The sequence below is a fragment of the Antedon mediterranea genome, chromosome 3, assembly GCF_964355755.1.
Source record: "Antedon mediterranea chromosome 3, ecAntMedi1.1, whole genome shotgun sequence".
NCBI lineage: Eukaryota > Metazoa > Echinodermata > Crinoidea > Comatulida > Antedonidae > Antedon > Antedon mediterranea.
Genome location: NC_092672.1, coordinates 31,339,836 through 31,628,193, shown reverse-complemented (window position 1 = coordinate 31,628,193; position 288,358 = coordinate 31,339,836). Strand labels below are relative to the sequence as shown.

Below are 288,358 nucleotides of genomic sequence, written 5' to 3'. Positions count from 1 at the left end.
CTCCTATAATGCAATTTCACTAAAGCCAATTTTAAGTTTTTATTTGGTCCAATATAAAATAATACATCATAAATTGTTCTTTATACACTGAGAGATAATAGGAAATATACATATAAAATACAAATCTATATAAAATCACATATAAAACATCAAAATAAATTATTGATAGGCATTAATGAATTTTTTTTTAAACTTTTTATACGTGTATGTTGATTACGCAGTAGATTGTACATATAATCTTAATCCATATAAGTGGAATGGTTTAATTCATTAAAAATGTCTATTTATACTAATTACATTTTATGTATCTATATATCATGAATTTTAAAGCATAACAATAACAAATATAGTACATTAAGCATCTTATTATAATTGTGTTAGTAATAACAAAAACCTTTGTTATTAAGAAGTTATCGATTTGCGACGACCGACGACCAAACTATATCAGGTCAAGTCAGGTCAGGTCAGGTCAGAACCAATAGATTGCCTTACCTGGGCCTAGAAACCATCAAACTTGTGTCGAAAGGTGGAGAGAATTTATATCATATAATCAATCCGGAAAAATTAAAACACAGAATAGTATAGAGATAGACAAGGTGAATGATTTCTGGTATCTGTGTAGCTTTATTAACACGACCAGCAGGTATTTAAAAATAAGAAAAGAAAAAGCATGAACTGTAATTACTAAATTAAATCAAATATGGAGGTCAAATAGTAGTAAAAACCTTAAACTATGGCTCTTCAAGATGACTGTTGAATCAGTATTTCTATATGGATCAGAAAATTGGACCATTACAAAGAAACTTAAGAAAGCAATTGATGGCAGTCACTCACTTTAATCTACTGCTATGAGAATAAAATGGCAACAAATATTCAGTAACGAAGTACTGTAATGGCTCTATGACTATACCAACAAAAACAATAAGAAGAAGACTGACATTTGCTGGACACTATCTTCTAGCTATCTATCTATCTATCTATCTATCTAAATCATTGCAAATGCTCTGATGCCATGACATATTTGACGCTGTATTACAGAGCCTATCATAGGCCTACTGGACAAATTAGTATATACGTGAATCAGATATTAATACATCAACAATGAACACATCTAATTGTTGAAGGAAACTCAAATGATTTAAAAAATATGATTGCGCCCTCTCCTATGATGGATGGTGACGTAAGTATAGTAATGTACTGTATCATGGGATTCATGTTTAAATCGTAACCACTCGCGTGTTTATTTTGACGTGTTATGATTGGTCTACCCAGGTATGATATACGACGCATAGCACTCATTTAAGATCATAGCAACAGTCACCGTGAATGAGAACTCTAAAGAGGGATGAATGGTAACATAGGTAAATACAGCAAGTGATTGTAAGTATTATATATTGTTTATTTAAATAATTATAGCAAACATCATATTATCAAGTATATTTATGTGTTTTTTTTATTAATTAAACGTGTTGCGTCTAATGTGTCAAACACCGCGATCTTATTTTTTAGGTCTATTTACATCCATCATCATTCATTTATAATTACCGTGTAAGGGGTTTGAAAATGACTAGCAATGTTAATATCGTCGTGATTCTAATTCAAAATCATTCCAAGATAAATGATAATACAATATTTATAGCAATTTAATCAGTATGATATATCATTAATATTGTTATAATAGAAAATGCATATTTTAGCATTGTTTGAAATTTACTTGTTTATTATTATTTCTAGTTTTATTCTTAACAAAGCAGTCAACATAAATTATTGATTGATAAATATAAATATTTACTATAGACCAAATTAAACACTGTAAAAATCGTATATCTATCTCGATGTATTGTCCCTAAATACAGGAAAAATGAAGATTGATAAAAAGACTTTGAATATGCCATTTCGCAGTTTTAATAAAGTTAGTCACTTCCGTAGAAAACAATTTTTTTTTTCAGAAAAAAGACAAAATAAAAGGTTAAATTCAACCAAAAAAACATTGACTTCCAGTGAATTGTTTGCTTGAATTACAGTTAAATAATACAGGTAAATAATTTAGTTTCGACCAATTTCTGGTCAAAGTAAATAACTATTATGTGACTTTAGAATACAATATATCTGTTTTAAATATATGTATATAGGTTAATTAATGTCAAATAATCTCAACAAAATTGTTCAACTAGTGTCAGTTTATTTCTTATTATGTCTAGTTTTTGCTAAAGTTTACCAACATGTTAATTTGTGGTTTACAAAATCCTCGGGAAGGCCGAACTCAATCGACGGCTAAATTATAATAACAGCAATTTACTGTCTTAATGGAATATTATCACTGAACTGAAGCACTTGAAATTTGAGTTATTAAATCATAATTATATTATTAACACAGTAAAAGTGCACAAACAGATTCTGTTATTAATTCAAATTCCTACTGTTTTATTCAGTTTCAGTAATTGTGTAAGTTAACTTCACGGAAACATGGAATCGTCCAGCAACTATTTGAATCAAACTGATGATAGTTTGATTGTATCTGGAGAAGTCGTCATATGTTGGTTTTTGTCCGTAGTGACCGTGTTCGGGAACAGTCTCATCATTCTCGCTTTCATCACCGAAAAATCACTTCGTTCGAATCCAGCTAATTTGTTCATCTTGAATCTGTCTGTAGCGGACTTTTTCATTGGTGCCTTCTCCTTCCCGCTTTACGCTCTTTGGCTAATGTTTGGTTATTGGCCATTTGGTGAAGGCGTCTGTAAGATGTGGTTGATCATTGACTACTCGACATGTGGTGTTTCTGTTTGTGGTATTATCTTAATCAGTTTGGACCGGTACTGGATGTTAAAACTGAAGTTGAAATACCTTCAATTTCAGACTACAAAACGAGTTACCGTAATGATTCTTGTCTCGTGGGCGGCTGTCTTGCCATTTTACGCAATTCCAATTTTATTCTGGGAGAAATTCAGAGGTGAACAAATAATTGACTATTCAGTATATTGCGATATAGAGTCAACAAGTCTGCCTTACACTTTGGTAACTATATTCGTTTATTTTGTAATACCGTTAACCATTATAGCATATTTGAATAGCTATGTATTCAAAGAGATACGTCATCGCACGCGTATAAATCACAACCAATCAATACACCAGGTTGCAAACAATCTTACACCAATCACTACAGGTTATACATCTTCGAGGTCTGACCAACAAAACGTGGATAATACAAGACATCGAAAAGCGGCAATAACTCTTGCGGCTCTAGTTTCTGCTTTTGTCATCTGCTGGACTCCTTACTCGATTGTGCTTATTTGGAGTGTAATTAGTGATGATAACAACTCACCAGCTATGATTGTTTGGTCGTTTGTTCTCTACCTCTTGTGGAGTAACTCGGCCATCAATCCATTCCTTTATGCACTTACACATCTTAAAATCAGAGGGGTGTTTTTCAAGTTCTTCGGTCTAAAATGCTTCAAATGAGCTTTGGATTTATGAAACTAAACAGATGATTTGCTGTTATCATGTATGTACATTTTAAAGATCGTGTGTGCTGTGTAAAGTCAATACTATTGAAAAACAGTCTTAATATTAGTAAAAAGTTTTGGCACATATGGCGTTTCATATGTATACTACTTTAGCTTGGTATTTTCAGACACAAATCGACGTGTGAATCTAACATAAAAAAGACAATAAATACAGATTTGGAGCAAGCCTACACGGCGGTTAACGTATACGCGCAACGCAAAATCTACTTATATCAACACAAAAACGAAATATACAATGATGTAGACAACAAAAAACGACGTAAATGAGGTATAAAAATTAACTTAGAACGAAAAACAAGTTCTGTAACTCTGAGATCGATCATTGTAAAATATCACAACCAACAATTTAATAAAACAATTATTTTCGAGCAAAATGGCTGATTTTAATGATAGGCTTGTCCTCTTGCTTGGCACCATGATACAACGCGTCGGCTAATCAAAATTATGTTGAATAAGATCAGAATATAATTGTTTTCTAGCGTATTTATTAAGAAATAATACTTGTTTATACAAAAACTTTATCTCTTAAACTAAAAAAAAACTAAATCTACTATGTAATGACTTATCAAGTGATATACCTAAAGAAAATGCGCAGGTTGCTTGTTTACTTCCGCTACAATCTAGAAGTCATTAGCTTGTTTTAATTAACTATTTGTTCCAAATAAGGCAGCCTCAAGTGAATTGATATGTTATCAGGATACAAATGATTACATGATTTGAGTTCATTGCTTAGATCACTAGCTATAAGACGGGATCTTTACTTGGCATCAGTAAATAAGTGTGCTTTTAAACTGCCTCTGATCTCGATATATGGTGAATAAATACTACCCTGCTTTTTTATTATATTTTATACAATATATACAAAATTTATTTGTTTACTTATTTATTTATTTATTCACTTGCTTGTATGCTTATTGTAAATATTTATTATTTTGTAAGGTTGCTTATTAGCTTAAAGATCTGTGCTCTGCACAGATCTTGGTTGTAGTAGTTGTAGTATGTGGAAAAGAAATTGAATTGAATTGAATTGAAAATTGAACGTACAAAAAGGTCCTATGTTATACCTCATTGTAGAACACCACATAAAATAGAAAGGAGACCAGAATATGTGTTGTTCTTTAATGTAGTTTGTTGTAGTAGTTGTTTAGTTTAGTTTGGTTTTTGTCTTAAGTTTTGATTTTATTTATGTGAGAAAGAACAAAACAGAAAGACATTAAAGATTATTATACCAGTTGTATGTGGAAAATAAATTGAATTGAATTGAATTGAAAATTGAACGTAGCAAAGAGGTCCTATGTTACCTTGTGGAACACCACATGGAATAGAAAGGAGACGGGAATGTGTGTTTTTAACAAAAACTGTATGCTGTCTGTTGCAAGATAAGATCTTAACGGTTGAGTTATCTATTCCCGTTGCTTCTAGTTTCTTAATTAAGATAATGTGATCCACATTGCCTAGGGCTTTTCAAATGTCTGATGTAAGAACTCCAGTGTAATTAACTCTGTCTATTTCTGTACGAATAATTAATTATTAATTGAATATGATAAAAAGTCAATTCTATTTAGTATTATGATTATGTAAATTGAAAACTGTGGGTTGAAATGAATATATTAAGTCGACCAAAACAGTTTATAATTTAAGGATTAAATCGTCATTATTTCTTTTTAAATGTGTAGTAAGAATGTACTATTCCAAAACAGAAAAAAAATACAATTAATAAGTTGTCTTATAATAGTTTGAATTACAAAGCTTCAATGAATTTTCATATGTTATTTTCGAGTTTACTTTAATAATATACCAAACATTATGTGGAATAGCATGTACAATGTATAATATTCGACCATTAAATGATTGTTTTTAACTTTGTTCTTTAAAAAATTATATAACAACAATATTTCATCAGCATCATCATCATGTTGTTTATAAATAGCACGTTCAATTTAGATAATGAAGAGTATTACCTTCATATTTAATACGATTATTAAACCACATCAGTTGGTCGTGTATGTGGTGTTAATATCGTTTCTATCTCTATCATTAATTATTCGTGTGTGTTTGTAAACAAAATGTAAAGTACATTGTGTCAAGCGATATTTATAGTCATACAATATAAGATACAAGTGCACTTTATTGTCAAAATTTTATAGTTTTGTACCATAGTAGATCATTAAATAATACAAAGTGATTAAATAAATGAATATAAGTTACTATCTTTTAAAGTTTAGATTAAATAAATTACATGCTATATACAGTGTCGAAAATCTGAAATGGTTTGTCGAAATTGTTTTCTGAATATTTACTAGAACAGTTAGGCCTATTGCATCAAGCATTTGTCATCACCTGTTATGAGTTTTCCAAAATAGTAAAGGGGCATATTTTTCCATGTTAAAACAATCATTAGAACAGTTATGTTAATGCGTTTCATTTTAGCCGATGAAAATTTAGACGAATCATGTCAATGACATGACCTTTACATTTTTTACCAATCGTTGTTAGTCTCTTAACTTAAAATGTAATCTCATTTTCGAGATCTCGTGAATTCATCAATCTGTTTATTTCAAAATTATGTGGATGGATATGTCATAGCTGAGAAATAAAGTGTTATCATCAGCATGCTAATTTGCTTTTAAGATAATGTTAGAAAAGATCACTTAAAGGACATCCTTGTCATACTCCAGATTTTACTTTAAAAAAAACAAGACAACCAATTGTTATGGTTATTGTAGCGTGTACAGCTTTAATAATAAAGGATCCCAATGGAAATAAGCTGATAAGCTTTTTGGGCTATCCTGGAAAGTCTTTTATAAATGTATTATTTGTAATGTCCGTAATTTATGTTATCACTTTGTATGTATTTTTTATGATGATTTTCCAAATAAATTCAAATCAAATCAAATCAAATATAAAAGATGGGCCATAGATAAAGGTTTCTAGCTATTTACTAATACATTTTCTATTGAAATAGTCAAAAGCTTTGTTATGTCTTTAAAAAGTGAAGCACTTTGAATTTGAATTATGTAACTCGAGTAGGCTTATTAAAATCTGTACGCTGAAATATTTTTTTTTTATTTTATTTATTTTTTTTTTTATTTTCAATCTTTCTTTAATACATCGAAATACAAAAAAAAAAGCAGACAGAGAAAAAATAGAAAAATTATACAAAATCAATTCTCCTATATAAACACCTTCTTATAAAATAAATATAGTTGTGCACATCAAGTCAGGAAAGAGTGATACAAATCTATGTTACAGAAGATTATCCCAGGCACTCCACTCTTCCCATTCTTCGGCTCTATTATTAATCAAACATCTAAACTTTTTAATTGTAAAGTAATATTTTACAAAGCTTATGAGGCCGGTGGGTGAGAGGAGGCCCGAAAACTTACTCTTATATATATACAACTTTAGTATTGACAAAAGTAAATTAATCCTATTGGATGGTGTATTACTAAAAAGCAGTTCACTTTCCGATACACATATACGAATATCAAGATTTCGAGAACACCATTGAAAAAAAAAAATTGCTTATCCATCTACTGATATTACATTTACAGAATAAATGATAAACTGTTTCTCTTCTAATGTTACAAAAGTAGCAGTTATCTTCGTCGATGTACTTAATAATCTTAAGGTAAATTTTAGTTGTGAGGATACTGTTGTTAAGTCTGTATTGGAACCATCGTAATTTTACGTTGTCGGTCACATTAAAAGTTGCAACATTAATTTCCTCCCATTCATGTTCCGAGAATTCAACATTTAAGATTTTACCCCACTTTTGTTTAGCTTTACAGTTAAAGTCTTTGTTTTGAATAAACTTACGATAAAAAGCTTTACATCCTGTTTGGGGTTTGGTTATGGTTTCAAGTATGGGTAAATTTATTGGGTTTTGTAATTTAGTATTTATTTCTGTACCCAAAGAAGGGTATTTAGTTATAATTGCATCAATTAATCCATAGTATTTAAGGAAATTATTTTTTTTCACCTTATAGTGTGTTTTGAAGTTTTCATAACTAAGCAAGGTTCCTCTATCCGAGATTAAATCATTTATGAACCTTACGCCACACTCATAATAATTGGTGTAAAAAATTGGAAAGTTATTGATTAGAATCGAATCATTCAACCATAAATTGGTTCTTTTAGTACGTTATAGTTTGCAGATACTGTTGAATTATGAATAGCAATAAACTCGGACCATGAATGGAGAACATCTCTCCAGAACAAATTGTTCATATTTTTTGACAGCCTCTGAATCATGCATGAGCCGTATTCAAAGATTGATTCAGTTTTTTTACCATGGCATATTTTGTTGAAAAGTACATTGAGAATTCCAGTGTTGTTACGAATTCTTCGCATCCAACTAATCTTAACTGCCTTTATGTAACTGAAGATATCAATCATGTTAATTCCGCCATCCTTATACTCTCTAATTAGCTTATTTCTTTTGATTTTATCCTTTCCCTTCCAGACAAAATTAAAAAACATCCTATTAAGTTCATTTAGATAAGCTGTAGTAGGGTTTGGCAACATTGTGAAAATATAATTAAGTTTTGATAATATTAGAGATTTTAACACAGTTAACCTTCCCAACACAGTAAGATTTCTCTTACGCCACACATTGATAGTAGACCTAATTTTACCAGTTATCTCTTCAACATTTATTTTAGTCATTTTGCTTATTTCTAAGTCAAATGTAACACCCAAAAAATCAAAACGGCCTTTATCACACCAGTCAAGATTTGAATTAGTATTAATTTGTTCATTCGAGAACTTTTTAAATCCAAACCATATTGCTTTTGATTTAGAAATGTTAATTTTTAAACCAGACATCTTTTCAAATTTTGAAAGTGTACTCATGCATTCAGTAAGTGATTTGTGTGAGCCGTTCAGAAGAAATGCAGTGTCATCTGCGTATTGTAACATTTTAATCTCAGAGGTGTCAATTGTTACTCCTTTAATATTAATATTTTGGCGTACATCATGTTTAGAATTTCCACTCCCAGAATAAATAGGTATGGAGATAGCGGATCGCCCTGTCTGCAACCTCTTTCAATATTGAAAAAATTGCTGGGGTGTCCATTAACTAGAACGCAAGAAATTTTCGTGTAAAAAAGTCTACACTATTTCTTAAGAGTTGGTCCAAAATTAAAGAAGGTCAAACACTTATCAATAAATTTGAACGCCAGGGAATCAAAAGCTTTCTCGAAATCTACCAGTAATACGAGACCAGGTAGGTTTTTTTCGTCATAGAGTGAGAGGATATCATATAAAATATGTTTTTGAGTGACTGAAAGGTTACAAGTTTTAAAAGCCATATTTCAAAGAACGAAGAAGTAGAGCACCCAGTTTCCCCAAAAAAATCTTGAAAAATTCAGACGTAAAGCCGTCTGTTCCAGGTGATTTGTTGTTTTTCATTTTATTGAGTGCATTTGTAAGCTCAGCTAAGGTCAATTCACTCTCAAGCTTTTGAGATTCTTCTTCTGAAACTTTTTCAAAGTTCTGGTTTGTTATTAATACGTTTAAATCTATTTGCTTTATTTTCTATATCTTTTTTTTAATATAAAGAACTGTAAAAATGCTCAACTTCCTTTATTATAAGTTTATTGTCCAATATAGTTTTTTTTTCTTCATCTATTAATTCGTCTATTAATTTGTTCGTAAAGTTAGTTTTCTCGAGACCTAAGAAAAATGTGGTTGGCTTTTCAGCCTCTTCTATCCACTTAGCACGAGATCTAATAAATGCCCCCTTTAGCTTTTCGTTTCGAATTTCTTCTAGGCGTGCTTTTTTTGTTCAATTTCTTTTACTCCGTGTTCTGTGACTGTAATATCTAATGTTTGTTGTGCGAGATCGTTTTCCATCTCTTCTATGTTATTAATTAATTCTTTTTCCACATTAAGAATGGCTTTATTTTTTCTTGAACTATATTTTATTGTACCTCCACGAATATTGCAAAGCAACACCTCAAAAAATAGTTGGTCATTTATAGTTAGATTTAACTTATTATTCTCTGGGTCTTTAGGTGTGGTGTTGGTATAGCTTTTAATCGTATTTTTTATAATTTCATTTATGAGTGTAACATAATCTTGGTCATGGAGAAGTGAATTATTAAATTTCCAAAACCCCTTTCCTCTTTCTATACTTTTTAAATCAAGTGTTATTGTCACTATTGAGTGATCAGACTTATAACTTGGTAGGATGTTTGCATTTGACACTAGGTGCAATAAATTGTTTGAGGTCAAAAAGTAATCAAGCCTTGCTTGTTTAAAAGGATTTTTTGATCGCCACGTATAGCGCTTCTCGTTTGGGTTTTTTTTTCTCCATACGTCACATAGATCCAAGTCTAGCATAATTTGTTGTACAATTGTTTTAGCTTTAGGATTATTTACATGTCGATAGTTAAATAGGTCTAGATTTTCATTTTGAACTAGATTCCAGTCACCGCAAATCAGAATATAAGGGCTAGTGAATAATTCGATCACTTTTTTAACTTCCTGATAGAAAGGAGGATCATCTTTATTAGGTCCGTAAACATTCATTATTATTAAGTCAATATCTCTCACTCTAATGTTGATCGCGATCCAATTACCATAGTTATCTTTTTTAACATCATTTATGGAGTATTCGAAATTGTTATTTAGCAGAATAGCGACTCCCCTAGAATTTGATTTTCCATAGCTAATAAAACATTTGTGTCCCCACTCGGATTCTATTTGCGTTGTTTGTGATTCTAACCAATGAACGTCTTGTAAACAGTATATTGATAAGTGTTTCTCCCTCAAATAATTAAAAACGTCATTTCGTACGCTGAAATATTAATTTATCTTAAATTCATATCATGGTAATGACATTTTGTTTTCTTAAGTGAACTTAGAACTGAAAAGTTATGGCTATTATTACGCCTACGTAGGCTGCTTAATTTATATTCTTACTTTTTAATTACCTAATAATCATGGTAATGTAATTTGTCTAGGCTTACTACCTTCATAATTATGTCATGGCTTTAACTTAACTCAATGGGTTCTTTTTTTTATATAAATGTACTGTAATGCCTGTATTGTTGTTTGTATTTGGAGTTTAAGTTGTGGTAGCTGCAGCTTACTTGTAAACATTTTAAATATGTATTTATTCTTTAATAGAGTTAGATTACACCAATCGATTAAAGGAACACCCAAATTAGTGATTAAATATTTCACTTTTGTGATATAGACACATTTTTCAGATTTTCATTTTAATTTTTTCATTTATTCATTTAGCATCCATTCAACAATACGTTTAAATACATAACAAAGAAAAAATACAAACAATTGGATAGTTTCCAGAATAAGATTATTTTACGTTATTTCAAGATGGACCAATATGCAGTCGATGGGTTTGAAGTGATGATTATTTTGTTATGATTCAATGAGGTTGAAGCTCCTTGACAGTCTGTCCGAAATTAACTAGTCTTCTGCAGTTTGCCAAAGTTTGTCAACTTGTCTACACACTAGCTCCATTTTGTTTACTCGAGATTGCAAACTGAAGTTTACTACTGCTGAAGATGAAGGAAACTAGACCGTACACCTATTGCAGCCTTGAGTACACTACACTAGAAAATGTTTCTTCAAACAGTGCCAAATTCGGATTTTGCAAAGTTCGGTAAATAGTTTAGGTGGCAAAAGTTGTAGAGACATACGATGTTCAATGTTTGCCAGTTTGTAGACCGTCAGCAACTTGCAGAAAGCCGGGTTTTTAGAATGCCGACAACTTAGGTTGCTGAGGTTTGTCAACTCAGAAGTTTTAGTAGATGTAGATGTGCAAAATGGCAGCCGAGAACTAGTGTCGACAAAACACACACATTTCTCCAAACAATGCAAACTTTAAGTTTGCAGTGCAAACTCAGAGAAACCTTTTCAAAGTTTGCCAGTGTGGACTTTTTGGCAACCTTCGCGCAGTATGCTGGTGTATGGCCTGCCATGACGGACATAACTAAGTGGAAATCGCTTGTGTTGAGTTTGTAACAGAGAGTGATACCCGCCCTCAAGAGCGGATGTATACAGACTAATTAAGACTTGATTTTAATAGATATTATACATGTCACATTAAATAGAATTATGATAATATATTTTGCAATTGTAAACCATTTTATAATACATATTTAATAACAAACTAGTGTACATTCACTTCTACAGAAAATTATTTACTACCATGCTAAATTAGTTCACAAAAAAAAGCCAAACAGCAACACCAAAAGTCAACCAATTATTTATAATTATTAAAATTCAAAATATCGTAGTATACCATACTGTAGTACGATATAACAAATGGTTTAACATTATTTCAAATTGCGTTTTTATTATAATGTATAGTTTTATACTATTCAAGGCCATCAGTATAACTTATTGATTGATAATATGAATATTTACTATGGACCAAATTAAACACTGTAAAAAAGAGAGGTAAAGAAAAGATATTTGTATACGTCAATGGTAATCAATGTAAACACAAATAATTACAAAAAAATTGTTTGATTGATAAGTTTATCTCGTATCGCAATATCGTGTTTATGCGAAATTTTTTATTGATAAATATGAATATTTAGGCTATTATGGACCAAATTAAACACTGTAAAAATGAGAGGTAAAGAAAAGATATTTGTATACGTCAATGGTAATCAATGTAAACACAAATAATTACAAAAAAATTATTTGATTGATAAGTTTATCTCGTATCGCAATATCGTGTTTATGCGAAATTTTTGATTGATAAATATGAATATTTAGGCTATTATATGGACCAAATTAAACACTGTAAAAATGAGAGGTAAAGAAAAGATACTTGTATCCGTCAGTGGTAATCAATGTAAACACAAATAATTACAAAAAATTGTTTGATTAATAAGTTTATCTTGTATCGCAATATTGCGTTTATGCGAAATGTTTAATTATGGCTTACACGATTCACGGAAGACTGAACTTTACCTGAGACACCGACGGTTCAATGATAGTACTTGGTATACATGGAATTTGAGTTATAGACTCATAAAATCATAGTAAATTATAATATACAAACATAAGTAAAAAGCAATATAACATTACACGAAGTAGTATAATCAGATGTTGGCAAATTTAACACAACACTACTGTTTTATTTAGTTTCAGTAATTGTGTAAGTTTTCCACGGCAATGATGGAATCGTCCTTCAATCAAACTTTAAATGTATCCGGCGGAGTCGTCATAAGCTGGCTGTTATCCGCAGTGACCGTATTTGGAAACAGTCTCGTCATCCTTGCTTTTATCACCGAAAAGTCACTTCGTTCGAATCCAACCGATTTGTTCATCTTGAATCTTTCTGTAGCGGATTTTTTAGTTGGCGCTTTCTCGTTCCCGCTTTACACTCTTTGGCTAATGTTTGGTTATTGGCCATTTGGTGAAGGCGTCTGTAAAATGTGGTTGATCATTGACTACACGGCATGTGCTGTTTCTGTCTGTGGTATTATTTTAATCAGTTTGGATCGGTACTGGATGTTAAAAATGAAGTTGAAATACCGTCAGTTTCAGACTACGAAACGCGTTACCGTTATGATAATTACCACATGGATCATTTGCATACTGTTATACGCAATTCCAATTTTTTGTTGGAAGAAATTTACCGGTAAAAAAGTTGAAATTGATTATTCAGAAAATTGTTATATGGAATCGGGACAGGCGTACAAGTTGGTATGCCTATTCTTTTCGTTTGTAATACCGTTACCTATTATAATATATCTGAATAGCACTGTATACAAAGAGATACGTCAACGTACGCGTAGAAATCACAGTGTGCTGAATAGAAACAAATCAGTATTTCAGGCTGCAAGCGTGAATACGACAATGTCTTCAATGAGAAGACATCGAAAAGCGGCAATAACTCTTGCGGTATTGGTTTCTGTTTTTGCAATCTGCTGGGCTCCTTACAACGTTGTGCTTATTTGGAATAGAGTTAGTGATAACTCACTAGATTACATTTTTGTGGAGGTCGTCACCTACCTCTTGTGGAGCAACTCTGCCATCAATCCATTCCTTTACGCACTTACAAATCTCAAAATCAGAAACGTATTTTTTAAATTTTTCTGTTTAAAATTTTTCAAATGAGCTTTGGATTTAAGTCCTAAGTGAGAAACTAAACTGATGTTTTTGTGTTATCAATATTGATGGACAGTTTACGGGAAAATCCAAATTTCAAAGATCATGTGTTGCGTAATGCAGGAACCAAGCAGCACGTGACATTGATTTTATGGAACACCGGTCTTCGTTCACGTAAACGCAAGCCAAGATATGCGTATACAACGCAGCAACGACGCATACAACGCAAAAAACGATGCACCAAAAAAACCATTGGAGCAACACAAGATTAGCAGAAACATGTAGGCCTACACACTTTATGGTAGGCCTACTCGTTTGTTAATCTGTTATCATCAATCAGAGACGATTAATATTACCACTAAGAGTGGAGTATGATGCTTGGCCACCACTCCAAGGGCACTGGAGTTACATGTCAGGATTTTTTTAAAGGACAAAATTACAACTCCCTCTCTTATAATAAGACTTTGTTTATGTAGAGCATCTTGTGTATAATGTTTGTCAAAGTTCTTAATACGTGAAGTGAATTGCTTTCTTGTAGTTGATATTATGCAGACCGGTGTCAGTAGAGGACACTAGAGATTAACTATCTGTATTTAAAATGGACCTGAAATGGATTTTCGATTTTTTTCATTTTAGAATGATGTTTTGGGGGCTATTAGGTGTTGCTAGAATGTATATTGTTATAAAATATAAATTCGCCCTTTTGGGGAAAGCCCCATTTGAAAATCAAAAAAATTCGCGGGTGACGTCACTTCACGAATATATTCCTATCCTTCCAATGGACAATTTGCAGTTTTTTGGCTATAACTCTTGAAATCTATGGAGTATTTTCTAAAAAAATGCTTGTGCATTTGCAGAAACGTATTTAGAATTTTTTTAGATAAAATTATTACCGTATAAACGGTTATTCATCGAGTAAATGACGATTTAAAATCTTCAAATCAACGGGTTTTTTCTGGCAATACCGAAGTTAGCCTGGCAACGTTGTCCGGGATGCGATTTTTTTTTTCGTACATAAGTTGGGGACCCCCTCATGAAACGTCACAAAATAAACATGAATAATTCATCAGTTAAATTGCACACAATTACTTTCTAGGCCTAGGATTCTAAGTCAATTCACGCGATTGCCTTCGCGCACTCTTCTTCACACAAAATGTGTCGAGTCGAGGATAATCGACATAGCCCAAAGAAAGCTTAGACCCACAAGAATAAAGAATGTGTATAATTTGTGTACTGTATTTTTTTTAATTCTGCTATTTTATTATCAAACAATGCATGTACTCAAAGGAAATTTAAAAATGCGCGTATATGAACACATGAGATGGGAAGATTAGACCCACGAGAATAAAAAATGTATTTTTGTGTAATGTTTATTGTTTAATTTTGCTGACTTATTACTCTCTTGGGCGGTGGTGGCAGTGGTATTAGTAAAAGACTGTATAGTGACTAGTCCGCCAGACCTGACCTGCAGTTAGGCAGTATAGTTACGAGTAGTCTGTAAAATATTCATATTAAAATAATAAAAAAACAGATAATTAATGAGGATAGGCCTAGTTGTTTGTAGTAGGAAACCTATCTACCTAATATGAGCCCATGTCATTTTTATTCCTACTGTAGCAGGGAGGCACCCCCTGCTGTAAGGTAGGCCTAGAAAAAAAAAGCTCACATTTCATTAGTAATAGTGGACAATAACAAATGGACTCCAGCTAGGCCTAAGCTAGTAGTACTAGTAGTACTATCTATGCCTAGGCTAGGCCTAGGCCCTAGCGGCTAGAGAGACTTAAATAATTATACTAATTAGGCCTCCTACTAGCTAGGACTACAGTAGGTAGCCTCGAAGTTTGAAGAGAAAGAAAATTAGTATTAACTAATAATACTATTACTTCTACTCGCGAAATAAACTACGTACGTACGATCGAGTACGCCAACAAAATCACCTATTATGGACAACACAATGGATGGCGCACTACTCCAATAAACTCGCGCCTATTGTGGACAAAAAGTCGCCTATTTTGGACAGCCAATTATGAAAGTTACCTATTATGGACAAACAACAGCGCCCTCTAGTCCCTATTATGGACAGAAAGTCCCCTATTATGGACAGAAAAGTAACCTATTATGGACAGATTTCACCAACCCTATTGCAAAAAGTGGCTTATTTAAGGAGTTAGTGCAACCGGCAAATTAACAAGCTGAATTATATATCAAAATGTTTATAATTTTATAGGCTTTCAGAAACTGCATGATGACACTTTCAAAACTGCTGGCATTTTTTATTACAACCCTTTAAAGACAACTCACTTTTTTATTCTATGAAAAAAATCCACAAGTAGTTTAAAAAGTTTTTGTAACTTATCATTATAAAATGGGGAAAATATAAATTTTTTTTTTCCGGTTGTAGATTTTTATATCTTCACTTCTATTTCATGATAGGTTTTCTTGTGAAATTTTGCTTAAACTTCAAATATTATGAGAAAAAAATAAAAGAACATGCTATTCAATATTCTCTAGGTTCTTTTTTAGTTTAATACATCCCTATTTTTCATAATGGAAGAGTCCAAAACTTGTGTGTTTACATTTTTCGCTGTGTCATTTGCTGACTATTTCAACTTGAATTGTAAGACTATCTTTTAATTTTGTTAATTAATATTTTATATATAACTACAATCTATAAAGTAGTATTAATAACTTAATAAATCATATAGCATCATAGTAGCTTCTCAAAACATTGATTCTAGCATTACTGTGTGTTTGCTGTGTTTTTGTAGGGACCGCTTTTTCTAGGCCCACTTGCTTTTCCGCTGAATTAGCTGCTGCTGCATAGTCAGGTCTCCCTCAAACATACAACATTTGTATATTTTAAGCTAAAAATGATGAATGGATAGAAATATCCAGCTCTAACATCAATATATTTTATGTGCTTCAAATATTGACTAGGTTTGTGCTTTAAATATTGACTAGGTGAAACGTATGGCCTAGACTCCCTTTAATACTAATAATAGGGTAGCTAGCCTAGGCTAGGCCTACTAGGTAGGCCTTTAACTTTTATTATAGACACTCTAGGCCTAGCCTAGGCCTAGTATAGCTTTCAGTACAGTATACAGTAATTGTTTTTTAGTACGTCATGTATTTATTTTCAATTATTATTTAAATGAATTTTTGTGAATCTATATTTTAAATTGGCCTAGTTTAGATCGGTCATATTTATAATTAATTTAATAAGTTATTGAATTCATCTTTTTTAGTGGTTTGTGTAATTGTAACAAAAAGAAATATCATTTTAATGACGACAGAACCAACTGCTCACGACGGTTGTCATTTTAAAAAATTATTGGTTTAACAAAGGTAATTCAAATAAATTAATATTATTACTATTATTACTATTTTAGTATTAGCTATTATTATTATTATTATAATTATTATTATTATCTAAGTATTAGTTATTATTACTGTTATTATTATTTATTATTATTATCATTTTGTGTTTTGTTTAGATTAAACCTTAGGACAACCCATGTAATTTAGATACCGTAGCTAGAACGGTCATATTTTTTAAATTACTGCTCTAACAGAGGTGAGTTTAAATAAGTTATTATAGATACACTATTAATTTATTACTAGCGTTACCATTTTATAGTATTACTATTATTATTAATATTATTATTACTATTATTAAATTGTTGTTATTATTATTGTTTTTATTATTTATTATTTTTTGTTTTGTTTAGATTAAACCTTAGGACAACAAATTTAGATAGCTATAGAACGATAATGCCTAGCTTTAGGAATGTAGGAACTTAAAAAAATGTCATTAGTCGACAAGGACAAAGGACCAACTGCCCATAAAGTACCACGGTTATGTGGTCCACCAGTACAGGTAGGCAAATCCAAGGAATATGATAAGAACCGTATTGTAGAGAATGAAGAAGCCACATTACGCAGTACTAGGTCAACAACAACCAATGAAGCTAATTTTGATTGGCTTAATTACTGTTTTATATGTGGAGAACGATGTTCTATCAAACATCGACCGGGATGGTCAATGGTGGTTGATTCAAAAGGTGAATCAAATATGTACACAAGTATTTAATGCTGCTTTAAGACATCAAGATCACAACATGGTGTTGAGACTGAGTGGCGTACCAAATCAAGATTTGGTTACTGTCAAGGCCCGGTATCACAGAAAACAAATTGTTTTGTACGTTATGTCAATCAAAGAAGTAATATCTCACATACTATAACACCAAATGAAGAGAATGTTCATGAGAAAGCAGTGATCATGTTTGATAGATGAATTTCGACATCAAATTGAAGACAAACAAGTGTTTCTTTTATCGAATCTACGAGACCGTTTACATCAGCTTCTACTATTGGGGTGCACACGGAACAAGAACATTTAACTGATGAATTATTCATGTTTATTTTGTGACGTTTCATGAGGGGGTCCCCAACTCATGTACGAAAAAAAAAATCGCGTCCAGGATACAGCGCCGTGTGCAGCAATGATGCGTATCCATATTTTCCGTTTGTATTTTGTATATCGTTCGTATTTATACTGCTAAAATGTGTTAGTTTCTTTAATTTTTAGTTTAGCAGAATTAAATTATGAATATGAGATGATAATTTATTTGTCACGAATCAGGCAGTTCGAAAACGAATTTTATTTATATTTTAATTTGGCTTGAGACAATAAGCAGCAAGTTGTTGATATCGCTTTGGTCCTTGGATACACAAGAAACGGAGCCTCGCATGTGGGGTGGTGGATCGACTCCGCGCGCTGGAGGCCTAGGCCTAGTAAAGGTTTGGGAGGTAGGCCTTCTGAATTCGGGTTTTAGAAAAATCAAAGTACATTTTAGGGACCTATATTTCAACAACATTAGATATTGAAATTGTAGTAATATCATATGTGTATGCTGCCCCCAACCATATAACCATAGCAACGCTACTGCGCACTAAGGGCAGTTCTAATACAACGCCATGTTTGAAAATAATACCAATTAATAGATATATATTAAACATCAAAATAATCAGTAAAACGTGTCTGACAATCATTAAATGGTGGCAGCGGTATATTGTGAAATAACAAGGAATAGAACTCCTGTAAGTAATCTTAGTACACTTACAGTTACGTGACATATTTTTTATTTCCGAGCAACAAGCCTCGCCGTAAAAAACACTCGTGTCCGTCCAACAACAGCAGCGCCGTTTGTAGGCGAATCACCATCACCGTTTTAGCGTGATAATTGCTCTGGTGGCTTAGGCTAGGCCGTACGTAACAATAATCAATATGTCATCTAAAATGCCCAAGATGGATTGGGATGCAAGAGACCTGGCAGAGAGTCTCCGTGCGTTTAAAGCACGCATGAATTTATATTTTGAAGACCACAATATAACACTGGATGAGAAAAAAGCAACAAAGATTAAACTTGCTTTTGGTGATGAAGGTATGAAGAGAATTTTATCATCTGGGTTGTCTGATGCAAACCAAAAGGTACCCAAAGAAATATGGACCTTGTTTGAGCAGCAACTAGATGCGTCTGTCAAGATAAATTTTAGAGTTTTCAACCTATAGGCAAAAGACAGATGAGCCCATCAGTGATTATGTTGCGCGTCTACGTGAAAAAGCATCAAAATGCTCTTTTAAAAAGGATGAACTAAATGAGCGATTGATCGAAATGGTAGTGTTGTCCACACCATTCGAAGATTTTCGTAAGGAACTGCTTACAAAACCGGAGAAATATCCTGTTGCGCAAGTTATTGAGCGTGGTCGTGAATATGAAGCAATCAGTGCATCTAATTGCACAATAAAGAAGATGCAGGATCAACAACAACCACCGACAGTAATTGCTCATTCAATGAAAACGAAGTATGAACGAAAATGTCGAAATTGCGACCGAAGCCATGAACCACGAAAATGTCCAGCATGGGGAGACACTTGTAGAAATTGTGGAAAAATGAATCATTGGAAAGTATGCTGTAAATCGCAATCCACATTTAAATCGCAACAATCCACATCTAAAGCTAAAGGTAAATTACATAATCGTTCTCGACACAACAACTTTCAAAATCAAAAACGAAAGATGCATGCTGTAGATGAAAATGAACATCATGAGTTAGGCAGCTTAACATTATACGATAGTGTTTTTCTCGACGCTCAAAGACAAAATAAAAACAATGAAGTTTTTACAAACTTGCACGTACATCATGACGACATACTTTCTAAGGGACTGATCCACTTAAAAGTCGACAGTGGAGCCAGTGGAAATACGTTACCACTGAGAATATTTAAGAAAATGTTTAAAGAACAATCAGTTGACATTAAGCAAGATTACACTGATCTGTATTCATACAGTGGGCATAAAATTAAGTATCTTGGTTCGATAAATCTAGGACTACAACGAACAGATAGTGAAAAGATTTCTACACATAGGTTCCATGTTGTTGACGTAGATGGTCCAGCATTAATTGGAAAGAAATCTAGCGAATGCATGGAGCTAATTACATTTGATGAGCACATGACATATGATGCTGTTACTACGACATCCACATTATTTGATCACACGTCAGTTAAACCAATAAACACAGTCGAAGATTTGAAATGGAATTTTCCTGAATGTTTTGATAAAGTTGGATGTTTTAAAGAGCCAGTAGATCTCCATCTGATACCAGATGCAGAACCTTACATCGATGCTCCACGACGTTGTTCAATTCACATGAAACCAAAGATTAAAGCTGAGTTGGATAAAATGGAATTTGAAGGTATAATCCGAAAAGTAACAGGGCACACAGACTGGTGTTCTTCGCTCACATATGTAACGAAAAGCGATGGTAGTCTACGTGTTTGCCTCGATCCCCGACGATTAAACGCAGCTCTGAAAAGATGCCCAAGAAAAATCTCTACTGTGGAAGAATTAAACCCAAACTTTGCTAAGGCTAAATTCTTCACCAAGCTTGATGCGAAGGCAGCATATTGGAGCGTGAAACTTGCAGACAAGTCACAACTGCTCACGACTTTCCGAACGCCTTTCGGTCGCTATTGTTTTACGCGACTTCCATATGGCTTAGCGAGCTCCCAAGACGAATTTCAGGAGAAAATTGGAGAACTTTTAGACAAATGCGAAGGTGCAGTAGGTATAGCAGACGATATTATTGTGTATGGTACATCCGAACATGAACATGACCGAAACCTGTTAGAATTCATGAAATTGGCAAAGGACTATGGCCTTGCTCTTAACTCTAAAAAATGCCTGGTAAAGACAAACAGAATTAATTTCTTTGGACGCATATACACAGACGAAGGTATCCTACCTGATCCAGAGAAGATAGAGGATATTTATGAAATGCCAGAACCTCGTGACAAGCGAGAACTTCAACGCTTTATTGGCATGGTTACATTTATGTCAAACCATATTCCTAACTTGTCTAATAAACTGGCAAGTTTACGTGACCTTCTAAAGGAAGATGTTCCATTTGATTGGGACGAAAATTACCAAAAGAGTTACAAAGCGGTTAAGCAAGCGGTCGCAGACGGCGTATGTTTAAACTACTACGACCAGACAAAGCCAGTGACTTTGGAAGTTGACGCTTCAGGCAGAGGTTTAGGTGCTACATTAATGCAGGATAATCGTCCAATCGCATTTGCTAGTAAAACACTAACGCCGACGCAATCAAATTACAGTAATATTGAACGTGAATGTCTTGGTGTAGTTCATGGCATCGAGAGATTTCACCACTACCTTTTTGGACGAAAATTTGAAATAATTACTGATCACAAACCACTCGAAGTGATAGTGAAGAAACCATTGTGTGCGGCACCACCCAGATTGCAGAGAATGCTAGTCAAGATAATGGGATACGATTTTGATCTAAAATATAGACCAGGTTCGCAGATGATCGTATCGGACGCACTCTCTAGACTTCCGAACACAGAAAACAATAAGGACATTGAATTGGCAATAAGTGTAGATTCTGTACACATTGACCTCATAAACTTCTCACCAAGCAAAAGAAAGCAACTAAGAGAGGAAACTGAGCGTGACAGAACACTTCATTGTCTTAGCCAAGTTATTTATACTGGATGGCCAAATGAAATGAAGGAATTGCCAACAGAACTTCGAAATTTTTGGAGTTACCGAGATCAACTTGCAATAGAAGATGGAGTCATATTCAAAGGAAGACAGGTTATAATTCCAGAAATGATGAGAAACGATATTCTAAAGCAACTTCACGAATCACACCAAGGTGTGGAAAAGACACGAAAGCTGGCTCGTGAAAGCGTATACTGGCCGAAAATAAACACAGACATTGATGAAATTTGCCAGAACTGTCAGATTTGTCAGGAATATCAACCACAACAAGCAAAGCAACCTATGATTATGCATGAAAAACCTTCTAAACCATGGATAAAGCTCGGGACTGATTTATTTGAGATTGGAAACAAGAACTTTCTTCTAATCAGCGACTACTACAGCAGATACCCTGTTGTAAAACTACTTGGATCTACAACTGCACGATCTGTAATTAACACAACAAAGGAGGTACTAAGTTTATTTGGAAATTGTTCTGAAATATTCTCCGATAATGGTCCTCAATTCCAGCGAGAGTATGATGAATTTTGCGCTGAATGGGGCATTGATCATACCACGAGTAGCCCAGGAGATCTTCAGTCAAACGGGTTCATTGAGCGACAAGTTCGTTACATAAAACCCATCATAAAAAAAATGTTTAAAAACCGGCGGAGATATTAACAAAGCACTGTTGAATGTTAGAGCTACACCATTGGACACAGGTGTACCAAGTCCGGCTGAACTGATGTTTAATCGACCTATACCAACATTAACACCAAGTCGTCAAGCAGCAAACAACTCGCAACAAGAAGAATATTGTAGAAAACTGCAACAAGCTACGCAGCGACAAAAAGAATATGCAGATAAAAACACTCATGAACTCCCACCTATTCCTGATGGAAGCAATGTTCGAGTTTATGATAAGTCCACAAAGCAATGGAAACCTGCGACGACTGTGGAAAAGTGTGTCCAACCAAGATCATATATTATACAAGCGGAAAATGGAAATCTGCTGAGACGAAATCGCGTACATTTGAGGAAGGTACCTCAACAGAATGCCCAAATCAATGGTAGCACAGTACCTGAGAATGTTATACCAACCTGGCAACCGATAGACCAAAATCCGTCTATTCTGAATATGAGTAACACGCACTCTAAGAGAAGTGTGAAACCTCCTACGCGTTTAATTGAAACAAAAGAGTGATTTTGGACTGTAACGTGATCTACAAGTTTAAAATGTATGTTCAATACCACTGATTGTTAAAGTTGCAGTTCTAGGAAGTTATGAAACAAGTTGTGTTTGAAGTTTTTATTTTTGAACATTTGAACGTTTATAGTTAATACAGTTTGGAACTTTTTGGACAATTACGGACACCGAAATAAATAACTCTTATTATTATTAACCATATTATACTGTTATAAAAAACAGGGGGATGTAGTAATATCATATGTGTATGCTGCCCCCAACCATATAACCATAGCAACGCTACTGCGCACTAAGGGCAGTTCTAATACAACGCCATGTTTGAAAATAATACCAATTAATAGATATATATTAAACATCAAAATAATCAGTAAAACGTGTCTGACAATCATTAAAGAAATTAGTATTAGTGTCAACGCTTCGCGTATCTTTCCAGGCCGTCGTCCATTCACTGACTATCGGGCGGCATACACGCTCTCGATGATATCGTCGTGTGTATAGGTAGGTGACGTCGTGAATATAGAGGCTCCCGACGGCCGTTGAAATAGAATATTGCAATGGCGTGAGTAATTTTCGCTAATTTACCAAGGTATCTTAAAATTTCGTTTTTTCTCTAAATACTATACATTTTGTTTTTATTTGTATGGGCTTGTGTTAATTTGACAATTTAAATAACATGTGTGAATTTCTATAAAATCGAAAGTCCATTTCAGGTCCATTTTAATAATATTTCGTAATAGTTATATTTTCGACAGAAGTGTTCAGTTTTAAGGAATACAAAGATAAGTTTTTAAAAAGGTAAATGGCGTAACTGATGTAACTTATGAAAAACTGACCAAGCTGATATATTAATTTATCTTGAATTTATAATTATTATGTTAATGTAATTTATGACATCTAAAAACAGTATTTCTTTATTTAATTCAACATTCAAAGTTAAGGCAATTACATTTTATATATTACCTGCTTTATTCATATAATCCTGTTTTTTATTACCCAATGATTATGGTAATGTAAATTGTCTATGTAAGCCTACATAGTACAATGCATTTTTACCGGCAATCGTAATAATATTTGTATTTTTGTGTTCTGTGATGGCGCTAGTTACAATCCGTTATGTGTGGCTAACTAATGATGACGTAATGCATAAATCAAGAGGAAGATTTGTATTCGTACTCAGAGTACGGTAGTCCGGTATGCCTCAAGTGTAACAAGCCAAATAATGTTGTAAATAATGTTGTTTTGTATTTTTAATGTTATGGAATACATAAAAATGCAATTTTTCGTTATACAATAACAAACAAAAAACTAATAATTTGTATTTAAACAAGGCCATATAGATGGCTGCAGTCGCGTGCTCAAGTTAGTGTTTACCGACCGTCCAACCGACCGACATAGCGAGCTGTAGAGTAGCGTTGCACGCGACTAAAAATACTGTATATTTCCTATGGCAAGCCATACAAGGACGTCCAATCCACAGCAATAACACAGTATTCAGGAGAGTCAAGTCAAATAGAGCTTTCGTGAAAATTTTTTTCTTAAATTTTGCCTCTAAATCTTTAGCAAACTCCGAGCTGGAAAGATACATTTTATAATGTTTGACAGTGTAGACCAATTAAATTGGGAAACTGATTGGAAACTAGTTAAACTTTTCAAGTTTTTAATAAAGTATACCGACAGGCAGTTTGCTAGTATAATCTAGACTTTGGTAAAAAAAGATGTTCACCGTATGGTATGACTATGTAGTTGAAAATATTCGGGAACTGCAGTTTGCTGAAGTTAGACCATGAATCTTTATTTCTTTGACACGAGTAGTACACGAAAAACGTTTCATGCGAAATGTGAGAAAAATAACGTAAGAGAATGGTCAGATGACACACGTGGACATGAGTGTAAAACACGATCAACAGTGACAAGACTGCTTGAAAATAAGTGATTTTAAAATAATTTGTATCGCGCCCTCCTAACAATAGATTATATTAAATTATAAATATTATTACTTCAATTAAAATGCAACTTTATACATTGATCAAACAATGTATGTATATAATAATTAATATACGACGCATCTTTTATTAATTTAATATCGTAGCGACAACCAGTGTGGACAATTTAGAACTCCATCACAGACTGATGAATAGTAGCTTTTAATACACAGTAAGTACGGAGTATCCTATTGTTTTTTTTTTAAATTATCGAACACAATATCAAACTTATCGAACACAATATCAAAATTATCGAACACAATATCAAAATTATCGAACACAATATCAAAATTATCGAACACAATATCAAAATTATCGAACACAATATCAAAATTATCGAACACAATATCAAAATTATCGAACACAATATCAAAATTATCGAACACAATATCAAAATTATCGAACACAATATCAAAATTATCGAACACAATATCAAAATCGGAACCGTGTAGTGTTTTTTAAATTCCACTATATCGGAGTTTTCTGATAATCTTATTTTTTAGTGTGTACTTCAAATTACTTATTATTATATATGATATTCGTAAGTTTTAATTATGGTGCAAATTACTATTTTATTTGCACTATTTGGGCGTTTTCTGATAATCTTATTTTGTAGTATGTAGACACAAATTTTACATCACTCCAAATAACTTATCTTATAAGATATTATATTTATGTTGCAAATTACTGTAACATTGAGAGCAATGCAACTAACTGACATCTGAGTTGTCATAGTGAATTACTGTAATAGAACAACAAATCTCATTTATTCTAACTAAAACTACTGTTTTTTTTAGTTTCAGTGATTGTACAAGTTCACTTCAATATGGATTTTTTAAGCGACTATTATGTCAGAAATCAAACTGACGATACTTTGGTTGTATCCGGTGGAATTGTCATATGCTGGATTCTGTGCGTAGTAACCGTGTTTGGAAACAGTCTCGTCATTCTTGCTTTCATAACCGAAAAATCACTTCGTTCGAATCCAGCAAATTTGTTCATCTTGAATCTGTCTGGTGCGGACTTTTTAACTGGCGCCTTCTCGTTCCCGCTTTTCACTCTGTGGCTAATGTTTGGTACTTGGCCATTTGGTGAAGGCGTCTGCAAGATGTGGTTGATTGTTAACTACACGGCATGTGGTATTTCTGTCTGTGCTATTATCTTTATCAGTTTGGATCGCTACTGGATGTTAAAAATGAAGTTAAAATACCGTCAGTTTCAGACTACAAAACGAGTTACCGTTATGATTATTGTCTCGTGGGTTTTTATCTTACCACTTAACATAATTCTAATTGTATTCTGGGAGAAATTCAGTGGAGAACATGTAATTGACTATTCAATAATATGCGACACGGGTTATTACAATAATTTAACAAATGTATTTGTACAGTTTATAATACCGTTAGCCGCTATAATATTTTTGAATTGCGCTGTATATAACGAGATACGTCATCGTACGCGTACAAATCCCAGTGTGAATAGCAACCGATCAATAGTTCAGGCCACAAGCAATCGTTTATCAGTTACTGCAGCTTCTTCAGTTTCTACGCGACGAAACGTAAATACGACAATTTCTTCAACGGGGAGACATCGTAAAGCGGCATTTACACTTACGATTTTAGTATCCGTTTTTGCCGTCTGCTGGACTCCTCACAACATTGTGCTTATTTGGAGAGTAGTCAGTGAAGACTTAACAGATTACACTGTTTGGCAGGTTGTTACCTACCTCTTGTGGAGCAACTCTGCCATCAATCCATTCCTCTACGCACTCACCAATCTTAAAATCAGAGAGGTGTTTTACAAGTTCTTCGGTCTTAAATGTTTTAAATGAGATTACGCGTGAGAAACTAAACTGACTTTGGTGTTAGTTATCAACTGTGGTAAAGTAGCTGATTCTCGGTACTGTATCTAAAGTTTAGGTAAAATATATATGTATTGTCATGTGTTGTGTAATTGAAACTACCTAGACAAAGCAGTGAAGACACGTACAGTAGATAACGCAACTATGGTGATTATGACGTAGACGCAACGTAAAAGAGATTGGTCATTTTTAACTATCAAATCCAAAATGTCAATGAAATCATCAATTATCTGATATAACCTTTAACCACTACAGTAGTTACCACGCAATATAAAGTTAATCATTTCTATCGAAAAAAATGTCTTCACTTTCTTTTTTCCTTACTTTCTTTCTTTTTACCCTTTTCTTTTTTAAAACATTTTTCTTTTTTTATTTCTTTATCTTTTTTCTTACTCAAGTAATTCGACATATATGTGTGTATACTAAAATGTCTGGACCGATTTATGACAAAAAAATTGTCTATTCTTCTTAACTTAGTTATTGCATTTTGCCGATAAAAAGTTGTTTACTTGTATGTTAAGACATATGTCCAACTTCTACCAAGGCCAAACTCAAGTTGTGTAAACTGCAGAAACTAGTTTGCAAAAGTTAGGCCGCCTTGAAATCAGTTTATTGAGATAATAACTCAGCGAATCAAATCACAGTCTTTGTAGTCATGTGATTCTGATGGTGAACAAAATGACAGCCTCAAGTAAACTCAACTTAGAGACTCTAAATTCGAAGTCTGCAACAACAAGAATAAAACAATTTGCCAGTGTAGATTATGCGAAATGTTTGATTGATTAATATGAATATTTATTATGAACCAAATTAAACACTGTAAAAATGAGAGGTAAAGAAAAGATATTTGTATACGTCAATGGTATTTAACGTAAACGCAATTAATTACAAAAAAATTGTTTGATTAATAAGTTTATCTCCTATCGCAATATTGTGTTTATGCGAAATGTTTAATTATCAGTCGGAGAGCCGCGTTCAACTTTTCGACCGTTATTGGCAAATTATCGCACACGCTCTGACGTCATGAATTTTACAGGCCCTCTATCGGTAGAAGTCTGTAAAAGTTTCGCGCGGATTCTAAATCATTTTGTAAGTGTCACTTTAGGTCTGTTTAATATACAAAATAGAGGCGGACCTGTAACCAAATATGGTAAAAATAGTTCCTTATAAGTTGAATGTTAGTTACGTCACAAAATTCTACAAACAAGATCAGACGATAACAGTTATGACTTACCAAATTCACGGAAGACTGAACTTTACCTGATAAACCGATGGTTAAATGATAGTACTTGGTATACATTTAATTTGAGTTATAGATTCATAAAATCATATTAAATTATAATATACAAACATAAATCTGAGCTGGAACGATACATTTTCTAATTTATGACAGTGTAGAGTAATTAAATTGAGAAACTGCTTGGAAACTAGTTAGGCCTTTAAATAAAAACCTCAAATGAAACTTTGTATTTATTCAGTATTTTATTATTCCTCTTCTGTTTCCAATAATAGTCAATATAAACAATTAATTTTATGATTATCATTACTGTAAAGAATCACTGTATATATTTTATAATTAATATTTATTTTGTTTGTTTTTTTGTGTGTAAAAATCACTGTAAATATACGTTATTATGGTTACCATTATAATACCAAAAAAATGTACGATTGATTGAATAAAGTTCACATATATAAATATCACAGATTTCCTCATCTTTATCGTTTCAAATTAATTAATTAAAATTTCAGTATATCACCGGGCGGTTTAGAATTAATGTTCTTTGGCTAATGTGTTTATATATATAAAAGTATCTCTTCGGAGATCCCGCCTAGTGAATAAAAATACTGAAAGATGAGGGCGTATTTGACACGAGTAATACACGTGGACGACACACGTGGACATGAGTGTAGGCCTACGCAAGGCAGACGCCATTTTTATTGTTAACAGATTGGTCATTTTTAACTATCAAATCCAAAATGTTAATGAAACTATTTTAGGAATACAATATGCTTGCATTGTCTGATATAACCTTTAACCACCACAGTAGTTACCACGTAATATAAAGTTAATCATTTCTATCAAAAAAAAATGTCTTTACTTTCTTTTTTCTTTACTTTCCTTCTTTTTTTCGCTTTCTCTTTTCCTTTTTTTTAAACTTGTTTCTTTCTGTTTATTTTCTTTCTTCTCATTCAAGTAATTAGACATGTATGTGTGTAAACAAAAATGTCTGGACCGATTTATTACAGTTTATGTTCTATTCTTCTTACCTTAGTTATTGCATTTTGCTGATAAAAAGTTGTAGTAAAGTTGTTTACTTGTAGGTTAAGACATATGTCCAACTTCTACCAAGGTAGTAGCAATTGCCAAACTCAAGTTGTGTAAACTGCAGAAACTAGTTTGCAAAAGTTTTGCCGTCTTGAAATCTGTTTATTTAGATGATAACTCAGAGAATCAAATCACAATCATTTTAGTCATGTGATTCTGATGGTGTACAAAATGACAACCTCCAGTAAACCCGACTGAGGACTCTAAATTCGAAGTCTGCAAAAACAAAAATGATACAGTTTCCAGTGTAGACTTAGAGAGCATTGTTCCTACTAAACTTAAATTATCTATTGTCTTTATATTTTGTTAGTCGGCGTTTCGATTTTTGTCTGGAAAAACATTGTTTTTGTGACCTCAAGTATTATACGTATCTATGATATGTTTTTATTATGCTTGATCTCACTTTGTATTTTTTCTTTTCTGTCTTTCAAAATGTCATTTTTTATAATTGTAATGCCTCCGTCTATGTTTTACGTTTTATGCTTATGGGCTACAAAGACAAGCCACTTCGGCTTCTGTTTGTCTTGACCGTAAACTGTCTGTTGATGTTGAATAAATGTTGTTTATTATTAGACGTATGAAACGCCATATATGCCAAATTATTTATCTTTTTTGTCAATATTTAATATCCGAAATACGGTCTAGTATTTAGAATACTACTATCACTATGAACAAACATTGGTATATTGAAAATACTGTAAGTGATTGACTTAAAATAATTAGTATTGTGTCTTCCTAATGATGGGTTATTAGGTAAAAATATGATTACTTTGATTAATATTTACATTAAATTTACATTAAAAATGATTGATTGGTCTAACAATGAATGTATAGCTATAAACATACAAAGCAGCTTGAATTAATTTAGTATCGTAGTTACAACCAATGTGGACAAGAATTCTGGAAATTTATAATAGAGACACAGTAACAAGTAAGTAATATGTGTATTCTTATCATAAGTTGTACAGTATAATGTAAATTTAGTGTATTTTGACACATTTCTAACGTCTGTTCACACACACACCACACACTTTATGGTATTCGTATATTAATCTTTAATCATCAATCAGAGACGATTAATATTACCACCATTACCACATAGCAATAAATGTAAATAAGGCCAAATTTAAGGATGGAATCGTCAAAGTTCTTAATACGTAATGTGAATTGTCTTGTTTGTTTTCTTGTACAGTAGTTGGCATTATGCAGATCGGTGTCAGTAGAGATCACTGGAGATTAAATATTTGTATTTGATAATATTTCGTAATAGTTTTAAGGAATACAAAGACAGGTTTTCCAAAAAAGTTAATTGCGTAACTGATGTAACTTATGAAAAACTGACCAAACTGCTATATTCATTCATACATTCAATCTTTTATTTCGGAATCTCTGGTTCATAGAAAGTAAAAATTACATATAAATGAAATAAAATAAACAAGACTAATTACTACTACTCATCTCAGGATGGCATTCCACCCGGAGAGCATATCGGTATATTTATTCAAAATTCACATACAAATTACATACATGGCAGCACATGGCTGAATTGCATATGTATTACATTATAAAAACTATTTAAACTATAGTCACTATCAACAATACATACATATATAAAAACGAATAAATTAGACTGCAGTTACCTCAAATAATACAAGCAAAAAAAAATAAAAAAGTTACAGTTTGTTCAAAAGTTCAACCATAAAAGGGACAGGACTAGTTTGGAAACGTTTTGTTTTGTAACTATAGTTTTCCACTTTACGATTATGTCTAAGGGTCATGCAGGATCTATACTAAGGGGCAGGGAACAAGGTGGAGAATTGACCAGAGGCGTGTGCTTTAGAGGCAAAAACCTTGCAAGAGTGCCATTTTCTTGTGTGGAGTGGTTGAAGTCTTCGACTTAACTAAGACATTGTTTATAATCGTTGTATTAATTTATCTTGAATTCATATTATGTTAATGTAATTTTATGACATTTAATAAATATTTCATCATCTCAGAGACGATTGCTATTCCCACTATTACCACATAATAATAAAAGTTCTTAAATAATCGTGTTTCTATACATGACACTAACTTACTGTGTATATTATAAAGTAAATTGCTTATTTGCTTTCTTTTTTATAATTCCGATAGTTGGTATTATGTAAACCGGCGCCAATAGATATGTTATTACGAATTGTGTCATGAAAAACGTATCTATCAAATTCGAAATAAAATTATGAATTGTTGTAATTTCTAATCATAATTATAAGGGTACAACATTTTTTTAAATTAATTTTCAACAGAGCGTCGAGTTTTTCCAACTTCCTTTACGCAACAGGTAAATTGCGTAACTGATGTAACGTATGAAAAACTGACGTAAGGATTTAACAAAATGTTGACGAAACTGTTATTAATATTATATTGGATTCATATTATGCTAATGTAATTTTATGACATTTAATTCTTAAAATAGTGTTTTTTTAATTAACTCAACAAAAAATTTTTTTACAATTTTTTCGGTCTGAAATGTTTCAAATGAGATACGTGTGAAAACTGATGGTGTCTGTTATCAATGATGTAAAGTTTAGATAAAACACACATTTTAAAGATCATGTTGTCTAATTCTAAGAAAAAATGACATTGATTTTATAAAGCACATGGCGTAAACGTAACTAAAAAACTACCTAGACAAAGCAGTAATAACACGCACAGTAGACAACGAAACTATGACGTAGACGCCAAGGGAATCATCTCAAACGAGTAGTTACATAATAAGTTATTTTCAGTGCAGGCCGGGCCTTAAACGTTATGGTCACATTTACAACAGATGTTAGGCCTTTTTAATTTGAAGAAAGTATACCGACAAACTAGTTTGCTGAGGGTTGTCAAATAAGAGAATCAAATACCAGTCTTTGGAGTCATCAGTCATGTGATTATGGACAAAATTTATGCTTAAATTCAACAGTGGCCGTTTGCTAGTATAGGTACTCCGAAGAGAAAAGCTGTTCATCGTTTGGTATGACTAGTTGAAAATCTTCGGTAACTGCAGTTTGCTGAAGTTAGGCCATGGATCGTATTCCTTTGACACGAGTAGTACACGAGGAAATGTCGTGCTAAATTTGAGAAAAAATCAGGTTTAAAAGATATGAATATCACTGTAAAACACAATCAACAACAGTGACAAGACTACTTAAAAGTTAGTGATTGATTTAAAATTAATTAGTATCGCGCCCTACTAATTATAGAATATATTAAAATATAAATTATATGATAACTTCGATGAAAATGTAACTTTATACATGATTGGTCTAACAATGTGTGTATATAATAATTAATATACGACGCATCTTTTATTCATTTAATAACGTAACGACAACCAGTGATGACAAGAACTCCATCACAGACTGATGAATAGTGGCTTTTAATACACAGTAGGTACAGAGTATCCTATTGTTTTTTTTTTCAAAATTATTGAACACAATATAAAAAACCGGAACCTTGTAGTGTTTTTTTTTTATTTCGCTATATGGGAGTTTTCTGATAATCTTATTTTTTAGTATGCACTTCAAATAACTTATTATTATATATTATATTCGTAAATTTTAATTATGGTGCAAATTACTATTTTAATTGCATTATTTGGGAGTTTTCTGATAATCTTCTTTTGTATTATGTAGATAAAAATGTTACATCACTCCAAGTAACTTATCTTAAAAGATAATTATTATATTTATGTTGCAAATTATAACATTGAGAGCACTACAACTAACTGCCATCTGAGTTGTCATAGTGAATTACTATAATAAAACTGCAGATTCTCATTTATTCTAACTAAAACTACTGTTTTATTTAGTTTCAGTGATTGTGCAAGTCCAGTTCAATATGGACTTGTTAAGTGACTATGATGTCGGAAATCAAACTGATGATACTTTGAATGTAACCGGCGGAATCATCATATGCTGGTTTATATCCGTAGTGACCGTGTTTGGAAACAGTCTGGTAATTCTTGCTTTCATCACCGAAAAATCGCTTCGTTCGAATCCAGCGAATTTGTTCATCTTAAATCTTTCTGTCGCCGACCTTTTAATTGGCGCTTTCGCATTCCCGCTCAGCATTCTTTTGCTAATGTTTGGTTATTGGCCATTCGGTGAAGGCGTCTGTAAGATGTGGTTGATCATTAACCACACGGCATGTGGTGTTTCTGTTTGTGGTATTATTTTTATCAGTTTGGATCGCTACTGGATGTTAAAAATGAAGTTAAAATACCGTCAGTTTCAGACTACAAAACGAGTTACCGTTATGATTATTGTCTCGTGGGTTTTTATCTTACCACTTAACATAATTCTAATTTCATTCTGGGAGAAATTCAGTGGAGAACATGTAATTGACTACTCGATAAATTGCGTAACGGGTTATTTCAATAATTTGGCAAATGTATCTGTACAGTTCGTAATACCGTTAGCCGCTATAATATATTTGAATTGCGCTGTATATAACGAGATACGTCATCGTACGCGTACAAATCCCAGTGTAAATAACAACCGATCAATATTTCAGGCCACAAGCACAAGTTTATCAATTACTGCAGCTACTTCAGTTTCTACGTGACGGAACGTAAATAGAACAATTTCTTCAACGGGGAGACATCGTAAAGCGGCAGTTACACTTACGATTTTAGTATTCGTTTTTGCCGTCTGCTGGACACCTTTCAACATTGTGCTTATTTGGAGTATAGTCAGTGAAGACTTAACAGATGACACTGTTTGGCATATTGTTATCTACCTCTTGTGGAGCAACTCTGCCATCAATCCATTCCTCTACGCACTCACAAATGTTAAAATCAGAGAGGTGTTTTACAAATTCTTCTGTCTCAAATGTTTTAAATGAGATTACGCATGAGAAACTAAACTGACTTTGGTGTTAGTTATCAACTGTGGTAAAGCAGCCGATTCTCGGTACTGTATCTAAAGTTTAGGTAAAATATAGGTGTATGTATGGTCATGTGTTGTGTAATTGAAACTACCTAGACAAAGCAGTAAAGACACCTACAGTTAGTAGATAACGTAAATATGACGTAAACGCAACGTAAAACCGGAAACGCGTAGTGGTACCTCAAAAACTAAAACATACGCAAGGCAGACGCCATCCAAAATGTAAATGAAACAATTTTCAAAAAATGTCGGACATTTTAAAAAGAATTTGCATTGTCTGATATAACATTTAGCCACTACAGTAGTTACCACGTAATGCAAAGCTAATAATTTCTGTAGAAAAAAAATATATCTTCACTTATTTCTTTTTTTCTTCTTACTCAAGTAATTAGATATATATGTGTGTATACTAAAATGTCTGGACCGATTTATGATAGTTTATGACAACAAAATGTTCTATTCTTCTTACCTTAGTTATTGCATTTTGCCGATAAAAAGTTGTAGTAAAGTTGTTTACTTGTAGGTTAAGACTTTTGTCCTACTTCTACCAAGGTAGTAGCAATTGCCAAACTCAAGTTGTGTAAACTGCACAAACTAAATTGCAAAAGTTAGGCCGTCTTGAAATTAGTTTATTAAGATGATAACTCAGCGAATCAAATCACATGAGTCTTTGTAGTCCTAATGATGTATTAAGTAAAAATATGATAACTTTGATTTATATTTACATTAAATTTACATTAAAAATGATTGATTGATCTAACAATGTATGTATAATATTAAATATACAAAGCAGCTTGAATTCATTTAGTATCATAGCAAGAAGCAGTGTGGACAAGAACTTAGAAGATTTATAATAGATACGCCGTGACAAGTAAGTACAATGTGTATTACAAGAACTTAAAAGATTTATAATAGATACGCCGTGACAAGTAAGTACAATGTGTATTACAAGAACTCAAAAGATTTATAATAGATACGCCGTGACAAGTAAGTACAATGTGCATTACAAGAACTCAGGAGATTTATAATAGATACGCCGTGACAAGTAAGTACAATGTGTATTACAAGAACTCAGGAGATTTATAATAGATACGCCGTGACAAGTAAGTACAATGTGTATTACAAGAACTCAGGAGGTTTATAATAGATACGCCGTGACAAGTAAGTACAATGTGTATTACAAGAACTCAGGAGATTTATAATACATACGCCGTGACAAGTAAGTACAATGTGTATTAAAAGAACTCAGGAGATTTATAATAGATACGCCGATGACAAGTAAGTACAATGTGCATTACAAGAACTCAGGAGATTAAAATAGATACGCCGTGACAAGTAAGTACAATGTGTATTACAAGAACTCAGGAGATTTATAATAGATACGCCGTGACAAGTAAGTACAACGTGTATTACAAGAACTCAGGAGATTTATAATACATACGCCGTGACAAGTAAGTACAATGTGTATTACAAGAACTCAGGAGATTTATAATAGATACGCCGTGACAAGTAAGTACAATGTGTATTACAAGAACTCAGAAGATTTATAATAGATACGCCGTGACAAGTAAGTACAATGTGTATTACAAGAACTCATGAGATTTATAATAGATACGCCGTGACAAGTAAGTACAATGTGTATTACAAGAACTCAGAAGATTTATAATAGATACGCCGTGACAAGTAAGTACAATGTGTATTACAAGAACTCAGGAGATTTATAATACATACGCCGTGACAAGTAAGTACAATGTGTATTACAAGAACTCAGGAGATTTATAATACATACGCCGTGACAAGTAAGTACAATGTGCATTACAAGAACTCAGGAGATTTATAATAGATACGCCGTGACAAGTAAGTACAATGTGCATTACAAGAACTCAGGAGATTTATAATACATACGCCGTGACAAGTAAGTACAATGTGTATTACAAGAACTCAGGAGATTTATAATACATACGCCGTGACAAGTAAGTACAATGTGTATTACAAGAACTCAGGAGATTTATAATACATACACCGTGACAAGTAAGTACAATGTGCATTACAAGAACTCAGGAGATTTATAATAGATACGCCGTGACAAGTAAGTACAATGTGTATTACAAGAACTCCTGAGATTTATAGTAGATACGCCGTGACAAGTAAGTACAATGTGTATTACAAGAACTCATGAGATTTATAATACATACGCCGTGAAAAGTAAGTACAATGTGCATTACAAGAACTCAGGAGATTTATAATAGATACGCCGTGACAAGTAAGTACAATGTGTATTACAAGAACTCAGGAGATTTATAATACATACGCCGTGACAAGTAAGTACAATGTGCATTACAAGAACTCAGGAGATTTATAATAGATACGCCGTGACAAGTAAGTACAATGTGTATTACAAGAACTCAGGAGATTTATAATACATACGCCGTGACAAGTAAGTACAATGTGTATTACAAGAACTCAGGAGATTTATAATACATACGCCGTGACAAGTAAGTACAATGTGCATTACAAGAACTCAGGAGATTTATAATAGATACGCCGTGACAAGTAAGTACAATGTGCATTACAAGAACTCAGGAGATTTATAATACATACGCCGTGACAAGTAAGTACAATGTGTATTACAAGAACTCAGGAGATTTATAATACATACGCCGTGACAAGTAAGTACAATGTGTATTACAAGAACTCAGGAGATTTATAATACATACACCGTGACAAGTAAGTACAATGTGCATTACAAGAACTCAGGAGATTTATAATAGATACGCCGTGACAAGTAAGTACAATGTGTATTACAAGAACTCATGAGATTTATAGTAGATACGCCGTGACAAGTAAGTACAATGTGTATTACAAGAACTCATGAGATTTATAATACATACGCCGTGAAAAGTAAGTACAATGTGCATTACAAGAACTCAGGAGATTTATAATAGATACGCCGTGACAAGTAAGTACAATGTGTATTACAAGAACTCAGGAGATTTATAATAGATACGCCGTGACAAGTAAGTACAATGTGCATTACAAGAACTCAGGAGATTTATAATACATACGCCGTGACAAGTACAATGTGTATTACAAGAACTCAGGAGATTTATAATAGATACGCCGTGACAAGTAAGTACAATGTGCATTACAAGAACTCAGGAGATTTATAATAGATACGCCGATGACAAGTAAGTACAATGTGCATTACAAGAACTCAGGAGATTTATAATACATACGCCGTGACAAGTAAGTACAATGTGTATTACAAGAACTCATGAGATTTATAATAGATACGCCGTGACAAGTAAGTACAATGTGCATTACAAGAACTCATGAGATTTATAATAGATACGCCGTGACAAGTAAGTACAATGTGTATTACAAGAACTCATGAGATTTATAGTAGATAAGCCGTGACAAGTAAGTACAATGTGTATTACAAGAACTCATGAGATTTATAATAGATACGCCGTGACAAGTAAGTACAATGTGTATTACAAGAACTCAGGAGATTTATAATAGATACGCCGTGACAAGTAAGTACAATGTGTATTAAAAGAACTCAGGAGATTTATAATACATACGCCGTGACAAGTAAGTACAATGTGTATTACAAGAACTCAGGGGATTTATAATAGATACGCCGTGACAAGTAAGTACAATGTGTATTACAAGAACTCAGGAGATTTATAATACATACGCCGTGACAAGTAAGTACAATGTGTATTACAAGAACTCAGGGGATTTATAATAGATACGCCGTGACAAGTAAGTACAATGTGTATTACAAGAACTCAGGAGATTAAAATAGATACGCCGTGACAAGTAAGTACAATGTGTATTAAAAGAACTCAGGAGATTTATAATACATACGCCGTGACAAGTAAGTACAATGTGTATTACAAGAACTCAGGAGATTTATAATACATACGCCGTGACAAGTAAGTACAATGTGTATTACAAGAACTCAGGGGATTTATAATAGATACGCCGTGACAGGTAAGTACAATGTGCATTACAAGAACTCAGGAGATTTATAATAGATACGCCGTGACTAGTAAGTACAATGTGTATTACAAGAACTCAGGAGATTTATAATAGATACGCCGTGACAAGTAAGTACAATGTGCATTACAAGAACTCAGGAGATTTATAATAGATACGCCGTGACAAGTAAGTACAATGTGTATTACAAGAACTGAGGAGATTTATAATAGATACGCCGTGACAAGTAAGTACAATTTTAATTACAAGAACTCAGCAGATTTATAATACACACGCCGTGACAAGTAAGTACAATGTGCATTACAAGAACTCAGGAGATTTATAATAGATACGCCGTGACAAGTAAGTACAATGTGCATTACAAGAACTCAGAAGATTTATAATACATACGCCGTGACAAGTAAGTACAATGTGCATTACAAGAACTCAGGAGATTTATAATACATACGCCGTGACAAGTAAGTACAATGTGCATTACAAGAACTCAGGAGATTTATAATACATACGCCGTGACAAGTAAGTACAATTGTATTGTTGTCAACAGTATCGCAAACAATATCAAAATCGGAAAAAAATGTAAGTAATTTTAGTATTTTATTACTTTTGCAAATTACTATCTTAAAATTGAATATTATTATCACAGATTACAGTATTACATTTGAGTTGTTGGCAAATCATAATGTAAATGAATTATAAAATCATAAACAAACAAACACTTTGCCAGAAAAACACCTTATCTTAGTTAACATTAAAATTAATTCTCTACTGCTACTGTTTTATAGTTTCAGTGACGTGTGTATGTTCACTTTACAGCAATTATGGAATTGTCCGATTATGACGAAAATCAAACTGACGATACTTTGACTGTGTCCGGCAGAGTCGTAATAACTTGGATTCTTTCCGTAGTAACCGTATTAGGAAACAGTCTCGTCATTCTTGCTTTCATTACCGAAAAATCTCTTCCGTCGAATCCAGTACATTTGTTCATCTTGAATCTTTCTGTTGCTGACCTTTTCATCGGCGCTTTCTCTTTCCCGCTGTTCACTCTGTGGCTAATGTTTGGTAATTGGCCATTTGGTGAAGGCTTCTGTAAGATGTGGTTGATCATTGACTACACGGCATGTGCTGTTTCTGTTTGTGGTATTACTTTATCATTATGCTATTACTAATCAGTTCGAATCGGTACTGGATGCTAAAACTGTTGAAATAAAACTTGAAATACAAAACAAGTTACTGTCATGATTCTATTTTCGTGGGTTGATATCTTACCATTTTACACAATTCCAATTTTATTCTGGAAGAAATTCAGAGGTGTACAACATAATGGATATTTAGAAGAGTGCAAATCGGCACAAAGTACGGCTTACAAATTCGTAAATGTATTAGTTTACTTGTTAATACCGTTAACCATGATAATATATTTGAATTGCGCTGTATTTAAAGAGATACGTCATCGTACGCGTACAACTCCATTATCAATCACTACATTTTCTACGCCATGAAACGTAAATACAGCAATTTCTTCAATGAGAAGATATCGCAAATCGGCAGTGACTCTTGCGACTTTAGTTTCTGCTTTCTTCGTCTGCTGGACTCCTTACTATGTTGTAGTTATTTGGCGTATAGTTAGTAATCACACACCAGACTACACTGTTTTTCGGGTTGTACTCTACCTCTTGTTCAGCAACTCTGTCATCAATCCATTCCTTTACGCATATACGAATCTTAAAATGCGTGGTGTGCGTGCATGTGTGAGTGTATACACGTAGTAATTCGTTCGTTTTGTATTATATTGTATTTACACTTTTGCTTATTTCTGTTTAAAACTTGTATCTTTAAAACCTTTTTTTCATGTTTTTTTATTTTTGATAATATTTGGGTCTTTTTTCTTAAAGGGTTTTACGACTACAGACAATTACTGTAAAATCCTTGTAATGTAAATATTTATATTGCTGAAAAAATGTGAATTGAATTTGTTTTGAGAGTCATTTACCTTTTTACAAAGTGCACTTCTGCGGTCGAACAGTCTCTCAAGCACCAGCACCTAGAACTTAGCTTGAACATTGTTTCTAAAGTTTGCCAAAATACTTTAGTTTGCGAATTTCAGCAAACTCCGATGTGTCAAGATAAATTTTCCAATGTTTTCCAATGTAGACCAATTGACAAACTGCTTGTAAACTAGTTTGCAGAAGTTAGGCATTTTTAGTTGGAAGAAAGTATGCCGACAAACTAGTTTGCGGGGTGTTGTCAATTCAGAGAATAAAATAGCAGTCTTTGGATTTATGTGATTATGGAAATCAGTAAATAGCCTGTTTAAATTAAACAGTGGCCGTTTGCTAGTATAGGTACTCCGAAAGAAAAGATTTTCACCGTGTGGTATGACTAGTTGAAAATCTTCGGTAACTGCAGTTTGCTGAAGTTAGGCCATGGATCGTATTCCTTTGACACAAGTAGTACACGAGGAAATGTCGTGCGAAATGTGAGGAAAATATTTGGTGTAAGAGAATGGGTCAGAAAACACACGTGGACATGTGTGTAAAACACGATCAAACAGTAAAAATAAACTGCTTATTGAGAAAACCTGAAAGTACGTAATTGATTTTAAAATAATTAGTATCGTGCCTTCCTAATTATAGAATATATTAAAATATAAATTATATGATTACTTCGATTAAATTTGTGACTTTATACATGATTGGTCTAACAATGTATGTATATAATAATTAATATACGATGCATCTTTTATTCATTTAATAACGTAGCGACAACCAGTGATAACAAGAACTCCATCACAGACTGATGAATAGTGGCATTTAATACACTGTAAGTACAATCAGGGACCTGGTACAATGTATATTGTTTATTCAAAAATTATCGAAAACAATATATAAATCGGAACCATGCAGTGTTTTTTTTAATTTCACTATCGAAGTTTTAAGATAATCTTATTTTTTAGTTATGCACTTCAAATAACTTATTATTATATATTATATTTGTAAATTATGGTGCAAATTACTATTTTAATTGCTCCATTTTGGAGTTTTCTGATAATCTTATTTTGTAGTGTGTGTATACAAATGTAACATCACTCCAAATAACTTATCTTATAAGTTAATTGTATTTATGTTGAACAATCTTAAAATTGGAAGCAAATAAAACTAAGTAAATATGACATTTGAGTTGTGAGAATTGCAATTTAGGGCCTATATAGAACAACATTGAACGAAGTAGGCCTACTGTAGTTTAAACAGATTATCATTACCTTTAGAATCTATTCCAACTAAAACTACTTTTTATTTAGTTTGTGCAAGCTCACTTCCAATATGGAATCGCCTAGCGACAACTATGTCGTAAATGAAACTGACGATACTTTGACTGTATCCGGCGGAATCATCATATGCTGGATTATGTGCGTAGTGACCGTGTTTGGAAACAGTCTCGTCATTCTTGCTTTTATCACCGAAACATCGCTTCGTTTGAAGCCAGCAAATTTGTTCATCTTGAATCTTTCTCTAGCGGACTTTTTCGTTGGTGCTTTCTCGTTCCCGCCTTTCACACTTTTGAATATGTTTGGTTATTGGCCATTCGGCGAAGGCGTCTGTAAGATGTGGTTGATCATTGACTACACGGCATGCGGTGTTTCTGTTTGTGGTATTATTTTAATCAGTTTGGATCGGTACTGGATGTTAAAAATGAAGTTAAAATACCGTCAATTTCAGACTACAAAACGAGTTACCGTAATGATTCTTGTCTCGTGGGCTATTCTCATACCATTTTACACACTTTCAATTTTATTCTGGGAGAAATTCAGAGGAGAACAAACAATTGACTACTCAAAAGAAGAGTGCGGTAAAGAATTGAAAGAAAGTACATCTTACAGTTTGGTAAATTTATTCGTTTATTTTGTGACACCGTTAACAATTATAATATATTTGAATAGCTATGTATTTAAAGAGATACGTCATCGTACGCGTACAAATCCAATCATTGCATTTTCTACCCAATGGAACGTAAATACAGAAATGTCTTCTTCAATGAGACGACATCGAAAGGCTGCAGTAACTCTTGCTGTTTTACTTTGTGCCTTTATCATCTGCTGGACACCTTACTGTACTGTGCTTTTTTTGAGTAGTGTTAGTGATTACTCACCAGATGAAATTGTTTATGCGGTTTTACTCTACCTCGTGTGGAGTAACTCTGCCATCAATCCATTAATTTACGCACTAACGAATCTTAAAATCAGAAATGTGTTTTTCAAGATCCTTCGTCTAAAATGTTTCAAGTGGAACTAAATGCAGAAAAAAAACTAACTAACATTTTGATGCTATCAACTGATGTACGATTTAGGTTGAAAAACTCATAAAGATCACGTAGTTGCTTGAAGAAGTAAGAAATAAAGAACACGTGATAGACATTGATTTTATTAAGTGCCTAATAAATTTCATAACAATATTTTAATAAAAGTATGTCAAGTTTAGTGGCAACGAATGCGTAGATTACTATTTCAGCTTCCTTAACACAAAAAAGTTTTTAAAATCCGAAAACCGATGAAAAAACATAGGCGCCAATTTATATAAAAATTGAATGTACATTATGGTAATGTAATTTTGTTTACGTCATAAATTAATTAATGCTTTTAATCAACTCAATAAGAAATGAAAACCGAAGTTAGGGCTTTACATTTTATGTAAGCTGCTTCAATCACACTCTAATACTATGGTAATGTAATGGTTTCAAATCTTTACATAAATGTCCAAGATTTTACATCTAAGTACCACGGATACGCTTTCACACATTTAATTGTATCAATTTGTTACTGTTGTAGGCCTATGTGTGAATCGAGTTTGATGAATAATGTCAATTTACTGTATTGACACGTTTACTATATATTTACACATTTCTAACGTCTGTTCACACACATACCACACACGTTATTGTCTTCTTATGTTAATCTATCATCATCTATCAGAGACGATTAATATTGCTATCATTCCCACATAAAAATTGCACTAACTTATATTATAAAGTAAATTGCTTGTTTGCTTTCTTTTTAATATTTCCGATAGTTGGCATTATGTAAACCGGCGCCAACAGATATGTTATTACGACTTGTGTCATGTGACTTGTGTACTGAAAAAAAAGTATTAAATGTTGCAATTTCTAGCCATAATAGTAGTAGACGAAAATAAAGAATTATTTTTTTTTCACCAGTGTCATGTTTTTGAATTGCGTAACTTATTGTTAACTGACATAGGATTTTAAAAAATGTTTATGAATCTGCTATTAATGTTATCTTGGATTCATATTTATTACATTTAATAAAATAATAGTGTTTCTTTAATCAACTCAACAAGAAAATAAAGTTAAGGTAATTACAATTTACATTCATAATCTTGTTTTTTTATTACCCAATGCTGCTAGTGTAACAAAACAAATATGTTGTAAATAAAGTATTGATGATTTTAGCAGCTGATAATTGTTGATTTGTTCTTTGCCAACTTGGGTTCTCTTTTTTTAATGTTAACGTCGGTATTTTGGCTATAAATCTGTAGTTAATTTGTTCACTTTTAGGTTCAGACATTTTAATATTTAGTCCTTCTGTTATTTAATTTTTTTTTTTTAAAGATTAAAATTGTAATATAGTGTTTTGTTGAGGTACTAATGAAGACTCTTACTCGCTTAATTGTCGTAACACATATTGTTTATTCAGTATAATACTTCAGTACAATATACAACTATACTGTAAGTATAGATAAGGAACGGAGGATCAGTGATGCTGTCGGTGAGGTGTGAAGTGTGTAGGTCTGCTTCTGAAGAAGTGGATGTGAGGTGTGTGCTCCGTGAGGTGGCTGTAAGGTGTGTGCTCCGTGAAGTGGCTGTAAGGTGTGTGCTTCGTGAAGTGGCTGTAAGGTGTGTGTCTGGGCCCTTCTGAAACTTGGGGGTATATTGGCTTCGGTTCATTTGCATATGTCACTACGTAATCTGTGAGGGTAACGATTGGTCCTAAGTTGATCCAGGGGTGTTTAGTTAGAAGTGATTAACGGTATAATAAGGTATTTCTATGATGGATGACACTGTCAAATCTGTACTTAAATAGTGTCAATCTCTCCTGATTTAACGGTGGGAAAAGTCACAAAATTAAGCTAAGTGTTTTCTTTAGGGATTCTATTATAAACTAAATGGTCATTAAAACATCTGGACAAACTCTCCTCTGGACTTTCTGGGTCAAGTTTGTGAACTTATTTGAATTCTGATACAAAGGTCAATATTTTAATTATAAAAGTATATCGTTATATTACAAAATTAAAAACAACCGAAATACCTTTATGTGCTCTTTCTGGTTCACAAAAATACATATAAAAATGCGCAGTATAATTTGCCATGACTGTAAGAACTACTGCACAACAGTTTTAGATTTTATAAAAAGTACAAAGATATACAAGTATATACAATTTCTAAATAACATTTTTAAAAATTGTAGCAATAAAAAACAAGCTAAGTTTTAAAATACGGTATAGTTCCAAATCCACAGAAAGAACATATTATTCGGAAGACTTAAGGTTTAGGCTATAATGGTAAACTCGAGCACCTAAAGCTTGGTTGTAACAATGTTCGTTTGTCAAATAACTTTAGACCAATTGGCAAACTACTTGGAAATTAGTTTGCAGAAGTTAAGCCTTTTTATTTTGAAGAAAATATGTCGACAAACTAGCTTGCTGAGGGTTGTCAGATAACAGTTTTGTAGGGTATTCATGTGATTATGGACAGAATGACGGCCTTCAGTAAATAGTAAAAAATAATAAAAAGTGGCAGTTTGTTACAACGAGTTTGGAAAGAAAAGCTTTTCACCGTTTGGTATGACTATGTAGTTGACAGTTGACAATCTCCGGTAACTGCAGTTTGCTGAAGTTAGGCCATGCATCTTATTCATTTGACACGAGTAATACACGAGAAAATGTTCTTGCGAAATGTGAGGAAAATAACGTAAGAGAATGGTCAGACAACACACGTGTGGACATGACTGTAAAACACGATCAACAACAGTGACTACTTGAAAGTAAGTGATTGATTTTAAAATAATTAGTATCGCGCCCTCCTAATTATAGAATATATTAAAATATAAATGATATGATTACTTCCATTAAAATGTAACTTTATACTTGATTGGTTTAACAATGTATGTATATAATAATTAATATACGATGCATCTTTTATTCAATTTAATATCGTAGCGACAACCAGTGTGGACAACTTAGAACTCCATCACTGACTGATGAATAGTGGCATTTAATACACTGTAAGTACAATGTATATTGTTTATTCAAAATTATCGAACACAATATTAAAATCGAACCATGTAGTGTTTTTTTTTTTAATTTCACTATCGAAGTTTTCTGATAATCTTATTTTTTAGTATGCAATTCAAATAACTTATTATTATATATGATATTCGTAAGTTTTAATTATGGTGCAAATTATTATTTTAATTTCACTATTTGGGAGTTTTCTGAAAATCTTCTTTTGTAGTATGTAGATACAAATTTTACATCACTCCAAATAACTTATCTTATAAGTTAATTGTATTTATGTTGCAAAATCTTAAAATTGGAAGCAAATACAACTAAATAAACATGACATTTGAGTTGTGAGAATTGCAATTTAGGGCCTATATAGAACAACATTGAACGAAGTACTGTAGTTTAAACAGATTATCATTACCTTTAGAATCTATTCCAACTAAAACTACTTTTTATTTAGTTTGTGCAAGCTCACTTCCAATATGGAATCGCCTAGCGACAACTATGTCGTAAATGAAACTGACGATACTTTGACTGTATCCGGCGGAATCATCATATGCTGGATTATGTGCGTAGTGACCGTGTTTGGAAACAGTCTCGTCATTTTTGCTTTTATCACCGAAACATCGCTTCGTTTGAAGCCAGCAAATTTGTTCATCTTGAATCTTTCTCTAGCGGACTTTTTCGTTGGTGCTTTCTCGTTCCCGCCTTTCACACTTTTGAATATGTTTGGTTATTGGCCATTCGGCGGAGGCGTCTGTAAGATGTGGTTGATCATTGACTACACGGCATGTGGTGTTTCTGTTTGTGGTATTATTTTAATCAGTTTGGATCGGTACTGGATGTTAAAAATGAAGTTAAAATACCGTCATTTTCAGACTACAAAACGAGTTACCGTAATGATTCTTGTCTCGTGGGCTATTCTCATACCATTTTACACACTTTCAATTTTATTCTGGGAGAAATTTAGAGGAGAACAAACAATTGACTACTCAAAAGAAGAGTGCGGTAAAGAATTGAAAGAAAGTACATCTTACAGTTTGGTAAATTTATTCGTTTATTTTGTGATACCGTTAACAATTATAATATATTTGAATAGCTATGTATTTAAGAGATACGTCATCGTACGCGTACAAATCCAATCATTGCATTTTCTACCCAATGGAACGTAAATACAGAAATTTCTTCTTCAATGAGACGACATCGAAAGGCTGCAGTTACTCTTGCTGTTTTACTTTGTGCCTTTATCATCTGCTGGACACCTTACTGTACTGTGCTTTTTTTTGGTAGTATTAGTTATTACTCAGCAGATGAAATTGTTTATGCGGTTTTACTCTACCTCGTGTGGAGTAACTCTGCCATCAATTCATTCATTTACACACTTACGAATCTTAAAATCAGAAATGTGTTTTTCAAGATCCTTCGTCTAAAATGTTTCAAGTAAACTTTGGAACTAAATGCAGGAAACTAACAAACATTTTGATGCTATCAACTGATGTACAATTTAGGTTGAAAACTCTCAAAGATCACGTAGTTGCTTGAAGAAGTAAGAAATAAAGAACACGTGATAGACATTGATTTTATTAAGTGCCTAATAAATTTCATAACAATATTTTAACAAAAGTATGTCAAGTTTAGTGGCAACGAATGCGTAGATTACTATTTCAGCTTCCTTAACACAAAAAAGTTTTTAAAATCCGAAAACCGATGAAAAGACATAGGCGCCAATTTATATAAAAATTGAATGTACATTATGATAATGTAATTTTGTTTACGTCATATATTAATTAATGCTTTTATCAACTCAATAAGAAATGAAAACCGAAGTTAGGGCTTTACATTTTATGTAAGCTGCTTCAATCACACTCTAATACTATGGTAATGTAATGGTTTCAAGTCTTTACATAAATGTCCGAGATTTTACATCTAAGTACCACGGATACGCTTTCACACATTTAATTGTATCAATTTGTTACTGTTGTAGGCCTATGTGTGAATCGAGTTTGATGAATAATGTCAATTTACTGTATTGACACGTTTACTATATATTTACACATTTCTAACGTCTGTTCACACACATACCACACACGTTATTGTCTTCTTATGTTAATCTATCATCATCTACAGTATCAGAGACGATTAATATTGCTATCATTCCCACATAAAAATTGCACTAACTTATATTATAAAGTAAATTGCTTGTTTGCTTTCTTTTTAATATTTCCGATAGTTGGCATTATGTAAACCGGCGCCAACAGATATGTTATTACGACTTGTGTCATGTGACTTGTGTACTGAAAAAAAAGTATTAAATGTTGCAATTTCTAGCCATAATAGTAGTAGACGAAAATAAAGAATTATTTTTTTTTCACCAGTGTCATGTTTTTGAATTGCGTAACTTATTGTTAACTGACATAGGATTTTAAAAAATGTTTATGAATCTGCTATTAATGTTATCTTGGATTCATATTTATTACATTTAATAAAATAATAGTGTTTCTTTAATCAACTCAACAAGAAAATAAAAGTTAAGGTAATTACAATTTACATTCATAATCTTGTTTTTTTATTACCCAATGCTGCTAGTGTAACAAAACAAATATGTTGTAAATAAAGTATTGATGATTTTAGCAGCTGATAATTGTTGATTTGTTCTTTGCCAACTTGGGTTCTCTTTTTTTAATGTTAACGTCGGTATTTTGGCTATAAATCTGTAGTTAATTTGTTCACTTTTAGGTTCAGACATTTTAATATTTAGTCCTTCTGTTATTTAATTTTTTTTTTTTAAAGATTAAAATTGTAATATAGTGTTTTGTTGAGGTACTAATGAAGACTCTTACTCGCTTAATTGTCGTAACACATATTGTTTATTCAGTATAATACTTCAGTACAATATACAACTATAAGTATAGATAAGGAATGGAGGATCAGTGATGCTGTCGGTGAGGTGTGAAGTGTGTAGGTCTGCTTCTGAAGAAGTGGCTGTGAGGTGTGTGCTCCGTGAGGTGGCTGTAAGGTGTGTGCTCCGTGAAGTGGCTGTAAGGTGTGTGCTCCGTGAAGTGGCTGTAAGGTGTGTGTCTGGGCCCTTCTGAAACTTGGGGGTATATTGGCTTCGGTTCATTTGCATATGTCACTACGTAATCTGTGAGGGTAACGATTGGTCCTAAGTTGATCCAGGGGTGTTTAGTTAGAAGTGATTAACGGTATAATAAGGTATTTCTATGATGGCTGACACTGTCAAATCTGTACTTAAATAGTGTCAATCTCTCCTGATTTAACGGTGGGAAAAGTCACAAAATTAAGCTAAGTGTTTTCTTTAGGGATTCTATTATAAACTAAATGGTCATTAAAACATCTGGACAAACTCTCCTCTGGACTTTCTGGGTCAAGTTTGTGAACTTATTTGAATTCTGATACAAAGGTCAATATTTTAATTATAAAAGTATATCGTTATATTACAAAATTAAAAACAACCGAAATACCTTTATGTGCTCTTTCTGGTTCACAAAAATACATATAAAAATGTGCAGTACAATTCGTCATGACAGTAAGAACTACTGCACAACAGTTTTAGATTTCATAAAAAGTACAAAGATATACAGGTATATACAATAAAGATATACAGGTATATACAATAAAGATATACAGGTATATACAATAAAGATATACAGGTATATACAATAAAGATATACAGGTATATACAATAAAGATATACAGGTATATACAATAAAGATATACAGGTATATACAATAAAGATATACAGGATACAATAAAGATATACAGGTATATACAATAAAGATATACAGGTATATACAATAAAGATATACAGGTATATACAATAAAGATATACAGGTGTATATACAATTTTTAAATCAAATTGTAGAAATAAACAAGGCCAACAGCCATTAAGTCGCGTGCTACAATGCATAGTGATACCGGACCGACAGACAGACCGACAGACCGACAGACAGACCGACAGACCGACAGACAGACAGACAGACAGACAGAGAGACCGACCGACCGACATAGTGAACTATACTGACCAAAATTACTGAACATGTTTAAAAATGTTGAAATGTTTAAAAACATTTATTTTTTTTAAATTTACACGTGCGTAGCCTGTCACTTTCGACGTGCTCGTATAACGTAATTTCGAGTTGAAAAGTAAGTCAAGAAAACAGAAATCGGGCAAAAAGAGTGCGCAATAACATTTAACGCGCAGTACGCGCGCAAAAATATGCGCACTCATGGCAATTTTGTAAACGCTTAAAATTGCCTGAAATGTACTCTTATTTCATCGAAAATAAATTTTGAAAATGTTAAGCGCGCGTACGCCTGCGTTACATGCGCTACGCACGTAATTGTATTGCCATATGATGATTTATGCCCTGAAATTTATGATTACCAAATTTTATTTAATTGTGATTTATGGTTGTGAAGATATGATTACAAACGTGATTTCGTTAAATCGTGCATAGACCGCGTAATTTTTTATTGCGCACCGTGAAAACATAACCACATTGATTCCTGGCCATAAGGAATATACTGTGAAAAATTGACCTAGCTAGATTAAACTGATATCAAGATAAGGTCAGAAAGCGATAAAACGCATAGTGATACCGGACCGACAGACAGACAGACAGACAGACAGACCGACAGACAGACCGACAGACAGACAGACAGACAGACAGACCGACCGACCGACATAGTGAACTATAGAGTCGCTTCCACGCGACTAAAAACTGATAAGTTTGAATATTTTAAATACCGTATAGTTCCAAATCCACAACAAGAAAACATTATTCAAGAGACTTAAGGTTTAGGGTAAACTCGAGCACCTAAATCTTGGTTGTAAAAATGTTCGTTTGTCAAATAACTTTAGACCAATTGGCAAACTACTTGGAAATTAGTTTGCAAAAGTTAAGCCTTTTTATTTTGAAGAAAATATGTCGACAAACTAGTTTGCTGAGGGTTGTCAGATAACAGTTTTGTAGGGTATTCATGTGATTATGGACAGAATGACGGCCTTCAGTAAATAGTTTAATAAGTGGCAGTTTGCTACAACGAGTTTGGAAAGAAAAGCTTTTCACCATTTGGTATGACTATGTAGTTGACAGTTGACAATCTTCGGTAACTGCAGTTTGCTGAAGTTAGGCCATGCATCTTATTCATTTGATACGAGTAATACACAAAAAATGTTCGTGCTAAATGTGAGGAAAATAACGTAAGAGAATGGTCAGACAACACACGTGGACATGACTGTAAAACACGATCAGTGACTACTTGAAAGTAAGTGATTGATTTTTCAAATAATTAGTATCGCGCCCTCCTAATTAAAGAATATCATTATTAGATTATAAATGATATGATTACTTCCATTAAAATGTAACTTTATACTTGATTGGTCTAACAATGTATGTATATAATAATTAATATACGATGCATCTTTTATTCAATTTAATATCGTAGCGACAACCAGTGTGGACAACTTAGAACTCCATCACTGACTGATGAATAGTGGCATTTAATACACTGTAAGTACAATGTGTATTGTTTATTCAAAAATATCGAAAACAATAATATCAAAATCGGAACCATGTATTGTTTTTTAATTGTTCTATATCGGAGTTTTCTGATAATCTTATTTTGTAGTATGCACAGTATATACAAATTTAACATCACTGCAAATAAATTATTTGTAAATTGTATTTAAAATTATTATATTAAAATTGGGAGCAATGCAACTAAATAAACATGACATTTGAGTTATCATTGAGAATAACAATAGGGCCTATATAGAACAACATTGCACGAAGTAGTTTAAACGGATTAGTTATTCTAACTCAAACTACTGTTTTATTTAGTTTCAGTGATTGTCCAAGATCACTTCAATATGGATTTTTTAAGCGACAATGATGTCGGAAATCAAACTGACGATACTTTGAATGTATCCGGCGGAATCATCATATGCTGGTTTATATCCGTAGTGACCGTGTTCGGAAACAGTCTGGTAATTCTTGCTTTCATCACCGAAAAATCGCTTTGTTCGAATCCAGCGAATTTGTTCATCTTAAATCTTTCTGTTGCCGACTTTTTAATTGGCGCTTTCGCATTCCCGCTTAGCATCCTTGAACTAATGTTTGGTTATTGGCCATTCGGTGAAGGCGTCTGTAAGATGGGGCTGATCATTAATTACACGGCATGTGCTGTTTCTGTTTGTGGTATTATCTTAATCAGTTTGGATCGGTACTGGATGCTAAAACTAAAGTTGAAATACCGTCAATTTCAGACTACACAACGAGTTACCGTTATGATTCTTGTCTCGTGGGCTGTTATATTACCATTTTACGCAATTTCATATTTATTCGGTGAGAAAATCAGAGGAGAACAAATTGACTACTCAAGAAAGTGCGATACAGAATTGAAAGAAAGTACGGCTTACAGATTGGTAGGTCTATTCGTTATTTTTGTGATACCATTAACCATTATAATTTATTTGAATAGTTATGTATTCAAAGAGATACGTCATCGTACGCGTACAAACCCATTATCAATCATTGCATTTTCTACCCAACGGAACATAGCAATTTCTTCAATGAGACGACATCGAAAGGCTGCAGTAACTCTTGCGGTTTTACTTTCTGCTTTTGTCATCTGCTGGACTGTACTGTGCTTTTTTTGAGTAGTGTTAATGATTACTCACCAGATGAAATTGTTTATGCGGTTTTAGTCTACCTCTTGTGGAGTAACTCGGCCATCAATCCATTCCTTTATGCACTTACAAATCTTAAAATCAGAGACGTGTTTTTCAAGTTCCTTCGTCTTAAATGTTTCAAATGAATTTTAAAAGTAAATGCATGAACCTAACCAATGTTTTGGTGCTATCAACTGATGTACAATTTAGGTTAAAAAATAATAATAATATTCTAGATTTATATAGCACCTAATATTGTGGTTGCATAATGTCAATGCTAAGAAACAAGTAAGACATTAATTCAAAGAAGTGCCCGGTTGCATTATTTATTTTCCGGTTAGGTTCGTTGAGGCAGAAATAATGCTGCCGGGCTGCATTTTTTTTTATGAGATTAAGGCAGAAATCAGTCGTTATAGAGGGCGCTATATAAGCATGGCCAGATTAAATAATGTATGTAAACTATTACACCGGTTCGAGGTCTATCAAGAACATGTTTTTTTTTAATAGTTGAGAGAAGTAATCAGCTATCTTGCAATTTTCTTTATGATAGAAAATAATCAAGGTAATGAATTATTCATATTTCTGCCTTAACCTCACAGGAAAAAATGCTGCTGTAAGTAAGAACGACGTAAATGCAACGCCATGACGTATATTCAACGCAAAGTACTTGTTATAGTAAACGGTACCAGACTGATCATTGTTAGTTGTAAAAACCAAAAGGTACCGTAATGAAATAACTTTCGACCAAAATTCAGTGCCGATTTTGACATTTTCAATACCGTATAGTTTGCATCATTTGTCTTGTTTCGCACAACACAACGTACGTACACTCGTACAATTTTACTAATCAATGGATCATCCGAACTGCTGCTTGTGATTGGTCGATTTACTCGAGTTGCGCGTAGGTTGCCCTATCAGTGAGAAACAATATTTGTAAAAATATCGATAGATTATATTATCATCGTCAGAATCAATTTACATTACCACCGCGCCATGCTATTAATTATGTAAATAATTTGAAAACGTGACAATAATGAATAATAAAATGAAACATGAAACTAGTGTTGTAATAATGCAATTGACCAAAATAGTTTCCAATTAATTAAACCTGTCACGGTGTAAATCTGTAAAATAGGTAAATTGGTTTTTGTATTGTGAAACAATCGTATCAATTTGTTGTGCATGCTGGTCAAAAATAAAATGTTACGCTCGTTTGTTTTATGCAAATCGTTTTTATTTTATTTTTATTTATTCGACTTCTCACTAACTCAGTTAGTGAAGGATCTGGACCAACAGGTGGTAAACACCTCTAAAACGGTCCAGTCCCAATTTGCAGTGCCTGTGTTTGTGTGGACTAGTACACCGGGGTAACCCCCTACCCCCTACTCGTCTCGAAAGATGTACTAGGTTCTTTAAAGTGCGCATGAGCTATTGTGTACACTGGACCTACGGTTTATAGTCCTTATCCGAGAAGACTCGTTCTACCACCAGAACCATGGAGCGAGTGAGCCTCGAACCCTTGCCTAATGGGAACCAATCTTTTCGCTAAACGTAATTGTATTACTTAGGACAGTGTAAGGCCGTGTTTCCAAAGCCAAAAAGTAACCGATAATTAACCGATATATTATTATCTGATTGGTTAAAAATGAAATGATACTTTTTAGTCGCGTGGAAGCGACTCTATAGTTCACTATGTCGGTCTGTCGGTCTGTCGGTCTGTCTGTCGGTCCGGTATCACTATGCGTTTTATCGCTTTCTGACCTTATCTTGATATCAGTTTAATCTAGCTAAGTCAATTTTTCACAGTATATTCCTTATGGCCAGGAATCGATGTGGTTATGTTTTCACGGTGCGCAATACAAAATTACGAGGTCTACGCACGATTTAACGAAATCACGTTTGTAATCATATCTTCACAACCATGAATCACAATTAAATAAAATTTGGTACTCATAAATTTCAGGGCATAAATCATCATATGGCAATACAATTACGTGCGTAGCGCATGTAACGCATGCGTACGCGCGCTTAAAATTTTCAAAATTTATTTTCGATGAAATAAGAGTACGTTTCAGGCAATTTTAAGCGTTTACAAAATTGCCATGAGTGCGCAGATTTTTGCGCGCGCACTGCGCGTTAAATGTTTTTGCGCACTCTTTTTGCCCGATTTCTGTTTTCTTGACTTACTTTTCAACTCGAAATTACGTTATACGAGCACGTCAAAAGTGACAGGCTACGGACGTGTAAATTAAAAAAATATAACTGTTTTTAAACATTTCAACATTTTTCAGTTCAGTAATTTCGGTCAGTTGGTAGGTTGATTGGTCGGTCGGTAAACACTAAGCACGCGACTGCAGCCACCTATATGGCCTTGTTTGTTACGGCTGTGGAAACATGGGCTAAAACTAGAACATTCTAATGGAAATCCGAGGAAGAAAATTATATAAATTAAACATTCCGATTATTAATGCAATTAGATAAATATTCCTTAATAATTTCATAACTATAATTAAACAAAAGTAAGTTCAGTTTTAAAGAATACGGAGACAATGTTCCGGCTTTCTTAACACGCAAAAGGTACCGTCAAGATGATGTTAAAAAAACTAAAAAAAGATGAAAAGCCGAAATATAGGCCTAGAATATAATGATGTAACGTACGGTACATTATGGTAATGTAATTTTGTTTACGTCATTTATTAATTAGTGCTTTTAATCAAGAAATTAGGGCTTTTCATTTTATGTAACCTGCTTCATTCATAATCTTGCTTTTTAATTATCTAATACTATGGTAATGTAATTGGGTTAAGTCTACTTACCTGTGTTATCTGCACAAATATTCAGTCCATTCGTTCGGTCTTATTTTAGTGATACAGTTGTAGCAGATGTAGTAAAGTTTTTTATAGTTAAATATTTGGCTTCTTATATATTTTTTAAAGAGTTGATTTTACCGATCAAGTTACCGAAATAAAACCAGATTACACAAAAATATTTTTTAAGAACAAGATGAAAAACTTGTAGTCGATGTATTAAAGATGTATTGTCTCCCTGAAAAATAATTGTTTAAATGTTTGTTGTTGAATATGCCATTTTAATCTCATATAATAGTTATTGACTTATAAAATAATTTATTTACCTAAACAAAATGGAATTGAAAGCGGTTTTTTTTTTCTACGGAAGTGATTCACTTTATCAAAACTACAAAATAACCTATTCAAAGTCTGATTTAATTAATCTTCATTTTTCAAGTTTTTAGGGGACAATACATCTTTAAGCGTGGTTTCCACTAGAGACGCAACTCAAAGACGTAGGTCTACGCGCAACGCAAGCGAGTTGACCAATGGCAAGCCACTGTTTAAATAATACATCGCTTGTGATTTGTCAAATCACTAAAGCTCGATTCCCACTAGAACATAACGCAAGGACGTAAACGCAATGCAAGCGTTTTAACCAATGACAAGCGAAGTTATAGACGGTTAGCAATCACAAGCGAATAAGCCATCGCTTGTGATTGGTCAATTCACTTTCGTTGCGTTACGTCTTTGTGTTGCGTCGCTAGTGGGAACCACGCTTTACATTGCGTTACGTCCTTGCGTTGCGTCGAAAGTGGAAACCAAGCTTTAGAGATGATGGATGTCATGATTCGACTGATGAGGTTGAAACTCTATCTCGCCAGTCGGCTACTAAAAAATAATGTCTTCTAATTTGTGTGCAGTTTGCCAACTAGCACATTTTAGAAAACTGTTCTTGTCTGAGTTTGCAAACCGTAGGCCTAAAGTTGTAGTGCTGCCGAGGCTGCGGTAAACTACTTTGCATACGTTAGGCCGTATTTGACAGCCTCCAGTTTAGACAGGAAGCTTAACTTGTGCAAACTTTAACAGTTGCTAAGATACGTTTTTCCAAAGTTTTCTAGTGTAGAACCAGTTTACAAACTTCTGCAAATTACAGAACTATAGTCTGTAGAAGTTAAGAGACTTTTCTCGCCAAAGTTTGCAATGATTACCCTGCCTTTAGTAGTTACATATTTCAAATGCACTCGTTCACAAAATGAAAAAAAAAACTTCAATAACAAACTTTTTAGGACAGCAATATACCGCTTATGACACGAGTAATATTACTGTGACACGCGAGAATATTCGTGCGAAATGCAACGTATTAAAAGTTGTAGTTAATTTGTTCACTTTTAGGTTCAGACATTTTAAAATTTAGGATTTCTTTTATTTATTTATTTTTTTAAAGATTAAAAACTAAAAACAACCAAAATACCTTTAAGTGCTCTTTCTGGTTAAAAAAAATACATATAAAAATGTGCAGTACAATTTGCCATGACTGTAAGAACTACTGCACAACAGTTTTAGATTTTATAAAAAGTACAAAGATATACAGGTATATACAATTTCTAAATAACATTTTTAAAAATTGTAGCAATAAAAAACAAGCTAAGTTTTAAAATACGGTATAGTTCCAAATCCACAGAAAGAACATATTATTCGGGAGACTTAAGGTTTAGGCTATAATGGTAAACTCGAGCACCTAAAGCTTGGTTGTAACAATGTTCGTTTGTCAAAAAACTTTAGACCAATTGGCAAACTACTTGGAAATTAGTTTGCAGAAGTTAAGCCTTTTTATTTTGAAGAAAATATGTCGACAAACTAGCTTGCTGAGGGTTGTCAGATAACAGTTTTGTAGGGTATTCATGTGATTATGGACAGAATGACGGCCTTCAGTAAATAGTTTAAAAAGTGGCAGTTTGTTACAACGAGTTTGGAAAGAAAAGCTTTTCACCGTTTGGTATGACTATGTAGTTGACAGTTGACAATCTTCGGTAACTGCAGTTTGCTGAAGTTAGGCCATGCATCTTATTCATTTGACACGAGTAATACACGAGAAAATGTTCGTGCTAAATGTGAGGAAAATAACGTAAGAGAATGGTCAGACAACACACGTGGACATGACTGTAAAACACAATCAGTGACTACTTGAAAGTAAGTAATTGATTTTTCAAATAATTAGTATCGCGCCCTCCTAATTATAGAATATCATTATTAGATTATAAATGATATGATTACTTCCATTAAAATGTAACTTTATACTTGATTGGTCTAACAATGTATGTATATAATAATTAATATACGATGCATCTTTTATTCAATTTAATATCGTAGCGACAACCAGTGTGGACAACTTAGAACTCCATCACTGACTGATGAATAGTGGCATTTAATACACTGTAAGTACAATGTGTATTGTTTATTCAAAAATATCGAAAACAATAATAGCAAAATCGGAACCATGTATTGTTTTTTAATTGTTCTATATCGGAGTTTTCTGATAATCTTATTTTGTAGTATGCACAGTATATACAAATTTAACATCACTGCAAATAAATTATTTGTAAATTGTATTTAAAATTACTATATCAAAATTGGGAGCAATGCAACTAAATAAACATGACATTTCAGTTATCATAGACAATAACAATAGGGCCTATAGAACAACATTGCACGAAGTAGTTTAAACGGATTAGTTATTCTAACTCAAACTACTGTTTTATTTAGTTTCAGTGATTGTCCAAGATCACTTCAATATGGATTTTTTAAGCGACAATGATGTCGGAAATCAAACTGACGATACTTTGAATGTATCCGGCGGAATCATCATATGCTGGTTTATATCCGTAGTGACCGTGTTCGGAAACAGTCTGGTAATTCTTGCTTTCATCACCGAAAAATCGCTTCGTTCGAATCCAGCGAATTTGTTCATCTTAAATCTTTCTGTTGCCGACTTTTTAATTGGCGCTTTCGCATTCCCGCTTAGCATCTTTGAACTAATGTTTGGTTATTGGCCATTCGGTGAAGGCGTCTGTAAGATGTGGTTGATCATTAAATACACGGCATGTGTTGTTTCTGTTTGTGGTATTATCTTAATCAGTTTGGACCGGTACTGGATGCTAAAACTAAAGTTGAAATACCGTAAATTTCAGACTACACAACGAGTTACCGTTATGATTCTTGTCTCGTGGGCTGTTATATTACCATTTTACGCAATTCCATATTTATTCGGTGAGAAAATCAAAGGAGAACAAATAATTGACTACTCAAAAGAGTGCGATAACGAATTGAAAGAAAGTACGGCTTACAGTTTGATAGCTATATTCGTTAATTTTGTGATACCATTAACCATTATAATTTATTTGAATAGTTATGTATTCAAAGAGATACGTCATCGTACGCGTACAAATCCATTATCAATCATTGCATTTTCTACCCAACGGAACATAGCAATTTCTTCAATGAGACGACATCGAAAGGCTGCAGTAACTCTTGCTGTTTTACTTTCTGCCTTTATCATCTGCTGGACTCCTTACTGTACTGTGCTTTTTTTTAGTAGTGTTAGTGATTACTCACCAGATGAAATTGTTTACGTGGTTTTAGTCTACCTCTTGTTCAGTAACTCTGCCATCAATCCATTCCTTTATGCACTTACAAATCTTAAAATCAGAGACGTGTTTTTCAAGTTCCTTCGTCTTAAATGTTTCAAATGAATTTTAAAAGTAAATGCATGAACCTAACCAATGTTTTGGTGCTATCAACTGATGTACAATTTAGGTTAAAAAATAATAATAATATCCTAGATTTATATAGCACCTAATATTGTGGTTGCATAATGTCAATGCTAAGAAACAAGTAAGACATTAATTTAAAGTGCCCGGTTGCATTATTTATTTTCCGGTTAGGTTCGTTGAGGCAGAAATAATGCTGCCGGGCTGCATTTTTTTTCTATGAGATTAAGGCAGAAATCAGTCGTTATAGAGGGCGCTATATAAGCATGGCCAGATTAAATCATGTGTGTAAACTATTACACCGGTTCGAGGTCTATCAAGAACATGTTTTTTTTAATAGTTGAGAGAAGTAATCAGCTATCTTGCAATTTTCTTTATGATAGAAAATAATCAAGGTACTGAATTATTCATATTTCTGCCTTAACCTCACAGGAAAAAATGCTGCTGTAAGTAAGAACGACGTAAATGCAACGCCATGACGTATATTCAACGTAAGGTACTTGTTATAGTAAACGGTACCAGACCGATCATTGTTAGTTGTAAAAACCAAAAGGTACCGTGATGAAATAACTTTCGACCAAAATTCAGTGCCGATTTTGACATTTTCAATACCGTATAGTTTGCATCATTTGTCTTGTTTCGCACAACACAACGTACGTACACTCGTACAATTTTACTAATCAATGGATCATCTGAACTGCCGCTTGTGATTGGTCGATTTACTCGAGTTGCGCGTAGGTTGCCTTATCAGTGAGAAACAATATTTGTAAAAATATCGATAGATTATAGTATCATCGTCAGAATCAATTTACATTACCACCGCGCCATGCTATTAATTATGTAAATAATTTGAAAACGTGACAATAATGAATAATAAAATGAAACATGAAACTAGTGTTGTAATAATGCAATTGACCAAAATAGTTTCCAATTAATTAAACCTGTCACGGTGTAAATCTGTAAAATAGGTAAATTGGTGTTTGTATTGTGAAACAATCGTATCAATTTGTTGTGCATGCTGGTCAAAAATAAAATGTTACGCTCGTTTGTGTTATGCAAATCGTTTTTATTTTATTTTTATTTATTCGACTTCTCACTAACTCAGTTAGTGAAGGATCTGGACCAACAGGTGGTAAACACCTCTAAAACGGTCCAGTCCCAATTTGCACAGTGGCTGTGTGTGACAGTGGCTGTGTTTGTGTGGACTAGTACACCGGGGTACTCGTCTCGAAAGATGTACTAGGTTCTTTAAAGTGAGCATGAGCTATGTGTACACTGGACCTACGGTTTATAGTCCTTATCCGAGAAGACTCGTTCTACCACCAGAACCATGGAGCGAGTGAGCCTCGAACCCTTGCCGATGTTATGGCTACGTAATTACGGTTCCACTGTCTTGACCGCTCGGCCACTCACTCTTTGTGAGTGTTTGTATAGGCATATAGGCCTATGATAAATGTGGGAATACAAACAAAGTGAATTATTTTATTGATTAAACATTTAGGCTTGGTGCCCACTAGGATGCAACGCAAGAAAGTACACCCACCAACGCTAGTAATTTGACCAATCACAATCGATGGATTACTCGGACTGGTTGGTCAACTCGGTTGCGTTGCCCATACATCCTTCGTTGCATCCTAATGGGAACACGCAAAAGGTACCGTCAAGATGATGTTAAAAAAACTCAAAAAAGATGAAAAGCCGAAATAAAGGCCTATAATATAATGATGTAACGTACGGTACATTATGGTAATGTAATTTTGTTTACGTCATTTATTAATTAGTGCTTTTAATCAAGAAATTAAATCGAAGTTAGGGCTTTTCATTTTATGTAACCTGCTTCATTCATAATCTTGCTTTTTAATTATCTAATACTATGGTAATGTAATTGGTTTAAGTCTACTTACCGTTCGTTCGGTCTTATTTTAGTGATACAGTTGTAGCAGATGTAGTAAAGTTTTTTTATAGTTAAATATTTGGCTTCTTATATATTTTTTAAAGAGTTGATTTTACCGATCAAGTTACCGAAATAAAACCAGATTACACAAAAATATTTTTTAAGAACAAGATGAAAAACTTGTAGTCGATGTATTAAAGATGTATTGTCCCCCTGAAAAATAATTGTTTAAATGTTTGTTGTTGAATATGCCATTTTAATCTCATATAATTAGTTATTGACTTATAAAATAATTTATTTACCTAAACAAAATGGAATTGAAAGCGGTTTTTTTTCTACGGAAGTGATTCACTTTATCAAAACTACAAAATAACCTATTCAAAGTCTGATTTAATTAATCTTCATTTTTCAAGTTTTTAGGGGACAATACATCTTTAAGCGTGGTTTCCACTAGAGACGCAACTCAAAGACGTAGGTCTACGCGCAACGCAAGCGAGTTGACCAATGGCAAGCCACTGTTTAAATAATACATCGCTTGTGATTTGTCAAATCACTAAAGCTCGGTTCCCACTAGAACATAACGCAAGGACGTAAACGCAATGCAAGCGTTTTAACCAATGACAAGCGAAGTTATAGACGGTTAGCAATCACAAGCGAATAAGCCATCGCTTGTGATTGGTCAATTCACTTTCGTTGCGTTACGTCCTTGTGTTGCGTCGCTAGTGGGAACCACGCTTTACATTGCGTTACGTCTTTGCGTTGCGTCGCAAGTGGAAACCAAGCTTTAGAGATGATGGATATTATGATTCGACTGATGAGGTTGAAACTCCATCTCGCCAGTCGGCTACTGAAAAATAATGTCTTCTAATTTGTGTGCAGTTTGCCAACTAGCACATTTTAGAAAACTGTTCTTCTTGTCTGAGTTTGCAAACCGTAGGCCTAAAGTTGTAGTGCTGCAGAGGCTGCGGTAAACTACTTTGCATACGTTAGGCCGTATTTGACAGCCTCCAGTTTAGACAGGAAGCTTAACTTGTGCAAACTTTAACAGTTGCTAAGATACGTTTTTCCAAAGTTTTCTAGTGTAGAACCAGTTTACAAACTTCTGCAAATTACAGAACTATAGTCTGTAGAAGTTAAGAGACTTTTCTCGCCAAAGTTTGCAATGATTACCCTGCCTTTAGTAGTTACATAATTATTTCAAATGCACTCGTTCACGAAATGAAAAAAAAAACTTCAATAACAAACTTTTTAGGACAGCAATATACCGCTTATGACACGAGTAACATTACTGTGACACGCGAGAATATTCGTGCGAAATGCAACGTAAATGAATTATCAGACAGTGAACGAGTGAATTGTGAATTGTGATTTTGTGTTAATGGGCGCGCAACGTTTTTGGCGGGAAAGAGTGTGCGAAACATGATCAACAGTCTAGCCATGGATTGACTAACTGCTGAAGAAATTGTTTGAAGATAAGTGTTTATTTTAAAATACGAGTATTGCGCCCTCCTCACGATTGAACATTTCCCTTTATGGTTTGGTTTTGTTATACACATCATGAACAAAAGCCACTGTTTATTTCAACCTGTTGTGATTGGTCTAACAATGTAAATGCATATAATTAAATATGATAGCGTCTTTATCGTTAAAAAACATGTCAATTTAAAAGGAACTTCAAGACTGGTGAATGGTAACATTTTCGATGCAGAGGGCAGAGTGTGACAGTAAGTATTATTTGTTTTCTTCATCCACAGAAGGCCTACTGTCCGCGATCTTCCTTTTCAATATTCATATCTGAATTATTCAGTAAACTTAATTTATTTATTCGCTGATAAATAGAAACAATGAATCTACCCCCAACTTTTTCTGTTTAATACTGGGAGACAACATCCCAAAGAAAGGCAGAATTTCATCTGAATCGAACTCCATTTAAGTGCAAAGGTCCTTCCTCTTCAAATCATTGTTATCATAAAATACGGGTGTCAGTAATTTAAAGCTTAGTTCCTACTTCTTAGACGCAACGCAACGACCTAGATGTAATGTAAGTGAGTTGACCAATCACAAGGAAGCCACAGTTCTAATCTTCCATCGCGTGGTGATTGGTCGAAAACTTACGATTTTGCGTTGGCAAGAGGAACCACGCTTTAGTCTTGTAACTATGAAGCTTAATGACATTGCCATTGTTTTGTTGTTTCCACTTTCTGTTTCAGTAATTCAAATTGTGTGCTGTACGACACTTCAGAACGATGAAATCGTCCTTCAATTACGATGCCGGAAATCAAACCGAAGACGATACTTTAATTGTGAATGGAGGAATTGTAATACTATGGATTTTGTCTATTGTAACCGTTATCGGAAACGGTCTCGTCATTCTTGTGCTCATAACAGAAACATCTTTTCATTCAAAACCAGGATATTTGTTCATTTTAAATTTGCCTGTTGCTGATTTTTTCATTGGCGCTTTCTCGTTCCCGCTTAACACTCTTTGGCTAATGTTTGGTTACTGGCCATTTGGTGAAGGCGTCTGTAAGATGTGGTTGATCATTGACTACACGGCATGTGCTGTTTCTGTTTGTGGTATTATTTTAATCAGTTTGGATCGATACTGGATGTTAACAATTAAGTTGAAATACCGTCAATTTCAGACTACAAAACGCGTTACCGTTATGATTCTTATCTCGTGGGCTGTTATCATACCATTTTACGCAATTCCAACTTTATTCTGGGAAAACTTTACGGGTAAAAAAATAATAGATTATTCAGATAATTGTGAAATGGAATCAGAACAAAGTATGGCGTACAATGTGATAATTGTATTCGTTGAGTTTGTAATTCCGTTATTCATCATAATATATTTAAATACAATTGTATATACGCAGATACGTCATCGTACGCGCACAAATCCCATCAATAACAACCAATCATTATTTCGGGTTGCAGACAATCATTTATCGATCAGTGCAGGTCAATCGATCACAGGTTCTACACGAAAACACGTAAATACGAGTATAAATTTGATTAAGCGACATCGAAAAGCTGCAGTAACTCTCGCGGTTTTAGTTTCTGCTTTTATTGTCTGCTGGACTCCTTATTGCATTGTGCTTATTTGGAGTATCGTCTGTGATGACTGTTTAAGTGACACCCTCTGGGAGTTCGTGAATTACCTCTTGTGGAGCAACTCTGCCCTCAATCCATTCCTTTACGCCCTCACAAATCCTAAAATTAGAGAAGTGTTTTACAAATTCCTAGGTTTAAACTATTTCAAACAAACATTGGGTCTATAAGTATACATTTTTGGGGGAAAACAACATTTAAAAAATCATGTATTGTGTAATAAAGTTTCTGAAAATATCTATGTATCTGACAAGCACGGTTGGAGAAAGTATACCGAACGCAACGAAAGAACAGAGACGCATACGTAACACAATACGTCAGCCTATACTGTACATAACGCAAGAACAAAGACGTAAACGCAACGAAATAACGGAGACGCATACCATACGTAACGCAAGAATGGATACGGATAGGCAACGACAAAGACGAAGACGCCTCTAATGTATACAAGAAACGATCGTATATATCCAACGCAAGAACGTATACGAAACGAAAGATTGGAGAATCATACCGTAAAACTTGGTTCCCACTAGAACGTAACGCAAGGACGTAAACGCAACGTAAGCGTTTTAACCAATGACAAGCGAAGTTATAGACAGTTAGCAATCACAAGCGAATAAGCCATCGCTTGTGATTGGTCAATTCACTTGCGTTGCGTTACGTCCTTGTGTTGCGTCGCTAGTGGGAACCACGCTTAAGAAAAAGATGTTATGCAATAACAGAGACATATCCACATATTATTGAGGAACCTAATGTTCCAAAAATAAATTCCGTGAGATTGTAATGCTCAAGTTCAGTTTTGGAATCCTTAGGACTAGTAGAATTCATTGCAACTGAGGCCAATTTTTCCCGACCCTATTTTAGCCGCCATCTTGGATTTCAAAATGGCCCCTATTTTTAACTCAAAACTGATAGTAGTCCTAGCTCCTATTTTAAACCACGTAAGAACGTAATTTGTGTGACAAATCTTACAATATTATGATAAGTCAGTCCAATGGTACAATTTATAATAATAACATATGGCAGCCATATTCTATTCCAAGATGACCGCCATTAAAAAAACGTATATAGGCCTCCCTAATGTATACATTTTATGTATTTAATCATCAAATTAAGTTCTTTGCAGGTTTGGAATCATCAGCAGTATAGTATCATCAGTAAAATACATTCCAATTGAGGGCCATATTCAAACCATTTTTGGGCGCCATCTTGGATTTCAAAATGGCGCATATTTTCGGTCATAACATCTACACTATTGGTAACGACTTTAAACGCGCATGAACATAATAACAACGCAAATACACTGCGCTAAACCGATAGCTTGATTCAGTCAGTGGAAATGAGTTGTCATCCAAAAATGATTAATGAAGAACATAAATATCTAATCGCCATGTACTTTATAATTATAAAGTTTAAAAAAACACTTATTCGATCATTATTGTTTCGTACTTGTTCCCATTTTCGAAGATGAGTACATTGATTGACTGGTGGTCGTCGTTGAGTTAGCGTTATATTTTTTAATACATTGGCAAGGAAACAATTTAAAACGTAATTACTATCATCAAGCTATTTTAAGGGTCATTAGTGACACTATCTCACAATATGTGTTGTTGTTTTTTTGTAGATTAACCTTTTTGTACAGATCTTTAGTAGAATAATGATTAACATTGCTATATTACTGCTTACTGATATGTACTGTAAATCTTCTAATAGTAACCTCCACTCCAATAGTAACCCACCTTATAAGTCAATCTATAATAATCACCCACTACTATTCTTATAGTCCCCCATGGGGGTTACGTTTATTTTATATTTTCTTTTCATATGAAGACTGGTCGTTTTTTATGCAGCCATATTTTGAAAATAAGGAGATAATGCATGTTGATCTCGGGAGTGGTGCATGGAGGATTGAGTGTTTTTGAGTTTATAAAATAAAAATAGAATTCAATCAAATTTGTTTATTCGTACTGTTTTATTATTGCTATGAGTTGCTGTTGGGGTGGGTTACTATTTACAGGTGCTAACCCACCCTAAAAAAACAATCAAAGAATAATAACCCAGAGTTACAATAAGAAGATTTACGGTATAGACCTAAACCTATTTATCTATTTAGTAGACATTTATGTGTATGTGGAGTTCAGTTGAAAGAAGATGTTTTTGATGTTCCTTGTGATTCATCCTAAAAACATTTTTCTGTATATGGTTTAATTTAGTTTCAATGACTCGTTTTCGTATAGGCCCTATAATTATGTAAGAATTGTTTTATAATAAATGGTAAACAATGTACATTTTTAATTTGTTTCATTAATTTTGTAATGAGTAATAAACTATATAATTTATTTGATCAAGGAGATACACTTTCATCTTCACGAGCTTTCACGAGCGCCACCAACGTTTATAGTTTATATGGCAGCCTGTTGAGTAAACATGGTCATAGGAGGAAGACTGTAAGATATTAATTTTCTTTTATATAAATACACGTAAAACGAATTAATAAAATCTATTCCGAACTTATATTAAGCAATGTTGCTGAAAGCGGACCGTATCACGCCTACAGATTCCACAAAAACAAGCTGTGTATCTGTCGATGGCCTAGAGGTGAGATTTGTTCAGATTTGGTTAAGAACCTTAATATCATAATTGTACAGGCTTGGTTTTATCATGGAGTAAACTCCATGGTTTTATCACTTTCAAATGATCTTTAATAGTAATTTAATTGACCTACATAATCATAAAGTCATCATTTCAGTCGCTTGAAACGTCAAAACAATCTACAGTTAATTATTTTATTGTTCGGTATATTCAATTTAAGATCAAAACTAATTTCAATTTTTATCAAGTTTGTAATAAAATTGGTTTGCCGCCCTCTGTAGATGCTGTAACTTAACTTTCAAACATAAGTTTCTTTGAGAGTAAATTTAGTCATATATATATATATAGAATAACTAAATTTACTTTCAAAGAAACTTATGTTTGAAAGTAAGTTACAGCATCTAGCAGGCGGTCCGAGTTAGAGTCTCGGTTGGGGCGACTTTTTCTCATTCTAACAAATTTCCTCATCTTTATCGTTTCAAATTAATTAATTAAATTTCAGTATAATATATCACCGGGCGGTTTAGAATTAATGTTCTTTACCTAATGTGTTTATATATATTCTTTATAAAAAAAATGTTTTCATGGATCGGCACTGTTGACTAAGGGCAGTTTTTCATACAAGTTGGTTCCAGCTTTATATGTTTGATAGGTTGGTCTCATTTTCCCCGATCCCATTCTGTCCATGAGTATTTTAAACATTTTATTGCAATATCATATACGATGTGTCATGATGTCTTTCCTGCAATGATGTAATAGTTTTCATTACAAGCATTAGGGTCAGGCCTTGTGACAGTCATGTGATTACAGACAAGGTTACCAGATACCATAAGGTACCTAAGACGCTTTAACCCCTAAGTTTACAATTTCTCAGGAGGTTTAACAGATTTAAATTCATCACAATATACCTCGCACAATCAGCATTTCAATGTTTACCGCGCATTATAACAACTAAACTAATCAAATGTAATTATGTAATAAATACAAAAATAACCTTCTAAAACAACAGAATTCAGACATGTGAGTTTGAAAATTGTTTATATCAAATATCACAAAATTTTCTATTTCTTTTTTTTTTATTCTTTATTTCCTGTATTTCATTTCATAAAACAATATAAATTATTTTACTTGGTAACAATACAAGATTTCCTTAATATTCAGACGATTAGTTGGACATTTGGGAACTTTCTTCTGTACCACGAAATATAATTCTGAATTGGCTTCTGTCGTCTTAAATTAATTCAATAATTGGATGACCCTATTTATAATTTCCTTTTTTGGCATCAGATAAATTCCCTCTTGCTAATTCTTTGGAAACATTTACTTTTTGAGTCACTGAATCATTGAGTTGGATGAACTTGTTTCTAGCGCACTCTCTCAGGGGAAAGCATAGTGATCATGTAGTTTTGGCAATAAGACATGTAATGGAAGACTCTAGCTCTTACAGGAATTTATAATTAGTGCTTTTTTTTTTATGCCAAGTGGTTCTATTGGCTAAATTGGTAAGTAACATAATTTGAATTTTATTGTTGAACTTGGATAATAATGCATATGTTGCTGGTGATAACTGATTCTGTGACTAGAGTAGAGTTTGAACTTGGTGTTTTGATCCCAACAAAACTGGGCCCTGGGCTACTAGACCTCAACAAAGTGTCATGTCTCCTGAATAGGTGTTGGCCGTAGTGTTATAACATATATATTGACCATTGATTTTATGGCAGAATGTCCTGTTTGTGCAATTATTTAGCAAGATTTTTATAAGTAATCATACACACTAATATAAACAGTGTGTTTATATTTGCAATATCAAACTAAATACATGAATGCATTAAAAATATGTACTAACTGCAGTAACTGCAGTAAGATAATGTTGACTGAGGTCACTGAAATATAGGTTTGGCAATGAATAATCTTAAGCTAATTAAATAACATTTAAAATAATTCATCATTATAATGTAATGTGTTTGAACAGAAAAGTAAAATACCAAACCCATATTAGTCAGCTCAAAATCCAAGGTCATGTCGCCCTAAAAATAAGAAAGTTGGAATATATAAAACGTAGATGCTAATTATATCAGTATCCAATATATTAGCATATCTTTCAGCTGTTGTGTTTGTTGTCTGTTACATCATTACTTTCGCTTTTAGATGTAGCATCATTCATTTAGTCTATTTTCATGATGTTATTCAATTAGACCATTAAACAAGAGGGGCGAGGTCAAGATATTTTTTTAGACCGGGTTGCAATTAATTTCATTTTTTAAAATAGGACGCTTTCTATTCAGGGGACACTCCCCATTAAGGGGACTCTTTGCCATGAAACGAAAAATATGTTTTTGTTGAAGAATTGGTTGTATTAAAATACAACCAGTACAAATATATAATATTTAAATATGTTAAAATAAAGTAATAAAACAAAAAGTTTAAACATTATTATATTTTGCAGTTGAGGAATAAATGAAACTTTTTTTTTATAATATATAAAGTTTATATAAAATAACATACCAAATTTGAATAAATGACCTTTGATGACCTCTAAACAAAACAAAAAATGATAGAACAGAGAAGGTTTTACATAGACAAAGAGAAACATTGTTACAAGAGGATGAGATAATTATTTCCCTTCATAATTAACTTAGTCTCGTGACCTTTGAACTGACCTGATAGGACACCACACCCTATTCACCTAACTATGTTATCCAAACATGATATTGTAGTCATGTTTTAATTGGGTTTTCAGAAGAGAAAAGTGTTTATACTCAACGATATATAGAGGGCAGTAAATAGTTTCTGCAATTTACTGCTATTATTTATAGCATTATTACTTTACTACATTTTGTCATCCAAATAAGTGTTTTTACAGTAGAATCCCTTCCTTTCAGGATAGCCCCCTGGGGACATGTTATTGGGTCCAGAAAGTTTCCATGTAATTGGAGTTCTACTATAATAAATATATGAGATATTTAATAAATAATGGGCATTTAAAAATATCATATACTGTGTTTCGTACAATAGATTATTTGTTTTAATATGAACTATCAGTTTCTAAAGATTATGTTCTTGTGAACATCGCGTGCCGAGAAAGATGTTATCTGTATATAATGTATTGTTTCTATATCATTTAATTAATTGTTTATATAACATTTTGCAAAATATACTGTATGTCTCATATAGCTGTGATATTTAACTCAAGTCATATGTCATATGAAATGCATATTTTTGACTGTTAATTTTTTCAGAATTTAGTTTTATGCAATATACAGTATAAAATGTCCAAAAAAATGATACATAAAAATTCTCAGCCATTCGACACCACAATCGGGTTGTTGCAGAGAAGTATCATGAATTCATTATTAGATGGTGATACTATGCTATCAGATATTTTTATCTTCTTTTCTTCGCATCCAACAGCAAGTAACTCGCCAATTACGGGATGGATAAACTATTTTATAATGTAAGTCTCATTTGAAAATTAAGGAGTGGAGTTGAAAAAGTTGTGAGTTACAACCTTGGCACTAGGTCAGGATTGAACCCTGAATCTTGGGATTGGAAGGTAAGCATGTTAAACACCAAGCTCCACTAATAATCATCTATAATGGCTAGTTCTATTGATCAAACAAAATCAAAATTGATTTCTCCAATTAGTCGTGTTATTTGATGCTTTGATTCGATTGTTACTATGGTAAGAGAAAGGAAATTTTCCAACCCATTTAAAAAAAGTGATATAATAGGTGGTTGGATATAACCAACACCACAACGAAAATAATAGAATAAAAAGTGAATTACTAATATAATTATGTTATTAAAATCTTTCATTACGCATCTGTCGTAACAAAGTTCGTAATTGCGTTTATAATTCAAAGAATTGTATGGTCGTGGTGATAATAGCATCAGGCCTGCTAATGGGCAAATAAGTCTTGGAGAACACATCACTGCTGGACTTTCTCATGTGATTGTCTATTTCGTGCCTGCTTATCTGGATAAACTGATAATAGCCCTTTCCCCATGAAAAGAAGAATTTTGAAGTAGATCACCTCCATTATAAATGGGACAGTTAATTAGGCTAATTTAGCATATTGTTGAAATAAAAGGTGGAGAATTTTTATAATCACATAATGGAACCATTCTCTTCATATGTAAGAAATCAGACAGATGATTATACTGTGGATGTGTCTGGCGGAATCGTGATATGCTGGATTTTATCTGTATTGACCATTTTTGGAAACAGTCTCGTCATCCTTGCTTTCATCACTGAAAAATCACTTCGTTTGAATCCAGCAAATTTGTTCATCTTGAATCTTTCTGTTTCTGACTTATTAACTGGCATTTTTTCGTTTCCACTTTACAGTCTGAGGCTAATGTTTGGTTATTGGCCATTTGGTGAAGGCGTCTGTAAGATGTGGTTGATCATTGACTACTCGACATGTGCTGTTTCTATTTGCGGTATCATCTTAATCAGTTTGGATCGGTACTGGATGTTAAAACTGAAGTTGAAATATCGTCAATTTCAGACTTCAAAGCAAGTTACCTTAATGATTGTTGTCTCATGGGCTGTACTCTTACCATTTTATGCAATTCCAATTTTATTTTGGGAGAAATTCAGAGGAGAACAAATAATTAGCTACACAAACAATTGCGAAATTGAATTGATAAAAAGTCTGGCGTACAATTTGCTGATGGTATTCATTGTGTTCTTGATACCTCTTCAAATCATTGTATATTTGAACATTATTGTTTACCGTGAAATACGCACACGTTCGCGTACACATCCTAGCTGTAATTGCAGCCAACCTGTAACACATGGTATTAATTCTGCTGCCTCTAACGTTGCCTTCTCCGAAAATCCACAAACTCTGCTTAAAAGGCATCGAAAAGCGGCAGTAACACTCACAACTCTGGTGACTGTGTTTGTGATATGCTGGACTCCTTACCACATTTTTCTAATTTCGAGTATCGTCTGTGATGGCTGCTTAAGCATCACCATCTTTGAGGTCGTGAACTACCTCTTATGGAGTAACTCTACCTTAAAATGGATATGAAAGGGTTCCTAGCAATATCATTTTATTGGCTCAACGTGTAGATCAATCAGTTTTAAGCTTGCCATAGTCATACTTAATGTTTTGGAGGACGACAACGCCCTCAAAACGCCCCTGAGAAACCTGTGAAAAACTTTTTGTGACGTCACTAAAAGTTATTTTTGTATTACAGAGATAGGAATTTAGCAGTAAATCATTGATTGATGCAAAAGCATGGTAGTAATTACTTATTGCTTTGATATTTTTATTCTTGGATAAGTATGTTAGCCTAATCGAATAAAATTAATTCATATTATCAACCAAGTTTTTTTTTAAACGGATTTTAATTTCGTTTTTCAAGGCCATCTTTTACGAAATTCATAGCCAAATGCCTATCTTGCTGGGTACACGGAGTTATTTTGCGCATGCGTGAGAATCACAGAGTCGACCACCTTGGCCTCTCTCTCGACCCTCCTCGCGAGCGATGTTTATTTCGCTATTTATTATACACGTATTATTGAAACATTCATTTTATTATTATTTCGTTGTAATTAACTGAAATTGATGGAAATTCTTCCACATCGTCTTGTTAACACGGGTGTTAACATCGTTTTGAAGAAACGGTTGGACGAGTAAATGGTGTTTGACAATGCCATGGCCTGGAGCTAGCTAGGCCTAGCCTAGGCCTTTTTAGTAGTGATGACTGCTGGATACGGTGTTTAGTCGCCCGGCCAGAGGTGAGCTGAGAGCGTATGCTCCTTGATGTATCGTTGAGGGTGTTAATGGTAGGCACAATTGTGTTACTGTATTATGTATATACACATTATTTATAAGTACGTTTATTAATATTGTTGTGTGCTGTAGTGTCCTGACTAACGTATTATTAAAATATTTTTTTGTTATTACATGCCGCCCTACTAGCTAGTAGGCTAGGCAACACTGAATACTAAATATTATGATTCCCAATAAAATGAATAGAGTTGGATTTTCTCTAATGTAGTAATAAAGGTTATAACAGGCCAGGCCTAGTTAGGGGTATTTCAGCTTGTATCATATACAGTACAATATACAGTACAGTATACAGTAAATAAACAATTCATTTGTATTTTTACCTACCTACAGGTCTATAATTGGAGTGCAATTATGATAATTGATGGACGGGATAAGCAAATGTATTTATTGATTGGAATGGAAGCGCAAATGTTAGAGTAAAATTATAATATTAAGGTAACAGATACTGAGCATTGCTATTTTAAACTGTTGATCAAACCTACATAATACATTATACTAAATTATTATTTTGTTTTGAGGGCAGATAAACATGTGCTTATTCATTTTCCTTTTTTCAGGTGAATAGAAAGATACCCAGAGTACTTTATAATAGATGCTACTTGGATCATGCTTGCACGATACATTTATGCAGTATACTAAGACACCAAGTATAGAATGAGCGCAGACAATTAAAATTACAGAACTAAATATTTATGAAGAATAGTGAAATATGCATAATAGAATTCTTTAGACGCGAGCGCTAGGGTTACAGTCATACTGTAACTATGGTAATGTACTACCAGACAGTACACTAGTAGCAGTGCATCATATAGTGTTTGTTTTTAACCATCTAAATGGGTCTGGGTATATAAACAAATAAACCACTACTGTACTTCTTTTTTTATTTATTTAGCCAAATACTATGTACAATGGACATTTATGAAAGAATCCATCTCTTGAATATGATGGAGCTGGCTGGTGTTGATAGAATTAAAATGTATCACTCAGGTCTCAAAAGTAATTTATGTCCTGTTTGAAAAATCCTGCTTGTTCCAAACTCATTATGATACATTTGTTCAATAAAATTCATTCCACACACTATTTCTGCCATATAATTTGATGTTTACAATTTTATTACTAGTACTGTACTATTACAGTTCTTCAAAGCCATCTCATGTACTGTTGATTCCATAAATCTGCAAAGATAAGACCAATAAATGGATGGAAATGTACTATTATTTTTATTCAATCCTACCTCTAGGCCCTATAGTATTATATTTTATGACTTGGTAACAAACAGAAAGAGGTTATTATTTAATTACACTACAGTTACTAACTAAACTATAATAATCCTCTTGGCCTCACCTCCTCTGCTCTACTTTAATTATTAGTATTATTATATTACTATATTAGTCAATAACAAAAGTCAGAGCCAAAAACAAGTTCAACACAAGCTTACCTTTTTTATTTACGTCGCCTTTTACATACGTCTACGCCCGCGCCTTGTCCACTTCCTGGAGGTTCGTCGGTGGACCGGCGACTGCTACTCTCTTGTACTGTAGGCCATGGAGTAACTCCATGTGTAGGCCTAGCCTACTACTACTAGCGAATTTAGAAGAAACTATAGTCTACTAGACCTAGCCTAATTTGTAGTATGCGTGAGTGGTTTAGTGTGAGAAGTACAAATACACACTTTCTTCTTTTCACGTACAATCTTTGCAGACATAACTTTTTATTGATTTGTGAAATATCGATATTTTCTACGACTGCAGCAACAGGGAGCTTGCAACACGCGAGTCTCGTGTAGCATGGGTTTGTTTATTTTGTTTACACCACACAGTCCGCGAACGAGACAAGGCGGTGATTGGACTGTATTAAAATTCATTAACCAATCACAAAACGACTGCTGCCGTGGCTACAACCCCGGGTGTTTCAAACTCTAAATTTGACGATCTCGTACGTGCGTATAGAACGTTCATAAAAATTAAGATGGCGTGCCAGTTGGTCGGCCATTTTGCGGACGTTTTATACCAAAATTTAATTTGTTTATTTCTCAATTTCTACTAGGTATTTGAATCTAATTTTTTGTGTGCTGTTTATTAACATTAAAAGGATTCATACAAAGTCCTTTTTGTGAAATTTTAAAATCCTTTCATATCCATTTTAAATCCTTTCCTTTACGCCTTCACAAATCCTAAAATCAGAAAATGTTATTATAAATTTTTGGGTTTAAACTATTTAAAAAGACGTGTAAATAATGTAATTTAAGCACACTAATTGTACCTTTGTATAGGCCCACTTTATACATGCTTTATTAAGATTATAGAGACACAATTAATGCAAAAACCTTTGTGCAAATAACTGCCACAGATGCATAGCTACATTATTTCAGATATTCTACTAAACACGCATTTGTTTTATTAGACATTATAGTGGAACATGTTTTTATTTGACTTACCATTACAAAATGTACTCAAATAAATCTATGAATTTGATCTCCACCTGAAATTAATTTCATCAACACTAAAAACGACATTTGATAATTAATCGCAACATTGTCTGCATTTCTCAACGCATAAAATTATGACAACCAGCTTGATCGGCAAGAGTCAAAACAACTCGGTGGCGGGCATGCAAAGATCTAACAATTTATTAATTGATAACATAATAGCAACATGCTTAAATTAGTTCTCTAAGCATCTTGCAGCTTATGTGGTTTTGTCAGGATGTATCACGTACGACACTGATATACGATCCTTTACTGTTAATTGTATATGTCGACTGTATTTGAAATTCTCCAGTGTGGAAATTAATTACCTACAATGTTCTAAGTTTCATGAACTTGGTTTATTCGTTACGTCGTAATATAATAAAATATGGTTTACTGTTATACATTAACAGAAAGTGTGGAAGAATGTTGTTGATAGATGAGTTAATGTACTTAGTATATCTAATTAAATTAATCAGCAGGGTCGTAGCCACCAGTACGGTTGGTAAGTTTTCAACCTGACCACTTTTTTTTAACCCTGTGGCCCCCGCAGAGAGGATTTTTACCTTTTCTTGCGATCACAGCACCATTTTAATTCTGATGGCTACGGCATTGTTATGTTCCGATACAAATTGGGGGAAACCAGGTATTTTCGCTTCATTGAAATGTGGGTAAATTACAAAAAAAAAACAAAAACATCAATCCGGGCGCAATCCATGTTGGGATTTATAGCGGTCCGCTAAAATGATTAGAATCAATTTATTTTTCACATTTTTAATCGTATAAAGATGAAAAAGGTTTTCTCAATTGGACCATGTATTATTTTTAATTTTTACATTAAATGTAGTTTATGACCTTAAATTAGATCTATAAAACGTAGGGAATGGGACTTTAAAAATATATTAATTATACAGTTTTAAATAATACAGTTTTTCTTCTTTTGAAAGTAACTTAGATACTGTGAAAATAAAGTTTTGGAAACTTTGCAAAAGCAACATTTTCAATAAAGATGTTTGTTTTTATATTATAAATATGTTAGCTTAACGTTTCTGTCGGCATGTCTAACTATATCACGCATTTAATTTTGTAACATTTATCACAGTTAATATTTTAAACCTCTTGTAAAATGTGGTTCGGTGAAGATTACGATGATGTTTTTATCTCTAGCCTTTTCACATTTATAATTTTTTTTCCTCTTTCTATTTCTGAATTCCTTAAAAACATTTTTGCTTTAATTGCCTTGAGCATTTTATCGCAGTTGTTGAAAATTGGCAATTTAATTTTGCACTTAACCAAGATTTCTAATTTGTTCTATTTTAAATATGTCAGTCTTTTTAATAAAATTGCTAGGGTAAACTTGACCTCTCAAGAGGTCATCAAATTGTCCAATATTAGACGTTGGATTATAATTGAATATTTCCCCGACGAGTATTTTTTGTTTTTGTCTAGCATGTTTTCAGTCTAGCAATCGACAAAGGTGACTACAACTAGGTCTAGAGTTTTCCTGCATTGACATGGAACAACATAAACAAGCATGGTTCCAGAAACTTCATGCTCATTCATCTATATGTAGTTGACCTTCAGATGAAATGCTTAGCTGTTGGTTCTGTAATTACTAATCTAATTAAACTTGCTTTATTAGTACAGGATGGTGTTGATAATTGTTGCAAAGAGGAGGTGTCAGTATTTAACTTTTTTGTTTGTTTTCAGTGTAATAATTATATTACAACATTTTAAGTTGGGATTGATATTTGGTTACGCCCATTTAATATAACTATCATAAGAAATATGTAATTGATACATAGGTTGCTATGTCTAAATCTTAATGTGTGTTCACACACAAAAGTAAAGCCTATTAGTTTAAATACCAAAAAAACTTTCATAACTTTAGCAACAACCTTCTGGTACATGTATGTCATCATCTATTATTATTAATAATGTATTTAGATATTAAATTCTTAAAATTATGATCAGTTCATATCTGCTCTCAACACATGGTTTAAAAAAAATATATGCAGACTTTAGATTTTAGCACTAACACATCAACTATTCCGCATATTACTAAGAAAAGAAAAAAGGATAATATCATATATGATATCATTTTATTATGTTTCTAAACTTATGATGGATATCTATAGGCTGTTAACTTTAGCAGTTAAAGCATGGTTTCACTAGAACGCAACGCAACGACATATTGATGCAAAGTGCTGTATTGCGTAATCACAAGTGTGAACCGACGACACAACAGTGCTGCAAATATTGCAGGTTCGATTTCACGCAGACGGGGGCAAATTTTCTTCCATTGCGTTACGCTGCGTCGCTAGTGGGAACCAAGGTTTACTGAGAACTAAACATCTATCGATCAATCAATATATAAGAACTAATGTAAATCAATGAGGCAGGATTCCTAATCGTCTGGGCTCCAGACGGTGTTTTGTCTTAATATTAGTAAAAATATAAATATTTTTGCACATATGGCGTTTCATACGTGTATTACTTGAGTTTGGATACAAAAATCGCGGTCGAAATAAAACAAATAAAAAAAAAGACAATAAATACAGACTTGGGGCAAGTCTAGATTCTTAAATGTTATAACAAAAATATATGAATGTCGAGAGGTTCTCAACAAAGAAATACATACAAAGAGTTAAATATGTTAATATATTTTAAAAGTATTAAAATTGCAGGAAAAAATATATATTTACCTTAAATTATTTCTTAATAATACAATTTTGTGTGTTTAATTTATTATCTTGGATAAAAGCAATATTTTAATATTTATTTTTTAATTAAATTATTTTTAATTGATGTAAATGTTTTATATTATTTATTAGAGCCTGATGGTTCCTTTGATTATGAAAATCAATCATAAAATTGAATTTAAAAATAAACGCCAACTTTTAAATTGAAATGTATAATATACTGTAGGTTATGCTTCATTTTATGGACAGCTGTGAGTCAGCTGTTTGACTTGCATTTGTACTTTAGGTTTGAAGGTTGGTTTTCTATTATGAATTTTTGTATTGTTTTAAAATTATTTAAAATCAATATGTAATTTTCTCAGTTGGCTATTTGTTATGGTGGCTTGTAAATAAATAAAACATAAGCATTTTAAATATTTTTTTCAATGTTTTTGTTGGATATGCCATTTTTGCACATAATAGTATCATAATAATATCACTGTGACCAAAAATGGATTTAAAAAAAAATGTATTTACCTGAAAAAACTGTAGTTAACGAAAAAATAGTCCAATTGACTGGAAGACAACATTTGGTTGAATTTGACCATTTATTTTTGAAGTGAAACAATTTTAATTATTTTTTATTAACTTTATTAAAACTGTAAAATGACCTATTCATTCAACTGATTTTATTTCTTTGTTTTTAATGATGTTTTGAGAGAGAATACATTTTTATACGTTTAATTTGTTTATTGAATAATTATGTCAAATGTTTATGTTGAAGAAGGAACTATAGTTTGTACTTGTAATTTATGTAGATTGAAATAATGTGTGTACTGTAAATAAAAATAAATTAATACTGTAAATAAAAGATATACTTGTAACAGATTTGATACATCTGGCCTTTTATTCATTCTCCTGTACTGTTAGTATTTATATATTAACATTTCAGGTTTCTATGCATGTTCCTACACACGTGTGGATTTCGTAATGAGCAACTTTCTTCCGAGTAATTAGGAGCTAATTCAGAATAACCCTGGGGCTTGTCTAATGTAAACGAATCACATTTAGTTTCGTTAGTTGTTTTCCTTGCCTGCAGGACATGTGTTCGTTAATGCACAACAAACGAACTGGACGTAAATATCCCGAAGAGTAAATTTTCATCGTACTGTTATTTTTTTCAGGTGGCTGAGCACTTAACTTGTGTTACGTGATGGAATTGATATTGGGTTTGTGGGTAATTTGGACGCAGTAAACGTCCAGAGGAATTTTTCAAGATAATTGTCACGCAAGTCAAATCAATATTTCAGGTATGTCAAAAGATATTCCTACATTGTCCAAATGTCATGAGTAAATCTATACTGTTCTTTGTATATATTTTTCATACTTGCATAGATAATTTGAAGTTTTAAAATGGCATTTACAGTTTCTTTATTCAACTATTTCTAATATTTTGTGTGGGGTCTAGTTGTTTTACTTCTAAACCAGATCCTAACCAAAAAAGGGGAAAAAATGTTATGTTAAACTGTTTGAATATTTATGTTAAATAATTTGTACTATCATACTTGTTTCTTCTTTTTGTTTGAATAATGGACCTATAGGTCCATGGTTTATTAAATATTACAAAACCAAACGAAAACGTATAAATTCCACCCCACCTACACAATTTTTGTAAATTTACAGATTAATTTTCGGTTTAATCAATATGTGTTTCTTGCGAGGTGTAAAGTTTAATAAAGTAAGTGACCTAATTTGTGGCGTGTGATTTTTTACACACGAAGGGAGCCCTCGTGGGGCTTCGTAATCAATCTGTTTATGACATCAAATTTAAATCATTAAACTGTCTATACTGTATGATGTTTATATAATAATAATATATATATTTCTCTAATGCACCCTTGCTTGATATCCCAGTTTGTTGGGATAATTAATTAATGGTTTGGATTAATAGTTATATATTCAAAGTTGTAATTGGGTTGATAGATTTGCTCTTTCTGATGAAAGAAAGATTTTTCACCTACTTAAACTATTTTTAGATATTACTAATTTAGTGATTCAGCATCAAATTGATGTAGGTTATTGAAATTATTGGAAAGTTTATAGCATTAAATTAAATTGTGATTTTAATTACATTGTATACTTACCCATCTTATAAACATTGTGGAAAACTGAAACAACCTATTGTACAAGTGAAGGAAGTGGTCAAGCGGTTAAGGAAGGGGCGTCGTTTACTGTACCTAAAGAGCCAACAATATCTGCATGGGTGCCAGGCCAACTTTCTCCTAGTTTTGGTGGTGGAACAAGACTTTTTAGATTCGACTCCACATCAAAAAAGCGACCAAAGTAGCCCGTAACAGGATTGATACATAGAAAGACAATATAATACATAACAATAACAGTTTTTAATACAAATAACATAATACTTGGACTATACTTTTTCATGACAGTAAAGAGAGCTATAGTATTATCGTTTATTTTTGTGATCCTTATTTCTGCTTCATACAACATCAGTTGTTTTAGTGTTTCAGCACATTGCATTTCAAACCAATCATGGTAATCTTATTAATTTTTTAGCAAAGGATATGGTGCTATCCTGTTGAAGTAACTAAATATCATGTTTAATTAGATTTCATTAATTGAGGAAGCTTCCATATTTGTTCAACCAATTGAGGGGGTGTTTTTGGCATCTAGTAGACCTTCTACATAACAGTAGATTTGTTACCTCAAATAAAAATCTGAATTCAATTTCAAGACAATCAAATGCATTTTTATTACCCAACATCTAAACAAGGCAACCTAACAACAGGATAGGTTTATCTGTGGCTGCGACATGATCAGTTCCACGCTCCTTAACAGACATTGTGCGCTGCGAAAAATATGTACATAGTACTGTTGGTATTTGTTGCAGCCAGACATAAGATCAAAGGATTGTTACCAGTTCCTATCTTGAGAAAGCAAGTTCACTGTCTTCTTGTTTGCTTTGATCTAAATAACGAGTCCATATACAAAAACGCTATTTTCTGTGGCAAACATTATATGGGCCAATAATTAATATGAGTTTATCTAAAGCTCTCTCTACACTATCAAACTTTATGTGACAAAAAAATGTGATGTGCCTATATATGGACATGTCATCACTACCATATTTAGGCATATCACCACCATATTTGGGCACTTTTTTGTGAAACTAGTTTGATAGTAGAGACAGAGTTTTAGAAACGTGTTTGATTTGAGGCTTTGGGAGTGTGAGGGTAGCCTGAAATGTGCAAGTCTCTTGTCATATCAGGTATGAGACTTGGATGATAGATATGAATTGGATTAAAATGTGATATATGGGTTCAGCATTTCTTTGTCCTCTTCTTTTAAATTCTTGGTAATTACAATTATTAATAGATTTTTATTCTTTTATTGTTAATATAGTCAAGAAATTTTAAAGAAGAAATAATATTAAATTAAATTTATTATATTCAGTAAAGAATAATACTTACTTTTGCAATGAAATTATTTTCTTTAATGTTATTTTGAATTAACGTGTGCCAATTTTAATTACTGTTAATGTATTTATGTCAGGAAGAAGTTTATATTTATTAAGCTTGTCAAGTATTGTATACAACATGCTTTCAATTTGATTCATGCTCTGGAGTGAAGCCAAATTTTTATCATTAAAAACATTTTTTTTATTTGATAGTCATTTCTAAAAATATTTTGTTTACATAATCTTCGACTAATGTTTAATTTTGTTTCTCTTACAGATCTTACAGATATATTTATATTAATTACTGTATATCCTCGGATATACTGTAATCCCACTTCTGGTCTAATCCCATCCCTTATTTATGTCTGATTTCACAAACAGGCATATCCCCTGGTATGGTTCCAGTATTGACTTTTGGTCTGGTTGTCTGGTTGTAGGCCTTTCTATAGCAAGTTCAGATGCTTAAAAACCATTTTTCTCCTGAACCAGGGTTTCCTCGGGTATAGTCCCGCCCCCCCCCCCCCAGGTTTAGTCCCGCCCCCAAATCTTGTGTTGTAGCTAGGTTCGACTGTACAAGAGGATACACTGTACTAACAGTAGAAACAAACTTTAAAACACTCCTCATGAGGGGACATTGTTATTAAGCATTTTCCACTGAAACGATCGAATATACGTTTTAACGCTATACCCATTCTATATTCAGGGGATATCCCTATTAAGGGAACATTTCCCAATGAAATGTACAAGGAGCAATGTGTGCTTCAACACTGCACCCAATGCCTAATAATAAGGAACAAAGTTTCCCTTTAATAGCTATTGTGAAAAGTTATATTGTCCTATGTTCGTATTCATCTCGATTGAGAATTGGCATAGCAGTCATATTACAGTGCCTACCACGAAAGCAAGAAAGGGACTAGGATTGATCAGGGTAACCCCTACTCTTGAAGATGCACTGGGTTCTTTAAAGGTACACACAAGCTAGATGTGTACACTGTTTTAAATCCTTATGCGAGAAAACTTGCCACCAGAACAATATGGCTGAGGAGTGGTGGCTACAGTATGCTTTGTCGCACCCCTTCCTTCGGCTCATCCATACAATTTGACATGGGGTGTCCCGTAAAAAGGATGTCCCTTAATAGGGTGTCCCGTAAAAGGGATGTCCCAAAAAAGAAGAGCTTTGACTGTAATTGAAATACCTAGGCAGAACCTCTAATACTATTTAGTTTATGGATTCTGTTTAATTGGATAGTTACATTGCTGTTGGATGTTTGCCGATGGAAGTTTACAATGTATGTAACCATGTATTTAATACAGAAATGAAAATTGAATATGCCAACTTTAATTACAATGAATAAATTAATTAGTTCACAAATATCGATGACAGTAATCGCACGCTTGAGACTGATATGCCGATATGCTGAACTTAAGGATGATAACTTTGAAGACGATCAACCTGGATTGTCAGAACTCTGAACAAGATGAAGCTGAGTTATCGGCGAGAATTTTCCTCATAGGTATATTGTGGCAAGCATTTTGCAACTTTAGAGCAACATGATGAAGCGTGGTTCCCACTAGCGACGCAACGCAAGGACGTAACGCAACGCAAGTGAATTGACCAATCACAAGCGATGGCTTATTTGCTTGTGATTCTAACTGTCTATAACTTCGCTTGTCATTGGTCAACACGCTTACGTTGCGTTTACGTCCTTGCGTTACGTTCTAGTGGGAACCAAGCTTAACATGGAGTAAGTGGGCGAGCTGTTAAGATAGTGGAATAGTAATTACGTAGCCATCACATCGGCAAGGGTTTAAGGCTCACGCATTCCAGTTCCGATGGTAGAATGAGTTTTCTCGGATAAGGACTATAAACCGTAGGTCCAGTGTACACATCTAGAACCTAGTACATCTTTCGAGATAAGTAGGATGGGTTATCCCGGTGCACACAGCCACATCATAACTGGGCCCTCTGATTTTACTTTGGTCATAAATGGCATTAATATGACTATTTTCTTGTAATTTTGTAGTCATTATTTTATAAATGTAGAACATGGTTCATTCAAATTTAATTTGTGATATAGTGACTCGTTTTGTTAACTTGAATTGTGACAATCTAGACACATGTCTAGCAGATATTGTTTGCAATAATTACTTTTTTTCCTGACAAGATTTAAACATGTGCGACACTTGATTATTTATTTTATTGACGAGAATTTGAAAATCTGTCTGTCAAACTGTTTGAATGCTAAATTATTGTTATCAAGTTCAGTTTCATTTTTTTTATTTATTTTAATTCATAATGCACGGTACAAGCTAGACTAGCCCAAATATAGTACCAGCCCAGATCTACAGTAGTACTAGCCAGACATAGAACTAGCCCAGTATGAACACAACTTTTTCTATCCAATCGTCTATCAGGCTAAATGAAAACATACATAGAAACTGTGTTGATTCATAATGCAAAATAACATGTGGACTAGTAAAATCAATAGCCAACTTGCCCAGTTGAGAATAATAATTCAGGGAATAGTAACAGTAAGCTTTTTAGCTGAATTTCACATGATTTTGGGTGTTGTCTGAATTGAAATGTATCATAAAAAAATATGCAGTCTTACATAGAACATTACATGTGCATTAATTTAAACAATTATGCAAACAATTTAAATCTGTCGTCTGTAGTTACAGTTTTTTTCCCGAAATGTTTAGTAATTATTGAAATATTATTTAAATGCAGTTGTTGTCATGTCTTATTTAATTTAAAATCAAATAAATTTCTTTAAGCCATATATTTGTCATGTTGCAAATTGAGGTTTCATGAAATAAAGCCACATAACATGTGACGTTCGTTCCTTCTATGTTGCTGCTCCGAAGCATTGAAACCAAATTCTGGTGACTATGCAGGAATCTCCGTCTCTCGATCTTTTATTAAGTATCAACTCAAATCCCATCTTTTCTCTTTGTTTTAATTTTTTTTAAATTTCTTTTTTTGTTTGTTTTATCTTTTTAATCTTTATATTATATTCATCCTATAGTGATATTTCTTTACTTCTCTGTCGTCAGCCTCTATGTAATTGAGAAAGACTCCCATGTGGTTTACTTGGCTTAAACGTGTCATAAGAGGCTATTGGCTTTGGTTCAATCTTTATCTTATCTTCCTTCCTTTTAGAGGATTGATTTTCTTAAAATCAATCCTGTTGAAATACATACATTTGATCAGCAGTATTATTTTACACTTTATTCATATGAAGACGTTAATTCACTGTAGGCCTATTATTTATTTATTATTTACTTTTATATATATTTTTTTATTATGTTTATTTTATTTATTTTTTAATTATTAGGCGTAATTATTCATTGATATTTATTTATTTATATTATTTATTAATTTAATTATTCATTATGTTTATTTATTTTAATTATTCATTGTGTTCATTTATTTAATTTATTATTCATTAATATATTTATTATTCATAATATTTATTTATTTATTATTTATTTATTATTATATTTTTGAGGATAAAACAGAAAGCTTCAAAAATTTTCAAAATGTAGACAAAGAATGCATGCAACGATTCTTTCTTTCACAAGAAATTAAGAAGAACTAGAGGGAATCTTAAATAACAATATGAAATTATGATATGGTTCATTGGTTAAAGCACTCTTCCTGTAAAAAAAATAGGTCATAAGTTCAAATTTCATTTTCTAAAAATGGATCTTTCTGGTAACAATTGATATTACACTGTTTATCACAGTAAATATTATTATTATTATTTATCACATTTTTTTATTTCTTTCAAAACAAAATTACAATAAAAAAGAAAATTTCTTTTAATTTACAAATATTTTATGAGAATAAAACAGACTGGAAAAGAAAGAAGTGTCTTAAAAAATGGTAATACATTTCAGTTTTGAAAGTGGAAAAGTCCCAAAAAGTAAAATCAAAAGGAAAAACCAAGAGAAATTTGTGTTGGGCAAGAGTATATTAATAATAATACTCTTTCATATGCAGTAAACACAACTAACAGAGCTTTCAATTTACCATTTTGGAATCTCAAAGACAGTTTTTGGTAGAAATTTGTGTTTATCTGACCGACAATTAGCTGGCACGCATTTCAATTTCAGTTTCCACTTCATTGTACTGGTTAATATTCTTAATCTTTCTATTTCCAATGGATCTAAACCGAGAAAGAACGGGTTGCAACCAAATACAATGTTAAAATGTATGAAATGACAGAATTTTATAAATTCCCAGTGTCCCATAAAAAAAACTTGTTCAGAAAAAGATGTCTGGGGTCTACTGAATGTTAAATTTATTTGAAATTTGTTCAATAAGTCTTTTTGTCACAAAGATTGTATAAAAGATATGCCATTTGAAATTACTGTAGTAGAAATAAGACAGAAATGGGACATAATTCTAGACTAAACAATTTTTCAATAATAATAATTACAAATAATTTCTTGTAAAAATTGTTCTTTGTAACCATGGCAATTGACATAAATGAATATGGCTATTAAATTGAAGTAGAAAATATAATTAAATCGAGTTAATTTGCATATTTCAATCAAATTTGGTATTTCCAGTCTAATTCACTTATATTTCACCTACTACTGCTTAGGCAAAATCTTTGGAGGTAGAAGGTAGTCAGCATTTAATTTATTTTATTTTTTATTTAATCAAAACCAACAGCGATAATTACTGCGACTAACAGGTTTGATACAAACAAAGCCAGGAATGTTTAAAGCACGTTGATTGGTCCTAACATTGATCAAGGGCTTTTCTCGTCCAGTGTCCACCTTGACCAGAGGAAAGGCATGGGCCAATACGTCTGAGGCAGATACTAGATGCAAGGCTGCCATAAGAGTCAGCAATGCTGATTTCAAATGCCTAACGGGACCCCAGCTCCATATACAGCACCCGATATTCCCACATGGTCTCCCATCCAAGCTCTAACCAGGCCCAATATTGCTTAACTTCGGTGATCTGACGAGAACTGGTGTTTCAACTTGGTAAAGCCGTATAACCTATAACTTTGAGATAGTATAGGGATGATGCTGTGTAAAATGTAAGCCATCTAAATTGTTATTCAAAAAATGATTCTTCATTAAGGATACTAATTGCAAATACATACAGGGTCCTTGTAAATTTAAAAATAATGTTTATTAGTTGTCAACACTTGAGTTACCAATTTCATTACAGGATTTCATTATTAACTATTGTTGTTAATGAGCACATTTTTGTTAGTGATTCTTAAATCATGTTTATCTGGCTAATAGCATACACACGCGTTGCGTAATCAGCGTCAACATTGACTGCCAATGATGATCGTTTCATTGCCTTGCCGCTAGCAAAGAAACATTATTAACCCGATTTGGATAATAACAATTGTAACTCATGGAAAACATAAATTCCAACAACGTTAAATGCCAATTAATGTTTGAAGAATAAATGTGAGACGTAGGCAGTGCTTTTGGCATTTAAGAAATCCGGATATTGCTTAGATTTGAAGATAGTACTTTGGGAGTGGCAGGAAGGAATGTTTATCACCAACCTACAGTGCCACTTTCATAAAAATGTTTTAACTAAAATTTAATCCAATATTTTTATATTCCAATTGTGTATACATGGCAGTTGGTAATGCTTTTGGGAAGAAATTCTGCTATTGTTTAGATTTGAACCCAGTACTGTGGGAGTGGCACTGAAGAATATTTACCACCAACCTACAATACAGTGCCACTTTATTCATAAAATGTGACATTTCTTTATAGTAAAATTTATTGAAACATTTTTGCATCATATTTTCTAATGCGTTTCTTCTTTACCATGAAAAATTATTTTCAATAAGTAATTAAAAAAAAATTTGACCAGTCACAAAGAAAATTATTGTTCCTGAATTATTATTATATACAAAAAAGCCATTTTTTAAATGTAAGTGAAACTTTATTGCTATTTTGTAAAGTAATTTTAATACTATTTATCTGCCATAATTTCAGTGACTCTTGACTTTTTCTTGTTTATATTAAATATTAAATTATTCATTTTTGATACAGTTCTGATAAAGAATTACCGTTAGACACATTGTAATATAGCAATTTTATTCTCCTACTTCAACATTAATTTTTAAATTGATTTTTGTCGGATTTTTTATTGCGACCTCTTGGGATAGTGTATGTTTTATGTGAAAATCATATAATATGATGATCGTGTAATGTCGTGACATGACGAAAAATATAGGTCAATGTATTGTATTTAAACTTGCCTTTTAAATAGCATTGTCAATCAAGGGGTCAGGTAGGAAATTTGGCAAAACTTATAGGTTTGGATTATACACGAATTACATTAACAATGAAATTTACTTTAGTCTTACCTGTATGTCTAAATGTACTCAGGCATGGGATTATACTCAAGCATGGGACTATACTTGAACATGGGACTATACTTGAAATGGGACTATACTTAAACATGGGACTATACTTGAACATGGGACTATACTTGAAATGGGACTATACTTGAACATGGGACTATACTTGAACATGAGACTATACTTGAACATGGGACTATACTCAAGCATAGGACTATACTTAAGTATGGGACTATACTTAAGCATGGGACTATACTTGAACATGGGATTATACTCAAGTGTGGGACTATACTTGAACATGGGACTATACTTGAACATGGGACTATACTTGAACATGGGACTATACTCAAGCATAGGACTATACTTGAACATGGGACTATACTCAAGCATAGGACTATACTTAAGTATGGGACTATACTTAAGCATGGGACTATAATCGAAAGTGGGACTTATTCGAGCATGGGACTTACTCGAACATGGGACTAAACTCGAGCATTTAATTTTTTATATTTTCAACTATTCCTCTTTTGAACTATTTTTACTACAGAAAAATAAATGTTACCTCTGAAAATTAATTAAATTCTGAGAGACGGAAGGTTCTTTTTGTATTCATGGCCTTGCTTAAAACAGATTTTTAAAAGTCAATTTTAATTGAAAATTATCGAATATAATGATTGCATTAAATTGAAATTGAAGTGTGAATAGAAATTATCATAAAAGAAATCAAATAAATTATATAGTATAATTATAAATTATTATTATATTAATACTATATGTTATAACAAAATTTGAAGAATTATTCATAAAATAAAAACATTCTTATTTAAAAAAAGCAACTATTTTACCAATATAAAAAAATCATCTTAAACATGATAATAATAAATATACCCATTATTGCAAGTTGATATACTCTAGACAAAGGAATATAAAATTAATAAAATTGGGGAAAATACCTGCCATAGGACATAATAAAAGAATTTCATGACAATATAATTATTGTTCTTTTATACGACCCTGGGCATTTATCATGATAAAATCTATTGTGCGATATCATTGGCCTGGATCACAAACACTCTCTTCCATTAATTACAAATTGTGTACTTTGACAATGAGAATATTGTAATCCATTGTATTCCGTAGTGTACTTGCATACTGCTTGGATGTATTCCTAATGGAAGCAATAAGACTGTATGGGAATATGAATTTTTCAGTGGATTTATCCTGGATTTATTTTAGCAGTTTTTTTCTTATAAAACTTTAATTTTTGTATCTGCAGGTTTGAACATGAATGGAATTTATTCTATATTATTCACCAAATTTGGAATTATATTTCATTGCTATGTATGTCGTTGTAAGTATGTCTGTTTATCCAATTTACTGTAATTATCTTTTTTGTATTAAGGCAAGAAAAGGGGAGGGAGAAGTGAGTGGGAATTTGAGTAAATTATTCCCCCATTTTTGTTTTAATATGCCATTTTAATTGTCACATAATAGTTATTAAAAATTGGGAAAAAAAATGATTTACCTGAAAAAAGCTGTAATTTAAAGTAAAAAATATTCAAATTGTCTGTCTATCTAACTATTTATTCTCTCTTTTTATAAATGACATCATCATTATAGTATTACAATCTGCAAAATGGCCTATGCAAAGTCTAATTTTATTAATCTTCATTTTTCATGTTTTTGGAGGACAATACATCAACAGTAGTGTCAATGCCATTAGGCCTATAAAATAGCTTAGGCCCTGTTCAGACCCATGGCGTTAGACCGTTTTAGCGTACAACGTTACTAGCAAGGTCACGTTACAAACCGCAGAGAAAAAAACGAGGTGTTCAGACCCATAGCGTACGATTATCGTTACAACGGAAGTACGTCATTCAGGTTGTTTCTAGTTGCATATTCATGTGCTCTTACCCACGTGTTTTGATCATTATTTCCACTCTGTATATAGGCCTAGATCTCAGCCCTACAATTATGACAAAATTTGCCGTAAATAAAACATACCTCAGCATTTATTTAAGAAAAATATAGTAAAGCCAAATTTCTGTTTCTATTGTTTTATTTTGTGTTAAAAACATTTTCCCCAGGTTCTTGTGTTACGAAAATAAAGCAGGCCAAGTTCTAATGATGAAGAAAAAATTGATTGTGATTAGTCTATCCAGTCCAGTCAAAGATATATATTCTTTGTTCCAGTCGGTTGAAAATAACCCTTAACTTGCTAATAAAAGGGACACAGCTCCCCTTGTTTGTTTACTGAATTTTTTAGGAGTTAGGGGGTTAGTTTTCAGCATTAAACTTGTCCAGTCTAGTCTGCCTTGTATGAATGAGTGACTTGATGTCCCACGCTAGTTTTTAGCTTGAATGAAATGCGTGAATGATCGACTCTAGGCCTAGCTAGGTCTAGGCCTAAAAGCGTATGGGATCGTAGTCCCTGTTTAAATACAAGGTGCATGTATTTATGTCATTTGTTAGAAAATATAATGGTAATCAGTTGATAGTAGTTTGTAGCCTTTGTAACAGTTGTATTTGTAGTGTAGTTAGGCCTTATTTATTCTGGCCTTTTTGTTATTGAAATCCATCTCACACATTGACGATACAAGATGTCAGCCTAGGTCAAACCTTGTATAGCGTCATAACAGGAAACGTTCTGATTGGATACAACGTTGACTTACAGTAGCGTCGTACGCTAAAACGGTACTATCAACCGTTTTCCACTACAACGCTACAACCGTTGTACGACGCGTTGTACGCTAATCCCCAACTGTTCAGACACACATTCTTTTAGCGTCGTACGCTAAAACGGTCTAACGCCATGGGTCTGAACAGGGCCTAATTGAGCTTGTATTTTTCACATCCGTTGTGAGGCAAATCCTGGTGCCATGACTGGTCCATCTATATCCCTCAATTTCTTTCTACAGAAGAATGCATTCATAAAGACTCACTATATTGAAAAATAATTTTTCATACTGACTTTTATTCTACCCACTTGCAATACCACCCACTTGCAATACCACCCTTGTAATTGTATTCCACGTACCTTCTCAATTTCATGACTTCCCCAAGATTGATTGCAGCTAAATTATATTATTTAATTGAAAAACATCAATAATGCCTATAGGTAGGTGCAATATTATTTGCAGATATCAACTAAATTAACATTGGAGAAATCCAGGTTAATTATGTAATTAATACACTGAAATAGTTTTGTGCTAGGTTAATAGGAGCATCAATCATAACACATTTCTAGCCAGGGGCAGATCCAGCATTATAGATTAGCGGGGTGGGGGGATAAATATTTCATAAATGATAAAAACGGTCCGCCGGGTTGCATAAACATGAAAATAGTCATTATTTATTTTAAGACATGGCTGTTACATTTTAAGAGGGGTGGGAGCATTGCAAGCACACCTTTCTGTTTTGATATTGGTTGCAGCATGCACCTACAGTATTAAAATTGTTATTTTAGTCAATTTAATCGGCAATTAACAAATTAGAAATATATGCTTTCAAAATAAATTCTTGTTTTGAAGATTTAGAGGTGAATAATAGTTAGCAATGAGCTATTAGTACTGTTACTGAATGTTAGTCAAGATTCGAATCCCAGAATCTTAGAAATTGTAGAAAGTATATAATTAAAGCACTATTAAGGTTATTATCAGGTTATTGCCTGATAATAATGATTGACTAGCAAAATATTAAAGTTTAGGTTGATTGATGTCATAATTTCCCATCAAAATTTCATGATTAAAATGTCAGTCATTAATAATTCATTCATAAATTGGAATATTAACTGAACTTTTAAACTATTATTATCATGTTATCACAATATAGTTAAAGCACCTCAAATATTACAATTTAAACGTGAAATACATTTTTTTTTGGCCTAAATGAAATTAACTAATTACATCTATAAGTTAAAGCTCTGTCTACACTATCAAACTTTATGGTGTCATATCACTACCATACTTTATCACTTTTTTTTTTTGTCAAATTAGTAATGTAGCCAGAATAATATAATGTAAGTATTAAAAGAAAAATTATTTTTTGCCTGTGTTTAAAAAGAAATTATCTTTACTTATTAAAATAAATATCTTATTTTAAATATGATTTCTTCATTTAAAAGTAACTTAATATAATTTTGAATTTTAAATCCAACATGATATCAAGGCCATTTATTATTTATGCAAAACTTAAATAATTTATTAAAACAATTAAGTCAATGGAGTAGAATGTCATCGTGCATTGTTCCCCACACTTTGTTTTATCCCAGACAAAGGAACATAAATATAAAACAATGATACTAACTCAACAAATCCATCGGGATATCTTCTTAAAAAAATGTTTTAATGAAAACTGACATAGAAGGCGAATATGACTTTTAATATTAATTTGTCTGTCATTTACCAAATGATAGAGGCATTACTTTTTTGTTCATTAACATCAATAATGGTATCTAAAAGAATAAATAATTGGTGTGTGTATACAGGAGATACGCGTGTGTACGGATTTTAACCCTTTGTACTGAAGTGTTTTATTACTAGTCTGCACAAAGGTGGCAACATCAGCTGATTGGACATTACACTATATCACTCAATATAGACAACAGGAAAAATACACTCCGGACTATTCCATTTTTTCATAAGCACTGCTTTGTTATTTGCTGTTAGTCATAGAACTATTTAATGGACTATTCCATTTTATCAACACACATTAGACTATTGAATTATTTTTGTATGATATTTGACTATTCCATTTTGTTGAGGCTTATTTTAACCTTGTCATTAATGTAAATTGGACTGTTCCATTTATTCATGTTCATTGCTTTGTTGAGTAAGGTATTGTGAGGGATTGTCATTTTGCTAGTAGGTTGCCGGCTACACTCAATTCTGTCATATTTTGGATTTTATATGTATTGTACATCGCTGGAAATTACTTTTATAATAATAGTACGTAAGTTTATCAGAATTGTATTTATTTGTTAGAAATGTATTTGGTGTTTAATTGTGTTTGTTGTTTTACGCATAATAAAATATCCATTTTTCTTTGTAACATTAAAAGTGCATTGTTTAATACTTAATGGTTAACCTTCAGAATGGACAATTTTCGTTTCCTTTTTATGCAGAAATTGTAATTCTTTTCCTTGTTTGTTTTAACAGAAAATTATGGACTGTTATAATGTACTGTCGTACTATTTAATATATATAAACACAATTTCATAGCGAGTTAATGGTAAACAGTCGGATTTCCAAATGGATATCTGTGAAATTCAGACTGACGGTTATAATGTACTGTACTATTGAATGTATATAAAAACAATTTCATAGCTAGTTACTGGTACTGGTAAACAGTGGGAATTCCAAATGGCTATCTGCGATATTCAGATTATTTTATGTACTGTTCTATTGAATGTATATAAACACAATTTCATAGCTAGTTCTGGTAGTTACTGGGAACACTGGGAAACCAAATGGCTATCTCTGATATTCAGACTATTATTAATGTACTGTACTATTAAATGTATATGTACAAAAACAATTTCATAGACGATAGCTACTTACTGACAAGTGTAAGCAATAAATTAAGTATTGCAAAAATAGATTAAGCCAATTTGTACATTACAGTACATGTTGAAAAACATGAAAGCTGAATAGGAAATTAGTGAGCAATATTATTTAAAGAAAATGTTCAAAATAACATTTTGTAAGTGTTTCTATCTAAACGTTCTCCTGTTTTTGTTTTTTACTTTGTTTTTTTACAATTTTTTATCCTGTCTGTTATTATTATTATTATTATTACTTGTATAGCGCACATTTATACAACATTTAATTATAATCAGCGGCGCTTCACATCAATTAGTATCGTAACATTGTTTGAAATATAGTGCTTTTAAATGTTTTTTAAACTGATTATAGTCGTCTAAGGGCGCGTTTATACAACACGCTATTACACGCATATTCTACACGCCTACGAAAAGTGTGTTGTATAACAACAAAGAGATTCCGTGTAATGAGATTTTAATTGCAAAAAAGGCTACTTGGCTGAATCCTAAAATTTGGTGGATTCCCGGTCGCCGTTACCGTGTTGGAAGTGTCCTCAGGGTATATTTTGACCTCTCGTTAAAACAGGTCGTAATATCAATCATTGCTAACAAGATTGGGCCCATTTATTGCTGCTTCGCTGCCAGCAATCATCCTCCTACCACGTCTTACGCCTAGCCTAGTGGGGCCAACTCGTAGTGGTAGTAGGCCTCTATCGTTTCCCACTCCAAACAGAATCAAAAAAATAACATCGCAAAAGTGGCATCTTCTTCCATAGTGTATAGATGAAACAATGAAACCCTTAAAATAACTTTTATTAATTTAAATGAACCGAGAACAAAATAAACAACAATGCAAACGTGAACGAATACAATATAATGAAAATGGTAAAAACCGCGCGAATACATCGGACAGCGAGGAGGCGACGATGATTGTTGACAACTCAGCCAATTCAAGCGCGATCAACGATTTGACCTTTTATCCTAGCATGCACTGCGTGTTGATGAAACTTCCGGTATAACACGGTATCGTGATTTCTAGTATAACAGCAAACGTTAAGGTGGGTTGACCTCGGTCCGAACAACACGCTAAAAATTAAAGCCGTGTTCAAATTTAGGGTGTTGTATAAACACGACCTAAGTGTTTAATGTGACTTGTTAATCTGTTCCAAATTTTGGGTCCTGCTACGGTGAACGAACGGTCAGCAAATGTCTTTCGTTTAGTTCGTGGGATTGTCAGGTTATAATTGCTGGTACTTGAACGAGTAATGCGAGAAACATTCCTTTTAAACTTATTTTGACCTCCATCTGCACATTTTTGATGTTTTTATGTTTATTGTAATGTTTAAGTTATGTGTAATTTGTAATTTTTTTATTTTTTTTTTAATGTGTGGAGAAACCAATAAAACAAACAAACGAAAAAAACATCCTTTATTATCATAAACTTATAAATAAAAACATATTTGTATTTTTAATAAACAATTATTAGTGTAGTGCTAAAAATAGTCAAAAGGGGATGATTGAGGGAATGTAATGTTAAGTCAGATTCTTCACCTCGAGTCTTTATATATATTTTTTCGGTTTAAAAATATACATAAAAGCTATTTCGTTTAGTATTATATTTAACCTCTAAATTATGATATAAAATTTACCCTTTCAAATATTAACGAGTACTTTTAGGAGAATGAAGCATTTTATAGAATTGTATTGTATAAGTTATTAAGTTTGAATTTTATAGTATAAAAAACATGTAATACAAGTTTTTAAAAGTTACTAATGCAATAAGAAAATAAGAATTTGCTTAAATTGTCTATAAACAGAGCAGTACTTAATGTCCCTATTCATAATCATTTTATTCTATGTAAAGGTAAAGGTAAAGGTAATGGTAATTATCTTAGCTTACTCAAGCTTAACTGGAAACTGAGGAGATTCGGATTAGGCCCTCTACGAACCCACGGCAGCCAGCAGTGCAGCGCCTACCAGATCAGCACACCGGGAGACGATCACCTACTCTTTTCGAATAGTGTACCAAGTTCTTTAACGTGCACTGTTAAGTACACGGGACCAGCGGCTTTACATCCCATCCGAAGGACGAGGCAATGAGAGTAAAGCATCTTGCCTAAAGGATGCAATTAGTATGGTACAGATAACCTCGAACCCATGCCTATCACATGCTAGTCCGATATTACCATTACACCATTACTCTCCAGTATACACAGCACCCGCCACGATTTCTAGACGGTCTCCCATCCAGAACGCAACCGGGCCCAACGTTGCTTAACTTCGGTGATCTGACGAGAACCGATGTTTCAACGCAGTATGGCCGTATATGTAGGCTTTTGTATGGTGCCCTACCTAGAACAGAGTGCAACAATATTTAAGCTATTTCATAATTACAAGTCTTTGGGAGTGGAGTAATATGGTCCTTAGAAATTAAAAGAATAGTCTTAAGATGTGTTGAATCACAATTACTTTTTCTTGCATTTGTTTGAAAATGTGTGTTTTTGAAAACTTTTTGTCATTGTACAATCACCGTCATTCTTTAGATACCCTTTGAACAAAATTATCAACATTTTAAATATTCGGTTATATATTTTCTATTTTATATTTAATCTGTTATTAATGCTTTGCACTGATGGTTCAAAATAAAGAATAGAGTATGAATAATTTATTTTTAATTCATACATAACTATTATGTCATGTAATACAGGCTACCACCAGGTTTTTAAGTTCTATTACTTCAAAATTATGCCCTTGTATAGAGAGCTAATTGTAAAAATGCATTAACAAACTAAACCACTTTGATTATATAATAATGGCATAAGTACCTTTAGTTAGTGTATTCAAGTACAGTATATGATAGCAATGATAACCTAATGTATTTGGACTTAAGTAGAACTAAACTGCTGGTGTATTAATGCAGATCTGGTATGTACTCAAAAATTTCCCAAGGATGGTCAATAGACCTGCATATTGTTTGATAAATAGGATGAGATGGTTTACTAAAGAGCCGAAAAAAATTGAGGGGCTTTTGAATGTTATATGCTTTGATGCTCCTGGATGTAGTCAAAGGAGCACTAACATGGTTGAACCTTTATTGGCAAGACTTCTCGTATGTTGAACACATCTATGATAAGCAAATGTTTTTTCCTGACTTGAGGGTGTTCAAACGGAACACTCAAATGTTAAACCCTAGCTTTACCATAGTAAAAGATAGATCACTTAAGATGAGCTTTTACAATTGTAATTGTAATGTAATACTAATTCATGTCTAGTTATAAACTAATTTCTATGTTTTGTTATTGCCAATTTATATTCTCAATGGAGTGTAGATAGTGTCCTAACATTTTAAATAGTGATATATTTTCCTGGTGACCACTCTAAGATTTAAGTATTTTCCAAGTTTATTGTATTTTATATTTCTCTGGTGGAAAATTGTTAAAACGAAAAGTCTTAAGATTATGTTTACATAGATGCATGGTAAATTGTTGATCACAGCAGTCAATGAATTCTACTATTTATAATATTATATTTATATCTTCTTATTTGATAACACTTTATTTTCTGTCATTCAGATTTAATACAAATTATCAATAATTATTGTACACGGTAGCAATAACTAATAACAATAGGCCAGTCTGTGACATATGTTGTACTACCTCCTGGCAATCTGTCAAGCGAATTAATGCAAACAATTAACTCAAAGTTCATTCATTTGGTTTGGGTAATGGCCTGAATGTACGGCTTAATTATTGTTTGTGAGTGCAACTAAAAACAATCTAAGCCATACTCAGAAAGATCGTAACTCAGATTTACCAGAGCCAAGTGGTGTAATTGTAGGCCTATTATTATAGAGGTGTGTTTCCACTCGATCTAAGATACAAATTAATATCTATATAAATTAACTTTTATAGGCAGGCCTATATTATTGTTTGTGAGTGCAACGAAAACAATCTAAGCCATACGTAGACAGATCATTTACCAGAGCCAAGTGATGTAATAAGACTATTATAGAGGTGTTTTCCACTCGATCTAATAGTAGAGAGGCCAAATACACAAAAGTCCTCTATAAAAAGTTTGGGGGGCATTTTTTGTTAATAGCAGGCAACCATGTTGAATGTATCCTTTGTAGGGTGACAAAAACGATAGGGGTGGATGCCATCTTCAGTTTTGGGTTTTAAGGTCAGTTTATGTGGTCAAGAGGTCAAACAAAGTCAAAATATAGGATTTTTTTTTATTCACGGAAAATCATCTACATCATCAGAGCTATCCAAAAAGGTATATCTGAAGATCAACTGATGCTTCATATTATAGTAATTATGAGATAAACATTTAATTTTACACATAAAAACATAGGAAATTAAATATAAAAGTGTCATTTTCTCAAAATGTTGTTTTCACATTTCTGTAAAGTACACACAGTTTTTTAATAGGCTTTTCCCAGTCTGTTGTAAATTTGTCTTTTTCATGTTGTCCACCAGTCATCGTTTTGATTTTTGTCGGAAAAAATAGGTCAAGTGTTATATGTATGAAACGCCATATGTGCCAAAAGATTGGTCTTTTACTATTATATTAATATTACCTATAATAATGTAATACAGTAATATTTGGAAATTTGTTTTTAGAAAAATTATTAATATTACCTATAATAATGTAATAATATTTAGAAATTTGTTTTTAGAAAAATTTCGAAAACAGAGACCTATATGACCATATGTCAAGATGTTTTTGTTTGGGTCAGAGACCCCCTATAATGTAATTATTTAAACATTTTTTTCTTTATTTCAATGATACAAGTTTTTATTGAAGTTTGTTGTTTCAAGAAATCTCGAAAGAGAAACCTGGGTATCGAATCTTTGTTTTTTCAAAAACCCTAACTATTGGACTTTATCAAGGTTGGAAGGAGTGGTAATTGGGGACTTCTTCTTGAGGCCTTCGCATCTATGCTATCATGACTGACGGTGATAACAAATATAAAACTCCTTAAGTAATTAAGAAGTCCTTTATACACATGGATAAAGACGGTTTTAACGTTATTTACAAACATTACGTTACGTACTGTGTCCAGGTATGAAATCCATTTCTCCAAAAAGACATAAACGCACTTGAAGAGGACAACGTCATACAACAAATCAAATTCCAGCTATCCATTTTTATTCATATGAAGATCGTTTAAATTTTCTTGGCCTAACAACCCTGTATGACAGACGAATTTATGGTGACTTGATTGACAATTTTCAAAAGATTTCGAGGGTGTAGCCAAGGAAGACTTCCTTCAAATGAGATGCAATCTAAGCAGTAATACACGAGGACATCAGCTTAGACTTTTTAAACCTAAATTTCACAAAGGACTGATAGGAGATCCACTTTTTCACAATTAGTAATTATATATTTTAATAGTTTGCCAACCAAAGTCGTCATTTCTGAAACCACCAACACATTTAAAAACCGATTGGATTTGTTGTAGAAATGAGGTTAAAAGGGTAAACAAATTTACCTATCTTAACTATCAGAACCAATATTCTAAACACTGAGTGGATGATTGATCAATTCAAAATAGAATCATTGGTATAACAAGAAACGCTGTAATTCATTGATAGGTTCTGCATGACATGGTCAGACCGATCACGAATCACACATAATACACAATATTCTTTCGAACTGACAGATGGTAAGGAAGATCTTATATTTAAAGTAACAACTTATTGAAAGAAAAAAAACAGTAGAACTTAGAACTTCATGAGCCACTGAGAAAGCATTGATCTAAACCTTTGCGGATTTCTATAAGGCAACTGTTTCGATAAAGTATATAAAAACTGACAGAAAATCTGCTGATCAACCATTGGAGTATGATCATAGCCCAATTTTAATATCTTTAACCAAATATGACTTCACATATCTTGATGGATGGCGTTGAAATACCCACAGATGTTCCAGAAGAAAACTTACAGTAAAAACATGATGGTCATGCACTATAGGATGCAGTAAACATGGCTGTAAACATTTGGTGACTATGCAAGTATTTATGCAAGTTACCTAGATATTTCATCATTTTGTTGTATTTGATCATTACATTGGAAAGGGGTGGATAAAAGCAGTGACACGATTGAAAGGATAGTCCCAATGTACTAATCTGTACTTCCGTATTTGTTTTGGGCCACACTCATCGGTTTGGAGGAGAACAAATATCACAAAGTTTTTAGACATTCTTTATGTCAATAACAAAGAGCTTGCAATTATACATGAAAGTTGATGTTAATTAATGATATGCACTTTGTAACAGTAGCCTTCAAAAGTATGGACGATGTCTGGTATAGTGAACAATAAAGTGGTTGAAAACCTATTAAGAATAATCTAACCAGCTTCCATGTCATTACAGGTTGCAGCACGTCATTATTTGCTGGTTATGGGAAGAGGTCATACTGGAAATCATTTGTAACGCATCCACTCCTTGTAAATGGAATTTATTAAGATTAAGACTTTCCACGTACAGTGTACACTAAAGTTTAATATTGCCAAATATATGGTACTCTTGAGCAGATATCTGTACAGACTACTCTTTGGTGCTACCTCCATCTAGACCCAGTAACCATATACCATTAACACTTGTGATATATATTTCCCTTAAATATTAAGTATTTCACTTCACTCAATAAATATTTAAGTACCTGTATTTCTACTTCGGGAAACACTAAAAATTAAAAAAACTCACCTATGGTGAATACAGACATCATAGAACCTAAACATACGAGCCAACTATCAGGCAGAGATCAGTATGTGGCCTAAATGAATCGGGTTGTTTGGAAGCCCCTAACCCAGTTGTCAGTTTGGAACTTGTTACATGTGTATGTAAACTAAAGAGCCGATGAAGTTGTTACAGAAAGCATGCATATGTGGTTGTGATTCAATCGTTTGCCGTTACCCAGATGGCTAGTAGGCATTATATATCAGTGCTTGAAGAAATACCCACCTCAGAGCGTTACCTCCTCCCATCCCAGAAACATTTCGAATATTGGCATGTGCCCATGCCGCCCATTACTCCCAACCCACAAACCCTCTGTGACCGTTTTTAAATGAAATTTAAGACATTCCAGTAGGCCTCTAATTTCGATTATTTTGATACTTTGATCCTCTCCATTCCTTGAACACCTTCCAGGAGTGACTCAAAAAGTTCAAAATCTTCCCAGTACAATTCTGGTCTTTTTGACACCACACTATAACCATCAGCACCAGGCTATCCTGAAAATTATATTTATTTCAATTATTAATACCGATAATTAACAGTTCTGTGCTCTATTTGACCTTATGACCTTGAAAATGACCTTTAAACTTGTAAGTTGAAAAATTGATGAACTTCACCATCTACAGCAATATGTCAATGATGATCCAATAATGGTTACATTTCTTTTAATTAGCTTATATGTTGTTGAAAACAGCTTAAACCTCTATTTTACCATATTTGACCTTATAACCTTGAAAATGACCTTTGACCTGAAATTTGAGAGCGGCATCCACCCCTATCTTTTTTGTCATCCCATAAGGGATATATTCCACATGGTTGCCTGCTATTAACAGAAAATGCCCCCCATGATGAAAAAGCTCACATTGGCCGCCCTACTATAAGATACAAATTAATTTCTACTAAAAAAATCGAAATACTCTTTTACAAGCAGGCCTATTTGCAATTATACAACAATTTAGAAATCTTCCTGATCTAAAGTAAATACAACTTAAATATATAGTTAAGTGAAATCTCTCACTTAAGTGTAATTATGAATTATGATTAAAATTGATATTTGTTACCTTAGATATTTGAACTCTCTACCCTCCCAAAACTCCACTCTGCCATTCTTCTGCTCTCTTGTATAAAGAACAGAGGGTACTGCATTTGTTTAGTCTGAAAAATTATCGGCACATTTAATATAAAAGGATGAAAAAATATGAAGAATTTGGTTTATTATTTATAGAAACATCGGCACTCCCTAAACAGGACTGTGAACTTTTACAAAGTCTGCCAAACTGTAAAATGTTACGATTGAAACCCGATGGATAATTAGAAAATCTTCAGTCTATATCGTGCCTAGCTTACCTGGATAAACCAACATAAGCCTCTCTCTTCGACGAGAGGTAAACATTACGAAAAGAAGAACATTAATAACATTAATTTTTCCCCACCCCCGTCGGATAATGGATCAGTCCGCCACCAGTACGCCCTCAAGTGAGACACACCCACTTATCATCGTCATCATTTCTTTTCGTAACGTCGTTGTGTACGCACGTCTTTTTTGAACACATTCCTGGAATTCCTGAGGAATTTGCGATAAAGACCTTTATACTGTAGACTGGAAGAGAAGAATAGAGCAAGAAAACGAAGCTAAGTGTAGTAGATCGTTATCTTGTGGTGGATACGTTTAGAATCGTTACCCTTGGCTAGTTGCCAGGAGTTAAAATTTAGCGTTGTAAGCCGTTATCCAGTGTGTTTCACCTGGATAGAAATACTGGAAGATCTTTTGTTGTTCGTTAGGCTAGTGGGGAAAAGTAGGTCTGTTAGATCACCATGCCTAAGCAGGACTGTATTAAATGTAGGGGTCCCCGCTCTACCGTGAAGTGGGACCGCCACTTGGAGTGTATAAATTGCCGCACGTGTACCGAGTTGTCGCCGTGCGATGTTTGTGTCCGCTGGACACCGTCCAAGTTCAAATCGATCCCTAAGCCTAAAGAGCGCACGGAAGCGGTACCACCTTCGGAGGTGGGTACCGTTGATACGGCAGGCCCTCCTGTCGTCGCGCCGGAAGTTAGCCTTCCAGATATGCCTGCACCGGCTGCGGCCTCTGCGGTTCCGGGGGTGAATGAGTTTTCTCCGGGGTTACTGCAAGCCATTGTTGCAGCTGTGAGAGCTCTGCCGAGGGATGAGCCTGAGGTACCCTCTCAGATTAGACCTCCTCCCCATATTCCATACATTGATGTTGGCCCACAGCAGACCTCGTTTTTCGATGGTTCGTCCGTCCGGCAAAGGGATTACGATAGTGACAGGACGATGGCCTCGCTCTCTGACGATGATAGAGATAGCTTACGAGAGCAGGCCGGGCCAGGGGAGGAAGGTCTGCAGGCGCTAGTTATGCGGACGGTCCCCGCGGTGCTGTCCTTTCTCGGCGTCGATTTCACGTATCGAGAGCCTAAGCATACTCCTTCGTCTAAGCGGTTTTCCACTTTTGGCGTACGCACGCCCTTTAAGAAGGTATCTTCGTGTCCGGTTACGCCTCTCGATCCAGAACTTGTGGAACGTGTGGAGCTGATCGCTAAGGAGTCCAAGATTCGTAGGCCTATGCCTTATAGCCTGTCATCGGCTTTTCCGGTGCCGCAGAAACAATTCGAACTGTACATCGCGGCGCCGAGCGTCCCGGAGGCAGCGAAGGAACGGGTCCGTGAGGACCAGAACCTGGACCCGTCCAGGACTAATTTTTTGAAGCCTTCGGAATCCCGGACAGAGGACGTCCTTACGTCCGTCGACAGGGCCGCACGCGAGACGCTTAGAGCCGCCTCTATGGCCGGGTACTTGCTATCCTTTCTGGCTGATCCAGAACATCCGCCTCAGGGCGATTCGGACGTGATAGCTCTACTGCAGCAGATCATGGGCCTGGTTGTTGATCAACAGGCAACGATCTCATTGTCTGCGGCCGCGGCCCGTCGCGTTAACGTCTTGGGTGCAACTGACATCGCACCGACCGATTTCCGTAGGTTTACTACGTCTGACTCCTTCGGGGCGCAGGACTTGTTCTTTGGCTCCTTCTCACAGAAGGAGGATAAATGGGCTCGTGAGAGGGAAGCTCGTCGGGAGACAAGAGCGCGCTTCCCGCAAAAACGCCGAGCTAGCAATTCACGCTCAAGGACAGCCGCACGACCGCCGCCTGTCCCTGCTGCTCCTCAGCAGATGCAGCCTCCCCCGCCGCCACCGGCTCAGCCTATGCAAAGTCAGGCTTCTACATCAAGACAGGCTTCACACCCCCCTCGCGGAATGCGAAATAGGGGTGGCAAAGGCGCCACCAACAGAAGTGGTCGCCGGTATTATAATGTGAAGCGCCGGTGACGGCCCGGGGACGCCCGTCCCTCCAAGCGAGGGCGGGCAGGTGGGGGGTCGCTTGAAACGGTTTTCACGGGTTTGGGAGACCCTGACCACAGACAGATGGGTTCTCTCCACCGTGACACACGGGTATCGTATCGAATTCTCGAGCCCTCCGGTGAGCGGAGGTGCCCGGCACACGAGGATTCCGTCAGAGCCGGAAAAGAGTCAAGCGCTCATGACGGGCCTCGAAGCACTGCTCCAGAAAGGAGCTGTGGTGCATGTTCAAAAAGAACAACTTACGATCCCGGGACACGAATCCACCGTTTTCCTCGCCCAGAAAAAATCGGGCGATTGGCGACCCATCCTAAACCTCAAAAGTCTGAACAAGCGGTACATCCGGCCCCGCAGGTTCAGGATGGAGACTGTCTCATCTATCCTGTTGGGGCTAAGACGAGGGGACTGGGCAGCCACAATAGACTTGAAAGACGCGTACTTTCACGTGCCTATTGCGCAAGAACACCAGAGTTGGCTGCGCTTCCGCATTCACGATCAGGTATACCAATTCGTAGCTCTGCCGTTCGGCCTCTCAACGGCCCCACGAGTGTTTACTCGTCTAGTGAGAACCCTGGCGGCGTTCTTTCATCAACACGGCATCAGAGTTTTCATGTACTTAGACGATTGGTTGATCGTGGCCCAGTCCAGGGACCAGCTGCTGAGCAGCTTATCTTTTGTCCGCCTCGTGACGGAACAAGCAGGGTTCATAATAAACGAGGAGAAGTCATGTCTTCTCCCTTCTCAGAACCCTCTGTATCTCGGAGCCCAAATAAATTTGGTTACGGGCCGTGCGTGCCCATCCATCGAGCGTGTGGCCAAGGCAAGAACTGCAGTGCTACATCTTATCAATGCTCAGGCTCCGACGGCGTACGACTGGCTACGCACCTTGGGGTCACTGGCCAGCTTCGTCGCCCTCGTTCCGTTCTGCCGGTTAAGGATGCGGCCTCTACATCTGCACCTTCTGGCAGCGTACCGCCCAAGATCAGACTCTCTACACAAAGTGGTTCCAACGAATGCGTTCATTATCTCGCATCTCGAATGGTGGCTCGTGGAAGACAGGTTACTTGTGGGCACACCTATACAAAGGTCAATTCCGGATGTCCGTGTGGAAACGGACGCATCCGAAGTAGGCTGGGGCGGTCACATACCGTCTCCGGACATTCGCGTCTCCGGCCTCTGGTCGCCCGAGGAGACGCGCGCCCACATCAACCTGCTCGAACTATGGGCAGTCGAGCGCTCGTTGGAGGCTCTTCTTCCCCATCTGGCAAATCGCCATGTTCTCGTCAATTCCGACAACACAACCGTCGTGGCATACATAAACAGGCAAGGGGGTACACGGTCCCCCACGCTATGTTGCCACACGTGGACGTTGCTAATGTGGTGTATAAGACACAACATCCAACTGTCAGCGGCCCACATTGCGGGTCGTCTGAACATAGTGGCGGACGCACTGTCCCGTCCACTTCTACGTCCTACGGAATGGCGTCTCCTTCCAATAATCGCCACCCAAATCTTCAACCACTTTGGGCGGCCCCATGTAGATCTGTTTGCGACGTCAGGCAACACGCAGCTCCCGACGTTCTGCAGTCGATATCGGGATGCACATGCGTGGGCGGTGGATGCCCTGTCCATACCATGGGACAACCTTTGGGCATATGCCTTTCCACCGATTTCAATACTGCCACTGGTCCTGACGCACATTCAGCGCCATCAATGCCGAGTCCTACTAATAGCGCCGTATTGGCCCAGGCAGCCGTGGTTTCCACTGCTTCTAGGCCTTCTGTACGATCAGCCGTTACGTCTTCCGATTCGGAACGACTTGCTGACGCAGGGCCGAGCTCGGTTTGCTCTACCGAACCTCATATCCCTCGACCTGACTGTATGGCCATTGTCAGGGATCGTTTCAGAGACTCAGGCATTCCAGATGGTCCGGCCGCCCTCGCGGCGAAATCCCGACGGGAATCCACTCTTGCTGTCTACAATAGCCGATTAAAACACTTTTTCGAATGGTGCAAGCGCCAGAAGACCGACCCTATGAAAGTGACTTTGGGCCAGGTCTGCGCTTTCCTACATTACCTGTTTGAGTCAGGTCTGCAGGTTCGCACCGTATCCGGCTATCGGTCTGCCTTGGCTGCAGTAATTCCGAACTTTAAAGACGGCTCGACCATCTCTTCATCCCCTGCAATTTCCAGTTTGCTTCGCGGGATGTTTCGAGAACGGCCTCCTACTAAGGCCCTGATTCCACGTTGGGACGTCAATGTCGTCCTAGCCGCTCTTATGCGTCCACCCTTCGAGCCCCTGAGTAGGGCATCACTTTACAACCTGACTCTCAAAACTGCCTTTTTGATTGCACTAGCCTCGTGCAAGCGCAGAGGTGAACTGCACGCTCTTTCTCTGGAGCCAGGGCACATCAGGTTTGAACGGGGTGGCGCGCGGTTGGTTTTTAGGAAAGATTTCCTTGCAAAATCTCAGACATTGAACTTCTCGCCGCCGACTGTGTTTATTCCCACCATTGCTGCATATTCAGGGGTTGAGGAAGACAGACTTTGGTGCCCGGTGCGGGCACTAAAGTTTTACATCAAACGCACAGAGTCCATTCGGGTCTCAGCGTCACATCTGTTCGTATCGACAGTTGCACCCTTCCGACCGGCTGCTCGGTCGACGCTGGCAAACTGGGTCGTGGCAGCCATCCGGGCTGGTTACGACTCCACAAATACGCCTCCTCCGGCACATATGCACCAAGTGCGTGGCATAGCCGCTTCATGGGCGCTGTTTGCTGGGGTGCCCCTTCCAGACATCCTGCAAGCGGCATGGTGGCGATCACAGTCCACCTTCACATCCCACTACCTGTCGGATACCTCCGCAAACCAGTCTACGGTGGCGGCTTCAATCTTGAAGCCCAGACACTAGGTATGTATGACAATGTTTACCTTGCCTCCCGCCTCCGACTAGACTCTAGTCCGGTGCTACACTGGCTTATGTTGGTTTATCCAGGTAAGCTAGGCACGATATAGACTACACAAACCAACAGTGGTGTTGGTAGTCTATGAGTGCCGCTTACCTGGATAAACGCCCTCCCTACCGTCCCCTCAGGCAGGTGGTCTTGAGAAATGATGACGATGATAAGTGGGTGTGTCTCACTTGAGGGCGTACTGGTGGCGGACTGATCCATTATCCGACGGGGGTGGGGAAAAATTAATGTTATTAATGTTCTTCTTTTCGTAATGTTTACCTCTCGTCGAAGAGAGAGGCTTATGTTGGTTTATCCAGGTAAGCGGCACTCATAGACTACCAACACCACTGTTGGTTTGTGTAATCTTTATTGGAATTCGCGGCTATATTTCTAACAACTTTTTGCAATATAACAGTTATACTAAATAATTTAACGATGTGAAATATTATTTTATGGTATTTGAAGAAAAAAAATGTTTTTGTTACTTTTATAACCCATTGAATGGAGATGCTGGCATTAAAGCTATTTAGCCATGTGTAGAAACTCCAGAATACCGCATATTACAGAGTATGTCCCAGGAGCCTTGTTAATTTGGCAAAAATTAGGAGTGAGATTATACTTTGATTTACCAAAATCGTATGTTCTAATTTAACATAGGATTATCCTTATTTAGGATAATATAATTTTGATAGGCAAATTAAAAAAGGGAACTATAAAACCTAGCTCGAAAAGATCAATTAGCCCATGGTCTTCTTCTTTTTTAGGACTCTTGGGTGGGCTTCTTTTCCAGATGGGCTTTTTTTCAAAATTTTTTTTTGCAAACCACAGAAAGGTTTCTTTTGGAAAAGAAGGCAAGGTTTTACGGTATATTTAAAAACAGTTTTTCACCACAGTAATACCGTCATAATTCATTTATGGGGTTGCCTATTGAAACCATAAGCAAATTAATTCACTATCCATCTCAATGCTGGCATTCCTGCTCAATAAACTCAAACAAAAACCTACAAACAATATGAACATGTTATTAATTCTCTCTTACTGTCAAATAATTATTAAATAACCAAGTGTTAACACATTAATTTAATAAAACTAATTTAAGTTCAAGTTTAGGTTTCCTAAACTCTGATTTCTCATCAGGGAGTATTGGTTTTACTAATTGAGTTCAGATTGGTGGTCATTTCCATGTTTTACAATTAGTTACTGTTTTTTTTTATCAGTGAATTTTAATTGAAGAGATTTTACAAAATATTAGTCTGCAATATGAAAAATTAAGTTTAAAAAAAATATTGACAAATTACAAGAACCTCTATTAAGGGGACATCTTCAGGGCTCAACAAAGTCTCCTGTTAAGGATGTCCCTTGAATAGAGGTTGGTCTAACAATACAGTAATAATATTAAATGAATTTTTTAGTATTCAGGCTGTTCCATTGATAGGTAGGGGTGTTCCATTAAAATTCTTCTTTTCATATATTGTAGTCCCCTAATTTCATGAGAAAAGGGCTAATGTCAGTTTATCCAGGTAAGCGGCACTCATAGACTACAATTTCTGGTTTATGTAATTAAATTTATCAATATTTATCAGAAGTTATTTGAAAAGTTTTCACATTTTTTTTTCAATTTATCAATATATATAAGAAGTTATCTTTATGAGTTATGAAAAATATAGTTTGTAGGGGTATTGCTAAACACCGCAAACCCCGCAAACCCCCGCAAACCTCCAAAAAAACATAGCAAACCCCATCGAACCAACATAAAAGTGATTGAATCATGTAGTGTACAACCCACTGGGTATATCCATGTAAAAAAAATATTAAATTTCTACTGTTAACTACTTATTTTTTAGGTAAAACATCATTTTTTGGTAAAAAATGATTGCTAAACCCCGCAAACCTCCAAAAAAATATAGCAAACCCCACCAAACCAACATATAAGTGATTGAATCATGTAGTGTACAACCCACTGGGTATATCCATGTAAAAAATATATTAAATTTCTACTGTTAACTACTTATTTTTGGGGTAAAACATCATTTTTTGGTCAAAAATTATTGCTAATTTTTAACCAAAAAATTATGTTTTATCCCCAAAAAAGTAGTTAACAGTAGAAATTTAATAATTTATATACCCAGTGGGTTGTACACTACATGATTCAATCACTTTTATGTTGGTTCGGTGGGGTTTGCTATGGTTTTTTGGAGGTTTGTAGGGTTTAGCAATCATTTTTTACCAAAAAATGATGTTTTACCCCAAAAATAAGTTGTTAACAGTAGAAATTTATTTTTTTTTTACATTGATATACCCAGTGGGTTGTACACTACATGATTCAATCACTTTTATGTTGGTTTGGTGGGGTTTGCTATGTTTTTTTGGAGGTTTGCGGGGTTTGCGGTGTTTAGCAATACCCGTTTGTAGGTCAATCGAATCATGTTTTCTGTTTTGCTTTTTGTTTCATTGATATTATTAGAACATGTTGTTTTATTTCATATAATTCAAAAGTAATTTTTTCAATTTATATTATTATTTTTTGAAGAAAAACAGCTGTGATGTTAAATATATAAAGTAGTTAAGGAAATTACAAAATAAAAAATTTTTTTTTAAATAATTTAAAAAAATACATGCACTTTGTTTAAAAGACGATGATGGTCGCAACTACGTTTTAATTACAGATTATGATGACAGGGAAATGCATTTCATTTCATTACAAGTATGCAAAGTGTCAATTAAATCATGTGCGGTGGCGCAAAACATATTTAACCTGACAACATTGGTGATTCATTACATATTACGCAACGTCATCAACTAAATCATATTCTGGTTGTATCCCACTGACGAAGCCTAGTCCTATCAGATTTCATTTGTAGGCCTAATTGACTCATTTAGATCCAGAGAATGCACTAAACTAATTATTATTTTAATAAATACACAGTCAACAGTCATACATCAACAACAAACTATCCAAAAATTTCTTTTTTAAGTTCCCAAATTCTCTTTTTTACCATGAAAAACAAATTCACAGAACCAGGAATATTAATAAGTAATTGGACATCATGGGCTAAAATCCAACAGGAAAATTACTGCCAAAAAAAGAAGAAAATGAAAACACTGTGCTTGGTATCAGTGACTGGATCTCAGTAGAATATACTTGGAAAAACAAAATTAGATTATATTTGTAATGAGGATTTGATGTATTCAGTTATTTGAAGAAAAAATACTTAGTTTTTATTATTTTTAAAACCCATTGAATGGAGATGCTGGCTGTGTAGAAGCACTATAAAACCGCATATTACATAGTATATTCCCAGGGGCCTTGTTAATTAGGCAAAAATTAAGAGTGAGCAGCATATCCTTGTTTTTACCAAAGTCTTTGATTCAAATTCAGTATACTTTAACAGAAGATTATACTCAGTCATATACGGTAATATAATATTAATTAGGCAAGTAATTAAAAATAGAAAAGGTAAAACTTCAGCGAACAAAACCATAGCATATATTTTCTCCTAACACTCATTTATAGAACACATCAATTAATTTTCTTGTTGAACGAGGTTGCAAAATACAATTTTCGAAGATCTTTCACAGTTAATGTAAACATCGTAATGCAAACTTAATAATAATAAAACCAAATTTAATATAAAAAAAAGGTATTTATAGTGATACTGTACGCTTGACCAATAGCGTGTCATAGCAACCGGAGATACGCTTTGCCCAACTTTAAACTGATTTTATAACCTCATATCCGATATCACATAGCAACGTTTAATTAGTAATTAATGTGGAGCCAGCAATTAATTAACTAATAAGGCTTAACCCTAATTACATATTACCACTCTATAGTAGTTATGTAATAGTTAATTAAATGTAATTTATACTATGGTAATATTGACAGTTAATGTACTGGGGTAATACTACCAGTCAATTTGTAAGCTACCACCAAAATGTTGGTAATATTTACAGTACATTATTAATTTTGTGAGTCATCATTTTTTGTTCCATTTTCATTATTGTAGATGAATTGTGAATGATATAACTAAAATGGGTTATTTTCCTATTTGATACTATTCAAATTATAAGATGTGTTCCCAGGGATTTTGACTAAAATACAAAATAAAAATATTTCGTTTCACTAGGCTTTTTGATTATACTAGGTTATTCTATTCTAAATTATTTAAGTTTAAAAAAAAATAATATTTTTATTATTATCTCCATCCTGTGACATTGAATATTTAATCAATTATAATTTTCATATAAATTGAAGGCACGTGTATAAAAAAAATTGTGTTCATTTATATACTTGTGTATAATTAATTTTTAAATATAAAATTAAATTTACAGGATTGGGGAAATTTTAAACTACCCAGTGATATATTGGAAATTAATTTATAAACAGTCAAGATGTGATGTGCCCATACATGAACATGATGATGTCATACCACTACCATATTTGGGCACATCACACTTTTTTTGTCAAACTAGTTTGATAGTATAGACAGGGCTTAATGAATTTTTAAATTCAAAAGTTGATACATCAATCAGTTATTTTACAAGATACAAGATACAAGTCTACTTTATTGTAAACATTTTACAATTTTGAGATATGTTTTGTACCATAGTAAATTCATTAAATAATACAAAGTGATACATTTTTAAATAAAGGAATACAAGTTACTTATTTGAATGCTAAGATTATAAAGGAAGGGGTAAGAAGTGGGAGGGAAAGGATAAGAAGTGGGAGGGAAAGGATAAGAAGTGGGAGGGAAAGGATAGAGGTTGTGTTGAGGACACCACTGAATTTAATCTTTTTGTTGTTGTCTATAACTGCAGACTTCAAGATCTGCCGTTGTGATTTCTCCATCGAGAAAATAAAGGTAAATAAACATTCATTATTACAGTCACTATTATAAAAGGAAGCCAAAATATGATAATACATTATAAAGTAGTAGCTGATATGCAACCATACTAACAACCCTAAATCAAACAGTTGCTAATATTATGCTAGTGCGATAACAGCTGTGAGGAGAATAACATAGAACATTCCATTTGTGTTGTCTTAGTCAACTATCGTACTACTGAATATATACATAATATATTTACTTTAAAAATAAGATATAAAAGGTGTTTTACAGCTGAAGATGTTATCTTTCTGTGCTGTGCATCCTTTTGTGGGATAATATTACATGGGAATTATTGATTTTAAAAAGAAGGAATGCAGATATAGGTTGAATTATAACTACAGTAACCCCAGCTGTTAAGGGGACACCTTCAGGATGCAACAAAGTTTCTAATTTTTATTTCAACCATCTTTAAAGAGGGTAAAAACCCTTCCAATTTAGCCCAGTGAGTTAACTGATATTCAGGGGCCCTCTTTATTAAAATTAAAACACATTGAAACATTTAACAATAACAAGCATTTATCCTAAACATTAATGGAGATCCACATGTAGTGGAGCTGTATCTTGGTGGTTAATGTGCTTGCCTTCCAATCCCAAGGTCCAGGTTCAATCCTGACCTAGTGCCAGGGTTGTAACTCACGACTCTTTAAACTCCACTTCCTAAGCCTCAATTGAGACTTTATAAGCATGATAAATTATAATTGGGGAGTTTATGCTCGCTGTTGGATGTGTATGAGAAAAAAAGAAATAATAATAATATCAGAATAAATGTTATATAATATATACAATAAAATCAAATAATATAATAAAAAATATATATATAAACCCTGAATAAGGATTTGCTGTAGTTTTAAAACATTTCCCATATTTGTTTAGAAATAGTCTGTCAAATATAGATATCAAAAAGTAGTTTATAATTTCATTTTAGCTGAGTTGCTCAAGGGTTTCTACTGAAAAGAGTTGAAATAGGTATGTTGCGGGTTCAGTGATCGAAAAAAAAACTTCAACCTTTCTGTGTTCCTCGAACAGCACCTCTCAAAATTAACCCCTATTGATTATATAAAAAATGAAACGTTTAGAAACATATCAAAGCAATTTGATATTTCAGCTCATATTGAAGATACAGATATCTACAGATTTGTGTTAACGTCGCCAATGCATTATTCAATCTTCTCCAAAATCAATAAGTACAGTCTATTGTTATGTATTGAATATTCAGGATAATAGTTAAAAAATTGTAGATGTTATCATGTAAACATACATAACACAAGTAAACATAGGGGCCACTGTACTTGTACACTATTTAAGCGCCTTGAGCACTTTTGTGGATATGTGCACTGTATAAATCTTATTATTATTATTATTATTACACTCAATTTTACATTAAAGTTAAAAATAATACTAATTTAATTCATGCAAAGTATACAGTTTTCATAAATATATAGTTTATGACTCAGTTATTGTATAATAATTATAATAATCAAATATTGATATTATGCCAAAATAGATCAAAGGCACCGACAGTAAAAAAGAGTTTTCTATTTTAAAAGAGAGTTTACTTCTACTGCTATTGTAAGGATTTTCAATTGGTTGCTCACTGGTTTCAAGGTTCATTTTTTAACAATTTGAGAATATTGAAATTTGAATTAAGTTTATACTAGAAACTGAATGTGTACACAGGAGCTGAAATTCTATTCAATTCATTTCAAATCATTTTTATTTGTGGGTGGTAAAGCCTTTAAAGCATTCTATTGGTAACAGTGCATTATATAGCACTAATAGTAACTTCACCTTTGATATCCAGATGTTTACCGTAATTACGTAATTTTTAATATCATTACTAATGTCTAACTTTTCTATTGATTATATTTCTCATACAAACACTTTATTATTATTTTATTGATTGCAACATTTTATTGAGGTATAAATTTGCTGGTGTTTGTATATTGTAACATTATCTTCTCTATTATGCAGATGTTTTTTCTATATTCTGTTAACTGATATATGATCTGTCACGGTTAGATTGTCAGTCAACACGCGAGGTATACATGCTAGAGTTTGATAACGTGTAAAATTATTTGAATTCAGACAGGAGAAGAAATTGTGTGCTTAGGAAAAAGAGGCTTATGGAGAAGGGATAGTTAGGAAGAAAAATAGGGTGCTTAGGAAGGAGAGGCTTATGGAGTAGGGATACAGTAGTTAGGAAGAAAATAGGGTGCTTAGGAAGGAGAGGCTTATGGAGAAGGGATACAGTAGTTAGGAAGAAAAATAGGGTGCTTAGGAAGGAGAGGCTTATGGAGAAGAGATAGTTAGGAAGAAAAATAGGGTGCTTAGGAAGGAGGAAAGGGTTGTTAAAGATGTAGGAAGCAGGTACTTAGGTGTATAGGAAGCGGGTACTTAGGTGTAAGGAATGGCTTAGGATATGGAAGAGGAAGGGTATCCTGAGGAAGAAGAAAAGGTGCATATTTATAAAGGATGATGAACTTTTGAGATGAGGGATGTTTAGAGAAAGAGAGGATGTTTATCAAGAAGGGAAAGCATAGCAGAAAGGAGGTATAATAGCAGGGAGATGTAAAATAAATTATTTAAATTATTTATTTTACATCTCCCTGATAATACTTAGGAGAAAAGGAAAGGGAATTGTGAGAACCTTTAAAGAAAAAGGAAAAGACAAATAAATGATTGCTTGACAGGTTTTTGATGTCTTCTATCGGTTATCAATTTTCTCTTCAGGTCATCTGAAGCGAGACACTTTCAATATCTTCATCAAAAAAACTTGTTCATTCCATATATTGTCCATCTTTTATAGTGCTACTTAGTACCCCTTGGAATATTCTGTTAATTTCTTATATTTTTAATTGAGTGCTCCATATAGACCTCCAAGTATTAGCTGCTAATTTCATATATTGTTTACCTATAAAGTGCTCTGTAACATCCCATCAAGAATAGCTGTTCACATACTGTATTACCTTTTGCTGTATTTTATCAGTATGAATTTTTTTTCTAGGTCACTTGAAAATTAATTCGCGAGTGCTTTCAATATCTTCATTGAGAATTGTTGTTAATTTCATATTGTCTAGTTGGTCGTAAGCACACCATCGGGTATAGCTGCTAATTTAATATATTCTATACTTATAAAGTGCTCTATAACACCAATCAAGAATGAGCTGTTAATTTCATATTGTCTTCGATTTTCAATATGTTGTAATTCATGCATTTCTAAGGTAGTTCACAAATTACTGTTTCATGGTAAAACTCAAGTAGTATTATGGAGTGAGTGCAGAATCTGTTTGGGCTTTAGCCTATTCTCATTCCTGGTTATTTTTACATTGATGACCGAATAAATATTATTATTATTATTAAACAAATGGTCATCGTACATCACTTAGGTCTAATAAAGAACACCATAAGATGTCTCTTTAATTCAAAGTACAGTGAGGTTGGTAAGTCCCGTTTTCATTCTGAACGTGGTGGAATGAGCTGTTAAAAGATCATTGTACTATTAAATTAGCCTCTGCATTATGTGCCGACAGTCGTTGTGGACCGATGAACAGGCACAGTTTGGTGGCAGCACTCAACATGAAGGGACCCTTTTAGGGGAGAAGAAAATTATTGTATGTGTCGTCTACACCTGTGCGCAAATCAGCCTAGTTAGGCTGCAAGTCACAGGTTATTCCCCCACATTTACAGTACATGTATTAGGGTGGCCAGTTCCTTTCCATACCAACTTATCCTCCCTAGTATTTCTTAACCAAGTACCTTGAAAATCATTATACGTGTCTGAGATGGCTTGAGTCATTATGAATCTGTCAATGTTTTGACACAATACTTATTCATCGATGACATTGATTTGTTTTCGGTAATCAGGATTTTGTTATTCTTGTTATTGCCTTCAGCTTGTCGAGGTTTCAGAGCAATAGTGGAGAGAGATAGGAATAATTTATTTTGTTATCTTTATGTTCAGCATTGTTGAAAAAAGTAGAAAGGTAGATACCTATTTCTAAAGATTTATCTCTAAAGATCTTTATTTTGATGTTCCTAGAACAAGCTGGACAGTTTTACGAAAGTTTTCTCTTTTCTTTATCCAAATAAAATTGCGGTCACGTCCATCAGAGTTATAATATACATTTCGGTTTACCTCAAAGGTAAATTACGATTATATCAGGGTTAATGACACAGGCCATACAGTACCCTAGATATAGCTTAGATCTGTATGGTTTGGATTAACCATGTATAGATTTTTGTATGTACTCTTTAATATGATTTTTTTTAAAGCGATTAAAAAAAATGCTAGATCGGCAGATAATTTTTATTCTGTACTTGTAACTTAGCACATGATCACAGCCCTTTTATTTATTTTTAATAACATTTTATCATTATAGTTTATATATTTTGATTTATAATGTGAACTTGTATTTTTAATTATTTATTTTTATTTTAATATTGTAAATTCAACAATGTTTACTTTGTTGCAATAACGAATTTGAATTTGTATTTCCACGTACAGACAGAAGGGATCTCTAAGACCTGACAACAATTCTATATTTATATCTGAGACATTGTCCTCTGGACTAAACACAATTAAAAACAAATTATTATTATTATTATCATTTGACCAAATCCTTTGTATAGCATCATCATCAGATACCTGATAATGACAATAATTATAATAAACTGTTTTTCAATTACTTGTCATCAAATCACACTGTGTCTTAATGACAACAGATATTTGCTAATTAACAATCCACAGTTCTGAATATAGCTATATCCCCAGAGGTTTAAACCTAAACAATAGACATATATCTTTTTTCTAGTATGTTATGTTTTTTTTATTATTATTGAATATTGATTTTATTAATTTATTATTGATGCAGATATTCTTCCAATAATTCTTTTTTTTCGCATCATAAGGACTGATTCAAAGAGTAATAAACAGAATAATATTAATAATTTGTATAAAAATTATGAAAAAATTTAGCATCATCTATTTATCTTTGCTCTAGGAACTTTTAACTTTTCGTGTATCTATAGGCCTCCTCTGGAGAGCATGGGCTATTGTCAGTTTATCCGGGTAGGTGGTACGCATACCGACACCACTGTTGGTTTGAATAATTTATCTTTTAGTTTTTTTCTCATATATATTTCTCTTAATTAAGTAATTTATTTGTGGTCTCTTGACTGTTTTTTTTTTATAGAATTTAGGTAATCTTGCCTCATGCTCATTTTATTAATAATATGGCAAAATAAATTATTTATATAATAATAATATATGATATGATAGGAATCACACAGTGTACAATTTATGTACTTAGAATTTTATAAAAACACACTTTACCTAGATTTTAATATTCATTCTTATAAAATACTTTTTAATCTTGTGTTTACTTGAAAATGTTTATTGAAAGTTCTTCTCAAATAAACATATTCTTATACTACTACTTGGCTTCAAGTAGAACAACACTCAATGATATTTCAACCATGTTTATGGAATGTGTTTAGGAGGCTTATTGGGAGCTAAAAAAAGTCAATATGCCTATAATCCTATTTTTACTGTGAGTACAGATTATAATAGTCTGAGATTAATTTAGTAACAGTTTCCTGCCAGCAGAAATGATCTGACTAAATAGTAGAGCTTTGGTTAATGGTCATTTTTCAGGACCCCATAGTGTCCCCTTAATAGGGGTATCCTCTAAATATCCATTGGTTTAAAACTTGTTAGCACTTGTTTCAAGAGAAAATGTCTCTTTAATAGGAGTTTCCCAATAGAGGAGTTCCACTGTACAAATTAATATTGATTTAGGAACGGATATTACTACTGTACAATGTTATGACCCTTAGTGGTGTAAATCCATTTTTGCGGATTTAGAGGGCTATCCCCGGTACCAAACAAAATGATTGCGCTATTTGTTTCATCTTTATCGGTAACTGTATTTGTATGGTATCAAAATTAATCAAATCAGCTATCATCTTTAATTTCCTTAAAAACTTGTAATTGTTTAATTAATCAGTTATCTTATTGATTATGACACATATTTTAAAAATTTACCCAGATTGGTTTATAAAAAAAAAAATTTTTAGATGATGTTGATATTATTGTAAGTCAGGTTTGTCTTTGTTCAGAAGAAAGATATCCATAGGCCAATGACTCTCAGATGCTTTGTACCAACGTTCAAAGGTTTCATCTCTCATTGATACATTCCAGCGGAGGATGGTTGAGATAAAAATAGTTTTACTTATGATGATAATTTGAAAATAATTATGTCATCATGACTGGATGCTGTTGCGGATTGTTAATTACTAATACAAGAAGATTTATGAAGTTTACGTAATAAAGATATTTATAGCATTGATGAAAACAATAAAGATGTACCATAAAATATTATGAAGTGAAAAAAACCACAGGTTAAGAAATATCAAAAACCTTTCAAAGTTTAAAATCAAGCCCACCCCCTCCTCCTCCTTGCGCTAAAGTCATTAGATTTGATACAATTAAACCTCACTGTGCGGACACGTCTTGTAGGTGACGTCACAGTGTCTAATTTTAGAATTCACAGTTAAATTTCTCTGTGCGAACGTCTTGTAAGTGATGTCCAAGTTTTCTCTTTTAGGTTACAGTTAAACCTGCTTGAGTAAAAACTTTATTTGTAAGTGATGACCTCTTATAAGGGACCACCTCTTGTAAGTGACCACTTATATATGTGGCCAGTGTCTGAATCTGGGGATGCCCAATTTTATGATTGACAGTGAAACTGTGTGGACACATTGTAAGTGACCACCTTTTGTAAGTGACCACCTCTTGAATAAGAGGCCAATGTTCGAATCTTGGGGTGACCAATTTTAGGATTTACAGTGAAACATTCCTGTGTGGACACCATTTGTAACTGATGTCAAAGTGTCCCCTTTTGGATTACAATTTTACCTCCCTTTGTGGACATCTTGTAAGGGACCAATACTGTATTTAAGCAGACACTTTCTAAACCTCAAGATGTTTCATTTTTAGGATTAGAATTAAACCTCTCTGTGTGAACACCTTGTAAGAGACCACCTCTTGTATTTAAGCTGAAATATTGTGGACTGTGGGGTGTCATTGTTTAGATTTACAGTGAAACTCCAACAGACACACTTAGTAGGTGACGTCTTTCTATATACGCAGAAACTTCCCTGACCTAAGCATGTTGATTTTTTAGAAGGTTCATCTGTATTTTTTTTTTATTTTGGGAACATATTTAACCTCCCAGTCTTCTAAATTCTTCGGAATATTATTAGAATAAGAAAAACATATGAACTCTTCAAATGTACTTTTAATAGAATTTGGTCTATTGATTTTCAGGGTATTATAGGCATTTAAAAAAAAATCACCAATTACAAAGATGACAAAGTTAGTTAAATCAACAACCAAATACAGAACTTAATCACTATCCAGTGCAAAGGAGACCTACTAGATAGTGATTAAGTTCACTTTGTAGGATTCCTGCTTTTTCTTGTTCTTGTCCACATTTTGTAAATTGTATTTTTATGGAGACAAATTAAATTTTTAAAAAAGATATTAAATTACAAGTCAATTTTATTTCATAAAATTTTATATAGAGTAGTTTATTTGATTTGAAAATATTAAATTTTCATAATTGATTGTTAATTACTGTATGTCTAGCCTAGTGATTAAGAAGTATCTCACGGCCCAATAAATGTAGAATTTTTTTTATGAATGAATATTAAGTCTTCGTTTTATCGACGTAGGTTAACATTGGTTTATTTCCCCTGGCTATCCATAATTGGGATAATTATTGTCATTAGTAAATTCAATCTTTTGGAAATACTTGACTGGAACGTATGAAATTCTTGTAAGAAAAGCTAATGGCTCGTTTTTGATGTGAACATCAGCACAGACAAAAATGGTTGTCGTTTTATACCTCTGTTCTGAAAATTTAAATTATAAATATTATTATTGTAGATTTTAGGTTATAGTTACAATGATATTGATAATGATGTTTTTTTTAATGTACAGCAGCACACCTACTAAGGAGAAAACTTTGGGACCAAAAAAGAGACTTAATAGAGGTGTCCCCTGTATATGGGTTGACTTTTAAACATATATTTCAAATTCATATCATGGGGAAGGGTTCCTTTAATAGGCGTGTCCCAAACGAAGGGTCCTACTGTATATAAAACAATTACCTGTATAGGTTACATTTAAGCCTTTAACAAAATTATGTCCAACCAATCCAAAATTTGAGAAAATCGGTTTTAAGCTTTTTATTTCTCATAATTCAAAATTATTAATAAAAAGTAAAGTATAAAAGTAAAGAAGGTGTCCTTTCAATAGGGATTCTCTGTGTTACTCAATGAACAATCCTAAGTTGTAAAATTTAGTTAAGTATAATTTATGTTAAAGGGGGGGGGGGGGGGCTGGACTTGATTAGTGTTTACACTATTTTCTAGCTCCTTCCTTATATTTTAAAATGTAATATTATTTATCATTTTAAAACAAAAAATATTATTCGGAAAATAAAGTTGAAGTTGAAGATTATCTATTAAACCTTCCTATTAAATTAGTTAGTAATTAGTAATTTTTAAAAAAGGACACATTGTTTGTGGGGTTTTTACTATATTATTTATTAACAATTCTTAAATAAACCATCTATCCATTGAATAAAAATTTTTTTTTTAAATGGTACTTCTCAATGAACTGGATTCCTTCTTAATAACAATTAGCATTCCATAAAAAACTACAAAGCGAGCATGCATACAGAATAAAATATTTCAGTTATCAATTACTTTCCACGCCAATTGGCCCACATTCCAACTCAGAAATATGTCGTCAATTAGAAAAAAATAATTAAAGTAATTATTATTGATGAAGAAACCTTTGTGTCATATGAACTCATGTAAATATTGCTTTTCCTTTGTTTGAATCTGAAGAGCTCAATATGTGTTGTAGTCGTTGGACTTGGATCAAGAGTTTGAAAGAAATAATTGTACTTAAGTTTGCCATCCAGGTTTAAATGTGTACCTGCTAGGGTTAACAAAAATGTATTACTACAGGAGAAACGCTCCTTTGGGTTACCCCTATTCAGGAGATACCAGTGCTAAGGAGACAGTTTACAGCGAAATGAGGGGAAATACGTTACAGCTAACCCCTACACAGAAGACATCCCTATTATTAAGGGGACAACATTTTTTCCATCATAAAAAGTACCAAATAATTATATTCATTTATAGCATTTCTTTTTATAAAATGGATATCATAATAAAATAATACTTTCTCTTGCTAGATTGTTTCATATTGATGAAACATTGTCTGCTAAAGTTTCAATTCTTCTCAATTTTTTTTAAACCTTTCACTATACATATAAATGATTTTTGTTTTTTTCCCGCGAAAATCCCTATAAGGAGACAATTTTAGTTGTGGTACTGTCCCCTGAATATGGGTACCCGTATTAAAAGGGACAATTTGTTGGGTCCTTGAAGTGTCCCCTTAATAGAGGTTCTATTGTATTTTACTGTGTTTCAGAAATTCTGACATATGGCATTGTTTTTTTTTACAATTAACACTTAATTACTCAGTTTTAATTTCTGAAATGTCTTACTTTCAGGAAATCAAGGGATGATATTTTGTAAGGGTCAAACCATTCTATGAAGCTAACGTTAGAAGAAGGCGTTTACTCAATATTTTTTATTTAGAAGGTAAGCTACTCATTTTATATATGGTTTATGTTGATTTAAAGAATAAAACCATAGTTTAACATTTCGATCATAAAACAAAGATACTGGTGAAAGGAAAAAAAGTAAAATATATGTTTTTAACACTATAGCCAACTATTATTAAAGAATACTTTTTAGGGACTTTACTAATACTATAGAACTACAAGTATTGTATGTATAAAAAAAATTATTCTGAAACTGCAATAATGAACAAAATGATACTACACTATAGTAATTATTATAACAATTTTATTTTGGAAATTAGTGGTATTATAATAAATTTAAAAAAGCATAAAGTTAAAAAATAATATTCATATTTATTATTTCTGTAGGATTAAATGTCTGGGATTATATATGAATTATTAATATAGACAAAAAAATTATTGTTTCTTGAAAAAAACAATTATTGTGTTATGTTGCGTACAACAGATCAATCAATCAGAAACTTACATGATACAATCTTCGATACAATCTTTGATGCAATCAAAATAGAAAATGAAACAGTGTCATATGGTGTTCACTGCATTAAATGCAGCAGTGAACTGAAATATGTGGTAGTAACATGGTACTGAGGGAAACAAAAAGTGTCACCTTAGAGGTGTCCCCTGAATAGGGTTGGCTTTTTACAAGATGTAGTGTCACTGCATTTAATGCGGAGCAATGCCAACCAAAATATGTGCTGGAGTATTAACAGGAAACTGAGGAAAGCAAAAAGTGTCCACTTAATATAACCTTGCAATCAAAATTGAATGAATGTTTCAATATTTTAAAATTCGGATTTTATAAATTGTGTAACAAATAGACAACACAAATCTGAAATGAAACTATTTTATATTTAAAAGGCACAAACAAGATTTTTTTACAATTATAAAACGTGAATTATGTACGTAGCTATCTTTGAATTCCCATTGTTAAATTGACAGATTTTTCTAGTTCCTGGGACAAAAAATGGACAATACAAAAATATAGAATAAGACAGTTTTCACACGGCCTTGCCTTCAGATTTGAAACCAAACGACTTCAATCAAACACACATGTATAACAGCTGATTTGTGTTTGTTTCACTAAACTCTGAAAGTGAAAATAATAGCAAATTATTTTGCCCTATATAAATATTATAATTGATTTGAACAGAGATTGATACTATAGGTTTGACTGATAATGAAGCTTGACATCTTATGAACATGTTTATTGTTTAGAATTTGATTCAGCTGTCTTAATAGTATTCCCATAGTGTTTAGGAAACAAATAAGTATTATTGAAAATTCAATCATAATTCGGGTCTTCTTCATAGGGTCTTTTTCTGCTGCATAGGGTCTGTTTCTGCTGCATAGCGCCAAATAATAGTTAAATAGATTTTGACTGCATTTCTGTTCAATTTTGCTCTTAAATAACCGTTTATATCAGTGGGTGGTTGTTGATGGTCAGCAGTACCATTTAATGCAATGGTCACTGGCGCTCAATTCAAACGTTGCTGCAGTGTAGTTGACAAAAGGTCATAGGCTGTCAATCAAATAAGCGTTATTTTGTGTTGCAGTCAAAAGTTGCACAGCAACAAACGGTTAAATACAGTTCTAACATCGAAGCACTTGTGTGTTTTTAACCGTTATTTTCAGGCTTATTCAGGGGACACCTCTATTAAGACCTCTCTTTTTTAAGACCTCTCAACCCCAACCATGGTGGGGCTGAGTTGGTGTGGACTCTCTACAGTTGCTTTCACAAAATCCTGGATCCGCCCCTGATATTTAAATATTTTATGAAGCAATGAATTAAGCTAATTAAAGACAAACTTCTATAATTAATCACCTGCATAAAATACAATATTTGAAAAGCATTTATAATATCAATAAGGCAAATACGTTTTCAATTCATTTTCAATAAAATTTACTGTATTCTGTAAAATATACTACTAGGGTCTAAAAGAAGCTAGATTGTCTCTTAAGCTCTGTCTACACTATCAAACTAGTTAGACAAAAAAAAGTTTCATGTGCCCCAAAATGGTAGTGATACACCCAAATATGGTACTGTTACATCATCATGTCCAAATATGGGCAGGTTACAGAGACAGAGCTTCAGGAATACCCCTTCCCCTTTATTTATGACAACAAATAAATAACAAAAGATAAAAAATTAAGAATTTTTAAAGTCAAAGCCCTTTGCAACAATACTTGAAAAACCTCTTTATTCATGAGGCCTAGTTTTGATTCAAATCTATGTAAATAGGTTAGAGCAATTAATTACTTTCGTCTTTGTGTTTACATCATTCAGTATCATATACAAAGTTCTTTGTCCTTATATTAAATAAATAAATAAATAAAATTGTCTAAAGAAATTATATGAACAATGATATAATAATTTATGAATTTTAATTCTTCTTCTCCTATTGGTTGGAAATTTATATTGGAAGCTAATATTTATGTCAATTTCTATGTGTTTGATTGCAAGCTCCTGTAAACTTCTGATTGGAGATAATAATGTTCTATTTAGCAAAATAGAATTTTGCTTTGTATGTTAGCATGGCTACAGTTTTCATGTTATCATTCTGAATATTTCGGTGTAGAGACTAGGTTGTACAGAACATTCCTATTGAAATTCAAGATAATTGGTTCATTGATAACTTCATTAATAAAAAAAATAAGAAATTTAATTTGTATTCTTTTAACATGGGCTGAAATATCATATATGCTTCCCCTGTGGCAATATTTTGCCAAGTACTTCACTCAGTTTCTGAGTGCTTTCATTTCGTCTTTTCTTTTATATTTTCTCCTGTTTTACTTGCACAACTATTAGTTTTTTAATTTATTAAAAAACAACATGTTTACTTGCATAAATTGATCAAATGAAACATCTAGTAGGCATAGGTTTCCAATACTGTGAAAAATACTGAAAAAATAAATAAGACAGTCTTGAAAAAAATCTCAGAAAATTGCCATAATTTGGAATAAAAGAGACAAATAAATAATTGGAACACGATATTACAGTATAACAATAACATTCTTTATGCCAAATTAAACAACACATTTGAATTCTGTAGTAGCAATCGTGTTTATATAGAAATATATATTATAGACCTATTATCTCTTAAATTATTGTTACTATAGTTTCCAGTCTAGTGTCTCTGACAAATTGTAAAGCATACATCAATTCAAATTGTACAGAATACATAAAATACACCTGAATATATTCTTTTTATTTGATTGACAGCTTGGGGGTCACATGCTATTCAATAAATATCTATTGTTACTGTTAAATGGGTGCGAAAAAAATGTGATGTGCCCATATATGGACACAATGATGTCATATCACTACTATATTAGGGCACATCACTTTACTGTACTATAGCCTATAGTGTGGATAATAAATGCACATCAGCCCTAAACTATACAGAACTGATCTTGTGTTTTGCTGTGATTTTTATACAATATATAATACAAAGTTTCATCGCTGATGACATTGTCTTTCATAGAAAATCCACTTTCAGTTTCATTTGACTGCCGCTGTTTATAACAAGTCAATTGAGATATTACATTAGAAACTTTCATTTACTTCAAAGCACACACCGTTCAGACAACATTGTCAATACAGAGATCATTTCCTTTGTGGATATTTTTATATCCTATGTTTTACAATACTGCTGTGTGTATTCTTTGTGTGGAGAAGAGGTGTTGGAACATATTATAATATCTTATTTTAAGTTGTGAAGTCATATTGGATTTATACTTGTTAAAGGTATGTTTTATAGTATACAAATAATGAATGTTTATGAGTGCAATGGTACAAATAATGGCACGAGGTGAATGATGAAAGGTTATATCAACGAGGCAAAGCCGAGTTGATATAACCTTTCATCATTCACCAAGTGCCATTATTTGTACCATTACACGAATACAAAACATTCATTATTTGTTTTATATAACATCTAGACGTTTTTTTTTCGTACACAAAAATGTTTCAAAAAGTACTATTTAACGATCGTTGAATAGTGCGTACTATTGCACGCCATGTGACCCACATTCGTCCAATCAAATGACAGGAATTTATATAGGTGTTATATAATTTTTGTTATTATTACAGAGAATGTCTGCTAGCAAAAATGAAACGATAGAATGTATTTGGTATCATCATTTGAATCATCCAGGATCCTGAGATGATCTGATACCAGTTTTTTTTGTGTCTATCTTTATTATTTAAACTTATTTATGCAATTGATTTTGTAACTATGGACATCTGTTTCAGAAATAAAAGTAAAATGAATGAATGAAATAAATACCCCGCATTTGGAGACGTTTTAGACCATTTTGTGATTTTCGAAAAAACTTATTAACATAAAAACGCCAAAGTCCTTATCCGAGAAGACTTGTTCTAGCATTATGTTTGAGCATTGGTCCATGAGTGCTGATGGCTAAGGTTTGCAGTGCTTCACTAAACTGCTCGACTCCTCTGCTTGATTAGAGTTATATAATAATAAAATAATTAGAAAATGAAACACAAAATCAAAACAAAACCAGATACTAGGAAAACCTAAATAGGTAAAACAGTGTTAGTTTTTTATATGTTGTTAAAATGGATATAATATTAACTATATACAGTAAAGTGCCTATTAGTATAATTCCCATACATAAGATTTCCCACGACATTAAAAAAAAATGTGTGTGACTATAGTGCTGAGTGTGATATGCTACTTTCACTACAACCTTGTGAATGTGAGTTTGTAATGAGTAAAATGGTGGAGGTAATGATTAAAATTTTTTACAGTTTTTAAAAATATATTTTACCATTATAATTTGATCAATAGTTTTTTTTTTGTTTTTTTTTTTTAATTCCTGTTTTTATTTGAGGTAATGAGTAAAATGGGTTTTTCCATTGTAAATTGATCATTAGGTTTTTTTTAATTGCTATTTCCTTTTGATTCTATTTGTATGCAGTACGTATATTGCATAATTATATCAGTACTGATGTTTTAAGAGGAAATTTTAAAGTAATAGATTATTCATATTAGTAATTGGATTTAAATGACTATTTAATGTGCAAAATTAAATTAGATTTAATGAATTGAATAGCAGTTGTGGAAAGAAATGAGCTAGAATAAATAGATAAAATACCATCATACTGGTGTCGTCGTCATGTATTTTCAATGCTAGTGTTATCATGATAAACCTTTTCAATATCATAGGGCCTGTTTCTATTGACCAGAAAATAGGGTTTTGAATACTATTCTTTTACAGAATGTTTTTTTGTTGCCAGCAAAAATGGGTCTCCACAAAAAAGGACCGATTTTAAAAACGGTTTAAAAAACCCCAATTAATTCCGGTCTCGATCGCAAAGAACCAATCTGAAACTGGTTTCCATGGAGCAATTTTTAGCTGCAAAACAATCGCGTCTCAATTTGACCCCAAAAATGAACTCTGCTGCACTGGGATAATTGCAGTCAACTCGCAGTCAAACTCGCGTGGTAGGACCTAGTCTAGTCATTTTTTTTCTCTTATTTTATTTAACTAAAAAATGTGGACCTCTCTCCCCTCCTTCCTTCCTCCTCCCTCTCTCATCTTCCTCCTCCCTCTCTCACCCTCTCCTCCTCCCTTTCTCTCTCACCTCCCTCTCTTTCCTCCATAAATCGGTTTAGTTTCTGAATTTTTTTTGGAAACTTCATTCCAGTGCATTTAATTCATACATAATGTGTAAAGATTACTGTTTGAGTATGAGCCTATATATCCCATAGTGGGATTACAACTGGATCTGTATATTAATTTTAAAAGTAATTTTCAATAGCCTAGAGGTGCTAATATTACAGTTGAACAACTTTTAAGCCACTCACTTATTTTGAACCAATTGAGAATGAAACAAATCCATTGTATACAAACCTACCACGATAACAATGTCTTTTTTTTTTTAAATTAGTTGTTTTGTCGTTATATACTAAGTATAGCCTTTTTAAATAAACAGTTTAATAGTCTATTTAGTTAAATATAACCTATGATAGTTAAATATAACCTATGATAGTTCAATATAACCTATGATAACAATTCTATTGTATAAATCTGTTCTCGTTGTTAAATTGTTCTGTACATTGACTAAATTGCAAACTTTATAAAACTCTCATTTAAACAAGAATACCCTCAGGCTATTAATTGTTACCTCAAAGAATTTAACCTATATCTAACTTCTCACAATGAAGTGTTTCCCTTGCCTGATCCTGATTCCTAAATAAAGAAAAACAATTGGAAAAGACATTCTGTAAAAATCCTTTGCAATGACCCTACCTATATTTTGATGCTTTTACCATCTGGCTGGAGGTTGTACAAATCTATTGTACTTTCAATGTTCTATTTTCTGTATTTATTGACACACATTATCAGGTGGAATTTCACTATTCAATGTTCTATTTAGTCATGATTCACTGTAGTAATGTCATAGGGGATTTATCCAACTTTCATTCATGTCTAAACTACTTCTATGTTGACAAATATTTTTCCAAGGGTCATGTACTGTAAGTATGGTACTCCTTTCGAATAAGTTATTTTTCCAAGATTCAGATTCATTTTATAAAAAGATGTTTATTTTTGTTTAAAAATCTATAATGTTTTACATCATCATCATCATCTTAATCTTCACCGTCATAATCATCATTATATTCATCATCCTCAGGTGGTTCATCCATTATTGGATTAAGCCCTCCTGCAATTTCAGTTTTCTTCTGTCATGCCATTCTTGTCCAGGGGGGTGTGTTTGGTGATTTCATCTCTCCATCTTAACTTATCTCCTTTTTTTAATTATTTTACTAACAAATTATTGATGAATTGAATACCATTGTTTGGTAACAAACAGTTTTTAGGATGTTAATAATAAATTTGAACATTTTGGGATAAATTTTGAGGTAGATTGTATTCATCCAATTATGTATACAGTGTAATATACAGTTATTTTTCTTTCAACATTTTTTTTTTCGAATAGATGTACTGTAATAACAAAGAGCCTGTACCCAAATTACAGTATACCTGTGTTTGTGATATTAAGTAGATGAAACTCGTATGGACTTGGCATTTCAGATTTGATTCGTTTCTGATTTACAAGCATTGAAGCTGTGATTTCCAAGTTGCGATCATTACGACAAGATAGCTATGCGATCTTCTACAAATCTACATGTTAATAAGGATTTTTTTTATGTATTTGTTTAGGCACATTGGTAACATTATCTTAATCTCTGTCCACACTATCAAACAATATGTGACAAAAAAAAGTGATGTGCCCATATTTGGACATGATGATGTCATATCACTACCATATTTAAGCATATCACTACCATATTTGGACACATCACATGTCAAATGTAAAACTAGTTTGATATTGTAGACAGAGCTTTAGGTTTAATGTTTTCTTTTTTTTTTTCCAATAGGTTTGTGGCTGAATTTAACAGTTTATTTTGTCTTTTATAAGAAAACCAGGGAATAACTTGATTAAAAATACAAAATGGCCTATTCAAAGTCAGATTTTATTATTTTTCATGTTTTGGGGGGGAACAATACATAAATTCTTGCATAGAATACTTCCAACAAATAGTTGATTACAAATTACAAAAATAGTTGATTACAAATTTGGAAATTGAGAGACTCTGCATTCATTTCTTTGATGTTACCTTAAAAATTAATAAATAATATTTTCCATTTCTGAGCAAATTAGACTGTAATACATATTGAATTATAAATGAATTAATAAATTTTATAAATCCAGTTAAGAGATAATTCCCCTGAATTATATAGCATAATTTAATATCCAGCCAAGCATTCAGTCTGTTACTGCTTTATGAGTAATTTCTATTTATTGTAGACTTAAACTGCTTCTGAATTTTCTCCTATTTTGAAACTTTCTTTGCAAGTCTGTTAGATCAGCTTCAACATTTGATATCTTTTATATCATGTATGGTTTTATCTTTATCTGTTCTCATGATTAAAGAAATATTGTAATCCTGAATTTTTTTTTTTCAATGGGTTTTTGGCTGAATTTAACAGTTTATTTTGTCTTTTTATAAGAAAACCAGGGAATAACTTGATTAAAAATACAAAATGGCCTATTCAAAATCAGATTTTATTATTTGTCATTTTTCATGTTTTGGAGGGAACAATACATAAATTCTTGCATAGAATACTTCCAACAAATAGTTGATTACAAATTACAAAAATAGTTGATTACAAATTTGGAAGTTGTCTATTAACATCTTTAAGTGGTACCGGTACATTACGTCCTCCCCCCCCCCCCCCCCCCGCCCTTCCACACTCTAAGTGTGCAATGGATTTAGTATTTCGATATTGACAGATCATATTATACAGATATTGACTGCTTAGAGGTTAAATATAAGATTTGACATCCCCGAGGGAATGATATTAAGTTCGAGGGAATATATATTTCCCGAAGCGCCAGCTGAGGGAAATATATATTCCCCGAGAACTTAATATCATTCCTGAGGGGATGTCAAATCTTATATTTAACCGATATAAAAGGCAATATCTGTTATATTATATAGCCAAGAACAAGTCTGCTGGGTTGGGTGAAGCTAGGCTAGGCTAGGCCTCCTATATTTGTATTGTATTTAAACAAGCCTGCCTAGACACCTTACCTTGCGAAGAATAATATAGAGATAATTACTAATTAATGATTCCTTGGCAATAAAATATTCACTTAGGCCTAGGTCGTTTAAATTAACAGAAGAATTTCCATCAATAAGCCTATTAATAATAATAATATAATCAGGTAGGCCGAATAAATAATTCGTCTTCTTAACTTCTCTTCGAGGAGCCGAATCACCGGATGTTCAGCGCGTACTAGTTACTAGGTTACTACACCGTGAGTATTGACCAATCACAAACGGTGTTTCATCACATTTAGGGTGGACTAATAACAAATGAGGGCGCTATGTATGCATAGCTTAAATAGTTTAGAAGATTAATTTCTTCAAGCAAGTTCAGTGGCGCAGCGGTTGAAGCGTTGTCTTGCGATGGAGTGACAATTCCACCCAAATTCAAGATCCAGTAGATGACTTTTGTTTATTTATCAGCAAACGCGAGTGTTGCCACACGAAAATTACACAGTCAATATCATCGAACTCGAGAATTTATATGTTTAATGACAGGGGACACGAAAAATACGCGAAAATTACACAGTCAATATCATCGTTCTCGAAGATATATACGATTTACGATCCTCGCAGCGGTAGTCATGTGATGCAGTTTCAACCAATCACGTTCACGTATTTACATAGGCTATGTAATATAATCGTTTATGTTCCTTAAGGAAAAATAATAAGTTAATTTTTTAAGTAGGTCTGGGTACTTTCAAATAATTATTTATCAAAGCATTGATATTATTTCCTAAACCTCAAACCAAATTAGCAACATTTTCCCATAGGCTTAACACTACGGCAAACAAAGTATGAAATTGTTTTATCGTATGTAGAATACGGAATAACAATTCTCTTGCTTTTGTCAAATCACAAATTATTGAAAATAATAAATTAAAGTTATCGTAAACAGCAGTAATCATTACAAAACAGGGCGTCAGTTCCCTAGACCATTAGTTAATAATAAAGTGTTATTGTATTGCGTTTCCAATTTATATGTGTAGGATATATTTAGTAGCATGCCTAAACAATTTAATATTTGTAAAAGCCCTGTCTGCACTATCAAACTAGTTTGACACAAAAAATGTGATGGGCCCAAATATTGTAGTGATATGCCCAAATATTGTAGTGATATACCCAAATATAGTAGTGATATGCTCAAATAAAGTAGTGATGAGCCCAAATGTAGTAGTGATGACGTCATCATCATGTCCATGGGCACATTTTTTTGTCACATAAAGTTTGATAGATATTGTATATTCCCACAGGGCTAATATTATACAGATATTGACTGCTGAGAGGTTAAATATAAGATTTAACATCCCCGAGGGAATGATATGTTCGAGGGAATATATATTTCCCGAAGCTGAGGGAAATATATAATTCCCACGAACTTAATATTATTCCCGAGGAGATGTCTAATCTTATATTTTACCGATATAAAAGGCGATATCTGTTATATTACATAGCCAACAACAAGTAGAATATCTACTGGGTCGGGTAGCTAGGCTAGGCCAGGCCTCCTTTTTGTATTGTATGGTATGTATGTAAACAAGATGCCCAGACACCTTACCTTTCGAAGAATAATATACAGATAATTACTATGGTAATTAATGATTCCTTGGCAATGAAATATTCAATAGCCTAGGTCGTTTAAATAATAACAGAAGAATTTCCATCAATAAGCCTACATTAATAATAATATCAGGTAGGCCTAGGCCGAATAAATAATAATTTGTCTTCATACTTTGAGTAGCCGAATCACCGGATGTTCAGTGCGTCGCGCGCGTACCAGTTACTACTGTGAGTATTAACCAATCACAAACGGTGTTTCATCACATCTAGGGAGGACTAAAAATAAATGAGGGTGCTATGTATGCATAGTTTAAATAGTTTAGATGATTAAGTTCTTCAAGCAAGTTCCGTGGCGCAGCGCATGAAGCGTTGTCTTGTGATGGAGTGACAATTTCATCGCAAGTTCAAGACCCCGTACTCGAGAATTTATATGATTAATGACAGGGGACATGATAATTACGCGAAAAATACTCAGTCAATATCATCGTTCTCGAGGATATATACGATTTACGATCCTCGCAGCGGTAGTCATGTGATGCAGTTTCAACCAATCACGTTTGCGTATTTACATAGGCTATGTAAATATACTGTAATATTAATAATCTGTCGAAAATATATACATAAAAGTAGTTAATAAAATCATTTTAGTTGTCAAAGTTTGTGACCTAAGCACTTGCCCCTGCACCATGCAAACAACATTTCCCGCACTTGGCTATAATTATCCTCTGTATTTCTTTTTCTCATCTTTTATCTATGCTGGACTGCAAGCTCTTGTAATTTCTTTCAATTAGAGATAATAACATTTTCTTATGTCTATTTCTTTCCATGAATGGAATAAACAATAAACAATAAGATTGGAAAAGCGTCAAAGGGAAATTTCCCCATAGCTTGAATTTGTGGGAATTCATTGTTATAATAAGATGGTTGGTTTCTGTGTTTTTCCATATAATAGGTATACAATTAACAGCAGCTAGCAAATGAACTAGAATTTAAGCTGCCCTAACTGCTGCTGGTAACTAAATATCACTAGGGCAGGGACTCCTTAAAATGGCCACGTATCTGTTCATATGGCTGTGCCTTTTAAAAGGGTTTTGCATATGTATGCAAGAATATTACGATGCAATATTAAAAATATAGATTAGAATTGCACTTTTACCTGATTACAGGTTAAAGGTCAATGATTTGTTTGTTGTCTATGAATCACATATTATTTGCATATTGTAATTTTGTAATTATGCATTAAGGTGATGATCTACTAAATATATATGTTTCACCTTTGGTCTTGTGACAGGGTAGGAGTGGATTAAATTGGCTATGCTTTTTCTTTAACTTAAGATGACGTTTTATTTATAAGTATCTTTTTTTGTCTATAAAAACACACTTTTTATGATGTAATTGTTGCTTATTCCAAACAGTGTGCAACAGTTTATTTGTTTGTACATATAATTTTAAAAGAACATACTTTTTTCTAGACAGGTCAGACATTTTTACTTAAAAAATCACACCACATTAAATCATACATATAAGAATACTTACCTACTCAAAAATACATTTATTGGTAACATCATGAATAAATTTAATGGAAATTAGTCACATAAACCACATTTATTTACAAATTTCAGTATTTATATTTACACCTCAGGGACTAAAGAAAGTGTTCCTTTAGGGTTTTCCCTTAATAAGGTAAAAGTAAAAAGCAATATTTTTTAATAACCATTTGTTATTGTTTTCAGGTTTCTGAAATTTAACGATTCCATGCAGAGTAATTTGATAACCTCTGACCCGACACGCAATATGGAAGTTAGAAAAACTCAATATTTAGGACCAAGAAGAATGTATGCAAGGGCGCCACCTGAAATTCTTCGAAGGTCAGTATCCGACAGTTGCGGAAATGGTCCGATGGTTAGAACACCACAAGATCACTTCTGGAATTCGGGTTCAAATCAATCTCTACCCATCTCAGGATTTGGCCGTTCGATGTCGGACAGCGGGACGAAGCGTGTTATGTCATTCGATGAGGCTGTCAACGGTCAGATGTTTGCTAAATGTTTGACAGAATCGTCAAAGAATAGAACTTTTTCTCGAAGGGAATCACCATTTATTCCAAAAAGATATTCGTATCAAACAAGTGAAATGGGATGGGACGCAGGTAGCAATTCTATGAATTTTCTACGTCCAAGAACAATAAGCTCACGGTCTAGTTCATCAGGAGATGATAATGAACATTCGACCACTAAACCGGAATCTGATGAATTTTTAAACAATACAAAACAAATTTTTACTGGAAGCTCTGCTCAAGCAAGCAATGCAAACGAGAATTTGCGTAAAAGGCGGCAAAAAGGAGCTAATCGCAAGGAACTTCATCTTGACATTTGCGGTCCGAGTGAAAACATTTTGCAACAAGTTTTGTCAGAAGATTCTGTTTTTGATAATAATTTAACTTACAGTCAAATCCCAAGAGAAGAACATCAGCGTTCAACCAGTATGAACGATGGAAGATCACAGCGTTTTTGGCAAGCGAAAGAAAAATTTCAACCCACACGTCACTGTAGCTTAGATCATTGTTTCTTTGTTCCACAGGATTTTGATTCTGAGCCAGATTATAGTTTGACCGCTCCTGTTGTGTTGACTGCTCCTGTCGTGTTACAAGGAAACCCCGGATCCAAGAATTCCGAAGAGAACATATATTTGCATGAGGTCAATCAAGTTTTGGATAATGATGAAACTAAAGCGATTGAGATCACAGAATCAGATCATGTGCCATTCGCGAGAATAAATTTAGGATCCAATCAGGATTCAAAGGCTAATGAAAAGCCAACTGAAACTCTGACATCAGCTGGTACAGGAAAGCCAGATACACCACAAGCTGTAAGATTAGATCATCACGATATCAGGGTTGAAGCGTGTGACTCAACATCTCTAGAGAAAAACGGAAGCCTGTCGGCTGCTCAGCAATTATACTCAACAGATAAATGTAACATGAATAAATTTAACAGTATGCAGGAAAATCCTACAGGAAAATCGCCGGAGAAAAGCGTAAACATCGAGAAAATGCCAAAAAGTCCAAGCACTGCTTCATCGGTTTTTGGCCGTTTGTTTTCCTTACGTCGCAAGAACAAGGATGATAATAACAAAAGCAAGGACGATAGTTATAAAAATATTAATGAAGATGATCAAACGGTAACGAAAATGGCACTTAAGAAATCATTAAGTTCAGATATTACTGTACGCTTCTCTGACTTAAGTTGCGAGAGTGATGAAGTTTGGTTTGATAATGTTACAAGCGAAGATTTTAATGGCACTACCGAGAAACGTTCGTCCTTCCAGGAGGTTTTACGCGTAACCTTGTCGAAGGACGATCGCAGACGTTTAGGCCCACCTGTAAAACGCAAACCATACTACAAGCGTACCTTGAGCGACCCATATAAAACCAGAGATTCGCAAGAAGGATTTCTTGTACGTACTGGATCAGAAAAAGCACGCAAAGTGAGTCGAAAACCGAGACAGCGTGGTGGTTCAGCACGTGGGATATGTAGCCTGTGTGGATTTACGGTTGGACGAGAACGTGCGTATATAAAAGGACGCTTATTCCATGAATCCTGCATTTATTGTTCCAAGTAAGTGTCTTTTTATTTTTAGATTTTCTAAGATAATACTAAATGCGACATGATAGTTTTGGATTTTCTATTTTTACTGCATTTTTATTTTTTGTTCGATCGAAAGATCAGATTTCATATCGTAGCCTTGTGAACCAATTTATTTACATTTTTACTGTGTAGAGTAAACGGTGTCCTTCCTGTTACTAATACACCCATAAAAAAGCGTAACAATAACAATACAATTAGAACAAGTAAGTTATCTTTTTTAATAAAAAAAAAATGTTTTAGATAAATTAAATTATTTTCACTTTTACTTAAAAAGTTCATTTTTATATAAATGTACAGTATATTCAATTTGTTTTTTTTTTATTTAGTCTTAGTCTAAAGCTCTGTTTACACTATCAAACTTTATGTGACAATAATAATATGTGATGTGCCCATGGACATGATGATGTCATATCACTACTATATTTAGGCATATCACTAAATAAATATATAACTCGCAAAGATATAATAAGTCCTATTTTTTTATATTTTTCATTAAAAATTTCCAAATGATAATGCAAAAATAACATATTAAACATTAAAAGTCACCAAATGTTACATATTATTTTAACTTTAATATTGGTTTATTCTTCTATATCCTTAATTTCCTAAGAATACATTTTCACAAAAAAGTCATGTGAACATTTTAGGTTAATTTACTGCACTAATTGCTTTAAGATAATATTTTTTATTTAAAAACATAATTTTAATCATCCATGTGTTTACTGGCACTATTGTCACTTATTTACTTACCGTTGGGTGGATACATCTAGTTAAAGTGACTTTGAACTTTTTAGCACGAACCGGACGTTTGCGGTGACAATATTGGAAATTATCCAATTTTTTTTCGTAGGCTCAAGTATGAAATTATGACTAAACTCATCAAACGACTTGAGGTGTAAAATGTAATTATAATATCACTAGATATCATGTATTTATTAAGTTTAATTATTTGTATATTATATCTGACCTACTTTATGAGAAGCTAAGTCACAGCGACCCACATGTTATGTTACTTTAAATTTCTGTAGGTCACGTCCTAAATTTATACAACAGGGGGTAGAGAAGAGTATAATGATTTCAAAGTCATTAATAATAATTGTTGTCATAACATTGTATGTACGATACCAATCCAAAACAAAATGTAAAATCCATACCTATCAAAGTTGACCTTAACTTGACCTTTTAACACATAGATCCGATAGGTGTGTTTTGTTTACCTTACATAAAGTACAAACATTTATGAATTGAAACTACACAGAAAACAACATACTATTATGTATTAAATTACTAAAAATTGATTCTATAATTTTTATGAAAAACCACAGATTATAATGAATATTTTAATAATAAAGTTTACCTGGCTTGAACACAGTATCTTCAAAATGCAACTTCACTTTATACCATGATAAAGATTGAGAATTTTTAAAATTTAGCTATATTTTATTTTTTTATATCCAAATTATGTTTTAAATCTATGCATAACCAGGTCATGTACAATTCTGAAAAAACAAAATTAACTCGAAATACTTGGATGGACGACTGAACTATTTTTTAAATAGTGCCCTGGCAAAGATATATTAATTCTTTAACAATACTTGCTATATAATTACCAATATTTTAGGATGTTCAGCAAAGATAAAAAAAACCTTGTAAACTTGTATTTCCTTATGATATATTGTAATATCCATAGGAAAGGGAAACATGTGTACATACATTTGTTAAGTATTATAACAACTTTAGATACAATACTTTAAACTACTAAAGTGAGAAATGAATATCTAAAATAACAATTAACATTTTACAGAACCCACTTAGAATTAGTTTTTAGTTTAAATGTGGTTAAAAGCATTGTTTTAAATTGTAGTGAGGATCAGGAAGGGATATCTCCCTGTTTGTTTTTAAAGCTTAAAGTACATGTAATTGTTTCCACGTAGGATGTATTAAAAGTTTAAAAGCCGCTTCTAACGTACTTCTAACGTACTTCTAAACTGAATAAGATTAAAATGAGGAAGTGTTTGGAATACTAATGTAGAATAACTATATTTACCTATCCTGAAAAGCTTTACCATTTTTATAGACTACATTTTAGGGGCGAATTACAAAACATTTAGCCTAACTATTTAACGATAAACGATGTAAACTTGAAATGTATTTCTCAACTTGCATCATCAACATTTTCACTTCTTTCAGCAAACTTTCTACATTTTGTGTGCCCTTATAGGGAGTTTTTGATCAATATTTTGTTTTTGTGTTCCTGAATATTCTTCAGGTCTTGCATTGTCCAAGTGCCCTCTAGGGCGACTTTTACTCTGAATGTTAGGTTTTACTGTAGATATTTCACTCAACTACATTGAGTAAATTGCAAAAACACTGGATTCATCCAGTGAAAATTTACCAATTGCTTGGTTTGTTTGTCCAAACAAAAATTCATGTGCGAATTAGGATTTAAGTCCTTTCATACCTACAGTATTTCCATAACCAACAGTAATACAGACTTTGTACCTTCGTTGTCAAAACTCTGTAGTCTTCTAGTGTTCAATTCGAGGGAAATCTGTAAAAAAAAATAATTTTGGTTTCATATAGGAATCGTGTCAAAATTATTCTACTGCAGCAGTAACTACAATATCTTTACTTTTTATTGCATGTATCATTTTAGTTAATTTCAATGCAAAGTTTATGAATTGAACAAACCTAACTTTGCCATGATCCCTCATGCTATTTAGGTAGTACACAGCAGTCATGAAGAAAAGGTAACAATCTCTGTTCAAGCCGCTGGGTTGTCAAAGGCTTGTGTAAAAAAGTGGTCAGGTTTAAACCTTACCAACCGTACTGGTGGCTACACAACCCTGCACAGTTTATTTTTATCCATGACTTTTGAAAATAATTGGCAGGAAACATGATAATCATCATATTCTTATTAAATATGGCAGTACCTTTTATGTTGACATGTCTGATGATATCACTTAATTAATTACGGGTTTAGGATTACCTGAAGACATACCGACAAAGCATTTTATAATTAGTATAACATGCAAGTCATTTCATAACAATTATGAAACCGTAATGTTTAACATTTTAAAAGTTATGTTTAGTGTAAATATTTGTAGATAATGTTATTTATAAACCAGTGAGTGGAGGAGTGTCAGGAAGCATGACTATAGGCCTGCTATTTGTATACTATAGAATACACCTTTGGGACTCAACAAAGTATCCCCTATAGAGTTGTCCCCTGGTAATCGGGCTGGCCATAGTGTTAAAAGCTCTTGTTTATTTTACAGGAAATTTATGTGTTCCTTGAATAGAAGTGGGAAAATATTGCTGTTATTAAATGTAACATTTTCCTAGACACCAATTATAAGATGTCTATCAAGTGTGATGTGCCTATGGTAATGATATGCCCAAATATGATAGTGATATAACATCATATCCATATATGGACACATCACATTTTTTTTTCACATAAAGTTTGATAGTGTAGACAAAGCTTTAGTAATATACATCAAATCTTGAGAAAAAAAATCTTCAAATTTAAAGGCAGTGTAATCATTTGATTATCTATTGCTACAGTATAACCAACAAAATAAAAAAATGCTTGACAAAAATGTTTGTAACTCAGATGAGACCACAATACAAGTCTAAGCTACTTTATAGTACTGTTAAATCACCATCACAGTTTTTTTTATGTTCTAAAAAGTATGTATAAGACAATAAAAATGATACATGGATTCTTTGTATCTCATTTCATTCCAATTTTCTGGTCTAAAAGGAAACAGGTTTATTCAACAGTAATTTTTTTATTTCAAAATATAATTTCATCAGGCATATACTTTATTGAAACACATATTTTTTTAATATATTTTGAAATGCGTGACTGTGCAGCTATATACGAGACAGATGCTAGTTTCTATCTAAATCTGTACGTACTCGATTCTAAACAGTGGCTTCCTGAATATGATTATCTGGCCTGATTATTTCTATTTTGGGATATCTAAAAGTTTCATCTAAATTCTTGCAATTTATCAAATTAATTTTTGGCCTTTTCAACAAGATTTAATATGTTCACTTCCAAATTTTAAAAATTACCAGCATAGAATAGAATTCGCAGGTGGCTACTTTCTGTGGTACAATTTGACCCATTAATTGATTTTCTATCAAAAGTTGTATGAAATATTTCATTCAAAGTGGGTTTGACTTTTTTTTTAGTTGTGATTTCTAGTTTTTGTTTTTTATTTTTATTTTTGCGGGGGTGGAGGTGAGGGAAATGGGACTATAGTAGAATCCCCTCCCTCTCCCTCCTTTAGGACATCCCTATTCAGAAGACCCCACTATAAAAAAACACTTTTCAGTGAAACAAACAAAGGGCAATATGTTTTTAACACTACAGCGTATTTAGGGGAAACCACTTTTAAGTGGACACTTTGTTAATAGAGGTATACTGTAATCCTTAAAAAAAAATTAATGATATAATTTTGTATAATATCCTGCAAAATTACATTTAAAGTCAAATGTCTTAATTGCGTCTGTGTCACATATTGTAATTATTTATTATGAGTATATTTATTAAGCTGATAGTCATTGTTATTTTTGTTAATGAGGTGAGTCATTTTAACTATGACTTTTCACAGCCTTAGGAAATTTAATTGTCAAAAAAAGTGCATAGGATTTTATGTTATCTCACTGGGATATATATATATAACAGAGTCACATCTTTTTTTAGCGGACCTGATGAATTCCAATTGCTGATTTGGTCATAAAACTATAGTCCATAAATGAGGATCTTCTCTCTTTTTTCCTTCTCTTTCTGAAGGATTTTTTTAAAACAGATTTATTGTTATTTCATGGCTTTTGGAGTCTTGTAATACCTGCCAACCATTAAAAGATTGTGTGAAGAAATGTGTATGTGCCATATGCAAAAAAAGAAATCCATGTGCGAACCCAGATGTGTGGTGAAAAGGGGGACTATGGCTTCCACAGTAAGCAAAAAAAACAAAATTGAATTCTGCTTTAATTAATAAGCCAAAGAGGTCAGAACACTTTGTTTATACACAAAGTGTACCTTGTACCTTGGGATGATTTTAACTGGATCTACTATGATCTGACTTCAACAGTATCACATACTTTCTTGTTGTTTTTCTGTATTGGTAAAATGAATGTGTCTGTTTGGTTATTTTATGTAGGACCACTTATTTAATTGTGACTAGAATTTAATAAAAAAAAAGTCTGTATGATTCGTATTGACAGTCAATTTTGTTTCCCTATTATTTTTAGTTTGCTGCCCTCTGCTGTTGAAAAACTTTTTAAAGTATTTTTCTTTAAACTAAAGAGGGCAGTAGTTACTTTTTCTATAATATCAGATTGAATCGGATTTTACTTTAAAATAAACCTTGATGCTATTTGAAAATGATGCTGTTATATAAATTTTAAAAAATACACTAAAACGCAAAATACTATTTAGAAAGGAATCCGCAAGAGGTTTCTAGGCCATGGCTCAATATTATTGTCGATCGATATTGACTTCAAACAATTTTTTAAAACCTTTTTTTCTATAGTACCCTATATAATTCAACAAAATTTGTAAAAATAGATTTTAATAGGCAATATACACCTGCCTTGATAATTAAAAAATGTTTAAAATTGTCATCACTTGACATTATTATTGATGTTGTATAGCACATCAAATATTTTCATATAACACCTGCCAGGTTTGTTTATAGAGGATGTGCAGTATAATGGAGCCCTCTATTATTTTAAAATTGTCAGACCAAAAATGTTAACAGATATCGACCATATCGCAAAAGACAAAAAAAATGTGTCTGGCCTATTAGTAAAGCAGTATTTTGTGAACCCCTCCTTTGGGGACATCCCTATTAAGGGCACACTCCTATTTACCATAGGACAATTTTCATTGAATGGAATGAAAGTCAGTTCGTATGTTGTAACAGCCAACCTCTATTCAGATAGATACTCTTATTAAGAGGACAGTCTATGTGACCAAAAACGTCCCCTATAGGGGATCTACTGTAATTATAGCTAAAAACTGTTAGAGTAGCATAATACATATATACAGCAACAATACAATGTATATTCCTATTTTTTCTATGCATACACAAAATCCATATTATATGAGTGAGAGGAATGCAATTAAACTTCTTAACTTAAAATTCTTTATTTGATTAATCATCAAAACATACAGCAAATAAATAATTTCAAGCTCTTTAATTTCAAGGTGTCTACAATATCAAACTAGTCTGACAAAAAAAGTGTGATGTACCCAAATATGGCAGTGATATACCCAAATATGGCAGTGATATACCCAAATATAGCAGTGATATACCCAAATATGGCAGTGATATACCCAAATATAGCAGTGATATACCCAAATATGGCAGTGATTTGCCTTCATCATGTCCATATAATATGTGCACAATTTTTGTCACGTAAGGTTTGATAGTGTAGACAGAGCTTAATACTATATTGATTTTTTTTATAAATCTTTTTTTAACGCATACACAAATCCATATGAAAAGAATAACATTTCTTTATTGCATACATTTTCCTTACATTTCTATATTAATTTATTCAATCGTCAATCTGTCTACCATGTTAAAATACATATTTCAACTCCAATATCCATATTTCAACAGACTAACAAAGCATACATGATTACATATTAATTTTTCTGAAAATTGATTTTTAAATCATATTTAAAACTAATTTATCTAGATTTGTAAATGTAACTCTCGCAGCTGAATGATGTAGCACACAAATTTTGTTGTTGTAATCTATTAAAGTAGATTGGTGTTCTTACAAATCTGAAATTCCGCTGGAAAATTAATTAATGAATGGCTTTTCCACAAAAGAAATTCAACTGGTTTGAGAGAATTGGCATCTGTATTACTGAAGAATTACAAATTCAACAATATAATTATGTGTTATGATATTGTATTCATCAAAGGTGCTGGTTTCCGGATTTGTGCTAGGAATTATATCACAATAATTTTGACATGATACTAAAAGGACTTTAAAAATATGGATAGTATTAATCTTTCAGTGGAAAGTTAGAGGGTATTTTTGAATTTCAGAATCAGAAATTTATTTGTTGCGTTTTGATTCAGAATGTTAAAAATTTCTGTATACTTTTTAGTTTTGCATTGGGAAATGTTTACTACAACAATGATGTTTTTCTGTGGAAAGTTTATTTCCAGATAATATTCAAATTTGTTTCATTTTCATTTAATATAAAGATCTTCTCTGTAGACTTTTGCATTGGGAGCTGTTTAATACAATTGAAAATCAGTGGAAAGTTAGAGTCTATTTCTGGATAATATTAGAAATATATTTGTTGAATTAAATTCAATACAAAGATCTGCTGTATACTTTGTAGTGAGTGATGGCACTGGGAACTGTTTAATACAATTGGATGTTTTACAGTGGAAAGTTAGAGATTATTTTTGGATGTCATTAGAAATGTATTTTGTTATCTTACTATAGTTTTTGCATTGAGAACTATTTAATGAAATAAGAAACTTCAAGATCTTGCTTGGAAGTGTTTAATGGAACATGTTAAGTACCTATAATTCACAAATTCTCCTACAAACCTACACAAAATATGAAAATAGGATTTGACGAAATACTTTGTAGAAAATTTACAGCTAAGAATAAAGAGAGCGGCTGAGGCTGTAAATCCACCGGAACAGCATTAAGTTGGTTGGAGAAATAGAGATCTTGCTGTTGTATAGTATTTAACATTTTTCATAGATATATACAGCATATGTACAGAGTATACTTTGCAATTTAACTACTGATTAGCCATCTTTCCGATTGTTGATGTATAGAACTATCAGTCGTATCTTATTGAAAGAAAGATAAGATTTATCATCAGGGTCAGCTTATATTTATCTTGACTGAAAAGAAGAAATCAGTTTCAATTTAGTAGAGAACTGGATTTATAAGAGATACAAGGTAAGTACATTTTTGTCTATAAAAGTACTATTTTTAAGACTATTTTCTTGTAATTCAATACATAATTTTGTTGCTGTTTTGTGAGAAAATTTCAGACATAGTGTTGGAATTGTATAGCAATATACTTTTAAACTTTTAGCCACAGCTAGTGTCAGAGTTACATGCTTATATACGGCTATTTTTAGATACAGATAGTGTCAGAATTTTAACTAGCAGTCTAGCAATTCAGCTATTCATAGAATATGTCTGAATAGCAAATTCTTTTATGTATTAGAAAGAAGAATTCTTTGCTATTTTCAACTGAGATTATATGCTGTTAGACCCAGATATAGGCCTACCATGTCCTTCTAGAGATCTGATATGAATTGGTTTTATTCATCAACAAAACAAAGTTATTGATATATGTTTAATCGGAGTGTTTTCAACAAAACGGCTGTAAAATCTTCTAATGTGCTACAAAATTTATTGAGCAAATTGCTTTTGCAAACATCTTCTTGGTTTTCATTTATTAATGGCTACTTTAAGTAAAGGGATATTGCTTTAAATGGTTATTTCAAGAGTTCTAAATTACTATAAAATTTAAATATCTTCTACTGGGTTTGCTCAGTTATGTTAAACCATTATTCTGGTCACATACGTTTCTGGATTGTACCTGGTCACATATGTTTCTGGATTGTACCTGGTCACATACGTTTCTGGATTGTACCTGGTCACATATGTTTCTGGATTGTACCTGGTCACATACGTTTCTGGATTGTACCTGGTCACATATGTTTCTGGATTGTACCTGGTCACATATGTTTCTGGATTGTACCTGGTCACATACGTTTCTGGATTGTACCTGGTCACATATGTTTCTGGATTGTACCTGGTCACATATGTTTCTGGATTGTACCTGGTCACATATGTTTCTGGATTGTACCTGGTCGCATACGTTTCTAGAGTACCTGGTCACATACGTTTCTAGAGTACCTGGTCACATACGTTTCTAGAGTACCTGGTCACATACGTTTCTAGAGTACCTGGTCACATACGTTTCTAGAGTACCTGGTCACATACGTTTCTAGAGTACCTGGTCGCATACGTTTCTAGAGTACCTGGTCGCATACGTTTCTAGAGTACCTGGTCACATACGTTTCTAGAGTACCTGGTCACATACGTTTCTAGAGTACCTGGTCGCATACGTTTCTGGATTTGTACCTGTCTGAAGTACTGTTTAGTTTTTGTTTATATTCAGAGTAATATCAAAGATAGGCTATCTTCACACTTCTGTAAAATAGTTACATCTATATTTTATCAACAGTTATTCCTGTTACCATAGAGGAAATTTCATCTATGCTGTTACATATGTTTCTGTAGTATTGTTTACTTTCATATTCGGAACAATATCAAAGATAGGATTGTTCGTTATTTTATCATTGCGTCAACAAATACCTTTTTTCTTCAGCACTGAAATACAGCAGATACATGTCAAAGTATTTCTACTGTGTTTAATGAATTTGTGTGCTTACATCACATATTTATCACACCTTAAGCGTAAATACTTGGAAGAAGGTTTTTTTCAACCTTGTGAAGGTTGTCTCAATACCAGAAACAAGGCTATGACACAATTTAAAAAATTCTTGATGGTTTTCAAAATAAACTTTTTTTTAATTGGATGCTTGACTTCTGCCAAAATTATCCTTGAAAAGTGGTAATGTTGAAATGCCTTTACATGTCAAGTTTATTTCACTGGCTGTGTAATTAAAAGCATACTGTGTTTACAAATGGACATTTTCAATGAGAGTGTGGATACAGTGCTATTTAAGTGTGTGGTTACAGATGCAATGGTTTAACATACAGGTGCCACTTTGTGGTTTATTTTCCTATGTGCTCACCTGTTTTTGTTCTGGTTTTTAATTGGTATACCTACTTTGTTGATATTCAATCAAAAGGAAGTAGAACAGGTTAGTGATTTTGTTTAAATTGTCTAGATCTGGGAATAATTATTTACCTGACAGAGAACCACTTCTCTTTTCTATGGGGAAACTTTCCAATGTTCAAAACAAACAAGGGGAAGTATATCATATACACTAGTCAACAAGTCCTGAAAGTATCCCTCTAACAGGTTCAACTGTATGTTAGCATTGTTAATGATATAACAGAATGCAAAAAGGCAGTTGAATCATATTAATTAATTAGCATAATTGCGTTGTTTATTGTTTATATCTTTTTATAATTCTGTATTTTATATATTGTTATATCCAATCACAATTAATTGATTGCAATAAAAGAATTTAAAAAACCCCCTTTTATGTATAATGTCTGTAAATTCCATGTGTTTTTTCAAGATTGAATTATTTGAAGTTCCTAATTTGATTAGGATGGAATTATTTGAATAAAAGTATTATATGAAGCAGTCAATCTTTTAACTCATGAAGATAATCTGTTTCAACTCATAAACAATTATTTGTATAATCGTGGAGAAATATTTCTCTATGGTATAACTAGTTATGTATTTCAATTTCATTACATACTGTATGTTGCTGTCCTGCATTGAAAACATGCAGCATAAACGATAGGCACATTTTTACCGTTTAAAGATGAAAATATCCTTATTCTTTATTGGCAATCAAAACAACAACAAACAAACAACTAAAAAGTAAGTGGTAGGAAACACAAAAGTGAACTAAATCTCTGAAAGGTCGTGTTTATACAACACCCTAAATTTGAACACGGCTTTAATTTTTAGCGTGTTGTTCGGACCGAGGTCAACCCACCTTAACGTTTGCTGTTATACTAGAAATCACGATACCGTGTTATACCGGAAGTTTCATCAACACGCAGTGCATGCTAGGATAAAAGGTCAAATCGTTGATCGCGCTTGAATTGGCTGAGTTGTCAACAATCATCGTCGCCTCCTCGCTGTCCGATGTATTCGCGCGGTTTTTACCATTTTCATTATATATTGTATTCGTTCACGTTTGCATTGTTGTTTATTTTGTTCTCGGTTCATTTAAATTAATAAAAGTTATTTTAAGGGTTTCATTGTTTCATCTATACACTATGGAAGAAGATGCCATTTTTGCGATGTTATTTTTTTTATTCTGTTTGGAGTGGGAAACGATAGAGGCCTACTACCACTACGAGTTGGCCCCACTAGGCTAGGCGTAAGACGTGGTAGGAGGATGATTGCTGGCAGCGAAGCAGCAATAAATGGGCCCAATAATCTTGTTAGCAATGATTGATATTACGACCTGTTTTAACGAGAGGTCAAAATATACCCTGAGGACACTTCCAACACGGTAACGGCGACCGGGAATCCACCAAATTTTAGGATTCAGCCAAGTAGCCTTTTTTGCAATTAAAATCTCATTACACGGAATCTCTTTGTTGTTATACAACACACTTTTCGTAGGCGTGTAGAATATGCGTGTAATAGCGTGTTGTATAAACGCGCCCAAAGAGCCTGTGAATCCTCTTACCAAGTAGCACATAAAGATAAAATATAGCATTTCAATAAATATATCAGAAAATATCCACACAAGAAATATCAAAAAACCATGATTCATAAAAATACAAAAGCAAGCAGAAAAGTATAAACACTTTACTCCAAGTAGAAATATTATCGCAATAGATCGATATATTATATAAATTAGTTTAAAAAAACCTAGTAGTTAGTCCATCTTTTCAATAACAAGTGTAGTAACTGTAATTGATATTATTCCTGTTTCATTATTGCATATAGTATAAAGATAAAATAACAACACAATACATCAACACAATTTAATTATTGTTCTGTGTAATTACACTATATGTCTCTGATTGACATTTATAGATTACACTTATTTTACCGGCAAACACCTATCATCCCGTAAGCGCATCATATTTTATAAATATCTAGAACGAACCCGTTTTTAAGACTTCCATATTCTTAACCAATCACATAATCAGGTTTCTGTACCGTGATTGGTTAGATCCTTGCAGACTATGACATATATCTGTACTTCATCATTTTTGATTTTACGTTTTTGACAATGTTTATTAGGACCATCGTACACAATCTATGAAATGTATATTTCTAGCTTGATTCGCTGTTGAATATTATTCTTCAATTTATCAGAGTAGGTCTAGGAAAATATTTTTAAACCTTCTTTTAGCTTTTTTTGTGATTACGGTAATATTAAGATCTTGAAACCTGATGGAAACCTAGATTTATAAAAAGCTTTATTAGAATCTTTCTAATTTTTTTTGACATCTAAACGTATGTAATTTAAAGCCCTGATATTGTGTTAAAAATCTTCAGTAGGTTCATTTAAAGATTAAAATATTTTTCCTTCATTTTCATAGATACGATTATTGATTGATTGATTGATTGATAACTTTATTTCGTCCACATAGGAAAATATTTTGAGTGCTTTTCACAATATAGTACAAAAATATATAAAACGTTTCATATAAAAATAATTAATTACAATATTTAAAAACACTATATATTATTTAACAATGTACAAGTATGAACATAAAACTACTATTGACTATATAAATAATAAAAAAGCTGCAATACATCAAAAATTTCAAAAATTATGCAATATCATTATTGTGAGTTTGTTATAATTACTACATTGTTGATGATTTTTAAATGTTCAAAATGCTTGCATTCATGCATCTGAAGCATTTTCTAAATTCTATCTTTAGTTTTGAGTCTACAAAACATAAACATATGTAAAAATATGATATTTTTACATATATTTATGTGTTTGTATATATCCTAAGGAAAAATACTTTGAAAATGACATGGATGTGAGTATCAGTGAGTGGCTGTATTTCAATGGAGATACAAATAAAATAAGCAAAAAGCTAAATCAGAACAATAAAGTAAAAAATAAAAATTTAAAAAAAATTAATAAATTGTTTTATCATTTTATATATCTCTCGTTGACATACCTCTTATTCTTTAAAAACTTGTTATCTGATTCCTGTATTATGGCTATTTAAGTGAGTACAACACAGGTATGGATTGAAAGAACTGAATTCTTAGAACCTATACATTTGCATGTTAAAAACACCTGTAACGTATATATCTGTCATTTAAATCGAATATAAAAGTACATGAGGAGAGGAAACAATTTTTAATGGATTTTATCTTCTCCTAATTGCTCGGAACTGACATATTTCATGGCAAAGGTGTTTTGGATGCGACCTTCACTCATAAATTACTGCTACAGTTGTAAATGATGATAATTTTAATGTTTATGTTTTAACGAGATATTGATGTATTCAAAATGATCCTTTCCTGGTCTGGAGTGTGTTTTTTTAGCTAGCCTACTTGGAACATTGTTTATGTTTCCTGATCTGTATTTACTGTACATCAAGATAGGATCAACAGGGCTTATTAACTCATAAAAAGCATTTTATTAGGCCTTGACTGAGGCAGTGGTTACCAGTAGGAGTGTTCATTCACTTGTGGTTTTATAGTCTTTACCATCTGTGCAGGGCTCCATACCTGTTTTTAGTTGTGTGCAATGTGACTCTATGCCTCATTATGTCGGTTGGTCGGTCGGTAAACACTAACTCCAATTTGCTCTGACTGTTTTTTTTAAAACAAGCCTAGCACTATGTTGAAAAACATTTCTTTAAAAAAGAAAACTTAATTTATTAAGATTTAAAATGAGAATTTTTGCTATAAGCTTCCTATTGAGCCGGAGAATTTAAAAAAAAAATTGATATCAGAAAATGGGTCTGCACAAAAACCCTCAACAATATTCGAAAGACCATGATTTATTCTGTGACTTCCCATTGCATTGTGCGTGCCAGTGGTAGATCCAAAATTTGAACAACTGAAGTGCGTGAACTATGAACTACGCCTACCTTTGACATTGCAATTCAAAATTTAAAAATAGGCTTATACTCCATGGTTTCATCAAAGTTAGTGCTCCCTCTATTGCCTCAACTATTTCTTTGATTTGATAATTTTACTCGTCAAACTATAGACTCATTTATATTTTTAAGATACATGCGTGGTGCTTAATAACAATATGATATATTACATATTATCCTATATAACATACATACTTGTCATTATTTACACAAAATTATTACAGAAAATAATTTTTGACAAAGTAAATTGCTAATAATTGATATAATAATATATAATATAATAATAATATGATTGATATTGACAAGTTTGAATAATAATATTTATTCGGCAAAAAGTCATTGGAATGTACGCATATATAAAACTGTCAGGTTTTATATTTTATTTTCATATCTTTATTATATTCAAAATGACAAAATAATAATAATTACGTATTTTAAAACTAATATCTCATTTAAAAAAATGTACAACATAAATAATTATACAATAAAAGGTATTAAAAGTTCAAAAAGATCAAATCTAGAATGCTTTAAACAATAATTATGTATTTGAATACATACATACATATATATCATTGTCAGATCGTAAAGGTTTAATTATCCGCATCTCTAAGAATTCATAGAATGGAAATGTCAGCTAGGCAATTTCCATTGGTTGCTAGTAAACAACCTCTGCATAGCAACGAGCGGATCATTAATTACCGCAAGGATTGCAACGTAATGAGTTTTATGTCGTTAAAGCAATGTATTCGTTCAATGTATCTTATTATAGATTGCAGTTTAAAAAGTGATTTGTATATTTTATGATTTTAAAGGATGAAGGGGAGGAGTTAATATGGATAGGTGGGACGGTTGTGAAAAGCAGCAGCCAGTCTAAACTTTTACGAGAAAAAAACATGAAATTTATTCATTTATATTATTCGAGTTTTAATTGATGTTTTAGAGGGGTCAGAGGTGAGTTATGGGATGTGAAATGGTCATTCTAAAAATGTTACTATATTAAAACTACAAAAAAACATATTCAAAGTCTGATTTAATTAATCTTCATTTTTCATGTTTGGAGGACATCTTTAATGTCAAATTTTATTTTTCTGTGCATCCCTAATGATCAGCTTCGACTTGATGGGCCACCATTGTAAAGTATTGTTGAACATAAATAAATAAAATGTATATTGAAAACAAACATTACAAAAACAAAATTTCCATTGGTTGACAACTGTAAAGAATCTAATAAATGAAATGTCTGTTGTACTAAAGAATATTTTATTTATTAACACTTCTTCTTGAGTAATTAATGTCCTTATGTCTTTGTCACCCCACATCATTAAGTTAACCCGACGTCTAAAAATAAGCACAAGCCTGCGGCTTTGAGGTGAGCTTTGAGCCTATTATAGTCAGTGCATGTTTCATATCTTATAATTGATGGCCAGAATCTTCTTGAATTTGACATTTGAATATAACATAATGACTGCAACTTTGAGTTACGATAAAAAAAACTAGATGTTTTAAAATGTATAATTATGACCATAATAAAATACATTTCAATGAAAAAATAGAATAAAAGTAAAAAAACATGATCATCGTAACTTTTTTTAAATAAAAAAAAAATCAATATGTAAAGTGATAAAAAAATGTTTAAAGACAAAAAAAAAAGATTTTTAAAAATGTATATGACATTCAATAATAGAATGATAATGAAATATAATTAAAATAAAGGTTGCATACAAAAAATCAATATGTGGGGAAGATTTTCTGTTTACATATCTCATTTACATTTCACACTTTTCATTTTAGTGTTGCTAAAGCAGTTTATCGTTTCTAAATGAAGCTAGTGAATCCTGGTCCTATAAATTTAAAGTATAACATCATTTAAGTTTAATATCGGTCAAATTTTGCAAATAGAATGTAGAATGGGGTTTTTTTTTTGTAATAAATAATTAAAAATGTTGACTATCACACAGGTCAATAACTTGTGCATTTATTTAAAAGTGTGTTTGGGATCAATTATTAATTTCCAGATTTTCTAGAGCCATCAGAGAGGTTGCCAGGGCATACCCCAGCTGTCTCCTCAGCACAATAAAGGCCTAATATCCAAGGCTAGACTCGCAGCACATTGCTAGGATATTGGCGTTTCCTGTGATATTCAGTATTATGTTCGTGGACAGTATTATTTCCCCTTCTTTATTATTCGTTGAGGTCCTTGAAAGTCATTTTGCACTTGGAGGTTGTTTTTCTATCTGGATGCAACCGTTGTGGATTTAAATTTCATAAACATGTTTATTATCTGCTGAAAGTAACTGCTAGTAATTAGTGAAATCTGTAAGTTAAGATTTGTTATTAAATTATCTAATTAATATTATGCATATTTCCTCTGGCAATTTTTGTTTTATACCCGTCACTTTTACTCTTAGTTTCCCAACACTTCAAACATAATTAATAGTCTAGGAAAAAAACCTTTACAAAATTAGTTAGGGGAGTGGAAAAAGGCAGCCATTTCAAGAGGGCTTAGAGTGATCAGAAGGGATTAATTGGATATTGGGCTATGTTGACTGCTTCTAACATCCACTCCCCCTAACTTGATTTCTAGGCCTCTTTTCAGATTTTATTCCTGACTATCTAAGGGAACATGGTCATTTTTTCAAACTGATATAATTCTTATGAAATGTTTCCAGTTTCTTTATGTAATTACTCCGTATTTTATACTTTTTTTTTAGATTGGAAAAATCATATTCTGTACCAAATTACACTTTTGTTTATTCTCTGTTTAAATAACTGTTTTAGGGCCTGTTTCTATAGAGCAGAGAATACGGTTTTGAATACCGTTCTTTTCAAGAACCGTTTTTTCTTGCCAGCAGAAATGGGTCCCCACAAAAAACCACAAAAAAGAACCGATCTTAAAAACGGTTTCAAAAACCCCAATTGATTGCGGTCTCGATCGCAAAGAACCGTTCTGAAACCGGTTTCCGCGGAGCAATTTTTAGCTGCAACACAATCGCGGTCTCAATTTGACCCCAAAAACTGAACTCTGCAGTCTGCTGCACTGGGATGATTGCGGTCAACTCGCAGTCAAACTCGCGCGATAGGACCTAGGCCTAAGTCATTTTTATTTCTCTAGATAGTGAGTATTTTATTTAACTAAAAAATGTTGACCGATGCTATTACGAGGTTCGTAAAAAATATGTGAAGGAAAGAAGATGAGGGGACTTGTCGGGAGTCGGAAGAAAGACTCGCGTATAATAGGCCTACATGTTTTTAAGAATATTGTAAAGCGTGTGAAAAATAGACGAGTTCAACTTGACAATATCAGAGGGTGCGACGTAGGCCTACCTATACTTTAACCAAGGACCACAATAACGTTTCAGGTAATAATTCCCCCTTCTATGATGAAATGGATGCTATTTCTTGGGGATCGCGCTATGCGAAAAAAAGTAAACATGACCTCGATCAAATCGCGCTTCCGCCTAACGAACTGCATTGTGGTGTATATAATGACGTCATTCATAACGAACGCACATGGACGGAACCGGTTTTATTGGAGTAAAAATTGAGCTGCAACGCGATCTTTATTTATAAACAACAGCCGAAACCGGTTTCCAAAAAACCGTTCTTTTTTTATTTTTCAATAGAAACAGGCTCTTAAGATCTAATCATTGTGTTAGCCAACCAGGACATTGTTAAGATGCACCAATGGTCAATTAATCTGTCAATCAAATGGTCAATCATTCTGTCAATTAATATTTATTGTTCATTTTATTGACATATATATGAACGGAAGTATATTTTTTTTATGATATTGTCCCAATAATCAATAAAGTTTGGATTTAGTGTGACATACATTCAGAGGCCATGTAAGGGTACTAACCTTCTATTTACATTTGTTTGCAGGATTCCTACATGGGTGTAGGGTAGAGTAGAATCAGGATAGGGGGTGGGGCGGAAATATATGTTATGCGGAAGTGAATCCAGGATCTTTTTAAATAGGGAAACTCTAATTATTATATCAGTCAAAACTAGATATCAAAAAGTACCGTATATTTCGGTGTATAAGTCGCACTTTTGACACGCAAATTTGACCTCTAAATTAAGGGTGCGTCTTATACACCGAACATAAATGCCTCACCACACAGAGTGTACATATCGTCACCTCGTTGGCTAGGCCTGAGTAGGCTAGGCCTAGCTACAGTGTACTAACGTAACAGCAACCTGCTTCTGCCTAGTTTTCAAGGCATTTTAGCGTGATGTTATACTAAATATGATGAAAAGGGCGCGCCATGAAAAGATTTGTTTATTATGGAGCTATTTTAGGCGCTCCGATAAAATTTCATTTGTAAACGTTTACGATTGGAATAGTATTTATTTATAGTTATTCGCACGATCGCCGACCGCCGTACCCCCAGCGCAAGCCCTTCTTGGCGGCCACATGTTGTACGGTATTCGACTAGTATATTCTCCAGGTGATTATAGCGTGGACCTAGCGTACACACTTCTCGGATACATAGATACTAATCGAATACGATTGTCCGTGAAAACGTGCGCCCTCTCGAAATGATCGAGCGAGGCTAGCCCACACACGTGCATGTTGCACACACGGTCATGCACTCGATGTTGCGGGTGCGAAACTCATGAATAACAAGTTAGAAACAACTTGTTGAGGCTGGGCGCGGTTGAGCCTAGGTAAGAAAAAACCTAAATAAAGGACGCCGTTGTAGATATAACAAAATATATTATTACAATAATATTTATTACAATTCTAAAAAAACAATGTTTTGATGAAATATAAGGTGCGTCTTATACATCGACGATATAAAAAATACCGATATTTTACTCTCACTTAGGGGGTGCGTCTTATACACAGGTGCGACTTATACACCGAAATATACGGTAATTCATAATTTTGTTATACCTGTCAAAAGTGGGGAGTGCACCACCAGAGATATGCAATGCCTGTTCTTGAAAACATTTGGGTCGGAGGAACACCATGCGCAGTGGCGTGTGTGTGTCTGAAGACTGCCCTCTATCACCATACAGATATTGATTTTTTTTTTCATGGACAAATTATTTCCTCCATGTTATAAACATACATTCTTACTCTTAATGTGTTTTTAATGTATGTGAAATAACACAGCTGGGAAATTGACTTGATTGGCCAGTGTCTTACCTGAAGGCTTTATATTTCATCTGTCAGATTTTTAGAAAAATATGTCTTGTTCAGCTACAGGTGAAGCTTTAAAATATACAAGCATGTGCTTGTTTTTATTTAATACAATTTGGACCGGAAAACCCTGCGGGGTATCTGAAATTGTCATTATTATTAAATTTCATTTTTCCCTCATTTTTATCATATTAAACATTTTAATATAAAAATAATTGTCTGCCTGAAAAAAAAAATTGCTATCATGTTTGTGTTAATTTGCCATTTTAACTTTCAAAAAAATTATATTTTAAGAAAAAATGTGTATGTACTGTACCTAAAAAATTGTAATTCAAAAAAAAAATCAACTAGACCCCAATATCAATTCAACTGTGTACTATAAGATAAAATCATATTTTGTTTGGCCATAAAACTACAAATTCCCTATTTAAAGTTAATGTTTTCTTTAAGACTTAAACAAATAATTTTTCAATTACAGTAATGTCTTTAAAAAATATCTTTGAAAATTAGCCTATTATATACAGTTATACTTATAGTAATTAATTATATCAGATATATTTAAATTAAAATATTTCAATGTCGCCATCATCATAATCACTTTTCAATGACGTCAATAGTATTAAAATAGATTAACGGATATTCTTAATAACCTTAAATAAAAGCCACCATCTTTAATTCTTTTGTTTTTTTCTTATCTCTATGTTTTCAAATTTGTTCAAACAATCAAGTAAAAAAATTTCTTGAAAAATATATTATTTTAATATTCAACCATTTATATTGTAGTTTAATTGCAATTTTGCTGAAAAATGCCCAAAAAAAAATAAATAAGGGGTGGCCATCTTTCCAAGTTAACTATTATTAGAAACAAAAACATGACAAATGAGAAACAGAAAAATCAGAAACATTTCTTTAATTAAAAGAAAAAATCCAATAAAAAAGTAAACGACAAATGTATAGAAAAGAAAAGAATATTCCTGTACTTCTTATCAACAAAAGCAAAGAATTGACTGTGCATAAAATTTAATTATTCGAATTCATCCTTGAAAAATATTTATATTTTATACAAAGTTTCTGAATGTTAGGGTTCATATGGAGTGTTACAACACAATTCATAATCAAGATTATATAACATTATAATGCCCACGTTCTTTGTCATTCATATTTGTATTTCTTGAATTTTAATTTATATTATCTATTTTTTTTAAATCAAATTTCTGCCAAAAACAAGAAATATAAAAGGCAGGGATACAGTAGGCCATGGAGGAAAAAATATTATTATATTTTGTTTAAATATTTTTTTTCCTCCATGATGACTACATGATAGTTGGTCATTCAAAAATGGACAACTAAAAACAAATTTGTTACAATCTACATAGGCATACAATTATATATTTGTTTTTTCATATTCTAAAACACTGTGTGTAAGTGTTATGTGCGATTTTGAAAAATATAATAAATATTTAATAAATAAAATTATGATTATTAATACATTTTAATTAAATAACATTTTATTTTTTAATTTCATGACTTATTGATTGAAGCAATGTTTTCCTTAATAATAGATTAATAATGAATAATGTGTTTTTCTTTAATGGCATGATGAAATAACATTAATGCACTTAAAGTTTATTATAGCATAAATACAGGATTTATAAAATTTTCTTTTTCCTTAATGGTAAAATTTTCTTTTATTTTGCACATAGTAATAAAACATACTGCGTCTTCATCATTCTTCATTTCTCATTTTTATGAAGACAATATTATAGTGAATTGATTGAATATGCTGAGTGTTATGTACCTATTTCAAGTATAATGACGCACATGTGTGTCCGTGTTTGTGTGATTAAGCATATATCACTGTCGGCCGTTTAATTTTCCTTCCGATTTTCCGATTCTTATTTTGTATGTTGTGTTTCAGATTTGGCATGTTTTTCTTCTCATTTGACAATTTAATCAAATAAATTGTTTGTTATTCTAATAAGTAGAATGAAATCTTCAGATTTTAATTGAGAAAATGATGTTTGTCGAAGGAAATGCTGTAATCTGATATTAAAATAACACCATGATCAGTGGTTAGCAGTAAAACAGATCTTACTGCATTGCTGCATTATTTAATAATACCGTATATAAATTGTAAAGTCAATCTAATACAGTATTTAACATCTCAAATCTTACATGTTTTGTTAATACTTTTTCGTCTTTTAGCGCTATGAGACATCAGTATACAGTGCTTTATAATTTCTGCCATACAACAAATCAAGATTTAACTTAAATTGTTAAGCCATTTAAAAGATAGAAGAGATTTACTAGTTTACTAGATAAAGTGAAAGAGCCAGAAAATTTTGCTTTCGGGTAACACTAACCCTCCTCAGTGAACAAAGAAAATCAGTTTGTTGTATTCGATTGCCAACTTTCGTAGTAAAACATAAAGATTCGTTGAGTACTTTTGGCAGATTGTGCTCAAAAGAAAATCATTCGAATAGAAAACGTTAAGTTTTTTCGTTTTAATGCTCAACATTTCCATTAAATAAGTACTCAACGCAAAAACTATACGGTAAAGTCCCAATCGAATACAACAATTATTAGCACTGCAAATAAATAAATGAAACAATATTGATTGACTTTGAAATTTTACTTCTCAGAGTCGATTATTAACTTGTTTTGACGTATTCCTTCTATAGAAACTCTACATCTATCTGATATCTTGTCAAATGAAGCAATTTGTCCTATTTTTGATAAACGAGTTTAAACAATTGACAGACATCTATTGTTCTCTACAACTATAAAGATGGTAGGGACATACTATTTTTAGCATTGTTACCATAATTAGATTTTCTACTTGACTGTGTTTATTACCAACGATTTTATAGTACATAACTCATGTATAGAAATCCTAACAGATGTTTGTAAATTACTTCTGTGAAACATATGTTTTGCCAAATAAATCATTTGTTTTAAGGAGAAAAATTATTTTATGGTAAACTTTTAGATATTAATTCTATTAATATACATTATAGTTATTAAATGTTTTCTGTTATTATCTAGAAGACAGTCAATTGATGTGCATGTTGTATTTTTTTAAATTGTTGTACACAGTACTAATAACAAAAGTTGAAAAAATTGTAAATTTTATCAAGGTAGCTTTATCTACCGCCATTGGTAAATTTGACCATTGCTCGCACTTGAATAATTCACCCCGTTTTAACAGTGACATTAAACATTCTGATTGAATCGCATAGGAGTTTACTTAAGTCGCACATTCAAATTCAGAACTTTTTAGCAAGTGTGATTAGTTTTACTTAAAGACCGTGGTAAGTTCCACTGGGTAGGCAGTGATCGGGAAAATTAACCATTGGTCTTGGTTGCTTCATTTTAAGAGAATTCAGAGGTGGGTGTCAGGTGAAACGCAAATCAATGATCATCAAATAAAATTGTACCACGCTCGATTATGGTTAAAAGTCTAAGTAACCAGTTAGAGGCAAAGAAATAGAATGTTTTGATAAGAGTAAATCAAGTTACTTTTTCCTACCTCATTCATTATTTTAGTGAATACAGGCAGTAAAACTATAAGAACATGCTATAATTAAGACTTACTATTAGAAATAATTAGTTATTTAGAGATGTAATTTCATTATTCTGTACAATCCCAACTAAAAACAAAATGTCATAATTTCTGTGTTGTTATATCAAAAGAGACCTTTATATACAGTAATATAATGACAAACCATTTGTTTAATCACTGTCAAGAGAATATTTCCTATTAAACTTTTAAATCACTAATTATACTAAACAGATCTCAACACCTTGATGATAATTAGTACTGCATAAATTATAGAGATAATCTATATATAAATTTACGTAAGGGCAAAATTCGGTAAATCGCGCCTTACTTCTAGAATGTTTACTCGATGGTATATAAAGTTGGTTCGTACTTTCGATACTGATTTTAACCACCTGATGTAACCCTGTTTACTAATTAAATGGAGTTCGATAATTAGTTATTGACGATTAAAACGAATTTAGGTTCAACGATTTGCCCCAAATAGGAGTGTTTTCCGATCGTGGTATACACTGTCCAATGCATGTCTATCTTGAAAAATACCCGCATACAATAATACGAGGATGCTTCGCATTTTCCTATCTCCTCCTACGATAATTGTTTTTAATGGATGAAAACCGGTTGAACAGCTCGAGTAGACCTATTTTCTTAAAAACATACTATTTTGATAGATTTAATATACATTTATACAAATGTATTGATTTCCGATGAATGGAACATTCCAATAATAACTCTTTGCTTTAACACAAGTACCACCAGCTGTAGGTAAATTTATTGGCCCTTGGGGAATTAACCTAAAACGTATATATAGATATAGTATTGCAATAAATACGTATTAACATTTGTGGTCGCCATTGAATTTACTGTGAGTGTGGGTACTGTTAGATGTATAACACAATCATGTACAAATAAACGTATTACTGTGAGTGTAGGCCCTACTGTTATATAGAACGTACAATATACAAATAAACTGTAGTACTGACAGTTGCTTCTCAACGTTTGTATTAATTAATAATTACAAAGAATATAAACGTTGTAGTGGTACGTGTATCGTTACATGTACTACCGTATTCTATTTCAATCGACTATGACAGTGACAGTTTTAACAATAAAATATTAAGTCGCAAATGTGTTACTGTATCAAGTGGTATATTATTTTATAGGCCTGTGAGTAGGCCCTACTGTTATACAAAACGTACAATATACAAATAAACTGTACTACTGACAGTTGCTTCTCAATATTTGTATTAATTAATAATTACAAAGAATATAAACGTTGTAGTGGTACGTGTATCGTTACATGTACATGCTATTTCAATGGACTATAACAGTGACAGTTTTAACAAAGTATTAAATCGCAAATGTGTTACTGTATCAAGTGGTATATTATTTATAGGCCTATCAAACATGAAAAACATATTTCGTTACTGAGTAGATAAAGAATATATTAAAACATTGTTCTTCTTTGTACCCATATCCTCTTCCCCATCCGTCAACCCTAATGTTACACACAAAACACAAATTGGGTTTGTTTAAATGAGTCCAAATAACAAATTTGGACTCATTTTGTGACAAGTTTCTCTTTCGGAAGTAATTCCCAGTGTGCTAATTTCAGTTTAATACATAAATCATCGTGCCTATTTATTCGTTTCTGTAAACAATAATAACTATTATCATCCTGCAGTACGTACATTAAAAAAAAGCATTTTTTTACGCTGAAATTACTGTGTATTCGAGAACCATCTGTGGGCACGACCTAGATGGTACGCGAGCGAAGCGAGCGTACCATCTAGTTTCTAGAATTATATTCATTATTTTGAGTTGAAATTTTTATGGAGGTAGGAGACAATGTTATATACATACTTTTTATTTTATGGTATTTTGGCAAAAAACTGTTGAAATATACCTTGTGTATATTTAATTCTTTAAATATAATATTTATTATTTTGAGTTGAAATCTTCATGGAGATATGAGACAAGGTCAATTTACATTTAATTTTATAATATTTTGGCAAAAATGTATGTATACCTAGAGTTCCAGGTGGCGATTTACTTACTAAAAAATAACAATTTGGCATTTATGGCATGTCATACATATACTTGAGTTAAAATCGGCAGAAAAAAATAAAACAAAAATTAACTACAGTATTAGACTGAAGGCTTGAGTAGTAAGATTTTCGCACTTTACAAAAGTTGTGACAGCAGCTAAATTTGTTATCATCAAATCTACAAAAAAATACAAATACTTTCTCAAAAAATCTCAAAGAATCTTAATGGTGACAGAATTATAATAATATTAAAATGAATAATAACAAATAAAAAAGTTAATAAAAAGTTAATTCCAAATCAGGTGGAAATGTAATAAAAATGGAGTGCTGTATAAATGTCTTTGTTACCATAAAAAAAATTAAAAGTGATAAACGATAAACTTTATTATTACTTAACAAATGCTTTTGTATCAGTGGCATACGTTTATGTACAAGGCAATATAAAAACAAAAATAAAAGGATCAAAAATAACATTTAAATCTTAAATAAATAAGAAGCGTATTATACAAGTAAACTTAAATAGTAAAAACAAAATAATCTTACAGACAGAACAATACTTAACACTTTGACTGCCAGAGGTTTTTTCAGTTAGAAACTGCCACCGCCAGCGTTTATAGCCCAATTCGATGTTTTTATTAAAGCTGATTGAAACTATGTATGTGATCTGATTTACATGTAATTTAGACTAAAATAATCATAAAGATTTTAGCTTTACAATGGTACCAAGAACGATTTTCAAATCGCAATATGTAAATCGTAATAGTAAAATGAAAGTAACCCACTTTTTGAGTTTTTCGTAGTTTCGCGCAAGAAAGTCGAGATATTCGCGATTTTGTGCAAGACATCACAATATGAAAATATCGCCCGGTGAGATCAACAAACAACGAAAAAGTTACTTACACGGCACCGGTAGGCCTATAAAAACAAGTTATCACTATCGAAAAATGTATTACATTTTATAAATCATAAATCTTACATCATTGTTTCGCCAAAATCCACATAGTAAAGACACCAGGCCTAGTTAACTAGGCCTAAAGTTGGTCCGGAACCGTTTTATGACTAGGCCTAGACTATAGCCTAGCAAGTAAACTGATGATAATATTCATACCATTTCTAAACAAGTTTGTTGCGTGAAACTCGGCCACTTACAGAGAAGCACCAAAACAATTAGGGTATCCATACAATAATAAAATCAAAGACTTCATACTGAAAATCCATCCATTATTTTTTATTCAGATAACAAACAAACATGCCAATCCACATAAACCTTTGTAATACTTCGGCGGCATAGCTAGCGCGCGACCGATACACAATGCGCCAAACCATCGCTGTACGCGCTACTGTGATGCGCGGTGTATGTTATTTCGACAGGTACCATTTTGAAAATCGTTCGTAACCAGATTAGTTACTTTCAAAAAGTAAAATATTTACGGTCCAGACCGAATATAGTGTCCATATTTATAGTATATACCAATAATTAACCTATCTACAGGATTTCGTAAAAAAACGCGAAAAACGAAGATCTTCGTGTTTGGCAGTCAAGCGTTGTGTTTCCAAAAACGAAGATCTTCGTGTTTGGCAGTCAAAGTGTTAACCTTTATGATGGAGTTAATCTTATCTATTTGTTATTATCATTATTGAAGTGATGATGATAAAATTAATAAAAATTAATAATATTCAGAAATGGTAAACATCGCTTGTTAATTTGATAATAAATAGTGCAGTATTACTTTCTTGGTTTCCATAGAGTAAAACCAAATTATTTCTCCTGTGTTTGATGAACGAGCTTGTCATTTGTGTTTTACATATTTATGGTAGTAAAAGGCAGTTTGCAGTGATATAACAAGCTTATTTTTACACGAATTGGATTAATTTATAGTTAAGTGGCCACTTAGGGCCTAGTTTATTATCCGTTTAGAACGAACATAGCTATCTAGAACTTTGAGCTGCATTTTAATGGCGTATACTAACTGTAGCATGCAACAGCAAATATATTTATATACAAAATATTGCTGTATTGTTTTAAGATGTATTGTCCCCCAAAAACATGAAGAATGAAGATTAATAAAAAAAAAAGACTTTCAATTGATATTTTGCAGTTTAATAAACTTCCTTAGTAAAAAGAAATGGTTAAATGCAGCCAAAAACTTTTTGACTTCCAGTCAATTTGACTATTTTTGCTTCAAATTGCAGTTTTGTTAAAGTGAATATCTATTATGTGACATTAAAATGGCATATTCGACAAAAACATTTAAAACAATTATTTTTTTCTTGGGAAACAATATATCTTTAAGGTTTGCATGTCGATTTTGGTACACCAGGTGTTTCCAAAAGAAGATAAAGTATGGTTGAGAATGTCTCTGCGTTTCGGTTGTTATGCTGTAATTATCTTCTGGAGAATGTTATGTTACTGATTCTCTGATCAAGTGTGACACATATTTTCCTGTATGACATGCAATTTTGCGTAATTTAAGTATAAATAAATGGGAAACTTTTAAATATAAGAAATGTTAATTATCAGTTCTAATTCTTGACCACTTGGACCATTCAGAACTATATGTTGAAAGATAAATGTTAGATGAATATTGTCTTTTGTGGTTGTTGTGCATGATTTGAACCCAAACCGTCAGCATTTATTTACTTATCTTATCAACCGTAATGGTATTCAACTTAACTCTTATAATCACAGAATACAATTATCTTCTAACTTACAATGCAAGCAATGTCTAATTGCCACTAACAAGAAATAAACAATATTTCCAACGTAAAACGTTATCAAGGTTGAGGATTGCGAGTGAATTTGCGTAATGGCTACTTTGTCGAAAGGTTATCGTGAATGGAAACATCGTTGGGTACTTAGAAACTGAACAACTGTTGTTTACCGATCTTATCTCCAACGAAACATGTACACTCGGTCGTAACATGTTATCATCTCAATCCCTTCCATTATGGCCAACCAATCAAACATCAATGTCTAAAATTGGATGATTGTCTGCAGTTGACCAAACATTGACAGGTTTCTTTTGCACAGGTATACTCAACAATTTTCTCGTTCAAACTTGTAAATTGGTTATTAATTAGCATATGTACTGAATTTTGAGATGTGTGCATGAAATAAATTTCTCGTTCAGCGTATTTTATTTGGACGTGTGATCACTCACCTGCGACTACTTGCGTGATGATATATGGTTGATTTGAGATCGGTGAAATTACTCACAAATTCACACTCATTTAACGTGTCTTCATTTCGACACTCACTGTTTAACCCTTGCCTTATGTAAGTGATCAAATCATCGAATGCAACACTTAATGCTGATTTTGCTGATTTATTTGTGCAAACGTGTTGCGGATTTAGTTGCTGTTACATAAAATTGATCCGTAGTGCAAATATAACGTAAACAGTACATTGCATTTGCTTCAGTCTATATTTTGCACTGATTTACTCCATCTATTTAGATGTTAACAATTTTTTGTCATTCTGTCGACACCATAACAAATGGAGAATAAAGCATCGGTTTGAGTGAACTGTTTAATTGGATGTATGCTAATTTGAATATATCGGTGTTTTTTCAGCTCTTAATAACACACGGTCGTCATAAGATTTGTTGATTGTTTTATCCTTGTAACAACAGCGGACACTATCAAGCTATTGTTAGACTGGCCATTGTCTTGAGGGATTATGAAGAAGTCATAATCAACCGTTAGCTGCATCGTCAACACAAATTAAAGAGAACAGCTCCTCCAGTTTCTAAATACAATCGCTCGTGAAGGACTTCCATTCTCATTTGTTCGAGTTTCTAGATATCATATCACACTCTTGATTTGTTTTCATCCAGAGCGTAGAATATTAATTTAGAATTGAATTGGTTTGTCGATTCAACGTAGTAGTGCTTTTGATTTCACGATCTGTGTAATTATTAAATTGACCAAACGTACGAGAAGATATACAGTTTGAACTTTGTTATTCAAGAAATTTTCATACATATTTGATATGATTTGTTTCTATTGATTTGAATTGAGGTTCACTGATTTTACTGAACAGGTATTTAGGTATTGATTGGTGGTGGAAGAGTTTCATTTTGCAAAACATAATAAAACATACCAGGAACACATTAGTGGTCGAATGGTATGGTATCGGCACATTGAGAAGAAGAGCTAAGTTTGAGTAAATTTTACTTTTACTTGCAAAGATTTATCAGTCGCCAAGTTTTTCTTATACTTTCCGGAGAAAAATAATGTAGAAATTTACTATGCATACCAAGTCACAGCGGTCTAATGGTAGCGTGCCAGCAAGTTAAATCAGAAGATTCCACAGTTCAAGTTATAGGTTGCTCAGTTTTTCTCATTTTTACAATTTAAAATTTATTCTGGACAGTTGTTGTATTTACTATCTAATTGGATTCTTTTTAAGTGCTTCTTCTGTAACATTTGTTTGTGAAATTAAGACAAAGGAGAAGAAATATATACAGATGATTGCAGAAAGAAAGCAATTAAATTTATGAATGGAAAAACTGTTTTATGGTTATTGTTTGAAAAGGTGTTTGAGTTACGGCATGTCTGGGTTTTTACGTCATAATTGTTGATCGTATAGATGTATTTTGATCAGTCTTCCGTATCGTCAGTTAGATGATTTAATATCGTAAAAGCAGAAATTGAACGTTGTATAATTCAATCGTAATATAATTCGTCTGCCTGTACATGACAAGAGTGTTGGAGTACTAATGAGATAGGTTACTGGATGTTAAACTCTGTCTGATTTCTTTCTTGATTGAGAATATTCTGTAACTATAATTCTACACCATGAGTTCTTACTTAACTTTACCGTCTCCTGAAGTGAAAATGAGAAAGAACAGTTCGGTGATGCCGCCTGTTGTTAAGCGAACTTTTGCACCGTTGAGACCAAGGTCGAAATCGGTTGGAACAGCGTGAGTTACCGTTTTTCTTTTCATATTTCCTTTCTTTTTTCTTTCATTTTTGTTATTTATCTACTATTGTATTTGGATTTTACATTTGTTGTCAATTGGTTGCATTCATTTTCATTCAATTTTTTTTTGTTAATAAAAAAACAAGAAAATGTAGTTTATATAGACATCACACTTTTTATATGATTATACAGCACTGGTTAAACTGAACCATTAAATCAGTAAAAGAATGCAGTTACTGCAGTAGAATAATTGTGTATGATCCGTGAAAACATAACTTAATATTAATAAGATATCTTCAATCTTATTACTACATTAAAACCAGATGAAATCGATACATTTTTCTAGCAAATCCTGGCGCCACCACTGGCGCTACTCAACCAGTAATTTCATCGCACTGGCAACAGTTGCTATTATAACATCGCCGACTTCTCATTCTCAAGTTAGATGTAATGATCTAACAAGCTATGTAAATATTTGGTTGCTGGAAGAGATAATATGACCTTTTATCATGTTAATCAATAACTTAAGTGTTTGTGTGCGTAAGCAATTATAAAATAGTTGTTTCTTTTAGCAAATAAATCTTCAGTAGAAATTAGCAGATAGATAATTGTTAAAGACACCTTCCCTACGTTTTTTAGATCTATTTTAAGATCACAAACTATATTTAAACTAAAAATAATACTATATGGTCCTATTGCGATAACTTTTTTCGTCTTTAAATGGTTAAAAATGTGAAAAATAAGTTGATTCTAATAATTATAGCGGCCCGCTATAAATCCCAAAATGCATTGCGCGCGGATTGATATTTCTGTTTTTCTTCTGTAATTCACCCACTTTTCGATCGATCGTGCGGCCAAAACAAATGGAAGACTCCTAACTTTTCAGTGAAAATACCGGGTTTTCCCCAATTTGTATCAACGGAGTCTGGCAAAAATAGAAAGAAAATTAATGCAGCAACTATACAACGTCAGGCTAGGTATATAGATGTTCGTACGTTACCGATGTTTACCAGCTAGGCCTACAAAACTAAGCCTAGCTAGGCTAGGCCTAAAGACCGTCCACAAGAGGTCAGTCGCCGCGAGCTACCTAGGTAGTGCATTGTTTCTCACTTTTTATCATAATTTACCATAAAACGTACATTTAAGACAAGGAATGACCTGGTTTAATGTTTTTAAAGTAATATATATGTATTATTTTTACAAAACGTCACAAATTGTAGGGAAGGTGTCTTTAACTGACAAAAAAAGTATAATATAATAATATTTTAAGTTTTTTTATGACAATAATTATTATTCATCTGCATATTCAGAAAAAAAAACAAAAGTATACATACATTAATCATATCAAAACATTTTAATTTGAAATGAAATAACAAATTAATATCCTAGTCAGGGGAACCCTATACAATTCCATTGTGTCCTTACAATTGAGGGAGAGGGATTGGACAGAGAGGGATAGACAGTGACTGTGAGGTCATAATTGTTTTTGCTATGTGAAAGTCATATTTAGCTCAATTAACAACACTGGCAGCTAATATAGATTCGTTCGTTAATATAGCACACTTTAACCACTTAAAAGTATGATATTGCCAGCTATTAAAATAGAAATGCCAGAAGCCAAGGTAGAGAAATGTAATTGTTTCAAAGCAAGGTACCTTAGTCCTTGCAACCAATGAAATTGCTATCCAGACATCGTACATAGTATCAAAAAAATAGTTAATAATTGATCGGTTTAAGTATTGTTAACTCCCCAAATCTAAAACTTTAGCTCCAGAAGGTTGGTTTTCAGGTTGAAAGTTTGATTTTCAAAATATGTTTTGAATAATAGTAAAGAATTTTAAATCATATGAAATCAAATCAATCTTTATTTCTGTTATAAAAAAAAATTTAAGATTAAACTGTATCATTTACAATACTTTTACCACACTAAATAAGAGGTACATCCCTAAAGCTCTGTCTACACTATCAAACTTGTGCCCAAATATGGTAGTCATGTACCCAAATATAGTAGTGATATGACTTTATCATGTCCATATATGCACATAACATTTTTTTGTCACATAAAGTTTGATATTGTAGACAGAGCTTTAGGCCAAATACACCCCCACATTCCCACCCTCACATGTTTCAACAACACCCGTACACTCAAAACAAATTTTCTAGCATTATGATACAGATATCAATATATTCCACTGAGAAAGATAGGCAATAGATTGTACAGAGAGAATATGAATGTTAGATTATATTTTCCAAGGTTAGTGATATATCCCATATGTAAATAAAGGTGTTGCGTTACAGTAATAATACAAGTCAACCATATTAAAATCTATTGATTTACATGTCAAGTTATTATTACCCAAGATTGTTTTATGAATTAAAATCAATAATTATCAAATGGTGGGGGTGTTGTAAATGTCAGAGGTTGTTTTAAAGGGTAGAGGTCAGCACAATATACACAACTTGTTTCTTTATCCAGGGGTGAAATGAATACTTTGAAGATACAAAATATAATGTCTATGGTATCATACTTTAAATATCAAATAAATGGAGGAAGGGGGAGGTGTTAGAGTTAGAGGAATTATAAATTTCCAAGGTCAAAGTTCATGAACTCATATTTGCCATATATCTGTTCATTTGAATTCGTGAATTTTATATACAGTACAGTATATATATTTTATTAATATGCAATCTATTATGTACCATCATATCTATCTAATTGTAATTTAGAAGTTGTGGGTGTAGGGTAGGGGGAAGTTGTAGAGGTCAAAGTTCATATTTTTTTCCCACCGTAAGCCTACACATTTTGTAGATTTTATTTTAATAATAGCTATACTTGCAAGCCATGAAATTGTATACTATATTTTCAATTGATATGTAATCTGAAATCGAAAGATTGCTTCTGCAAGGTAAAACATCTAATTGTAGTTTCAGTTCTTGAACAAATAATAAGATAAGAAAAATAAAACAAATATCGCATAGGAATCCAATACTCATAAATGTAATTAAATTAATACAATTTGGAAAGCGTGTTTGCTTGCATTCCTGTAAAATGTAATTTTATGTTTTTATTCTAAAACCGACCTTTTGTTTGTGTTGTTTTATAACTGTTCTACTTCGCAGCCAAAATATGTGTGCTTTTAATGATAGGGTGCAGTTTAAAATCAATAACTAAAGAAACTAAACTTTAAACATAGTATCTTTCTTTGTTAAAATCCTTAATTAATTCATAATGCATATGAGTATAAATGTCTGCATGGTGGATAACGCTGGAGTAAAGTTAGGTTTGCGATACACCATGTATTTCCAAAGGAAGTAAAGTATAGTTGTTGCAGCATTTTGGTTGGTAAGCTCTGTCTACACTATCAAAGTTTATGTGACCAAAAAATGTGTTGTGCCCATATGGACATGATGATGTCATATCACTACCATATTTTGGTATATCACTACCATATTTGGGCACATCACACTTTTCTTGTTAAACTAGTTTGATAGTGTAGACAGAGCTTTATGCTGCAACCGTCTTCTGAAGAATCTACACTCTATCTACACTATCAAACTAGTTTGAAAAAAAAAGTGTGATGTGCCCAAATATATTAATGATATAACATCATTGTGTCCATGGTTACATCACATTTTGTTGTACCATAATTAACCGTATTAAACTCTGATGAACAAAATGTTAGACATTTATTTGTTAAATCAGTTGATAATTTCCGAGGCGTAGGCTAGTAAACCAAATAACTCTAGTTTAAAAATGTGTCAAGTATATCAACGTTTCCTCTCATTAAATATTGCTAAGTAATTTAAATCAACAGTTTTATGTTATAAAAACACATAAATCTTCGAAAATTGACTCCTTGCCTTCTGTAAGGCATGTGTTGGCAAATGTAGACTCGCATTAAGAATATCGTTAACATTTAAAGTTCACGTAGAAGATTGTGAGGTGGGTGGCGACAAACGAAAGTATATCAACTATCTGTGAAATATTAAGACTTAAAATGATGAATTGTAAGAATAATTATAATAATTTAAATTGTAGGAATACAACACCATGTTATTATCGTTCTTCATTATGTTTCCGTGTGGGTGTTGATTAACTACCCACATACAATATTATTTCCAATGAAGTAAAAATATAAAACTACTGAAGTTGTTTTTTTTATACAAGATACAATTAGATAACTTTATTGTCAAATAGTTCATCAACGAAAGATTTGAAATTTATTTTTCTCATGGCAACTTAATATAAAAATAGAATAAAATCAGTAAAAAGTTAAAACACAAAGTAAAATACACAGTACTGTAAAATATGTACAAATAAGGATAAATGCTATATCAGGTGTTCTGAGGTGTTCGAAAATACAATTATTTGTGTTTGTCGTCATTATATTTAAATATGCATTGTGGGACTGTGCTGTCCGTAACATTCTTAAATCAATAGAATGGTAAAACAGTATTTGGCTCCACATACTTGCCCACTGAAAACAATAGATAACAAAAAGTTCAATGGACTAGCCCAACAATAGTGAATACATTGCACATAACCTATTCAAACAATTTAAAAAACCCAAACCAGGAGTTACTGACAGTACAAAGTTGCTGCTAGTAGGGGAAGGGTTCCCCTTTCCTCTAGGATCTCTTCCTGTGAAACTATTGGCTACTGAACAAGGCATTTATGCAAATTCCTATTTTTAAAAGTCACTATCTACTAGCACAGTGGTAATATCAATACAGTAAATATAACATGTATTTCATCTCTGTTTATGAACTTTTATATCTTTTATTTCATTAGGCAACAGAGATAATTCCATTCCCTTAGCAGGGGTAGGGGAGATATTTAATTTAATAATTTTGTATTCATGTTATCTTACTTGGAAAAACAAGACAAATGTTGTTTATCCACGTAACATACCAACGCTACTTAAGTTTAAGATCGTAAGCTTTTATATTCTTAGATTTATATTTCTAAATTTAGACAATTTTATTACAGCATTTATTGAAGCTAATAGACCTTCTGAATCTGTCAATAAATAGTATAAGTAGGTAACATTTTTCTATAAATACAAACATAAATTCAAGTATGGTAAAATGAACCAACAGTCAAGTATCAAGGTATTAAATCATAATCGTCCGGTCAGTGTTCTTCTTGATCGAGGCAGAATTGGTCAAAGCGAATTGGCCAACATGTCCAGATGAATTCTCAGTACGTCGTATTATACAGTATTTGTTCCTTAACTTCAAATTTTCTACAGTATTATAAATGTTCTACACATGTACTACCTGGTAATGGAATTTAGGATTTGGACCTAGAATTCATGATATAAATGAATAGTACAGTTAATAATTTTATTTAAAAGAATAACAGTTTTAGAATTGAAAAAAAATATATATATCTCTTGTATTTTTTCTAATGACAAAAACACTATATTTGACCAGAGAAGTGCTGGGTATACAAATGAAAGAGTACTGTCTGTCTGTCTGTCTGTCTGTCCATCCATCCGTGGGGACGAGGCAGTGTCATAGGTCAGAGCAATATCTTGATGAGGTTCCAAAAAAGTTGTGACTATTTTTTTAGCCCTTCCCATGATTTAGTATGTTTTATTTATGTTTACAATGTTTATATTTTATTTTATGATAAATATAAAAAAAACTCAAATTTGATCTTTTTCTGAAGTTCAACATTGAATAAAAGTATGCTGTTATAATAGTCAGATTTCATTTCTTGATTTTCATTTCTATTATCCAATTCAATTTTATACAAAATTTGAAGTGTAATTGATAGGCATACCATTTTGACAAAATGAGAATGGTTTATTTAATGTGTTTGTTTATGTAAAACAAATGTATGCTGCAATGCAAAGTTGATTAATGGCTTTGGAATACTGCGTATTAATCATCGTTAATAATTCATAATTACCTTGATGAACAATACGAATGTCAAGTTTGAAATTTAACCCCTGATGATGGTGTGATTAAATCGCAATACATCCTGTCAATGATAATCATTAATAAATTTAATAAATTAAGACGATTCTGTGCACGGTTTACTCTTTGCTTCGTTTTTGCGCATAAATTAATTAGGATGTGATTTCAGAAAACTGTAAATTTTAAAATGAGTAATTGGAATGTTTTGTAGCTGATTAGGACATAATTTCTTAAATGGCTCCATTAACAGGGCAATATTTCTAACAACTAAACATTTATTTTAACTGTAATGATATTTATACAAAATATGTACAATTTTTCTGTCAAAACAACATTTTTTTTTTAGCCAAAAATATTTAAAATTCTATGGTGTGTGATGAAAATACAAAATAATTCTAAAATAATTTGAAAGGATTCATAAAATTGTTAAACATTTCTTTTAATGAATTTACAAACTTACAATAAAGCATTTTTCTTGTATAGCCCGAGTATTATACAATATTTAAATAAATCCCACATTGGAAGGTCTTATTTACTAAATTTATCCTCAATATTTTCCCACAAAGTTACTTAGCTATCGGTGAAGTTTACAAATTGTTTCGCTACAGTAAACTTTTTCTAAAGCTTTCTCCGACTAAAGTGCCAAAGAAATATTTGGATAACAGTTATTTTACCCGATTAAGAAACTACCTGATAAATACTTCATTGATCTGTAAGATGCAGTCGATTAAAGAAGGAATTTGGAAAACCCGCTTTGAAAGGCTTGTCAATAGGCGTTACATGATTACATTCCTAAGTAGTTGACTTGTTCAACAGGTAGCGATCGTTGAGTTAATTTACTCTAAGTACCGGCTTCAGTGGGCCTAAAGTGATGCACTGGAGGGGATTCTAATTGGACCCAGTCAACCGTAAAAACAAAACTTTTTCAGGGTTGTTCTAATGCTTTTCTGTGTTAATTAACCGGATTAATTGGAATTCTCTGCGTAATTGGGTTCATGTTGTTCTGTTAGCCCCCCTAAGACGCAATTTATTTTTTGTGGGTGATTGACTGATATGGTTACGCATGACTGTTATGTTTACTAAAGATTGATAATCAGTTTATTTTGCGTAGATTTATGAGAGTAGTTTCCAACACATGGTTCTTATTTTCACTCTAGTTTCTTGGGACTATATTTTCTCTCTGAATAAAACAAGACTAATTACATAAAAGCAACATTGATACAGTGGATTTAGTTTCTGTGCATTTATCATTATATGACTTCGTTTTGATAATCATGAATTCTTTATTTGTTCGCAGGTGTGAAAGGCCGTTGCATGTGAAGGGATACATTGAAAGGTAAGCAAGGATTTTCTCAATTCAACATCATTTTAGTCCTAAAAATATTGAACTTAATAATTAACATTGAAATCTAGTAGTGCTATACTACAGTACTAAATAATATCAAAGTTTTGGTAAACATTGATGTTCATGAAAAATATATATATATCAAGACCATAGCCATGATTGGTACAGTAGGATTATTTAGTTTAACCAAAATCGCTTGACTTGGGTACCAAAAGAGGTTAATATTGTATTAGGCCAAGCAGTAGTAAATTAATTTTCCCTTTCGCTCAGGTAGAATTGGACAAACACATTTTCATGAGCTAGACCTATTTATTAGCACATTTGCTGCTGCTCTCTGGGGTCTCTAGATATACTTTAGGAATTATTTCAAAGCTGGAAAGGTTAATGTTTACTGGGGAAGCACATAAGCGGTTAGATTATCGAAATAAAAATGCAAAGTTTAGCACTTAATTTTCACAATGTTTACGTCCTCGGCCCCCCTATTTCAAAATCCAGGATCTGAAAACGACTGAAAAGCAATAATGTTGATTATTCAAGATTGAGAAAACCCTAATGGTTGTAAGAAAATCAATATATATATATATAAATTATCAGACATATGCGATTTATTTGGCAATGTAGGGGAGTAAAAATTCAACCTTGGAGAAGACAACATAAACTGAAGACAATTTTTATTAGTAATGAGACGCGAGTCAAGGGATTCGCAGACTGGAAAAAAGTGCAATCATTCAACTGTAATTTGTAAATGATAATGTATAAAATTTAAATTCTGTGAAAATTACACACGCAGATGGCAAGGATGAGCATATCCCCATTTGCATTTTTTGTATCTACCTTACAGCTATTTTTTATAGTATTATCTAAGATAGATGATGGAAAATATTTTCATTATTAGTTAGGAAATCATCAAGGTTGACCTTAACATGACCCATGTATCTTGGCTTAATGTTGGATATTTTTTCATCTCTTCGCATTTTATATTAAAACTATTCAAATATATTCGTCTATCTGATAAAATTATTCAACTTAAATTTTTATGATCAATATTTATTGTGTCTTTTTGATGGTATTTATTAATTTTATGTCAAAATTAAAGGTTGAACATTTCTGAAAATGTATATATTAAGAAAACATACAAATGAAATATTTATGCTTTTATTTTTACCTGGACAAGTGTTTGATTTGATAAGGCTGTTGTTAGCAGAATGGAAAAAATAATCCCATGAATTAGAAATACTCCTTTTGGCTAACTTTACTTTCATGGTTTTTCACTTCACCTAGTAGGAATTGTAGTATATGTAAATTAATATTATGCAAACTTAAATCTCTTTTTTAGCTCCACACCTGACTCTTCCTTTCTCTTCTAATTTGACCTTCCTTCTTCTTCTACTTTCACATCCTTACTTCTTCCTTCATTTTAATTCTACAATATTACACCTGTGATTTCCACTTATTCACACTTTTTCAACTACTTTTTCTTTATCTTCCCATCATCATTTGGTTTTCTAAACCCTGGAGACAAGTGTTGGTTTTCATGCTTAAATGAAAGAAGCGGGTGTTCACGCTTCGTTGATTTTATTAAATGAACTTGTAAAATCACAGTACTTTGATTACTTTTCTAATTGGGTACCTGACCTGATTTTGTTTCCATTTTATGGCCTCTATTTGTTCTTGACATTTCTCATAAATCATTTGAAATGGAAGACCTAGACTGGTGTTTGTTGTCTTCTCCATATTGTCCTTGCACTATAGTGGTGAATGGTTATATTTAACTGCTTCCTCTCTCTGATTTCTTCCATATGCTGTATGTACTGTGGGTTGGTTCATCAATCTTATTGGTCCCATATGCAGTCCTAGGGTCTGTTTTTGTGAAGACCAAATAATTGATTGAATAATGTGTAAATAACATTTCCTGAGCAGAGCAAAAACAGCAGTGAAATTAATGGACTTACGCTCATGACAATTTTTCGGGCAAATCCTTATTTTTATCTTCAGTTGCTTACGCTTACACATGCTTCTAGTATTGCATTTTGAGAAATTATGAAGTTTATGTTTAGTTAGACTTGTTTGCCATTATGCATCAGAAATGAAATGTCTCGCCTCACCAAAACCTTGATTTTAAAATAATTTATAAAATTCAAAAGCCATATGATACTGTATAAATAAATGCAATATTGCAATACATTGATGTCACATGAAAAAAAATATATAATAAATGTCAGAGTTTAAGGATGATATTATTATATCATCTTTTTATTCTGTAGTTATGTCAAAGTTGTGTATGAAGAGCTGACAGCAACAGTATACTATTGAAAAATATAACATTTTTTATGTGAAAACATCTTTTCAACAGCAATAATTCACTTTTTCCATTCCATTGAAGTCAACCTTTTTCTTTCGTTTTCTACAAGATCAATAACATACAAAGATTTTTAGAAAGATTAGTGATTAATTGTGATAAATTATTTGTAAGCCAATAATAATAATGTGTTGTTGCGTAGCATCACTATGTGTGATATTCAAAATAATTATCCAACAATTTTATATAGTAAATGTTATGATTCTAGTCTGACAGCTTTTGTGCATTTAGGAAATTACACTAGATCGTTTTGCATCCAAAATCGAAGATAATTTCCAAAAAGGAGGAAATTAAATAGAAGCGTTATAAATTATGTTGTTTTCAGTCAAAGTTATGAAACAGATTTTTTTCAATCAGAGGAAGATTTTTTCATTTTCATTTTATTATCTCATTGGTCGGTGGCTATTAGTTAAATCTACCAGCTTATATCTTGATATTCCGTACATTTGTGAATCTTGTAGTATTTTTTTTTATCTGCCTCTCAGACGTTTAGAGAGTTCACGTTTGATTGTTTATCGAAAATTCTTGAATCTCTGAAAACCATTTCATGCCTAGAATACCTGGATAAACTATTAATAGCCATTTTTTTTCCTGGAAACAGAAATTTATGAGTATTCCCTGAACTTATCTTTATCGATAATGGTCTAGCTTGCAATTTCCTTTTAGTCGAGTTTATACAATCTGGGAAATTGCCACAATATTTAAGATTCGTGGAATATATTTTTGAGTAGTGTAATAGGAGACTTCATAATCTCAAATATATACTGCGACACTTAACAAACCTTATATATGCTGAAAATATTATGATTTATGAGTAAATTATTTAAAATATATAAATTGTACTCTGTTCATATGGTACCGGTAATTAAGAACAATGAGATATTCAATACAAACATAAGAAAGGTTTGTTGCCTGTGCCTTCAACCTGAACGCTCATTACGCATGGGTTAAGTTACAGTGACAGTTCACTTGTGTACCTGTAGCAAAATAGCCAGGTATTCATTTTTGAAAAGTCAAACAATTATTATTGTAATTTATTCAAGGTTACTATAGTAACAGCCAAATATTACTTAATGGAACGCAATGAGGAGTCAAGAGTTGAAAACGAGAGCCATGTTTTTAATCAGAAGATCCAAAAATAAAAAAGAAAAAAACAGAAACCATCTTAACGAATTTGACCGAAGGAATTTTTAAGGGCAAACGAATGGTTGATTAGTGTATAGAGAAAGGCCTTCGGTTCAGTTAAATATTCTTGACGTAATAGTGTGAGAAAGATTGTCGACACGGATTTACTGACGTACAAATTTAAGCTTACAAAATCAAAGATTCTCTTATTTTCAATCTTTAATCCTTAATCAATGTTTATATATCAAATTATAAATAATAATCTTTATAAATTAAATATATATAGTTTGTTGATGTTGGTGTGCGTTATTTGAATATAATTTATATCAAAATTCAATCTTAAAAATTCAGTCTTCTATCATTTTCAATCCTCAGATATAAATGTTTATTCATTAACAAAGATTTTTATATAAATTTTAGACCAATAAAAGATTATTTGAATTGAAAATACAAATGATACATTTATCTATGAATACACCCAAATTAGTTTGTAGTAAGTTGTTATATGTGAAAGGAATAGAATAAAATTCAATCTTAATAATTCAGTCTTTATCTCATTTTCAATCCTTCACCAATGTTATGCATTTTAATATATAGTGATTTATCTATTTTTCATTTGTTCTGATTGAGTGTTATTTGAATATTTGGATTTTGAAGATTTAAATTCAATGAACTAAACTGATATTACTAATAATACTGTGGAAAAAAATAATATTATAAAACTTTTTTGTTTTTTTGATAAATGAGTGTGACATTTGAATAGATGATAGATAGATAAAATACGTGGATAAAACAATGAACAGACTGGTCTGTGTTCTGTTTGTTAAATCTGTTTGCTGCCCTCTTAAGTTTCACTTGTATTACTTTTAACCAATAACAAAGCTTGTTTCTTAAATCATATAGCTATCCAAGCCTTTAGTGTAATCTTTTAATAGGTATCCCAATGAAAGCGCACAGAGGGGTATCACTTTTGAAATATTGACGAAATTCAAAAAAGTAGTATGACTTTGATGTTAAATAAATCGTATTCAATCTTAATTAATACTTACAAAATTTATATTGTTTGAAAGTACTTGTTTTAATCTATGTATAAGTGTGTTTATAATTAAAATTAATGAATTAGTTGCCGAGAAAATGCGATTTTAAAACGGTTCTAAAATCCCGTCGAGCCGATTTCCGCGCGTTGAAAACCTCATCGGAAAATCCCCATCAGTTTTCAAAACACGATCGCACGATTACCATTGGAGCTAGCGGATTAATTTTTGTTGTATGTTATCAGGCTTTAAATAAGCTTTAATTTGATACGAAAATCGTCTTCTATAAATAGGTTTTTCGTAACGAAAAGTCAATTTTTGTGACAAAAATCCAATTTTGATTCACCGTTTATGGAAAAATATTATGGATTTTGGTATTAAATTATAGCTAAATCTACATTGAAATCGATAAAACATAGTTTACAAACGTATTGTGCATGGTAATTGAGCGAACTACATTTTAAAATGGTGCATGAGGCGTAAATCCCGTTCAAAATTTTAAAGATCCAACCATTATAATCCGGTGAATATTGTAGTGAGTAAAATATTGTACTCTAAAATACGCGCGTGTTTGTTGTGGCGTTTTCCGTTAAATACATTAATGCACCCTATCAGCGAATGGTACGTTCCATATTTTGAACACGTTGTTTAGTTTTCCTCGCTCGAGTTCGACCGGCTCGACGCGAGATGTGTGACAGCAGCGATGTCGGAGATTGACATGTCCTTTTCCGTCGTAGAATATCTGGTTTTACACATTAATTTAACAACTTAAAATTGATGTAATGTGCGGAAGATTTATTATGCAAGTATACAATGCAAATGCGTTAGGTTAAAATGTACCGAGGAAATTTATTAAGCTAATTTACCAACGTTACATTTGACTCTGTATACGGCGGCCGAAAGTCATTAACTGCGACCGAAATACTTTAACGGAGCGACTACTGATCGCGAGTAAGCCGTGACTTGGCCTAAACTTTAGCTCCGTATTTCAATTTAATAACGTAATAATACGAAAAGAAAACAATTTTTATAATGTTATATATACTATTCAGGTAAACAATTAATTGTTTTAATTAACATTGATTATTTTAAATGAGTTTATTTTGACCCATATTGTGCGTTTGCCTTAAAAGAGCATATCTTACTTAGCAGCCCGGCTTAGATTTGGTGTCATAATCATATGGGCCTAAAATCTTGTTTTACGTATTCAAAAGTTATATATAATAGTATTTATGATTGAAATTATAAATATAAAGTATATTAAAATATTCTAATAATTATACTTACCGAAAATTAGTGTAAAAGAAAGGAAACAGTACACACCGTTTTTAACATACTTTTTCATTTTTTCTTTTTATAATTTTAAATTTCACCATTAAAAAAATTTTTTTTTTCATATACACATCTAAAATATATTTATTAATGAAATATACACTACATTCTAACAATTACAAAAAAAATTAAATGAATTAGTACAGTAGTTCAAAAGTTACAGATCATTGAAAAATAGCAGTTTTTTCATTTTTTAGGGAATTCCAGCAAAAATGGGCGTTAAATGCTTTCCTACCACTTTGCGGACCAATAATTTAAAAAATAAGTTTCGTTGAGGCTCCAAAAAAAATAGAGTTGTACAACTCTGTGATATCTATAGGTTTAACAAAATTCAAAACTTTTAACTAATTATTGTAAAAGTTATAACCTTTTAAAAATGCTTCCAATTTCAACTGCAAAAAACACCATTTTTAGGCAAAAAATCGTATATTTTTTTACCACTTTAAATAACCATAACTTTAGAACGGGTAATCGGATTTCAATCATTTAAATCGCAAAATGCTAATTACATTAAGTTCTTTGTGGTTAACTGAAAGAAAATGTAAAAAAATTAATCTGAATTTTTTCATTGGGATACCTACTTTTAATCAAATAATGTAATATACATATATATAATAATTGAAATATATTTATACACATCGATGTGCATTTTTACCCAAACAATTTCAGTGTATGTCATACTGATAAATTTAGTGTGTCCTTTAAAATGTATTTAAAATGCCTGATTATAAGCACAACCCGGGCTTACAATATATATATAGTATCTTATAGTGGACTTATTTCTCAATGCTTAGGTGCTTATAACCAGTATGATAACAATACAATATATATAATAATATAATATCTTCTTACACTTGATTATCTTGACTTTATCTCATCACATGTGACACTGTTTCATACCATTTGCTTATGATACTGTAAAATTTATACATACTGCTAGTTATAGGTCAACGGCCTTATAGCAACTTCAACATAATTCAAAACCCATTATGCTTTTCTTACTAGACCATGTTGACTTTTGCAGATTTTCTTAACATAAATTTAAATCAAAGATTAATTTAATCCTTTAAATACATCTGAAATAGCCCGTTACACAATTTAAATATATCATAAAACGGAGTAAGATGTATTAACTCGGCTCATAGTGTCAGCTATTCGCATTAGAGAAGACGGAATGTGAATGCACCTCAGGTGTTGGCTGTATATCTTAATCTATTGCTTCTATGTACATTAGAGTGACATGCATATTAATTCGTTAACGACATGATTCAACCTCGCAGTAGAAGATATACATCTCTATACCTAGCTATTTTCATCATGGCTTAAAAATTATGGTAGAATTTCAAATCGTATGGCTGTTAAAGGCTTACAAACCCGCACGTAATTCAGTAAAGTGATCTTTATTTTCGGTATTAGGTTGGCGCATACACTAAGTTCAAAACATATCCATGTCATTGTTTTATATGTATCAACCGTTTTTTATTTTACACCTTTTTACGAATCTGAAATTCCTTTGTTGAAATTTAATGTGTATGTGTCTTGTAATTCATTATAGGTAAAATTTCTCTCGAAATTTTACACTTTTAATTATTTGAAATGAATTAATACAATTCATTTACTTTCAGATGTCTTAGTAAAGTGAATGTTTAAACACATTGTACATTATAAATATATATATATATATATATATATATATGCTATGACTTTATCCAAATTCCCTCACTTGCACTGATGAAGGGCTAGTGTTGCCCGAAAGCTCTGCTAACTTTTCTGGCTGTTTACTTTATCGTTTTGATTTAGCTTTTCGCTTTTTATTTTTGTATCTCCATTGAGATCCAGCCACTGATACCCACAGCAGTGTCATTTTTTTCAGTAATTTGCCTTTGGATTTATATATATTAAATATATATATTAATTTTAATTTATTTGTACAACTAACCGTGTGGTTTTATTATTATTTTATATCATTCTTATTCTTTCAAAGCCTTGCATAGACTATAATTTTCATGTGATAAATAAATTTGTCTTTTTTCCTTGTACAGTATAATGTGTAATGAAATGGAAAAATAAGATATATAAAATAATGAATTACTAATAGATAAACAATTTTTTTTTTAAGTTTTTAGAAAATGATGTGTATGGTTTTGTTTTATATTCTCTTTTATTAAAAAAGAACAAAAACAGCTCATGGCCAAATGGTCAAATTGTGTGTTATGTTATACAAAAAAATCTTTAAAATCACAAGCTTGTATCACAGAGTAATATCACAGAGTAATAACTGCATGCTTCATGATGTAGCATTCACGTTTTCTGTAGCATCAAAGAATATATATCAGCATGTACAACGATTTTTCCTACTTTCTGATTTACTGTTGCCACTATAAATGTCACATGATGATGATATAATAAGTCAATTTTAGCAAAAATGGAGATTTTTTTAAAAATGGAGATTTAAAAAAAATGGAGATTGCAAAGAAATACCACTTCTGTTAGTTTGTTTGATGATTTTCTGAATGAATCTAAACTTGAATAATCCATTTTTTTCACATTTGTCAATATGTCTCAATCACGTATTAAGATTTGAAGCATGCACTCACGAAGAGTACCACTAAACTCGGCTGTTCTTTGTGTTTGTGGAAATTTGATTTGTAAATATCTTCGTCTAGCTGACGTTGGAAATGTGCTTTTGGGATAACACCATCTGTCCCGTAATTCATGTTTAAATATAAGCGTTGTCATAGCTCTGTGTTGGTATTTGCATATCTCAAGCTAGGAGAGTGACTTGTTAGCATATCCCTTGGGAGGGTTATGACATGTTAACATAGCTCTAGGGGGGGTCAGTAAATTCTTTTTCCAGAATTTTATACATTAATGAATAAATTATAATATATATATTAAGAGAAGAAGAAAATCTTGCATTTTAAATTTTTGCATGCATATTAACAAAATTGTAATTTATTATATAAAGTATGTACAGTACACATTCCTAATCACATGATTGGATTATGATTATTTAAATTACATATTTGACACAATTTGATAATCAATAACCTATTTTGTTGAAATATTTTTACATTTATGTTTTTATGAACAAAATTATTTATTGGCAAAAACAAAAATAATTATTTCAGTTTATATACTACCTGATTTCATATAATTATTGTAATAAAATTTATTTATTGTAGAAAGGTAAGTTAAATTATTTGTTTTCAATAGATATAATCTGGAAAGATATCAGAGTTAAATATCCTGGATTTTAATGTTTTTGTTTTAACGACACAGAGGTATAAGAGTGTCGCACATTTATGTCGGTTGTGAATTATGTGTATGTGTGTTTGAACACAGCTTTAACTCTATGCAACCTTAACTTTAGTGAGTGTGAACACAGCTTTAACTCTATGCAACCTTAACTCTAGTGTGTGTGAACACAGCTTTAACTCTATGCAACCTTAATTCTAGTGTGTATGAACACAGATTTAACTCTATGCAACCTTAACTCTAGTGTGTGTGTGAACACAACTTTTCTGTATGATTGCTATTCTCACAAAACTTAATCATTTGTGTGTATTAGTGTGTTTGAACACAGATTTAACTCTATGCAACCTTAACTCTAGTGTGTGTGAACACAGCTTTAACTCTATGCAACCTTAACTCTAGTGTGTGTGAACACAGCTTTAACTCTATGCAACCTTAACTCTAGTGTGTGTGAACACAGCGTTTCTGTATGATTGCTATTCTTATTGTACAAAACTGAATTATTTGTGTCCATTAGTATGTTTGAACACAGATTTAACTCTATGCAACCTTAATTCTAGTGTGTATGAACACAGCTTTAACTCTATGCAACCTTAACTCTAGTGTGTGTGAACACAGCGTTTCTGTATGATTGCTATTCTTACGGTACAAAACTGAATTATTTGTGTCCATTAGTATGTTTGAACACAGATTTAACTCTATGCAACCTTAACTCTAGTGTGTGTGAACACAGCGTTTCTGTATGATTGCTATTCTTACGGTACAAAACTGAATTATTTGTGTCCATTAGTATGTTTGAACACAGATTTAACTCTATGCAACCTTAATTCTAGTGTGTTTGAACACAGATTTAACTCTATGCAACCTTAATTCTAGTGTGTTTGAACACAGATTTAACTCTATGCAACCTTAATTCTAGTGTGTTTGAACACAGCTTTAACTCTATGCAACCTTAACTCTAGTGCGTGTGAACACAACTTTTCTGTATAATTGCTATTCTCACAAAACTTAATTGTACAGTTCTATGTTGCATCTAGTCTGGGTTCCAGACGGAGTTTTGTCTTAATATTAGTAAAAAGATAAATATTTTGGCACATATGGCGTTTCATACGTTTACTACTTGATTTTGGATACTCCGTCTGGGGAAACACGCACAAGTCACGTGGTTTGACACCAAGAATTCTTGGTGCATACGATTATCCGGTTGACTAGTTTCAGCTGCATGCGATTGGCTACTCACTCGTACACTATTTTAATATTCATATTTCAGAATTTCAAAGACTCAACATCTAAGATGATGCGCATGCGCTATTTTACGTTTAGACAATGTGTACTTGGGTACATCATGGAGGTACCTCCATGGGTACATTGATGAAAGTTTCTGAAGGCTAGAAATGATTTTATCCCTAGTAGTCTGGTAATTATTTGATGGGATTTTTCCCAAGAACATGAAAACTCGTCTTGATATGATAGGTTAGCTTCTCCGCAAATCAAACATTGATTGAATGGATCATTTATTACGCGGAGATATTTTGATTTAATTCCCACCCAGACCCTGTCCTGTTCTGTGTGGTGGTGTAGCCCTGTTGTGTGCCGGTGGTGGTATGTAGGCCTACCTTATTGGCGTTTTATTCGGCAGGTCATACGTGCGAGTTGAGTAGGACCTACCAAAACAACTTGGCAACACGATTTTATATTTCAACAGTCTCGATCGTACATTCAGCACTGTTCGTATAGTACTCGATCTTTTTTATTTTGAAACAAAATGATCATTGGTTGATTCGAAATCCATATTTACATACCGCCCGCCCCATATAGCCAAATACGGTATCGTAACCTACGTCATTCTTATCGGATGCTTGCGGTCTGCAAATCGATTTCTATACGTGTTTCACAAGTCTGTATTTTCAGACAAAAATCGCGGTCGAAATAAAAACAAATAAAATAAAAAAAAGACAATACAGACTTGGAGCAAGTCTATGTTGCATCTTGTTCACCCTGACTTGTTTTGCTATACTGAACAATTTCCTGTTTCTTATAGTGGCTATTTTGTGTAACTGTTTGATTAGAAATATAGTAAGTGTAATTAAAACTGTTAGTGTTGGCCAATAGAACGACGAGGAAGATCATTTATCTGTAATTGGATATAAATGAAGTAATCTACACATCGCTACGCAATAAACATTATTCTAAGACTCAAGACAGAAAATACGTATGGGGTGCTAATGGGGTAAAAAACATCAAAGCTAAATAAAGCTTCTCAATCAGTCATCCATTATTGGGTGAAGTCCTCCTCCAACAATTTCCATTTTCTTCTGCTTCTCCTCTGTGATTATCACCCAGGTTGCTGTGTTAGTATATTTGGTGATTTCATAATCATAGAAAAAAATGTCAAAAATAAATGTTAGTGAAAATTGCATGTGCTCATGTTTGAGAAAGCTTTATAGTGGTAAACCTGTCATATGCCATCTCTAAACCCAATTTTCCTAGCTGCATTATGGGAGTATGTTTCCAAAAAATGACTAATATTGTGCAATAAGCGCTATATAAGAACAAGTACTATAATTATTATGTGTTTCGGAGTAAAAAAAAACACCAATCTTTTAATTTCTACACTAATTTTTCATTCACGTTTAAACAATAGGCATAGGGAGTGCTATCCGATTTTTAAACAATATCAATATTTGATATTTATTATTTTAATAATAATTTACAAATTACAGTGACATGTGGAGTATCATTTAATATTTTAAACAATTTTAGGAAGTGTGGAAACTATTGAACTCCATGTACACTTGCAGCGAATTGTCTAAAATTTGGTGATATTTAGAAACGATAAACCTGGTTGGTCAATTAAATTTTAATTATTTTTGCAGATGTTTTTGAACAAATATAATGTTTGCATATTACTTATTACATAGTGACCTAACATTACCTTTGTCATAGTTCCATCCAGAGTTCAAAAATGCCTTTGTGTCAACTAAAAACACTTAAATAAATATTTAATTGATAATAAGTATAGCACGGTTGATTATTGAATACGTCAACAATCTAGAAATGTGGTACATTACCACACATTACACAAAGGGAAACTGACATTATCCTTTTCTATCATTCACCTGATTCTCTGTACTGTATCTCCACATATAGCATTATGTTTTCCGTATCAAGGCAAATACTGTATTACATTATCACATATGTATCACATGCAGTCCTGTATTATGCTTATGGCTTATGATACAGGCATAACATATGATATATATGTTCTCGTTTGTTTCTCAGGAAAATGTCCTAATATGAGTGTCCCCTAAATAGTGGCCGATGTGTCCATAAAGATGAGTTTTGATGCATGCTCAATATTATACAAAATGAATCAGAATGAATCAAAATGAATCAAAATGATCAGCCACCTTTAAACTGTACACTAGATATGGACTATTACTTACATTCCTATTAATAATATTCAAAATGATTTCTATTGCTTAGCAATCAGAAGACATATTTAAAATTCAAGCATGTTATTATATCATAGATATGGATTGGTAATGAATTTGTCCTCAAGGAGTATGTCTGAAAACCATGTAAAGATGATATAGCAGGGAGTTGTACAACTCCCTGGTTAAAGGGCAATCAGAAATATGATTTTTTTTTATTGTAGATGTACGTGTTATTGACACAAATTATAAATAGAATGATTGATTATATTTATGCAATTATATTTATATTTTATTTATTTACCCAACCGTTTGTTTATGTTTTTCTCTAAAGTAGTGGAACTAGTTTTATTCCATCGTACCATATCCCATCGCTATCTAACCAAATTTTAACCATTCTTTGAAGGCCCCAGTGGTCAATTGGTAGGATTTCAGCATATTAAGCAGAAAGTTTTCGTCTTGCACCACATATTTAAACATGGCACAGGACAGTGGCCCCCCTAAATCTTTCAGACCTTCCCTACTTTTTTTAGATTCTTTGCGGTTTTTTTAATAGTAAAACAAAATGGGTTGGTTTATAAAACTGATTAATAATAATGTCCTTTATCCTTTACTAATTATATTTTATTAGAAGTAAACATCTATAAGTGTAACTATAGTACAGTATCTTAAAATAGATTTTCCGACATCTTTTACCAACTCCACTTAACACTAGAAACATGATTATATCGGGTATGTTTCTGACTAATGTAAACAGAACATTTTAAAATGTTTTATGTGTAGTTTGCTGATTAAATGATCTGCCATAAAAATGATTTTGACTAGAATACTTGCTTGTAAAATTGTGAAGGTGGTGCCAGCAACATAGATGGACCTTGACTTCATCTGCAACAGCCTGTAAACAGTCTAGATAACCTTTGACCTCTGTTTATTAGTTAGCATAGACAGACTACGAGAAGTCAGACCTGTTTAACACTGCCGTATGAACAAGAGTTTTTTTCCCTGCAAACTTCAATTTAGGTCTGCTTGTTATGTTAGAAAATTAATAGTTCGGATTTGTCGTTACGAGACCTTTTGTAGGATTGGCTGACTTTGATTCAGCTGTTCTTTTGACGTGTTGCGTGCACGTGTCTTGTTTATCATGAGTTATGTCTGATCAGTTATGGTTGGAAAGCAAGGCTAGAAAGATCACCCATTTTGCGACAAGTAATATCTCTATTTGTTATGACCATCTTAAATGTCATTAATAGATTCTGGATTAAGAAGCTCATGATTATCACTTTTTGAGGCTGATGGGTAATTTATAATTAAACGGTACGAGGCAAACAACATTGGATAGCTGAAGGTGACTGCTTTATTTGGATTCCGGTGGTATTCACAAATGACGAAATGCAGGATTTGTGGTGATGAATGTAACACACCGAAAAGATACCAGTTTGGAAGAAACTGATCATGGTATTGGAATACTTAACAACCAGGAATTAAACATGGAACGCCCTCAAAAAGACTCTTATCGTAATGCAGCATTTTTGGAAAATGATAGTGAAAAAACAGAAGAGAAAGAAAATAGAATTACAACAGACCAAAAAAAAGAAGTTAACATAATTGATAAGGATGCTAACGAAAATCTCGCTAATGAAAATGTCGATGAAATCGCCAACTATGACGATTTAGTTACGGATTCGATATCAATAACAATTAATTTTGACGATGATAAATGTAAAATATCTAATAATGAAACAAACACATTTCAAGAAGATGGTGCTATCTCCATGGCAACGGCGACAGATGATAAACTGAATGCGATGGCTATTGCCTCGGGTTCGGAAAACACCTTCAAGCACAATATCGAGTGCACGGCTCACTTTCAGAGCGCACAATGTGAAATTATGATATCGTCTGTTGATGAAGAAACCAAAGGGTAAGATACGCCATACTTCTTTGACACGGTTTTATATGCATCATATCAACATTAATTTTACATATTATTTTTAAATGCATAAGTTCAAATGTTGTAATATTTTTCCGACTACTTAATATAATATGACATTCAAATCCATATGAAATGTTTTCATAACAAATTTTATTTTAAAAAATATGACGAAAGAAGGTACATTTTTTTGCTGTGATGTATGTAAGACTAAATTTATTTCAACATAAATGTAATATGCATAAAAGGCAACATTGAAGGTTAGATATTGCAATGTTATCGTGACAGTTGAAATAAATAAATATATAATAAAATATACAGCATAATTTATTTACCTAAGAAGTGTTCAAGAGATTAAAACTATATCCGCAAGTGTGTGTATGGTTTTAGAATAAGAGTTTTCAATAGTGAAACAGATCTTGTTAGGTGCACTACTATCTGTTATAGTCTTCGAATCTCTTGTATATATGGATCAATTGTTATTCTGAAGTAAAGTGATCAATCAATCAATATAAAAGGAGAGACAGTGATATGATGATACTATATTTTTTTTAAATATATATCGTCATCATCATCATCAATATCATCATCATCATCACTATCATCATCATCACTATCATCATCATCATCATCACTATCATCATCATCATCATCATCATCATCTGTTTCATCACTATCATCATCTGTTATCATTACTATCATCATCATTATCACTATCATCATCATCATCATCATTGATTTTGTGTTCATCCATTGTTTGGTGAAGCCCTCCTTCAACAATTTCCATTTTCTTCTGCTTCTCCTCTGCCATTCTCATCCATGCTGCCATGCTAGTATATTTGTTGATTTCATAAATAATGTAATCATAGGAAAAAAACTTTAAAAATAAACTTAGTGAAATTGCAAGATTTTGCTTTACTGGTAACCAGAGAAAAAATTAATACATTCTAGAAGATTTGCTTGTGAAAATTTAATACCCCATTACTGTATAGTAATATGATAATATTATTGCAATATTCGTTCAAAAATAAAAAGTGTAAAATATTATTCCCATATAGATGTTTAGAACAATATATAACAACAACTAAAGTATTTAGTTTTACTAGACTTTATTAAAAAAACCTGTTATAAATTATTTAGGTTTCCTACCATTTTATTTTGTCAAATTTATTGCAAAATTAAATTTTCTACATTGTGGCATAGTATTCTTGTTTTTTGACAATTTACTTTACCAATGTTGCTCACAGATTAAATAAATACATTTAAATAAAATGATAAATCATAAAATATGGATTATAATTCATATTTTACCTATGTTTTACTTTTATTCAATAATAATGTTCTTTATAGCGCTTATTGCAAAATGCTTCTAAGTGCTTCACATTATTACTCGAGTCATGTTTTGGATCAAACATGTATGGAAACACACTCCCACAATACAGCTAAGTAAAACAGAAATAAAATCAAAATTTAACAAATTAAGATCATTAATTAACTAAAATCTTATAAACTAATTAGTATTTATATCAAAAGAAGTACTGTATTAATTAAATTGATAAATGAAAAGTAAAAAGCCTAAATAGTGTTGTTATTAAGCTACATTATGTACCATTTCGAGTGGAGTATGTTTCATAATTGAAGTTAACTAATGAATGTTTTAGTTTATTGTTTACATCCTCCACTAGTATAATAAATATTTTATCGAGAAGATAAGCACTTAATTATTTTATTTACAAGGAAATGTTCCAGTACAAAAATTTATATTTAGACATATTATTAAGAAATATTATTTTTATTCCGTTTTGATAACATACACTATGCGGAAATCTTTAAAGATATTTTTTTATTGTGATTTTTAATCCGCAATTTGCGTCATTCTCTTAAGGCCGCAAGTTGAGGCCGTAACCCATGTCGTTTTCTCGTGGATAATGATGTTAAACAATACCAAACGCAAATACTTAATGGACTAATGCATTATGGGCAGTGTTTTTACTTCTGTCATTTAGCTTTCAATCTATTCTGTCCAGCAGACTAAATAATGATAAATTATTCAATACATATATGTTCTTCAATCCAAATGTAAGTTTAGCGGATTGACATTTGAAAATGTTTGTTTTTTTTAACATGTTTTGGTCAATGTATGGTAATGAATTGGAAAATCTTACTAACTTATTTCAATGAAATAAAATAAATTGGTAGATTTTACTAACTTCTTGAAATGAAATAAAAAAAAAAACTGTAAGTTTTCATGATACAGCACCAAAGAATATGTACAGTAAGAAATCAAGTTGTGATAGCTTCAGAGTTGAATCCAAATGATTAGATGAGGTGAAGTGGTACTTCCTACATTGTACAGAACACAATAATCTATAGTAATAGTCTGAGTTTGTATGATACAGCACTATATAGTATGTATATGAATCAAAAGTATTAAAGAAATTATGTTGTGATTGATTCGGTATTAAAGCCAAATGGTTAAATCAGGTGATATTAATTAGAACTCCTTTCATTGTACAGAATGCAATACACTATGTCTATAGAAAACATGAGAGTTCGCATGATACAGCATTATATAGTATATTAATCAAAATATATTATATATATCAAATATTTGATAGAAAATTGTGAGGTTGCTTTAATGAGCACTGAGGAATATGGATCAATCCCAACATTAACAAATCAAGTTGTGATAACCACTGTGATAATGCCATATTTGGGCACATCTTACCCTTTTTTGTCAAACTAGTTTAATAGTGTAAAGAAGATTTTACAGACTTCGTTCGAAGTACAGAAATTGCAATAAATATTCTATCATCAACAACCATTATATGTGAATGATACAGTACTAAATGATGAATATCGAGATGTGATAACTTTGGTATTGACACTAAATTGTTAAATTAGATGACTTCAATACGAATTAATGCACAGCATTTATTATCAAATATTATACAAATATTTAAAATTTGTTGTCTGTACACAGACAAAGCTCTTAAAATTATTTTAAAAAAACCAATAAAAAACATGATAATGAAAAAACACATCAAAAGATACAAAAAGCATACAGGCAAGAAATTTCAATAACATCAAATTGTTTGTCATACGCAATATATTATTTTATTTAAAAATTTCTCTGTGAAAGATTTCTAAACAGATGGGATTTATAGCCAAGAAAGCTGATGTTTGACCATTACAGAATGTTCTGTGTAGTCAATGGTCAATCATAAAGGACTTTTCCAGATGGTCATGTTGATAATGTTTTTCCAGATACCTCATCAAAATGGAGGTTTAATGTGAACAAAGCATTAATTAAGTCTCTCAGACTTTAAGCGTGGGTTCACACTGCAACATACCACACACATGTCTGTATCATATAATGTACAAATCTAGTGATTAGCCATTATCGTCCTAATTTTTTAAGATCTATTTCCGTTTGACATTTGCTAACTGTCTTTAATGGACCTCCTTATTGCAAGTCTACAAATTATTAATGTGCCAATCCTATTAATTCTCGAATAATACATTTACTGTTTTGCCTTGTCGCATGTCCGTACATAAACTTGGCGTCGTAATACTCAAACTGGACTGTAAGATCAACCCGTGTTAAGATACAAACAAAAACAACTGCTCCATTACACAAACCATAAATAAACTTCAATAGGGATAAGATTGTTTTCGTTCAGTTAGTGGGTGCCAGCGATTGTAACTATTTATGTAGTGTAGAAAAATATTATGAGATATTTGTTATATAATGTCTAATAACAGCCTTCGCACTTAAAGTGTTGATAAAGTCACTAATTATAGATGGTGATAAGTAAGTACTTGCTTAAGACTATAAACCATGTTTTTTGTTATCCATGTTTATGCGTTAATGGAGACGTGTTGATCTGCAGGCATATGCTAAACCAGAGGCTTCAACAGCGAGTTGCTGGTATCTAGGGTAGGCTATTCTAAGCTATGTGAAAACATTATATCAATCCAGGGTAAGATTTTTAAATTTTAGTAGAAGTCATTGTGGTTTTGTGTATACCGCCCTCAACTTTTGCTTATCATTAAAGGGATGCATTGAGCAATGCAGCGTTTTTAATGATATTTCTAAAATTTTTTCGATTACTAACGAAAGCAATTAAATTCTTTTTGGTTGTTTTACCTTTTCGTATTTTGCTTATTTTATTTGTAAATTAATTAAGATCCAGCTACTGAGACCCACAGAATTGTCTTTTTTTTTTTTTCAATTTTTTTTTGGATTAACATATACAATTATATAACTAACAGCATTTTCATTTTTCAGAAATTTGCCTTTGGATTAATATTATATAATTCATTAATATCAAATTCAAATTTAGATTTTGTCACTATTTAGAATCTTTAAAACCCATTAAAAATAAACATTTCTTGAATAATCATACTAAACTTTATGCTAGTTTATTTATACATTATTTTCAGTGTATATATAATTACAGTGCATTATTCTTGTTGAGTTTACACACCAAAAACTTGTCCATTTAGTGTACAGTTTAGAGTTTAGAATATTTGTTTAAGCGTGGTTCCCACTAGCGACGCAACACAAGGACGTAACGCAACGCAAGTGAATTGACCAATCACAAGCGATGGCTTATTCGCTTGTGATTGCTAACTGTCTATAACTTCACTTGTCATTGGTTAAAACGCTTGCGTTGCATTTACGTCCTTGCGTTACGTTCTAGTGGGAACCAAGCTTTACAGACACAATTAATGAACGCTTTTGTGCAACTATGTCAAAACAAAGCTGTTTACTGGAGTAATTCAAGCTCAACTCTTAGTTTTTTGTATATATTATAACAAACCAACGTTGTCCTAGATTTAAACTTTCAATAGTAAAGCCGCTTGACATTTTGTGGTATTTTCAAGTCATATATCTATAATTAAACATATTGGATATATTGTATACATAATTACAAAACGGCTTCAAATAAATCCCTTTTAACGTTAAATAATCCAGTAATCCGAGTTTAATTATTTCAAATACTTCATGTCATTTAGCGAAAATCTTGTGAAGTAAATACCGCGCCGTTCCTTATTTAACAAGTAGAAATGTTTTGTATAAATTTGAGAGGTGTGGCCTGTTGAGTTAGTTTGTAGTGCCGTAGTCTTTGTTGAATTGTTTCAAGCGTAATGCATATTTGTTAAAAATTGCGGTTCCTTTCTTTCTTGGAGTACTTTTAGAATTTAGGGAACTATTTTTACTGCAGTAACGACATTTTTATTGCAGTAATGTATGACTTTAATCTGTTTGAATGTACAAGTTTTTGAGTCAGTCTACAAAATTATATGATAACCCAAAAAAGTTGCATACTTACATAACTTGTTTCTTAAAAAAACTAAAAATGTTTATCTGTATTGGATAGTTTTAAAAATAGAATTTTAAGAAAAATTATATAACAAATGATTATTATATAAATATTCATTTTATTATTTATTTATCATATTTTATGTTTACACATAAAAGACACAAAATACAGTTAAAGTGAAATAAATATTATTTAATAATAATTATTTCAAAGAAAAGGTTTAATATATCCTTGTATCTATGTTGTCCTTATTGGGTAATTTAAAAATGAAATTTTAAGAATAACTATAATAAGAGCAAATGGTTATTACATAATAATATTTAATATTTATAACAATTATTTTAAAGAAAAGATTTCATATATCCTTGTATCTATGTTGTCCTTATCTGCATTGGGTAAAATTCCTTCACTTGCACTGATGAAGGGTTAGTGTTGCCCGAAAGCTCTGCTAACTTTTCTGGCTGTTTACTTTATCGTTTTGATTTAGCTTTTCGCTTTTTATTTTTGTATCTCCATTGAGATCCAGCCACTGATACCCACAACATTGTCATTTTTTTCAGTAATTTGCCTTTGGATTTATATATATATATATATATATATAAGATCAAATGATTATTAAATCAATAATATTTAATACTAATATTTCAAAGAAAATATTTAATATATCCTTGTATGTTGTCCTTGTCACAGAATAATTAAAAGTTATTAACACAAATTTGTCCTTATAATATTAATATTACTGTCGATAAGGATATTAATTTTTTTATTTGTGTCCAAGAACAAGGTCACTCTCCAACAGCATTAACGCCCATACTAAGTGTCAATATATATGGGATATATTGTGATAAAGCATTTGGCAAGAAGTCAATTTTTAAGTAATCACTTTTTTTCTGACATAGGAATGTTTTTTTTATTTATAATTATTCCTTATTTTTGTATTTCTATGAAGATCAACCACAACCCACAGTGACATTATACTATATTGCACTGTTTCCAAGAAAACTGTGCTCTAAAGGCATGATGGATCCAAAGTAGGAGGGGATCTAGCATTTTTCAACGGGGTAACGCTAACATATAATATAATATTATAATACTGTCAAAAATGGATATCAAAATAGAAGAAGTGTCACTCTATAATACTTAAGCTTCTAAATCCTACTTAAGTTATACTTCTTTATAGTAAAAAAAAAACCACCTCATACAATAATTTCCTGTAATAATATTAACCAATAGGAATCACCAATCCAGTACTGGTATCTTAATATTCCGGGAATAGTTTTATGAGGAACTTAAAACTCATATATACAGCATGAGTGGGCCAAATTTGTATTAGTTATATAGTATATTTACTACATCGGATAATATTGTGCTGTAACACAGCTTTTTAGTTATTAGTCAAAATGGCACTAATTAGTGTAAAAGAAAAGAGAGAACTATTTAGACTGTCAGCAGATATGTAAGTAAATGTATATAGTATCAAAAAGTGTTACAATATATAAATGTATATAGGCATATAGAATCTTATATCATTACTGTAAATAATCATGTAATATTTTATAATTAATATTTTTTTGTAAAGATCTTTGCATGTTATTATGGTTATTATTATGAATTCACGATAAAATTGATTGAATAATGTTCACAAGAAACACATACAACGTACATTTCTAGTTTAACAAAAACATTTTTCTAAACTTTCTATTATTTAAAAGTCGAAGATAGCCAGGTCTCGGGTCCATTCTATTGTCGCCACAGATTGATATCTTCATCAGTACTTCTATGAATGGATGATTCGGTGGGAACACGAACGCTAGTTGATCATACCCAGTACCGTTTTGATCGTACGATTAATCGGGAAACCACATCACGAAATGAATTAATTATAAACAGCATAAGGAAACTATGCTTAAATCATGAATGAAACAAATTAGGAAAATGAGTTAGGAATTTGTAATTTTTTTTGGAAACACATGTTTTAGTGAAGCAAACTATGTGGAAAAAAAATTAGATGTACCCATAAACATGATGATGTCATATCACTACCATATTTAAGCATATCACTACCTTATTTGGGGAAATTATTTTTGTGTAAAACTAGTTTGATAGTGTATACAGAACTTAATGTTTAGCAGTTTTTGTGTAAAAAATTCTTTTTATCAAACCAATGTTGGCAGTTGTTGTTTCTTATAAGTGCCTTTGATAACTTCAGAGGCACCCTATATACAGGGTCAATTGGGACAAACATTAATATTTATTCATCGTGTTAGCCTATGGAACTTTTTTGTCCCGATTTACCTTTTAAATATGGCGCCCTCTGGAGTTATCAAAGTCGCTTATTACAGTACAGGGAAGATGTTGGCTGCTTTCCCTTACAATAATATTTCCCAACAATTAATCATGTAGTAGTGTGGGAATGATTTTTTAATTGGGAGATCAAAGTAATAAGTCAGTAGAAACCGTCCTTTGAGACAACCTTATTGAGAGGTCACTTTCTCCTTAAACAAACTAGGAGAAATATATGTTTCACTATCCTATTCCCAGGACACCACTATTAAAAGGACAATTTGTTGGGTCCAGAAGGTGTCTTCTTAATTAATGGGTCTACTGTTTTATGAATTTGTTAGGGGTTACAGGCTAATGTTGAACTTCCATAATTTATTTTGAGGGGTCAATTGATCTCCCTGACCCTTTACTTCCTGTTATTATGTAGACGTGAAATAGAACACAACAATTATAATATTGTAAATTATGAAATTAGACAAATTATCAAATCCAATTAAAACATTATCTAAAGAAAGAAATAATACAAAATTATCAGTGCAAACACATTACTACCATCTGTTGAAAACCTAAAAGAGACCTGTTGCCAAGTAACAGGTGTTATGTCATCTGCTAACTATGCATGCGTCGTCCGCAATCAATTTCCCAAATATTCATCACGCTGTGAATTGTGTAAGGTTGCAGAATATTAACACCATAGTTGGAGAATATCATTGTTATCTGAAATTATCTCATGATCTAAATCAATAATATTGATTATGATAGCCCATATTTTACGCTTCGTTAAATACATGATTGATACTATTCTGTTGAAATGGAGCATGTTAATGGGGTGATGTGTGATTTTATATTTTTAACTAAACAAATATTTAAAGATGAAAAATGAAGTAATCAAGTAGTATTCACTTACATCAAATTTCTCTTTCTTTTGATAAATTGTATTTTGATAAATCGTTAAAAAGTAGATTTTTTTGTGATATGTGGACAAGGTTCCAATAGTAGTAAGTCTACCTTTTCATGGTTTATCGAAAGAAAAAATACCAACACAAGTATTTAATATAAATAAAATGTTATACTAAATATTTATTTTTTCTGGTTGTTTCCACATTTTAAAACCAAACTTGAAACCTCTGTTTTAACAGGAATATAGTCCTAATGCATAATACTATTTTGATATTCTTGTACAGCTGTGTGGATATATTAAATAAACGAATAAATATTGCAAAATAGACATGTGAAATAGAAACTTTAAAAAATAAAATCGTAAAATATTTAATATTCTTGTAATATCTGTCAAAGAATTTGTTATAATAACAATTTCTTCTATTGAAAATCCACTTTAAGAATTTATACTAAAATATATTTAGTTTTTTTCTGTCATCATAAACAATTATTGTTAGATTTAATTCCTCGTTCCTAATAATAAAATCAATAAATTGTCAAATAAAATACATTATTTGTATAATGTTGGTAAGTTTTGCCACTCTGTGACCTACATAAAATGACATTGAAATATTACTGGTAGATATTACAGGTAAAACATACAAAAATAGAACTTGTTTTTGTTTTTATTCAAATGTGTACTATAAAGAATATTTTTCTGCCAAGATGCTTTGTATGACCGAGTGCATAAAGTTTTAAAACTTTAAATGTCTTCCCAGGGAAGAATGAAAACTCCTCGTAATGAATGGTTTGAGCTGGATAGACCATCCTCGTAAAGTATTTATAAAAGAAAGATAATAAATCATATTTAAATAAAACATTTCATATTAAACTCTAATGAGATATCATGTTCCATGTACTGTACGTCATTTAATATGTACGGCCAGCTTCGAAAATGAACAAATTTAAAATGTTTAAATACTATTTTATTAAGAAAACAATTGGAATGGTTCCAACATGGTTTTATAACACAAAATGTATCTGTCATTATGTACTACACTAGAACCCCTTTCGGACATCCCCATTAGGGGGATACTTTCCTGTGAAACAAGGTATGGTCTATTTCATGCCTATAGCTTACCTGGATAAACCAACAAATACCATATTCTCCTCGAAGAGCGAGATATACTCGAAGAGTAGAATAGTGGTTTGTGGGGATGCTCCCACTTGGTTTGTGGACTATACCATTTATGGAGAAGGGGTGAGTATATATCGCTCTTCGGAGAGAATATGGCATTTCTGGTTTGTGTATTTTAACACTATGGCAAATCTGTCTTCAGTCAATACAAGACTCATATTAAGGAATACTTTTTTTAGTATATCAGAACCTGAACCACGAGCACCTATTTATTCTAGATCCTGGATGAATGATGATAGGGCTGTAAGAAATTAGTTGAAAACTGAACTGTTATAATCTACTCTAGCCAATGTATATAAAACTCTTTGGCTAAAACATACCCAAATCTACTTTAAAACAATGGCTGATGCTCTCTCTATAAACTAAGATTTAATAATTTAACCTTTCTGAAGTTAATCCATTGTCTTAACAAGACAGAAGAAGTCAATGAGAATAAATTTTAGTACGGCAATATGTCAGAGCTAGAGAATTTTTATTGCCTTAACGATTTGAAGACTCTAACAAAAAAGTAATATATCTATATGAATTTATACTGCGATTATCTTCTATTTATTAAATATGCGAACATTAGATATGCGTAAATATTCCTAAAGGCATTGTGTACTGTACTATAATTATTCAAGATTATTATTACCATCGTCTGATCGGGCGTCTGATGCACGCCATGTCAGAAATACGCAAACTTAAACAAAATAATTTGAATTTCTCCTATTTTCCAGTTTTCAATAAAAATGTGAATGAAAAAAAATACTATTTTGATCAGTTGTTTTAAGATATTGTTTTTCCATTTCTGCTGCCGTTTGGAATGAAAATCATTCAAGCATGCAGTTAAGAAATTAGAAAAATAATGAGGCCTGTATCTTCTATTGCTAAAATCATTAGTGTTTTTTTCATTTTGTTGTCTACAGAGAATGTAAATTTCTGTAATTTATTCATTACTCATCATCATCATTTAGGTTATTTTTAACTTACGCATATGGGCCAGTAAACTAGTTTTCTTACTTGCCCAAATTGGCCATCAATACAGTAGTTTGAACATGTGAATGGGCCAGTTACTGGAAAGTTTTAATATAGGTCTGTCAGGTTTTTACTGGCCCGTCATGTGTTTTACTGGCCCACCATCGGTTTTACTTGCCTGTCATGGGTTTTTACCAGCCTGTCATGAGTTTTAATAGCCTGTCATTGGTTTTATCGACCTATGGGTTTTAACCAGCCGGTCATGTGTGTTTTTACCGGCCTGTCATAGGTTTTTACTGGCCCATCATGGGTTTTACCAGCCAGTCATGGGCTTTTACTGGCCCATCATGGGTTTTACCAGCCAGTCATGGGTTTTTACTGGCCCATCATGGGTTTTACCAGCCAGTCATGGGTTTTTACTGGCCCATCATGGGTTTTACCAGCCAGTCATGGGTTTTTACTGGCCCATCATGGGTTTTACCAGCCATTCATGGGTTTTTACTGGCCCATCATGGGTTTTACCAGCCAGTCATGGGTTTTTACTGGCCAATCATGGGTTTTACCAGCCTATCATTGGTTTGGATACTTAATACCAATTTCTGCAATTCTTTTAAAACATTTTTTATTCTATTTGGTACTTTTAAAAAGTATTGATAGAAAATTTCATTTCATTTATATCTGAGATAGATCTTGTTATTAAGAGACAAGCACATTCTTAGATATGCATTTTTCAAAATGATATAAATCATATTTTGACAGGTATTATTGTATGCCATAATATTTGAAAACAATAACGATGGTTGTTCGAACACTTTTTTGTCCTAAAACATAATGGCAATATGATATAAAAACAGAATGACATTCTGAAATGTCAAAATGCTTTGAGACCCATAAACAGGTTAGTTTTGTCTTATTGTATGATGCTATAGTCATATAAATAATCAGAATTTATTCATGAAAATTAATTTTGATTGGTTGATCAGTATCAATTTATTCAAAATGTCTAATTTTGATTGGTTAGCTATTATTTAATTTTATTTAGAAGTCTAATTTTGTTGGATGGTTTGTGCTAACTATTTTTTAGTAATTCAATTCAAACTAATTACGAAAAACGATTATTAAATTATTCAAAAACTTTATTTTTATTTTATTCAAAATGCCTTTATGTTGATTTGTTTGTTTTTAATTTTATTCAAAATGTTAATTGGTTTATTGTTAGTTTTGTACAAAATACCTCATTTTGATTGGTTTATTGTTAATTTTATACAAAATACCTCATTATGATTGGTTTATTGTTAATTTTATTCAAAATAACTCATTTTGATTGGTTAATTATATTGATTGCTTATATTATTATAAACTTAATGAAAATGTAGAATATATTCAAGGTAAGGCATGCTGTTTCTATGGTTATTGATCCAATGAATAAAGTTAATTATTAGTTTTTATCGTCTCAACCTTTCATGGCATTTTGTTCTATTGCATTTACTCGAATATTAGGATCAGCGTGATAATTAGGTGAGAAATTAAATTGCCAAAGTCCCATGTTTCACGGCTATATGAATAATTTTAACGTCAGAAAAGAAAAGCAATCATGAAAAGTGCGTTTTGAACCGACGGTTCTGAAGGGAGAAAGAAGTGTTGCAGTTGTTGAGGACGGATGTCAGGATAATGAGATGTCATGATGAAATACCATGGCTGTCAGAGTATTTCAACGCATTATTTATCAGAAATGTGTTTGATAAATAACACCCCTATATCTTAGAGTGGTACGGACCATTAGTAAACCGATTAACTGAACGTGATCGGTTATCGAATTCTCTAAGATGTCAACTGAACTAAGAGGTTTTGAGAGAAGGATGTTTAGACTAACAAACCTATCCCGTGTCTCCCCCTTCCCGTTTATGCCCCTGACTGAGGAACCGGAAGGCAATGACGTCCCTGAGGTAAACATTTTCGGTAAATGGATACGACGAACACTAAAACGAACATGGAAAAGGTATGTACAATTTCTAAATACGGGACAATATTTGCATGTGGTAGACGATGCAGACATGGACAGTTCTCTCTGGAAGATGTCTTGAAAAGATAATAGTCAGATAATAGTAAATAATGTTAGATTTATATTATATTTTTGATGTTCAATTTTTGTTTTCATTCATTTACTTTCTTTAACCATGTACTACATGTATTATATTTCTTAACAATAATACTTAATAAAAGTAAATGTATAATATTACAATTTTTATTATATATTGTACAAACATAAAATAAAATATGTTTTTCTATTCTATAGCAGAACATATATTACTACGGTCAGTAGTTAATGTCTATTCCTTGATATTACAATTTTCCATTATGTTATAATACAAAACTACAGTTTGTTTTTCTTCTAAACAAAACATATATTATTATTAGTCAGAAAAGTTATTATATTACTTGATAACTTGATATATTACATAGCTAAACAGTCAATATCTGTATAATATTACTTGATACTTGTATACATACAAATATAATATATTAACATTTTACAATATGATTAAAAAAAAAAAATCTGTTTTCCTATTGCGAAACATACACTCGCATAATAATATTCCCGTTCTGTGATTTTCTTTATTATTATTATTTGAGTAGGAGTGTTGTCGTCATATTGTAACATTATATGAGCCAAACCATTAATGTTTTTGATCATGTGTATGTTTTATTTTTATGAAACATTATATAAAGGTCATCATATGGTCTACATCTAAAGTAAAATAATAAAAATAAAGTAAAAATAAATTATTACAATGTTCTTAATATTTTTAAAACCATAATTATAAAAATAATAAATAATTGAAATAGTAATAAATGTGTATTTAAAAAACGATGATAAATAAAATATAAATGTGAGATCAATAGTCTTAAATAATAAAGAATCACATCAAAGTTATTCTGCTGCAGTTACTGCAGTAAATATATATTTTTAGCCTAATAATGGTTGATTTTAGTTTGTTTCAGTGTAGAATTTATGAGGGATTCACTGCAGTAGATAATAGATAGATTACCAACAGAAGCTTGAAAAATTACATAAACATGTTGAAGCAAAATGTAGTTGCTGCAGTAACTGCAGTAAAATAATGCTGCCATGGTCTCTAAAGTGAGTAGTATTAGTATGAACTGAAATTAAAGAAATTAATAAAGAAATCAATAATAGAAACCTGATTGTAAAAAGCAATCCTTATTAGGGGAAACTAACCCAATAAACAGCTATTGACACCTTAAACACTATTATGCACCATTTATAACCAATTCTAAACACTTTATGCATACCTATGTGCACCATTACCACAAAGCCTAAACATGTATTGACGCCCTAAACACTATTATGCACCATTTATAACCAATTCTAAACACTTTATGCATACCTATGTGCACCATTACCACAAAGCCTAAACATGTATTGACGCCCTAAACACTATTATGCACCATTTATAACCAATTCTAAACACTTTATGCATACCTATGTGCACCATTACCACAAAGCATAAACAGCTATTGACACCTTAAACACTATTATGCACCATTTATAACCAATTCTAAACACTTTATGCATACCTATGTGCACCATTACCACAAAGCCTAAACATGTATTGACGCCCTAAACACTATTATGCACCATTTATAACCAATTCTAAACACTTTATGCATACCTATGTGCACCATTACCACAAAGCATAAACATGTATTGACGCCCTAAACACTATTATGCACCATTTATAACCAATTCTAAACACTTTATGCATACCTATGTGCACCATTACCACAAAGCCTAAACATGTATTGACGCCCTAAACACTATTATGCACCATTTATAACCAATTCTAAACACTTTATGCATACCTATGTGCACCATTACCACAAAGCCTAAACATGTATTGACGCCCTAAACACTATTATGCACCATTTATAACCAATTCTAAACACTTTATGCATACCTATGTGCACCATTACCACAAAGCCTAAACATGTATTGACGCCCTAAACACTATTATGCACCATTTATAACCAATTCTAAACACTTTATGCATACCTATGTGCACCATTACCACAAAGCCTAAACATGTATTGACGCCCTAAACACTATTATGCACCATTATAACCAATTCTAAACACTTTATGCATACCTATGTGCACCATTACCACAAAGCCTAAACATGTATTGACGCCCTAAACACTATATGCACCATTATAACCAATTCTAAACACTTTATGCATACCTATGTGCACCATTACCACAAAGCCTAAACATGTATTGACGCCCTAAACACTATATGCACCATTATAACCAATTCTAAACACTTTATGCATTCCTATGTGCACCATTACCACAAAGCCTAAACATGTATGGACACCTTAAACACTATATGCACCATTATAACCAATTCTAAACACTTTATGCATACCTATGTGCACCATTACCACAAAGCCTAAACATGTATTGACGCCCTAAACACTATATGCACCATTATGACCATTTACACACATATCATAAAGGCTATTTTCCACCATTACAACCAAGCCTAAACACTATACCAACACCCTAAATACTATGTACCATTAAAACATATATCCTAAACACTTTGCTAACCAACCCTAGACACTATTTCTTTATAGCACTTAGCACAATGCAATAAATGAGAGCAGTCCTTACTAGGCCATCCAGCATTGTCTTTGTCCTAGAGTTGTCTCCTGTTCCACTAAAGGTTGAACCATGTACCCTCATATTAATATTTAATATTATATTTTTCATCATCATCTCATAAAAATATTGTTTTCTGTGTTCTATGTACACTGACTTTTTAAATTACATATGTTTCTGCGGCTACTTATTTTTAATAGTGTCTCTTGTTATAAGTTCAAATATAAGTGAATAGTTTATAAAATTTGTAATATTTCATACATGACAAAATTAGGGATGAGGATTGTCATAATCTTTAACTACCGATTCCAAAGTTCTCGGTACAAGTCTTGTTAGCTGTCAATTTTTTTTCTCAAAACAAAACAATTTATACACCCAAAAACTGTTTGTTTAGAAAATATTTTGTGCATTTTCTATATAAATTGGTTTCAAAATATAGGCTTATAATTGACTAAATTCAGTATTGTTCATTATTGGCAATTTGTAAACATACTACATTAGGGTTTTTTATCTAGTGGTCTTATGGTAGGGTCTGCATATCAAGCAGAAGATTTTGGGTTTGAATCTTGGTTGGGGTATCTTTTTCCCTTCTCACAGATTTCATCTTCCTCATCTTGTTCTCAGTTTCAAGATTTAAATAATATTTTCCATTATATCACAGGATGGGCGATTTGAAGTTTTTTTCTATTTTGCCCGTAAAATATAACTAATTAAATGTGAGATTAAGATTTAAATTCATCTCATTATTATTTTACAAAAATTAAATATCAAAAGATGAACTCTGTTTGAAAAATCATAAAATACACTTTAATATTGTATTATTTCTGTACATTTTATATTAATATTTTTAATAAAATATTGCAGATCTCAAAATGTGGTGAATCATTTGTCTAGAAGATGAGTTCCATATTTTATAGTGATATATCAGATTTTATCATAAGAGTTCTGAGATCCCATCTGTAATATATATTGAAATTCGACTTAATAGCGAATAGCGAATGTTTTGGCGCTTTAGAATTAATGAATTTTCAGGTGAACTTGATTTAACAATAAGTTAATGACATTATTTCAAGGTCTTAATTACTTATGCGTTCGTTTATAGGTCACAAACCTAATGATTTATTCATAGGTATGGAACGCAAATGTTGCAAAAATGTACATACTTGGTAGATTCTGTTATTGGAATTTTATACTACTTAGGCTCTATCTAATTTCATATTTATGAAAGAAGACTTGACTTTTTTTTGCTATAAATTAAATAATTTTTAATTTATAAGTAAATCTTTTTTTTTTTCGAATTTTTGGTCAAATGCTTTTGTCGATGTTATATCTTTAAAGATTAATAAAGAAAATATGTAAGAGAGAAAAAAGTGAATGCCTTCTAAAATATTTACTGATAAAAATGCACATTTTATGTCTTGTTCTTGACACTTTGGTGAGTCCATAGTATCGCTCTTAATAGGCTTTTACAGCAATACCAATTTTTTGAGAAACCCAATATCAACCAATCAAAGTAAAATAAAAAATGATGAGGGATCTTTATAGGTTGTACCTTGTCTTAAAGTCCCTTTAAGACAAAAAATACAGTTTAGTATTATAATACCTCTTTAGAATATGAGTAATCAATAGTAAGGAGTTTAATTTATTTAGTTATAGGCCTATGCGTAATTGAGACCTAAAATTACAGATTATCCGTTCATAATTTGTTTATTAGTATTTGACATGTATTGGTTCAAAAAGTTATTAATAATTAGAGAAAGTTTATCAATTGATGTTTTTAATTTAAAGGATACCTATATCGCCTTGTTTGTCGTAGCGTCATTTAGACAACATGTCGCCAGTCCGGTTTAGTAATTGCAGTTTGTAATTTACCTCTAATGTATTGGTTCGAATTTGCATCTTTTGCAACCATAGCAACATAAATACCTGTCTGACTGTTTGGTTGATGAGTCATGTACGTTTGAAACTTTATGTTTTGAAGATATTGATCGGAGAGAAAGGAACGCTTAGATGATGTACATGCATTTGAATTATTTTATGATTAATTACAATTTGTTGAGTTGTAAAGTAGGAATACCATGTCATCTAATGTATCATCAATAACATTTGACATCATATCATCATCATTATCACTATCATCATCATTATTATCATTATCATCACTATCATTATCATTATCACTATCATCATCGTTATTATCATTGCTATCATTATCATCATCATTATTATCATTGCTATCATTATCATTATCATCATTATCAATCATCATCATTATCATTATCAATCATCATCATTATCACTATTATCATTATCATCATTATCAATATCATCATCATTATAACTATCATCATAATTATCATCATTGCTATCATCATCACTATCATCATCATTATCACTATCATCATCATCACTATCATCATCATCATTATCATCATCACTATCATTATAAACTATAATCATCATCATTATCATCATCATTCTTATCATCAGTATCATCATCATTATCAATATTACTATCATCATCATCATCATTATCAATGTTATAATTCATTATTTGTTATATTTATATATGAAATATGTTTATATATACAATATGTACCAACAAAATAAATGATATGATACCATATGATATTTTTTAAAAACTACACATATTCATTTCATTCATTGTTATTATATTAACCGCTCTTGGAGAATCAAATCTACAATTAAAAATCAAAACCCTATTAAATATTGTATTATTGAAGTATCTCTTCACAATACAACATATACATTTCTTGAGCAAGCATATATAATGTATTAAATGTTTATCTTTATTTTAGATAATTGTTTAAACTTTAAAACATTCATCATTGTTATACTATAAATCATTCTTTATCCTAAGCAAATTTATCATCAATGTAATCATCATAATGATATTATCATTTAATGTCATAATCATTAATTTCATCATCATCCTTATCATTTCTTTATCACTTTTAAGAATTGTACATTACATACTTATAGTGCTATTCCTACACAATCTTGTAGTATTAACAAAATGAGCAAGCATATAATTAAGAATCCATATTTTGTATTCCTGTGCAACTTTTGAATGTAAGTAAACAACCCCATTAATTACCGTCCACCTCATGAGGAATAATGCAAAATATCTTGCAACTAATTTCGCATTTCATTCAAGTTATAAATTGTACGGTATTTATTGCGGAATGCCTGAGACGCATTAAGTCTGGTTGTCAACAGCACAAAACAAACGTTGAATTTTATTTTATATTGGAGCGTATTTCTGAAAAACATTGACATATTAAGGCACCTGATTTATTATAAACACGAAAAGCACTATAATAAATTTCTGATTAAATATATAGAAGCAGTGTTTAAATTATTTTGTTGTTAGTTATTTAGGGTGAAGGTAAGCTATGTATCCAGTAGCATAATGCAAGGAGAAAATGTCCCTGGTTTAGCACTCCAATGCATTGGACTGCTTATGCTTTGAGGCCCCTGGGCTGCTCATGCTCCGAGGCCCCTAGGCTGCTTATGCTTTGATACCCCTGGGCTGCTCATGCTCTGAAGCCCCTGGGCTGCTCATGCTCTGAGGCCCCTGGGCTGCTCATGCTCTGAGGCCCCTTGACTGCTCATGCTCGGAGGCCCCTGGGCTGCTTATGCTCCGAGGCCCCTCATGCTTTGAGACCCCTAGGCTGCTCATGCTCTGAGGCCCCTGGGCTGCTTATGCTCCGAGGCCCCTAGGCTGCTCATGCTTTGAGACCCCTGGGCTGCTCATGCTCTGATGCCCCCAATCAAACAGTTTACTATTTTATTTTAATTATTTAATTTCAATGGCAGTACAATTATGTTTCATAAATGTTTTTAATCATTTAAATACATTTAAAAGAATTTATGATGTAGACAAAAAGTTATTTTCAATTAATTAATTGCCAGGTAAATCACACATGTCACAGATGGTTTATTGCTATAACATTATAAATATTCCTCTTTATTTATTTATCAGAAAATCCAAATGAATATGGTAAAAGGCATTAAGGGTTTAATTGCTCTGACACTTTATGTATGTAATTAGTCTCAATTAATTAGCGGTAAACTTTGACCTAGTTAAGAACTAGGTCAAGATAGGCTAGTTCAATCCAGATGTCTATATCGTGGTCCATCATTTTAAGGTAGATTTCCATATGATTTTAGGTTGATGGAAAATTTGATACTATCCACAAATATTTTTTTAACAAAAATTGTTGGACCTGTGGAAAATGGTATAATCTGCTTTTTATGTAGTTTTATATGTATCATTTGAAAATTTAAACAACTTTACTTTTTTCAAAGAAAACGAAATTGAGTGTTCATTACAACAATGTTCTTAATATTTGAAACACTCCTATACAAGGGAAATGAGGGGCAATATGTATTTTAACACTGCAGCCATGCCCTCTATTTAGGAGACATTTTGTTGAGTCCTGAAAATGGATGTCCCCTTAATAGAGGTATAAACATTGAACATGAGCATTGTATATATTATAGTATAAGTACTTGCTTTGTTTGTTAGAACGATAGCACCTACAGTTTTCAAGTTATCATTCTGTAAAATAGGTATATACTTACAGAGTGAGTGAGTGGCCGAGCGGTTAAGACAGTGGAACCGTAATTACGTAGCCATAACATCGGCAGGGGTTCGAGGCTCACTCACTCCATGGTTCTGGTGGTAGAACGAGTCTTCTCGGATAAGGACTATAAACCGTAGGTCCAGTGTACACAACTTGCTCGTGTGCACTTTAAAGAACCTAGTACATCTTTCGAGACGAGTAGGGGGTTACCCCGGTGTAGTAGTACATCACAGCCACTGATCACCAACTGGGCCCTCTGGGAGATCAGTCTTTGACTGAAGATGTCACCCAGTATAAAGATAAAACAAACAAACAAACAAACAAAGAACATGCCTATATTGAAATTCAAGAAAATCGGTTCATTAATAACTAAATTTGTAGTCTTTTAACATGGGCCGAAATATCAACATCTTTGCCAATATTTTTCTAAGTCCTTTACTTTCACTATTTTTAATTTAACATTCCCCTTGAGTATTAGCCAAACAATCCGACTACAATATATTTCATTTGTTTGGAGTAATTATAATTTTCCAAGAAGGGAAGAACAATCCCTAGATAGGTAATTACAAAATCATGTCGCGGGTCACTAACCCAAGCATCATCGATGCTATACTAGGAAAGCTTATAAGTCCCCGCTTTACTGTCAGCAAATTGATCAACGATGTATCATTTAGATCTTCAAAACAATGTAAACCGACTCGGCCATTATTTTCCAGCATTCACTCAAATTACGTTGAACAAACACTACTCGGCCCGTCTGACAGACAAGGATGCGCTTACGATCAATTTTAATATTATCAGTTAGGTATCTGGTTTCGCGGGAAATCAGCTACGCTGCTTAATGACATCGCAATCACCGTCGAATACAGTTATCTACGTTGATGCTAATGTTTTAATGTAATTAAACCATTTCGGGCGATTTCTTTAAGACAATTCTAATTGATCAGGTGGTCTATGTTTATATCCATCTGGGTACCTAATTGATTTATTATAGATTCGCATAGAAAGAGACGAAATTTTAACCTTTTCTCGTAAATAGAACACATAAATTTATTTAAATAATGTAAAGCTCTGTCAAACTAGTTTGACAAAATAAAGTGTGATGTGCACAAATATTGTAGTGATATTTGCAAATAAGATATCATGTCCATATAATGATTACAGTTTTTTTAATACATTTTTATACAATTTTGATCATACTATTAGGCCCAAAAAAAAAAATTGTTTGTTTGCTGTCAATTTTTTTTTTTGGTAGGGGGGGCGGGTGGAAAAAAGTTTTTTTTTTTTTTTTTTTTTTTTTAATGTTAATTTCTCTGTTAATTGTACGCGAATTTGAGAGTAACAAAACACACTGAATAAAACAACGAGCTCAAACATCTATTCATAATTTGTTTCACACTTTAATTCTGTTTTGGGCGCGTTAGGCCCCGTGTCTAAACTAGCCTAGGCTAGGCCTACTACTAGTACTACACAGTAGGTCGTTGTTAGCAGGCCTAATTAAATATTTTAATTTTTAGAAGTTAGTGTACCGTATATTTCGGTGTATAAGTCGCACCTGTGTATAATAAGACGCACCCGACCCCTAACTGAGAGTAAAATATCGGTATTTTGTATATCGTCGATGTATAAGACGGCCGCGCCCAGCCTCAACAAGAAGGGAAGTCCCCCATTCCGTCAGTTCTTTCTAACTTTAATGAGTTTCGCACGCCGCAACATCGAGTGACCGCACGCGTGTGTGGGCTAGCCTCGCTCTCGATCCTTTTATCGAGAGAGGCGCACGTTTTCACGGACAATCGTATTCGATTAGTATCTATGTATCCTAGAAGTGTGTACGCTAGGTCTATGCTATAATCAACTGGAGAATATACTAGTCGAATACTGTGTACACAATGTGGTTGTCAAGAAGGGCTCGCTCGCGTCGTGCGTATAACTATAATACTATTCCAATCGTAAACGTCGTTTTCAAATGAAATTTTATCGGAGCGCCTAAAACAGCTCCATAATGAACAAATCTTTTCATCATATTTAGTACAAAATCACGCTAAAATGCCTTGAAAACTAGCAGGTTGCTGTTACGCTAGTATACTGTAGCTAGGCTAGGCCTACTCTTTAGACTTTAGTAATACTAATAGGCCTAGGCCTTACCTTAAAAAGCCCAGGCCTAGCCAACGAGGTGGCGATCTGTGTGTTGAGGCATTTATGTTCGGTGTATAAGACGCACCCTTAATTTAGAGGTTAAATTTGCGTGTCAAAAGTGCGATTATACACCGAAATATATGCTACGTTATTATTTTTATTGTTTCATCCTCGCACACTCGATTTTTACACCTTTTCGGCCAAAAAAAATCATTAAAAAAACTTTTTTTTTAAAGCGCCTTCAACGTAAAAAAAAAAACTTTTTCTTAATTCCGCCCCAAATTTTTGGCGAAATTAGGGGCGGCGGATGACAGCAAACAAACTATTTTTTTTTTTTGGCCTTATCAGTACTTTAACACAATTTAAAGATTTTTTTTTAAATATTCAATATTTAGAATAAATCATACAAAATAGGTCATAACCATTGTTACAGTGTTTTTGGTTTTTTTTCGGTTTTTCTTTCTGGTAAAAATATACAAATAAATATATAGGCCTAAAGCTCTGTCTACACTATCAAGCTAGTTTGACAAAAAAGTGTGATGTGCCTAAATATGGTAGTGATATGCCCAAATATGGTAGTGAAATGACATCATCTTGTCCATATATGGGCACATCACATGTTTTTGATAGTGTAGACAGAGCTTAAGTACTGTCCTCTGTATCGCTTTATCATTACAAAATAATCTTTAATAATGATTGTCGATAAATTTCCAGCATCTTCTTCAGTTAACCACAAATAAATGTAATGCTTATGCCGTGCTTTAATAAGACAATTAGTATGTTGTGATGAATGGGGCCCAGTTTCTGATAAGGTTAGTTCTTTTTCTGGGCTATAGGTTAGCTGAAGCTACCCTCCATTTATAATGAATAATCATCACCGACAGAATAGTTTCTATCGAGATAATTTTCTATCCAAATAAGGTCATTTTTACCAAATTTATATTTATTTATTATTTATTTTTACTGTTTTGTAATTAATAATAAATCATGTTTTTGTACTCTGTGTAAATGTAATCGTGATAATCGCAATATTTTTGACATGTCGTTCTTTCTGCTATGCTACTATCACTGTCAACTCATTCATGCACAGTTGAGGAAAGTCCCACCATTATTATAAGGTCACATTATTAAGCTTGGTTCCCGCAAGGACGCACGCAAGCGTGTTGACCAATGGCAAGTGACAGTTCAAATAATCCATCGCTTGTGATTGGTCAACTCACTTTAGTTGCATCTACATCCTTACGTTGCATCCTAGTGAGAACCAAGCTGCTAACAATTCCTTCCTACCTATCCAAAAGGTGAACTGGATTCATTAGAGTGCACACCAGATGTGTACACTGGACCTACAAGTCTTTGTCTGAGAAAACTTGTTCTACAGTACCACCTGTGCCATTTTTTGTGGTTGTGCTTTCCATTGTGCGCCTCTCTTAAATGCTAGGCCACTTGACTCTCAGTAAAACCACACATTTTCATTTGTTGTTAGAGTCTTCTTAAACTTTCGCTTTTGTGACCATCAATTTAGTGTCCATCAATTTAGTGTTGGCCCAAGGGTTACTGATTTTGGGAAAATTTATTATAATAATTTCAAATATTCCTATATACAACATATTTAAAATAAGGATATGGACTGGTAACTACAATGATCACATTGTACAACTTTATCCTGTATGCCATTAACCTTTTCGGGTTTTTTGTCATTCATTGTTATATAACTTTTTTTTTTGTAGTTGCAGCACTTGCCTTTAGTTTGTATATTTACCAGTAAAATTACGCTATAAATGTCTTTGTTCTGCTATTTTGGCGTTAATATTACATGGAGACCCACTAATGAATTTTTAACATGACAAATCATGTTTTTATGTCTCCTTTACGCATGCCGAGGGGGACAGACAGTCCCTGTAGGGCTTAATAATTTAGAGACTATTATTAATTCACAACATGCATCCTAATATTTTCAAAACAGATGGGCTGTTTAACCCTTCTCCTAATTTGTATTTAAAGTATGGAAATGTGAAATTAGCCGGAGGCCTGTAATTATAATGTTCTTCTTAATTAGACTCCATATGGAGATATTACATATTTTTTGTATTTTTATGCAGCTATTAGTCAAAATCAGCATTAATCTACTACATTTGAATTATTCAAATATAAAATATATTTTTTAAATGTAATGTATTTGCAAATATTTACCATTTGAGAATTGGATGACATGATAAAGTATATTGCAAGGCTCCATCCTCTTTCCCCACCTCCCCTTGTGAGGAATACATGTCCACTGGTTAATTCGGCCCAGGCCTGTCTAGTAGGCATACATGAAAAATATCCAATAGAAAAACTTAGATAGTATGATGACATTACAGGCCTGTTCATGAGTTGTTTACCCGGGTAAGTTGGCTTCCTGGACAAATTACCGCTAACTTTTGGTGGGTGGATCACCAACTTACCCGGGTAAGACTTGTTAACTTGAGTAAGTTAGCTTCACCATTTATTGCTAACTTTTGGTGGGTGGATCACCAACTTACCCGGGTAAGATTTGTTAACTTGAGTAAGTTAGCTTCACCATTTATTGCTAACTTTTGATGGGTGGATCACCAACATCAAACCTTAATGCACCTAGAGTATTACAATCACAATTTTTGTATCATAGCTAAGGAAGTGAGTGTGGTTGTCTGAACCTAGCAGGTTCCTATAGTTTCCTTCCACTTATTGTTAATAGGTTTTTGAAATTAGTCACAATAAAAAAGATACCGATAAACCATCAGTCTTCTTTTTGTAAAACAAAAGTAGTTATATCACATAACATGTGGTAATGATAAACGATTTTGAATAACCTGTCCATCATAATAAATAATTGAAAGATGAAATGGTTATGTGAAATTAAGAATTCCTCAGAATTCCTCATTCTTGAGAAAATTTAGAATTTTCTAGCCATCTAGAAAGATATGGAGAGGTTGACGGTATGGTGTGGTTTTTTCGAGGTTCAGAGATGGCATCTGGTCAACAACTCTCCATAAGAATATGGCACTAGTAGGCCAAAACTAGTGAAATTATCTCTAAAGCTCTGTCTACACTATCAAACTAGTTTGACAAAAAAATGTGTGATGTGCCCAAATATGGTAGTAATATGCTTAAATATGGTAGTGATATGACATCATGAATCATGTCCATATATGGGCACATCACATTGTTTATCACATAAAGTTTGATAGTGTAGACAGAGCTTTAAACCTTCTCTGTTTGATCTTCATTGTTGTAATAGTAATTTATTTCGTTCTACCATTTAATATAAATACATCATAACCGGACAGGAAGATCACTCTCCCCATAATGCAACACATCAACTGATTACATAATATCTATTTTTAGTCTTTTACACAATAGTTTTTAAAGGGAAACATTAAAGACTTATTTACCTATGGGAAACTTTCATTTTTATCGTACAAACCATAAAGACTACCACATGAGAATTAGACTATATAAACATTGTTATTACAATAAGGAAGAGTAATAGGATCTATGGGAATAGAAACGCTGGAAATGGCAAAGTAATGGAAGTTACAGAATTAAGTGCAGAAAAAATATCAACAGGGTTTTGTCTTTGAAATAGTTGAGAGAGTCTTTCATTTTTAGAGAGGAATTTACCAAGATTTATGAAATTAAGGTAATATATTAATATTCATTTTTGTTTTGCATAATAATTATACAAAGCCAATTTTAGATCCACTAGGTTGGATCTAGAGTTTTTTGTTAGAAAGAGGTTCTATTGATAAGGTCTATGATTTTAAGGATGAATCAGAGCAGGACAATAACAAATAGTCGTCTATTACTTTAAAAAAGGCACTTCGTAAAATTTAGGGGAAGTTCGGATCCTATAGATACCAACCCACTAACCTCCTGACCTGCAGTGGATAGTCAGAAATAACTGGTTCACTTGCTATCGGCACAATAAAGATCTAAATAATCTAGTTTTTTGCACTAAAATGGCAGTCTTCCAAAAAAAAGATTGTTTTAGTATCGGTGTCTCTTAAATATTTATGCAGAACCGTACATGCTTTAAAAGGTCAACCAAAAGTATCGCTGTAATCTTAATTAACAATTCAAATATAAATTTATAGAATCCATGCGCTCTTATGACATGAAATTTAAATATTTATGTTAATAAAAAAAAATCACCTGTAAGTAAGAGTTGTTTGTTGTTGCAGAAACTTTTGGCAATCTTTGCAAATTTTTTTTTTTTTGTAGACTCAAAAAATAAATACATGTAGATGTTTTTAATGAATATTTAATTAGTTTATTTTTAACATTTATTTTTTGTGAAAGGATTTGGTGAAAATGTGTAGTGACCACGCAGAGTCAGTAAATATTTGAGAGGCAGTCTCAAGTTTTTCCCTTTCGTTTGAAACAAATATAAAAACAAGATTTATAAATTGATACATTTAAAAGTTTTTTTATTACAAATAGCTGTAAGAATTAAGCAGATGAGTAAACGTTTAATTAAAGCAAATCTGTGTGATTCACTGATATCAATATTTAATATTAATAACACGATATCAAATGTTGGATATGAACATAATATTTTATAAATGATATTCTCATTTTCCTAATTGCCTGCATCTCTCTAATTCTCAAAATGTCACAATCCCTAACGACTGACTCAAAATATCATCAATTAATCATGTTTAGGTCGGCAAGGTTTAAACCGACTTGTTCATCAATTTTTTCTTTGCCGCGCAGCTTGTCGGATTAAAATAAGAACACGTCCCTCTAAACTTAATCACGTTTACTAATAGTTATTATACAATGCGTAGGAAAGCGCAACTAGTTGACTTTAATCAGGCGTGTAACATTGTCTCGGATTTCTTTGCATGCCTAACTGACAACGACGCTAATTTTCAAACTCCTCAAGTATTTAGAGTGAAGATGGACTTGTATTACAATTCACATTTATTGATTTATCATCTTGGATCGCGACGTTCTGATAGGCAGATTCAAAATATTTTGATATGAACCGAATTCTTAGTGTCATTAGGAAAGAAATTTGAATAGTTATTCATCCCGCCATGCTTTCGTTCCGACTGCATACAAAGTCTTCATTAGTTGTCTGCTACTTCATTAACATGTGACGTTTAAAATTTACATGATGAAATTAAGAAGATCTATAAGCGTTGGGAAATTCGGGATCGAGTAAAGGCAGAGGAGCATCTGCGGAGATGATACCATCGCGCATCAAAAGTTGTGTTCAACGATATTTTGTTATTTAATACTATCTACACTGCTCTTTCAAGAAATTATTTTTGTACCTCTACGTTGATAAATATTTACCATATTGATATTGTTGGCAAGATATCATCTTAGATCGACCATCTTTTTTTGGATCGCATTACTGTACAACTAGTGATGTCATAGGATTTCTTGTACAGCATATGTATTTTCTTCCACAAACTAAAATTCTTTTTCAGAGATTTTACCATTACAGTATATCTAAAAGGAAAATAACAATCTGATATGTTCATGAAGTTTATTGATAGTCTCTCTACCTGACTTGAATACTGTTTATTATTAATTTGATGGAGTTGAAAGAAGAATCTTTTGTCTTGATAACTTGTTTAACCTAATCAACAAAGAATACACCAAATTATATAAATAATTTCAAAAATTTCTTTGCCAGATTTTAATTTAGTAGGTTTCACAATGAGCAAATTATTTTTTTAAGGATTTGTGAGGTACATGACTACTGTCGTATACATCGCTAGTCCCCCGAGTAAACTTACCGTGGTTGTGGATGTGCCGCAGACTTAATCTAGAAGTAAATTTATGCGGTCGAAGCATAGTGGAAATTTAAAACTCTGTAAGCAAATCAAAGCGAACCCTTTTAATGCAGCAAATTTATAATTCTTCTGACAAACATTGTTGAACAAATTTCGGATGCGAAAGACAATATCTCTGTTAGCCAGTACAGAATTCAAGTTTGAATTATACAAATTCATATATATTTGATGTTTTTGAATGACGGATTTTCGTAAACAATGTTATAAATTTTTAGAAATCAATATTTGTCTGCAAAGGAACGTTAAATTTTACACACATTTTTGAAAGAACAATTTTTTTTTTTTTGCGAAAATGGAACTCTCGTGGGTTGCGATCTTGTGTACTCCGGTTAAACGGTCCAGGTAGGTGGATACTATTTTGTATAGATATTAGATCATTTATTTCGCCATAGAAAACAAAAACGAACATACAGACAGAAAAATTTTAATCAATGAGGCAGGATTACCTAAATTATAACCAAAAATATATTACAGTTGATAGGCTCTCAACAAAGTAATACATATAAGGAATTACAATTATTATATAATTGCATGAATAATATATATTTACCTAAATTAGAAAAATTTTTTTAAAAATATTTTAAAAATCATTTAATAATGTGATTTGGGATATTAAATCAATGTTGAATGAATAATTCATATTCCGATTCAAATGATGAAACATTTTAAAAAATAAAATTAAAGATAAAATTAATATTTGCAATATATTGTGATTATGATTTCTTATAGAATTTGTGAAAATGTGGTTACAACCTTCTAAATAAAAAAAAAAAACAAAAAAAAAGCAATTTTAAGATCAAATAATTTATAGTATATTGTAATATAATTTTCTTATAGAATTTTTTGAAAATGCGGTTACAACCTTCTAAATGAAAAAAAAAAACCAAAAAAAAAGCAATTTTAAGATCAAATAATTTATAGTATATTGTAATATAATTTTCTTATAGAATTTTTTGAAAATGCGGTTACAACCTTCTAAATGAAAAAAAAGCATATTTAAGATCAAACAAATAATGTTATTTCGAGTATTGTAATTATAATGTCTTATAGATTTGTGTGAATGCGATTTCAACCTCCCAGCAAGTAGATTAGATTAATAGAGTACACAGTATATTATTATTTATACGTTCATTTTGTTCTTGACAATACAAGGATGTGTTTACAAAATGCAAAATAGGTGACATGATGTTTGACATCTATAAATAGTACTAACTCGGAATATATAATAGCGCTGAACTCCCTTTCTTACCCTGTGTCCTTATAAACCACAAACCAAAACTTGTGCCGTTTGGGATGGGGCACCTTTCTCTTTTATCCATTTGGCTATGGTAGGATGGCAATTTTTGTGAAAATGTATATATATATTTATAATATTAAAGAGTCACTTGCACTGATGAAGGGCTAGTGTTGCCCGAAAGCTCTGCTAACTTTTCTGGCTGTTTTACTTTCTCGTTTTGATTTAGCTTTTCACTTTTTTTTTTGTATCTCCATTGAGATCCAGTCACTGATATCCACAACATTGTCATTTTTTCAGTAATTTGCCGTTGGATTTATATATTCAAGAGTCGCTATCCAATTGAATTTGAACCATAAAAGCCCTAAGTGGTCTAATTGTTAGGACATCTGCATATCAAGTATCTCTCCACGACTTTTTCTCATTCTCACAGATTTCCTCATCGTATCGTTACAAACTATATATATATATATATTTCTGTATATCACCAGGTGGTTTAAAATTTATTCTGTGCCCAAGATATTTATTTATTAAATATATTTAATAAATTATTTTAAAGGAATATAGGAAGAAAATAGATAATAGAGAAAAAAATGTAACCATCGTTGAGTTAACAGATCGAATGGTGATAAATAGTTTGCAATCAAACATGAAAATATATTCTATACACATAATAATATTTGATATCTAATCCATTAACCGATATCACTTTTAACAAATATATTTCATGATCTATTATGAAATAGCGTCAAAAAGAATCGGCGTGTTATTTGGACAAAAAGAAAATTAGAATTTTGATTGAAGTTGTGATCTGTCAATTTCTAACACAGCGATTGCTAGAGGCAAGTACTTATAATATCTTTTAGTCACTAAAAAGAAATGTCACATATAATTTTAAAATAGTTCTTTAATATCATCATCCATCAAATTTTTGTATATGCAATAATATTTTGCTATTTTATATAAAAATATGCACAAACAGGATGTCAGGTTACATTTCATCAAGAATTCGGTTCAATTTATTATTTTAATTCAAGTAAATCTTAATATTTTTCGACATCCTGCAATATATAATGTTTTGTGCTTGTTGAGGGACAAACAGAAATGTTATGATTGATTTAATTATGTTGAATGTATTTAATGTTTTTGTAAATGTATAATTGTAATTATTTAATTGTCTGAAGTCGACTGATGTAAACCTTAATTAAGAAATCAATGTAAATACTGCAACTTAAATTTAAGATTATATTTTTATACTGTAATTAAGTAATAATGTATATACTATATCCTTGCAATAAGACTATATTTTTTTAACTTTATGTTTACATTTACATATATTTTTTAATTGCGATAATTTTGTTTAATGATGACTATTACTTTACTTGTCTTTTGAATGTATATTGTCCCTTACCATGCAATTCAGCAGATTTTCTGCCAATTGGTTTGTTTTTAATAAAGAATAACAAAAAAATCTTTGGATACATGATGTAATATACCAAAAATCAAAATAAACGATGTTCATATATTGCATTTTCAATTACCTGGAATTTAATTGAACTGCCAGGTATTCACTAACCCAATCTTTCTAAATTCTTAAAGTACTGAATAAATTATCATGACGTTCGCTGCAATTACACCGGTCTGTGTACGAATACATCAGATCTGCGATTTATGGTAATTGATGTAAAGTGTTATGACCGCATCTTTAATTATAGCTTAAATTCTGCTCATGCTCATTTTCAGAAATGTTGCATGTCAGAATTTTGCTTTAATTGTTGTGGAGTGGTGCATAGATTATTTAGAAATATGAACATTGCACTCGGGGATATTGTGCCGAGCTTGAAATTTGTGCACACAAGGATCTTTAAGGAACACGTTAGTGTAGATACGCTCAGCATGCCGCAACACAAGTGTAGTGAACTGAGTAGTCTGCACTGCTTTCATTTAGCGTATCTGGTTGGCCTATATGGCAACTGTGGTCACTAATATTTTTCAATATGAGCCAAAATATTAGATAGCACGCCCTCTGTCATTCTATGTTTTAAAAATTATTTTCACTTTTTCATTTTTTTTTTGGCTTAATTTATGCATTATTCAAAGTGCACTTTTCGACCCTAAATAATCAATTTAATATCAAAAATATTTAAATTTATTAATTATTCATAATTATATTATTTATATTTTTTGTACAATACTGAACTCGTACTAGTAAAGTAGATATATTTCAAATATGTTCTCTATTCAAACTATAGAATTATTTTATTACCTTTTGTTCTCTATCACTGTTTTGCATTAAACTTTTATCAGAGCCATATATTCCGATGAATATATTATTTAATGTACTTTTCATTTATTCATAATCTTTTATTATCTTATAATTACAACAAATATTAACTGAATGAATATGAATTTTTGAAAAGTTTTTCTTCTAAATATAAAAAAAGTAACTTATGAAATATTCAAAACATTTAGAGCATTGGACTTCAAAACCTAATCCAGAGGTTTCTTCTTCCTTAAAGCTCCTGTCTACACTATAAAAAAAAGTGTGATGTGCCCAACAAATATGGTAGTGATATGCCCAAATATGGTAGTGATATGCCCAAGTATGGTGGTGATATGACATCATCATGTCTATATATGGGCACATCACATTTTTTTGTCACATAAAGTTTGATAGTGTAGACAGAGCTTTAGAGTATTATACTTGCAATCCAGAGGTTGTGGATTCAATCTCCTGGTCCAAAGAAAATAATTTGGGTAAAGAAAGTAATATTAAAAATCGAGTTTGGAGCTAAAATTATTTGAAAGATAGGATGAAGAGTTGTAATACGTGACACAAGATCATATAAATGAAACATTAGATAATAGAGAAGTATCCGCCGCAAGATAGCGTATCAAGAATTCAACCAGTAATGGCTTTCACCAACTGGGGCAGGAATATAGCAGCTTAGATACACCAGATCCAGCAGGAATGTCAGGATCTTCTTTAATAAACCATGTCAGACTTCAGAGTGTTGAGTTTGGAGCAAGATTCTGTATCCCCCTTGCTCCTCTCCACCAAGGTGACAAAAATTGGTACCGGTATTTAAAAACTACTGGAAAGGTAGTTCAGTATACCATTTCCTCCACACCCCCCCCCCCCCCCAAAATATACTGTTAGCAAATACACTATGCTTGGTTTTTCGCTTTAAATTTACCTTTCTCTATTAATTGCGGTCTATAGGATTTACATTGCGGTTTACCTTTAGATGCAAAAATGATTTCACTGTAAATACAGTATAATTATATATAACATGTAACTATCGTAATAAGTCAGTAACTATATTAGTAATACTTGTTTTTGGTTGTCAAACAATAGCGTATCCTCACCTTTTCTCTACGTCCAGGGTAATGTTTATGTTTTTACAATTTGTTAAGAATAACCATTTGTTTGCTGTGAGATTATCCCATATCAATGATACTGGTGGGATTAAGTATCCGCAACACTAAACATCACAGAAGACTGAATGGATTATCATGCCATTTAAAATACCGAAATCCTTTATTGACTAAATTTGTGGTATTAAGAATCGTAAGCCTTTACCGAAAATAAACGAATAACATGATGTACACAAATCAATAAAGGATTTAAGTACCTTAAGTTATCCCTTTGTTTAGGTAAATGTATAGTGGTAAACTGATAGGAGAGGGATTAGGTACTGTTAATCTAGATATTGTTAATCTTGTCTGTATTAGATACAGTGTATTTGTAACATCTACACTTTCGGTGTTGTCTATCCTATTTTAAAAGTGTTTGCTTATAATTTCTCGTCAATTCTATATTCGTCTGTTGATATTGATACTAATAGGTATTAAGTATGGTTCCCACTTGCAACGTAACGTAAGAAAATGCCCTTCCAATTATTGTGTTTGTCCCCCACCTGCGTGAAATCAAACCTGCGATGTTTGCAGCACTGTTGCGTCGGCAGTTCCCACTTGCACTTTGTGTAGATACTTTGTTGTGTTCTAGTGGGAACCATGCTTTAGGCAGCAAATAATGCTACTATTTTTAATTTAGGCTCTTTTAGTCTAGGCAAAAATGTGAAAAAATGAGTTAGGGGGAGTGGAATGTTAGAGGCTGTCAACATAGCCAGATATCCTAATTAAACCCTTCTCATCACTCTAAGCCCTGTTGACACTTAATTTTTTGCCTCGTCTTGAAATGGCGGCCATTTTTGTATAAAATGTGGATAAAATCAGATCTAAATAAGGTAGATACACAATCTTGGTGTCTAAACACATGTACTTCAGACACGGAATCCATTAGGCCTTGTTGACACTTTTTGCGTTATAATGTATATTATGTATATTCTTTTTTCATTTTGTTTTAAGTCTGTGAAAGATCAAATTATGTCACTTTCTGATATATACAACAACGTTGAAATGTTTTAAATATATATTTTTGTTTAATTTCTATGATCAAATTATATAGAATCCAGCCAAACAAAGTCATTTTTGTTTCCATTCACCAAAAAAGAAAGAAAGTGAAAACTTATGTAAGGGCGTGTGGCGCAGTGTGTTGGACGTTGGACTACCGATCGTCAGACCTAGCTTCGAATCCAACTCTCGCCGCATTGCTTGTATCCGTAGGCAAGATACTTTACTTACGTTGCCTCTCTCCACCAAGGTGTATAAATGGGTACCCAGTTAGATCTAGACACAACTTTGCACTGGTTACCGACTGCATTATGGGAGTATGTTTCCATACGTGTTTGATCCCAAAAAATACTGGGGTAATAATGCTTGTAAAGCGCCTTTGAGCATGATTACTCATGAAAAGGGCGCTATATAAATGTGGTATTATTATTATGTGGATGATCTTCCCTTTCCAACCCTCTCACTTCCCCTCCCCTTCGGCACCCTTTGCAGTACCAATTTACACTCCTGTGTAGTAAAGTCAAGAGGGACACCACCTGGACAGCCATTTACGTATCTTAATGGTAAGACAATAAATTATTAGATCAAAAACAAAGTACACACAAAAAAAATGGACAACTTTTTAAAAGATCTAAATATAGCAGATGACTCATTTTAATTCATATAATATTACCAGAGAATATTCATTTTATTATATCAAACTAAATTAGACAGTCGTTATTTCTTGCATCTAGGTACTTAACGTTGGAGTCGCATAACCTTGGGTCTATAGCTCAAGATAATTTTCTATGTAACCGGCATCTGGCCGGTATTATCTGTAGCTTTTAAATTTTAACAAATGCCATTACTAATACCTTGTAAGCAAAAATTAAAAATTAGTGTGCTGACCATTACACGTGACAGACATTTCATAGGCTTTGTTCATTGTTTAAATGGACATGTCGGCTTGATGTAATAATATCACTAATCTTATTATAAGAGATATAGTTTTACAATTAAACTAGACGTCAGAAGCCTAAAATCTTGAACAGAAGCCTAGTTTTCATCTGCTGAATTGGTGCAATAAACTTGTTGTTTTTTTTATAGTAAAAGTAACTCCAGTGTTTCCTTTTTTATCACTGAAATAAATAATTAAAATTAAATAAACTTTACAATGATTTGAAAAATAAAAAATGAAAAAAATTATATGCTTGTAAATAAGTTGCCTTAGTTGAATAAATTTGATGTTGAAGTGAAGTAAAAATAAAAAGGGGAAAAAACATCGGTATATGACTTAAATTTAAAAAAATACATTATTTTAAATGAAAACATGAAGCTTTTAAAGTATTATTTGACATGTTTATCAAATTTTAATGAATTATTATTTTGTTTATTTCTTTATTAAAGCATTTTGGAGAATTTGAATATAATTTATTTAAGATAGGAAATTAGGCAGACTACAGGATTCTTTACCAGTTCTTGAGAGTGAGAGAAAACAAATACTTATACTGACCAGACAGTGAGATATTAAATAACACCCTACCTTTAAATTAACACGGCAACATTTGATGTTTTAAAATCAATACCACGTTTAAATACCAGATAAATAAGCTTTACTACACAATAGTTACGCGTGTTAAAGGATTAACACTGGCGGTTATCTCGCATACACAAGTGAACAACAACATTAAAATGTTTTCCAAAACAATTAATACTATAAAAGTTTCTAAACTAATCTTGAATAAGAGAATAATAGTATGGTATTTGAGGGATTATGGGTATTGACTTTCGACAATTAGTCTCCTTTGTTAATAAAAAATGACGGCAACCTAAGATGTCTACGAATCAATGGCAATAATCGTCTTGTTTACTACAACTTAGCATTGAGTTTAATAAGGGGATTTATCAACATTGTTATTAACAAAGTTAAACAATATGCTTATTTTAATTGTTCATTTTACCTATTGTTTGAAAATTGAGACTGAACAAGATGAGTGAATTTGTAATTTTTTTTTTTTTTTCGTTATTGCTTTTTTAAACATAAATTTTCGAAATAGTTTCTTCAGTCTACCTGTTTACAATTATATCATTATTTATTTCTTTAAGATTGTGTTGTATAATTTGATGATGTTTGAGTTTGTGAGATCTTTTTTACATAACAAAAGCAATATGACTAAAATTTATTTTTAGATGTTTTTAAATTCTTACATCGTTATTGTATAAATATATTTCTTTTATCTTGTCCATTTTCATTTTCGAAATTGCTTAAAAATTGTTTTGATCCAAGGTGAATTTTAAGTTTATATGTACTTTGTATACAAAGGATATAACACTGTGTAGATAATATAAATCCAAAGGCAAATTACGAAAAAAAAAATGAAAATGCTGTGGGTATCAGTTGCTGGATCTCAATGGAGATACAAAAAAAAGCTAAATCAAAATGATAAAGTAAAACAGCCAGAAAAGTAAGCAGAGCTTTCGGGCAACACTAGCCCTTCATCAGTGTAGATAATATATATATATATATATATACACAATTTTTTTATGTTAAACCATTACATACATTTCTCGAAACGACACGATTGTAAAGTTAATCAATTTTGCTAAGGCAATCGTCTTCTTTGACACATAACCGAGAAATCTAAGCCTGAAATTACGCAATTATATAAACCGATCAATTTTTCTTATTGATTTTCCTCTTTTGTTTTTCTTCGACACTATTTATAAAATGATTTTTTTATACGAACAAAAGACAGTGATGAAAGTTCTATTGATTATTCAAAAATCCCCAGGGATCTATCATTCAATTAATCTGCCCTGTGGATCTTCTACCCTACGGCCATGATCCATTTGCTCATTAAAAAGCTAAGCCACAGTGAATGTGTTGAAAGTGCAGTTTGCAGCAATCTGATTGGTTGAAACTGTCTTGTAGTCTGCTGGATGGTGTCACTATACAGTGAAGGCCTGATCTGTGAGTTTAGTGTGTCACAATAGCCTGGAGTTAACATTCAGTCATTCATTTCACTGAGAGAGGATGGAAATCTATTGACATTCGTTTAGGAATCATTTATTTTGGATATATTTATGGATACTTTCTAGTTGCTATATCTTCGCCATTTAATGTTGCCTTGGTTTTAATCAACACATGCCTTGCTCATTTGTCTTCCAATACCTTTGAATTACCAGGATACTTTTTTATTTCTAAATAATCGATGGGACGGTAAGAAAACTTTATGTTGTATTTTTTTTAATTTCACTTGCATATAAAAAAAAAAGTACTTTATGGTGGTCAAATTATATGTAATATCGCAAACAAAAATAAAGAAAAAAATTAGAATAAAATTATATTAAACATGTAATTTTATTGATATAATAAACTATCTGGGTATTTTTTATAAAGTACCTCCCCACAAAAATTTGTTTTAAATCAACTTCAAATTGTATTGTATATTTCCCAGCATTATTCTTCAAAATAATATTTTAAATATTATTACGATATTATTAATGTACTTTATTTAAATTTGTTTCAATATCATGGTATGCAAATTCTGTTATACAGTATCAAATGTGAAACACATGTGATGTACCTCTGTCATAGACCCTAACCATTCAACCAAATCTTCCATGATACAGACTGCCATATTATAGCATTTTCCTATGGTACAGCAGCATTGAGAATTGCTGGTGAATATTTTCAGCTTTATTATACTAGTAACAATTAGGTAATTAGACTGTTGCATTGGTAGAGGCATCATCTACTGTGTGTGTAGTATGGCCGCTAAATACACTTGATGTAATTATACAACATCTGTGTAAACACGTGTCAGCGATCTTATTTCTTTAATCTGTATAGGACAGTGATTAGTAGAATAAATTTATTTGCATTTTGTTTCATTGAGATTCAAGATTCTTTCATTTTCAATGTACAGTTGATGTCATTCAGGAAACAATTGTATACAGTATACTGCCCAATGTTAAGGGGACACCTATTAAGAGAATGCTTCCAGCCCAACGAAATGTCCCCTCAATCGGGATATCTCCATTTATCTTCATTAGTGTTACAGGAAAGTGTCCCTTTAATGGGGGTGTCTCCTGAATATGGATTGGGCATGATGTTATATAAATCATATTTGTCTTCATTGTTTTACAGTAAAGCAAAGTATCTCTGAATAGGAGTTGGCCATATAGAGTTATAAAAGAAAGTGTCGCCCTAATATAGTGTTCCATACTGTATGTTTTCTACTCTATATATTATGAATGTTATGTACCCCCTTTTTTCTAGATCAGCCTCCTGTTGAAATAAATAAATACGCCTTGCCAATCAATACCCGGACAGCAAATTGTATAATCTTATACTGTCTTATACCAGCAAAAACACAAAGTCTGTGGTTTTTAGAGCAAGAGTTGAGTTGCAGGGCTCTGCATTCAACTCTACTCTCTAAGTACAGTCATCTGTATTTGTAATTAGCAATCAAAATGACAATGAAAACATTGTTTCTGTGCTAATAAGCTTTTAAAATCTTTTATCTGACCTTGGCATTGACTTGTGTATGCTAGCTTCTGTAAACAGTTTAAAAAATTCATTTTTATTCCATATTATTTCAATTAGTATGAGCATGGAGTAAAGAAAGAATGAAAACATACAGTCTATTCTATTTACAAATGTTGAAAATATATACATAAGAATGAGTCCTTTCATTGTTGTTTTCACTGGTCTTTAATTTGACCTTGTCGTTGACCTTAAATGTAAAGTGCAAACATTTATAACGCATGAACGATTCCACGTGTACATTATTAAAGATCATGGAACATGGTATTTGATGTATAACGTTTTTTGGCTGATTTGGGTCTGAATATGTTGATTTTATTAGTACGTTTTGGTAAAATAAATTTTATAAGCGTAAATTATGATTTTTTTATGATTTACATACATCGGAGTTTATATTTCCGAAGTCGAATTTGGAAGCAGGAAATCCAATGCGATAAATCGTGACGTCATAAGATGAACACACTGTACTACTACTCTGGCGCCCCTGGTGTCGCGACGCATTTAGTGCACAAACTGTGTATAAAAAAATAACTGCAAGATGTCAACACGTATTGTGTACGATCTCGACAGTTCTGATTCTGTTTTAGAAGAGGAAACGATCCATTGTGAATTCGAAATCGATGAAGATGAAGGAGATGACGTTATCGATACGCATGAAATTGAATGTAATAATAGGGCGATTCAACCCTATATGTATAAGCCCGATCTCACCGATTCTGAAGGTGAGGCCGACCAACGCGAAGTCGGCGAAGAACGACGTCGTGGGGAAATTGAGGGTCCCGAAATTGACCAGACCAACATGGCCCTAGGCCTAGGTCAATTACGGACCCAAACTTTGGAATGGTTAGTTACAGTCAGTTATATAGCACATTATTATCGTGTTTTTAAACGCAATAAAATAATTAGTAAAACTGAAGTTGCTTTTGTGTCGATTTACTAAAGTGAAAGGTGCTAGGCTAGTAGTACTAGGGACTAGGCCTAGGCTAGTAGTAGTAGGCCTAGGCTCTAGCTAGGCCTAGTAGTAGGTGATTAATTCGTTCTTAACCCATCAGTGCATGCAGTGGTATGAAAAAAGCTAGGCTAAATTGTAGTAAACTCTGTGCATAATTAATAATAAATATAATTAATGCTCATGACGTAAGGTACAGCTTGTTATTAATTAATAACAAATATATATAATACAAGTATAATAGTTCAGGTGGGGACACGTCATTAGGCCTATATATTATTGTATTGAAACTGTTTTCAAGGTGCAAGTGTGGCCATTGCCAGATACAACAAACATATCGTGAGTGCAAGTGCTGCCAGGAAATCCCATCAATGGAATGTAGACTGGATGAAGGGGAAACAATGTACAATGCTGAGCGATATACATGCATCACCAACCATCCTGGATTTGTCGCAGCATGCTTAAATGTGCATGTACTTGAAATAGCATGGCTTCAATACCGGCAACAATATGATGCTGCATTTGATGGCCCAGAGCACAAACGTAGAAGGCATGTGGCTTACAGGCAACTGGCGAGATGGTGTTGGGGCTTTCTTGGAAGAAACTTGAGAGTTGTTCTGCCCTCATGTGCAGTGGCATGTATAAGAGCCCATTTTCCACCCCCTGGAATGGAGGACAATTTTTATTTTGAAGGTTTCAATATGTAAATCTGCAATACTGCACTATACCCAAAACAAACTGTTCTTTTCAGAACAACCAAAAGGTCAATTGAGATTTGAATAGCATCTGTTTGGTTTACCATCAACCATAAAAATCAACAAATTCAATATATATTTTAATGCAATACAAATTTATTAACATTTATTAACAGTACAACAATCCTAAAATGAAAAATACAGGTATTTTCAGTATATTTAGATTTGAATTTCCATAGCATTGTGTAAGGCCCTTTGTATTGTATGAATTTCTCCTTGGGATTCCCTGATTCTATTACCCAAACTTTGATGTGTAACAAGCGTTGTCTCAAATTCAAAAGTGGCTTAGAGACAACTGTAGTCAAATAACTCATTACTTAGATGTGTATGTATCCAATGTTGTGGAAAAGCCAGCCATACATCGGATCAATTCCAGCTTTTGGGGTGTGACAACATATGAAAGACACACCTTCTTCAAAACAAAAAAATTGTTAATACCGTCTGTTAACAATTTATGGGACAGAAAGCAAACAGATTTGCTTAGAGTGGCTTGACAGTCTGATGTGACATTAGGTGGTGATGCACGATGTGACTTCAATTGAGTTTTTTGGAATGATTACAGTAGTTACTGTGATTAACATATTAGATTTACAATCTGATATTATTTCGTAGAGTCACAAAACTAATGGAAACTAACGTATGGAACTAGAAGGATTGAAGCTGTGTCTGAATGTGCTTTGGAAAAGTAATGTTGCTATCGGAACTTTGGTAACGGACCGGCATGCTCAAATTCAGAAGTGGCTAAGAGACAACTGTAGTCAAATAACGCATTACTTAGATGTGTATGTATCTAATGTTGAGTCTGTCTCTGGAAACCTTGTAAACAGGCTTTCAATGGCTACTGTTTTGTCTGGATGTTCGAAACTTGCACAGAGGGGAGGGGGAGCGTCAACAAAGTCAATGCATTCAGCAGTACCATCGACAACAGACATTACCTCTGTAATCAGTTCATCAACATACCCTACAAAAAATAAATAAACAGAACATAATCTCTCACCACAGAGCAGTCCAGGTCTTCATTATAAAGCATATTCATAATAGAAATCAATCACCATGTCCAGAATTAGTTGCTTATTGTAACTAAAATAGACTTACCAAATGTACATTCTGTCATTACTTTTTTGACTGTATGGCCACCTTGTTTTGCTTTTGGGAATGCAATGGCATACTGGAGATCACCATCTTTTGTCCTTGCCTGAATACGATCTGAATTCTCATTGTAATGAAAAACTGCAAGCAGAAGTCTATAAGACAAAAACAATACAAACATGAATCATGTGGCCTAGAAAATACTAATATTACAGCACTACACAAATAAATAATGAACATTTGATTATAAACTAGGCACATACCTGCTTTTCATCCCAGAATAACCAAAGTGGAACATCTTGGGTGCAAAATGGTTCACAAGATTGTGGAAACCTTCGACGCCATATGTTTGTCCTAAGGGAGACAGTTTCACTACATCTTTCATGAGGTACTTGTTCTGCAGGATATCTGCTACTTTTTCGTTACATTCTGTCCCTAGAAACCAAAAAATAATTAGTCAAAAAATCGGACATATTGGAGAAGAAACTTGCCCCAAAAAGTTAAATAATAATTGGTTTACCTGGTGTAAAAAAATTTTTTTTTTGAGCTGGTCCATGAATGCAAGCCGGAAACAAGTCACTATGACCGGAATGAATATCCACAATGTGATTTGTTATTGAATCCCACTTTGCTAGAGCTAGGTCCCCATTTCCGTTACTTGTAACAACACTCCAATAGAGATGATTAATTATGCTTCGGCGCCATTTGTTAACTTGTTCACACCCTTTCCTCTTCTCAAGAGCAACAAGTTTCTTTTTTAACCCTAAAAATGTAAATAATAAAATATAATGTGTTGCAAGTATTCAAAATAAAGATTTGTAGTATTTGAGTACAAGAAATCAAGATTATTATGTTTGTAAACCAACCTACCTTTAGCCACATGCCAGATATCAAAGTAATGCGTTATTTGACTACAGTTGTCTCTTAGCCACTTCTGAATTTGAGCATGCCGGTCCGTTACCAAAGTTCCGATAGCAACATTACTTTTCCAAAGCACATTCAGACACCGCTTCAATCCTTCTAGTTCCATATGGTAGCTTCCATTAGTTTCGTTACTCTATGAAATAATTAAAAAAAAAATTCTAATAGTGTTAATCACAGTAACTACTGTAATCATTTCAAAAAAATCAATTTAATAAAATTCCAACATTTTCAAAGAAATCATGCAGCAACAATCTTACCTGAACAAGCTCCATAGCCAAGATCTTTTTTCTATCCAGGTCTAATAAAGTATAGCTTCCATATTTTGCCGAATGCCCCATGCTGTCACATCGTGCATCACCACCTAATGTCACTTCGGACTGTCGAGCCACTCTAAGCAAATCTGTTTGCTTTCTGTCCCATAAATTGTTAACAGCAGGTATTAAAAATTTGTTTTGGTGTCTGAAGAAGGTGTGTCTTTCATATATTGTCACACCCCAAAAGCGTAACAATTTCAATGCCTTACTTGGCAAAGCACCAGAGAACAAAATGGCAGCACTCAATAAAAGATTTCCAGCTGGAATTGCTCCGATGTATGGCTGGCTTTTCCACTGGAAACTTCCATCACATGCTCGACAAGTCTGATTTATTATTATTAATGTCCCTATACAAGTTGTTGCTGCTTTAGCACCTTTTTTGCCACACAGTTGACATAGGGTAAATAGGCTAAGCAGCATTGAGCGGAACACAACATATTTTACCTCGTGGTTTAATTCGTACTCAAAGTTATTAGAACTGAAATAATATAAAAAGGTTTACAAGGTCAGAATGTAAAATAACTAACATGTAATTGATTGCATCAAAATGAAACTGTAACATGGCGTTTGTACTTACTCATCACTTTCACCTTCATCCAATTCAATACTTGAATTTGATGTGTCACTTGGTATATAATAATCATCATTGTCATCTACCTCCATACCTTCATCTTCATCTTCACTTGCAATAGGACTGGATGTTGCAAATGGAAGCAACAGTTCACATTGAGTACCTCTAGAACAACAGAGAGGTACACACTGGACAGCTGAAAAAATAAATAAAAATAAATGTACACATTTAAAGCTATTAGCAACACCACCTAGTGTCAAACATTAATTGACAAGGTACTTGCATTTACTGGGGCCTTTGTATGAAGTCTGTATCTTAACAGTCCTTGTAACTGGCTTTACAGTTGTAGCTTTATGGAATTTTTTTTCACTTGTGGTATTTATACCACAAGATCTTCTACTTCCATCTTCATTGACCATAGCTTCACTTTCACTTTCAAAAACATTTTCCTTATTTTCTTTCAAAATCTGGAATATAGTAAAACAAGAACCAAAATCACCATTAATAATAACGGTCATACTGCTGTATATTCTGAATTAGAAGTTAGAGTACACAACATTATTTTACAAGTCATTTATGCTGCAGATCATTAGGTAATCACTCACCCTTTCAATTTCACTTTTGTTGTGAACAGACTCTCTTTCACTTTCCCTTTTTTGGTATGCAGAACGGCCTGGGACTAGTTTCTGTTTGTCATTGGCCAGTTCTTCACAACATACACGATGAAAGGGAATGGCATCAGGCTTTAATTTTTTTTTTCTGTAAAAAGAAAATAGGCCTATGCATTTGATCTTGATCACAAACTTCTTAATTTCCAACATATTTGGGAACATCTAATACTAGCCTAGTAGTAATTATTTTTGATCGGGTGATACACTGCTTCAAATCGTCATCGTCCCATACGTGATTTAGATTTTCAATGCCATCAAAAAGATTGATTCAATAACAAATCACAACGTCTCAAAAATAATAACTAGCCTAGGCCAAGGTCTATCCCCTATCCTAATTATTAAACAAAGGCAAAGTGAACAATTGGTGTCAGTGCACAATTGTTTGTTCTTCATACCCCACGGACGCCTCAACTAACCTAGGCTAGGCCCCCGGGCCTTTAGGCTAGCCTAGCTAGGACCGTAACCAGAAAAAGCCTACACAGTACCCAGGCTTACTACTACTTACTAGGACTAGGCCTAAAGTAGGGCTACTACTACTAGGCCTAGTCGCCTAGTTACTGTAGTATTATTATTATTATTATTATATTATTAATATTTTAATATTACTTATTAGAATAGTAAGTTATTACAAACCTGTTTGCAAAACCAAGCTGGGCCTTGACGGAATTATATTCCACAAACTGGTCTTCGCTGAAGTGTTCAGAGCATACACAAGAATACGGGCTGGCTTTCCAGTTTTTTCTCTTGGTTGCTACAACCTTTTCCCACTTTTTAAAAAAGGATTTGTCTTTAGGAAAGAAATGCAAACTGATTTCATCTTTAGAAATGTTACTACACCCAAAGAAAACACACCGTTTCGGCATTTTTATGAGATAGATGCAAGATTGTCAACATGAACACACGACACGGGCCAAGCAATAGTTTGTACACACACAGGCGCGAAAAAGTTTTCTTCATCTTATGACGTCACTATCAGTGGTTACCGGAAAAGGCCGAAAAAACCCGAATAAACGTGAACTGAAAGCAGTTGCGCGAAATAGCAGAAAACACTTTAATTATGTCCTGAAAACGTTTAATTTATTGTTTGTTTAATGTCCATCAGGGGAAACAACTATAATACTACTATTTTGCAAAAACTTCAAATACCATGTTCCATGATCTTTAAGTACTTTAAAAAAGATGAATTTAGTTTTCCAATTAAAATGAAATTGGATAAAGAACTGTTTCATCATTTTTTAGGTTTTGTCATTTATTTCTTCTACATAATATCTTATGATAAAGATAATGAGCTGTCTTCGCACGCACTACATTTACATGTATGGAATGTATACTTCCATGCTGTAAACTCCGATATTAGTGGAGTTGTAGGTGGTTAACATGCTTCCTTCCAATCCCAAGGTCCAGGGTTCAATCCTGACCTGGTTGTAACTCATGACTCTTTAAACTGCACTCCCTAAGCCTCAAATGAGACTTAGTTTATAAGCATGATAAAACATAAATTGGTTTATCCATCCTGTAATTGGCGATTTATATCAGTGTAGCTGTAGCTTGGTGGTTAACATGCTTCCTTCCAATCCCAAGCTCCAGGGTTCAATCCTGACCAATTCCAGGGTTGTATTAACTCATGACTCTTTAAACTGCACTCCCTATTGGCTCAAATGAGACTTAGTTTATAAGCACGATATTATGCCAATGTAGGCTATCTGTGATAAAACTTGGATATGTTTTAGGTATATTCGTTGTAACATTAATAACTCTAATGGAGATAGGAATATCATTCCCACCAGATTGCAGTCGGAAGTATTTTGGATGTTTAAGCCATGTATTTCTAAAGATAAACTGTAGTTTGATTGTTCTTATGTGTTAGAGAAAAATCTGTGTAAACATAGAGATGGTAAACATTGCTAAAAGTGCAACCTATCCAGTCAAACAATGAAACCAAACACATCTTTTGTTATGAACATTGTTCAAGTAAAACCACATTCTAAAAAACTATTTTTTCTTTATTCATATCGATCAAAACATGAAACCATACAGCATAAAACATATTTAATAAACAATGAAACACAACAGTCTACAAGCCAAATAAAATTTCAGTTTATTTGTTGAAAAAACTGTTATGGCTAATTGGTTTTGTTTACGTATTCATTTATATCTTTTTTCCCAGTCCAGCTAACAAGGTTTGCCACCTACATGAGGCATACATTATTTAAACAAACAAAATCGGTCGATTAATTCAATTCATTAGTAACATTAAGTGTCACATGTCACTACCACATGTCTGCAGTAACATGACATTATTACTCCCTCTATGATGTCTATGATAGCGACTCTTTGATGTTCCTCTCTGGATAGTGTATGATACAGATTTTTCTTTCATTATCTTTGTTCCGAGTATCTCCTGGGCTATGTTTAATCGAGGACATAGTGAACATCCATAATTCTGATTTGTAAAATGAGACAACTTTTGGCCAGGTTTTTAACGCTAATTGGATTGATAAGTGAATTTATGCGTCCCTAACGCATGCATGGCTGATAAACCCACACTTTAAATGTGTCTCATTGGGAAGGTTCATCATTATACTTGTCGACATTTTAAGACTTTTTTGTTTTTGAACAAATGTTTCACGTCATTTGGGAGTTTAATTTACAATAACAAAAGAAGAGAGATATTGGTATATTTGTAGTAAAATATGCTAGAATTTTTATGTTTTACATTTTAATTAAAAAAAATAATGTATATTTCATAATAAAGACTACTTATAACTATAGAGAAATTATATATAAAGCTTTTGTCTAATGGTTAAGACATCTGCATATCAAGCAGAAGTTTCTAAGTTTGAATCTCGGTTGGGGAAGCTTTTTGTCATTCTCACACATTTCTTAATCTTTGTTTCAAAATTAATTAATTAACATTCAGTTATCACCTGGCTATTTTTTCTATGCCTTTTTAAATGTGCAGGACTTTATAATATGATTACATTTTCTTTCAATTGTTATCAAATCCGTTTATTATTATTTTTTTGTATAAATTTTGGCTGTTCTTCACAATTATATAAGCTTCAACAATAAATGAACATACGATTTATAAAATGCAGGTCAAATTCCATTGAAATACAAAATGTAGAGAAAAAAATTCATGTAATTCACTTCACGCTAAATTGCTATGACACTTGTAAGCGAAAAATGTTTCATTTTCGAAAATATGTTTACCGAAGACAGACACCAGCATGAATTACAAAATAATTCACTCGACGGAAATGATTGAAGAGATGTGTTTAATATTATCAATAGTTCTATTCATGATGGGAAGATTAGACAGTGGCACTTTTGAATACTGCCCTCTAGAGGATATCCAGTCTGAGACTAGGCACAATGATTGTTCTGTGAAGTGTCGTATAGTTTCATTCATTTAAAATTAGCGTCAAATAATAATTTCTTGTTAACAATGTGGGTTTAGAAGAAACAAATTATGAATAATATACCATTAATTTTTCCAAGATTTTCTTTGAATGGACTGATGATGTCATGTAACAATACTCACTTCCCACAATTGTCTATTTCAACGATTTTTGGTATTTACTGCGATAAGGATGGTATTCCATCCAATTCCTTTGTGTTGAATGCATTAAAATTAACTTGTCACATATTAGTAACAATGTCATTGTCACATGTTTATATTGTTCATTGTCACAATAGAATGACACATCTTTTTCTGAGTATAAACACTTATAATAATTTTATGAAAAGAAAAATACAGTCAACAACTGTCCCAATTATACCTGGGCTGGCAAAATATGTCTGGTTTCTGGAAATTCAGAATGTGTTTTTTATGCTGAAGAGGATTTAGGGACCTGTTGGGCTTTGAGAAAGAGAGAGAGAGAGTTCACTGTATATAACAAAATAGAACTATGCTAGAGTTTTAAAAGAAAAAAAAGTGGACATTGGTTACCAAAACTCTCCTCTACCACAACTTTAAAAAAAATGTTTAAATAATACTTGTATAACCAAAGTTATAAATATTGGTTCAATTTGAAGCTAGTATAAAAAATCATTCATGTATACATTCTCCGTAAGCAAGAGAGAGGCCCCAAGTGCTGAAGTCTTCACGTGTCTGCTATTTTGCCTAGAACGTGGCCTTAAACTTTCAAATTATTCATTTTTCAGATTTCGCATCCGAAATATGAGGGTTCGTAGTTGCATAGTTTCTATCTTTGTATTAACCCTACAGTGTTTTACATAATCAAAGATTATAACTCTGAAAAGTGACGATGATTTATATGACTCGATAGGCCCATCAAGCGCAATGAGAATATGTTTGACCTCCTCTTAGAGAGGCCACGAGTCTGTAGATTCGCAACCTTATTAATATCGTTGATGTCATCATTTATATGTTCATGGTTTTGCTGGAAATTATCACAACGACGGAATTGATATTAGTTGCCGTAGATAAGTCAATGAGAGGTTATAATTTAAGTCGCGTGGAATACGGTTATGATAAGTGTGCGTTGAGCTTGCTTCATCAAACTGTTGCCTTCGAAATACGACATGTTTCATATTATTGATTACATAGATGGTCTTGAATTTAACACTGTAAGTTTTATATTGCATTCATTTATGTTGGATAATTATTTCATTTTTTTAAAAGTTGTGTTAGGTGTTAAAATATTAGCTTACCATAGACGTACCTTTTCAATATGTTTTATAATAAACATTATATTGCATTGCAGTTATACAGGATCTACTGAGACTTTATGATGAAATAAATTAATATTTTGTATTAAACATTTCATCATTTAGTAGGTTGTCATTATCAGGCAGTGCAAAACTAAAATTTCAATCTGAAATATCAATCTGAAGTTTCAATCTGAAGTTTCAATCTGAAATTTCAGTCAAAAGTATATATGATGGAGTGCAATTATAATTTGAGCATAAAGAATAAGATTAGAAACAAGTCCAATAGAATTATCACGTATGATAGGGGGATTATATCTGAGCATGATATTTAAATATTAACACTTTGACTGCCAAACACGAAGATCTTCGTTTTTGGAAACACAACGCTTGACTGCCAAACACGAAGATCTTCGTTTGCGTTTTTTTACGAAATCCGGTAGATAGGTTAATTATTGGTATATACTATAAATATGGACACTATATTCGGTCTGGACCGTGATTATTTTACTTTTTGAAAGTAACTAATCTGGTTACGAACGATTGTCAAAATGGTGCCTGTCGAAATAACATACACCGCGCATCACAGTAGCGCGTACAGCGATGGTTTGGCGCATTGTGTATCGGTCGCGCGCTAGCTATGCCGCCGAAGCATTACAAGGTTTATGTGGATTGGCATGTTTGTTTGTTATCTGAATAAAAAATAATGGATGAATTTTCAATATGAAGTCTTTAATTTTATTATTGTATGTATACCCTAATTGTTTTGGTGTTTCACTGTAAGTGGCCGTGTTTCACGCAACAAACTTGTTTAGAAATGGTATGAATATTATCATCAGTTTACTAGCTAGGCTAGTAGTATTAGGCTATAGCCTAGGCCTAGTCGTAAAACGGTTCCGGACCAACTTTAGGCCTAGTTAACTAGGCCTGGTGTCTTTACTATGTGGATTTTGGCGAAACATTGATGTAAGATTTATGATTTATAAAATGTAATACATTTTTCGGTAGTGAAAACTTGTTTTTATAGGCCTACCGGTGCCGTGTAAGTAACTTTTTCGTTGTTTGTTGATCTCACCGGGCGATATTTTCATATTGTGATGTCTTGCACAAAATCGCGAATATCTCGACTTTCTTGCGCAAAACTACGAAAAACTCAAAAAGTGGGTTACTTTCACTTTACTATTACGATTTACATATTGCGATTTGAAAATCGTTCTTGGTAACATTGTAAAGCTAAAATCTTTATGATTATTTTTGTCTAAATTACATGTAAATCAGATCACATACATAGTTTCAATCAGCTTTAATAAAAACATCGAATTGGGCTATAAACGCTGGCGATGGCAGTTTCTAACTGGAAAAACCTTTGGCAGTCAAAGTGTTAAAAACTTTAATTAATTATGAAATCTTTTAACCTCATTGATAAAGTACAGTGCTTAAATTTAATGACAACGCGTCACTACTGATAAATACACTGGTAGATGCAGTATCAGTTCAATTTCATTTTGACATTTTTACGAGCTAAGCTGATATTTTTCGGCCATTAGTGAGAAAATTTGAATTGTCCGGACGGACGGAAGCCAATTTACTTTTGCATTGTGGTGTTGTAGACATTTTGACAGTAGGTGTATTTCGTGGTAATATATGTTTGTTGAACTGTCATACTTCTTGCACATGGTGACCTATGGCTCAGATTTTTATTTTTATTATTTCCGGACGAAGTAAAATTTATTCACAACACCAGTATATTATATATAATTCGTCACCAGGATATATTGGTGTGTTAGGGTATTCATGTTGAATTACTTTACGGATTAGTAAACAACAATCAACTACTGAACTACAATTGTACAACTTAACATTTTGTTGTTTACATTCCAGGCCTTAAAGCTATATATTGTAAGCGGAAGCTTTTGATAAAATCATTTGAATCAGGATTTAGAACCCAATAAGTCAAGTGATACTGTAGCATACATGTTTTAATTATTGTAAAAAACGTATTATTTATTGTTGGGATTGCGTTGTTGTTAACACTGTCAAAATGTTGTCGATTAAAGCGAAAAATCGTCTTTTAAAACATTCGCCGTTGGTTCTTCGAAAGAGATCAAACTCATTGCCAGAAGTCTATTCAAGGTACTAAACATTTTTGTTTTAATTATGCTAACCGTTTAACCTAACCGAAAGCTTACTTGGATTTATTAACCGTTTTTTCTTACTTAAGCTTTGTCTATCAATACCATATTTAAGCATATCACTACCATATCTAGGCACATCATACTTTTTTTGTCTAGTAGTAGTTTGATAGTGTAGATAGAACCTTACACAAAAACACCCTTAAAATTCTCTTACAGTATCAATAGTGAATATCACTTAAGGGAAAACAATATCAATATTTATTGACTTATTTATGGGAAACATCTCACTTAAGTTAGATTGGTACATACAGCCATTGGTAGACTTGCCCCAAGTATGTATTTATTGTCATTTTTATGTTAGTCCACCAGTCAACGTTTTAATTTAAGCTCAAGTAGTACATATGAAACGCCATATGTGCCAAATTATTTATCTTTTTACTAAAATTAAGTCAAAACTCTGTCTAGAAGTTAGACTAAGCCATTGGGTCAAATTGTTTTTACTGGCCAAAAAATTATTTTAAAAACTGATCACGCATCTAATTCAGTGAACATTTAAGGGTTTCTCTTATGGTGTATTCATTTTTAAATTTTATGTGTAGCGTACTGTATATGTTGCTTCTGGCCACAGATTTCTACCATGATAATGCTTTTGTTAGTAGCTTCATACTACTACTTCAAGTGACCTACTTTTCAATTTTAAAGTTCAATTTATTTTTCTTTATTACACAATCTTATATTTTTGTATTTCAAGTAATTTTTTTTTTTTCGTTGATAGTGAACAGAATGTGTTTATAATATACCCTAAATGTACGACCATAAGTACGTGACATTATCAAAATGCCTGTCAGCCAGTATTATCTTCTAGGATATGTGATGAAATGCGAATATTGACTTGAAATGTTTCCTTCGGTTACTTGTAAACTCTCGCTGAATTTTTATCCAAGTTGCGTCTAATGGGAAATGTTGATATTAAGAACGTTATGTATTAATTTTTAAATTTCTATAGTATATTAGTTTTTTGAAATTGCTAGCTTTGATCTATTTCAATTCAATTCAATTCAATTCAACTTTATTTCAGACAAACTGTCCATATGAAACATATAAATACAATAAAAAATAATACAAAGCATTATGTGACAACCGTCATGGAGAGAGGACTAATAATTATTTGTTGACATATAGTGCCTCTTAAAATACATGGGATTTATTGGATGTAGACTGTAGACATTATTATATTATTGATTACTATAGTTTACAAACAACACATTATTATGGCTATACTGATACTAGTTAACACACGTAAAAGTATACATGAGATTATATATACAAAAGTTCTATCCATTTTCTATGCAACTTTGAATCTTTTAGAATACGAGAAAAAACACATGTAATTAAAGTATTACAGCTTTTTTAAATTTTTGTTTTTAAAATTGATTTGTATAAGTTTTAAATATAATATACTTAAACTTAAACAATTATTTATTGTTATTATTTTATTATATATTATATGCGTAGCCATTGTTCATGGTTTTAATCATTATTGTTATCTTATCGTTTTTGTCATCTATGTCATAAAGATGATGATGTCATGATCATTGTGATTTATCTGTAACATCGTCATCGTTCTCCAGAAGGATAACAACCAAATTGTCACAACATTCTTTTTGTTTTTCAACCACCTAAAGTTGTTTATTCACCATATTTTCAAAAATGTCACATCTTTTTTTGTATATAACAATATTACATATTTTTTTACAGAAACATTAACATATCATAATTAATTTATCACTATCATTATCATCTTTATCCTACCATTGTAATATTCATTATTATCATTAATATTTATCAATCAATTTATTGGAATCAAACAATTCTTGAATTCTGAATGAAAAAGATAATAAATTAAAAGATTTCATACCATAATTAATTTATGTTTTAATAATTTCAATAACTAAAATTGAAATATAGATAGTATTTTGTGAAAGACTAGTTAGATTAAACTACATTATTAGAATATGTTCAATACTACTTGAAGCCACTTCCGCCCCTGTCGGCAATTATGATTCACAAATACATTTGATAATCCCGTAAGTGATTGGTTATGTAAACGCATTTAATACAAAAAAATGTACACCGCTTCATGTTCTTTTCCTGTCAATGGTGTTATCTAGTGTTTCGTGTTTAGAAACAAGACACTGTCTGTCACAGCTTGGTCCCTGTCGTCTCAAAACATAATATAATCGATGTCTTGCTGGGTTGTTAGTATCGGAACACTGGTTGAAATCCCAACAGTATTTAATCTTACTGTTATAGTGTGTACTGAAAATGTGGTCGTAAGATATATTGAAACTATAAAAAGAAGATTTTGTCTTCATCTGGTTACCAATGGTTCTGGTAAGTACATCAGAATCCATCTTTTTGGGACACCCCTATTCAGGGGACTGTCTAATTCATTGGACACCCTATTTAAGGGACACTCTCCTGTGAAACGAACTGTCAATGTATGTCTTTTAACACTATGGCAAACTGCTATTCTGGAGACACCTCTATTATGGGGACACTTTATTTGGGTGTGGAATATGTCCAGTTATTAGGTGGTCTACTGTCAGTATATTTGGTTTTAAAAATGTTGAATTCATTGTAATATTCATTTCCTATGTGAACAATGGATGGTAGATTTTGAGATGTTGTTAAATGATCATAATCATCATCATGGGAATTACATTTGTGGTAAAAGATTACTTGGCATGACTCAATATGTTAGACATGACTCAACATAACTGAATAATATTGATAATGTTCCTAGAAACCGATGATTATGATTCTTAGGCACATCCAAGGGCCCCCACCCCCACCCCCTCTTTAATTTGAAAATTATAATGCAAAAATAAGACATTAGATAAGTTCAGCAGCATTTCATTTCACCATGTTTATCGAACCCCCAAACCCATCAGCCCCAATCCCCCACCCTCTCCTCTTCGTCTCCACCCTCTCCTCTTTGCTCTCACCCTTTCTTCTTCGCCCCCACCCCCATTGTTACACTTGGTTGGCTTTTAATTTTCCCATGGTAATCGGAATACAACCTAACAGAAATACGTTTAAAGTAGGAGTTCTCAAAAATAAATAATTATTACTACCAGCAAATGGGAATGAATATGAATTTATTCAGTGGTCTGTCGATTCACATGTTTTATATTAAACTCACACTTATTTTATTATAAGTAATAAAATAAATGTCCAAAAGACCTTTCTTTCTCTCTTTGGCCTCCCACTTTTTCCCACCTAATTCTCACCACCACAACCCCCCCTTCTCCGCGACTCTTTCCTCTCCCCTTTTTCCCTCTCCCCTTTTTCATCCTCCCCTTTTTCATCCCCCTTTTAATAATCGGTAAATTTAAATTCAACCAAAACCATATTAGACAAAATGTTATAATATCTGAATCAATATACATTATATCTGCTACTTAAACGTTAACCAATTGTTAAAAAATCAATATAATACAAGAATATGTTTATCTTTCATTTACATAATATTTTATTATATAATTTTTTTGCAATATACTAGAATTCGAATCAATAAAAAAAAACATAACAATCAATGATTTTTTTTTTATATGCACCTTGTATTGCACACTTCTTTCTACCAATGCCCTACCTACGCCCATATTTGGAATATCCGATTGTCTTCTCTTCCTGTAGTAGAATCGAAACCTCAAGCAGGAAATTCTCTTCCTGTTGCAATTCCGTTCAAATTCTCGAGCATTGTAAAACAAGTGGTTTTTTTTTTCATTCGCAATTGTTATGGTCTTGCTTATTATTTGATATATATTAGGAATCAAAATGGCTCAGGGTAAGATAATATGTTTTATTTTGTAAATATTGCTATCACTATGTACTTTAATCGTTTAAATATATTCTACTTTCGATGGTAATCTAGTGTTTGGTTTGCCTAGGCTGATTGTTTAAAGAGCTGGTAGAAACATGATCGAAAGTGCATTGTTTTATCAGAGTTGAATCAAGTGTATCAAAATCCACGTTTGACGACATGCTTGAAGGAAGTACGTCCTGATGCTTCCCTGTTGTTATGCTCGCATACATGTATTCCCTCCTACAATATGCTCACAACCCTGTTTGCTTGTCTGCCCATGTACAAGATATCTGATACAAAACTCTTAGCACAATTTCATTACATTTTTCCCCTGTTTCAGATTCATTTATTCCCTCCTACTGTATGCTCACAACCATGTTTGCTTGTTATGTCCATGTACAAGATATCTGATACAAAACTTGTAGCAAAATTTAAATACATTTTTTTCACCGATTCAGATTTATTTATTACTTCATCCAATATTTATACCATGTTTGCTTGTCTGTTGGTCCATGTACTAAATATCTATACAAGAGTTATTGGTGAATCTTTATGGCATTTGATTTTCTAGATCAGACACCCATTAATTATTGAGAAAACTAGAAAATAAATGGTTTCTTCTGTGTTTAGTGTCGAATTAATTACCATGTCGATCGAAATAGCTTCTATAATCTCTTCAATTAATAGATTCTGAGAATCTGTACAATATAAACAAATCATTTTTTTTTAAAATATTAAAGCTAGATTGCGCATATAACAATAGAGTGGTCCTAGAAAGAGGTGGTCTTTAGATAGGATCTACTAAATACTTATAAATTAAGTATGAGTATTATGTTTTGAGTGACCCTGTCAGAAAATATCCGGATGTTAATAATTATTGCTTTCTCTGATTCTGATTAACTGTATAGTTTAATTGAGGATTTTATTCAAGGTAGAGCTGATGTATTTTTTGCAGGTATTTTCTATAACAATATGGTGTTCTTAGCTTCTAGGTTTTTCTTAAAGATAACATAATAATCACCTATATCCAAAAAGTGTGCTATAGTGTGTATAAAGTGTACATAGTGTATATAGTGCGTCTGACAAGTGTACATAGTGTATATAGTGCGTCTGACAAGTGTAATGCATCCAAGTGTATATAGTATATTCAGTTTATATTCTTCAAGTTCATATTCTTCAAGTGTATGTAGTGCATGACAAATGTAATACATCCAACAAGTGTACATAGTGTATATAGTGCGTCTGACAAGTCACAGTGTACATAGTGTATATAGTGCGTCTGACAAGTGTACATAGTGTATATAGTGCGTCTGACAAGTGTACATAGTGTATATAGTGCGTCTGACAAGTGTACATAGTGTATATAGTGCGTCTACAAGTGTAATGCATCCAAGTGTACATACTGTAGTATATTCAGTGTGTTCTTCAAGTGTATGTAGTGCATCTGACAAATGTAATACATCCAACAAGTGTACTGAGTGTATATAGTGCGTCTGACAAGTGTACATAGTGTATATAGTGCGTCTGACAAGTGTACATAGTGTATATAGTGCGTCTGACAAGTGTAATGCATCCAAGTGTACATAGTGTATATAGTGCGTCTGACAAGTGTACATAGTGTATATAGTGCGTCTGACAAGTGTACATAGTGTATATAGTGCGTCTGACAAGTGTAATGCATCCAAGTGTACATAGTGTATATAGTGCGTCTGACAAGTGTACATAGTGTATATAGTGCGTCTACAAGTGTAATGCATCCAAGTGTACATACTGTAGTATATTCAGTGTGTTCTTCAAGTGTATGTAGTGCATCTGACAAATGTAATACATCCAACAAGTGTACTGAGTGTATATAGTGCGTCTGACAAGTGTACATAGTGTATATAGTGCGTCTGACAAGTGTACATAGTGTATATAGTGCGTCTGACAAGTGTAATGCATCCAAGTGTACATAGTGTATATAGTGCGTCTGACAAGTGTACATAGTGTATATAGTGCGTCTGACAAGTGTACATAGTGTATATAGTGCGTCTGACAAGTGTACATAGTGTATATAGTGCGTCTGACAAGTGTAATGCAGCCGACAAGTGTACATAGAAGTACATACTGTGTACACATTACACCTGACAAATGCACAGAATATATATAGTGCATCTGACAAGTGTAATAGTGTCTAACAAGTGTACATAGTGTATATAGTGCTTAGTGTATGGCTATTAATTAAATTTGAACAAATAAACTTCCTCATAAGTGTCCATTATCAATATCATGTGACTTATTAAAATAAGGATGCATAATTATAATACATAGCTGCCATACCGTACTATTCATCAGAGTTTATGTGGATTATGAAATTGGATAATTGTGTCAATGTTATCTGTCTCAATTTACTCGTTTTTGATTAATAATTTATTCCATCCTTGCAACCTACCTTAAATTTCAATCTGGATTTGATCTCATTAAAATAATATGACCCTGATTTGGATCAAAGTATGAATGTTAATTTTGACTACAAATAAAGGATGTAATTAATTTAAAATTACTGGTATGTTCTTATTCATTTATTGCTTATTTAAATGATAAATATATAATGAATGATTGATAAATTTAATTGGATTTATTAGTAATAATTTATATTGATTGATTAATCAATACAATTTGATTGGATTGATATCTAATCAGGCATATTGATTGATCCATATGTTTGATTTGATTGATTGATCAGTAATTAGCATATTGATTAATATTGATCAATGTACATTTGATTCAATAACTTTCGTTAACCAGTCAATCAAATACACTGATAAATTGATGAGCAAGTTAATTCGATAAATAAATAATTGTATATATTAATTAATTGATTGATGACCAATACATGGTTTATTGATTGATTGATCAAATGATTGGCTTATTAGCTTAGAAATATTTATTACTAAAATCTACACAGTAAACATATCACATTACTATATTATACAATACAATAATATATTGTACTAATACAATGTGAACAGATGTTTTAGCAGTCAATTCAGTTCTTTTTTATTTACCAGCCTGTATGGAATTACCACAATTAGGGGGCTTATTCATTGTGACCTTGGTAAGGTGCTTTTACAAGACACATCCAGTCTCCAGTGACCTCCCTTTAAATCCTTATGTAGTCTCAAATTCTACAAACAAAACTTCAGATATACAAATATTAACAATGCCTAAAATCAACCTATTTATAATAATATATGCATAATTGGTAAACCTATTGTTTTTTTCATTCAACGTTTATGCATAATGAGGAAATTTAAGGGTATTTTATTGCTGTTTTATACAGTATAGTAGTTTATGAAGGATTTATGCTTGTGGTAGATTGTAGCCTAATACAGTTATTAGCTGTGTAAGCCAGCTGTCTTGGTAAAAGGATTTATATGGCAGGGTCATGTTAGGGCAACTGTTTAGGCATCAACAGTAGGCTCAGAGGAGAATGTTACATCCTGGAATAAACACTGCAAGCTTAGCCTAGCTGCCAAGTTTATAGTCTGCTAAAAAACAACCCTGATTTCCATTTTGGTAAATTCTGGAAACAAAAATGTACAGGAATCATGGTAAGAAATAGGGATTTATCTTTATCTGTTATTAATAATGTTTCTTGGGTTTTATTAGATTCTCATGGTGTTAAGTTTCATGTGCGTTTTAAATATGAAGTTTCCAGGCTAGCAAGAATGTGTGTAGGTGGTTGAGGAAAGAGGGAATTAATTGACACTTTGCAAGCTTGTTATTCACCATGGAATAGACTATAGTAGGCCTACAGATTATATACATAGAGCTAAACTGTTTTCTTTTCGAGCAACTTGTTTGTTTGTTTACATCGGATTCCTAATGAGATACTGTAATCAAAATATTCAATACTGATGATAGTCTTTTTGGAAAAAGTACATTTACAGTGGTAGTTGTTAGTTTAGACAGAAAATGATTAAATTTAACAATTATATTTAAAGACCCCTTCCCTGCAATTTTGGACGTTTTTTGGAAAATAATACATATATATCACTTTAAAAACATTAAACCATGTCATTCCTTGTCTTAAATGTACGTTTTATGGTAAATTATGATAAAAAAGTGAGAAACAATGCACTACCTAAGTAGCTCGCGGCGATCGACCTCTCGTGGACGGTCTTAGCCTAGCCTAGCTAGGCTTAGTTTTGTAGGCCTAGCTGGTAAACATCGGTAACGTACGAACATCGTACGCTAGCTATATACCTAGCCTGACGTTGTATAGTTGCTGCATTAATTGTCTTTCTATTTTTGCCAGACTCCGTTGATACAAATTGGGGAAAACCCGGTATTTTCGCTGAAAAGTTAGGAGTCTTCCATTTGTTTTGGCCTCACGATCGATCGAAAAGTGGGCGAATTACAGGTGAAAAACAAAAATATCAATCCGCGCACAATGCATTTTGGGATTTATAGCGGGCCGCTATAATTATTAGAATCGACTTATTTTTCACATTTTTAACCGTTTAAAGACGAAAAAAGTTATCGCAATAGGATCATATAGTATTATTTTTACATTAAATATAGTTTGTGATCTTAAATTAGATCTAAAAAACGTAGGGAAGGGGGCTTTAAAGAAAGAGTTTTCTACAGTTAAACTGTAAACCTAATAATTAAGTATCTGGACAGTAAAGGCTATCAAATAAGGCTGGATAGACATCTTTTACTTACTACCTTCACACAATTACATCCTTCATTATACCTGTTACTAAAAACTTGTTTCTTTAAACCAATACTACTGTACAACTTGTTTAAAATGGTGTACTACATTATTCTGTGATTACAAAAGTGTCAAACATTTTAAGAAAGTAGATGTTTAGACAGAAGGTATCATAGATTTAGAAACACAGAAGTTCCACAGGATTAGCCACTAAGTCTTTAACAACTTTAAGTTTTGAGAGTCTATCATGTTTAGAAAACCTCATAGAAGGTGACTAAATTTAGGGCACTTAATTGCATTGTTTTGATCTGTGTTTACATTGCAATCTGATTAAAATCCTTGTGAAGAGTTTTAATTAATTGTTAAATTATTTATTTTGGTATACCATAAGCTTTTAAACACTTGAGCAAACAAACTTATGTTTGAAGTTGAGTTGAGGGAAGCATATTTATTATTACCCATTATTAAAACTTAATGTGGTCATTGACATATAAAACAATAACCTTGCATTCAATTTGATCATAGGACAATAAAATTTGCCTTTAAAAGTTGAAAAACAGGGTCGCTCAGTCAAAAGTGTTTTTTTTTTGTAGTAAAATTTGTGTTATTGACAAATGACTAATACATCTATTCTTACTAGAATAATAAACCAAAAGTTAAAAACTGAAATTAGAGGGTGATATAGAAAAAAACAAATCAATCCAATTTTTATTAAGAATCATGGTGGTTTAAGAAAATAGAATAGTTTTCTCTGAAAAATTAAGGTAAACTTTATATATGCACTCTAGTGTATTGTTTTCTAATTTTCAAATTTTTTTGGTGGTTTTTTAAATGCTCAATCGCCAAGAAATGTTCAATCATCAAAAAAAGAAAGAAAAAAAACTTTTTTTGTAACGCTGCAATGAAGAAAAATTAGATTGAAAGAGACGGCACCATCCACTCTTCCCATCCTCTCAGTACTGCCTGTTCTTTTTGTTTGCTTTCTCGGACATACACAATGTAGGCGTTATGAACTTTATATAGAAGTTCAAATACATAAAGTTTGTAATAATCACATACATATTTAAAATACGGGTAGATAATTTTAGCTCTTTTGTTTTAATAACCCTTCAGGCTGGTGCCACAATATATTTTAAGTTATTGTTTTATGAGAGACTCTCTCTTTTATTTTACCAAAGGAAGGAATTGATCAAACTTTAATTTTTTTGATTTTGTTTGTGTTTAAATTCATACCATTAGCTAGGATTTTTACAGAAGGGTTCGTTTTCCAACAAAAGGTTTTTTTAAAGCTCACTTTAGAAAAAGGTTCGCCCTGTAAGATAGTGTCCCCTTAATAGGGTTGACCACTGAATAGGAATGTCCAAAGGAAGGGTTTTACATTTCAAATAGTGGTCAATACTCCAGTTCATAGATCTTTTAATTGAATTGTGGCAAGGAGAGAATGTGTTTACAGTTGTATATGAGGAAGTGTTTCAATTTCATGTGATGATGATTGAGATGAAAGATGATTATTAACAGCCATCTGTCATAGTTTGCTTAGTTTGAATTCTTGGCATTTTCTGATTTGATTGGACTTATCCGCTAATAAGACACTCTCGCTCATCTGAGAACTCTGATGATGAGGAATATTGGAGAATGGTAAGAGTGGGTATCATTGGTACGTGTAATTAAACCCACGTTTTCCACAAGATTTTATATGCAAATTAAAACTGTTGGTTTATGTAAATCCATAGTAACATTACCATCTGAATTCTAGTTTCATAGGCGGATCTAGGATTTGTTGTAACAGAGGAGCAGTAACATATAAATATTAATAGTCTGTCAAAAATATTCAATTTTCAATGCACAAACAATCAGTTCTTTTTTGAACAAATTCCCTCCTTTTGTAAATTTAACCCAATTTATTTCGAAATTTCTTAGATCATCTTTTTGGAATTGGCGCTATAAAAATATTTGATTATTATTATTAATGTCCATTGAAATAAAAAAAATTAATTGTAATTATAATCTCATCGCAAAATAGTTTTGATAACTTTCATGATGTAGGTTTCAAACCATCACTGGTATTTATGTTTTCATAATTTTGCCCCTCATGACGCAAATATGATATTTTTACTGAATTCATTGCATTGGTGCACGTTTACACACTCGTAAATCACTCATACCAACTTTATATTTCAAAACTAAACATTCATATTTGATTTATAATATATTCATTTAACAAAACTAATTTTCCAAACATTTTTCTGACTAGGAAATAGTTTTCTTGCGTTGTACTTTTTTACTAAATTAGTTTATTTTAATATTAAAATGTTTGTTTTGTTGGAGGTGTTCAACCCATGGAGGTGTTCAACCTGTGTATTTTATTAAGTAGTAAACAAATTATGAAACAAATGCACCTGGTTTCAAATTGCAATCAATTCTTTAAAACATCTGTATATATCCAGATGTTCTCCTTATTTTACTTGAGGGGTAAGGAATGACCTCAGAACAGCTGGGGTCACTAGTGCTCCAAAACACGCGTGTTCACACAACATGTGAAGTCACATGCATGTAATTGACTCTGTTATTACCTGGACGGCTGTAAGCCTCCTACACCCGACTCGGACTCTTGTTAGAACGGAGTGCAGTGTTGTTATTACAGCATCGTTTACCTGCACTGCAAAGCCCTCAGTTATTGTATCATTTAACCACGCTCTCTGAAGCTTTTATCTTTTTGCTAATCTACTTTTAATGGATCAACAACTCTCAAACAATGTTCTTGCTGTAACTTTACAAAGAGCTTAGGAATTCAAGTGATAGGTTACTACTACTAGAGAAAAAACTCTGTTGCTCGTTTCAGCGTATAATCAGATTTGATATGTGGTTAGACCTGACCTTTTCACCAATCACTACCACTATCATTTGCTTGTTGGTTACTGCAGTGCTAGGATGCTTTGGTTTTGACTGGGAGTCTTTTAATTCTTTTTGAGTGTTACATCCTATTCTATGAATAGGACCAATATTAATGGATTTTTAGATAAGGAATGCACAAACTATCATATCCAAATATGAAGGAAGGCGTACGATTAATCAGATACACAAAGTAAGTGGATTTTTATAATCGATGATGGTATTAGGATTATTTAAGATTTCAAGGGATTTCCTTTGAGAGCGTTTTAGGATTAGTGAAACTGCATGTTTCTTATCTTAGATACATCCAAGATGCATGGTCACTCTCACAAATAACAATTTACATTTATCATTGCAACTTATAATATAAGAAAATGCAACAAAAATATTTATAAATTTTAGAGTTTTAAAGTCAATTAAAGTTTTAAATTATTTGTTTTATGATATTTTGGATTTAAGCAAAGAAAATTGCCAGTAATTACTTATACCAAGTAGGCTTTCCATACTTTCTTCATAAAGCAAATGCTTAAAGATAAAAGAATATTTTGTGATGTTCCATTTTCATAATAACAGCAGTAGCTTCAAATTATGGTTTTATTAAATTGGATATCTGAGATGTTTTTTTTTATATTTGATTCTAAACCATGTTAAATTACTACTGTGTCCTAGAAATTTAGAAAGATAAGTTATTAGCTCACTTAAATCATAATTGTTTTATATTTAGACAAGCATATGTGTAAACATGTCTTAGTTGAACTTTAAATGTAGGCCAATCAAGCAATTAACAAAATAAAGAAGCACACAAAGAGACAAACCTTAAGGGCCATCACGTGTAAACATAATTGATTGTCCCACTTAATTAAATCAATTAGTTCAGTTTTTTTAGTTTAAAAAAAAAGTAGTTTTAAACAGTCTCTTGTATTTAAATTTCATGATGACTGTTTCTAACTTAATATTTCTCACTAAACCTATTTGTCATCAAATTTATTTGTCAATAAATTTATTTGTCACCAAATATATTTTTCGCCAAACATTTTGTCTGACCAAATTTACTACTGTAATTGTCCCTGATTAAGGGTTGACCGTCCTGTTAAACATAATATTTTTTTCCTTTTTAGTTTCACAAAGTGTACCCTTAAGGTTGTCCCAAAGGAAGAGGTTCTGCTGAGTAACAATTATTCATAAAAAAAACTATATTATAAAAATATATTTTATATAGAGTAACTTGTCTCTGTAAGAAGACTACAGAAGTGAACTTTCTGGTTTCCAAATGTCAGCTCCATCTGTTGCTCCAATTATTAATTAATTATCAACAACATGAGGTATTAATGTTTGAACAGAAAATAAAGAATAACAATATATAGGTTATACTAATAAACAATGCTTGGTTAATACTGACACATAAATAAATAGTTTTTTAACATTTTCAAGTACATACTTGTACAAGTTCTTTATAGTTAGTATACTGTACGTGCTGTTATGCCAAGTATTAGGAATTAGTATTCTACAAGAAGCTTCAAGCACTATCACTGTTACATTTGATTATACGGTCTAATGGTAGGGCATCTACATATTAAGCAGAAGATTCTGTGTTCGAGCCCACAGGGTATCGCTTATTTAATTCTTAAGATGTTTTCAATATTTACTGTTTCATATTCAATTAGTTTTTCCTGGTTGATTTTGAGATTCTTTTTAAACAAATGTTTACTATTGAACTTAAAACTTTTTCATTTGGTTTTTAATGAAGTGTTTCTTAAATAGTAAAATATATCTTTATTTAATAACTATTACTCTAGGAATAGGCTTATACATCCCAGAGTGGGCTTATCAAATCAGCAAAAATACTAAAACATGCCTGTCTGTCAATACCTATTCATTATGTAAACCTTGTGTTGTTTTTTCTGATGAAAGTGTAAGAGTCATTGAAACTAGAACAGAATTATTTCAATTAAATCGTAGACGTAGTATCGCCTTATAAATCAGCGTGGTAAATTTCACATTTAACTTCCTTTTACTCAACCCTTTAAACTTAATTACAATAGAATCAGTCAACATTAATTGTAAAATGCAATCAAATGTTTAAATAGAACATTATTGATAATAGAATAAGAGCATGTTTTCTCAATTTCCGTTGTTGCAAGTATTTTTTATTACCGTTATAATCCATGCAACTGAACTTAAATTACGCAGTTGACAGATGAGGTTTTTAGTGGTATTCAAACTTGGTTGTTAAAATTCTTGCTTACGAATGCAAAGTATTTGGTTCAATCTTTTCTATACCACAAATTGTGTTAAATTAGTAAAATGGAATGGAAAATCCATATATTCGGGGCAGTTGCAAACGCAGTGTGCAAAGGCCCCTGGTTTAGGACTTTCTAAGGGGTCCTCCAACACTGGGAAGTTACCCTGGAGCCCTGTAAGCTCTGAGGCCCTTGGTTTAGCCAGTGAGTGCTCATAGTTGCGCTACAGATTTGGGCTTGCCCAGGTCCAGTGAATGCTTTGAATAGTGGCCAATTCACTTTTCGGATTTTTGCATTTGGGAGTGTATTGATGGACTACTGTAGTAGTAATATGCAGACAAAAAGATTATAGATACAGTGATGTCATCATTTTTTTCATTACCACCCTTGATAAAACTAAATCCATCCTATTAATATCCAAATAATATTAATTCAGGTATTTTGTTATCAATTTTTGTGGTATGAATTTATCGTCCTAATATTTGTAATTGCTAAAATGAGTCATATTAACATTCTTTTGTGTTGACTATTTAAATACAATTGTTATCTTGAAAAGTCTTACCTGTTTACCTGGAGAACCCACCCAGGTGTACACAGGTGAGAGGGAGATAATTCACTCTATTGAGGTATTTATTATATTTGTAAATTTAGCAATACTTATTGTGTATTCTTAAGTCCTTATTTTGGTATAACTTAATTTAAAAAAGGATCGTTATGAGACAATGCATTGCTTTCTAATTTATGACTCTAAAACAGCTCCACATATTCTTCTTTAACTTCTGTATGTTAATGGTTACTGCCTTTGTTGAACTGTTATTTAAATAACGAAGAAGAGAGAAAGAACCATACATCCATGTTTACACAAATGGAAAAATTTGTACATGAAGTGTTTTTTCTATGTTTGTTTATAGTTTGCGTACAATGTTGTCAAATTTACATAACAACAACAACTTTCTATATTGTTTATCTTGTCTTATTCAATACCTTTAAGGTGTTCAGTTTGATACAGCAACCAAAAGCTTGCGATCTTCTCAAGCATGCTAGAGGTTTTAAACAAACATCGCACGCTTTTGTTAGCTTATGCGCTGTCTGTTCGGTATTGTTCCTATCAGAGATTTGTGTTATCACTAAAGTATTGTCCAAATATTTTCTAACACCCTTCAGTTACATTGATTTCCTTAAGTGTTATTGACAAAACTATTTATATACCAATTGTGGAAGGAAGATCGAAGTACGTGTTTAGACATAAAAAAGGAAATTGTTCAAAATCATTTACAATAGTTTCTTTTAGGATTAAACGAGTACAGTTAGTAATTGTGAGAAATACAGTTGTTACATTGAATTCTAGGGCAAGGTTGTAAGACCCACATAAAACTAAAAATTCAAATCATTGATGGAAAGGCAACGGAGGATAGTGGTGAGAAGATATATTGAGGGATTTATTTATGCATAATTTATAAATAAATTTAATTCTTATATCATTTGATTGTTTCATTCTCTAATAATCAATACTACGGTATCTGAAAACCAGAAACTTTAAAACCAGACTTTACTTTAAGTCCCAAAAGTCTCAAAATTCTTTTTCAGACAAAAAAAAAACAGACATATAGTAGGTCATTTAATGAGGTCATCATTTTTAATTTTTAACTACATATTTTTTTAATAATTAAACAAAATTTCATGAACTATACAAAATATCTTTCCATGATTTTTTTTTAAATTTAAAATGAATTAAACAGAAATTTCTTTCTTTATATATTATATCTGCGTTTGTTTCTTGTATATCATTATTTAAAGTCAAGGCGTCAGTGGTTTGTGTGGTATCGAGAAGTCTATTTTGATAACTTGGTAATTTTATAGGATATAAATACATTTGAAATAAAATGTAATCATTATTTTCATAATGATTATATACTTTTGTTTTTATTTTCAAAAATTAAAAAAAAATAATTTTTTGTTTTGCAGGAGGAAGAACATGGATGTGCAGTTGTACTGTGAGGATCATGTTCCTCTAAAACCAACATCACCAGATGTCGATGTAAGTATTTTTATTTTTTTTTGGTATAATTAAACTGCAAACCTAGAATATTCCATGTATTACTACATACTAAAATTTTGAATCATAACTTGGTTACCACTAGCATGTAACGCTAGAACGTTCGCACAACGCAACCTAGTTGACCAATGACAAGCGACAGTTTGATTAATCCAACACTTGTAATTGGTCAAACTACTTGAGTTGTAATTACGTTCTTGCATTGTGTCAAAGTGGGAACCAAGCTTTATGTTGAAATCCAGGCTTGTGAACATGAATGAAGAGAAATATCTGTTTCAACACTAAACCAACCCCTATTATATTGAGTAAACATCCCTAATGGATAGTCTGTTTGGTCTAGAAGGTGTCCCGCCCTTAATCAAGGGTCTATCTACTGTATTAATATAGTTAGCATCAAAATCTTATTTATTCATATCAAAGTATTTACTGCACTGTTCTTTAGAGGTGATTGAATATCGAATACTCGATATTTCAATTTTTACAGAAAGTCATAACAGATGCCAAAAGTGGTTTGCAATGATTATTTAATGACGACATTAAATCTGCAGTTACACATGCATTATCCTCTTGCCGAGTGCGAAACAATTCCCGAGGGTTGTTTGCAATGATGATAGATTTCAGCCAGGGGAGTTAAACATAAGGAACATGTTAGTCTCTTGAACCATTTTAATAAATACTTTTTTTTTCTCTCAATCTATGGACAAAATAAACGCATCAACTGTCTTAAAGTAATTGAGCATGATATTTCTCATAGTCGGAAAATTTCCTGAAATGTAGGTTGCTAAAATGTTTATCGTGGAATTAATTGTAGTTTTACGGATTACGAGCGAGACACGCTTGTTTTATTGGTCAGCTGATAATGTTGTGCTTGACTTACAGAAATAATTCGTACATAGAAAGAAATATTATGAAATTAATTACCTTTGTCTAAATTTTGTATCTTAAATAAATATAATCATAGAATTATAGTGTTTCATTAAATTTGTTATATTACTTATAATATTTTATTAAATATACATTTTTTCAAGATAGTATTTTTACAGCTTAAAATAAAATTTATTTAAATTTCTGACCGTTTCTTTCATTCTTTTAATGGGAATGATTTAGGTTTAAAAAATAACATTGAAGTATTTGCATTGTTGTTTGTTTTGCCAAAATAAAATGTAGAATAAAACAATAGTGTACTCTATTTTAGAGATCAACCTTAATTAAATGCAGTAGTCGATGTTCTCATATTATTATACAATAATATAATATGCAGATTTCTGTGTATGGAATTTTAATTTTAATAACTGAATTACAAAAACCAAATGTCAAAGACCTTGATGAGCACGTAATCACCCTGTTATAAAGTCCTATACTGTGGTCTGCATGGCCTTCCCTATAATGCCACAAACTCCATACACACACACCGTTCATGAGTGCAAAACAAATCTTTTAATCCATGCGAATGCCATTCGGAACTCTGTTGATTCCGCGATCGTGGTGTTGCTGCAGACTAGGATTACTACTCATGTCATGGACCCGTGTACATAGGGATTATACCAGCCATTACAGCGTTAATGTGTCGTCGCTGTTGTCATGGCGATAATACACCGGACGCACATATCTTTTGGACTTTCCATCTGTCCCAATAATTTTCCTAATTTTTTAGGTCGCTATTTATATATTCATTTTTGTACAACATATTAAACATTAAATTATTTATTATGGAAATTGGTAGATATAAAAACAAATTCAGTTCTATTTACATTTAATTATTTCTCACGATCATCAATTTATGACAAATTTTTTCATCAGTTTTATCTGGCCGACAAATGTATATTTTGATTAATAGTTAATTTTTAATAATTGCCTTTATTGGAATTGAAAAGTTATAATAAATCATTTTTGTACAAAGCGCCAAACTTTGAAGACAGCAAAGATAAATATGTTTAGGACAAAGAACATAACAATCGCCATACATGATTATAATTTAGCAGGTGGCGATAAGAGTACCGTACTTTAAAACCCGTAAAAAGTAATTCCCAAATCTTGCAGGTACCAAAATTGTCGAATTAAATGTTTGAAAGATTATAGAGAATGTTTTTAAAGATTGAAAAGCTTTGTCTGATGTGTATTTCATTTCTATAAATGCGAAGCAATGACCTTGTATGGTTTAGCAAAGTGTATCATATCTTTAGTGTATGTACTAGAGTGCGTATCACCAACAATAAAAAATAATTTATTTCAATGCACACCTTCATAGCATCGATTGAACTTTGCAAAAAAAGACAAAGAATAAATCATTTTATAATTGTTCAGAAATTTATTTGCTGAAGACTCTTAAACCATGAGATTAAAAGGATACAGTATTTTACATAGAGAAGTGAAAAGGTCCATAGCCATACTTGGCACTAAGTCATTTCCACTGGTGGGGCGGGTTGAGGTGCTGGAGGACAGACGAGAGGGAAAATGTAAAGATTTAAATTGAACCAAAACCAAACTACCACCTGTTAAAGTTCGCTTGTAATAGATTTGAATAAATTTACTCTCTTCTTAATAAAGAAAGATGTGGTATGTAAAACATAAACGAAATATGTTATAATACACAATAAAATTTGAAGATGATTGATTGATTTATGATGATAAATGCTTAAAAAGTAAAGAAATACATTTTTATTTATCTTTCTGCTATGATATTGGTTTTATGCCTGTAGCACAAAACTCTTAAATTTGTTTTTTTTTTTCATTTTCAAAACCATTAAACATGATTGATATATGAAAAGCATTGACTGGATTTTATTTTGTTTCTGAACTTTTTCTCACGAGAGGAAATCTTTTGGAACGAAACGAACAAAACAGACTTATTGATTACTTTGAATTATATTATTATATATAGGTTTAGAATTAAGTATTATTATCTATTTACAAGGCCGTTTGTGGTGTGTACTGTAAGGGTGTTTCTATTTTGTTCTTATGCTATAGTAAAACCAAGGCTGAAATTTAAATAACTCATCAACAAATACATTTATTGAATTTATTCTCATTGAAATAGATTCAAGTCCAAGGACTTTTACCCCAAGTTCTAGATGTTCAAATAGCATCCCACGATACCCAATTAACCTTGCATTAATATAATCCTCTTGAAAGGTATATTAAAGTAAAGACGCACATACTTTATAGTTGATTAATATAGATATTAGATGCTAACGATTTCATTAGAAATAGTCGACGCAAGATGGAGACTATTGGGTCACATACTTAGACAAGACCCATGTACACCAGCCAACACAGCAATAAGCTATTATTTCAGCAACACTACCAATATAAAATTTCGAGGAAGACCGAGAACCACCCTACCAATAACTCTCAGCAACGACCTACTCACCCTTTATAAGCATAATACAGACATTAAGTATCCCGGACAATTGAAAACCAAGAAAGACATGAAACAACTTAAAGAACTAGCCAATGAAAGATGAGACTGGAAGAAACTAGTAAAAGAGATTTACGGAGCAGCCCAAGCGGAAATGTCGCCAGACTTTTCAGCGGAAAGGCAGTAATAAAAATAAATTAGATTTTATATATTTAATGTTTATGATTTTTTAAAATCATTAATAGACATAAAGGAGCTTTCAGCCTGTTTCTCTCTCTTTCCTCGCTAAATTTTGAAAAATTAGTGGCTGTAGCTTGGTTCAGGATTCAATCCTGACCTAAGGGCCAGCGTTGTAACTCATGACTCCTTAAACTGCACTCCCTAAGCCTCAAATTAGAATTAGATTATAAGCACAAAAAATTATAAAATAGTTCTGTAATTGATGAATTACTCGCAATTGGATGCGTATCAAAAAATTACAATGCAATTAAAATTTATATGTTCATGAGCACTTCATTTTACAATTATTAGTCGCCTCGACTGCCTCTATTGAAAATCCTGGATCCTTCCCTAAAATCATTAATTCTATTTTAAATATATCTCATGATTTCTGATAGTAGTCACCTGTAAATGGATTAATAACGTCACGTTTTAGCCCTGAGAAATTACTGGTATTGTATCAACAAAAACATTCTTAAAAACTATGGCACAATACAACAACGGTTGCTTGAATTGAAACATTAACTGTTGATGTAACATAGTTTTAATGTCATTTAATGTTTAAAACCACAGACAAGCTTTTAATATTGGTTACATAAAACAGGGTTATATTTCCAAACTATCGCAATATTTGCATATAGAATTCAACTTTAAAGAAGGCGTTGAATAAGCTGATTGTTTGCGGTTATAAACCCCGAAGGCTAGTCGCTAAACAAACCATGACTTCTTTGTTGATTTTACACAGAAATACAAGTAACTCCTCGCTGGTTTATTTATTAGTCATAAACTAACTAGCCCATATGTATCACCATTGGCGTGATTAGATGCGTGATTAGATCATAATCAAATCGAGGTCTTACTGTGCTAAACTAAACATGAAAACGAATCAATTTAAAGTAGGACCGTTTAATGATAAAGTAATCTAAGATTAGTGTTTATTTTAAGGCCATTTTTCACAACTTCTTTGATTAAACTTTTGTGATGATCTTCGCCTTGAGATATGATTTGAATAAATTATGTAAGTTATTATAGATTAATCTTATTTATTTGTAATGCGCTGGACCAGATAGATATTTAACATAGATATAAAGTTGAATTAAATGTACTATTTTATTAAATTAAGTTAACCGGTTCTGGGACAGAATTTTTTTGATACATACTCTACTAAGAATGCTTGATATTTGTTTGCAGGAAGTTCAAGATGTTTTGCCCAATTTGAGAAAATGTTGTTTCCTGCTGTTCATTCATAAAAGTTTACTTATATTTGAACTTTTGCTTCTCTTTCAGGTTGAATTAAATTTTTTTGAATTTATAACGAAAATGCAAAGTAGCAGGCTAGACGAACAGAGGTGCTCAATGCCTCTTTTAGCACCTGGGGTAAGTTTTTATTTTTGAGGAACCATTTACTAATTGTAATACAATTATGATCATAAACTCGACATTTCCAGACTCAGTCAACCGGAAACTCTCCAGACTTTTCTTGAGGTCCAAAGTTTTTTTTACCATTAAAAATACATTTAGGAATACCTAGCATTTCAGAAATGCTGACATACAACCAGCTTGAGGGTGTCCGGTATTGGGAGCGTTGACTGAATACCTATATTGATTTGCTAACTCTAAGAAAGCATAAAAAGCCTATTTTCAACAGATACCTTCACTCACACATGTTCAACATTCTTATACATACTGACTCTATCAAAGCATAGAACAGTGTCATAATGGTTATGAGTGCTCACTGGCTAAACACCAGATCCCCAGAGCATGAGCAGCTCCCATGCAACTACCCAGTATAAGAAGTGCTAAACCAGGGGCCTTTGCCCCATACATTATGCCACTGACATAGAATAAAAGGCTGGTAATATTCAATTCAACACAACATAATATTAGAACGTGTTAATACATTGTCTTGTCTCAGAAGTATATACTGGCTTTATTAAAAAATTGAAAATTAAAAGCTTCAAATACCGTACTCAATAACAAATAACTTAACACATGTTAATACATTGTCGAATAGTTAATAAAACACGAATTATTTTTATATTTTACATTCAAAAGTACAGCTAAACTAACACACTTACCAGATGTCCGGAAAGTGCACCAACTTCTGATCTAATTTTTTTCCATGAATAATTGCTTTACATAAAGCGTACATCATTATATCAACGCCTATAACATAACAAAAATAATGCGCACAAAAGACTATTAAGAGTTATTTATTTTAAAATTTGATTAAATCTTCTGGCTGGAGTATTATGAACTTTTTTATTGAATATGAATTTCTTTTTAATAAGCGTTGTGGAAACAAAGAAATCGGTTAGATGATATGGTCGAAAACTTTGGGGATTTTTTTACAAAGGCAATATGAACTGATATTATCTTTCTAAGATGCCGCAAGAAAGCTTTGGTCATATTCAAAATTAATTGTATTAGATTGGGTTAAAAAAATAATGCATTTTCTTTGATGAGATCGTTATGTGTATTTTAGTACATTGACTGGACAATAAGCTTTTCCAAAACAATTTATGAATTTGTGAATCACCACGAATTATATATACACAACGTTGAAAACATGAACTACAAGTTGTTGTATGCAAATTATAAAATGTAAAATATCAGAATAATACTAAATCAGATAAAAAATAACACAAAACCTTATCAACGTTCGATCGAAATTTTAGATTCATGCGTAAAATCAGTCCAATTGTTCATAAGTCAGTTTAATTTTATGGAATTATTCCTGAAGTATCAACTTACATACAGCACTTGCCTATCATTAGTTGCTGGAAGACAAACAATGAAAATATAACAGTCTTTGTTTTGTTTTTTTCTCTCAAGAGTACAAACATATCCTATCCATATTATTATTGTTAAGTTGTATTGATTTGTGGTATAAGTTGAGAGGTTTTTTGGAATCTATTGTGTGGACGCTATTCCGTAGTTCTAAGATTACATAATTTGTTAGAAAATTGACAAACAATGAAAAATAGTTGATGATGTTTCATGTAGTGTGTGTATTTTACTTTATGTCAATTGAAAGGATAATTTGGTTTCATATAATATCCCTCCTTTCCACCCCCACCCCCTCCACCTCCTAAAAAAAATGCTATACCATACCACAAAGAAAATTGTTTTATATATTTAAATTTTTTGTAAATTTGTTTTTTAAAATTCAAATTAAGTAATCTTTTGATATTTATTAGTTGGTGTAAATAATTATAAAGATTATTTCATCTATGAACAAATATTAACTGTTGATGTCTACTACCGCTACCATGCATCTAATTAGTTATTTTGAGTAAACACACTCTCTCTGAACTTTACAAGTCTGTTTGCTGTAGCTGGCTAAAGCCCTTTTGATGATCCATACGATAAAGAATTTCTGCCAAGTCTTCGGTTTTATCTGATGCAGATAAAAACAACAATAAAACATGTGTTTGCTTTAGAACACGTAATGAAGAACAATGTATTTGTATGCATTCTTTGGAGTTGACGTAAATCTTTGCTTTAGTAATTTGAACTAATTGAAGATTTACCCTCCTGTTGATATCGATGATTGAGATTTTTTAAATACATGATGTTCTTTCCTAGATGTTATAGATTTTTTTTATTCCACTACTAAAACCTCCTATTAAGGAGACATTTTCCCTTGAAAAAGAATGATAAGAAACTTAGTTTTTAATACAACTGCTTTAAGGGACATTTTCTTTTGATACAAACAAGGGACAATATAGGTTTAATGTTATGCTCAATCCCTATACAGCTGACATCCCTATTAAGGGGTCACTTTACTGTTATATATTATACATTAAACAAGGGAAATATATGTTTTAATAATTTACGATACAACATCACAAGCTATAATAATATAGAAACCTGTTTCCAAGGGACATCCAATTGGATATATGTTTAAACTGTATGGCCAACCCCTATTCAATAAAGACACGTGTCATATTTTGTTGGCAGATATTAAGATGCATTGCGTTTTTTGTAATTGACCCTAGCACTTTATTATAGGATGCTATGTTAAGTAAAGTACATGCCATTATTCTTAACCTTCTTTGTATATGGGGCAAAATAGTTCTCATTTATAATTATGATAATACAGTAATACTGGGAGTAATACAAAGGTTATACTACTGATCTGACCGAATTTTTTTTTTGGAAGATGTACTTTTAAGTACTTTTTAACTTTCTTCTCTTAATTTTTGGCTCCTGCTCCATTTTTACTGTCGTCTGCTGCATTCACTGTCATAGTCTGTTCATTTTTTACTGTCGTCTGCTACATTAATTTAAGGGGTTTCTTCTTAAAATTTTTAGTCAGGTTGTCTGTAATTTTAAATTATTTGCACATATAAACTACTTAAAAATTACCATAATATACCACAAATGACAACAGGCACTATAATTACCATCTTTTAAGAAATTTGTCTATTGCATTGTGCGCAACTCGTGTTACAATTCCACAAATTATCATTCTTTACCAAGACAGTAACCTTAAATTGCTGGGTATCAAAATATTGGCAAATTGTTATTCTTTCTACGCAACAGGAAAAGATTTTCTACAAGAAACAAAAGTAAACCTTTAATATTGTAAACATTGCCAGAGACAGCTGGAGTTGAACAGTTGAAAAAACAATCGTGAATAATTCATGCAGAAGGAACTGTTCGCATGGCTCATTGTTCTAGCAATTAGTCGCCGTTCAAGAAAGATGCGTTCACATTTTGTATTGTAAACTTAAATCTGCAAGATGTGTGTGCTTATCGTGTATGGCTCGTTAGTCTTCATGCAGTTACTATTGAACTGGACGTAAAATTTTGATTCTACTGTGCCATTGTTAAAGAGTTCAATCCAGGGGTAGTAATCATATTTTGATAGTTTTAAAATCATACAAATACTATTAATTCAACGTTATTTGTTCATGAAGGCTGGGATAAAGATAGATGATTCACTTGGCTTTACTCTAAGAACTTGTTTGTAGTTAAAACTGAAATTAACAATTGCTGAATATGATAAATTTCAAATTTAGGATTTCACTAAAACAATGCTTATTATTCTAACACAATCCAAAGATCAATCAAAATCATTCTATGTAATTCTATAGACTTACTTATTATTCACTAAAAACAAATTATGGTCTAAAGGAATCCTGGCTCAATCCATCAAGCACAAGCTTGATCATCTCCTATGATCCTAGCTTTTGATCTAAGAATGTAAAAAAACAATAACAATTGTGTAATTTCTCATACATTTTCAGTACATTTTCATTCCCAGTGATTAGAGATAGATTACTGTATTAAATACAATTTGTTTCTGATGGGAATAAACCTCTGATCTCCACCTGGGGATGCTACAACAAGATCACATAACCTGTGAAAGAATCAATAACAAAGCAAAATACAATATTGGAATTAAAAGCAACTGTCAATTTGATTTCTAAGTGTTAAAATACAATAATAATTAAATTCTATCATTGGTTTCTATTGTGACTAGTTTTTATGATTAATCTAGAGGTCGTAGGTTCGAATCCAATCCGATAACAACAGCTGTATTGTTACTACACTATTACTACTTATATAGAACATCTACTTTCCAATCAGGTATTATCACATAGCTTTATGATCAATATATGTGTATTTTTAAGCCTGGCAATACAAATATAGCTTCATATACAGAGGTGGGAAGAGGGTTGGTGCCAACCTTCTCTATAAACACTTGCGGCAATAAAGATATGAACACTTTAATGTATAAACGAATATAATATCAACCGACACAATATATAATGTAACACGAACAAACTAACTCTATATGTAAACAATGTCCCTCGATAGGGCGCAAGGTGGCGCACAGTAACAACGATAACTCACGAGGATGTGAGTGATGGCGTTGTCTATAGACCACCATCTCCCCCTCCCCCTCCCCACTATAAACTCCTCCCCATAGAGCCATGTTCATTAACTGTAAAATATGAGTCAGCCTTTGTTTAAAGATAATTGTCATGACTTATAAAGTGATTTGAACCAAGGTCAACCATTTTTAAAATTGTGTAACTACTTATAATGCTATTATTTTATTATTAGTAACATGAATAAACCATTATAAAAATCATAACCAGAAAATGAATGTATAATAAAAATAATAATTTTCTCATAATAATCACATTATAATAATGTACTAATTATCTAATAGTACATATTTTGAAATATTTTGTGTACTAATGAACATGTTAATTTAGTATGATTAGGTTGTGTGCATACTTTTTATGATTGTAAAAATCTTCACTCAACCATTGAACACGTTTTCAAACAAACGACAAATTAGGTGTTCAGAATAATTTTTACTGCTAATTGTCATCGTACAATAAACATGATGTTTTAATATCAATGATGCACGCTTCGTTATAAGGCTCCTAAAAACTTTGATAGCTTCAAGAGAAATTTTAATTCGTTGAGAAATTAAACAAGAATTCTGTCTCCCAAAGCTAATTTGTATTTGATAGTGCGACTCCGATACCATCAAATATAATCATGGCTGTTTTTTGCCTCACGTTGGCTCCACTAGCTATAGCTGGCGGTACTTTGTAAGACCAAAGCAGCATGGGTCTAAGCTTTCGATTGTCTGCTTTCATTAGGGCGGAAAGATCTTAATTACCTCATCAAAATTGGTGATGTATTGTACACATGTTTTGCCAATTGGCTTTGATACTACCTGTCTATTTATTATTCTTGTTGTGGCCAGTTTGTGATTCTTATTGATGACTGTTTACAGAAGCAATGGGTTTTTTTTCCATTGAATCTGACTCTTTCTTTTGTAGCCATTCCTTGTGTTTTAGAAAAGAAATGTTTTCGTTTTTATATATTAACTGGCCTTTTTGCAACTATAGTGTTTTTGGTTTTGTTTTGGTTCGGAGAATGTTCATTTATTTATTTTGTGGAGGAGGGGGATTTCTTATCTGGCTTCTTTTTTTTTGTCCAGTTTGTGTTTTGGAGAAGTTAATTTTTTTTTCTTTCAGCCAGTAAAGAAGCAATGTTTTCCCCCATTAAATCTGGCTACTTTAGCCAGTATGTTTACACTATAGATGTAATGTGTCGTCATTGTTTTTGATACATTCTGCATTCATTTTTGTGATTTATGTTTGTTAAGACGGTGATGGTGTGAAGATTAGGTTATTCTGTCATCTTAGTTAGCGTAATGTGTCAAGATAAAGATAAACCATGTTATTAATTGTAGAGATATGACATTAATATCCTAGCAACTTCTTTCAAGTATAACCCCACCCCCTAATTTTCCCTAAATTGTTTAACTAGGCCCCTGGGACTATGGTCAGATGATTTGTTATACCTGGTCATATACTGTAATATTTTTACTATTTTGGCCCTGATGGCTGTCCATATTTCGTAAAACTGTAATATACTTAGGTTCTTATTGTCTACAACAAATATGTTTTAAATTCCTACTGTAATGTACCGTACAAAAAACAATTTCTTCGTAAAATGTCTCTTCTCTGGCTTTGAATATTAACAATCCTTCAATTTGGAACTCACATAATTGTTATTGTTTGCAATATTTAAGTAATTACTCAGTGGAAAATTAAGTTCTTGTTAAAAAATTTGTTGTGGAGTAATTGAAGCAGATCAAATCTATCAAAGTCTTTGTTTATCTATTTTAAGAATGTAATGCTATGATTATAGGTACTGTAAGGTTTATTTTAAAATGGTTAGAAATTTAAAATATTTGCATATGTCTTTGTCGTAGGATTAAGCTAAATAATACGGCTCTCATTAAATCCACCCCATGTCTCTCTTTATACCAGAAGAATGGATAATTGTCTATCAAAATTAAAAAATTATTATATTGTTCACTGCGTACTCTTTCACAATGTGTTATCGCAATGGTATTTTTATGACTAAAGCGCGTTTCTTCAATGAAAGAAAAAAATTCTACCCTTGAGGAGGTTGATGTAGAAAATAATATATTATGGTTGTACTATGCAATATTAAACTGAATTGGAATTAGTATATACGGTAATAATCAGTTTATAAAGAACAAAAATTAATTTTGAAATTTTGTGTTTGTTTTGTAGATTCCAAGTCCAGGACCAAACTCTCCAAAGAGAACAAGGTCACAAACACGAAGGTCAAATACAGAGAAAATACAAGAGGTAGGTTTTATTAAGTTATAATCACACACATTGTATTTATTATTTTCTTATTGTCATTATCATTATCGTAATTATTAACATTAGCATTACCATCATAATCAACGTTACTGTACTATTTCATCAAAGGTATTATCACCAAAATCACTATTATCACCATAATCACTATTATCACCATAATCACTATTATCACCATAATCACTATTATCACCATAATCACTATTATCACCATAATCACTATTATCACCATAATCACTATTATCACCATAATCACTATTATCACCATAATCACTATTATCACCATAATCACTATTATCACCATAATCACTATTATCACCATAATCACTATTATCACCATAATCACTATTATCACCATAATCACTATTATCACCATAATCACTATTATCACCAAAATCATTATTATGAACATCATTATCATTTTGATATAATAATCATATTCATTATTATCAAAATCATGTTCATATTATATATTGTCAGTATCATCATCTCAGTCGTCCAAGTAGAGGGAGTAGTACACTACGCAAAATACAACCATAAATTACATTCAACATTTAATTGCTTTTGTATGTCTCGGCAGGTTTTGAAAACATCAACGGAAAAAGAGAGCGAACCGCCATCAATTATCCAACCGCAAGATGGTGGATACTGGATTGACGGTATCCATGACGATTCCCCAAAGAGTCAGGAGATTAAACAAAAAACAGAACACTTAACGTCGGAGAATAAACTTGAATTTGACGACACGGCTAAAATGTACAGAAGATGTTTTCTTGGCAAGGTTAGTCAAGAATGACATAATACGTTATTAAATTTTACATTTTTATAAATGGTGGACGTGACGGATGGCTGTCACGTAGATGTGTTTTATTGTTGGACTAATAATTCTATTTATAACTACTGTACAGTCAAACAGGTATGCCCAGCTTAAACACAAAATTAGTACAGTATAACCCTTCTTTCAAATTCAAAATTCAAATTCAAAAAACTTTTATTGTCCTACATACACAGTATATACAATTGGAAATGTGTCATTTCATACACTACATACATAACAATTATACAATTATATAGAGTTATACGGTACATCATTCACAATACTTGTTACAACAAAAATATAAAAGAGCACACGTAACTTAAACTAAAACTTAATGTATTGTGTTGAGGCATAGAGATATTATATCTCTATGGTTGAGGAAAGACTAGGAGAGACAACCCCTATTAAAGAGACAATTTCCCATAGAACGAACGTGGCATTGTATGTTTTAACACTTAAAGCATGCAAACACCTATTATAGGGACACCCTATAAGGTGACACTTTGTTTGGTCCTGAAGATGTCCCCTCAATAGCGGTTCTATACTGTATTACTATTAGGTGGTACAGTATTCCTGAGGTCTGAAGATGTCCCCTCAATAGCGGTTCTATACTGTATTAGGAGGTATTCCTGAGGTCTGAAGATGTCCCCTCAATAGCGGTTCTATACTGTATTAGGAGGTATTCCTGAGGTCTGAAGATGTCCCCTCAATAGCGGTTCTATACTGTATTAGGAGGTATTCCTGAGGTCTGAAGATGTCCCCTCAATAGCGGTTCTATACTGTATTAGGAGGTATTCCTGAGGTCTGAAGATGTCCCCTCAATAGCGGTTCTATACTGTATTAGGAGGTATTCCTGAGGTCTGAAGATGTCCCCTCAATAGCGGTTCTATACTGTATTAGGAGGTATTCCTGAGGTCTGAAGATGTCCCCTCAATAGCGGTTTTATACTGTATTAGGAGGTATTCCTGAGGTCTAAAGATGTCCCCTCAATAGCGGTTCTATACTGTATTAGGAGGTATTCTTGAGGTCTAAAGATGTCCCCTCAATAGCGGTTCTATACTGTATTAGGAGGTATTCCTGAGGTCTGAAGATGTCCCCTCAATAGCGGTTCTATACTGTATTAGGAGGTATTTCTGAGGTCTGAAGATGTCCCCTCAATAGCGGTTCTATACTGTATTAGGAGGTATTCCTGAGGTCTGAAGATGTCCCCTCAATAGCGGTTTTATACTGTATTAGGAGGTATTCCTGAGGTCTGAAGATGTCCCCTCAATAGCGGTTCTATACTGTATTAGGAGGTATTCCTGAGGTCTGAAGATGTCCCCTCAATAGCGGTTCTATACTGTATTAGGAGGTATTCCTGAGGTCTGAAGATGTCCCCTCAATAGCGGTTCTATACTGTATTAGGAGGTATTCCTGAGGTCTGAAGATGTCCCCTCAATAGCGGTTCTATACTGTATTAGGAGGTATTCCTGAGGTCTGAAGATGTCCCCTCAATAGCGGTTTTATACTGTATTAGGAGGTATTCCTGAGGTCTGAAGGTGTCCCCTCAATAGCGGTTCTATACTGTATTAGGAGGTATTCCTGAGGTCTGAAGATGTCCCCTCAATAGCGGTTCTATACTGTATTAGGAGGTATTCCTGAGGTCTGAAGATGTCCCCTCAATAGCGGTTCTATACTGTATTAGGAGGTATTCCTGAGGTCTGAAGATGTCCCCTCAATAGCGGTTCTATACTGTATTAGGAGGTATTCCTGAGGTCTGAAGATGTCCCCTCAATAGCAGTTCTATACTGTATTAGGAGGTATTCCTGAGGTCTGAAGATGTCCCCTCAATAGCGGTTTTATACTGTATTAGGAGGTATTCCTGAGGTCTGAAGATGTCCCCTCAATAGCGGTTTTATACTGTATTAGGAGGTATTCCTGAGGTCTGAAGATGTCCCCTCAATAGCGGTTCTATACTGTATTAGGAGGTATTCCTGAGGTCTGAAGATGTCCCCTCAATAGCGGTTCTATACTGTATTAGGAGGTATTCCTGAGGTCTGAAGATGTCCCCTCAATAGCGGTTCTATACTGTATTAGGAGGTATTCCTGAGGTCTGAAGATGTCCCCTCAATAGCGGTTCTATACTGTATTAGGAGGTATTCCTGAGGTATGAAGATGTCCCCTCAATAGCGGTTCTATACTGTATTAGGAGGTATTCCTGAGGTCTGAAGATGTCCCCTCAATAGCGGTTCTATACTGTATTAGGAGGTATTCCTGAGGTCTGAAGATGTCCCCTCAATAGCGGTTCTATACTGTATTAGGAGGTATTCCTGAGGTATGAAGATGTCCCCTCAATAGCGGTTCTATACTGTATTAGGAGGTATTCCTGAGGTCTGAAGATGTCCCCTCAATAGCGGTTCTATACTGTATTACTATTAGGTGGTACAGTGTTCCTGAGGTCTGAAGATGTCCCCTCAATAGCGGTTCTATACTGTATTAGGAGGTATTCCTGAGGTCTGAAGATGTCCCCTCAATAGCGGTTCTATACTGTATTACTATTAGGTGGTACAGTATTCCTGAGGTCCAAAAGGTGTAAATATACCATAATAAGCATTTTGCATAATTATACAAGGGTTAGGGTGTGAGAGGGGATGAGGGAGGTGTGGAAAGTGGAAGGGTTAGGGTGTGAGAGGGGATGAGGGAGGTGTGGAAAGTGGAAGGGTTAGGGTGTGAGAGGGGATGAGGGAGGTGTGGAAAGTGGAAGGGTTAGGGTGTGAGAGGGGATGAGGGAGGTGTGGGAAGTGGAAGGGTTAGGGTGTGAGAGGGGATGAGGGAGGTGTGGAAAGTGGAAGGGTTAGGGTGTGAGAGGGGATGAGGGAGGTGTGGAAAGTGGAAGGGTTAGGGTGTGAGAGGGGATGAGGGAGGTGTGGAAAGTGGAAGGGTTAGGGTGTGAGAGGGGATGAGGGAGGTGTGGGAAGTGGAAGGGTTAGGGTGTGAGAGGGGATGAGGGAGGTGTGGAAAGTGGAAGGGTTAGGGTGTGAGAGGGGATGAGGGAGGTGTGGGAAGTGGAAGGGTTAGGGTGTGAGAGGGGATGAGGGAGGTGTGGAAAGTGGAAGGGTTAGGGTGTGAGAGGGGATGAGGGAGGTGTGGAAAGTGGAAGGGTTAGGGTGTGAGAGGGGATGAGGGAGGTGTGGGAAGTGGAAGGGTTAGGGTGTGAGAGGGGATGAGGGAGGTGTGGAAAGTGGAAGGGTTAGGGTGTGAGAGGGGATGAGGGAGGTGTGGGAAGTGGAAGGGTTAGGGTGTGAGAGGGGATGAGGGAGGTGTGGAAAGTGGAAGGGTTAGGGTGTGAGAGGGGATGAGGGAGGTGTGGGAAGTGGAAGGAAGGGGATTGACCTTTATGTCAATGGTTACATATTAATATTTGTAATAAACACTGGATTTATCCTAGTTATGGTATATAGAATAATAAAGGTTAGGTTCATTTTTAAAAATATAACCGTCAAATAAAAATAAGAATTTTATATAATTCAACTAGATCATAAACCTAGAACGTTAAAATGATTAGTACCAGTAAGTAACGATTTAGGAGAGGAAATGAGGTTTTTGCGGCAACTTTTTAAAATTAATATTTATAATGCATTCACATCCTTAAAAGTGGTCATAATAAAATATTTTGTGCCGGTAGTTTTTTTTTTACAAACAAAGAATTAAATAAAATTGCTGATCCTAAAAGTGGAAAAACATAAGCGTGTGTAATATAGGTAAGGTAACAGAGGTAATAGTCTCAGCCTTATTGAATACAAAAGTACTAGTTTATGGCACAATCAAGGCAATCTAACAACAGCCACAGATAAACCCTTTGATCGCTGGAGCTCAGCATCCTGTTGTTAGAATGCCTTAGTACAATCAGGAACTCATTTGTGTGATTTGGCTTTTACGTTGGTGCATTCTCAACATTTTGGAACAAACTCCCACCTTTTGTCAAAACTTTCACCCACCTTTAATTCATTTACAATTGATTTAAACTTCATTTATTTAGCAAATTTCATTATTCAATTCACCTTTGATGTTTTTAAAATTTTCGCAAAATATAGATGTTTGATTTGTTATGATATTATTATTCCAAGATATTAAAATACTTCCCACAGAAGGCTAAACGAAACTACTGTAATTAAACATCTGACACCATATTTTTTCTTTTATTACAACAATTTTTTTTCAATCTTTACATTTATTTTTTTACAGGAACATCTAAATTACACAGCAACAGATGAAAACCTAGGCCCATTAATACTTTCTGTTAAGCAAGAAGTAATCGCATCCCAGGACCATCTGAGGTTAATGTTAAGGAGTCATAGTCGAACAATACATGAGTTACTACCCAATTCATGCCTAGGAGATTCACAGTTTTTACCAGCCAAACTTGCCAAGGTATAAATGATTATTTTCTTTGGGTCAAAGGTGAAAATGTTGTTATTGAGGAAGTATTAATGTAAAGTAATGTAATTGTATACTGTACATGTTGTTAAAGCGTATGTGACTGGCTGTTTAATGTAATAAAAATCCGGTAAGCTTGTCAGCAGTCAGTCAGTGACCGAATGGTTGAGAAAGGTCAGGAATGTTTAAAAAGACTAGCTCTACATTTTCCTGGTGGTACACAGTACAGTTATAAACCATGTGACCAAAACATAGTGGTTTCCCTTTTTATCCTGTAGTAGTTATGACATGGAATATGAAACCCCAGGGGGCAACCAAGACATTTTCTGCTAAATTGGTTTGAGCATTTCCTACTTGTACATAACTGTACTAAAGCCTCTCATTGATTGCTAAATTGTACATTCTGTAAAGTTAGCACAAATGGTAGAGTTTGATCTCTTAACCAGAAAGTTGGAGTTAAAATCCTCTTTTGATATTAGGCCCTATATGGACTTATTTTTAATGCTTCTATATTCATGGCAAACCCATGTTGAAAACAGCAGTTCTCGTTTAAACAAATTCGGCAACATTGGGCCCAGTTAGCACTTGGATAATAGACTGTGTAGTTAAGTAATATTGGATGTTGTAGGCTCCCCTTAAATCAACTAGTTTGCTGAATTCTATAAAGTTCTAGCAAGTGTGGGTCCAGGAGGTATGTCTAGTGGTGCACACTCCTCCTTTTGACGGCTAAAATGAAATGATAAACTTTTTGATTGACAGAATATTATATATCAGCGCTCCCGCATTTAAAAAATGCTGGATCTGCCACTGGTTCGCCCAAGAACATAATTTAAGCAGTCATAATAAAATGTTAGTGTCTTTTTAAACATGTCTGCAGGAATGATTACGATCGTCTTTCATCTAGTTACATTTTCATGTGATACCGGTATATTGTATTGATTTGCGTTTATTATATAATTTGATTTTTATTGAAGCTTTTCTAATGGTTGTACAGTTCATTGTTTTCCATAACTAAAATATATTGATGTTTTATAAGTAGTTGATGTATAGTTTGAATGACAAAGATGATGCGATAAAAGATACAATACATTTAATAGCAGTAGTTTCTCTATTTTATAGCTAGAATATTTAAATGCTACCCAGCAATAAACCGAGGATAATAAACATGAATGATGACAATAAAAATACAGTAAAAAAAAAGTTCCCTCACCCAAGAAAATACAAAAATTCTCATTTGATATTCACGTTTTTAAATATAAACTTTTTTTTCGTAGCGTCTCGAAGATGAAATTACTGTTGATAAGATGCAGCCAATATTGTTTCTAAAGGTATGTATTTAAATTATTCAAATTAAAATCATTTTATTAACTGTTTCAGCAAAAAAAATGTAAATTTCAAACATTTTTTTACAATGATTGTGATATAGTAATCAGTATAGAGATAGATAGATATTATTGGTTGTAAAATAAAATGTACAAAAAAAGTTGTAAAGGTTTATTCACAATTTTGAAAATATATAATTACATTTTTTAAACACTGCAACAAAATTACAAATGACATTTCACATTTTGACAACTCAAATACATGTTTCATGGTTGAACGATTCTTGTTACGACACCAAACTAAGATCATTACTCTTGTTCTCAATTCCCAGGGTTCTGAGCTTATCGCAGCTTACGACGAACACGCACTTGTCAACAATTTCAAGTTTGGTGTTATTTATCAAAAACACGGCCAAGCCACAGAAGAAGAGTTGTTCAGTAATCGATCGTCAAGTCCAGCACTCGAACAATTCTTGGGGATTTTAGGAGATAAAGTGCAATTACTTAACTTTTCAGGGTAAGGCTTTAATTTAGAACTCAATGATTGTTAGAAAATAATTTCTTTATTAGTATTTTTATTTTTGACAATAAAAACAAAGATTGGGTTTCTCTTGTACTGTAAAAACAAGTGGAAGTTGCATCAAATATATTCACTTTTCACATTATGTGCAAACTAGCAATGCTTACAGCAGGCTTTTGTTGACATGGAACGTAATTCAACTGTTTTGACATAAGCGCTCCAAGCTGTAACTTAAAGCACTGGTTGCGCAAAATATGTGAGATAAGTGCTCAACTTTTCTAGAACTAAATGAACCACTGTAAACGCAAAAAAAAAACTTTTATTAATTGCATCACACACAAGGTATTAGTTACCGCAATCAGTTCGTACACATTTGTTCTGCCTTTAAATACAAAATACGTATGCGTAAAAAAAGTACAAATAAAAATAAAAAGCCACCAGGAAAGTCAAATGTTTTACATAATGTTAGCAAACATGAAGATAGATATTTTATAAAATATCTATCTTGTTAGATTACTCATCTCTTTGCTACATTCAAGTCTAAAATGTCCAGACTTAATCTCATCATGTTTTCCTAAATTCCTTGATTTCTCCACTTACAGCTTCCGTGGAGGACTGGATGTGAGTCATGGCCAAACCGGAACACATTCTATTTATACAAAACACAAAGACAAGGGTGTGATGTTCCATGTATCAACTATGTTACCATACACAGAAGGAGACAGGCAACAGGTATGAATACAGTTTGTTTTATTTATTTGTTTATTTCGGTATTTTTATTTGCGTGAATGTGGGAACTATTATTTCCTATAAATCAATGATTTACAACAATTATAGCTAACTACAAATAAATAGTGAGGGCTCACTTTAATTTTCACCTTCTGACAAACCATCATTTGTAGTTGATTCCAAAAATATAGTTTGAATACAAAATGTTGATGGTTGAACTTTGTCCTCATTTTAGTTACAACGCAAGCGACACATTGGAAACGATATCGTAGCGATCATCTTCCAAGACAAGGCAACGCCATTCATACCGGACATGATAGCGTCAAATTTCCTTCATGCTTATATCGTTGTTCGACCGATAGAACCAAACACAGCAAATACTCGATATGAGGTAGGCCTACATTTGTTTAAGATCCTTAGATATTGCCCTATAATGACCCCCTCATCTTTTCATTTGGATTTCATTTGTTAATACCATAAACAAAATAATGTAACCTAGCCTAGACTTCAATCAATACTGTGTCATTTAAAGCTCTGTCTACATTATCAAACTTTATGTGACAAAAAAATGTGATGTTCCCATATATAGACATGATGATGTCATATCACTACCATATTCGGGCATATCATTACCATATTTAGGCACATCATATTTTTTTTCACATTAAGTTTGATAATGTAGACAGAATTAAGAATTCATTTAGAAATAGTGCTCTCACCATTGAATTACTGCCTTAATAGACCTTTGGTTAGTACAGATTCAAATAGTCGACGTGGCATTTATAAACTATCAAATTTAATTTTGTTAACATCCTCATTGAGATGGTAATGAATTATTTACTGCCTTTATAGCTCGCCTAATCTAATACATGCAGACACAAACTTCACTTGTGATAAAGCAATTGTGAATATATGACCACTTTAGCTTACTAATCCACTTTGTTGAAGCGCATGTCATACAACTAACTACTAAAATCAATTACGATTCTAGGTTAGTGTAACAGCACGTGAAGATGTACCTTTATTCGGGCCGGCGCTACCGTCGCCTGCTATTTTCAAGAAGGGAACTGAATTCCGAGAATTTTTACTTACCAAACTCCTTAATGCTGAGAATGCATGTTATAAAGCTCAGAAGTTTGCTATGATTCAGGTATGTGAATGGAAACTGTGACAAATAATTTGAAAAAAATAATAATAAAATTTATTGATATAAAGTTTGCGATACACCACGTATAGTTCTGAAAAGAACTGTTGAGTTTCTCGACGTTTTGATCAATATGCTTTGATTTGATTTAAGGATGATCAAAGCATATTGATCGAAACTCAACAGTTCTTTTCAGAACTAATATGCGTGGTGTACCGCAAACTTTATATCAACATTTGATTTCGCTATGCAAACCTTCAAACAATAATCAAATTTATATTCACTACTAATTGTATCAATTTATTATAAATGCTGCCACCTATGGTGTCAATCTTGGAGTAATGAATAAAACACACGAAACTGAACTACTCAGATTCAGATAATATTTATTTAGATAATAATGAATGAATATATACAAAATAGAAAAAAGATATTAAAGTGAACATAGATAAAGCAGTAATTGGTAGTCATTATTATCATGGATCCCTTCTAGAAGTTAAAAACTTGTCTCGTAGGGACCCACAACAAAACACATTACTAAAAAAATAAAAATAACCTAGAATATATAATTATATAATTTAGGATAAAAAATTACAGTATAATAACATAACTAACATCTTCTTTATAAAAATTATTTAAATTATATTTCAATAGTTTCATGATAATTATAAATGAAATAACTACCGATATTTGTAAATGAAAAAAAAATATGTATACATAAATTATAATTCCAGTATATATATAGTATATACTATATATACATTATATATAGTATAGATTAAAGATTGCAATAATAAACAACAACTAATATTTTGTGTAAACATAAATAGTATATGAGTATAAATAATGATAATAAGCATATTAACTAAGCAGTATAATATTTATACTCAATTTGTATGTTTAATTTTGTGGGTTTTTTTTACCTACAGGAACGAACAAAGAAAGCCTTATTCGATAACTTATATTGTCAACTTACGGAAAAGAATCGGCATCTACTAAGCACAATCGTTGATCCAAATATGTTGACTGGACTACAAAGAGGAACGGATAACAACAACAGCTCAAGTATACTAGATTCGTTCAAGAACGCGTTTAAAAAATCAAAGTCAACCGAAAACGGAACGATAAAATCCAACGGTGTAACGCTCGGAGTAAATCAAGAACCAACGGAAAAAACTAGCCCTGCTGTACGTATGCCTTAAAAAATATTATTTAAAATTTAATACTATTTAAAAATTATATTATTTTTTCAAATTATTACGTATAGTAATTTGTACACTATTTCTAATTGTTGAAGTAAAGATTTGTTCTCTATTTCTTTTGTGCAGACAAAATCTAGGTTTAATAAAATGCAACGAAATAACTCAGGAGGACTTTTGAATAACATGGATGATGGATGTCCAGGAAGTGAAAAGATGAAAAGGAAGGATAGTAAGAAAAAGAAACTAGCTTCAAGGTAAGTAGAGGGTCTAATTCGAAATTGTATTTGGAATTTTTATATTTTATTCCAATTATAATCATATTTACATTATTATTTCAACACCATCCAACTACCGGACTCACCAATTACATGATGGGAAATCTATGTTTTCTAAGTCTCATAATGATGAGGCTAAGGTAGAACTGGAACTATATTGGCTGTCAAAACAAAAATTTTTTTTTAACTAAAAGACAATGCAAAACATTTTTACAGAGATTAAAAAAACATCAAATACTGTATTTTATAGAAATATTTTTTAATATTGTAGTACGGTAGATATATTATTATATGTATATATTAATTTTGATTTCCAGGGATAGTGTACTAAGTCGATCATCACACACATCCGACAGTAGTAACGACAGTCAGCTGTCAGCCAAAAATTCTGGATCGTATCACTCGCTACCGAGCACGCCAGACGTATCGCATAACCGATACTTCCATCGTAACTTAACGCCAAGTAACTCGTACGATAGCTTTAACAGCGAGGAAGACCAGCACCACTACTTAGAGGATTCCGACACTGGAGTGGTTAGTAGTGACCTTTGCCCTACTTGCAATGTAATTCTATTTTATATATTTTCTCATAACCGCATGCAAAATAATAATCACTCTTGCTGTCTTTGCTATCTTTCATTAATATGCTGCTAGTGCCAATACACTAAAAGAATAAATTCAAAATTGGGGGTTGTGCAGAGGGAGGAGTATTATTTAATGGAATTATAACCAAACCATATAAGGGAATATGAAATTGATATTTATTACTGAATGATAGCAATGAACACTATGTTAATTCAGTTACTGTATAAGCCTAAATTGGTATAGTTTTTTAATGTAAAATGATCCGTGGCAACCATCGTGATCCTTGACACCCCATATTCCATCCTCCCTCCCACCTTTTCCCCGCCCTAAAGTCTTAAAATACAAAGAAGGCTTTGTGACAAAGCCAGGTTAAGATAAGGGAGACGAAGCACTCATCCGTAGTATATGATTGATTTATTGATCACTTTATTTCAAAAAATGTAAAAAAAAAAACAGTTCTCATAATTTAGTACATTTTTTAATGAACAATAGTTTACTTTTGTTTTCGGACAGTAGATGATGGATGAACGTTAAATTTATTTATTTATTTATTTATTCAATTTCTGCCATATACATGGCACGGAAAGACCAAACAGGTGCTAAACACCTATGCTAGTTGATTGTCTAATTCCGATAATAAACAAAAACAGTTATGTGCTGAGGTTGTGTGGAATAGTTATTTGTATAAATTACCATCTACTATCATCCCAAATCGAAAGTACGATATTGGCTGCTCCCGGTACCCCATGGGAGGTCTTCTTTACACACTGGATTACCCTATGAATCACTATCGATATGAATAATTGAATAAAATATTACAGCCTCTGCACTTTTCTGGCTGAAGGGTTATCAATAATCTCTTACATTTATCACTTTTATTGACATCTTTTGATAAGTTAACGACACACTGTCTGTCACGTAATGAAAGATTTAAACGAAAAACGTTACATTTGATTTGATTTCATGTTTATGATAGTTCATTTGAAATGTTTGATTGCAAAGGTTTTATTGCACTTTGCTAAAATAATTTTTAATAACTTTAATATATGTGTACACATGATGTGTTGTTTCATACTTATAATATTGTACTATTATCAGCAAGCAGACAGTGTATTATCTAAGCATTAATTCATTTCTATTATATCACTTGGCAGTTTGGAGTTTCTCTACACCTTTATATTTGGTGCATGAAATTTAACTTTGCTAGAATAGAAATAAAAAATAGATTACTATTACAGCACATTTAACATGCAGTTTTGTTTTTGTTTACTAATTACGTAGACAAATAAAAAACCTTTTGTTTGTTTTGCTGGTTTTAGTAAATATTTAGTATATGTAAATGATATACGATAGAGAGGGTGAAACATTGTATCTTAGAATTCTAATATTTTATTCCAATTGATTAATTATTTATCCATGATTATTGTTTGATTATTAATAATTCAAATTGATGATTATCAATCCATGATTATTGATTGATTATTGATTCAAATTGATTCATGATTAATTGATTATCAATTCTGATTGATAAATGATTTATTAATTCAAATTGTTTATTGATTATCAATCCATGATTATTGATTGATTATTGATTCAATTGATTCATGATTACTTATCAATTCACATTGATTTATTGATTCATGAATAATTGATTATCAATTCTTATTGACTATTAATCCATGATTATTAATTCCAATTAATTGATTATTTATTTTGATTGAATATTATATCCATTAATTATTGATTCCAATTGATTGATTTTTTATCCATATATTACTATTGATCCATAGGGAAGCATGTCCTCCGGTTGTGCATCTAGTAACAAGACAAGTCCAACAGCAGTTGTGTGTACATTTTGTCAAGAAGGGGGTAAATGCTCGATAGCCGTACAACAAGAATCACAAATGAACAAACAACTTTTAGAAATGAAAGCAGAGATGGAGAAAATGAAAGAAGAAAAAATTGAATTATTACAACAAAATATTGTGAGTATTTTGGTTATCAAAAATATATACATCAAATAAAATATTTGTTTCTGGGGCTAGGTAATAATTTATTATTTAATGTACAGTACATCTGGTCACAAGCCTGTTTGAAAGTATGGTTTAAGGTGAATAGTAAATAACATTGATTAGCCCGCAAACGTAATTTCTATGATGCGAGTTTGCCTAATATGGATTTTATATACCTTTTAGATAAGCATTTTACTATCATTATGAATATATTTCAACAAGTTTGTTTATGGATTTCTTTTACAGCGTTGTCAACAAGAAATGCAGACATTACGAGAAAAAGACCAACAGACAACAGAAGAACTTGCGCAAACGAAAAAAGAGATCTTACGATTAAAAGAAGTAAATCGAGGATCCATTTCAGACGTTTAATTGAAAACTGACCAAATCATTGAATAAAACAGTTGAATATTAGATTTATTGTCGCTACCTGTGGAGACTGTGAACATGTTTACAGAAAGAAATATTTATTAGATAATGCAGTATGTGGTTTACTTGATAACAAGAACCGCAAGAGATAATGTTGTGATCATCATCTAAGCATTGACATGGAATATTTTTATACAAGAACTGAGAGAGATGAGATATTTTGTAAGGATATACTCAATAGTAGCCGTTGATTGGAACACTATATTTAATGGCAACCATTGATTGGAACACTATTCAATGGCGACTGTTGATTGGAACACCATTTAATGGCAACCGTTGATTGGAACACTATATTTAATGGCAACCGTTGATTGGAACACTGGGTTATTAGAGATTCTATGGATAATTGTGATGAATGGTCGATCAATGTTTCTATGTAAGATCGCATGATACTTTATAACAGTGTATAACCACAAACTGTATTGCAGCTGTTCAATTAATAATAATTCGATATCTCACAAACATGTTGTACTGCCCTCAATGTAATGGGTAATGAACTAATGAAATACGTTTTAGCTTTTTCTCTTTTTTTCGTAACAATAGAGGGAGTGAAACATAAGGTGCAATCAATGTATACAAATTAATTTTTATATGAGAATAATATAGGGGTTGGTAGACAATCTTAATATGGGTATGATGGATTCTCTTTCTTTTTTCTCTTGTAAATAACATATAACCATGCCAGATGGTAAATACTTTATTTTATTTACTATTTTAAATTTTATTTTTCAATTACATTGTAAATTGAAAATTAATCTGTTAATAGTTTTACTGTCATCAATACCTATTTATCAAATATTTGTATAAAATTGTTGATTTTTCTCATTTTAGTCCCAAAAAAATAATAACAAAATAATATATTAACAGAAAGAAACTATAAAATGAATTAATTGTCTAGAAAACAAATAAATTATAAGTAATATTTTTATGAAATATTAATAAGCATTATTGGTATTATTTATTGAAAATTAGAACATTTTTATATTAATAAAATTAGAAGTTGGTTTTAAATTTGTAAAGTTAAAAATACAATAAGGCTTTGATAAAATAATTGTTTAAAGATAAAAAGATGCCAGTACCCAGGGGTGGGGGTATAATTGAATACTACTGTTAACACAGATGGGTGTCAGACACAAAGCTATGCTTAAATTGAATTAATTAATTAGATAGACCTAGATAATTAGGTTATCATAAAACATTTTAAAAAGATATAAATTGATGGAGAAATTTTTACAGAATTACTAAACAATTTCAAGAATAATTTTTTAATAATTATTTAAGTCTCATATTATTTCTCAAAAAATATTTTCATTTGTAATATGTTAATTCTACAGTACCGTTAAAATGTAGTGTGTATTTAATTTCTGGAATATTTTATGTTTTCCAACACAATTCGTTATTGTATCCCCTTCCTTAATTTAAAATACAGTACAACACCTCCTTTGGGACGCCCCTATTAAGGGAACACTTCCCCATGAAATGAACACGCCCCTATTAAGGGAATACGCCCCTATTAAGAGAACACTTCCCTATTAAGAGAACACTTCCCCATGAAATGAACACGCCCCTATTAAGGGAACACGCTCCTATTTAAGAGAACACTTCCCCATGAAATGAACATAGGACAATAGTATTTTTTAAATGCTATGACCAATTCAGGGGACTTTTGTTAAGGGGCCACCTTCCGGTGAAACGAAAGAGGATCTTTTAACGTTATGGCCAACACTCTATTCAATATTCAAGGGACACTTTCTCATGAAACAAACAAGACATATATATTTTAACGTTACAGCCAACCCCTATTAAGGGGTACATTTCTTGGGTACCTTAATAGGTGTTCTACTGTACAAATAATGAATCGAGCTTGTTTACTGTAGGCCTACGATCTCACTTTAAATTTTGTAACATATGTGTAGTGTACCAACGACGCTCTTCCTTTGTATATTAAGATATAATTATATATGTACGTAGTAAATATGAAATTGTAAAATAAAATAATGTATATTATTAAATATCAGTGTAAGATGCATAATCAATATTCAGGTTTTATTTTAGAATATTTTTGTTTATACATTTGAAGTGAATACTTGGGGCTCAACAAAGTGTCCCTTTAATAGAGGTGTCCCCTTGATAGGGGTTGACCACAGTGACTGTTAAATCATATATTTCTCCTCATTCATTTTACGAGTATTTCTTTAATAGGAGTGACCCTCCTAAATAGAGGTATCCTAAATGAATTCTACTGGGTTTTTTAAAGTGGACATTAAGAACATGCTTAAACTATCTTTAAGTAAAAGTATCAATATCTTTTGTTATAGAAAAGGAAGGGTAATTTATGTTTTGTTAATCCAGAATTATTATTTTCTAAAATGAACTCTCATTTTTTGTTTAATAGGATTAATTGATAGTGTAATTCTTTTTTTTTTAATCTACAATTATTTTTGTGTTATATTCGATAATCATAATAATCATCTTATGCAACCCACATTACAAATTTAAAAAGGAAACAAAAAAAATGTTAGATTCACTGTTCAATATTGATCTATTGTATATGTCGTACAATTGTAGCGTTTTGAACTCCATGCTTGGCTTGTCCAAATTTGTGATAAATTGTTATGGCTATTCAAAATTCAAAACTTTGTGTCAATATAAGCACAATATGGCTAGCCTACTACATGCAGATTATTAAATCAAGTGCCCACACAATGTACTTAAAATGACTGTAAAACTGTATGCGAGAGCTTATGTTTGCACACTGTTAAAATGATCAAACAATATGAGAAATTTCAATTTTACTATGACCAGGATGGGGGTGAGAATGGGTTACATTAATGATTGTAGTCATGCAATGACATTTCCAAATGGTTGAAGACTCTTGCAACAACGTATATCAGTGACAATCACCTCAGTAAATTGTGCTTGCATTTTAAAGGCTTCGTGTATATTGCGTAATGATCCGAGACATCATACAATTATTCGATCACCTCATTAAAACGGTTAATTTGCTTGTTTACATATCACACAATCACCTCATTTGCATAAGACCAAGGTGGTTCTCTAGTGATCGAAAACAACTGTTAATTGGCTAGCTTGCCCACATGTATATCACGATCACCTCATTTGCATAAGATCAAGGTGGTTCTCTGGTGATCAAAAACAATGGTTAATTGGCTAGCTTGCACACATGTATATCACGATCGCCTAATTTGCATAAGTTCTCCAAGTGATCGAAAAAGCTAACAGGTAATCGGATAGTTTTACCTATTGCACGATCATCTCATTTGCATTATACCAAAGGTGGTTCTCTAATGATCAAAAACAACGGTTAATTGGCTATAGCTTACACAAGTAATATCATGATCATCTCATTTACATAATACAGGTGTTCTTATCGTAAAACTAACGATCAAAAAACGGTCCTGGTCATCGTAAAATTTGAAAACTCATAGGATGGACATTCATCTCTATGTTTTAATGACATTTCTAGCAATATCATTCGTACTGTATTTTATAATTATAGGTTTGTTTTGTATTTCCATTTGGCTATTGCTCACATTTAGCTGTGATCACTAACATCATCTTAATCAATATCAAATAAAGCACTTGGAATCGATAACCAATATATTGTGTCTCTCATTCATGCTTAACCTTTAACCTTTCGGACCAAATCAGGAACGAGTGCTCTTCAAATGATACAGGACATTCAATCTATTCTATCTTTGTACAGGGATTTTTGTCTTATAGAGCCATAGTGACCAATTTTGTCGAAAAATAAAAGGGTCGAAATTTTGCAATTTAAAAAAAAATATCCCTGTTCTATTTAGTACAGAGATTTTTTCGAAAAATGCCCAAAATATCACCTTTTTAAAATTCAATTATTATGTGATAATATGGCTCTTATATTGCTTTGTATCATCTTATAGAGCCATAGTGACCAGTTTTGTCGAAAAATAAAAGGGTCGAAAATCACTCAACTCAACTGACACATTTTTCAAAAATCACTTTTTTAGCTTTTTGGGCTATTTAGGGAATGATACACCTTGTGGTATATTCAGATATTCAAAATTTTAACTAGAAATATGAAATTTAAAAATCAAATTACCACTCAATTACAAGTGTGTGTTACTATTGTCACCAAAGACTAACTCAACTACAAATGCCATGAAAGACTCACTCAATTGACATATTAACACCTATTATGTCATAGGAAACCCATTCAAGTGCACAACAATGGTGTTAATTGCACAGCAAGCTGTGTAATGTTCTTTATATCAAACCAACAGTGTAAAACACCAATAACAGGTTGAAAATAAAAACTAAACTATAAAATATGAGCCAATATAAATATATACAAATGAAAAAGAAAATTTAAATAATTTCATTAATAATACATTTAAATTGAGAAAAATTACAGTTAAAAATATCTAAAGAATTATTTTTTAAAAGACATGAATTGTACAATGACGAGAGTCTACAGAAAATACCATTTTTACAAACATTGACACGAGAATATTTAACATGAAGAAAGGGTTTACTACGAAGATTACGAACAGGAACATTAAAATAAACAAGATCACAATCAAACTTAGAAGTAAGACATTTATACAGGAAGTGCAAGTCCTGAAACAATAGGAGGCAGGTAGGTTGGCTGCTGGGCCGACAAAGCGCAAGAACTTGTTATGGGTCCGATCAATTCTGGAGGCTTGAGAAGCAGAGAGTGAATTGTAAATAATTGAACAGAAATTAAAAGATGGTTGTTGGACGAGGGAAAGATAAAGCGCACGTTTGGTGTATGGAGAAAAATGTTTGCAATTGCGCCACATCAGCCCAAGCAGCCTATTGGCCTTTCTGACAACATGATCAACGTGTGAAATAATTAATGTCAGTTTACGGTCGATGAAAATACCGAGGTCCCGGTAAGAGTTTACACTTTCAATGACTTCTTCTTGAACTGAGTAAGCGAAAATAATAGGTTTTTTCTTAAGAGAGCAAGACAGGACTTTGCATTTCTCGGACTTCAGGGACATTTTGCAGTCTGAAACCCACGTACCGAGTCTTTCCAGATCTGCCTGAAGTGCAACGGAGTCCTCAGTAGTGGTAATAATTTTGTAAATCTTGAGGTCGTCAGCGAACATAAGACAGTTGGAATTTTGAAAGAGATTTGGTATTTCATTAACAAATATATTGAACAGCAGGGGGGCAAGAATGGAACCTTGAGGCACGCCTGAGATGACTGGGAGAGAATTGGAAGTGGCACCATTACTATAGAAGAATTGACATGCGCAGAAGCCATTATTCGACTCTGCGCTTGTTTATTATAGTGGAGTCTGTTAGGGATATTTTGGTTCACTTTTTTCCAAAAGCATCAAATTTGGTATACAGGTTGCCCACCCTATACAAATTAAATTTTTGATGGGCGCCAAGCAAAATGACCCCTTGGGTCACCTAATTTGCATAATTTTAAATGGCGGACACTTTCGCTTAAACAGTCTATATCTCTGAAACTACTGGTCATAGAGAGTTGATTTTTAGCTCAAAATGTTCAGAACATAAACATTCCTATTTACTCTAATGAAGTATTTTTGAAAAAAATGACCGGAAGTACCAGTTTTAACCTTTGACCCATATTTTAAGGAATTGCCATATCTCAGTAAATAGTTGTCACAGACAGTTTATTTAAGTGTCAAATTGTTCAGAATATATGTGTTACTATTTAGTTTAATGAAACATTTTATCCTAAAATGACCGGAAGTACTCAGTTTTGCCTTTGACCGTTACGGTGTAATTACCAACCTTGTTACGGTTAATATATTTTGATATCCATAAAACTACTTGTCATAGAGAGTTAATGTTGGTGTCAAAATGTTCAGAACATAAACATTTCTATTTACTATAATAAAGTTTTTTCTCAAATAATGACCAGAAATACCATATTTGACCTTTGACCTGTTTTTTCAGGCAAATTGCTATATCTCATTATTGGGTTGGCGTGGAAAGTTCATTTTGGTGTCAGATTGTTCAGAATATATATGTTACTATTATGTTTAATAGAAGATTTTTCCAAAAAATGTCAGGAAGTACAGTTGACCTGTTACATACATAAAATTATAAATTTGTTCAAGTTAACTGTATATTTATATTATTTTGCAATCCACTTTTGAGCACTTGTCGAAGATGGCTACTTGCATGTGCAATTGAACGAAGTATACTGAATGAAGTTGAATATAGTCCTATTTGTAGTGAGTCTAGAGTAACGCAAATGAGAGAAAATTGTATATACAAAAAATACCCAATCTCATTCTCATCTAATCGAGTACTTAAATGAAGTCTTCTACACATTTAGCAATAATGTTTACTGATGAAATCTATTCAAGTTTTGTTTTGGAAAGTTAGTGTTTCCATCACTTGTGTTTGTTTGGTTGTTACATTCAGGGTAATTGTCCTATATTGCATTGCTTCGCTGAGTATCTTTCTTTAAAGGGCCTTCAAACTGGGGTATAACCTACTAATTAAAAGGATGGACATTTTCGGGATGCACAATATAAAAACTAGACTACTGTTGCCATATCACGAACCACAACTGAAATATATATTTTTTTCCACCAGACCTAAAGTAATCCTTGGTCCGCCAAACTTGGCAGAATTCTCGAATTTTAATTTTTTTAAATTTGGCCATCATCTGGACACGATTTGGGTATTACAGTTTTGTTACTTTTTTTTTCTCTTTTGTGGCGCAAACACCACTTTTATTCACATTCATATTATCTCATATTACATAAAATCGTATTATTTAACTTGTAAATGTTGTTACAGTTCATAAGTAACATTTTTACATATATGAATTCTGTATTACTCCTTTTTTCATTAATTTTCTTATATTTTGTTATACACTTGACAGGATCATCATTATCATCTATCCCGTTTTAAAATAGTTCACACATTTTCATTTGTTTGTTTTCATTTTACAACCCGGATTATACAATACATTTATATACATGATAAAAAAAACAATAATAGCTCAGTACCACCAGTAACCCGTATCACTGTAATTCTTTTTCAGTTAATCGTATCAAATTAGAAATTATATTATCATAATCTTATTTCTTAAAGCTACCCATTTTTCTTACTTGTTTCTTTATTGTTATATGTTTCACATTCAATGTTATATAACATATTGCTTTTAAATGAATTCCATAAAGATTTACCCACTGGCTTATTTAGTGCAGATAACATTTTTATTCTATAAATAGTAAATGCTGCAAAAGTGTAAATATAATCTATTAGCTTATCTTCCGTTCCTAGTATTAATTGTTTAAATGATATATTATTGTGATTTAAACTTACAAAGATACTAAGCATTTTCCTCCAATATTTCTGAATAAATCTACAACTAAAAAACAAATGATTTTCATTTTCAATTTCTCCACATTTGTCACACATTTGTGTTTCCTTATTTTTCCACTGATACAGCCGTTTGTTGGTAGGCAGTATTCTATGTAACATCTTATAATTGAATTGTGCTAGTTTCTTATCTTTCATTTTACATACTTTCCGTAACCAAGAAGTTTTCCAATCAATGTTGTTATCATTGAAGTACTCTTCCCATTTTAGTTGTGACATTGGAATAATGAAATATTCTTTCACAAACCATGAGTATATTAGTTTGGTAGTATTAATCTGATACTTATGACATACGCCTTAGTATCATCTTTTTCATTGTTGCCCTTTTACTTGATTTTTGGTTGATTAGTAAATGTTAAATTGTTGTTATATTGGAATTGGTAACAACTCTTGGCTTGTGTAACATAATGTATTGATGAGCTGTTTTAACCTCATTAACAGATTTACTTTTATTACTTTCATTTCTTTTATGTACATTTTCAAAGTATTGAATGATGTGTCCTTTCTCATATCGAGTATTTGGAAAATAATGGCTTATTCAAACTTCTTTAGCAATCCTTGAACAGTCTGGTTGGTTCAGTCACCATAAGCACATGTATGGTAATTGTAATATTTTCAGTGTTCTCGTAAAGACGAAATGCCCCATCATGTTCTGAGCTTGAGTATGATATTGTTTCTTAGAAATGAGGCTAAACCTTTTTGTTGATTTTTGCACAACATTTCCATTCATAAAATTTGCATTGTTCACATAGTCAAGGACATGCAATACAGAGTTCATTTTAAGTTTGAAAAAAGGGCAATATATGAAAAAGAGGATACTAGAGCGTAACATGTCATTAGTAACAAAACTGTTCCTATTCATCCAATCTCTTCTAGATGATTACTGTATATGGTCGGTTTCTTTTTTTTTTTTTTATTTGAAAATCGTTGAGAACCACCAAGCTGGACTTAGGTCTGGAGGACAGAAATCTTCGGTGTCTTTTCCCCATTCAGTGGTTGTTCGTGTTATGGCAACAAAGAGAAATGTAGCAACATGAAATTGTTATGCAACAGCAAGCACAAGTGACGGAAACACTAACTTTCCAAAACAAAACTTTTTCTGGATTTCATCAGTAGGCCTACACATTATTGCTAAATATGTGGAAGACTTCATTTAAGTACTCGATTAGATGAGATTGGGTATTTTTTGTATATACAATTTTCTCATTTCTCATTTACATTACTCTAGACTCACTACAAATAGGACAATCTATTCAATTTTGTTCAGTATACTTTGTTCAATTGCACATGCAAGCAGCCATCTTCGACAAGTGCTCAAAAGTGGGTTGCAAGATAATATCATAAATATACAGTTAACTATACAATTAACTGAACAAATTTATAAATTTTATGTATTTAACAAGTCAATAACTATACTTCCTGAAATTTTTTTGAAAAATCTTCTTTTAAGCAGAATAGAAACATATATATTCTGAACAATCTGATACCAAAATGAACTTTCCACTCCAACCCAATAATGAGATATGGCAATTTGCCTGAAAAAACAGGTCAAAGATCAAATATGGTATTTCTGGTCATTATTTGAGAAAAAACTTTATTATAGTAAATAGAAATGTTTATGTTCTGAACATTTTGACACCAAAATTAACTCTCTATGACAAGTAGTTTTATGGATATCAAAATGTATTAACCGAAACAATTTTGGTAATTACACCGTAACGGTCAAAGGCAAAACTGAGTACTTCCGGTCATTTTTGGATAAAATGTTTCATTAAATTAAATAGTAACATATATATTCTGAACAATTTGACACTTAAATAAACTGTCTGTGACAAATATTTACTGAGATATGGCAATGCCTTAAAATATGGGTCAAAGGTTAAAACTGGTACTTCCGGTCATTTTTTAAAAAAATACTTCATTAGAGTAATTAGGAATGTTTATGTTCTGAACATTTTGGGCTAAAAATCAACTCCCTATGACCACTATTTTTAGAGATATAGACTGTTTAAGCGAAAATGTCCGCCATTTTAAATTATGCAAATTAGGTAACCCAAGGGGTCATTTTGCTTGGCGCCCATCAAAAATTGAATTTGTATAGGGTGGGCAACCTGTATACCAAATTTGGTGCTTTTGGAAGAAACTGAACCAAACACCCTTATTTCAGCCCTAACAGACTCCACTATTATGCAATAGTAACCATTTATGTAAAAAAATTTAAGGGTCGAAAATCGGCCATTTTTATAGCATAATAAACATGCGCAGAGTCGAATAATTGGTTCTGCACAGGTCAATTGTGCTATAGTAACCATTAATGTCAAAACTGGTTACCATAGCACAATTGACATGCGCAGAACCCATTATTCGTCTCAGCGCTTGTTTATTATGCAATAGTAACCATTTATGTCAAAAAATTTAAGGGTCGAAAATCGGCCATTTTCGAAAATTTCCCTGTACTATAGTACATGGATTTTTTCGAAAAAATTGCCAGTTTTCGACTTTTTTATTTTTCGATAAAACTGGTTACTATAGCACAATTAACATTCGCAGACCTCATTAGTCGACTCTGTGCATGTTTATTATGCTATAGTAACCATTTATGTCAAAACTGGTTACCATAGCACAATTGACATGCGCAGAACCCATTATTCGACTCTGCGCATGTTTATTATGCAATAGTAGTAACCATTTATGTAAAAAAATAAAAGGTTCGAAAATCGGCCATTTTCGAAAATTTCCCTGTACTATAGTACATGGATTTTTTCGAAAAAATTGCCAGTTTTTGACCTTTTTATTTTTCGATAAAACTGGTGGTTACTATAGCACAATTAACATGCGCAGACCTCATTAGTCGACTCTGTGCATGTTTATTATGCTATAGTAACCATTTATGTCAAAACTGGTTACCATAGCACAATTGACATGCGGAGAACCCATTATTCGTCTCTGCGCATGTTTATTATGCAATAGTAACCATTTATGTCAAAAAATAAAAGGTTCGAAAATCGGCCATTTTCGACCTTTTTATTTTTACCATAGCACAATTGACATGCGCAGAAACCATTTTTCGTCTCTGCGGTTGTTTATTATGCAGTAGTAACCATTTATGTCAAAAAATTAAAGCGTCGAAAATCGGCCATTTTCGAAAATTTTGTTTATTATGCAATAGTAACCATTTATGTAAAAAAATAAAAGGGTCGAAAATCGGTCATTTTTTGAAAATTTCCCTGTACTATAGTACAGGGATTTTTCAAAAAAATTGCCAATTTTCGACCTTTTTATTTTTCGATAAAACTGATTACTATAGCACAATTAACATGCGCAGAACCCATTAGTCGACTCTGCGCATGTTTATTATGCTATATATAGTAACCATTTATTTCAAAACTGGTTACCATAGCACAATTGACATGCGCAGAACCCATTATTCGTCTCTGCGCATGTTTATTATGCAATAGTAACCATTTATGTCAAAAAATTAAAGGGTCGAAAATCGGCCATTTTCGAAAATTTCCCTGTACTAGTACATGGATTTTTTTTTTAAATGGCCAATTTTCGACCTTTTTATTTTTCGATAAAACTGGTTACTATAGCACAATTAACATGCGCAGAACCCATTAGTCGACTCTGCGCATGTTTATTATGCTATAGTAACCATTTATGTCAAAACTGGTTACAATAGCACAATTGACATGCGCAGAACCCATTATTCGTCTCTGCGCTTGTTTATTATGCAATAGTAACCATTTATGTACAAAAATAAAAGGGTCGAAAATCGGCCATTTTCGAAAATTTCCCTGTACAGGTATTTTTTCAAAAAAATTGCCAATTTTCGACCATTTTATTTTTCGATAAAACTGATTACTATAGCACAATTAACATGCGCAGAACCCATTAGTCGACTCTGCGCATGTTTATTATGCTATATATAGTAACCATTTATTTCAAAACTGGTTACCATAGCACAATTGACATGCGCAGAACCCATATTCGTCTCTGCGCTTGTTTATTATGCAATAGTAACCATTTATGTAAAAAAATAAAAGGGTCGAAAATCGGTCATTTTTTGAAAATTTCCCTGTACTATATATAGTACAGGGATTTTTTTTGCCCAAAATATCGCTTTTTTAAAATTTAATTATTATGCGAGAATATGGCTATATATGCACTTATATTGCTTTGTATCATTTTATAGAGCCATAGTGACCAGTTTTGGAAAAAATCCCTGTACAGAGATTTTTTCGAAAAAAATATTGCCCTTTTAAATAACGAAAATGCAATTATTATGTGATAATAGAGGAGAAGGCCTATACAATAAATACATTAATAAAATACTGATGATTTAAATATATTTGTTCCTTTGAATTAAAACACACACTTTGTAGCGTTAAAACATAGGTTCCCCTCGTTCGTTTTATGTGAAGTGTCATCTAAATAGTGTTGTCCCAAAGGGTTTTACTGTCTAACATAACAATATATTAAGGCCAATTTACACAGAGGAATGGTAACGGTAATAATAATATAGAAACTCTGTCTTATTCCTTATGACCATTTAACCAGGAAGTCGTAAAATATGAATTAACGCAAAGCAAAGTGTAAGGGTGGTTTCCACTCAGGATAGATACAGATTCTACTACATTGTTTTC

At 32.4% G+C, this 288,358-nt stretch overlaps 9 protein-coding genes, 3 long non-coding RNA genes and 1 pseudogene across 15 annotated transcripts; 10 read left to right on the top strand and 3 right to left on the bottom strand.

Moving 5' to 3' along the window:
• Nucleotides 1–1,335: 1,335 nt before the first annotated feature.
• LOC140044305 (histamine H4 receptor-like) lies at nucleotides 1,336–4,113 on the top strand. Its single transcript, XM_072088782.1, has 2 exons — nucleotides 1,336–1,380; nucleotides 2,433–4,113. Exon 2 carries the CDS (start codon nucleotides 2,467–2,469, stop codon nucleotides 3,457–3,459), a length of 993 nt encoding a protein of 330 aa, XP_071944883.1. The 5' UTR covers nucleotides 1,336–1,380; nucleotides 2,433–2,466; the 3' UTR covers nucleotides 3,460–4,113.
• Nucleotides 4,114–12,686: 8,573 nt separating this feature from the next.
• LOC140044304 (histamine H3 receptor-like) lies at nucleotides 12,687–13,631 on the top strand. The gene has a single exon (XM_072088781.1). The coding sequence runs from the start codon at nucleotides 12,687–12,689 to the stop codon at nucleotides 13,629–13,631; it is 945 nt and encodes a 314-aa protein (XP_071944882.1).
• A 12,072-nt stretch (nucleotides 13,632–25,703) lies between these two features.
• On the top strand, nucleotides 25,704–26,708 carry LOC140044302 (histamine H3 receptor-like). The gene has a single exon (XM_072088780.1). It carries the CDS (start codon nucleotides 25,704–25,706, stop codon nucleotides 26,706–26,708), a length of 1,005 nt encoding a protein of 334 aa, XP_071944881.1.
• Nucleotides 26,709–32,898: 6,190 nt separating this feature from the next.
• On the top strand, nucleotides 32,899–34,307 carry LOC140044301 (histamine H2 receptor-like). Its single transcript, XM_072088779.1, has 2 exons — nucleotides 32,899–33,491; nucleotides 33,669–34,307. The coding sequence occupies exons 1-2, from the start codon at nucleotides 32,929–32,931 to the stop codon at nucleotides 33,931–33,933; spliced, it is 828 nt and encodes a 275-aa protein (XP_071944880.1). The 5' UTR covers nucleotides 32,899–32,928; the 3' UTR covers nucleotides 33,934–34,307.
• A 6,998-nt stretch (nucleotides 34,308–41,305) lies between these two features.
• On the top strand, nucleotides 41,306–42,274 carry LOC140044300 (histamine H4 receptor-like). The gene has a single exon (XM_072088778.1). It carries the CDS (start codon nucleotides 41,306–41,308, stop codon nucleotides 42,272–42,274), a length of 969 nt encoding a protein of 322 aa, XP_071944879.1.
• Nucleotides 42,275–45,762: 3,488 nt separating this feature from the next.
• Nucleotides 45,763–46,724, top strand: LOC140044299 (histamine H4 receptor-like). The gene is given in 2 exon segments (XM_072088777.1): nucleotides 45,763–46,387; nucleotides 46,390–46,724. Coding segments are annotated over 2 exon segments (960 nt in total).
• Nucleotides 46,725–62,673: 15,949 nt separating this feature from the next.
• LOC140044298 (histamine H3 receptor-like) lies at nucleotides 62,674–63,711 on the top strand. Its single transcript, XM_072088776.1, has one exon. It carries the CDS (start codon nucleotides 62,674–62,676, stop codon nucleotides 63,709–63,711), a length of 1,038 nt encoding a protein of 345 aa, XP_071944877.1.
• Nucleotides 63,712–71,157: 7,446 nt separating this feature from the next.
• LOC140045217 (uncharacterized) lies at nucleotides 71,158–73,020 on the top strand. The gene is made up of 3 exons (XR_011844559.1): nucleotides 71,158–71,933; nucleotides 72,271–72,375; nucleotides 72,498–73,020. It is a non-coding gene; the product is annotated as an uncharacterized lncRNA (long non-coding RNA).
• LOC140045218 (uncharacterized) lies at nucleotides 72,808–74,080 on the bottom strand. The gene is made up of 2 exons (XR_011844560.1): nucleotides 73,379–74,080; nucleotides 72,808–73,115 (listed from the first exon to the last, which is right to left on the bottom strand). It is a non-coding gene; the product is annotated as an uncharacterized lncRNA (long non-coding RNA).
• An 11,383-nt stretch (nucleotides 74,081–85,463) lies between these two features.
• Nucleotides 85,464–85,581, bottom strand: LOC140045659 (5S ribosomal RNA; annotated as a pseudogene).
• Nucleotides 85,582–88,086: 2,505 nt separating this feature from the next.
• Nucleotides 88,087–132,217, top strand: LOC140045216 (uncharacterized). Of its 2 annotated transcripts, none has more exons than XR_011844557.1 (3): nucleotides 88,087–88,270; nucleotides 120,008–120,098; nucleotides 132,036–132,217. It is a non-coding gene; the product is annotated as an uncharacterized lncRNA (long non-coding RNA). The 2 variants fall into 2 exon arrangements; XR_011844558.1 differs by lacking the exon at nucleotides 88,087–88,270 and adding an exon at nucleotides 91,793–91,869.
• A 134-nt stretch (nucleotides 132,218–132,351) lies between these two features.
• LOC140045211 (uncharacterized) lies at nucleotides 132,352–279,968 on the top strand. 3 transcript variants are annotated; one of them, XM_072090026.1, is made up of 17 exons: nucleotides 132,352–133,919; nucleotides 170,673–170,711; nucleotides 251,019–251,091; nucleotides 255,974–256,063; nucleotides 262,768–262,845; nucleotides 263,441–263,641; nucleotides 267,902–268,087; nucleotides 269,368–269,421; nucleotides 269,748–269,932; nucleotides 270,538–270,667; nucleotides 270,900–271,055; nucleotides 271,656–271,814; nucleotides 272,738–272,995; nucleotides 273,137–273,264; nucleotides 273,603–273,819; nucleotides 275,661–275,855; nucleotides 276,129–279,968. In XM_072090026.1, the coding sequence occupies exons 1-17, from the start codon at nucleotides 132,436–132,438 to the stop codon at nucleotides 276,252–276,254; spliced, it is 3,759 nt and encodes a 1,252-aa protein (XP_071946127.1). In that variant the 5' UTR covers nucleotides 132,352–132,435; the 3' UTR covers nucleotides 276,255–279,968. The 3 variants fall into 3 exon arrangements, with proteins under 3 accessions (XP_071946127.1, XP_071946126.1, XP_071946129.1); XM_072090025.1 differs by having other exon boundaries at nucleotides 273,603–273,849; XM_072090028.1 differs by lacking the exons at nucleotides 132,352–133,919; nucleotides 170,673–170,711 and adding an exon at nucleotides 184,383–185,180 and having other exon boundaries at nucleotides 273,603–273,849; nucleotides 276,129–279,965.
• LOC140043346 (uncharacterized) lies at nucleotides 225,494–229,408 on the bottom strand. The gene is made up of 9 exons (XM_072087849.1): nucleotides 229,179–229,408; nucleotides 228,374–228,405; nucleotides 227,881–228,070; nucleotides 227,247–227,781; nucleotides 226,936–227,122; nucleotides 226,586–226,828; nucleotides 226,329–226,500; nucleotides 226,072–226,220; nucleotides 225,494–225,937 (listed from the first exon to the last, which is right to left on the bottom strand). Exons 1-9 carry the CDS (start codon nucleotides 229,406–229,408, stop codon nucleotides 225,747–225,749), a joined length of 1,929 nt encoding a protein of 642 aa, XP_071943950.1. The 3' UTR covers nucleotides 225,494–225,746.
• Nucleotides 279,969–288,358: the final 8,390 nt, after the last annotated feature.

Coding starts and splice junctions, on each gene's coding strand:
- LOC140043346 (XM_072087849.1), bottom strand. CDS start 229,408: ATGCCGAAACGGTGTGTTTTCTTTGGGTGTAGTAACATTTCTAAAGAT. Junction 228,071..228,373: donor TATGACCGTTATTATTAATG/GTGATTTTGGTT, acceptor TTATTTTTTCAG/CTGTCCAGTGTGTACCTCTC. Junction 227,123..227,246: donor TGGCTATGGAGCTTGTTCAG/GTAAGATTGTTG, acceptor ATTATTTCATAG/AGTAACGAAACTAATGGAAG.
- LOC140044305 (XM_072088782.1), top strand. CDS start 2,467: ATGGAATCGTCCAGCAACTATTTGAATCAAACTGATGATAGTTTGATT.
- LOC140044302 (XM_072088780.1), top strand. CDS start 25,704: ATGGATTTTTTAAGCGACTATTATGTCAGAAATCAAACTGACGATACT.
- LOC140045211 (XM_072090025.1), top strand. CDS start 132,436: ATGGGATGGGACGCAGGTAGCAATTCTATGAATTTTCTACGTCCAAGA. Junction 133,920..170,672: donor TCCTGCATTTATTGTTCCAA/GTAAGTGTCTTT, acceptor ATTTGTTCGCAG/GTGTGAAAGGCCGTTGCATG. Junction 269,933..270,537: donor CAATTACTTAACTTTTCAGG/GTAAGGCTTTAA, acceptor CTCCACTTACAG/CTTCCGTGGAGGACTGGATG.
- LOC140044298 (XM_072088776.1), top strand. CDS start 62,674: ATGAAATCGTCCTTCAATTACGATGCCGGAAATCAAACCGAAGACGAT.
- LOC140044304 (XM_072088781.1), top strand. CDS start 12,687: ATGGAATCGTCCTTCAATCAAACTTTAAATGTATCCGGCGGAGTCGTC.
- LOC140044301 (XM_072088779.1), top strand. CDS start 32,929: ATGGACTTGTTAAGTGACTATGATGTCGGAAATCAAACTGATGATACT. Junction 33,492..33,668: donor TTGGCAAATGTATCTGTACA/GTTCGTAATACC, acceptor GAACGTAAATAG/AACAATTTCTTCAACGGGGA.
- LOC140044300 (XM_072088778.1), top strand. CDS start 41,306: ATGGAATCGCCTAGCGACAACTATGTCGTAAATGAAACTGACGATACT.